Here is a 258,719-nt window from a genome sequence, read left to right on the forward strand (position 1 = left end):
TGGCGTAGTTTCTAGGAGTCTGGCAACATAGTGGATATCGTCGGAATACATACCACGCTTATACAGATTCGTAACCCAAGTATTAGAATATATTAGCCATATATAAGGGTTATAATTATTGACTAGTTTGCTTATACACTAACACTCTGATATAACTGCATATTAACACGGTTTCTTAGAAAACATAGCAGTTAGGGGTATGGATATTCTACCAACACTAGGAATGAGATTAAAAGGAGAGTAAATGGTAACTAAATTTTACGCCGTATTTTCGTGGACTCTACTCTGATTCTTCCCGGTGAAGTCAGACTTTGCCTATCATATCCCGATACTGAAGGAAATAGGGGTAACTCAGAATCAACCCTTAATTTCGATACTTAGATACACGAGTGCCTTTTCTCGTCGATGGGTAGAGGAGTCTACTTATAATAGTAAGGAAAGATCTACATGGTGTATCTTCCCATGGGGGTAGATATGAGCAATTTTTATATTTCATTAGTAATGTATTGTGAATTCACAACGCAAAATCCATGGGTCGAAACCATCATAGAGGCAAATATTAACTTTAGCAAACATGAAAATGAAGATATACTTTACGTAAGAAACTTTATTAGAACTTGCTCAGATTATCATATATTCTCTCTAGGTATTTCTCTCTATAAAAGGAGCCCATTCTCCCCGAAGCCTTCAATGGTTCTTGTCCATCATCTACTCATTACTTGATCATGAAACTGGCTATTTACGATCTCGAGTTTCTAGTCGATTAGAGACGGACTGTAAATACGCCGAGTGTCGAGAAAGGCTGGAACAAAATCATCAAACACAAGTGTACACGGCAATTGTGAAATATCAGATACCTGTATTAAAGAATGATTGTCGATGATGATTCCCTTGACTTCTTAAATCTGGATGGCAGCGTCAATATCTATCTACTTCAGCCGCTTCTGTCGCATCACAAAACGAATTAACCGAATAGTCCACAGACGTCGAATGGCTTCTCTGAATGATACCTAGAAAGGTAGAATACGCCGAGCGAATGAAATGGTGGTTCCCGCGTCAAATCAGCAGGTCAAGTCTCGGATTGATTAATATGGGAAATCTTCCATTCCTCCTCTAAAGTCACCGTCACTGACCACGCGAGAATACTTGTCGAGAAACTCGACAAGAACACGTCTCTCGACGCCTTATTCCCCGTGATCATTGGCATGGCCAAGTATCTTTAATCAAAGAAAATTGCTTGTAAGAGCATTATCAAGATGTTCGAGGACGAAGAGATGGAGAAGTACGGCCAGCTGCGAATCCTATATTGAAATACCCGTGAGCATCTATCCTTGACGCTGCTCCAACCGAGCATATCCCTTAGATAGGTAGCCCTGATTCGCTAGGTGGGGCCATTGAGAGTACAGCCACTAGCGCAACTGCCTGCATGAGTCACCATCCCGACCTTTGTCGTCGCTACGGACAACCGGCGGATTTCCGGGTCTTGATACAAGGCATATAAGGAATGATAAACACTGAAGTTTTCAAGCCGACCCCACAAAAAGGACGTACCCTGGGTGACATTGAGGCCAGAGAAATCTCGACGTGGTTTGCTCACATGGCGTTGCGGTTCATACTGCATTGACGCCAGAGCACTCCCGACGGAGGTTTTCGTAGGCTCTGAATTCGATTCAGAGCCGAGCTTTTATTGCCATTTTTTTGCCTTTTGTATACATAGGTACAAACCATACATACTTTTATTGCTTACCAAGTCTCTGAACCTATGACTTCTATAGAATCGACTCCGTCATACACGTTTGATCACACGTTGGTGGATAGCTTCACCGCCGCGTTGCACTTTGGGCAATGAATAATACAGCCTTCTACCATCAATTGCCAGCGCCACATCAGCTACCAGGACTACATCCAACATGCTATGAAGTGGAAATAACGGGCGCTTTGTCCATCATCACAGCTTTAGGTATATTGCCTTGAACACTTTGATGGGGCAGCAGGCTATGTCGAATAGCAAGTTAATGGTTCACAAGGAGCGAAATGTCCCTCTCACGAGAGATGAACTGAAAGCGGCCCTAGAAAACCCGGAAGCCCCTGAAGCACAAGTGCTACTTGACCGTATTTCTAGGCCTGCGAGTGCTTTGAAAGGCACACGCCCTTTTTGGTAGCGGCGCCGCAGGGAGTTGGAAGCTTTCGCCCACTGCATTAGCCCGCCGTCCGCGTTTCAAGAGGACTGAAAGCCTCAAATTTGGCGCTGATAGGGGTCAATAACTCGCCCTTTTACGAACACGGGCTCATGCATCAAAGGATAAAACCGTTCGAGAAATTCGCGAAAGCGTACGTGGACGATATTGTGATATTTTCGGATTCGAGGAAGGAAAATTACCTAACAACATCTGAACCGAGTCTTCGAAAAGTGATGTCTCTCTCAGCACCCGTCGTGCTGGCTCTTCTTCCTCCTGTTCCTCTACTGCCTCTAATAGCCCCGACACGCATCCTCGACCAAATCGTAAGCCATATCATCGTTTAGGCATCATGGCCGGCCAGCTTACCTCCACCTCGCAGTGCGGGAAAGGCTCTTTAATCACCTGTGCGGCTTACATAAATCATACACGACGAATGAGTTGCTGTTACAAAACGCGGCCGAGATGGTGGATGAATACGACAAGGCGTAACCGGTGCCCCGACAAGATTTCATATACGGATCCGTGGTGCCGCCGTCGCAGAGCTAACCCGGAACCACATCGTCGCCGCGAACGGAACCGTCCACCCCAAAACCCAATGCTGTCACCACGTTACTAACTAACGACGCCCCAAATGCCACCAGTAAAACCATCATTATCATCATGGCGAGAACGAAACCACAGCCAATACTATCACCGTGTATGTCTGCGTCCAGCCCCGACCCCGCTGTCGACAAGTCTGCTCCGACCCAACCCACGTCTACCGTTGCCTCCCCTATCGTTCTTACCACAAACATACACATGGCACTGATGTCAAAAAGGGACTATAAAAAGGTGCAAGGAGGTTAATAGGGACGTTGACAATTCCCTCCGTGGCGGGCAGATGTCTGGAACCAGTTGTCACATGTAGACTTGTTGTAAGCTGCACTCAGCTTGACAAGGCAGTCACAGCCAACAGCCTCAGATCCTTAGACTTGTATATGGATTCTTCTCCTGTCTAGTATCAATGTATTTTTAGATGCTTCAAAATAATATTTTCGGTAAATGCTACCTCATATTATACCTACCCCCTTTTTTTCTTAACCCCGAAGCCAAGTGACAAGATCGACGATCCGGGCTCGGGTAAGCCCGTGTAAACACATGACCGCCAGCTCATGCCCCTTTCCAAGACACAGAATTCGAATTCATGCACGACATACATGCCTCGCATAGGACAAGAGGTCACGTGAGACGGTGCCGAGTTCTCGGGTCCCCGTCGTCGTTGGTGTTGTTGGGAGGAAAGTTCTGGGTTGCAGGACGGGCCGCGGGATTTTCTGGACCTTGTTAGGGGAATGGATGAGGAATAGGATGTGGGGGAGGGTTGGCGGCCCGGGATGAGAGCTTCGTTGGTTTGAGCAGGTTGTTGTGTGATAGGGCTACCTACCCCTATTTTTCATATAGGTAGGTAATTGGAACAAGGTTCAAGGTCTGGGACTCTGACTGTATGCTTAGCACCCCCCACGCGTAGATCGTGGTACACACCTATCTTTCTGAGAATGTCAGTCCGCGGAGACGTCGTGCCTAGATCTGCTGGACGTCAGATCGGGCTCCGGTGTGACAAGGCTCGCTGATAGGCTATTCTCCGTTCCGAGCCGGGCTAGATCTCCGGATCCGTTCCCAGCATGGAATTTCCTCATTTTTTTATCCTATTCCTTCATACTCACTGTTAGTCTATTGTACTTTCTTCGGAACAAGGCGGGAGCATAAAATTTCGATATCTTTAAATACCTGGGAAGGGATTGCTTTTGAGTGCCCCCTTTTTAAATTAGTCCGCTCGTATAGCCGCCGGAGTTCGGAGTTCGCCAGCTTAAAATCCGCGCAATGTGACGACGAGACGCCTCGTACCGGTTTAGGGATATTAAATGTATATCTTCGGCTGCCGACAGGTTTTGATGCATTTAATATATGTATGAGGATACTGGTTCTCTGTGTTGGTTTAGTTGAGAGATGACATCATTTCCCGCTGGTGATTAGGCAGTTTATGCTATTTCTCATCTGTGAATAATAACAAAGGAAGCGTCGGCTAACATTAAAAAATGGCTTATATCATACACAGGTAAGCATCGGAATCTTCTAAATTAGCCAATCATGAATTTTAACTGAGACGCTTCGTGAAGAAAGGCGGCTTGGTGTTCTGCTGTGCATTAAACCCCCTAGAGATATCTGGGAGTATTTGGCTTCTACCTGGATACCTAGGTATTTAACAGAAAGTGCCCATTTGTTTCCTACCTATTCTTGCCAGTTACTGAAGTAGAACTTGACCGCGTTATACAGTATGAACCCCTTAGTCCCCTCGACTATAACCAAGCCTCCAAGAGACAACCCCCTTAACGGTCTTAATTGTAGCCCAAATATACCAATATCACACTCAGCTGAATTTCGGGGATTTTCCATTGATTCCTTGATTCCTAACTCATCAACTCCATAGTAACCTAGCAAGGTGAGAGAACTTAACGTTCCTCTCTGTATGAAGCATGTGCAACTCAACTTATCTCCAAGCAACCTAAGCTCGCCCCCAATACAATTAAGTCAGTCGTGGGTCTGATATTCCTAATACGCCTACGACCGCATCTGCCAATGCTCGGGGGCCATGTATGTATGCAAGCAAGTAATCAATCAATCTTCTTCATCGCCCTCCGCATCCTGCTCTTCATCCTCATCTTCAACCGGCTGGCTCGCTCCGCCAGTCGAGTCCCTTCGACCGCTACCACCAGCGTCCTGTCCCTGCTCACCTTCCTCTTCTTCCTTGCCGTAGGGATGGTCGCGGTACAGGTTCATCCAGGTTCTTATATCGTCGCTCGGGTCTTCGATGACGATGTCCAGCTGATCCACGTTTCGCTCATCCAGGTCCACGCCCGCCGGCACCAGTCCTATGGTGCGGGCGATCTTCTTGGCCCGTTGAGGCTTGATAATGCTGCGCTGCATGACGGGGTAATAGAATGCAGCCTTCTGGTCCGTGGTCTCGTCATCGTTGAACGACAGCACGACCTCTTCATCGTACTTGGTCTGGTTGTTCAACTCGAGCTCCTGGGAAGTCTCGTACGTACGCACGCGCGGGAACAGGAAGGCAGGCTTGCCGCCGCTCTTGTGCGTGTACAAAGCATCGTCATCATGGTCCGGATTCTCAATGTCAAACTTCTGGCGGAAGCGCTCTGAAGTATCGACGCTGTCGTTCAGGAAGAAATCGTAGTCCATCAAATTCTGCGGCTTCGGCACGCGCTGCGGGTCCCGCTCGTGCGCCTGCATGGCCAGCGTGAAGGCTTGCTCATCAGCTTCGCTCTTGCTAATAGGCTTGAGGATACCGCTGAGGAGCCGTCGATCGTATGACCGTGTCGGCGGAAGAGGGTTGTGAGTGAACTTGAACGTCACGTAAGCACCGGAGTCGGGGAAGGCGTCTAGATCGGGGACTAGAGGGAAGGCGTCGACGAGCTTGGCATTAGGGTTCGACGGGTGCTTAACCCGGCTCTTATCCTTTAGGTTGGCAGCCGCGACAGCAAAGCCCTGGTCTATCTTCCGCTTGATTTGGGCAGGCGAATCGGCATCCCGGTCTGGTGAAGGTCGTTTCAAAGGCCGCTTAGGGGCCGGTTTGCTGCTAATAAGAGCGCTAGGGGTACTGCGCTTTGCGGATACAGAGGAGATGTACTCTGTTCGGCGGAGGAAGGATACATTGGATTCGTGGATTTTGGGCTGACCCAGAGTTCCAGGGGGTCTGAGTAGGGCGCGATCGTGTGGGTGGATGGCCGGCTGTTGTGCTGGTGCTTGGATGGCTGTATCTTAAGTTAGTCACAATGGTTCAAACCCCATCAACCGTAACTTCGCTTGTCTTTACGTACAACTCTCGTCACCGTCGAAGATGCCTGGCATTCCCACCAGATCCAACGGCATGCCTAGCTCCGCATCGGCCTCGATGTTCAGAGGTTGCTCTCTGGCAAGTCTCGAAGCAAACTCTATAGCGGTGTATCGATTACTAGCGAGACCGGTGTTCGGAACGTCGAGCAGCTTGGGCGGGAAAGGGGGAGGCGGTAGGGCGTTGGAGAATCGGATTCTGGCGATGAAATCCTGGTGAATGGAGCGATGCTCGCCATTGCGCGACGAGGACGCCATCGTGATGACGGCTGAGGTAGCCGGCGGAGAGATGTGAAGGACAAAAGCGATTGAGAACTGATGATGGGAAGGACAACTTTTGTCCTTCGACGGCGTGGTTGGTTGAAGTTGTGTGAAGGTGAAGGTTCAAGATTATCGACGGGACTGATTGGAATTGTCGACGATTACCAAGTACCAAGGTACGAGATGGGGTCTAAGAATTATTAAAGAAGGTGCATGGGAAATGCAACCTCCATTTAAGGTGAATTGGCGATTCGTAGGTCGCAAGGCAAGTGCTATGCGCGTCGCGACTGGGACTTAGGCTAAGTATAATCGGCGAAGACTTAGTCGCGAAAAAAAGTTGCCTGTCGGAAGGTGCACCGTCCAAGCTTTATCGCTATCAGCAAGGCTGAGTGACGTTCCATTCCAACCAGTAACTGCCAATGTCGTATAGGTTATTCTACCTAAGTAAAATCATAATTAATATTCTTTAAGAGAGTAACGGTTAGAATAGTCTTAAAAGGCTCATTATATTGTTCTTTAGTGTAATGTCTACTGATAACAATCCTGGAAGATGCAATTCTGCGCCCCGACCACTTCCATGCTGCCGCCCATCCTCATTCCTATAGAGAAATTTCTCCCTTAAGGCCAACCAACAATTAATAATGGAGACTCATAGCATTACTCCGTACAAACCGCCCTGCTCCTGTAGTACCTCATACAAAATACCTGTATCATAATTTGTACAGTTATTGAAGCCCCAATGCGCATCACCGTATCGAGTAGTCATCGTGATTAAAAAGTTATCGAAACTGTCTACATGTTTCGTTTTAGACGTTCTCGGTATCATCCGAGTTCTGTCCTAATAAGTCCCAACGCGACCGAGTTCCAGTATAACCCCATGTTTACGAAGTACTGCTCTTGCCGTACTTTGCCTTGCCGAACGAGAAGGGAACGTATCGGTACTTGATCATGTGTTGGATTTGCTTGCGCACTGTATATGATTAGCGATGCCGATGGGCCACGGATATCTCTATGGCAACTTACTGGTTAGAACAAAGAGGATGATCCAGTACATGACCAAGACGGGCCAGAAGACCGGAACGTTGAAGATCTCGAACCAACTGCACACAAATCCGATAGCGATGGCGCGTGTTGCCTCGTGCCAGAACTTGAACTCTGGAAGGCGTCGAATAAACGGACGAAATTCCTCGTCCTGCTTGGTGGGGAGGCCGCCGGCAGATCCATCCTCCATCTCATTGTCTAGCATATCGTTCGAGGGGTCAAACTTAGGCTGTAAGAAGGCGAGGAACAGATTGAGAAGGTAAATTCCGAGTGCGTATGCAACTAGTCACTGTCAGCCATTGATTTGCTTCCCTCCTCATCGTCGCGAGGGACTTATCATACCAATATACCAGCCTTGTGCCAGAAGCACGCGGAGGAAGAAGATGCCTAGAAATACGGCCGTGCCAACCCATCGGTAGAGAACGTGAGGAGTCACTTGATCCAGAAGAGCTTGGTATTGCTATATATTGTTAGTTATCTTGTTATGGCTTCCGTGGTAGCCGGCGCAAAAGGAGACATACTCTCTGGAGTTTCGACGTTTGGGCCGTCACAGCCGCGAAAGGGGTTTGCTCCGTCTCGATACTCTCCATGTTGCCTGATGCGATCTCTTATTGTTATCGTCAGAATAATAGTTATTGTGTTATTAAAGTCGCCTTAATGACCTGTATTATTCTCGATATCTTGAAAGGGAGCGAAGGAGTGATAGCGAAGATATCGTGAGACTACTAAAGAAGATGAATATGTCCTTTCGCCAATTTGCAAGTCGCGACTTTTCGAGATCTGCGCCAAAGGGGAAGACAATGTGGCCAGCTTAATTAAACTTTTTACTAGCCACATTTCTATTTAAAGCCACATTTTTTATAATGAAACTAACATGACTGGCCGCGCAAGCCTTTTTTCGGCAGCTCTATTCCCCATCTCCCCGCTTTATTCTTTTATCTGAATATTGCCGATTACTTAGGTATTTAACATCTTTTTGTAATGGTAGTATTCGGAGTGGGGGGCGTGGCTGATTAAGTTACCGTCCGTTATCCTCGGCCAGCTTCGGCTTCATGACCTCATAAACGCCGGAGCTTGTGCTTCTCAACTTCACCTTCACTTTAAACAGAGACTACGATTTCTAAGCCAGAAGATTCAATTCCCAAGTGATTTATATCGCGGCCTTGATTGAGTTTCTTATAAATAGATCTAATTTTCAATTGGTATCCTTCCATTCCCCATTGAAGAGTTGTGCGTTATATCCAGTAGCTACGTCTCATTCATATTAGTTCACACATAATGAACACACTGCGGACCTTGAGGCCGCTAGCCTCACGCCTCCAACCATACACGCTCCCACGCACAGTCCGCCAGTTCTCCGCCACCTCATCAAGATCCTATGAATACCTCCTAGTATCAGAGCCCAAGCCGGGCGTCGGCCAAGGTGAGATGATATACAGGACACATCAACCACATATACCTAATTAACCTCGGGGGCCCCCATCACCAGTAACCCTCAACCGGCCCAAAGCCTACAACGCGCTCTGCACACCCCTGATCGATGAGCTCAACCAAGCGCTCGACGCCTTCAACACGTCAGACTCGATCTCCGCCATCATCCTGACCGGGTCGGAGAAGGCGTTCGCGGCCGGCGCCGACATCAAGGAGATGGCGCCGCTCACGTTCTCGGAGGCGTACAAGACGAGCTTCATCGAGTCGTGGTCGCGGCTGACGACGAGCGTCAAGAAGCCGATCATCGCCGCCGTATCCGGCCACGCCCTCGGCGGCGGCTGCGAGCTCGCCATGATGGCCGACATCCTGTACTGCACCGAGCGCGCCAACTTCGGCCAGCCGGAGGTCAAGCTCGGCACGGTTCCCGGGGCGGGGGGTAGCCAGCGGCTCACGCGCGCCGTCGGCAAGGCGCGCGCCATGGAGCTCATCCTCACGGGGAACAACTTCAGCGGCGTCGACGCCGCGAATTGGGGGCTCGCGGCTAAGGCGTTCCCCACCTACGAGGCGCTGATGGAGGGCGCGCTGAAGACGGCCGAGACTATCGCGGGATACTCGCGCGTCGCGGTCATGGCGGCCAAGGAGGTCGTGAACAAGAGCCAGGACTTGTCGCTGAGGGACGGGGTCGAGTACGAGAGGAGGGTTTTCCATAGCTTGTTCGGGAGCCAGGATCAGAAGGTTGGGATGAAGGCGTTTGCGGAGAAGAAGAAGCCGGAGTGGACGCATGAATAGGGGGGATCCTTCGTAAGTGGGTTGGGTGTGTTAATGTATGGCATAGTATACTTAACTACCTAGTTTAGGTATCTCGTGAGATGAGTCCGTAATGAGACGTAGGTCACGCCGCTTTAGAACATATGCCGTATTACAAGCGAATTTTGAAGGATCTAAGTCAGATCCAATTTGTTAGTTCAATTACCACCAACACGCTTTTTGGTTTCAGATTCGCGATCAATCTAGATTGGTCTTTTTTGTTGTAGTGAAACGTTGAATCTATTCTTATATACTGAAAACCGATCTATAGCGCCCCAGTTTGTAATAATACAACGATTCCAGAAGATTTATGTACAAAGCCCCATATTTTCACCACCACCGTAACAATTGGATGAAATAACTGCTAGAAGCTGTCATTTTCCATCTCATGGAACTTAAACCAAAACCAGAGTCGTTGGTCTAAACTTCACTGTTCCATGTCCTGTGCCATCAAGCTGCATAAATTACTTCAATTCGGCAGAGAAGACCTTGACGAAAGAGTCGCAGTTGTTGTCGTCGACAGAGTACTTCTGGTGGTCGGGGGTGGCAAAGTAGTTTTCGGCAGTCTTCTTGGCGTCGGTGTAGGTCTTAGCAGAGATCTCCTTGAGGAAGGTGAGTTGGCCGTTCTTGAAAAGACCTGCAGTCTGTCCAGATAGCTTGTAGTTTTTGGGGGAGTCGAGCTCGGCCGAGCCGTCGGTCTTCTTGATCAGGTGGAAGAGCTGGCCGGTGAAGTCCTTCTCGGCGTGCTTGTTCTTGCCCTTGCCAGTCTCGACGTCCTTGACCTTTCCAAGGATCACACCAATGTGCTTGAAACCAAGCTTCTGCTGGAGCTCCTGGAGCTCAGCGGGAGTCTCAGAGTCGATGGCGGTACTGTCACTGAGAGGCCCTGTTCTCTGTGTTAGCTATTGAGTCTGCTATGTCTGCCACTATTTAGGGGTCGGCTTACACTTGATGGTGAATGCGTAGTATTTTCCGTTTGCAATAGTGCTCTTAGCGGCGTGGACCTTAGTGTACTCTGGGGTGATCTTGTCATCGGCACGGGCGACCAAGGCGTTATCAAACTCGATATCGGCCTCGCGGACGGCGATGTCTTCGCTGCTCTGGGGCTGTCCCAGAGGGCTGGCAGCTGCCAGACCGGCAAGGAAGAGAGAGAAGATGGATGAGAACTTCATTTTGAAGGATATATAATATCTGAGAATAGAGAAAACTTGGAAAGTAGTGTCAAAGAATAAGTTATATACTGAAGTATAGACTGTTTGGTTGGTTCTGATGATGGTTGTGATGATGAGTGGTGAGTGATGAGAAAAAACCTGTCTTCGAGGGTTATACAATCCCCTTTATATACAATTTCGTTACTCGCGATTTCTATACATTATTCTATGGTCTACTATCACCTGAAGCCTCTGTCGTCAATCATTGCCCATTGGTGCTGTAGGACTTCAAGTTACGTGATAGATCGAAAATAGAAATCCCCATACTTAGGGACCAGGGCTGCCAGGGCTGCCAGGGAGCCTCATCCTCAGTGCAGATCCTGAAGTCCCATAAACAACCAAGATGCTCATGCATGCTTAATGAGGAAAGAAGCTTGACTAAAACGATTACATCGCTGATGTGATACTGCCAATTTATCGATAGGATTCTTCAGGCGCACTGTCTTACTTACCTGTTCAGGTACCGGTAGATATCCTATTGGATATCTCGATGCTCAGCCCTGCCACCTCCATGGGGTTTTGAGGATTGAGTATCCTAAAGAGTATGTCGGCGTTAGAAAGATGACATCTTGGCTAATGTATCATGGCACTAGACAGCTTCATATTGATGAAAGAATCCTACAACTTGGTTTGAAATTAGGTAAACGAATTAAAGCAATATGGTCTTTGAATTTTATGTAGTACAGTATGTAATTGTTGTAATGCTTTGATCTGTCGACCTGTCAGCCCTGTATGATCTAGTCGAACAAGGTAGTCCAGCAGGGAGGTCTAGCAACATGGTAGGCTGGCTAGCTGGCTAGGTAGTTGCTCTGATTAGAAAGTCTAGTTTAGCATATTTCCTGAATTGGTAAATCGTTCAGTGCTGCGCCTATGTTTTTGCTTTCAGGTCATGTGACGTCGCATTCGGGTGGAGTCGGCTGGCGCTTAGTAGCGGTATGGATCGTCCCGTCTCCAGATCTTCTTGGCCTTTTTATTGGTGCCGTAGGACGCCACTGTCATACAAGCCTCGGCCGTGCAACTTTAGTACTTAGTCAGATTGTTGATATATTAATTCGCATGAATTTGAAATGCTGTTTCAACATGGATCTTCTTCCTACCACGGCACTTTTTTGCCCTACGATTCCCTAAGCTCGGGTAATGCAACCCTAGACGTCAGCATACCCAGCAAGAATCGGACGAACCGATTTAGAACGACAGTTCTTTAGCGCTTGCAGATCTTACTCAGACGTTTTACTTTATAGTATTTGGGCTGTTGGGGAAATTGCAAGTTGCGGCCGTTACGGCAGTGGCGGCGGCGGTGTCAGCGGTCTTGTTTGCTTCCTGTTCCTACTCTTCCTACGAGGCAGCAGCGATGTTGATTTACAATGATGTCATTACCTAATGTCATCCGTACCTGCAGCGATCACCTGCATTTCTACTAAATTTAGACTCCCTCTTTGAGATTCTTCTGATGAGGACAGAAGTCTAATTCTAAGCTTATTCACAGATTCTGTTTATTAATGTCATCTACCTTTTCAAAGGGAATAATTTAAAGTTGTGACAAATTAACTGGTCAACCGTTTTTTCACGGCTAAGCTAAGTAAGAAACAATTTGGAAATTTCATATCCCCCTCTATCTTCGTCTCAGTCAATATTCAAAATGGCCCAAGATGAAAGAATCGACAAGTGGATGTCACAAGGCATCTTGGAGCCTTCTCGCATTTTAGAGCGCATTGAGGTAGAGCATCTGATCGAACCCGATTCAGACAATCTCCCCTCTAGCATAGAAGAGCTCGATGAAGCCGCCTTTATTTCGCTACTATGCAACAAGGGTGGCCTCCCTCAGCCTTGCGAGGGCTTCGGTCATCTCATCTATAGCGTTGTCGCTTATTTAAGCGCCACCCCTTTCTACCCTCAGCCAAGCGAGCAAGTTCCTTCAAGCCTTTCCCTCGCTGGGATATACCGAGGACTGGCATGGATCCTCCCGGATACTCACCGCAGAATAATCGGGGCTGGCAGCTCTGCCCGCTCACGCACCGTGGCCGACCATCGCAGACTACTCTTCCAAAGTTTAGCCACCGCAACACACAATGGATCATACGATCCAGCCGAAGCGCAGGAAAGGGCTATCTATAATGCTCATTTTGAGCCGGATGCGTTCTACGACAACCCAGATTGGCTGTTCGTCAACCGCGACGACGACGGTGATGAAATGTACCATGATGTTCTGGATGTGTTGCATGAATGTCAGCCAGAACCCAACTATCCTTACGGAGGTGTCCCGCGTGATGGGTTTCGTGAGTTCGCTAAGACGCTCATTAAGGGACAGCCTAAATTCGACAGTCTAGCCATTCCCCGGGATCGATTCACAACTTTTGTTACTTTCTTGCTAGCTCTGCAATTTGAAACCCAAACCCCGGCAGAACCGGTACTATCTCAGTACGAGGAGGCAGCAAAGGATATAGTAGCCTCGTTCTGCGGGGATGCGAAAGCGGATATAATTACCTGGCCCAGATTCGACGACGCGCTTAAGCAGATGCCTTTCCTCTTCGATCCACTTCACAGAATTCTATCAGCAACATTCTTGAAGGAGAGACCATTTTCCGTTTCTGGCGACTGGATAGCCCCTATACCTCCTCAAGACAGTTTCATGACTCTACCACGCCTAAGCCAACTGGCGACGATGATAAATCAAGACGTGGATTTTGAGAGCTTTGGTAGGGCTCATCAATTCCACAAGGGCATCCGCCCCACAGCTGGAGTGTTAGCCAACTTCATGAAGACGATGCCCGATCTAAGTATCCTGACCTTGTGCGGACTGTCTTCGGCGGATGAGAAGTACATCTTTGGCGTCTTCAAGCCATTGCTCCTCGATGTGGAGAAGGAGACCGAGGGGGACGAGGACCACAGGGAGACATCGGACGAAGAAGACGAGGAGCAGCGTAAGCCGGTCGTGCGGGAGATGGATCCTGTGCATGATTGGGTGGAATTCCGTGGTCATATTAGGTTTCCCGCGCGGCCGATCTTGTTCGTTCTCAGCCCAGCCCAGCGTGCCGTTCGAATCAAGGACGAACCCCGCGTTGTTGATGATCGTCTTCACTTTGGAGATGTCCTAACAATCTCAAGTGACGGGACTGCATCTATCGGGATCGGCGATACGGCTATACTCATCAAGACCAAAGCCATAGAGATTTGGGGAGAAACTTCCACAAGGACGTAGGTTAGATCTCCTGATAATCACAACATGAGTTGTAGCCCAACTCTCTTGGTACCTACATTTAGAGTGCCTTGGTCTTGCTCATTTGAATTCTCGACCAATGCGGCAATGCCACCTCTATGTTTCAGGTGACGCTCCGTTATCACAGCATTCCCACTTGGTGCGATGTATGTGTGATCCGATTGCTTTATGTAAGAGTCGACTTTTATGCATGATCATACGTAGAATTAGTACTCCGAAACGGACTTGGCTTTCTACGGTATTATGGACGACTCAAGAGTCGGAAAGGGGTTGAATGTTATCTCTCAATGTATAATAAAAGTACATTGAAACGACTTCACGCCTAAATATGTTCCCCTAACTCGGACAAGAAGATTTGAAGCTTTGTTGCAAAAACGTATGCTCAATTTCTCCCGGAATATTTCTCCGAGAGGGGAATAAGGAGCCTATAAAGTTGTGCAATGGACGATGCCAACGGCTGGGCTCGACTGACAATGGCACGTAAAAGATATTTTGGCTCAAAGAGAGGACAGGTGTTTTTTTTAATGATGAGTACAATTAGAAAATATTTGTATAAATGTCGAGTTGCCTAGGGTCGAGGAAGGATAATGAATCCTTGGGGTCTACGCTCTAGGGTTGTTGACGCTACAGAAAGTGGTATCCACTCCTATAACAACTATCCCCCTCAGGAAGATAAGAGATGGATTTGATTGTTGCTGTATAATATACCTATGTGCTAACCAAATTACCTATTATTTCGAGCATGTTTCGATAGTATGACGAGGATTTGTTTGAGTGAGAACTGTGAGTCGATGATATAGCCGACACAACTTAGACTTACATACCTCTCCGATATAGGATATTTCTTCCCTTCAATACTCAATTGGAACTAACAAGGCTAACATTACTCATAATTCCAACATCATAAATTAATTCTATACTTCGATTAAGCAATGGGTCATCTCATGCGTGCTGTAGGAACCCCCTTTTCTTCAACGATTGAATACGTAAGTACCTATGTAAGTATTAAACTTTTATTCTAAATAACGATGACCTAAATATTATACACACTTGATATAGATGTTTATAGAGTTATTCATATATATAATGCCACAATATATTGATACATGTCTGAATGAAAAGTCATTTTTGTATGTAAGTGGTATTACATATTATCCCTATACTTGAAAAGAAAGGGGAAATATTTACGGTCATTTACGGTTGAACGAAACGGTGGCGATTGCTGAATGAAAATATGCATATAATCATGCATTAAATTGGGGCGTTATCCGATAGAACGGTCTAAGGAACCCGCTTAAATGGATCTCCGTCTTGAAATCCCCAAACCAAAAAGAAGTTCATACTGTACTCGGGTAATACTGACTATTGCATTTTAGAAGAGGCAAAGCTTATGTTACTAGGGCCCTGACATGAACAACTAGAAGCTTCTTGTCGTTGATCGCCCTCTTATGCTAGGTACTCCGAGCCACCGGGCTCACAGTCAGATGCGCAGAAATTAGCACCATGCAGTCGACTAATGGTGGTGGGCGAACCAATACGAAGTGCTATACGAAGTACTGTGACTCGCCAATACAAGACATTTCTTCTATGTCCCCCACTACTCACTTTGACTCTTTTCGGAGCCGCTTTCGGTAAAAATTTAGGCGCTACAAACATTGTTTAGTTCCAAGCTTGATCTTGGAGTCCAACAGTAGGCGCAATGGCTTCGTCGAGAACGGGCGTAGATCTGGAGAAGGAGTTGACATGTTCTGTGAGTACTTCATAGTTTACTTCATAATTGGAATGGATTGCGGGGCAACTTGGGCAATGAGACGGACTCGGGACTAACCAACTTTTAGATTTGCACCGATATTCTTTACCAACCCTTAACCCTCCTCGACTGCTTGCACACATTTTGCGGCTCCTGTTTGAAGGACTGGTTCGGATGGCAACAAATCGTAGCAGAAAACTCGCCCAACCCTCCAACCCCGGGCTCTCAAAGGTTCACCTGCCCATCTTGTCGTGCCTTCGTTCGTGATACTCGCCACAATGCCACCGTCAACACCTTGCTCGAAATGTTCCTGGCCGCGAACCCGGACAAGGCTCGGGCGGAGGACGAGAAGGAGGAAATGCGTCAGAAATACAAGCCAGGAGATAATGTCCTACCGCGGGTGCGCGTACCTTACAAATCGCCCGAGGAGAGGCGGCTAGAGGAAATGGAGAGGCAAATGTTGGAAGAGGCGCGCCAGATGAGCCTGCACGATGCCGGTGTCGATGCGGCAGAGTCCTCTAGGGCGGGGCGGCATCGTGATTATAACCGGTCCGAAGATAGGAGGGGTAGGTCGGACAGAGACAGCAGCCGGGAGACCCGGCGTCGGGATACGCACGATCGCGCTCGGAGAGATGATGAGCACAGACGTCGGGTTGATTCGACCGGCATGTTGCAACCTGACTTGTCTTCGGATGAACAGCGACGTCATCGCAGCGAATCACGGCATCGTTCGCGTGATTCATCCCAAATCAGGAGGAGACAAGTAGAACACCAGTCATCCATAAGGTCGCTGATTAGCTCATCCAATGTCGATTTTCGGGATATAGAACGAGAAATAGAAGAGTTTGCTCGTCAAATCCAAGAAGAAGGCCTCCTAGATGGTTTAGACCTAGACAACATCGACCTAGCCCAAAATGACGACCTGAGTCGAAAGATCACGGATGCATATCGACGGAGGCAGAGGGAACGAGCCCGCGCCCACCAGACTATCCAACAACCTAGGATGAGTGATCCCGGCATCACATCTCACCGACCTGAACAAACACCTTCTGCGTCACGACCTCTCTTGACGGACGCATCCCGACCTAGTAGTCGACCAAGGTCAAGTTCAGCAACTAGTAGACCGCACACTAGTCAAAGTCAGGTGGACGATCGCAGTCGTCCTCCTATCACGACATCGCACCTCGAAGTCCGCGCAGATCCAGAAAGGCGACACAGGAGGAGGACTTCCAGCGGTGCAAGGAGTGCAACAGATCCTGTTCGACCAAGGACGGCCGATACTACTCCAGCAGCAAGGTCGCAGACGGACTTGGTTTCTAGACCGCAAACGTCCGATCCATCGTCTCGTCGCCCTTCCATTACAGATTCAAGAAGCACCAGCATGCCTACGTCGGCCTCGGCTGTCCAGTTAACATCAACCGCTTCAATTAATGATCATCGGCCCAGAGATCTTTCATTCAGTGGGCGGGCATCTGCTGCTCAGATTCCATCAGCGCCTTCTCCGGAAATCCAGTCCGATGATTCTAATAAAGAACGCCCTAAGCGAGCGCGACGGCCATCAAGTCTTGTAGTCGCGCCGCAAACCCCCCTGCCTAGCCTTGGACTCATATCATCGCCTACACATCAAACACATCATCACCGAACACGATCTCAATTTTATCAGGAGCCCTCCATCACGTGCTCACGTTGCAGGCGGCCCCATATTGAATACGAGCTTCATTACAACTGTTCAAAGTGCGCCAACGGTCAATGGAATATCTGCTTGAGTTGCTATCGAAGTGGGAAAGGCTGTAATCATTGGTTTGGTTTCGGATATGCGGCCTTCAAAAACTGGGAAAGAGCTCGAGCAGGCGATCATGAGAACTTGGAACCACCACACATGCTGACCTCGTGTCGATACAGACAACCTAAATATGTGCCCGGGGGAGCGGAAGGACGAAGGACGGTCACGACGGATGATCCGATGAACCGCTTAGAGAGTGGCATGTTCTGTTCACGATGTTTCTCCTGGGCTAACGAATGCTTTTGGCGGTGCGAATCGTGCAACGAGGGCGACTGGGGTTTCTGTAACAACTGCGTGAACACGGGCAAGTGCTGCACCCATCCGCTTCTTCCTCTGACCTATGTCGCACCCGTGTCGACCCCTCATACTCCGCCGACCAGTCCTCGCATACCGAAAAGGCCACGAGGAGCCACACTATTCACAGGACCCAACGCCGTTAACCTTGGGAGTTTCAAGTCACTTACGTTTACGACGACGTGCGAGATTTGCCGGGAAGCTATTCTACCTCATCATCGCAGGTACCACTGCCCAGAGTGTATCAGCACGGCCGTTCCAGACGCACAGAAAGGCGATTATGAAATTTGTGTAGATTGTTACGCAAGTGCAGTCCATAACAAGCGCATATCTGACGAGAATGGCCACGCGGGATGGAGACGCTGCCTGAAGGGCCACAGGATGGGTATGGTCGGGTTCACGGAGGGCTCGCTCGGACAAAGACGCAGCATATTCCGGGATATAGTGGGCGGCCGGAACCTACGTATGGAATCCTACGAGGGCACTGCCAGTCCGAGCGAGGAGGAGCCCCGGCGAGGAGAATCGCATTTACAAAGATGGAGCTGGAAGACGGAGAACGGAGCGAGACTCGAAAAGTTCGTCGCCGCAGACGTGGCTGATACGGCGCCTTCGTTGGGTACGGAGCTCTTCCCTCCAGATGGGGGAGCGGGTCTCAAGGCAATCGCGAGATGGTCTTGGTACCCGAAAGCAGGTACCGTAGACGAATTGCTATTCCCCAAGGGGTCAGAAGTAAGAGAAGTGGAAGACGTGAACGGGGAGTGGCTGTTCGGCAGCTACATGGGTGCCGAGGGTTTGTTTCCCGCCCCCTACGTAAGGATTATCGAGTAGCAACGTTACGAAGGCTTCGACGCTGAGTAGTGAGAAATATTGAACATTATAAGGATGGGATCTACAACTATGTTTCTTGCATTTATTTATACGTAAGGTATGCATGGATATGGATGGGGATATGAGATATGCGGATGAGGAGTTTGATGATACCTAGCTCGCTGCGCAATTTACCTATATATGGATGTATATACTTACGATCGCTGATTGTTGGTGGTTGAGACTTCGTGCCGTTTGGATAACTCGCCTGAAATCCACGAGTATATGTGAGCAATAAGAATACCATGAATTTATGTTTAGTTTCGATCTTGTTTTACTTATTTCGTTAGTGGTTTTACGCTCTGAATAATTCTTTTCAGGGGGCTAGGTATCTTAGGTGGTAATAGGGGCCGCGTACTAGGTACCTACCTTATAGTATGTCTCATAGAAGGCCTAAAAGGCGGCCGAGTGCGGAAACCGGGATGACGTGCTTTAAAGCATGCCGGCTAGTTGGAACCGAGCCGGCAGCAAAAACTGCCCCGCCAAAATTATTTCTTAGGCCATTAAGACCATTTCCTCTCTCCGTCACATCTTATCCTCACACTACGCCGCCAGAGCGAGAGGAATTGGTGGTACAAGGACCGACAGACACCATGTTCCGACACAGCGTGCGACGAATATCGACGACGGCGCGCAGGGCCGCGGCAGCTGCTGCTCCCGTGGCCGCGAAGCCCCCGAGCCCGCATACGCTCGCCGTGTCCAAGGCGCAGGGCATTGCGAAAGGGCTGACTGGAGGTACGACGGTGTTTCGTTTTTTTCCTTTCATAGCATTACACTTCTCTTATGACATGGGACGCTTCAATTGCGCGCTACTTAGGCTCGATTCCAATTCGCAATTGCAATCCCAATCCCAATCCCAAATATTAGAAATAAGTCCAGATAGCTAACCCCAACCCTCGAGTCCAGCAATCGGCAACACGCCCCTCATCCGCATGAACACGCTCTCGGAGCAGACGGGCTGCGAAGTGCTCGGCAAGGCGGAATTCATGAACCCCGGCGGGTCGGTCAAGGACCGCGCGGCCTTATACGTAGTACTCGACGCGGAGGAGCGCGGGCTGCTGAAGGCGGGCGGCACGGTGGTCGAGGGCACGGCGGGCAACACGGGGATCGGGCTCGCGCACGTGTGCCGGTCGCGCGGGTACCGGCTCGTCATCTACATGCCGAACACGCAGTCGCAAGGCAAAATCGACCTGCTGCGCCTTCTCGGCGCCGAGGTCCACCCCGTGCCCGCCGTCGCCTTCGACCACCCCGAAAACTACAACCACCAGGCGCGGCGCCACGCCGAGCGCCTCGAAAACGCCGTCTGGACCAACCAGTTCGACAACACGGCGAACCGCAGGGCGCATATCGAGACCACGGGCCCCGAGATCTGGGCCCAGACCGGCGGCAAAGTAGACGCGTTCACGTGCGCGACCGGCACGGCGGGCACGCTGGCGGGTGTCACAAGGTACCTGAAGGAGGCGTCGGACGGCCGCGTCAAGTCCTACCTGGCCGACCCGCCCGGCTCCGTGCTACACTCGTACATCCAGTCGGGCGGCAAGCTATCCGAGCGCAGCGGCGGCAGCATCACCGAGGGCATCGGTCAGGGCCGGATCACGGATAACCTGGCGCCGGACCTGAAGCTATTAGACGGCAGCCTGCATATCGCGGACGAGAAGAGTCTCGCGATGGTGTACCGCTGCCTCGACGAGGAGGGGCTGTACCTGGGCGCGAGCTCGGCGCTCAACGTCGTCGCTGCTAAGGAGGTCGCCGAGATGCTGGGACCGGGGCACACGGTGGTTACGATGCTGTGCGATGGCGCGTACAGGTACGCCGACCGCCTGTTCTCGAGGAAGTGGCTCGAGAGCAAAGGGTTGCTAGGCGCGGTGCCCAAGGGGTTGGAGAAGTACGTCGTGCTACCTTGAACATACCTAGGTACTTGAAGAGGAGGGGGTGTGTAAAAATAATAGAAATGAAGAGATGAAAAGATATTTCGGAAGGAAGACTTCATTTAGTTGGGCGATGGCGTTTGAATAGACGCGCATATACATACGAGCAAGCAAGCAAGCAGGCAAGAAGTCAAACAGGGGTTTGCTTGAAATCCATGGTAGATCGGGCGTGCCGTTCTGTAAATATTGTATGTACAAGTACAATTGCGGCGATAGCTACCTACCGGTATTGTTACATCTGAGCTGATCTAGATCTCAGCCGACCTGGCCTGACCTGACCTGACTTGACCTGTCCCGTCCCGTCCCGTCCTAGACCGATCTTCGCACAAGCCTAATCCGGTCTGTTTAGACATTATTCATCTGACTCCAGCTTTTCTGTTTATTGCTTCAGCTATTTCCATCTTCCACCGTCTTATCTTCCACCTTCACCCCATCCTCTTGCTCGCCCTGCCTCACGTTCTCGCCCTCGAACACCTGCCGCCACGTTACTTCACCTATCTCCCCAGATGCCGTCTTCCTCGCCTCCTGGATCTCCGCGTCCAGGTTATCCCGGCGTTTTTGCAGCTGCGCCGCGAGCTCCGAGTGTTGGGGGCCCTGGTCTTGGAGGACCTTGACGGCGGCGTTGAGGCCGTACAGCCACGGCGCCGCTAGCTTCACGAATTTATTGTTCCTAGACTCAGAGATGTACAAGAACGGTCCGCCGCGCTTGAACAGGGCGGCGGGCTGCGTCTGCCTCAGCGCCTTGTCCTCCTCCCACAGCAGCACGATCTTCGTCGCGTACTTGACGACCTTATCGACGACGTCGGCTTCGGCCTCGGCGCCCTGCTTCAGGGCTAGCGCGGCGGCTAGGTGCAGCGGCGACAGGAGCACCATCGGGTCGCGGGGTAGCGGCAGCCAGCCGGGGGGCGGCGGACCGTCTTTCTTCTTGAGCGTGGGCTGGTGGTCCTCCTCCTCGAGCAGGTCGACGACGATCTCGGCCCAGCGCAGCGCCTTCTCGGTCGCGGCGGGGTCCCAGTCCGAGAAGACGGCCTTCATCTGGATGAAGTGCAGGACCTCGTTGACCGTCTCGCTCTCGTCGAGCTTGAAGCCCGTGCGCTTGACGCTGCGCGCGAGCTCGACGATCTTGTAGATGTGGCCCTTCGTCCCCACCACGCGCACGAGCTTCGCCAGCGTTTCCACGCTCAGCTTCCGGTTCGCCGCGGCCAGGCCTTCGATAAGCGGGCGCAGGTTATCGAAGTCGGCCGGCTCGGAGAACAGGTCGAGCGCGCGGAACAGGATCCGTTTGGTGGATGGCACACCGCTGTACGGGTCCACGTACCGGAACTTGAAGACCTCGCGGTCGACCTCGATCGTCACCGGGTCCGATTGCAGCTTCTTCTCGTACTTCTTGGCGTAGATCTTCGCCCGCTGGGGTTGGGGGAGGTAGGCTGGTAAGACGATCTTGCGTCGGATTTCGGTAAGGACATCGTCTAGTTCTTGGGAGGAGGCTTTTGAGAAGTATATCATTTCCTCTATAATATATTATTAGACCATTCCTTGGGTTCGAAATTGGCAAATATAGGGATATGTACTTTTTCGTTGAGCGGTAGACGAGAATGTTCGCCGTGTAGACGCCGCTATCCTCCTCGTAGTGTACCCGAGAACGCCATTGCCCACGCGGAATGCGCTGAGCGCCAATTGTCTCGACATGTTTCCAGTCTATACCATCGATTTGGCTCTATGCAGCTTCAATCCTTCTCATCGTATGCTAGGCCGCCAACGTCGTCGAACTGAGTTGTAAAATCCAAAGATTTCACCTTCCCCAAATTCCAAAAAATTTGGACTGGGATGATCGGCCCCCACGTACGCCAAGACCCGACTCCCGCAACAAACTTCCTCCACCCGTTTTTTCTTATCGATAGGCATCTTTCCGGACCCGCACTCCAATCGTCGCTTCAAGATTTCGTCCGTTCCGCAACTTTCACACCTCGAGACGGAGGAGTAGTTCGCAAAAGAGATACTACACGCACGATGATCACCCAATCGACGCGGCGGCCCCTGAGCAGCTGGAAAGCCGTGCTCAGGCGCGCCCGCCAGCAGCAGCAGCAACGAACCCCGGCGGTATTCCGATCGATGGCCACCGAAACCACTCCCACCTCCTCAGAAGCAGCTCCGCCTCCAGCTCCTCCCGCCTCTACCCCTACCTCTAAACCCTCCGCGGGCGCGGTCTCGCTAAAGCATATCACCTTCCGTACGCCTCCCGCATCAGCCTCATCATCATCATCATCCCGCACCCCGCCAGACCATCTCCGCTAACCATTCCCTCACCTCTATCTATCTACGTAGACACCATAAAATCGCCCACAACTCCAAAGAAACCCATCCGCACCGCCTTCGCAGTATACCCGCGCGTCCCCTCAGCCCGCAAAACGAACCCCGCCGCGCTGGAAGCCTACCACGCGCAGCAAATCCGACGTCTCGACCGCACCGGCGCCCGAACCTCGCTCTTCTCCAAAAAGAACCCAGACTGCGCGAAACCAGGCGACGTCTTGCAAGTCACCACCCGCAAGGGGGGCGGGGAGCCGTTCGCGGGCGTATGCCTGTCGATCCGGCGCGCGGGCGTGGATACTGCTATCTTATTGCGTAATCATGTGGCCAAGGTGCCCGTGGAGATGTGGTACAAGATCTACTCGCCCAACGTGCTGGGCATCGAGATCGTCTGGCGCCGCCCCAAGCGCGCCCGCCGCGCCCGCCTCACTTACATGCGCCAGCCCCGCCACGACATGGGCAACGTCGACCACCTCGTCGAGGCCTGGCGGCGCGCCAGGAACGTCTACTCGTCGTCCAAGGGCGGCGTGGGCAGGGGGGGCAAGGGGCAGAAGGGCGGGAAGCGGTAGGATGGGCTTGGTTGGTTATGAGAGAGGGGTGATGACTTGGGGTGGTGGGGAGATATACGAAAAAGACATGAAAGGAGAGAGGAGGGCAAGTAGATTCGTTCCCTCTTGATCTTGGTGGTGAAATCGGTATGTTGCGTGTATAAACGCGTACTGGTTCTGTAGACATGTACCATAGGAATACAATCCACCAAATGCCAAAATATTGATATACCAAAAAGGGGTATAAATCACTTCAACGTGGCTCTTAAACGTACCTTTCCCTCCTCATTCAGTAAAGACAGCTATTCCGTCAGTCAAAGACTTAACACGGTTGTATAAGTATAAGACACTGAATAGATCTGTTTTCTAGCTTTATAAGTCTCTAAAAGATAGGACATTATAAGAACGAATCGTTTACTAGTTTAACAAAGTTTTGATTGTTTAACTAGCTGAGTACCTGCCGACATTAGGTAGGCTAAGATAATATATATACGATAAATAACCCGTTGCTTATTTCATGATAGCCAAAGCTAAAAAAACGTGGGACAGGATATACTGTCTCCTGCATAGGTTATCCTGCTCCCATGAATCCTCCCGAGCCTGTATAACCTAAACATGACGCTTAAAAGAAAAGTGAAGCATTACATATCCCCTCTCTATCCCAAGCCCGAGCTGCCGTCTCTAATGTTGTCTGTGTTCTGTATGCAATTCTAGTCTAATTCGCTCCTCATCCCCCTATTTGCCCCATCATGAGAAAGGAACGTGGAAATATTACTCATCCTGTGCTCCCGAGATACCACTGCACTCTCGGTCCTGTACGTCGCGGCCTCCAAGGATTGCTGGATCCTGACTCCCGTCTAATATGTTCGGTGTTGCGGGCGCTTTCCGGCGTCGGCTGCGATGCCGCTCGTCCGGGTTGGTTAATTATGGGTTCCTTCAGTCCCGGCGACTTCACCCATCCAGTCGGGCTTTTCCTCCACTAATAGTCCACGACCGGCTGCGTATCGGCTCTCTTCCTCTGTCTGACAATCGGTTCTGGCAGGTCGCCGTTTTCTTCCGTGCCGGGATCTGACGTAAATTTCTTCAAGGTCTCTAACCTAGCTAATCCTATAGAGCTCTCTGTCTTCGCTATCGACAGATGTGGCGGATATGCTGGTCCAGGGTGCAAGAGACTTGAGAAAACATGCCTTCTATCCACGCTACGACTACGGCCCCTAGCCGCGCTTGAAGGTCTATGAGACTGATGTCCAATGGACATGGCGGAATGGCGACGTTGTAATCTCAAATCAGCATCTTCGGCCTCCTTACGGTTAAGATGCTCGCTGGGTAAGAGGACGGCTCTGTCAAGCCCGTACGGCAAGCCACGGTGGCGGCCACGGATCTGCATTGCAATGATGACAAGTTTGCCAACGACACTAAATTGGGAACATAACGAAGCGTTGACGTTAGGGTATCCCAAGCTGAGTCCAACCGTGCCATAAGCGCTCACAACCTCGAAGAGGACTGCGAACATGGAGAAGTCGCCCGACATAAGACGCGAACCTTCGGAAATAGAAAGGATGAAATAGCCGACGAATATGTACCACAAGTCGAAAGAGAGCTGGCGGCGTAAATGGGTTCCCACGTACGACATATTGCTCTGCTCAGTGTCGTCGGCGTCGTAATGCGAGCTGTACACTCCGAGAGATTTCTCCTCGTACACGTTCGTTCTACGAATCGAGATAGCGACGGGAAAGACGGAAATATACATCATGATCAGGTACGACGTTTGGACAGCTGGATGGATCAGAGCTAGATTAATACAAGAGAAACCAGCCGTTCGAGTAGACACAGCTTGAAACCATCCGTCGAGGAAACGGATATTGAGCGGCAGTCCATCAACCGCTCCATCGTGGAGCTAAGCACGTGGTTAGTTGTGAAAGCTATTTAGGTTTCGCTATATGGAACTCACGTCAAGGATAATGAACAGTATCAGGTCCACCCCGTTAAGGACGACCAGGATGAAGAATAGCCACCAGTTAGCATTAGCTGGGAAAAGAAGCGTAAAACATCGCCGCGGGTGGTCGAGGAGGAATTTTAGTTCCTCCCAGAGACCGGATCCGCGAGGTGCGATTAGAGAAAACAGCCATATCATGAAACGAAGCATGATAGGGAAGCCAGTGTTCCCCAGTATGACGAGAAACGACATGACCAGAAGCGGGAAAATGGCGGTATTGAACGAGTTCATGCTATCGGGGGTAAGGGTCATGCCAAGATCCATGAACGCGGAGTTCGCCGTGAAGAAACCCCACCATACCCTGCTCTGACCAACATCGTCGAGGATATGGCCATAGTAATCGTTGTTGTTGACAATCCATGGCACTAGAGTGATCATCCCGAATATGGTGTATCCAAAGAAATAGATCGTAAGCACGAGAGCCAGCGTCTTCAATGATCGGTATTCTATGCCACCTAGCTCTTCTCTCTGCTCCTCAGAGAGCCCGAGGAACTCGGAGTTTCGGCCTAAAGTCGGCTGCCAACTCAAATATGGCGGGTCCTCTTCTTTGCCCTGTGTCAAGGCAGTCTTGATTCGATGGAGCGGGTTGATCCGAGAGGCCGAAGTAGCTGTGTCGGTATGGTGCAGCTTTTCCCCTTCCTTCCTAGGCTTATGGGGTTTTAAGGCACCGAGCGTGTGAGCGGCCGCCTCGGCATCCTCGACCACCCGTTCTGGTAAGTCGTGCTCATCTCTACGCGGCCTCACAGGTTCCTCAATAGTTATAGTCGGTTGGCGATCAGGACGAGTTGCAAATCGTAAAGGAGAAGTTGGTCGACGGGGACCCTCGACACTCGACTCCCTTCGCTTGCGATTCGCAGGGTCGGGTCCCTCGGCACCTTCTTCGTCCACTTCTTCCGGTAGCGCTCCCCCGTCGGCTTCTCGAGGTCCAGGAATCCTAAGCACGCCCTTATCCGCCTTGCGCTGCCTCTCTAGAATCGCAATATGCTCTGCATCAGAGCGTTTAGCGGGCAGCAAGGTTCCGACGTCTTGAAAATCAAGCGTGTCGCTCCTCCTAACCTGATCAGAGAATTTTATTTGTGGCGTAGTAAGACGTTGAATGGGATGATCTTCGTCTTTCGGATCTGCCTCTTCCTGGTCCGATTCGTCGTGATGGGCAGAGCCGTTCAAGGGCGGTTCATGCTTCGTAGCTCCTTCAATCGTGTAATTATTCAACAAGATGCCATCATTCGTCATACGAGATGACTTAGCAGTGTTGTGCATCACCGTAATATTTCGCCCGTTAACGCCCTTTTCTGCGTCTGCGATAGTTGGTTTCGACTTAGAGCGCGACTTAGAAATAGAAACTCGTCTTGTTCTGGCTTCTCTCACGATGTGCTGAAATCGTTTCTCGAACCAGTATAGACGTAGGAAGACCACAGAGGAGTGAATGGTGATGGGATTAGATATCATGGCTAGGAAGTATATCACCAACTGCTGGAAGGTGTTGAGGGTATTCACGTCAACGGTATTAAGTCCCGCCTGTGTGTTGGCACCGCTAGCAAAGAAGAGAGCATCGATGTAAGCCAAGTTGCCTCTTCCGGAAGCGAAGAGCAAGACGGATCCTACAATAGTCCATCCGACAATCCAAAGGTCTCGAAAGTGTTAGTTGGACATAGGTATCATAAAATCAGACGAGAAAAACGTACAGTGGGCCGTGATAAAATTGAAATGTGGGTTTTTAGACAGCAAAGATGGTCGAAGAGTCTGGATGAAATCCAAGACATATTGACGGGTGCTGCCCATGATGGCTAAGTTGCTGTATATCCAAGAGAGGGCTTTTTCCGTTAAAGCCTAGAGTAAGAGAAGAGAAGCCAGTGTTAAAAAGCCACCGAATCGTAGACCTGGCTCATAAGGTCACTGATGAGAGGGCGAGTTCCGAACATGATGATAGTCGTTCGTTTCGAGGCTGTATAAAGTCAATCAAGGCAATGCGCGGAAAGAATTGATGAAATTGTGTAGGCCAAACATTAAGCAATCAAGTGCAACTTCAGCTACGAACAAGACAGCTTGGTGGAAGGTGAGATGAGAGGTTTAAAGAGTTGACGAGTAAGTGCTAAGTCTCGGCAGATAGATGCCAGTGGCTTATTACCACATCGTAAGACAGGAATACAAAGAGGGCTGAGACAACAAAAAAGGGAAGCACGAGACGCCGTGGATTGGTCAAACGGATGTCTTGTGCCAAGCTTTAGACACTGCTAGAAAAAAATAATTGGAAAATAAAATTGAAATGTTTGTAAGATATTTAAAGATGATAACTGATAAATGGTAAAACTATTTTAACTTACTCCCATTAATTCATCGTCACGATATATGAGGCCGCTACGTGTTACGCGAGGTGTCGAGAGTCGCTCGGAAGGACTTGTTTCTAAAGGATAGTTGGATAATAGTTGGATAGTTGAAGTTGAAGTTGGAGATGGCGGAGAATCAATGGGATCTTATCCACCAAGAGACTTGGTCAAGGACTAAAGCTTGTTGGTGGTAGGCTCGCTCGGTAATGAAAATATGGATGGAAATGACGGAAGAAACGAAAGAGGCGACACCTTCCGTTGAAGCACGACTCACGGATCGTGCTTAAGTGGACCTTAAGAGTCTTAAGACTTGATATGTACGTAACTTTGATTGGCACTTACCTATACTGAATGTAGATAGCTTAACTCACTCCCTCGCACCTCCAGTATCTCAACGTTTTTTTTTCTTCTTTTTTTTATGCGTCCAAGCTCGACATAAGATAAAAATAAAAGGGCTTATATTGGCCCGATAGGTTGCAATTTGGGGGGTGAGAAAAGAAATGCCAAGGCTAAAAACAAGCAGGCCTTCAAAAATTTTCAGCTAAACGATGTTTTTATTTTATTTTATCTTATGTTTTCAAAATAATGACGGATGAGAAGGGAGACCCTGGTCTTCCTAAACCTTCGATGGGTCCGAGATTGATGTACTTGACATGGGGTTGGACCACAGATAGCCGGCCAACAGCGCGTTTTGAATCTAACACAAACCACAAATCCTTTTCCTCTTTGGTAGACTAACAGGGATTAAGACGTGTCTGACTGACTAACACAGCATGTAGCTTGTCTACTAGCCTGAAATCCGTGTGTAAGTATATGCAAGAGGTGCAAGAGGAGAGGGTCACTAATGTCAACCGGGTAGTAGTAAGTTTGGGGCCGCCGGCAAGTGCTGCTACGTGACGGAAAGGCTAGAAGCTTTCCGCAAATTCCTGAAGCTCTGCGAGTTCCTCTGTAAGCCGCGTTGCAACTCTGTAAGCACCCGGCATCTAAACCATCTGAATCAACATCATCGGCAGTCCCTGCCGACTGTTTCCAGAAGGGCCTAGACTCTTTGTCCTTCTACTTCGTCCTGTAGAATCGTATATCCAGATCGTCCGAGTTATGTGGCCTCCATCTGCGGAATTTGGAGATGGTTGAAAAAAACCGGAAGCTTTATATGGACGTTACAAGGTAGCTACACGCTACCTGAGGCGCAGGGGTTCTTAATTGGGTTTAATTGGCTTGACTGCAACCATTCAGCATGTGATAACAAAGTACATCCTTCGAAAAATGTACATAAATACGTCTTTTCGGTGATGATGTCACACCTAAATTGTGCGATGTCGACGCGGTCGAAAGCGCAGGTACGATTTGTCAATCGGTTTTCTTGGCAGACTTCTTAGTATTTGCATATCAAGATGATATGCCTATAAGTAGGTATCCATTATGTACCCATACCTAGTACATTTAAATGCTTAGGTACATATCTACGTATCTAAGTACGGAGGTATGAAGGAATTTGCAAGAGAGGGATGAATAAAGCTACGGTCTCTGTAGGATGGTAGAACAGAAAAAAAGCCAAAAAAGCAACGGGCTGATGGCTTCTACACCGACATTACCTACCATTAAATATTACCGAAAAAAAACTATGTAGCAAATGCAACTCGAGATAAGCCTCTCTTGAACCCCCAACCCTCCATCAATGTCACCCTAATCGCATGCCGTGAATGTCAGCCCATGTCGTGCAGTGTTTTGAGCAAATTTTAGATAAATCCCGTAGCCACGCAATATGCGAGCGATAGGTTACATTTCATACGTAGCACTGCAGCCTTCAAGGCTACGATCCGTGGGATGGTGCATCTGTCCATTGTGCTGGAAACACTAAGCTACTATAGTACGCCCGGATAAAGTACCTAAATTTGAGTACACGTCGACTACGTAGGTAGCCGTCTATGTTGGAGGCAGCACCAAGGACGATACCCCATCAGACCATCTGTGTAGGTAGCTTACCAAGGAATAAAGCCACCTGCCTAACCTGCACTGAAACTCGTTGTTGTTCTTTTGGGGTATATTCGCTCCCCATACAGTCTCGAAATGCCCATTGACGCCGTCCCCCCGTTTTCGTACTCCCGATCCATATCTTACACAGTACCGTGCGCAATTCACCTAGCGCTGATTTTTCAATCGTTCTTTTTCTCTGGATATCTTCTTGAAGAAGGCATTGCTCTGCGCCGGCTTCTTCTTGAGCCCTTTGTTTCCCTTCCTCTGCTCAATATATGCCATATCCCTTCCACCACTAAGTTCAACCAGCTCGCCAGCCGTACGCTTGAAGCGACCTTTCTTCTTGATCCCGGGCCCATAGAATAGGTCATCCGCGACATCGTCCCATTCGGTCTCTTTCTTAGACTCTGTGTCAATCACGATGGTCTGGAGTAGTTCGCGACGCTGCTGTGCCGTTTTGTAAACAAGGCCCGGCATCTCTTCAATCCCTGTCAGTTGCGTGATAACTTTGAAAGAGTAACCTTGGTCTACCAGGAAAGCCTGTCGCTTAGTTGAGTAGTACATTTCAGGTGTATCTCTTGAGACTAATGAGTAAAAAAACGCGTTAAATCCCTCGTCCGATCTACGTTTCGCTCGAAGGATACGGCCTAGTCTCTGCGCTTCCTGACGACGAGATCCATAGTGAGACGAAATTTGGATTAGACAAGTCGCTTCCGGAAGATCCAGAGATGTATCACCGATTTTTGACAAGAAAATAGTCTTGACCTCGGGATTGTGCATGAAGTTTTCTAAAACTTCCATACGCTCCATGTTAGACGTAGATCCACAGATAAAAGCCTTTCCTAAAGTCACGGCGATGGACCTAAGGGCGTAGACATTGTCAGAAAAGACAATAATCTTGTCCCCTCGTTTCTCGTGGTAATCGATCAAAAACTGGCAGGCTTGGATCTTGCGCGGATTCATGACGTATAGATTCTGTTGGAGACTCCGATTCTTCTTTTGTCGGTTGAATTCGTCAAAGAACTCGGCCGTCATCGAACACCAGACTTCAGCACACTGAACCTTGGCTATGTGGCCTTGTTCTGATAATTCCATCCAGTTTGCCTCGTATAATTTTGGACCAATGAGGAAGTTCAGATCGGAGATCTTGTCATCTTCTCGTAGGAGTGTTGCAGTTAGGCCAAGTTTCGCGTGGCTCTTGATCGAGTGCGAGACCTTGCGGAAAATGGCGGCAGGTACTACGTGAACCTCGTCTAGCAACATTAGACCCCACTCTTTCTCTCTCAGGAACTTCATGACCTTCTCCGAATCGTGAGCCCGTTTCTTGCCCGAATTCGTCACCATAGGATACGTCGTGACAATTATCCCGGTATTACCAGGGAACTTCGCCTTATGATCCGATGTGAAGAGGGCAATATCTTCGGGTCTGATGTTGGACCATTTCAAGAACTCATTGCGCCATTGGTTCGCCGACATTGTGCTAGTACAGAGAACAATGCATCCTTTTTTGATTGTACATGCGGCCGTAATGCCAACCAAGGTCTTGCCGGCACCACAAGGTAACACAATAATACCACTCTTCGCTCGCCCGTTTCCGAACATCTTGCTAAGACTTTTCTCTTGGTAACTTCGAATTTGTGTAGCGGGTCGTAGATCAATCTCGAGGTTCGCGTTCTTGTCATCGTTGCGAAAATCATACTCTTCTAACATGGGGTACTGGATTTCTAAAGCGCGCTTCTGAACGACCTCGATGGAAGAGTCTTCGATCTGAAACGCGTGCACGGCCTCCTGGTTGTCATCATCGTCGTCTTCTCGTAAAGCGTCATAGGGGTTTTGGACTTGTGCTGGTTCGGTCGATTCCTGCTGCGTATTCTCATCCTTCTTGAGCTGTGCTTGCTTTACTCCTGCGGCATTGGAGGTACCGGGAATGACCAAACCGCCCATAGAAGGGGCGCTGGTGACTGTCTCGGTACCTTGAACACGGCATGGCCCAATAACAGGATCTTTTAATAACTTCTGCAAGACTTCGGGATCAGTGCTCTCGACGAAGTATTTCGTATCCTTGATGACCAGCTTCACTTTCCCGTAACTAGAAGCACAACTTCCAATGAAGCCTATAATCGATTCCGGGACACGAGTCTTAGAGAAACGTTCCAAGGTATTGATGATGTCTCGTGGCTGTAATCCAACCGATACAGCCGCATATAGACTGTGGCTGGTAAGAGCATACTCGTGGATGAATGTTGGACGCGACAAAGGTTCGGCAACGGTAATAAGGAAATCTTTCGCTTGTTCGGCTAAGGTACTGAAGTTCTCTAGGATAATTCGCCCTCTCTGAGGGTCTATCCAGATAGGGCGGTTCTTGAAGTCGGGTTTCAGCGGCAAATATGAGAAATCACGCCTGCCATCTCTAAAAAATCTTCTCGAAGTCCAGTCCTCTTCGTGTGATGCCCTGTCTCGGAATGTCGCGAGCGAAAAGCGATCTACAGCTTTTTGTATCTGTTCCTCGTTTTCGGGTGGCAGCTCTTCCGCGGAATCCGAGTCATCGTTACTACCGATGGATCGAGGAGTGGAAGGACCGGGAGTAGAGGCTGTAGAGGCTCTCCTCGATTTGGAGGGCCCTGACACATCTTCAATTCAAAATTATTAGTTTACTTTCTTTTAAAAAGTAACAATAATAGCATAGGAATAACTCACTCGCCGAAGCCTTTCTCTTGGGCGGCATCTTGGCAAAGATGTGCTTTGCGTGATGTGGGTAAAAAGAAAAAAGAATATTGAGGTAGAACAGGTTTGGAATAGTGATTTGATTTGGGACCTTTTAGAAGTTAATGGAGGCGAGGTAAGTTTGGGTGGATGCAATGTAGGTGCAACCTTGTACCTACTAGTACCAGGTTAGATTATGTAATGGACAGAGAAGCTTCTACCAATCGGAGAATTTCCAGTGACGCGATGAAATCTATACTTGCAGGTGGGGCGAAACTACCGGCTGATGATAGCGAAACTCACTAGATTATGGAAGTACCTTAAAGCACTTGATTAAGTAGCAGAACGTTAGCTGCTTATATAACCCTGTCACCGCCTTCTGCAGGCACTTTAGCACTATACTGGACCGCCTTTAACATTCTGATTTTCTGCCGGTAGAATGGAATTCTTCTCAACCCCCACCAACACCATCAATACTTTCACCCCACCACAAGTTGCACCCTGGAACTTCATATATCACAATTCCGAACGGTACGCATTTTTTACCCGTCCTCAAACTGCTTTGGTAAAGTTCCAAATTTATGAGCAAGACTATTGCACTTTTCCACTGCTTTTGTTAGGGCTACCTAACATACACCTTTCGACACGCAACAAGTGTTCATTACTCTAACCATTCATCGCCTGAATTCCGTTACGACATTGCAGGAATGGCGACTCATACTGCTATGGCCCAAGGCAGCAATGCCTCCATCCGAGGCTCACTTGAGCAACGCGTTGGCATTATCCATTATGTATCACAGAAGGAACATGGTTGGTCAGGGCATACCCGGACAAGGTATGTACATCATATAAAATGATATTAACATTCATCTCAAGGTTTATCCAAATATGCAAGTGAGTGCTAATAATTATTAGATTCACTGATTTCCAGGTCAATGAGATTGGCAAAGACGGTAAGGTCATACATCTACACGACCTTCAGACGAACGCCAAAGACTTAGCGAAGACCGTGAGTCTATCCGATTGTCTATATGATTAACGATTACATTACTGACCCAACTGTAGGAGCCTTCTCAACAGCCGACAGCGAAGCCCCAGTTTTCTTCATCTCAGCTTCAACAAAAAAGCTCGACAGCTAGTAGTAATGGTGCTACTACCGTGAATGCAGAGGAGCCTATTAACATCTCTCAGTCTGATCGATCGACCTTGGTAGAACTCCTTGGTCAAACCACCACGGAAGAACTAATTGACCTCTACGTTAAAGCCAACGTGGGCAAGAAACTGGCCTCTAATACTCCTATATTTGTTAAGATTTCTGCTATTACCGAGAAGTCGCAAAGATCTCGAGTCCATACCGTAAGTTCTGCCGTCTTCCCAGTTGCATAAAATTGATTTCGATTAGGAAATTCGCCGCATCTTCAATAGTAAGATCGACACATCCACCGACGGTGATGGATCTATCAAGGCGGCACTTGTTGGCAGGGGCAATCAACAATGGGGCAATCGTTACAGGAATGAAAGACCCAGCCACAACGGACGGCATGCTGGTCAGGGCAATGACGGGAAGTTCCTGCACTTCACCCTCTATAAAGAGAATCGCGATACTATCGAGGCGATCAACCAAATCGCCCGTTTCCTCAATCTGAAGCCCGCCTTCTTCGGCACGGCTGGAACTAAGGACCGACGTGCTGTGACCTCCCAGAGGGTTAGCATACGAAGACGCAATCCCCAATCGATGACCAGCCTCAACGCAAAGTTATACGGTGTTAAGATCGGTGATTTTACTTTCGAAAATTACCCAATCCATTTAGGACAGCACCGTGGTAACGAGTTTGTGATCGTTCTCAAGAACTGCCACTTCAATGGAACAGAAAACCTGACCTTCGAGCAAAAACTCGACATCGCGAATACAACCATCACGTCTGCGTTAGAACAGGTCAACCAGAATGGCTTCATCAATTATTACGGTACTCAGCGATTTGGTACGCACCGCATAGGAACCCAAGAGATCGGTATGATGATCCTTAAGCAAGATTTCGAAGGTGCGGTGCGAACTTTACTGTCTTTCGATCCCGATTTGATAGACCCATCCGATTCCGGTTCCCTTGCGGTGACTCGACGTGAGGATGCTGCCCGCGCGCGGGCTTGTTGGGTCTTCTCAGACACGGGCAACGTCCAAGATGCCCTAAAGTATCTTCCGAGACGATGCCATGTCGAATCTACGCTGATACGTCACCTCGGTAGACAGCCCAAGGATTATATTGGAGCTCTCCTCTCGATCAGTCGGGGAATGCGAACGATGTACGTCCACGCATACCAATCTTTGGTATGGAACTTTGCCGCCAGCAAACGTTGGGAACTCTACGGCCAGCAAGTAGTCAAGGGAGACCTTGTTATCGTCGAATCCTCGCAAAGCGATCACCAGACTGCACAAGATGACGAAGAGACGATTCATCTCGTGGATTCGGATTCAGTTACCGAAGAAACACGTGGGCTCAAAGCACACGCTCTTACAGAGGAAGAGGCAAACAGTGGAGCATATTCTATCTTCGATGTCGTTTTGCCCTCTCCTGGCTGGGATGTTGTATACCCAGACAACGAGGTTGCAAAATTTTACGAAGATTTCATGGCTATGGAGGAGAATGGTGGCCTAGATCCTCATAATATGCTTCGCCGGCAGAAGGATTTTAGCCTTCCTGGTTCATATCGCAAGCTGATAGGTAAATTCATTGGCACTACTACTGCCTCTGTCCGAACCTACACCAACGACTTAGAACAGCTTGTCCCAACGGACCTAGACTTAGTACAAAGTCGCAAAGCCAAAGAAGCAGCAGAGCGTGCTGCAGCTTCCAGAAGCACGAACGCTCCGTCATCAGCTTGGCAAAGCTTTGTCAACAATGTAGAAGACGCAGAGCATCGAGAACTTCGCGCCAGGGCCGAGCGACGAAAGGCGGAGGAAACCTCCGTCGAACCAGAGTATCAAGCAACAGATACCTGGGTACAAACTTCAGTCGATGGAAGTAACAAACGAGTTAAAGTTGCAACGCATACCGACGAGGTTAAGCCTGAGACTCAAAACACTACATCGCAGGAGATAAGTGCAAGTGAGATTCAGGTGGATGACCACATAGCAAGAAAGCCAGATACAATGGATGGAACGCAATCGACAAGCGAGGATAATCAACATCCCACCGCCTCAATTGCCACCACTATAACTTCACAGGTGCGAAACGCTATCAATGTTGTTACGGGGCTCCTTGTGACAGCAGCTAGAATATGTGCTAACAACAGTATCATTAAGACCGTTACCGATGCTATTACATCCCAGGTACAACCCGGACATCCTGTGACATTCCCCTCGGAAAGCACTCACATCAGTGCATCTTCGACACTTGGCCAAGAAATGCCAGGCGACAAGAATGAAGACGGCGTATACGCAGCGAAAAACAGTGATCAAGCAACAGACACGGCCACTAGCGATACCCCAGTGGCCCAAGTAACCCACACAGAATCTCCTACTCCTACTGATGATAAGAAAATAGCAGTAATTCTTCGATTCGCACTGAACACCAGCCAATACGCCACGATCGCCCTTCGTGAACTACAGGGAATGCCCCCTGCAGACGAGGATGCCGTCAACTCCTCTTAAAGAGATTACCTTTAACCCCAGAGGAGGCAACTTTCTAGGGCAATTCTTGTCAACTTGTAACTGTCTAGGTTTACATTATTGTCCTTGGACATTGTTCACTAGTCTCCAAGTGAACTTGAAGAATTCAGATGGAAAGGGATCGATACATATCAGTCGGAGCTGAGATATTTCTCCATCGGTAAGATCCTACGTTCACGAGAGCTACTAACTCAACTTCCCGACTCAACGCGCGCTTCCTTCAACAAGCGAAAGATATGCGCAGTAAAAATGCACAATGGGTGGCGGGACGGCGGGCCCTAGGCTTACGATTACTGCTGCATAATGATGGATGGTGGATATGATCAAGATACGATAGCATAGGCTTCAGGACAGGCCATACGACCGCAAACAAGGCTTGCACAAGTACTTATACATAATGAGATACCCCGTTTGCTTCTGAGATACTAATTGATATTGGCATGACTATAATTTTATCTGAATTGTGATGTTGGTGTCCTCTTACGCGCCTAACCAATGTGTGGGACAATCAGAAATCGGAGTCGGACTTGATTATTGTAATCCGTTTGTAGAATGGCAAGTTCTTTCCCTAATTTAGGTAGTCGATCATTGACAAGGTCAATAGGAACGTGAGCAATCGGCTCTTTCCACGGATGATGTTCCTTTGTTTCGTTGGTCGTGACAAGTTCTAAACTTGTCTTAGTCCTTTGTCGGGTTGAACAGCTAAGTCGTATTTCCTGTTTGTAAACTTTGCCTCTTACATGTCAACCCAATCGCCTAGAACACTATCCATCAAATAGACCTAGGTAGTTTAGATCATCATATACTCAGGTACTATCTTTTGGTCCATTGCCGCACCTATACTTTGGACACATACACTTCATCCCACTGAGTAGGAATGAAGGTCAACGACAGGCAAGCTAAACAAACTTACTTATCGAGTACCTAGGCATTTTGATTATGCTCTAGAAGTTTAGAATGAGCATGCTCGAACGCTTAGCGAGGTATAATCAGGGCACCAGATCCCGCCGCGATATACCAAAACTAAATATAAAACCCAAACCCGGAGGCATCAATGACGATGGACAAGACCGTAGCTTTATTAGCAGGCAACGGGAAATCGTGAACCAGGTGGGACGAATTAAAAGACAAAGTATTATCTGTGGTACATACTCATACTTACTATATAGATCCTAAGCCCGACCGTCAAGCATTTCGGGTTTGACGGGGCCAGTACCTTGCCATTCAGCAGGAAATCGTCGCCTCCAAGAGGTATAAGAAATTCCATTTCCGTCCACTACATAGTTTAAAGAAGGGATAAAGTGGGGATACGTACACCGATTTCTCAGCTCCCTCTGCTAACAACGGATCGATCCCCACCAGCTCGAACGACTGATTCCCCAGAATCGTCCGAATCCGACTTCGACTACGACCGGGTCGCCCTGCTCGACCTCTCGGACTCGGTCCGGGCCAGCCTGCAGCACGACAAGACCATCGGCCCGGACTACGACAAGCTGAGCGAGTTCCTGGAGGCGGCGCTGCGGGACGAGGAGCTGAGGCATCCCGGGCTCGACTTCGAGACGGTGGAGTACGCGCGCCTGGACAAGCTGCTGGCGGAGCTGCTGCATCATGCCGGGTCGCTACGGATCGGCAGCGGGCCGACGAGCGGCGGACTGGGGGCGGCGATGGCGCTGGTGACGCCGATCCGCAGCACGCACGAGACGCACAACCCGCACATCGGCACGTGGACGAGTAGGAACAGCCACGTCGGGGCCGGCCGCAAGCGGGCCGGGTCCGTCGAGCTGCCGCCCAGGTACCGCGCCGACCTCGCCGCGGCTAAGAACCTGCTGCGCGCGTGGCGGCGGCGGTTTCGCGAGCAGTACTTCATGATGGACCAGCACCGGTGCGCCGTGCTGGTCAAGGGCGGGAGGCTGAAGGATGTGAGCTTTGATAGCTCGCTGACGTACGATCTGGGGAAGTGGCATACGAAGGTTAGCGATCCGATTTCGGAACTCGAGAGTAATCTGGGGTTTGAGACGGGACAGTAAGTGTGCTCTTCATTTTCTAGACCCCTTCATCAGTGTTGACGCAGTGCGATCGCGTTGATTGTGCTAATCGTGCCTGTGTGAAAGCTGGTGGCTGAATATTACGTGCGCCGAGCGCGACGGCATAGTGGCGAGCTCGTTCGAGATCCCGACGAAGGGGCGCTACGGAATTACGACGCTGCCGCTCATGACGGGCCAGGAGGAGATGATGCGCCCGAATACGTATAAATACGTGCGCGAGGGCAGGGCGCCGGACATGCACATCGCTCTGATTTCTCAAGTCGGCCGGCAGATCCGAGTCCTTCGGGGCTACAGGTTGAAGAGCATACTCGCGCCACAGGCTGGCGTTCGGTATGATGGGCTGTAAGTTGTGACCGTTTGTGATGAGACAAGATTGACCGACTGACTTGGTGCTCAAGTTTCACCATCAAGCAATACGGATTCAGACAAGATAGCAAGACGGGTGCCTACCGCCTCGAGCTCACCCTCGAGCGCATGCCGGACCAGAAGAAGTCGCTAGAGGAAATTAGGAAGATCCCGAGGCCGTCTCAGCTCGACGACTGGAACTTGTACGAGAAGCTGGAAGGGGACAAGATTAAGTTACTGCAGGGAGAGACGACTTACTTGGAATGGAAGCTTAGACGTCAAGAGGAAAATATAGAAAGAGAGGACTGGAGGAGGGCAAGGCTGTTTAAAGCTTCCTTTTCTCATTAAATGCTGGTCCTGGTCGGGCTCGATGTATTGTTGGCTTAAGCCTCGAGAATAGGGGTGAACGATGATTATGACTACTTAGGTAATTCGAACCTATAAAAGTTCTCTCGCTTTAACAATTTGGTTATAAAAACCTTTCTTCACTTCTGAACTCATCATCTGTGCCTTTTGACTATATTTTTTGTGGCTTGTAGCTCTGTCGTGGAGGTGTGTATGAGGTAGGTAAGTAGAGACACAGTTGCATGACAGCTGCCCACAGCTGGAAGCTCGATAAGCTAAAGCCCACGGCGCCCGCATCAATTTAACGTGGGGCTTTCATTGAAGTCCCCAAATCTTCACCTCATCCAACCACCAATCATCATAATTCGTGATGGCTCCCAAGAAGAAGGCCGACAAAAAGTCGAACGACAAGGATGCCGGTGGGAAAGGCAAAGATGATAAGAATGAGGGCAAAGGGAAAGGTGGTCAAGCTGTCCTAGTCCGACATATTCTGGTAAGTCAGGACTTCGGTCTTTCTCACCTGAATATCATAGGTAGAAACTTACATACGTACGATGTGTAGTGCGAAAAGCACGCCAAGAAGGAAGAGGCGCTTGCTGAGATCTCGAAGAATCCTACTTTAGACCACTTCGTTGCGATAGCTAGAATTTACAGTGAGGATAAAGCAAAGCAAGGTATGACTTCCGTACATATCAAACTACAGTTTAGTGTCAAGCACTTTTCATAGGCTAACTGAGGAATACTAGGCGGTCTTCTTGGCTGGCAACGGAAAGGTCAGCTGGCGCCCGAGTTTGAGAAGGTCGCCTTCGTACTCCAAGAGAGCAAAGGCAGCAACCTCTTCATTGGACAGGCCAAGACGGCTTTCGGATACCACCTTATTGTGGTAGAAGGCTACAGATGAGATATATAAGATACCCAGACTACTAAATCCACCCCACAGTTTACTCAGTAGAAGCATGTCACGGTTGAGAAGAGAGACTTCGCGGAGCATGTTGTAATGCAGAATTTTCCTTCCCGATGCAGTATGGTACCCCTATTTTCTCAGCACCTTTGCCAGCTGAACTCGCCAGTAGAGTACATATCAAGGGTCCGTAGAGGATGTCGTGAAAATCATCCCGATCCACTGTCTAATATCCCCGCGCAACGCCTGTGAAGATCCCCTTTACTGTTCGGTCTGGAAGTAGTTCAGGAGGATGGATCGCTCGGTCGACTCCTCACCCCAGTCCTTCACTACCACGCAAGAGCAGTTGACTACCTTGCGGGCGTTACCTTCCCGGTCCAAGACGCCTGGTAATATTCTGATTAGTTTCCAGAATACAGATCCAACCTGCTCAATATGTACTCACAGAGACCAGCCCATTCGCCTAGTTGCTTGCCGTCGGGGACCTTGATCAGGGGAATCTTGTGTTCGGAGCAGAGCGCGATGACGAGCTTCTTATAGGCCTCCTCTTCGCAGGACTCGTTGAGGACACACATGTGGGCTTGGCGCCGGTCGAGGGCCTTGGATGCTTCGCGGAGACCTCGGGCAAGACCGTCGTGCATGAGCGCAAGCTTTAGGACACCCTTGAGAGCGTCTAGAACGGACATCTGACCCTTGGAGGCATCGGCGGAAACCTCAACCTCCTCGGGAGCATCGGGTGCGTTGTTCTCTTCTACGTCCGACTAAAATCACATCGTATTGTTAGTAAATTGCTTGCGCGCACAGAATGGAAGCCTGGGCACGAGATGCGAGACAGTCGCATTTAAAAGTTCCGACGCCCGAGAAGCTTGGGTTTAATAATAAAATGCAAAAACGTACCATCTTGAATTGTTTGATACCGGTGCGATCCTCGAAGAGCTGCTTGTTTGTGTCGAGATGTGAAGGTGAATTTTGGTGGACGGGGAGGTGATCGTGAGAAAATCAAGAAATGTCACAAAGCCGAAATCACTGGTGAGATTTGATTGTATCAATCAATTGAGGCTTGGGCCAGGGAAGGTGCACTGGGGGGTTTAGTTGTGTATCGCTTAGGGTTAGCTGCCGAAATTTATCCAATTGGGTGAATTCTATTTCTAGCCAAGACCGCCCACCAGAATTTCCTTTGCAAAAAAAGAAATCCACCTAAACTAACGAACTTTTTCACTTTTCTACTTCTACTCCACTCCAATCCATTTACTCCCGTTCACCTTTCTGCACAACACAGAACTTTTGAGCGTCAAGCAATTTCCCACGCTTAAGACCTCCATCGAGGTATGTTATTAAATTTAATCAAGCATCATGACTTGATTCAACCCACCCAATGCGCCCTTCAAGAAGCCAGGGGAGAGCAATCAGAGGTCTACCGCCAGCCGTCGCATCACGATTAACGATTACGATGGTCGAGTCGGACCTCTGATACGCTTCTCCTCTCCAGTACTGAGCGGGCAGAACCCTCCCCAAGCGGCGCATTGGGGGAGGGCACTCTCCATGCTCATGGCTTTTGAAGGCTAACCAAATGTTTCACCTTGCAGATACCTCACATCTATCCACGGACGATCTGAGAATCTCACCCGAACACCGCCAAAATGGTTAAGACTTCGGTTCTCAACGACGCTCTCAATGCGATCAACAATGCCGAGAAGACCGGCAAGCGACAAGTCCTCATCCGACCTAGCTCCAAGGTCATTGTCAAGTTCTTGACCGTCATGCAGCGACACGGTATGTTCAATAATAATTCTTGTTTAATCGTTTTGCACGTGGATAGCTCCCTATACCCACAACAAATTCGGCATGATAACTGGATAACGGTCTCAATATCCCCTACGATCGAAGTCTTTTAAGTTGCCGATAGATCGATGTTTTCTAGCGAAGGAATCTTACACGTTTCTCTGATCAAATCCAACATGAAGTCTTGACGTTTAGTCTTTCGCTACATTTCACTAATATTTGTTTCCTTTTTAGGCTACATCGGAGAGTTCGAGGAGGTCGACGACCACCGATCTGGCAAGATTGTTGTTCAGCTCAACGGCCGCATCAACAAGTGCGGTACCATCTCTCCCCGATACAACGTCCACCTTGCCCACCTCGAGAAGTGGGTTGTCAAGCTGCTCCCTTCTCGTCAGTTCGGTTACATCATCCTCACCACCTCTGCTGGAATCATGGACCACGAAGAGGCCCGACGAAAGCACGTCGCTGGCAAGATCATTGGTTTCTTCTACTAAACGGGATGATAAAAAAAAGGGGGATGGGAATGAACTAAGGGATATGAACTGACTGGGAGCATTTTCGGCGTTGGGGAAGGAATGGATAATGGCCAAGTCGATTCATGGCTTGATTTTCATGATTTCATGAAGCCAAAATACACCACGATACCACGAAATGCTACACTAAGTCCAGTTCTGCAGTAAGCGCTTGTGTTGCCAAGCCCTTTTTGTGCCATGTGAAAATGCAGGTTGTACGAGTGCTCCTACTCCGCACAGGTACTAAGGGGCTATTACCCCATTCCCTAAAAAGCATCTTGGTAATCTGATCCTTCTGTACAACGGTGACCTTTAATTGGAGTTTGAGTTTATTTACTATAAGGTTCTGTCATCCTGTAAAAAACAAAACTAAATAAATAATCCTCCGAAGTTCGTAACCATGATTCAGACGCTCTTCCTTGGTTGTTGGTCTGCAAGGTCTGATATCCTACGTACATGATTTACGGATAATATCGCTAGATCTAGTAGAGACGCGTCACAGTGCGTCTTCGATACAGAGGGTTTGATTAAATGGAATATTTTAATTGGACCAGACGCAGAAAAGTGCCGGGGGGGCTACAACGCTACGTGCACCAGTAGAACCCAGTAGCAACCCGGTAGCAGCTAAAAAATCAAGAATGGATTTGGGAAGGGGCAACTGGAGCAAACTGGGACTTTGTACCTGATCTTCATCGGTCAAATCGGTCAACGGGCCAAAATTCTTTCTTTTCTTGGTCTTTCCTAAACGTTAACAGACCAAGAAGCGGACGGGTCTAACGCCATCATCTCCATATTTCCATATTTCCAATCCAATCTGTCCCTTTGTTACTTTGACCCTTTGACCCACGAAACACGATATACCTAACTAAGGTACATGTTACCAATGTCATTCTTTATTTTGCCATTACCCGACGCCAACAGATCTCGACCGACGTCACTAAGCCTTCCAACACTGGCTTGGACCACGGCCTGAGAGAGCAATGAGGCCACGCCAGTTGGTTCTAACCGGCGGGCTCGTCTTCCTCGGTATATGTGTCGTTAGTCTGTTCCGACTCGCGCCCTCCGGAACCAACCTTTCAGATCTCAAACCCGGCCCTCTAACGCACGGTAAGCCCAGCGCTGGAAAAAATGGCCAGGCACCACCACAACAACAGCAGCAGCCCTTGACGGCCCCGACGCCGTTCGACCCTAAACCGAAACCCGCGCCCGCCGGGTCGCACCCGATATGGTTCCTGATCACGCAGGCGGAGCAGGAGCTCGAGGCCGTCAAGGCGCGGCAGTCGAAGACGCTCAAGGACGCGGTGGCCGAGTACCGGCGGCGGTACGGGATCCCGCCGCCGCCCAACTTCGACCGGTGGTTCGAGTTCGCGCGGGCGAAGGGCACGCAGCTGATCGACGAGTTCGACACCATACACGAGAGCCTGACGCCGTTCTGGGGGCTCAAGCCGGGCACGATACGCGCGCGCGCCAAGGAGGCGCTCGGCTTCGACAACGCGCTGCTCGGCATCCAGATCCGCAACGGCAAGATCACGCACATCCAGGGCGGCGGCGAGTGGCAGCGCGAGGCCACCGCGGGTATGATGGGCAAGTTCCTGAAGTGGCTGCCCGACATGGACCTCTGCTTCAACTTGCACGACGAGTCGAGGGTGGTCGTGCCGCACGACGACTTGTCGAGGCTGGTCAAGAGGGCCAAGGATATTAATATGCCGGCGGCGAACCTCCAGACGAACCCGAGGAACGAGTTCACGTCGAAGCCTAGGGGGTTGAACGATGGGACGAGGTTTGAGGAGAGCAAGTTGACGCGCTTTAACGTGTTTGCGCACCAGCCGACTTGGACACATTCTAGGTTATCTTGTCCCCCCGAGAGTCCTTCGAGAGGATTAGAGGAGGACGAGAAGAAAGACGACATCTCGAAGTACGGTCTAGGAGAGTTGGGTTTCATATACAACATCACCGCCATGTCTGATATATGTTATTCTCCGTCGTTGAGCTCGACGTTTGGCTTCTTCGACAGGCCGAACGCGTATAACATCGTTCATGATCTATTCCCGATTTTCTCCCAATCTAAAATCTCGTCATACTCGGATATTTTGTACCCCTCACCGTGGTACTGGTTTGAGAAGGTGAGCTATGACGAGTCTAAGGACATACCGTGGGCGACGAAGCAGGACAAGCTGTACTGGCGCGGCTCCACGACTGGCGGCTTCAGCCGTAACGGTGGGTGGCGCCGGCAGCACCGTCAACGGTTTGTGCAGAAGATCAACGCGGCCGACAGCGCCAAGATCCTCGTTAATAAGGGAACCGACGGCAACCAAAAGTGGGAGACCAAGGTAGTACCGCGCGGTGATTTTAAGGAGATCATTGACGTGTACTTCTCAGGGGTGGGTCAGTGCGACCCAGGTGACTGTGCTGCTCAAAAGGAGTACTTCACCATCAAGGGGCACGCGGAGCAGCAGGATGCCTGGAACTACAAGTACCTCCTCGACATTGACGGAAACGCGTTCAGCGGGCGGTTCTACGCCTTCCTGAAGAGTAGGAGTCTGGTGTACAAGTGGGCCATCTTCCGCGAGTGGCACCTCGAGTGGCTGAAGCCGTGGGCTCACTACATCCCATTGAGCCTGCAGGGCGATGACTGGCTCGAGGCCGTGCGGTTCTTCGGCGATGGGAGCCTCGGAAAGAAGGAGGCCGAGCGGTTGGCGAACCAGCAGCGCGAGTGGGCGAACAAAGTCCTCCGGCACGAGGATATGGAGGTTTGGTTCTTTAGGCTATTACTAGAGTAAGTCTTCTCCCGCGAGCCTCGTATAGGATGGGTGATGGAGTGCTAATGAAGGTGTAGGTATGGCCGAGTGGTTGACGACGACCGCGCGAATATCGGATTCGCGGTGGGAAGCACGGCCGGCGCACAGGTCCCCGAGAGCAATACGGAAGAGGCGGGGAAGCCGCCAGTTAACGAGCAGTAGGGAAGTACCAGAGCAGGAAAGGGCGCTAATGCGAGATACGGACACGAAAACGGTAGAAGCACATAGGCCGGCGTACGGCGTGCTCATTTTGTATAAAAAACAGAAACAGCTACTAGCATCACGGGCCGGAGTTCTTCTTTTATTTTTTCTCTTGTTTTTGTTTTGTATTACCTACACATACATACACATACACTAGGCACTAGGTCCCTTAGGTACGGACGGGTTCGACGGATACTACTACAGGTCTGCGCTGAGATATATCCATACAGGTATGTTTGGGTGGGGACAGAGAGAGGAAGGGTGGGCAGGACATAGTTTGGCGCTCACGCCTTTCTTTGCGTCTGTTTTGTACACGAGCCAGGGAGGGCACGGGTTTCTAGATCTGAGTTAGGGTTAGGGTGCCTGGGTGAGGTAAGGTGTCTTGAGGAAGAGCCTGGTCCGAGTTAGATATGTGTTTGGCTAAGTAGGATATAGGTAGGATAGACTGCTAGTTTAGTTGTCTAGATACTTAATCTACGGTGCCATTTAAGGAACTCGTTTTGGTATCCAGGGGGTATTTAGATAAAGTGCCTATTGATATATATAATATCTATCTTATGAATTTTCAGGTAGGTTCAAAAGCCAGGTACTAGTTCTTCATAATACTCATTCGGTACACGACGATGGTAATTATGTTTTTCAATTCTCAACAGACATTACTTGATGATACCTTATTAATGAGTGAGCTAGTTATTAAAAAGAAAAGACACAGAAGAAAATAAGGAGAGACAAGAATGTATCAAAGCACCGAGTATATCCACTGGACCCGTCTCACTGGATTCGAAAATACTCAGTTGCTCCAGGATCATCCATCGCTTCGCCATCCATTTTCCCGTGAACGTACGCTTCACCCACGAGCTTCATATACCCATCCGACATTTCCCGCAACACAACCGGTACGGTACAACCATATAAGACGCAAATAATATCCTCGACTTGAGTCTCTGGTGGACAAAGCCCGAATAGAATACCCGTTTCGTCCCCTGATCGCCCACATACCATACCTTCTTCCAATCGATTCTGTTCCTTTTCCTTACTTGCTTCTTCCTCCTCCTTCCCTTGCCCATGTAGCTCATCATCCATTGGTTCTTCTTCTTGCTTCCTATTCTTGTCTGTGTTTTTCTTATTTTTCTTCTTGTTTTTCTTCTTCCTCTGTTCCTTCTTTTGTTCCTTGTCTTCTTCCTTTTCTTCTCCCTTCTCCTTTTCCTCTTCCCTCCTTTCTTCTTCCTCCTTTTCTTCCTTATTTTCTTCCGAAGAAACTATGACTTGATTATCTTTGCTAATGTCTTCAGCACCCTTTTCTTGGTCAATCGCCGTAAAAAAGCGTCTGTTCCAAGTAACGTTGCGTACGCGAGTCAGGTACTTGCGTAGCATATCAGAGTGGCCTTGCAGAAGCTCTCCGACGTTGAGGTCACCATTATTGAACGTGTCAGCCATCTCAAGACATCGCAGACAAGCCCTTTGGTACCATGAGGGAGGCACACGACCATACTGGTCACGATCGGCAACGAGTGTTCTCCAGATAGGGTCTGGAACACTGTCAGTATCCCGTTTGAACCCTTGCCAACCTCCCATTTCCAGAGACTCGCGGACAATAACGCCGCCTGTGTTTCGCGGTGATACCTCCTTGATCTTGGCTAGTCTGAAGCCTTTCGCAACAAGAATTCTTCCCGTATCTATGGAAAGAGAATTGGTATCATCTCCTTTTCCATTAGTACGCGAAGTGTATTCTGCGGCCTTTTGGGATTTGAATGTTCCGTCGAATTTAGTCTTCCCAGAGGCTTCATAGTTCGGAGATCCAGCCGGCCCAACCAAGATCTCACCATTTTTACGACCACTGTAGATCTCTTCAGGGACTCCAAATTCCGAATTTGATAAGAGAGGAATCCAAGAGGGCAAGGCGTCACCCCCTCGAAGTGGCATTGCCCATGGGCGGCAGATGATGTCCAGTGACCCAGAAGACGAAACGCAGAAGTCTGTGAAATCATTGTAGACAGCGACCTCGGATTTACCATAGTTTACTTCGAATTTCTTGTGGGAAGCGTCGTCGGAGACACTATCCCACATAGCATAGGATGTGTCCCTTGCAATACCCACGAGACTGTAGATGAGATCGCGCCGATTACCCGTATCAAATGTTTTGAGTGATGTGACAAGGGACTCGATGGTCTTAATAGGCTTCTTGATATCGCCGTTAGGCTTTCGCCGAAACAAGTTATTGATTGCTTCGAGGAGGATGGATGCCCCAAATGAGCCAACGTCGCCAAGTGTATTCCGACCCTCTCGCCACTCCGAAAAGTCGAATAGCGACTTGATAATCTCCTGGTTGGAAACCAGCAAAGACGCAGCGTCGGCAAAGTCGGACCATTGAACACGTCTCTGGCCGCAGTGTACAGTCGCTTCCTTCGCAAGAGCAATCTCTTGTACGACCCAGCGTCGCGAAAACCATCGATCTCGCATTAATTCTCCTAATGCGTACCACTTCTTGGCCTGACTTTTATCGTGGGCGAGGCGGTCTAACACAGCAAAGTCCATTGTAGTTCGAATGAACTGCATAGCCTCGTCACTACGCCCATCATCGTCGCCCTCACCAAGCCAAATGCATACGTTGCTTGCGTTTCTGTAGATTTGTACCATCTTATTCAACTGTTTCGTTTTTTCATAGTCGTTTTTTTGGTCGATACACATAAAGTCAACCCACAGAGCCACTGGTTGGGAATCATTTCCGTTTCTTCGAAGCCGAAGGAGAGCGCGAAAGAGGCTATTGCGAACGTGAACTGGAGTAGCGCTCCTCGTCGCGGTACCCCACTCACTTGGATCTGATAGAACATCGTGATGAGGGAGAAGGTAGATCCGGCCGTTGTAAACTTCTTCCCGACCCCAGAAATATGATAAAGCTGCGTACTTTTTCTCGTTCTCGGGAGATTCCATGTCCTTCATAGACCAGGTTTCCAATTTACAGATCAAGGGGTAGTATGGTTCTGGCGCTGGGACCAATACCAAAACCCTGAATTCGTCTTCTTTGAGCGATTCATATATTTCCCCTTCAGATATGTCTCTAGCCGAGAAGTGATTGTCGTTTAGATGGGTGGTCGTCGTGTCGTCCAATCTTATCGAGTTGGAACCTCTCGGATTGCTGAGCCACTTGATTTCCAACTTCCTCTCTATATCCAGAACATGTTTCAAGTTCGTCACATGCTCAAGCTTGTCGTAATGATCTTGCATCCTTTGAATATGGGCTTCCAACAATTGTGCATCAGTTACTAGCTTTTCTAGTAGTCCGAGGGAGTGTTCCTGGACCGTTTTGTCTGTTTCGTCTGTTTCGTCAAGTTGGTTATCCGTTGCATCGTCCTCCGAATCGTAGCCGTCGACAAAGTGAGAAGGTGAAATGTCGTACTGGTATGTAAGGAAGTCGTTGCGGAGACGCCTCGCCATCATTCGTTCCATACGGCTTATTTGATCATACCCTTGCTGGCGCATTTGGTTGTCAGAAGGGAGATAGCGTTTCTTGAAAATTTCCCGGCGTAGCTTCTGCAGCTCTTTCCCTCTCTTTTCCTGGTCTCTTAGGTCTTTGAACTCCTTTGAGTCCTTCTCTCGCCTCTTTTCTCTGTAGCTCTGCTCCCTATGTTGATCCTCCACTAACTCTCTCTCTATGCCATTGATTGGCTTCTCCAGCTTCTTGTAATTTTCGTCGAGGCGCATGATTTTGTCTTTCTGTATAACGATCTCAGCCTTCTTTTCCTGTATTTTCCCCTGCAGCGTCTCTCTTGCTAATAGCTCCCATCCGTCTGCGCCCTTCTTGGACAGTTCCCCTTCCTGCCCGATCTTTTCTAGTCTCTCTTTCCGTTCATCATTGTTCGACTGTGGTTCTTTTTGCTCCCGCTCCTCTCTGGTCTTGACATCCAAACCTACATTTCCTGCGAGTCCATCGCCTTTTATCTTTTTTGATTGCCAGTCTCCTTGATTGCCTTCCCCATTCGCATCCCAGGTTCGCTTTCGTCCGCTAACTTCGGGAACTTGGTCTTTACTCAAGCTTCTACCCTGAATGTCTTCGCTCTGGTTATCTGATACATCCATATCTTCATCGTCTGTCTCTAATAGCAGGTCGCTGGAATCAATACCACTATATCCACTCGGCTGCCTTAGCCTGGCTTCCAGAAGGTCCAGATCTTTCTCGAGTTGCTTCTTCCTCAGTACCGCTGTCCTCCTCTTCGCTCTTGTGCTAAGGCGTATCTTAGACATCACCGCCTCCGAGATAGTACTCCGCTCGGCCGTGAAATTACTTGCTTCGGTGCCTTCTAAGAAACCTGGCCTTTTAATAACGTCCTTCTTCAAGCCAGACGTTACCCCACCAAGGCTCCCCAGCACTCTTTTCAATGCTGATTGCGTTTCCTGGGATTGACCCGCCACCGCTTTACACAGATCTATAAGATCGTCATCGTGAACTTGATCTACTAAGTCCTTAGTGTCTTTCAACGCTCTAGCTGCGTCTGATAAGTCCTTGCTGGCACTGCTCCATAGTTTCTCTTGTTCTTCTCTTAATCGTTCCTCAGATTCACCCAGTGAACTTATTTTGGTGCGGAGCTTCTTGGCCCGTTCATCAGCGGCCTTGTTGCCCTGCTCTCGGAAACCTTGATGATCCAGCCGGGGTTTAGCTTTGACGGGCAACTGGGGTAATGAATATTGTGTAGCGCGAGACGACTGCTCTGCAGAATCTGGTTCTCGTTCTGGTCTCCTGAGTTGACCCATTCCGTTGAGCTCTGCCTACATAAAATTGCAGGCCAATGTCAAATTAAGCGGGTTGGCAACGAGAGATTAGAGAATGACAAAGAAAAAAGAATAACAAGTGTTGAAGTTACAAATGAGTGAGAAATACGAGATATAAGGGCCTTATAGGATCTTCATCCTGCGACTCTTATTCCTATGGGCCTTGGATGTGCCTTTGACTCTCCTTTTGCTTTTACTTAGCTAATTGCTGTTGCCTTACTAGTTGTTATATCCCTTTCGCCGATAGTATACTACATAAATACTGTGCGCCGATCCAAGTTGCGTGGCGGCTGACATTGTCCCCGGCTGCATCTTGCAAGAGTTGCCGAAGGCCAGACAACTTAATCAAGAAGGTAATTTTACCCATCACTGCAAGCCTTTTGTGGCTCGCGCTCTCCAATTTCGGTATGACTGCGAATCAATATTATTGAAGCAAGTGATAATGGCTTGATATATTCAGCCGCTTCCAGGATTCCCGGACAGATTCGGGGCTAAACTTACCGAAAAAAGGACCTGCCCGCTGTCAATTCCAGTTGCACGACTCCAATAACTCAGCCAAGCTGAAGTTATTTTGCACTTTGACGGAATATATTTTGATGAGGAAGGGTTACGCGATGTAGCTGGTCACCAAAGAATACCGATGGTGTTAATGGGGAGGCCCGATGGCAAGCCCGGTGAGAAGTCCGATGAGGAGTTATGTAGCGAGCTACATTCTGCTGCTACAATGAATCAGATGCAGGTAGCCTTGAAATGTTAGAGTTGGTAATAATTGAGGCAGGCTTCCATACCTTGAGACATCAAGCCGTTATCTGGCCCATGGCGTTATTATGTAATGGATCCGAAGCCATATTTGAATGTTCTTCGAGATAATTATTGAACCTCGTATACTTAACGCTAGCAATTCACTCTGTGATTAACTGTATAGTCGAAGCTGTCGAGTTCAACCATTTTGTTTTTCACAACACCTTTAGCTCCTAGAAGTTGCACCAGTACGAGCCATGTATCTGTCTCGAACCATGAACGTGAGTAAACACTTAATTTTTCCAATATAGTATCGCTGACAAACTTGGAAGTTATTTCAGCGTTCCGTCGGGGTCCCCTTGCTCCCGAAGACTCCCGATGTGTCTCTTGACGCTACTGGCCTTGTCGCTCTTGCGGATCTTACCACTATTCAACTACGGACAGTACTCACAGGCACGGCCGCACTCTTGGACACCTTAGTGCTTTGTCCTGGAATCCACATGCAGCAGGACTCAACTAGTCTCAACGGCGGCGAGTATCCAGCCTGCGGTGCCCTCACGACGGGGTTCGTCTTTCGCATTGAGAACCCCGCCACCGTGTACTACCTGCAGAAAATGGGTAGAACTGGCTGCTTAACGACGTTAGCCGTTTCTAAGGCCAACGAATCCGACGGATCTGGTCCTTGGTACGCGCGGGCTATTTCTCTCTTATTTTCATCTTCCAATACGCCGCTTATTCCAGCGTTGGCATACGGAGCAGCCGTGCTGTGGAGCATTGCCGTCATCCTTCTCATGGGCTTTTCGCACGACTGGTGGGGTCTCGCAGTTGTCCTGATGCTCATGGCTTCCCGACTATGTAACATTATCGTTATCCGTCGAAGGGCTAAGCCAGACTGGTTCGGTGCGTTGGAGCCTGGGAAAAAGGGCGATCTTTTGGTCCTGCTCAGTCAAGATCGCTGGGTCAGGATCAAGGGAGACGTGGACCACCTCAAAGCCGTAACGTCCGGGCAATGGCTTCGAGACCAACACATGATTAAAAGTTGGGCCACCGCCCTTGCTACCCTTGTAGTATATCTCGCTGCCGCCCTGGTGAGCAACGTGACGCAATTTGGGAAGATTCTTATATTAGCTCTTTTAGGCGGTTCAGTGGGACTGCTCGCGTTGACAAACTCCATGACAGAAACTCTTATGATGCACGGGTATGTTGTTAAACATGTTGAAACTAGTCAGAAATATGAAAGGCGGTTGCATCTTGCGGAGCAGCTCATAAAGGAGACTGGCCGTGACGATTGGGCGATTCAAATGGGTATGATCTCAAGGAAGACGAATTCTGAGGGCACGATGGAACAAAGGCCTGTCGTGATGTAGGAAAACATAACATTTCATTTGCAAGCTGAGCATGTTTTGAAATACTATTGATTATGACATAATACGTATGACTTGAAGCCCTGAAGCCAGTACTTGGATCAGGTGAAAGCCCCCCCTGTACCTGAGCTAAACAGCTAACCTAATAAGGGAAAAATCAACGGTAACGCGTCAAGGTATCCCCGACACCTGGTTTAGCTAAACTTAATAAAATATTTTTAAATAAAAAAATAAAAAAATAATAATTAAAAATTATAAAAAATTATAAAAAATAATATAAAATATATAAAATTATATATTATTAAAATTATTATTTATTTATAAAAATTTATTATAATATAAATTAATTATTTATTAATTTTTAATTAATTTATTATTAATTATTTATTAATTTTTAATTAATTAAACATTAATGGGATTTATTATGTAATCCTTGCTAGATTTGCTGTATTTAGTTAGCCGCAGCTAAAAATTAGCGCTTAAACGGTACATGGACTGCTATATAATACTACATACAAAGCTAAGTACTCTTTAAGTTTCAACCCCTCCGTCGCCCGCTCGAAAATTCTTCTATCTTTAATCAATTATTCCTCCACGAAACTGAATCGTATACTTTTATAAATTATATCATTTGAATTCTCATTGGGAGCTTTACTCAATAAAGCTTGTTGCACTTTGAAAGCTATTAATTCAGTCGAGTTATTTAGGTTTAAATCCTGAGCCAGCATTCTTACTGCGACAGCTCCCTTGAAGCCCCCCGAAGCCCCCCAAAGCCCCTCTAAAGCCCCCGAAACCACCGCGCCGACAAGAGCTCAGCTTTCAACTAATCTAGCTAATTCAATCCGAAGATAGAATACATGCAATTAATACCTCTAATAGTTTATTCAATTAGCTTTCGAGTGGTATACTTTTTTACTCGATTGAAGACGTTTTGGTTGAGGAATAATTGATTCAAGTCAAGAATTCGTTGTTGTGGGAGGGGCTTAGGGAATACTTAAAATTATATGGGGGTTTGTATGATGGATGATGTACCGCTTGATTCCGGATCTGCGGCACGCTAACCAAATTTAGAATTGCTTACTAAATATCAAATGAATTAATTATTAATTATCGATTAATTAATTATTAATTATTATTTAATAATAAATTAATTAATAAATTAACTTTATTAATTTATTTTATTATAAATTTAATAATTTTTTTATATAATTTATAATAATTTTATTTAATTTTTTTTTATTTTATTATATTTTTAAATTTAAACTTTAAAAATAAATTCTTTTTTTTTTATTATTAAGTTCAATTAAACGGGTGGGGTATAATCGCTGTTACTGCATCCAATCACTGACCTTTTCAATCCCTGCGCCCCACCGACAATTATTCCCATATTAGGTTAGATTTTTAGCTCAGGTACAGGGGTGACTTTCATGTGAGCTATGTACTCCCCTGAAGCTTAGTCAAAAAGCACCGATAGAGTGGATTACGGTATAAATACTAGCTCCATCCCGTTTATCGCATAACTAGGTACGTAAGATGGATTGTTGCCAAGAATTCATCCTGAACTTGGTTGCAATTGAGCCTTGTCGCGTTCCTAAACTTTTACAACTTTCGTAACTTTCCAACTTCCATTTCGCAATACCATTTTGGTGTATTCGCCATATTTTACCACCATGGCGTCGACGCCAATGGACCTCGATCTCCCCGACTCTTCATCTCCCGCCAATGGCACTCCGTCCACGTCGCTCAACATCACTCGTACTCTGGGTACGGGAGTGCCTAGTACCTTAACCACCACCGAAGTTATCGCGAATTATAGGCCTACTAAGGTAACATCCCACCATGCTGATTGCGAGGTCCAGAAATAGTGGCTTATACAAACTACAGCTATTTAAAGGCGGTGACCAGAAAGATGGACGCTCACAACATTACGTTCTCAGTCTCGACTATGATGACCCCGGCGAGCTCTTGATGACATCCGAGAGCAACGAGACAATCCAGATTTACAAGGTACGAGAGGGTAAACACGACAAGCAACTACTGAGCAAGAAATATGGAGCCAAGCTTGCGAAGTTCACCCACAATAGCTCGAGTATCATCTACGCAAGTACAAAACAAAATGGTTCGGATTACCAGAGACTAGGCGCTCTCCCTTTCTAATTGAAGATATGCTAATGCTAGGACTTGGGTAGATGCGATCCGATACTTGACAACCCATGACAATACCTTCTTACGATACTTTGAGGGCCATACTGCTGCGGTTACATGCTTAGCGATGCATCCTGGCCACGATGATTTTATCTCATGTAGCAAGGATAACACGATTCGGTTATGGAATGCTGGAACTAAAAATGAGACCGGGATGTTGTATCTCAACTTTCCATACCTTGCGGCTTGGGATCCGAGCGGACAAGTCTTCGCGGTAGGATCGCCTACCACAGGCTCCGTGTTGCTCTACGACCATCGCAACTTCGACAAGGCGCCTTTCGCAGAATTCGACGTCATGGAATCAGTCTCCCCCGTAACTACAAATAATACCCTGCAGGGCTGGACCAAGCTAGAATTCGCAAATGACGGACGCTCCATCTTGCTAGGCACGAAGGGCGAGGGTCATTTCCTCTTGGACTCGTTCAACGGCACCCTCAAGGCCTTCCTACATAAAGGCGAGGGCGGCACCAGCAGATTAGGTGCCGGGGAAGAGTATATGACCAATGGCGGCGGACCAAACGGGGGTCACGTCGAGGGTAGTGGTGACTGTTGCTTCACCCAAGATGGAAGATACGTCATCGGCGGCACGAAGAAGGGTGCTGTCGTGTGGGACACTCTAGGCCAGACTTCCGAAAATATTCTAGAACCGATCCACGTACTAGAGGACGAGAGGCCGGCCGCGGTAATCGCCATGAACCCTCGGTTCAACTTCTTCGCATCGGCGGACCAAGATTTGGTGTTTTGGTTACCGGATCCACATGCTTAGGGGGCAGACCCAGACAGATACCTAGTCTTGGTCCATGATATGATGCGATAGATATTTCACAATCATTACTGCCGCGGTAGGTGAGAAGTTGGAATCTGGCCTGTCACATCTATACAATACAGGAGGGGAATATTGCGGTTCACTACCTACGGAAGATACCCATTTGCATTGTTGGTGGCGTACAAAATGGCATCGTTTGATTGCTTGATTTCTCTAGAAATGGAATTCTGATTCGTATAATAATGTGCTTGAAAGTGAAGGGAGAAGAACATTTAATGAATAAGTCAAGCCTATTAAGTGAGATATGTAATTATCCATATTGAATTTAGGATGAGGCTGGAAGCTACCCCGCGGTCCTGCATAGAGCTCCCAAACTAATCCCTGTTTACGCCCCACGCTTACCGATAATCACCAAAACGTATTCGTTCGTTTAGTGGATAGCGCCAAAATTCAGGTCCAACTCCAACTCCAACTTCACGATCAACTTCGACAGCACGAGACCACGAGCCTGCTACTAGCGCTGTGGGGAAAACGACTACAACTATAAGATCGGGACATCGGCGAATATTATCACAAGCAACAAGCGCAAAACTCGGCGGCATAAGAAACAATGCCGTACTACGCAACGAGCCAGGAATGGCTGCACCAGTCATCGCTGCTCATCGAGGCGCGGCCAAGCACCGTACGTCTATTCCTCCCGGCGCCCCTCCCTCCCCTCCCCCCTTGAATCTCCTCAATTTTTAGACCAACACAACTAACCAACAGCCCCAGACACGCATCACAACCACATACGGCATCCTGAAACCCAAATCCCGCCGGATAAAAAAGGGCACCACCTCTACCACCGATCAACCCGCTTCTTCGACGACGGCAACGGCGCCCCGCCGCTCCCTAACCCTGAAGACGTACGACCCGCACTCGGGCGCGTGCCTCAAGTACCGCACGACCAAGGCGGCCGAGGTGTCGCGGCTGATCCTCAGCCTGGGGCAGCCGCTCGGCGCGCGCATGGCCGCGCTGCCGCTGCCCGAGGCCGCGGACGAGGTCATGTTCGACGTCGGCGCTACGCCTGCGGAGGAGAAGGGCGAGGCGGCGGTAAGCGGAAGTGCGGGTGCGAAGGTTGAGAGTAAGGGCGAGGGAAAGAGTGAAGGGAAGGCGCAGGGTGGAGGAAGTGGTGCTGGTGGAGGCGGGGGCAAGGGGAAGAAGAAGCGTGGGAAGAAATGAGTTGGAGACGTCAAGGGGGAAAGGAAAATGAAAGGGGGGAGTATGTGGTGGCTCTCTTTGATGGAAGGGATATTAAGGTTACGGTCGAGATCCTGAATTGTTAACTCTTTGTTGCGTATGATAGCAACATTACCTCTGTAAGGAACCTCCTTGAGCAAGAACCAGGCATTTTGGCATATAGCCATGAATACGAACAGGGGGTCGAGCCAAAGCCTACGGATATCTAAAACACATGACACCAAGTCAAAGTCACTGAATCAAGACTGCATAGGATATTCCTCATCGTGATTGCATTATATCACCAGCTGTCTTTCCAGCTTCAGCTAACTACATCCGCGTTCCATGCATCAAGTCGTTCCGCCTATCCATCATCTTATTGATCAATTGATTTATTCATTGCATGCCTCCTCCGTCGCGGTTCACCATCTTTCGATGGCCGAAAGTGTGACGACGAAAAAAGCGATCGCGAGCCCCAACGCCTGAACTCCTTCGGATGACCGTATGTATTCATTAATGTTGACATAGGAAAAGAAAACCCAACACTCCATATATGGTGGAGTTGTTGGATCCAACCGCGCGCCACGCAATTGCTCGCCGGTTCTATTGCATTATATATCCTCTAGCCTCTAGCTAGTGTCGCGAGGACGTGTATGAGGTGTGGGGCGCAGGCAAATATGGTACAAGAGGTAAGGGGGTATCGAGAACTGGTAAGAGAAAGGGGTATTTTATGCGATGAGCTTAGAAGTCATCGTCGAAGGTGAAGTCACCACCGTTCTCTCCCTGGCCCTCCGTCGCCGTAACATCGTCGTTGGAGGCGTTCTTCTTGGTGCTGGCCATGACACCAGCCTTCTGGTAGTCGCCGACGCGCTTCTCGAAGAAGTTAGTCTTGCCACCAAGGGAGATGTTCTCCATGAAGTCGAAGGGATTGGTAGAGCGGTAGACCTTCTCATTGCCAAGAGCAACCAGTAGACGGTCAGCGACGAACTCGATGTACTGCTTCATCAGGTTGGAGTTCATGCCAAGCAGAGCACAGGGCAGAGCCTCCGTTAGGAACTCTTGCTCAATAGCGACGGCGTCAACAATGATCTTCTCGATGACGTCCTTGCCGGGGCGGTTCTTGAGGTGCGTGAAGAGCAGGCAAGCGAAGTCGGTGTGAAGACCCTCGTCACGAGAGATAAGCTCGTTGGAGAAAGTCAGACCGGGCATAAGGCCACGCTTCTTGAGCCAGAAGATGGAGGCGAAAGCTCCGCTGAAGAAGATACCCTCGACAGCAGCGAAGGCAATTAGACGTTGAGCAAAGGTAGACTTCTTGTCAGCAATCCACTTGAGGGCCCAGTCGGCCTTTCGGCGGATGCAAGGAATAGTATCAATAGCATTGAAGAGATGGGTCTTCTGGGCAGGCTCCTTGATATAGGTGTCAATGAGCAGAGAGTATGTCTCGGAGTGGATGTTCTCCATCATGATCTGGAAACCGTAGAAGCATCGAGCCTCGGGGATCTGAACTTCACCGCTGAATCGCTCGACGAGGTTCTCGTTGACAATGCCATCGGAGGCAGCGAAGAAGGCAAGGATGTGAGAGACAAAGAACTTCTCGTCATCGTTCAGTCGGTTGTTCCAGTCGTGGAGATCCTTAGACAGATCGATCTCTTCAGCAGTCCAGAAGGATGCCTCGTGCTTCTTGTACATCTGCCAGATCTGTATCTCGATATTAGCTCATGTCGCGTCAAAAACCACTTTACGCGTGTTGGACGCGTCACTCACCTCATGGTACTTGATGGGGAACAGGACGAATCGCTGAGGGTTCTCTTGGAGAATGGGCTCATCAGCCTCCTCGGGCTTGATAGTCTCAGCAACAGCTACTTTCTCCTCCTTCGTGGCAATAGGCTTCTGGGACTCGATCTCGTTGGAGATAGCATCGACGCTGGCGTCGATGGGGGCGTTCTCCTTGCCGAAGTCAAGCTTCTTCATGGGAGACTCCATCTTTAAGGACTCGAAAGCGGAAGCAGTCTGTGTAGGATGACACGTTAGTACCAATTGACCATTTGCAGAATGTATGATGTCGACGAAAATTTTGAAAATCGGTGAACGACGTCACGTACCTTCTTGGAGGGGGTGAGCTCAGTAGACATTGTGAAGTGTAAGTTAGATAAAAGTATTGTAGTTGTAGGTTGCTGATTGACAATTGAGTTATGATAATTACCAAAGTCAATTGAACAATTACGCGTTAAGTGTAAAGATTGGTCTTGATTGATGGATGCAGAACAAAAACCGTGTAGAGAATTAGTCGGAACCAAGATCTTTTAAAAGGGCGTTTTACGCCAAGTCACGTGCACGGATCACTAGAAAAAGACGCGATTGTAGACGCGACTAAACACCCCGCCACATTTTTTCGCGCGTGAACAGGGGTTAGCTACCCACTTCACTACCACTTTGGTACCACTTTCCCAAAGGTACCCGAATACGTACCAATGAGACACGGACATCAATGGGATCTGAGGGAAACCGCCTAGCCAGCCCCAGCTCAATTTTTTGCAGTAGCGTACAGTATCTTTGTGAAAAAGTGCAGGAGGCTCGCAAATTCGGCCAACTCGGTCCCTTCCTGCCAAGCCAGCCCTGGCTTCAGGTCTTACAAACAGGGATTCATTAGCACCAACTAAAGTTATCAGATCACAGTCGTGAGATAAACAATGGATCAAAAAAGGAATGGATTGGATCCCTAGTTCTTAGCTGATTCAAGATCAGGTAATGATTACTTGTCCTGGTAGTCATCGTCGACTCTGAGCGGTTCAATCCCGGGCCTAATATCGGTCTTAAGTTCAAAATGTCGGACAGCGTCTTCGGACTACGAGCCATACACAGGTATACTTACCTATATGTCTAGGTACACTTCAAATACAGATGTACCATTGACGCCACAGTACATCATGAACTAGAATAAGATAACTCGGAAGGTTACGTTCTCGTCAATCCCGATAAATTGTCTGGGATATCTAACCATCTCAACCACTGTCTCGTGTTTAGCTACGAATCTTCCCGCCGTATCAATGTTTCTGGTATTTTGGTATCATTTGCATATAAACCCCTTGTCTTTGTTGCCGTTACACCTGAATGTGCCATGTCCCCCGCAATATGTGAATCTATCAAACTGATGGTATGGGTATTATGGATCCATGGCTCTGAAACACCCGCAATGATTAATAAGAAGACAAGCAAACCGACCGCCGATGCCACAGGTTGCCACCCAAAAAAGTCAAATAGTCAAACCCCATGTCCACGGTATGGCAGCATGACGCGTAACAGCCCCTCCAAGCACTTTACGCGACCTTATCCCATAAGTAACCCCACAGTATTCGGCTCTTAGTGGGTCCCCATCTCAACATCGCCTGGGCGGGATCGTTGGCTGCCTAGGCCAAAAAAGCCTCTACCGGAGCCTCGTCGATCGTCACGAACCCTTGCTTGACCCGGTCGTGGCGGTTGAGCGGGTGCGACACCACTTTCTTGCGGAGGATAATCTGCCGTGCGCTCTTGTGACTGAGCGTTGAACTGATCGAACTCGGCAGGGTCGCTGGGGTCGACAGCGGGTACCGGTTGATGGCTAGCGCGAAGATTCTTCTTGCCCTTCTTACGTAAGTAGTCCTCCAGCGCTATGGCATTGCGGGTGTTGGCGAGGATGAGAGTATCTGCGATATCTCCGACAAAGGGAACCAACCCGGCGATGAAATCAATGATTACCCAGATGTACATCGTAGCCCATATCTGAGTCGGGAGTCCTCCCTCTACTTGTTTAGCAGTATGGACGACCATCATCGCAAGGAGCGCATCCACAGCATCGCCAGCGCTGCCAATTCAACGTCCGTTAGCACATAATCATGACCCAAAATGAACGGGGCTACTCACAATGGCAAAATGCCAATAAGGCTACCCCATCCTAACTTCAACCCCATAAAACTACCAAAGCTCATATCCAGTCTGTATGCTCTTCTCTTCACCTTGGTCAAAACCTGGGCATCATGTTCCGAGAGACCAGGCGGCAAAGCCTTGCGGACTTTCTTAGTCTTCGTCTTCGATGGTCTACCGTCCAGTCTCGTCGCAGGAACTTGCTCGAAGTATGGGTCCTGTAGTATGTTGTGTTAGCGTGCTCCGTACTCTATATTATCGGGCGCAACGCATAAGTAGCGTTGATAGGAGCGCAGCATCACCTACCTTTAATCCAAATTGGTTGCCGGCCGTCTCCTTGAGAATTTTCTTTGCGATCATCGCCGCCATCTTGTCCGAGAGTTGGAGTAAGATGCGATTGACTGCCTAGCAGCAGACGGATTGAAAAATAAAAGGATAAGAAGGATAATAGGTAGGTGCTGAGGTATGCGAAGTAGTACTGTGTAGTTGAACAGATAAGCAAGCGATCGTCGTGCGTTTTAGCTCGAGAAAGTATTGATATTGGGTTATATTGGATTAAGCGCTGGGTTCGTTAAGCTAGTAGAGAGGGACAATTGGGCGGCCGCTTCCAATCACGCCTTCCTTCTGAAACATTCAGAATTCCTAACAAAGAGCTGGACGTGATAAGGAAGATAAATATAAAGAGATGAAAATTATAGTATCATTACCAACAGAATTTTATTCCTTAAAACCTGCACTGACAACTAATGACGAATGACATAAACACCGGTACTGTAACGGTTTTCAAGTTTTCGCCTTGATGATCGATCTGCATCAGTGCCAACTCCCTTTCGGCCAATTAGAAGCTACTATGCCTGAAGGACGAGCTAAATGAAACCTGAACCGAGCTCTCTTCGGCTCGGAATAACTTGTACGACCGAGCTAGCAGCCGAAAGGATTGGATGTCTCCTTTTCAATTTTTGAACTGCTAGTGTAGAAGTGAAATTGAGGCAGCCAACCGTGGAACTTGCGAGATTGTTGTGTGGTTGTATGGTTGCATGTATGATGTGCGAACAGCTCAGACGAATGATGATGTCAATTGTGTCAAGCTACAGACGCAACTAATGCATTACCTAAGGCATGACCAAGGCAATTAAGGTTAATTAGATCTGCCGCGTTTCATGGCTTGGAATCCCTGCTATGAATTGATGGATGATGTGGCTGTGTGGCTTTTATGGATACTAGTACCAACTGCTCAGCCACGCCGCCACAGCATCAATATCATGAATGTGGATTATGTAATTGCTATCTTCTACAACCCCTACGCTACATATTCTCGAGGCCTCCATATTGGACATCCATACATACACGCAGATATGATCCTCTGCGTCGTCAAAATCTAGTCAATCGCTTAGAAGATATATCTAAACTTTCCTAGTCCCTACAAATACCTCTCACAAGAGACACTTGAAACACCATACGAAGCTAATCACACATTATCCAATTATCCACCTCGAACGAGGTAATATACCAGCTCAACCACAGGTCTATTACATTAGCTATTGCTGAAATTATATATCGCTTAATCATTTGACTTCATGACTTCCTGCAATTTTGCGTCGCTTCTGGGGCTTTGTTTAGTCGCTGGCATGGGATACTTACCTACTGTACTTCCCTGTACAGTTGTACGCGTATCCTTTTTGAAGGTCCAATCCAATATTCCAACCCAATCCCTAGGTTATCCCGGCCCCTTTTAGACTTTAGTCCACAGATTCCCCCCTCGGTCTTTAATCACCATTCTGGATGATGCGAGGATAAAAAGACCCCCGATAACAATTGTTAATCCTGCCCAGAGCTGCCCCCATATATACCTCCCTCCGCTGGTATCGATGATGGCACCCATAGTAGGAGGGCCAGCCAAAGTAGCAAACCCGCAAAGCGCGAATACCATACCTATCCACGTACCCATCTTCCTGACGTCGTTAACGAAGCTACTAACGGCCGAGCTAAAGATCCCTTGAGCGCCTCCGTTTACAAACCCCATCACCACGGAATAGGCATACATATCTGATCGTGTATGCACACCTATCCAACCAAACGCCATGACCCCTAGCGCAATACAATTTATGCCGAATGTGTTGACAGGGCCGACATAGCGGTCAGCGATCACGCCGAAAATGGGTCGAGCCGGTATAGCAACCGCGTTCGTGACCAGGACGAAGTTGATCGATTCTTGGTTGCTCAGTCCGATGCTCTCACGGGCAAATGAGTTGATCTATAGAAAACCGTAACCATAATCAGTACACCATCCACAATCCGACACCAAAATGATACCATCGGGAACTCACGTATATTAACATCGTAAATAGGGAGAAATATATGAGGAACGCGCCGGCAGAGAACGTGGAATAAGGGAGGTTCCTGAAGGCATTCCAGTCGAAAATGGGAGCCGGTATTCTTCGCAGTTTCCGCGGCTTTAAGAGGAAGAATCCGATGACGGACAAGAAAATGCCTATGAACCCGCATATTCTGACCGCCCATCCAAAGCCTAACTTTGGTGTAAGGAATTGGACGAGAGCCGGGAACAGTATTGCGCCAGTGCTCGACCCGCATCCGTTCAGGGCGACGGCAAGTGACCGGTTCTTTTTGAAATATGTAGCGACATTGGCCGTCGCTGGCATGAACATTAAACCACCGCCAATTCCCGTGCAGAATCCTTGTGCGAGCAAGACCTGCCAGTACGTTGTTGCGAGACTGGTCATGAACATGCCGAACACGGTTACTAGGGCTCCGATGCCGTATAAAAGTCTCGGGTATCCGGCGTCGGAGAGCCGACCGGAGATCATACCGACCTCGAAGCAGAGAAAAATCTGTATCGAACCGACCCAGGCCACCTGAGAAGCCGGTAAATGCATGGACTGCTTATAATATAGTTGAAATACAGAAAACCCTGTTCCATAACCCCAGGATAACATATTGGCGATGTGACCTGGGACTATTTGAGACCAAGCTAAGAATCCGCCATCCGGTGGCTCTTCGACAGGTATCGCCGACGAAGTAGAGTACGTCGGTCTTATCTCCTCCCCCAGCAGGACAGAGGGAGGAGGGGGTGGTTCCCTAGGTTTATCGGCGGGTGGCTTATTCATGTTTGCGACTCCTGGCTGGGCTCAGGTAGGTATTATTTGGTAGTAAGGAGAACACAAAATCATGAATGTCCGAGGTTTATGACAATTAGATATACTGGGCAGCAACAAGACAGTTCACCACGTACGAAGCTTCCAATGCAGATGAAACCTTATGGAACGGGAAGGTTATATACATAAGTCATTCAACATATGCAACTGACAACGACGCAAAACTCAAATATCGGCCCAAAAGATGCCATTAAGGGGTTGTAATTCGGAACGCTCCGACATCGCTATTTCCCTTGCCGTCGCACATGCGGAATACATGAAGAGATATTGCAAACAACTCCACCAAAAGGGCGTCACAGTGAAGATAGGATAGAGGAGCAGGTAAGTAGGTGTGCAATAGAGGTCCGACCGTGCAACTTTTCGAGGTCCTGAGACCAGCAAAGGGATATTATTTCGGGGACCGGAACGGGAACGGAGCGCCGAAATGCCCCATCTCGCATCGATTAACACCCCTCTCGTCCTATCAAGGGACGGCGTGTTATATTAAGGTTGGCGATAGTCAAGGTCGCAATGGGGGTCATGATGGGACCTAGCTCTTTTTTACATATGCCAGAATGGACAGAATGGATAAATTTTGCATTGCGCTGGAGTAAGTCAGTAGTCAAAGAATCGATTCTGATTACGCGATTGCCGATTCGTCCGTGGTGCCTGCGCTGCGAGATACTACGAGGAGAATGAGAAAGCTCGGTCCGACGCAATGCTACGATTCCAGGTATGGTCAATCGCATTTGTCAAGGTTCCGCATCGTTACTTCGGTTGATCTGGATAGATCCTCGGTGGGAGTTGGGCTCGATCGATTTGGGAGACGAGTATCATCTGTGCTCCACTTCGTTTCTGATACACCGACGTGCTTTGAAGCTTCATTGGCAACTGATGCTTTCGCGGCTCCAGGCTCGTATCTTCCTGCGTCCTAATGCCGGAGGCTATCTTGTAATGGGAATGACGGGGAGTAGGGAAAGAAGGTACCGGTATTTGCTGATAGGGTGAAGGTGAGTTAGACCGCTTGATCCTATTTGAGAAGAGGTGAGATGCATTGACTTTTAGGCCTCTCGAGCTTTCGATTGTTCCCAATATTCCCAATAGAGTCGTTCCGCAGCCACATAGGAAAGATAACGAAATATGTTGCAATAAGGTATAGCCTATACATTTTGGAATGATTGGATGAAACTTTGAAGAATATATTGACAAATGGGTAAGTTCTTTCATGTAGAATGTTACTACCTACTGTAGGTACTAGTGTATGTAGGTAGGTACCCATGTATTGAAGGGCGGGTTTTTACGCTATTTGACGCTATCTTCTCGTGGGTTTAATGGGATGTTTGAGTGGGGTGCTATGTGAGTTTGGTATATCTTGCCCAATAAGCGGCGATTTGTCAACAGTCGCGTGGTCTAATGGTTATGATTTCTCGTTCACATTGATGTGTTCCCACTTACAAAGTCCCGAGAAGGTTCCGTGTTCGATCCACGGCGTGACTATTTCTTTTGCTTTTTCTGATGTTGAACCCGACGATTCTTTCAGATAGGTAATTCAAGAAGATTGTTTTTTTAAGGCCAATTGTTCAATGGTCATTCTTGTTTTATTGTCCATGTGATTGAATACGTCATTGGAACTTTACTTAACTTACTGGCTGTCAGGATGTTTAATAGTGAACCTTTCCAAAACAACATCGATTCACTTTGATAGAGGATAATACTACACTCAAAAGCCTCATATATGTACTATATGGAAACGATAACACATTCAGATAAGTCAACTCCTTTGTGATTCTTCCAGGTTGAGAGAGTGAATTATGACATACGCGACCACATATCAGTCATAGTGTACGTCCAATCCAATTGACATTTTCTTGTGGCTGAAATATCATACAATTAACTCCAGTCTATTATCAAGTCATCGATACATGATAAATAGCGCAGTCAGACCATCACATCCTCATCCCATACTTATTCGGATAAGAACGGACCGAAAGAGGAATGAAACAAAAGCGATGATCAATGCAGAAAGCCGTTTTAGATGTCAGTGACATGATAACTGCATTATGAGACTCGCTGTCATTCTCTTGCATCCATATAACCACACTAAAGAGATATATGAATGAGACACGCAGCGTCACTAGCAACGCCAGACGTCGGTCTTTCTCCAGATCGCCCGTCAGATACGAAATAGGCGCTGACAGATAGTATCCTAATCTACGAGCCAATTCCAGTGGCACATGTCACTCCGCATCTTCTCACGCCATTTTATAGCACTTTCGGCTCGTGGCAGGAAGGAAATGGGCTCGTGGGCGCGGCAATATCCGCGAGCATGTCGCCGTACGTCACAGTCGCCCCCGACTCGAGGGGACGGGGATAGGTTCTACGTTGATTACCGGATACAGAAAACTGCTGATGCCAAGTGAAGGAGAAGCCAAAGCAAGCTTTGGTAGATACCTACCTAGGTAAGAGACGTGGCTACGTGGCTGCATAGGCCCGGGGGCGCGTCAGAGATGTAAGTCCCTTCGACGAGGGGGAACAGCCTTGCATCACGCTCCTTCATCTCCGGCTTCCTCTACCACGGGGGAGCCGTGACGCCTTGGCCGACATACTACGACGGTTTCAGAAGCCCGTCGGGCATCTAGATGGGTCCTCCGGTCATCAGCTAGAACCTGGTATGGATGTAGGTAATTCGCCTAGCGGGGAAGAAGAAGAAGAAGAAGAAAAGAAAAGAAGGAATACGAGCAGCTGGATTACAAAGCGGTTTGGTCCGACGAGCTGGGCTCGTGACGAAGGTCCTGTAATGCGGGTAGCTGCTGTCCCACCCCCTCGACCAAACCCCTGCACCTAGCCGGCGACAGCTGGGGGCTTTCCAGCCAACAGGCGGCCTCAGACCGCCGGCCTCGTGCGTCTCCTGTGTAAGTAGATTGCGCAAGTGAGGTCGGTAGGGCAGATCAAGATCGCCTGATTCTCGCGCCGGCCAAGAGTCGCGGTCTCGTATAAAAAAAAGAACCGAATTAGAACATGGCCTGCAGGTACCTATGCTGGGGAAAGAAAAAGGGGGCGCTTTATTTTAGGGACGAGACGTGTTATATTGACGACCTTGGAACTTGTGTAGGTAACTTCAAATCCTGCGGGGAGAGAGGATCGAGGCGTAGTCGTGATTACGATGCGTCATTCGCGAGAGATAACAGATCTTGTAGTACGACGGCGCAACTAGTCTCGCTAGTTACGGACAGAAACCTCCTCCTTCACACCGCCGGGTTCTTGTTGGTTACTCGACCTTCTCCTCACTCTCGTGATATCGATTTAGAATTCGGTGATAGGTCATAAATAGGTCAAAAGGGCTTTTCGAACAGGGTCTATTTGGTTATTAGGACCCGATTTGGGAGGGACTGCGTTACCACTGTCGTCAATTGAGCTAACGAATCCGGCAATATCTTGGTTCTTTTTCGTTTCGTGGTGTCATGTGCTTACTGTTCTCCTTGATGTACTATCAAATTATCAATTTTGAGACGTCATATATTGCGCTTCTTTTTACTTTACATCAATACCTCGTGCTGAAAAGCCGGAAACCCCTTTTTATGCAGTCTCCTAATTTTAAGTCTAAGTTTTATTTTTTATTATAAATCACATCAGTAAAGCAGATTCAATCATAATTGATTGATCCGTGAGGTATGATATGAGAAAAGTGGTATGAGGAAGAAAAGTAGTAAGATAATTATGAGGTGAACGCGATGCTATGCTCGTCCAAGCTGAAATTTGCTAACATCGCGCAAAGAGTAGTGATGTCCTCCGAAGCTGAGTTCGTATAATGCTTTTCATGTAACACTAGTTACGACAAATTCCACGACGCCAGCTTATGTCGAAATGAAAAAAAAAAGTACGATAACCGCCGCTACTGCGGTGCGACCACATATAGTAAGTAGATCCTTCGTAAAACCTAAATATTCCTCCGCCGGTCTTAGGGATGGGATCAAGCATCCAATAGCGTCTCGTCGCTCTCCCAATCTTCCCACGTCGGCTTGTCATATCCATTAGGCCGTGTCGGTCTCACATGACCGATCTTAATTCCGTCCACCTGTAGCGACTCCTTTGTCCATGTCACTACTCCGCCATAAGCTTCGCTATATGCGCTTTGCATTGTATGGCTTGCAAATAGCGCCGGATGCAGATGTTTGACACTGGCTAAAGCTCGCTGGCTAACTTCGTCGACGGAATCGTTATGGCGCAGTTCGAAGAAACGAGGGTCGTGTTCGCGACGGAGTTGGTCTTTGACGTCGATCGGATACGTACCGAGGGATAAGAGGAAGATGTTATACTGTGATAGGCTAGTTCGGCAGATCCAGCTTCCTCCTTGTGTCGCCCTACGGTATATGCCGGTGAGAGCCGCGATAGTGCCGACGCATCCCGTACCGTAATCAGACATAGGAAAGGGCGGGACGACCGGTTCGTTAAGACCCATGAACCGGCCCTGCTCCCATGCCACGCCCGTAACGCAGTCGGCGATCTGCTGCCAACCTGGCCGGCCGGCCCACTCGGCGCCTATCTCGGTACCGCCAAAGCAGTCCTCTGCCACATAAACGATACCCTTGCCGCGTCGCGCTGCTTTTGCTGCAAGATCCTCGGGTCGATAACCGAGGTTAGCAATAACTCCCGGTCGGTACCCATCAATTATCACGTCTGCTGTCTCAAGGAGAGATTCAAAAATAGCGACGTCATGCGGGTTCTTGAGATGTAGGGATGTGGTGTGTTTGCCGGTGTTGACGTCCAATTGGAAGAATGGAACATCTGGTAACTGCGACGATGTAATCTTTAACACGGATGCGCCATGCGCTGCTAGGGATCGGCCGATAGTTGGCCCTGCAATCACCCGACACAGCTCAATAACACGAAGTCCCTGCAGACACTGACTTGGCCCATTTGTGGATTCTGTAAAGGGGACAGGTGGCGTATCCATGCCCAAAGACTTCACTGTAAATAGCGGAAGAGACGCCATCGCTCGGCCATGATTCGTCTTTTGATACTTCTCATTGGTAAGAACGGGGACACCTGCCTGCCGATATTCTCGATTCAGCCTTTCCAACTCGTCTCCTGAAAACCGTCTGACCGCCCCTTCTATGGTGTTAATACAATCGTGGTAATCTGTCAGACCGGGGAGAAATGCGGGAAGGCCAATCATTTCCAGAGTCGTGGTAGCCTCTAACGATCCGTGTATGTGATAGTATTCACCTCGATTCTTGGTCTCGTATAGGCCTGCTGACAGGCGGCGATATAAATTTGACTGCGCCTTGTTTAGGTCGGTGTCTTAGTATCTTGGTTAGCATAACTGTTTCTAAATTTACCTAGTGTGGATATACAAGACGAACCCGGGATTCGTTCCTTGGTCTTGGGGTTGCACTTATCCAAGCCGTCGATGTTGGTGATATAAGCAGACATTATTAATGAGGTCACACGTTCTAGGTCGACTTTGACTGCCCTTTCACGCTTCGCTCCCCGAACGTCCGTGATAGCTGCGGCAGCGCATCCCTCCAGCGCTTTAAGTGCCGCTACTGTTTCTTGTTCACGCAGGGGACACGGAAAGCATACTGTATCCCCTGCACGAGAATTTCTCAAGAACATAACGCGATCAGCGTATTTCAGGAACTCCTTTGGAAGCTCCGTCTTTGCGGCCCTCAAAAGTTGTCTCAAGGCATCCTTCGCACCTTCACCTACAGAGTGCTTTTTGAGTCCCACCAGACCACTAGGTGGCGATGTTTTTAGTTGTCTGATGGTCATGATGGTAAAAGTATGATAGGGTATAACGATATAAGTATGTCTGCACTAAGGTTGAAGAGAGGAATATAGGAGAGAGTGCGCCACATAGCGACTTAAAGTACTTAAAATAAAGATCTTTAGCAAATATGAACTACAAATGACAGTACGTATGCAGACATATTGTGATTCATCAGATTCGGAGCAATTCACCGAAATAGCCTGTCGGTGAGATCGTGACTCGGACATATATAAGTGATAAGAAAAAAAACTAGACTAAGAAGCAGCAAGCAAAACATGGCCGATCAGAAGGCCTGAAAGGGCTCGTCTAGCAAAATCATACATGTATGTAAGGGATAAAAACATGTCACTGAGGCTAATGGGCTGTTGTCATAGCCAATGTACTCGAGGTCAAACATGTGCCGGACTGTTTAAGGAGTGGTGAACTAAGGATAGCCAAGGCCAAGCGTATTAACACGTCAATTCTCGCAGTACACCCGAAGACGCGGGAGCCATTCTTGTGGATGTAAAACTGTAAGGCATATTCGCATGAAGATGCCAATATGACTTCGAAGAGTTGCCGGCGGCTGACCGAATCTAGTGGACGATCAGTATTCAAGTCGAGATAAGGAGAAAAAGTCTTGAGCGTGGATGACTCTAAGTCGTCTCCAGTGAACGAATTAGGCGGCTGGCAATGAATAGCCGCGAGCTAAGTTTAAAATACCCAATGCTACCGACGTCAACATGATGTCGGTAGATAAGGCAAGCCTATTCTGAATGCGGGCCGGCTCACGTCAATTGTGACGGGATGATGGGAATATGGTGCGAGTGATCTTGGAGAAATCTGATTCACAGGGTTGCGTGCATATTCCGAGTACCGACTTGATTTCCTATTCAGATTGTTTGCTGTCGAGAAATATCGAGCAGTTGGCAAATTAGCCACGAGATTCCTGGAGTCTTGGATGCGAGGGCCGGGTGCTTCATCCGAGAAATGCGAATCCATCTAGACCCTGTAAAACTGTAAAATCCTGATGGGTTGGTATCCAACGGTTTCCAGTGGCACGTCAGGTTTCAGAAAACTGACACTGGCAGCTTGTCTTAGATTACTTCTCTGGGACGTGAAGGCCGGTTCATAAACGGTGAAGAAGAGGTCTTAGGTAAGTTTTTGTAGTTGAGGATGATTGAGCCTCAAAAATGGAGAACCCGCCTTAGAGACCTTAGATAGTGGATCCTGGATATGCCCTATATGGGAAATGAGACGGAATACTTAATTCTACTTATCTGACTTACTAGTACGTGCTACAATACCGATAAATTCTTTCCTTGGCATGTACTCCATCGTACGGTACTCGACCCGTCCCATCTAACCCCTGGACCATGTAGCCATTTAGGTGCACTATCCGATGAGTTTAACTGCTAGGGCGAGACCTTCTTTGCCCCTAATACGAACTATATTTTGCGGAGTACGGAGTATTATGTACAACGTGCCTTACTTACACCCACCTACACGTGCAAAAGCCTAAAGTCTATCTAGATTCTACCTTGAGTTTAATAATAACGTTGAAGTTGACCGGGGACGAACACCAGGTCATACACAAATTATGAGTTTTGTCATAATCCAAAAGACCCTGGGTTCGATTTTATCTTACTCATCTCACTTGGAATCAGTAGGGAGTCCAATAATTGAAAATCCAACCCGAGACATTTGCTGTGTACTGTGGATACGGAGTTGACCAGTCACTTTTTTAATATCTTCTTCAACAGTCAGATCTCTGGTTAAAAAAAGGAATAACCCGGTTCTGGACCCTGTGATCTTCACATGGATCTCATCCAGATCTAAGTTCTGGGATATCAAGAAAAAGTCCGCACTCCTGGTATCGTCCAAGGTCCAACTATCTCGAGAAAGTCCACAGCCCACCTGTCGAAAGGAGGAATAAATATGCCGCTATCTCCCGCACCTTAAGGCGTGCTAAAACGCCACTTAACTGCCTAACGGAGTCTCACTTGATTGATCTACAGCCCAGCTACCCAATCACGGTTCTACTGGCTACCCAGCCCTGCCTCGATTTCTCATCGAAATCATGACCACAAAGCTCAATGTCGGTCGAGACCGCCCATTGTCCGGTGAAGGAGGAGGGCGCCGAGCCGGCCACTTGGAGTGTGCATGGCTTTTACGTTGGCTCCCCTTGAAGAAAAAAAAATCTACCTAACAAGCCGGCCCTTGCATTCTCTCCATTAAACCTTTTCCATGATAGCTCTTTTTCTGTTCATCTCCCGCTTCCGACACGTCCCGTTGTTCCCCAAAAGTCCTACGCCTTCTTCGTGTCTTCTTTCACTTAACTGGTGTTGTGACAGATCATTATAGCGCTCCAGTGAGAGCTAGCTGCTCGACACCTGGCCACAGTCTGTATACACTCGGCTATACTCTTCTCCACTTAGTTTCCGCCACCCACGCGTTTACAGCGACCCTACCTTTAGGCAGGTACCAGAATACCAGAATAGCAATAGCGCTCAACCCGTTCGTACCCCAGTGCAGATCGGTCTCTATACACTGCCGAGTGCACAAACGATTCCCGAGTCAATTCTTCGTATCATTCCACGACTCTGGACCTGAGCCCCCGTCTGCTTTCCGATAGGGCTGAGTCTGGATATTTGTCCGCATCCGAGACCGCCGCTGAAGTGCCGTAAGACCGGCGCCGCCCCCGAAGTCATTTGTTTTTTATTCTCTCCATTGTCCGACTTGTGTCTTGTCGTTCTGTGGCAAGGTGTCGGATGGCGGATGTGACCTAAACCTCTTGTGGCTCAAACCATCATGACACGACCTAAGGTTGATCCTGACAAGAGGCAACGTACTGCCCAGGCATGTGATTCATGTAAGCGTAGGAAACAAAAGGTCAGTCAATTGATATTTTCTTTTCTACTCCCTTCTTCCTCAACATTACTTCCCTTACATCGTCGGTGACTATCCTGTACCACCTCATACGTGAGATCGCCGACCTTTCGATGACGGAGGCGTGAGCTAGCAAGATAGACGACTTATCCACCAGGCAAGCCTGTCTCTTAGCGTCTCCCTCTTGAACAGTGTACAGCATGAGCAACGACGACGTGTGCTATGCTAATGTCTTCGGATGACTTCCCTGGGTCTCACAACGGTTGGCGTGGCCGTGTAGCCATTCGCGGACGGGATGTCTAAAGGCTATCATACGATTCAAACAAACGTCGAGTTTTGTGATTGCTATCCCTGCTAATCTGGATATTGTTGTAGTGCAATGGACTAAAACCATGTAGCACCTGTATGAAACGAAGCCTGGATTGTTTGTACACGCCAACGAGCCTTGAAACCGGGTCGCAGGAGCCTCTTGGGTCGCCGACCAAACGCCGACACGTCGAGAACTCGCCAAGGACAATCAAGTCTATCCTTGAGCCCAGCCAGACTCTCGCGACGCACGCTCCGTCTCTAGTTTCGTGGAATCAACCTACCGATAGGTCTGCAATGAGCCTAGCGGAAACCGAACCGCCCGAGTCAAGCCAGAAGAAGCTTGTGGGGACGGGTCGCTATTTTCTCGGCGGTAATGATCGCGATTTTGACTCCCGTTCTCGGGTTAGCAATGCTAGCGGGGTTGCGGACGAAGCTGAGATTGTGTCTTTACCCAGAATGCTGATGGACACAACGGGAAGGTTGCGTAAGTAAGACCACACAAATCACCTGCAAACGAACCGCCTGCCCTATCTTTTTCTAGACTCATCACTATGTTTCTTGTTTGGTACTTCATATGTATGCCTGAACTATGTTTACAAAGAGGGGCTGAAAAGAAGTGATAATAACCACCCCCTTTTATTACCGCGTTCAAGTTCCAGGCACATTTTTCTGAGATTAAGTACTCAGCGTACTAATGCAATCTAGTTTACGTGGGTGAATCAGCGAGTCTTTCCTATCTGCAGTTGATTCGTATGATCGTTGAAAGTGTCTCTGGGCCTTCAGAATTTACCCTTGATCCCCAGCGACACCATATACTGGAGAATACCATCCAGCTCCCTCGTGACATAAAGCCGACAGGGCTACTTCCCGATAGGAAGACGGCTGATATACTAGTGGATTCATTCTTCACAAACGTACGTTTATCCTGGATATGAAATATAGATTGACTCACCCAGCTACAGACATCGGGCCTTGTCGACATATTTAATAGAAAAGATTTTCTCCGATCTGTCGATGAGTGCTACAAAGAGCCTCTCAACACGAACCCACCCCTTATATGCATTCTAAACCTGGTGTTTGCTATCGGTTTAGCTATCGCTCGTCCAATAAATGGAACCGATGAGGCTACCATAATTCAAAAGTTGCACGCTGAGCCTACCAATCGTGCTGAATTATTCTATCGAAATGCCGAAAACATCTACCACCCGGTGTCGGGATTTGAGGATGCAGACTTCTGGTCAGTCCAAGCCCTCCTCTTAATGTCCCTCTATAAGTTGGTAGTTTCGAAGAGGAATGCATCATACTTCTACTATGGTATGTAATATTGTCCATCTCCCCCTTTTCTATCCTTGTCTGCGGTATCGGTTCTATTCGATCTCTATCATTGAACCTAACGAGCGCGCAGGTATGGCAGTGCGGTCCGCCTTCGCGATGGGACTCCACAGGGAGGAGAGCATGGTGATTTTCAGCGACTCGGAACGTCACATTCGGAGGAACGTATGGAGGACTTTATTCGTTCTCGATCGCTTCCTTGCGGCATGCCTTGGCCGCCCCATAAGCATACCAGAGGATGACTGCTCCGAGCATGCGCTAGAAGCGCCGATGAGGACCCGTACTGATGAATCCATGATGGGTGATGATGCACAAGCAACAAATTCGATAGCTTTGGATACTGCAGTAACGAGCTGTTACTGGATTGGATCTACGCTTAAGAAAGTTTACTCCAAGAGAAAGGTATCAACTCTTGTGGCGCAAGACATCGCGGATCACCTTGAGAACTGGGAGCGAGAACTACATCAGAGCCTACATTGCCAACGGATTAAGGACGGGCCAATCGATTTAGCGCAAGCTGTCGCCATCCTTCATGTAAACCTCCTGCATTGCCACTCTGTGTTGCTTCTCACGAGACCCTTCTTTTTATACCTCCTCAAGATGGGTTGCGATGACATATCTAGGAATATTCACAAAACGGCTCATGTTAGCTCAAGGTTAGAGAAATTCTCTCAGACCTGTGTCGAGGCCTCGCAGCGCACGATAATCATCGCCCGGTCCGCTTTAGAAGCTGGATATTTGCCTCAGTGTAACCCCTTTGTAATGTTAGATCTCCCTCCTGCCTCAGTGAAATTTGGAAGGAAACCCAACACTAATGCAGACCCCCTATTTTCCTAAACAGATATTTTGTCTTTGCAGCGGCACTCATCATTCTGAGCAACGAGTTTGCTTCATTATATCACAACCCTGATGCGGAAAATTCGATTCACAGTGTCCTAGGCATTCTCACGTACTGCGGAGAAAGGGACGCGCAGGCTAAAAGGGTCTACGACATAATCAATAGCTTCCACAAGGCCAATACGCATCGTCCTCCGACAACGAGGAAAATATATTTGCCCGGGAGGAAGATACCCACGATATCTACGCTGTCCCAGACATTTCCACATGACCCGATGTCGCCGTTTTTTCATCATGTTAAAGCCGAACGACAGGACCTGTTCGTCAACGAGCTACCCTCCATGAAGGAGCGGCAATTGAGCATGCCGAATATGCACTCAGAACCCGTTATGCCTCGTATGATGCCACCACCGCTCCAGCAACCCAGCCCCGAAGGGAGTGTGTCGTTGAATAGCGGAATTGCTGCAACCATGGCACCAGCAATAGAGACGCTCAGTGGCAGCGACAATGACTTCGACTTGGATATACTATGGCACGGCTGGGCGCCGCCGTCCGTCAGTAGTATGGGTCTTCCGCCCACATTACACCCGACCGAGCCCTTCGATGCGTATGGGCTTCATCACCCGCCAATGCCGCAGGGGAACGGCCTGAACCCTCACGTGCCGTCGTATCCGCCATCAGATTACAGATGATCACTGGAAAACGAACATAGACCATACTTCTGATCGAAGAAGCGGATGGTCTGGTATAATCGATGGGACACACATATCCGTATATAGGGGATCATTTCTTTGGCATATTAGGAAGTTCACTGTTCGGATGAGGATGGCGTTGGAATCTAGATGGAATAATCTACGCGCGCTACCTCGCTGGTGGGTTTCGGCGAAGGGATATACCTACGGACAAGGGAGTTTAGTGCGGCGCCACTTCAGGTATACATCTTCGGTTGTGTGTTTTTTTCTTTTACTGCGAGGTTGAGCAGGTCTCTTTTGTTCGGCTCCTAAGCAACGCATATTGTGGGTCATGGGATAATGAGATACCTCAGGGCAAGTTTAGCTATACTTTCATAGTTACCTATATATGATATCATTTACTTTACACATCTGCCTCTGTGGTTATGAGAAAACCGGCTTGAACAGACTTGACTATATGACATTGTTTGGTGGCTCAGTAGCACCTTACAAGGCGGTAATCTGCTCAGCTGAGAACTGGGTCTGGTCCACCAGGTCAGGTGGGCTATATTCAGGGGTTCTACAGACTTAACCAAGTTGAGGAGATAGTCTACGTAGGATGAGAGAGAGCACATTATTATAGGACAACACGTACGCGTTATCCTGCGTGGCGTACTTCTAATCACAGGCTTAACGCAGAGTCATGCGGGATAAAGTCCCATGGCCTAGGTTTCCTATTTTTCGGTGAAGCTATCTGCGCGTAAGTGAAATAACTAAAGTCGCCTTCCACGCCGAAAAGCGCGATCAGATTTCTCAATACCTAGCGAACCTTGGTCAACTTTGGGTGCGCGGTGTTCTTCCATAACGCTCAGGGGTGCATAGTTACACATGTCCTACTTTGTATAGGGGTCATTTCAAGAGCATTCACTTACGAAGCATTCATCTTAATGATTAGGTTACTTTTGATAGTTACATTGTAGGTACACGTTTACTGTGTGAATTTCTCGACATATATTCCTCCAGAATCATTTTTTGTCACTCTTGTTGTAGCTACAATGGATCTACTTCATGCGTGTGCCTACGGTACTACTGCATAGTACGGCGTCTATCAACCTGAGTAGACGAGTCTCAGCTACCTAATTCTACATACGGGGTGAGTATAACTGTGGAAGTCCCCAACTGGGACTAGAACGCGACCAAGGTCTTCATCGTCGTAGAATATGGCCAGTCTCGGATTTCCCCCCCTTTTTGTTGGTTCTCGGTCGAGGTTAATTTCTATAACTATCAAGGTAGGAAAGTGGTCTCGGCCAAGACTACACCTAGCGCAATCACATCTCCTAAATTACCTCGTCAGCGCTAGGTAATCGAATCGTCCAAGGACATGATCTCGTGTCCTGGTGGCGATGCTTATCTCCACAGAAGCGCGCGAATTGCCTGCCCCTGTCTGCGTTAGAGGGAAAAAGTACCCCAAGCAGGTTCAAGGTATATTCCCGCTTACTGGTTGGGAACTATCGATCAAACTAATTTATGACAGTCGCATCTGGGGATCGACCGGCCATCTCATTGGGGAACATCAGGAACCACGGAATAAGGAGGCTGGGGGAGGAAGGGGGAGGGGGTGATTCCGAGGATTGGAAATACCGGGGCTTTTGTCGTCGAGTCACATCTTCCCTCTTCACACGTAGCGGCGCGCTGGCAACCCCAGTACCCTGTACATCGACATGTGCGTCATGGATGTCGAGGATGCGAAAAAACGGGTAGTCGGTACCCTGTAGGCGGTAGGCGGTTGGCAACGAAGCAGGGCATGAGCTACATTTCAGGCTCCAGCGGCTAAGACAAGATTCTGCTCGACATGAAGTAGCGCAGCTGTGATGACGGGCGCGTCGATCGTCGTTTTCGTGCAGGCGTTGGGCACCCACTTCTATTCGTCGGCATCGGCCATCCCGTCTTCCCTCACCAGAAATCGAATCTGCTTTCGATAATAATTAGAAAAAAAAAGGCCTTGCCTGCCGACGGACGTAGTCGGGCGTTCACGCGCGGGACGTGCCGCCGTCACCGAGGTATCAGGTATCAGATCAGAGTTCTCCGTCGATCACCTCGACGCTCCCCTGGGGCGATGTTGGTAACGTCTCATACCTAATGTGACGTGTGATCACCAATTCTCAGATCATGTTCGGAGCCTCTCGCACGACATCTACCCCCTAAGAATATTGTAGTTGTATTCGTACTGTCCTGTCTTATCCCCCCAAACCTTCGACTCGCATATACCAATATACCGTATCATACATGGCCTACCTACATGCCTACATAACCAGCCGGCAGACCAACGGCGCCGAAAGTAATTGCTGCCTAACTACCGGCGCTGCCGGTACATACATACACTGGAACGTTCTGTATGTCGTCGAGATTCTGAACTTGCGGTGTAGAAAAGAAAGTCTTGGTATGACGAGTCGGGGAATATTCGTGGGGTGATAGAGGCGACGTGAAGTGAGGAGTAAGTCAATTAATATGAAGGCGAGAGGGAAAAAGAAGTTCCCTCTGTTGCAATTTGCTAGAGGTATGTACGTTGTATGTAGAGTAGATATGATAGCACTATACAAAACGGCGTTCCGTTTTATGTATGTCGCTTCGGATTCCCCGTTTTCTGCCCTTTCTCTCGTCACGGTGGTGAAAGGGGAACTTTTAACGACGGAAGATGTCGGTTTCGAATATGATTGTGACCGTAACTTGCTTCTGGACGGTCGGTATATAGGGATCGAATTTGGGGCGTCACGAATCCTACGTAACTCCTCATAGACACCGACGGGCCGCCCCGCTCGCAAACCTGGCCGCAAATGGGAGGTATACGTCGGTAGCGACTCCGAAATATCGGTTTTCTGTTTTTTTTTTTGTTTGTTTATTCGTAACGGACTGAGGTTCAGCAAGGCGGATTCAATTCATGTATATGGGATAAAATAGGGGCAAAGAATGTATTATCTAATCGGACCGACGTGAACTAACTAAACAGGCCAGACACTGCGACCAAAACCTCTTCGAGTCTTCGTAGCATATAAAATACGACTATGTAGTAAACTTGGAAGTTAGGTAAATTGAGATGGAAAGTAAACTTTGGCACTGGAGAGCGTTGCTGGTTTGTCCCTTAAACTGAGGATTAGCGGATCCCCAGGCCCTAAGATTTGGGTCTCCCTATAGCAGTGGCTCCAGCTTCTAATTCGCCCAAAAAATCCTCCGGCACTCGCTGATCTCGACTTAGCAACTCTTGGTACTGGGGCCCATCGTTGCCCTTTCCGGCCGTGCTCTGCTGGTTGGGGCAGGACGAGGCCCATAACTACGTTGCCGTCGATGGGTCGCAGCGGTTTCAGCTGTAGGTGAAATCATCGTATCTTCAACGCGACTATAAGTTCGTACATAGATAAAACAGACGAGGCTGGACCGTGCCTCCTAGCGGCAGAGACGTAGGCGGGGAGGAAGAGGCTACGCTACACTACATGCTGCGGAAACACATAAAGAGAAGAATGAAATAAAAAATAAAAAAATAGACCCAAAGAAGAGCATATACATCTGATGACTCACAGAGTGTTGGAATGAGACAAAGAGACCAAGGAGAAAGACAAATGGGAATCGCTAGCCTATCTAGTAGGAACACGCTGCAGTGCTACCTACGTACCAACCTCGCCAGCCCATCGTTAAACCCTCAGAGCGGGCGAAGGGGCCTTGCCATGTGGCCTGCCTCCCAGGCCCGAACCCTGATCTGCAAATAAATATATACTCTACATACGCATATATACACACATACAGCGTAGCGGGCTCTCGATTGGGCGCCAGACACGAGACGAAGGGGGTTGCTACCCGGGTAAGCTCCAGTGTGGGTACGGCACACACCTCTTTCTCACTTGCAGGGCATACATAACAAACACGCCGCGTTGTCAGACGTACAGGAGAGGCGGAGAGAGAGGAAAGGGAAGGGAAGGGAAGCGGTTCGTTCGAATAGAGTTTTGGCCAAGCAGAGACACGCAGACGCACCATGCATATATATAATGACGCGGATTTGATGTACGTGCTCTCGGCAGCGATACCGAGGGCCTTGCCTTGTCGCTGACGTATCCGTGCTTAGCCTATGTAGGTAAGGGTGATTTTTTTGGGTACGTACAGGGAGAGGGAGAAAAAAAACGAAAGGCAGATCACCGTCTGGGGATTGGGCGGACGCGCGCGAAGAGCAGAAAAATTAAAAAAAGAGAGGTAGGGATCCCAAACCAGGTTTCCCCTCGGTACGCCCTATCACGATACCGCATATACATCCTTTTTTTATGCACGTACGTGTTGGCCGGGGAACTTCCTCGTCGTAACTGGAGAGATTGCAGTTGAGCAAAATGTAGGAGAGATGTAAGCAAATAGTAGATACTACGACCCTACATGCTCGACCAACAGGAGTTATCGAGATCTGGAACAGGCGTAGCTCAGGCAAATCTGCGTCTCAGTCGCCTTCCTCTGGTAGCCATTAGGTAGTTTTTTATAACTCTGTAGGGTTGCACGCATTGGTTTGTTTACTCCCTACCCTATACGGCTCCAGATCCTACCCAGTCTCGCGACTCATCCGGATACGTCCATTGCGCCCACGGCATTCAGAATTCTGCTACTTCGGAAAAGTCCGTCTTGCGTCACAGCGTGAGGTTGTTTCGACTGCTGGATTTGGCTTTATTGGGATTCTCTGGTTGGACCTTTGCTGATCTGTTTGCTTTTATCCTCTAGTTTAGCCGCTTGCTATCATCCCAATTCGCTCCTCCTCAACCCCCCTTTCCTGAAATGGGAAATAATGCGATTCTGTACCGTTTCCTTTCACGACACGTCGAAATCGCCAACACCTCATTCTCTTCCCCCAATGTTTTAGACTCCATCGATCAAACCTCGCCTCCCTAGTACCTAGCGTAGTCGTAGTAATAGTAAGCTCATATGGCTTCCTAAACAAAAAATAACACCTTCCTCATATCTGTTCCTCGTTGTATACCAACTCGTATAGGACAAGACCGGTTGGGTATTTGAAGCATCCATAGTATAATGAACACAGAATAGTTTCTGCAGTCTGGTAATTCGCAATCTGTTATCGAATAAGAGACAAAAAAAAAAAAAAACCACCCGAGACGAAAACCAAACAACACCGTAACTCCTGCTTGTCTCTGACCGTAAACCCCCGAGACCTCAGATAGATATATATAAAAACCGCAAGCTCCAAAACCCAATTCCTGGCAAAACGACGGATCCGTGTATGTAGCGTGTAGATAGGACAAAGGAGAAATATGACGGAGGGGAGGCATTTGGTGCACAGATCGGTACTGGGGGCCCGTATAGCTGTGACTGGTAAAAAACAAACTGGATTCGTTTCCTGACACCTTAACCAAGTAAGCAACAATTCTGAAGCTTTTCCTTCCCGTCCGAAATGCCGGTTGCCCGAGCTATGCGAAAACTTCTAATGACCGTTTTTGTCCAATGCTCGGATGATGTATAGGACCCATATCCTCCATTACCGCAACTAGTGCGAGGAGTTAAAATTAAAATAAATATATGATAAATTATTTGCTTCTTAAAACGAAAGTAGAGCATTGAGAGGACCCTTCGAGCTAGAGGCATCGTACTTAACGATGGCTTGGATCGTGTGGTGCACTAGGTCGTGTTGCCCAGCCAGTCTCGTATGGCTCCCTCTTGTATGAAAAGTTTTGTACGGGAGTATTCGAGGTGGGTGGCCCAGTAGTCGGCGTTCCAGCCGGCTGATCCAATCGTAGAGGAGGTAACCGTGAAGTTCGAGCCATGGCCGAGGGCGTTCCGGGTTGCGATAGAGGAGCGTGGGTAGATTGTGGCATCGATGGCAAGCTAGTTTGAGGCCCGCCGTAGGATGGACCAAAATCTAGTTGAGGGTCTGTTCGGCGTCGGCGTGCCGCCCTCTCGCCCGTCACAGGATCAGTAGATCCGTAAGATGGCATCGGTAGCGAGGGTGGATTAGAGCCGAGCGGGCTTCTCTCTGCGAAAGACCCACCGCTTCTCGTCGAAATAGGACTTGGAGGTCCTTGATATGCGAACTCGCTGATCCCGGGGGTTCGGTAGACGATATCGCGCAGTCGATCTCGGTCGCTACGATACCTATCTCGCTCGCTTTCTGCCTCTTGTTGCCGTTTGAGAAGTTCACGGTTCTGGCTCTCTAGCTCCTGTATCCGCATCCCCTGTTGTAATTCCTTATCCTTTTTCCTAGCTCGGAATCGTGCGGAAGCACCCGCGTTCCGCTGTCGTTTCTCATCCGCCTGTTTTGAACCATTATACATGTCCAATGGCACGATTAGTGGTTCTCCACCGACATTCATCGCTGCATGTCCATCCATCCCCATCATACCACGAGCTCCTGAGTGGCCCTGACCTGGACCTCCAAGCACGCCTGGCCATCTCGAGTCCGCTGGGAGAGAAGATGGGAAACCTCGGTTCCCAGGAACTGCCGTTTGATACGGCGGAACTGGACCAAAAGAGTGAGGTCTAATTTGGTGACCGGGGCCACCCTGCGACTGTTGCGTTTCAGGCCCTGGGGCACTGTAATGACTGCTAGCGCTTGGGTGTGAGAGCGGGCGAGGCGGTGGTGTTGTCAACGGGGCTAGAGTAGTCGAGGGACCAACTCCAGAGTGATGGACTCTCCCGAATTGAGGAGCCAAAGGTTGGGGTCCACCAATTCGGGGAGACTGAATATGTTGCCCTGGTGTAGGAGGCTCGGCAGGATATCCTCGATTTGGCGCGGATGGACCGGGATAGTAATGGTGATGGTGAGGGGCGTTTGATGATGACATGTTGCCTGCAGCGCTGACTCGAGGTGATCTGGGGGTCAAGATTCGCCGAGTCCCTATAGAATGATGGGAATGGTGAGATTGGTGAGACTGGATGGAAGCAGGCGAGCCTCGCTCGCCTGGTGATTGTCCTAGAGGCTGACCTCCACCGGCGGCTGGATTTGCCTGCTGCTGGTTCATCATCCCATGTCCTTGGAACATGGGAGGTCGCGATGTGGTCGGACTGGACTCGAATGTGGTGCCCTGCAGATTCGGACTTTGGTGTAGAGGATGTCCACTGGATGGTCCTGATGCTACTGAGGAAGTGGTCCCAGTCGGCGATGGCTGTGTTTCTGTCGGATTCAAAATATTACGCACGCCAAAGCCCCTCTGGGGTAGAGACTGAGTCAATTCTCCATTAGTTCGGGAAATGACACTACTCTCCAAAAGCCCGTCGTTGGCTGGCAGATTGCCAGATCTTCGAGGATCGGTCAGATGCGAATTCGGTGAAGTAGTTGTGCCTGCTGGAGGAGACCTGGATATCCGAGGTGAGGCTGATCGTGACGCAGGGTCCCTCTGCGACATCTGATCCGGTTCCCCTACACGCAGGTGGTCCGGAAGACCCAGACATTGACCGCCTCTATCAGACGCGAATTGATACCGCTTGATTTCCGCTCTTTGTTCGTGGCTATCTAGTCTTGCCCCACCAGATTCGCCGTCCGCTTGCTCAATGATGCTTAGGCGATTTAGGTGAGACCCCACGTCCCCGTTGCTAATCGTGCGGGTAGACGGCTGTTGGGAGGGTTGGCGAACGTTCAGATTTTGGACCGCCACGACGACAGATTGGTCAACGGACTCTTGGTGTATGAATTACTAAGAAATGGTGAAAGTTCGTTGTCCGTTGCGCCCGTCACAAGAGTAGTTGCGCAAACAGGCAGAGTCCGAGATTTTCAAGTCGTCCTCCAGTATCCAAAGCGTATAGGCTATAATGATATATGTGACATTCGGGATAGCTCCTGGGTCTTGTTGAATGTTCGAACAATCCTGAAGCTATATGTGCGAAGTGGTCTTAATAGGTTCCTCCAGTCCGAGTCGAAGTTGTCCTCGAAAGGTCTTGTAGGAAATCCAGGTCCGGGTCAGAGGGCGTTAATCAAGGAGAAGTAAATGGCACTCGTGAAGGTTCTGGGAAATAAATCCAGACATGTGGCGGCTGGAGGAATTAGTGGCTGTATATCTGCTGTTGTCCAACGGGGACTGAGGAATAGAGAAAGGTGATTCGTAGCCAATGATGATATGCAGGAGACGGACCATTCACGACCCTGAAAGCAAGCCCTGCAATGATGAATGGCCAAATGCCCACCAACGCTAGAGCACTGGGGCCTGAATGGGCAGACAAACAGCTACAGTATGCTCGTAAGGAGATAGTGTATGCTTCTTCGGGATGGATACGTACAAGGAGGATGGTAGAAAAAGACTCGGCCAAAATAAGCGGGTAGGACTAGAGGTTGGTAGTGTCTACCGTGCTTGCGTCAATTCACCGACAGCTAAGCTATACGGATGCAGTAAGCTCAGCACTTGCCCGCTGGCGAAGTACTCCGGCGGCAGTGTGACTTTTTAGAGTGGAGGGAAGGGATGATGTCTGGATAGTCCAGGAGTAGGTTGAGAACTTGGACCAGTCGCCACGAGCAGTGCCGCGTCTATTAGACTTTCTTTTTCTCTTCTTTCCACACTCTTGGCGCGAGGAAATCCAAGCTTCCACGCCCGCTTCTTATCACCAGACACGTTAAAATCAGACAGGGCAGAAGGTATGTAGAAGGGGTGGAGCTATACATGGGGATGGGTTTGGCACGCTTGGGACGGCCAGCCGGGGTGCAGGAGGTTCAGGGGGGCCCATGTTCAGGCTCGCGTTGGTACTTAGCACCGGCAGGGCTTAGGACTTGACACCCATAGTTTGGGGGCAATATGAGCTAGGAATACCCCGTGCAGCCCGTAGTCATGTTCCTTTTTTAAGCAGTTTCAGCGAGCTGTGGGAATGATGAGGATCTCTAGACTAGGTACTCTGGCAAGGAATCTCTGTATGGCTCTTCGAACGCTCGAAGGCTTGACGAGCTGAGAAGCTAAGCAGCCCTATTGATGTCTGACACCTGCAGCTTTAGAAGACATGCGAAACATGAGGTGTCAACCGGGAACAACCCAGGAAGCTGACTGACGGAATTAACCCCAAGGCCCACTCGAGACTACGAGTATTGTAGATTGATAATGTTGATTTAACTTTTGGGACCAATACAGATACAGCCTCAGATCGTCCCGTGCAGATTCAAGGCTCTTACTTACCGACGCACTATTTAGCGGTCGCACTCGTTCCAGCCGATATGGGTGACATATACGGGACACAGGTCGGTGAGATTGGTCTACCTAGGACTTCGGTATTGCCTCTGCCAGTTTCATGAAAAATTGGAACAGCGGTGGGTGAGGGTTATCGTGGACCATAGGTGGTAGTGCCTGCTGCACGGCTCACCCAGATGTATCGTCAGCATGCTAGAAAATGGCAGAACTAGTGGTCTCTGCACCGCCAATAGGTCACGGCTCGTCACGAAGAGGATGGGTTCATTAATGGAGATCTCCGGTGGAGTCGTTCTGGTTGCTTAAGAGCTTAGAGGGCCGACTAGGTGGGCGGGTAAAGACTCCGCTTGTTCCAAACCGTTCTCTATCCAACTTTTGCTGGAAATGATCGACAAAGTTACCGTGACCACCGACCAGCCAAGAAAACGTCAGTCGGCCCCCCCAGGTCCAGAGTTGAGTTTTTAGTAAATGACCAAAGACCGGCAATAGGCGGTCACTCAAAAGAGCGAGCAAGCTTTAGCGGCATGGGCTGTACGTGTGCAATACCAGTGCCAACTGGTCAGGTATTGTTGGAACAATAGTACCCAGATTGCCAGAGTATCCTTCCTCTACGTAGTAGTCTGCTAGGACAACCAAGATCGTCTAGGAGATTGGCGGTCAGTACCGTAGCTCGTCGACCGGTGGTGACGAAGCGGAGGTCTCATTCCTGTAGCTCAGTAGACGTGCTAGACCGAGTTAGGATTAATGCCAGCCCAGCTAACAGGCTAGCAAAAGAGTGACGATAGTGTATTTATTTTATTTTATAAATATGCGAGACTAAGCAAGGCCACATCCATGATGAGATAATATGTAGATGTATGTATGTAGGTGTGTTGTATGTATGTCAGAATGAGTAGGGGGGAGAAGAGAAAAGCTAGGTTGTAAAAGGTAGGGAACAATAGCGGCATACTAGGCTAAGTATGTACAAATCGTTACTAGCGCAGGCCCACTATTCCAGCGATGTGTCGTTGTTTCTAGCTGGTCCACGCCCGCGGAAAGCGGGAAGGACCCTCCTTAACCGTCCTGTGCTTCCTAACTAGCGATATAGCTCCTACCCTATGGATCTGTGTACTACATATGTAAGTCAAACCTTAGCATACTCCTACGTAGTACATTTATTGGTATTAGTGTAGGCACGTAAAATCTGAAGGCAAGCACGGTAAAGGTAGATGGTGTATTCTATACTTCGTATACGCTTCCGTGGATGCGTAGATGTTTGTAGCGTGTACAATTGTTCAAAAGACCGGGATCGCTGACGATTGAACTAAATCACCCATTTCGATTACTACATGTACCCAGGTACTTATCGCGAAAGCTTCAAAATTCAATGTTCCATTGAACTCCTGCATCCTCCTAACTCTTCGCCGCTGACCTACATATACCCGGTCTCTCCAACCTCAGACCTACATATCCCATCATTAATTCATACATACATACTGATATTGATACAGTATATGAAAATGTATATGAGGTACACTAAGGTAGATCAATAGATCAGGTACCAACGAGCGGTCCGGTTAGCGGTTAGATTCCAGCCCAACCACGAGAGGCCATGTCTGCCATGTCTCATCGTCAATTACTATGTATGACCGAAGCCACCATGCTATGCCAGCCATGCCGGCCATGTCAGCATGACCAACAGGCCGCAGAAGGATCGCCGACACACGCAGACAGCTACTGTAGCTCCTGTTAGTCGGTCGTCTGCGGGGCGCAATGCGTTGACGCCTACTTGCTGATCTGACGAAGCAGACGAGATAAAAGAATTCGCTTTAAAAAGCTCGATATCCTAATAAAGGCATGCCAGCGGATTGGGAGCGTCTCCGTATCTGTGCATTAATTAGGCACAAGAACAACACAACATTGATGAGTTACCTGAGTTGCAACAGCTCATAGAAAAATCTGGAGCGTCACATCAACCTCCCGGACACGAGGACACCAGTTTCTCCTAGATTCAACCCCGGAACGGACTACGCTACTTTGTAGTTATTACTACTGCGTACTTATGAGTACTTGATACTTCACCAGTCTTTGCGGTAAGCCGGCCGGCAAGGGAGCCATATTTGTCACATTCAACTAGGTGGTCATGTCAGGGGTCTTTTCTTGGCATCTTGATGGATGCCCGAATACGCAAAGGCGTCACTGAAGGGAGTTCAGCATAACAAGAGGTACATATGACAAGTGCACAAGCGCCTACGCTTGCATCATTTGCATCACCGTATACCGGGACTCGGGCTCGCGGGCCACGGCATTTTTGGCCATGCATATGTGTCCTGTATCTATGATGTACGGGGACCTGCGAGTTCAGCGAATATCATGGGATAGTTCATGTTGCCGCCGTGTGATGAGGCCACCATCTGGACCCGGTCGACGTACATACATACATACACAACATACATATGGTAGCATGGCTGCATACGACTTTAACATCGGGTACGTACCTAAGCCCTGTTTGCTGCGGCCTACTATGCGGCCAAAGGAACACCACACAGATGAATCTCTCGCGCGAAATTAAAGCTTTCTGTTTGGCGGCCCGTAAGCGCAAGGATCTTTCTTCGTTGCTCTCAACCCAGCAGCCTGGATAGAAAGCCACGCCCTAAACCCTCTCCGGCCTAGTCCCGAGAGTGAAGCTGAGTGGCTTGTCCTGCGATTCCGAATCGGGCGAGACAGGGCAGTGCTTTTGAAACCTCGTGGCAACGGGAAACGTGGGTGTCCGGCCTTCGTCAATATCCGTCACGTATTATGACGAAGAGACAACCTCCAACCGGGGAAAAAGAAAGAAGAGGTGACTCGATAAGCAAGTCTGCAGATAACCATCACGATTTCACGCGATCACGCACTTCGATGGCCAATCTTTTTCGAGCCCGTCTAATCCATCGATACGTTGCATCCCCATTTCGAACCAATTTGAAGATTGATCAATCACATTGTCGTAATAGCGCTAGAGGCTCTCAATGATGACAGCGTACCAGGGAGCCGGCTTCCCCAGGGCGAAAAGGAAATAAGGCCTAGAAAATGAGAGAGACACAAGGTTGTAACTTCACATTTCGGTCGATCTTCGTCCCTGGTCTTAATTTGATTTTTTAATCTGCTGTCCCCTGGCCTTACACAGTGGTCGGAGAATATCACGGCCGCTCCGCTTTAAATGCAGGAACAAGGCCTGAGACATCGTGGCATCAGGTAATTTGCGTCTTCTATTGAGGTTATCTTGTCTCATTACACTAGGCTTCTGCAAAGAATGCTTTATTACACGTCATTTCGCCCTATCTTCAGCGATACCTTGTCGGAGTCGAGATTTACTCGAGGTACGTACTCCGTATAAGCCGGTTACGGAAGCCATAAGTACCGTACAGTACGCAAGAACGCCACTATTCGCGAACCTTGAACAGCCCACTCCTACCTAGACCTGCTTACTTCAATTATTACTAGCCGTGCTCCAGACATGGCTCCTATCATACACCACCAGCGGGAATAACGATGCCCTTGGCAGACGAGTTCGGGGTGATGAAATGATCATCGAATCCTACCAGTCATGCGGTTCCAGCCGCAACGGGTCGGATACCTACCACACAAGTGTGATGCAAAGCATACCTACCTATCGGAATCTAGTAACGACATGTTTAGTTCCTAAAACCGTACTGCCTAGGTAAGTACCAATCAGGAAATACATTCGTAGTCAGCCGATACACTCACCGTGCATAGACTCATAAACAATTGTAATATGCCTTTCAAGATATGAAGTTGCGTTGCGAGCAGCATTATTGACTATGCTAATTCATACTACGTAGATATATGGAATAATAATAATAATAATACCTCGGTACCGAGTGGTAGGTACCAACGGATTACGAAGACACCCACTAATAAGAATACAATAGCGTGGCATGCGCCCTCGCTTACGAGATGATGTTGAGAATAAAAATCAAAAGGTCATTTAAGTTACCTACCCAGCAGTCTGGGCTGGTCCCCTCTCTGCCGAGGAGTTCCGTATCTGGATCTGGAGATTGAATTGGGAGGGGGTCGTCCTCGCGTGTCCTCCCTTGGAGATTCCTCTAAGATTCTGGAAAAATGTGTCATGTATGGCATGCAGAGCATAGCTGCAGCTCATAATGGATTGGCTGCAGCCTGCAAGGCCGGGGAACAGGGATCAGAACATCACAGTACGGCTTTCATTGAAATATGGCTTCATAACCGGCTTGGCCCTAGCTCCCAGGGTTTTGCAATGTAACGTAAAAACGACTTGTCACTTTTCTCGCATATTTCCCTTCCATTCTTTAGGGACATGGGGTACGAGTTTCGCTAGTCTGACCGGTCGAAGGCTTGAAGAGCAGGAAGAGATGCAATACAGGTCCAGATGATCTCTATCCTAGGCGACATTGGCATCAGCGGTGAGCCACCAGTCTACTCCACGCAACCGGGTTTCCTCATACGCCCTTACGGAGTATCAGTACGGGAACATGTCACGACGATGTGTACCACGTAGTACTGATCGCAGCTTGCACGATTCCGCTCCCCTCGTGTCTCGTCGACACATGGCTAGCATGCCTTCTTACCCTCGAACCCCCACAGTTAAACGGCCTCTCATGTTACGGAGTACATCCAACTACGTGTACTCCCTATAATATCGTCATTATTATCGTCATCAGTGCCGATGCAGTGATACACAGATTGTCGAAGACAATCGTTACCGAACCTACTACGTACGCACGGGGATCCGTCCTCTCCTATGACTCTGAGCTATTATTACCATTATTACGAAGCCCTGGAGCTCAGACATATAATCGATCAATCACCGCCCCCCGAAAGGCCTGAATAAGGATTTGGAAGCTTTCAGCCAACCATAGTTGTGGCATCAGAGGCTAAGTGGATCCTTCTCGCGCGTCATTTATTACTTTTGGCTTCTAATAAACAGTGCCTATTACATAGCGCGCCTATCTCTTTTCCTTGTCTTCGATTTTTCTTTTTTCGCTTTCCTACGAGATGGGCAGGATGGGGTGTGTGGAACGAGATTCTGGAAGACTTACCCGCATCAGTCTATGATCATGTGGTTCGTCAGCCATGGCGGCTTTTACAGATGGCCGAGCGGAACGGCTCGAATCCACACATGCAAACATATCAACCTCTCTGTTTCAACGTCGAGTTGGTCAGTTCAGCTAAAATTGTCTTGGCTAGATCCATCGTTTCCGCCAGTCGGCAAAGTCCAGATCTCCAGAGTCTGTCGTCTTCGTGGATAATAAACGGCCGCTTGTTAGGTTCCGGATGGGGTGCATATTGCATGCACCCAACGCCTGAAGCTCTCGTGAACAGACTAGCGGACATACTGTCCCAAAATGATATCCGTTCCTTCACGATACCTACACCGACAAGGTTTTGCTCGCATACCTTGCCTCATTTTTTTTTCCTTACCTGCATCCATAATCCATTGTCCCCTCAATGAACCCCATTCCCTATCTACAACCAAATAGCTTCTTCCACGCGACCTAGTTGTCGTGGATCCTTGCGATTCGCAACAGGCGGTCACCAACCCGCAAGACGGGCCTTCTGAATGCGGATTCTACATAACTAATGACAACAACCGCTTCCCTATTCTGGGCGATTGCACCTTTTTAGAACCAGCCAGAAAAGTCTACGTGCGTAGACTGGGCCACATCGTGTGGTTGCATGTCAATTTTCTCTTTCTTTAAAGAAAAAAAATTTGCCGGCTGGGCTGCCGATTATCGCTTTCCTGCAGGCATTTATTATGACAAGTCGAATGCTTAATGTTCAGATGTCAAAAAACGAATGTTGGGTTTTCTCTACGTCTAAGTAGCGTGGATAGCGTCGGCTTCATGCAGCACAACGTTTGGAGTCGTTCGCGTGAAAGTCATCCCAAGCGAGCTGCACTCTAACCTCTTTAGACCATCTGCATCTCAACTTCATTCCGATCCCTAGTTCAAGAACGCGTCGTCTTTTTGGGTATCTACGCAGTTTTAAATATATTCATGTAGGTACATGACGTATTGGACGACGGGCCATATCCATCCGTCAAGCAGAGGAAAGGAATAGGTTGAAAGAAATAGCCGTAACGAAAGTAACTCAACACCGGCACGATTTGACCGAAAGCCCCTCGAAATTCAGATTCGTCAGATGTTTTAGGCCGTAGAGCAATTAGACGAGGAATCCGGCCTCTATTTTCGCGGCTATCAGGCCCGTGTCCCGTAAAACACGCGATGGTGTCTAAATTCTTAATATGACAAATATTTACTTTTTGCTTCCAACCGTTGTAGTTTATTCAAAAGAAGTTGGATGTTTCTCCTACCTAAGTAGTTCTCAAGGACATTGCGTTGTACAATACCTACACAGCCTTTACACTAATAGGTAGCAAATCTTCACGAACCACTATTTTTAAGGGGCAAACTAGCTACACTATTACAGATCCGAACCGAATTCCGCTGCAAACGCATCCACCGACCCGGCAGGAGCGAATCTCCAACTCCTCATTAAATTCCGAGACACGCAAATCATACAATTCTCCGTCAACCAACACGCAGCAAGCCACCCAAGCAAGGGAACCTCTATAATCCGGATCCTGAAAGTCCGAGCGCCCCAACGCAACAAGAAGATTAAGAAAAAGCAAGAGTAATACCCTCTCCTCAAAGCTTGGAAATGTCTAGCACCGCAGAGACCAACCCCTCTCTGCAGCAGTGGCGTGTGACGGAGCCGTACCTGAACCTGCACTGCGGGCTCGGCGAGGGCCCGTACTACGAGGCTGCAACGCACCACCTGCGCTTCGTCGACATCAAGAAAAAGCGCGTGCACATCGCCGACCTCTCCAAGTCCGAGCCCAAGTCCGCGGTTGAGACCATCCAGCTCAACACCCCGGTCACGGTCACAGCGGACATCGACGGAGTTGATCCTCGCGAGCGCATTGCCATCGGCGCCAAGTACGGCGTCGCGGTGCTGGACCGCCGTTCCGGAAAGTATGAGTACGTCTCACGCTTCAGCTCTGCGAGAGATGACGGTAGCGACGACGAGCGCATACGCAGCAATGATGGCGCTGTTGATCCTCACGGCCGCTTCTGGCTCGGGACCATGACCGACATCGGTCTAGACCTACGACCCGAAGGTGAGTTCTCTTTTCACTCTAGCCACTATCTATCGTGGTTTTAGTTTAGTTTCGAGCTTGCAGCCTCTTCAGTCTGGTATATATACTACGGCAGAAATTTAGGACTATTATTTCATGAACTCCCCCATTTCCCTCAAGCCTATAAAAACACATCACCTCCAACACTAGCGTTCACAGGCGCATAGCCAAGCCTAGCCGGCTACCTACCTCGCAACGGAGGGGCGGCGGGACGCCTAGCGGATCCCGCGCGCTTGCTCATTTCGCGCCTCGCGAATTATTAATTTATTTTTCCCCCTTCCACTTCCACTTCTTTCAAGGAAATATTTTCCGTCCTTTGTTTTCTAGAATCCATAAGTGGTCCCTGCATTACAACGACCGCTTAGGGCCGCCGGAAGGGGAAAGGAGCCCCGTGGACTATTGATTTCGTGTTTATTTCCGGCGGGCAACCCTGCTCCTCTCGCAATATGCCGGACCTAGCGCCCGGCAGCCGCGAACGTTTTTTTCCTCCAGCGGCCGCGCCGGGGAATTAAAAAATAAATAACTAGTTCCTGGTCGTTGTTGTCTTATATCGTTACAACGTCCGCTGCTACATTGTGCGGAAACCTGTCTACGTGGTAACGGACGTGCTAGTGCCCCTGATCCACACGGGATAGGACGTCAGAACGTAGTAGTATGGTCTAGCGTCCATATTACGATGCTATGTAAAATATATCACCTACATGACAACCCACATATACATATCATATTTCACGATAGTAGCAAAACAAAAAAGGGACAAAAGGACATGAGTGGGGTCGGATGATCTGCTAGGGCCACTACGCTGCGGAAGTCCAGCCGCGAGAAACAGCTTAGACTAGAAAGAGTTTAAAGGCCCAGACTTGGTTTACTTACGTCACATATATGTTGTAGGCTCTCTGTTCCTCTTCGACGGCCGCACGCGCGCGGCGCGCACGGTGCGGCACCCGGTCACGATCCCGAACTCGATCGGGTGGTCGCCGGACGGGCGGACGCTGTACTTCACGGACTCGGTGGCGCGCACCGTGTTCGCGCGGGACTACGACCGGGAGACCGGCGACGTGTCCGACGAGCGCGTCTTCTACCGGCACGACGGGCCGGGCGAGCCCGACGGCCACCGCGTCGACGTCGAGGGCAACCTGTGGCAGGCCGTCTACGGCGAGGGCCGCGTGCTCAAGATCTCGCCTGCGGGGAAGCTGGTCGGCGAGATCAGGCTGCCGACGAAGAACATCACATGCCCCCAGTTCGTCGGGACCGAGCTGTATATCACGACGGCGGGGATGGAGAAGGATGAGGGTACGGCTGAGGAGGTCGAGCTTAGCGGCGCGTTGTTCAAGGTCGATGTTGGTGTGAAGGGTTTGGAGCCGAACTTGTTCAAGTTGAACTAGGGTCATTAGTTCAGTACCTTGATTCTTTTTTTGGAGCAGCGATAGCATCGTTTAAAAGGACATCGAGGTTCGGCCGTTGGGTTGCTAAGATGGGAAACAGGAACCAGCATTGGACTTCATTTATACACCTACCTAGGTAACTTTCACGCTCGAGACTTACCTATGCGGTCGTTCATAGGTACACAAGGTCGACACAACCAAAATCAATAAAACGTTAGAACATTTTACTTCAGTTCTGAATTAGGTCTTCTTAGGCCTCAGCGCGTACATGCGTACGGGATACAGGTCTTCAGGGAACCCGTGCTGTAGTTCCGTCCTAACTATACTTAATCCCGCCTTCTCAAAAATCTGCCTGAACGTTTCGTCTTGTCTGATATAGAATTGTCAACCGAAACAGTCGTTGAAGATATAGTAAGGGGTACGAGTAAAACAGCACTCTTCAATATCAGGAGAAACTTACCTCGTAACACTACTATCCAGCTCATCAAACAAATCCCTCCCAGCCGTACTCAAGTTCTCCTTAACCACAATAACCCCTTTCGTCTTTCCGTCGTCGCCCACACTCAGCGCGGCGCCGCACCGCCTCAGGTACGCCGCGAGCTGCAGGTCGGTCAGGTGTCCGACGCACCACTGGTTCCACACCAGGTCGTACGTAGCGCCTTCCTCGGGGCGCCACTCCTCGAGCCCGACGTTGTAGATACGGCCGACGCCCGGCCGGCCCTCGAGCGCGGCCGTGAACTTGGCGATCGGCTCGACCACGTCGACCGTCTCGGCGACCTCCAGGAGCAGGCCTTGCGTTATGCGTCCGATCCTACGGGGCCCAACAACAACTCGCTTAGCCAACTATGCTCGTCTTTTTTTTGGGGCCCGCATATGCAAACCTGCGTTCATGACCGTTCCCAGTTTAATCCTGGGTAGGTTGGTTGCCTAGGTATAAATCCTGCTTGGGGGAGGCGTGGGGGGACGGGGGTTAAGGGCGCTTAGATCTGTGCCTTGTAGGAAGGAAGGGAGGATTCGAACGTAAAAATAGAACGGCACGTGCGGAACTGAATTGCGGATCTAAAGAAAAGGGGTTCGGAGGAGTATGTATAGAGATAACGGGGTAGAGCTAGGTATTTTCATGTATATCTAGGTAAAGAAGTAAAAAGATAGAAAATTCAATTAAATAGATAAAAACATACCCTGCACCGCCCTCAACTGCCCTCTTCACATTCTTCTGGCCCTTGGTGCGGCCAAGCCCGAGTTTGGCAAGAAAGCTCCCCGAGGTCCTTAAGTCGATGCGTGAGACGCCGGGGTAGCCGCCCAGCATGCCGTTAACGTCGGCGTCAATGCCCGACCAGTACCGGCGGCCGTCATCGGCGCTGATCAGCGAGTCCGGCACCGTAGAGGAGTTTCCAGAGCTCGACATCTCGTGTCCCATTTTCTTATTCTTTCCTTTATTAATTCTTCCGCAGTGTCATCCGCGGACTAAACGTCTAGGGAGACGAAACCAGTTGATAAGAGAAATTTTTGGTAACGTGGTCGAATATATGCCCAAAATTAGGTAGCAACGGATATTTTCATACGTTACTATGTGTTATTGGCAATCCATGGTGTATTGCAAACGGAATCAATCCGAGTCGTGTTTTTGTAATGGTGATGAGTTTCAAGAGAAAAGGGAGAGCCCTAATAGGTTTGAGGTTCTCTTGGTTATCACGTGTTTGGCGTCCTTTTTATAGTGGGAACTCTCCAGCAAGCTATCAATGTACCTACCAGTAAACACCCCTATACTTAGATCTGGTGTAACCCTACCCCCTTGAATGCGCAACTACCTAACTCCAACTTAACGTCGCAGTTCCTGACGTTTTCGATCCCGATTGCCTAATAAGGAATGTACCTACGCAAATCTAGGTACAAGCATCGTCATAGGTCATTGGATAAGGCTGAAATACCTTGTAGGAAGGTGTTTTGCATATTCAAACTCTGTAGGCAGCTTAGGTAATTATCAAGTACAGCTAACATGATCGCTAGTAGGTACATACATATAAAGGGGCAAAATCCGACCTGCCTGAAATTTTTCAAGATGCAAACAATGGATTACCAGTATTAAATTTAGTCTTGTGTATGAATTAGTTTTGTGAGTTTACCAATCGAGGAAACTATAAGTTTCGTGCTATCAACTACAATAAGTTGATTTAACATCAACCAATGGTCACCAGAGAAATATGTGTAGGTAGTTTTATCCAATTTATTGTTTGCCATCGAGTATACCAAATATCCTGTCAACTCAATTTATTCTAGATTTGGACTCATTGTGAAGTAATTAGTGGCGAGGATACCAGCCGGGCTCGTAGTGGTGGTGGTACCAGTCGTAGTCTGGCTTGTATGGTTTGTATGGCTTGTATCCCTCATCACCTCTCTTACTCTTGCCCCAACCATTACCATATCCTCCATTATATCCGCCGTAACCTCCACCATACCCGCCGTAGCCATTTCCCTCTGCTTGTGCATCTTCATCCATGTCCCGGCGGACCTTCGAATTATTAGTAATAAATTCGGAGGTTGGGGGTGGTAGTGGGTGTCAAGGTTATTCATGGCCAAGACACGCTGGGGTAATATATCTTTAAATTCAACAGCAACCCATAAATCGTGTGTGACACCGAGGGAAACATGAAAGAAGTTAATATGCATTGAAAACTTACTTTGGGGTGGTAGCCACCGTATCCACCATAGCCGCCGTAGCCATGGTGGTGGTACCAGTCTTCATTACCCTCTTGTCCGTCGGGTGATTTCTTTTCAACGTTCTAGAAACAAATTAGCTCGACGTCTTTCTAACCTATATAAAAACATTAACTAGACACTAACGTCAGAAGCCTCACGCTTGTTGACAGGTGCAACAGCTTCAAGTGAAGCTGGGGCAGCTAGGACCCCTGGGCCGACCAGTAGAGCAGCTGCTAATAGAGATTTGACTTGCATCGTTTCAAGATAGATATAAGGATAATGTAGAATGGTCCTAATGAAGATTCCCAACTCGATAATTTGATTTCGTAATGGTTCAATAAGTAATATGTTGGTGTGTTATAGAAAGAGGAAAACGAAGATTGGTTGTTGGAGGCCAAATAAGCATTCTTATACCCATTGTAGTCCTAGAGTAGAGGAGCGTGCGGTATAAGACTCGCCTCTTCGCGTCCATGGCCGAGATGTTTAAGTTCGTTATTGACGACAACGATATTCTGTCACCACGGCGTTATTCACATGTACATCGCTAAGTCCGGGACACCAATGCAGAAGGACCGTACCATTTACACCATATGACGCGACATTCATCTCAAGCTCATAGAGTTGATGATGGAATGAAGTCGATAACATCAACGGCATCTAGGGACGGTAGCCCCCGCATGTGGGACCGCCACATGGTCACATATCCCTACTCCGTACACTTAACCTGATCTTGGAGGCATCGTTTGCCGCCATCCCAACTGGGGGGATTCCCAAGAACATGGGAAGATACCAAGTCCAAGGTCGCGGGAAAGTAATAGGGGCATTCGACGGGGACGATTAATAATGCGAAACGAGGTTCGAATGATCCGTCGCATATTAAAGTTGACTAAGTCGTCGATTGAAAGCAATGTGAAATCATCACTGCTCTACCGCGAGGGAAACCCTGCGTCCAGGTAAACTCAAATATTGATTGGGATGTTCGTCCAGCTGGATCTCAGGTCACATCCAGAGAGCCGGGCTCCTCACATACATATTGTGACGTGAGTATGAGGATATAAGCTAAAGAACCGGCGAAGAGCAAGCGCGCATGACAATGAAAGTCGGCTTATAAATCACGGAATGATCTAGACTTTCCATCTTCGAGTCTCCAAGAGGCCAACTTAGCTCGAAACTTTGCTTGCCCGTTGATTCCTAATTTTTTACCGTCCACCGAGATCTCCAGCCTCGCTTCATGCCAATCACGAAGCAGTCGAATCATGTTGAAGTTTAGATCGGTGTTTTTATGAATAAGAAGAGGCTTAATGCAGTGAGCTCCCGTTAACAAGCAATGACTAATTGTAACCTAGCCAGGGATCACCTTTCGAATTGAGTCTATAAATCATTAATATATCTTTCTGAGAACAAAATACGCCACAAGGGTATCAATCCTGGCTCGAGAACGAGAAACCTGACAAGGGCATCGTCCTAACACGGCTGAAAAATACGGCGTGAGCCAACAATGACGTCTGCGCCAGAGGCAAGTCTTTTGCGTGCCAATATATCCGTCAAACCCCCATTAAATCGCCAATTTTTTGTCTTCGAGTTGCATATCTACAGGCGCTCCGTCCATCGGACGAGGAACCGTGGTGTCGGTCTTTGAATGCTTGAGACGTTGATTAGCCTATAGCACGTAGCCGTTGGCGCTGACACAATTCCATTCGCGGACACCCATTCCCTCTTCGAGCTCCACACACCACCAAAGCACTTCTTTAGCTTTGTCTGGCTGTCCACTGTCTTCATGCGCCCTAGCTAAGGCGAACCATGCGTCTGAGTAATTCCACCCTGTGCCCAATTTGGTAAGACCGGACAATAATCCATAAGCTCTATCTCTAGCAGCGAGCCGGTCAACGAGAGGCAAAGAAACGGCTTTGTAAGGAGGAGGAAGCTCATCCGCTGCAAGGCCGTTGGTTTTATGAAGAGGACTAGGTGTGTTGGACTCTAGTAAGTTACTTCCTAGACCCAAAGGTGTGGATGGCAGTGCTAGGATGTCTTCTGTTTTGTTAGGGTTGGCCTGGGACTCCTGAGGGCTAGAACTTGGTGGCATTAGATTCGTTGATTGCCCATCAGGTAGAGTGATGCTGGGAATTGCAGCAGGTGGCAAAAGCGTTTCGTTATAGATGTCAAGAAGAATGTTGGACAACCCAACCGTAGCCGACGGATGATCTGGGTAGTGCATTAAAGCTTCCTCAAAGTGATCCCTTGCTACGTCATGTGCGTTTTCGTCAAGGGCAAGATAGCCCAACTATGCCATGTTAGCGAGCGTCGTCTGAATGGATATTCGACCTTCATACCTCACTCTGCACATCACCCCAAAGTTCCTCGACGGCTTTCTTTCCGCCCCAACCAGGATCCCGCAGGGTAACAGAGCCGCTGGTGTCTTTGGCCACCTCGCTTTCTAGGTTGTCTACCAAGTTTACCGCCTCGTCGATTGCTCCCTTTGCATCGCCAAACATCTTGGCACGGCGGTAGAATGTAGCAATCATTAACCACACTTTAACGAGCACAGTTTGCCTCTGACGTTTGATTTGGTCTTTCGCAAATTGCACTACGGGTAGCGAGCTAGGCGACGAGAGCGGACTGAGACCTAGGCTATCGGAAGCAGACCCTCTGGTCGAAGAAGCGGAAGAATCAAATCGAAGTAGTCCACGGCCCTTCGAAAAAGATTGCTGCCTAGCTACGTCACCTTTGCTACTCCATGTGAAAAAGTCTGCTCGTTCCTGTGCTATTCCATCTGCCGCAGGGGTGTAGAAGTCTTCACCATCCACATTTGTTGGGGCATGGGATGCACTTGCATTGCTGGTGGTTCGCTTCGGCTGAGCGCTTGGCTCTCGCTTTCTTAAGCTGTTCCGTCTCCCCGAGTCACTACGTCGTGAGCGAACACTCGACGACCTCCTAGACCGTCGCGAATCACCAGTCTCGCCATTAACCTGTATGGTTGGGGCTGTTGTAGCGGTGGTAGAAACGCTGACAGCCGTCTGCGTAGTTTGAGGCCTCTCAGGCACGATAGTGGCTTTGCCGCTTTCTCCCGTGCCCACCCGAGCGAGGCCGCGAGGAGGGGTCTTCTCTGACCTGCTACCGAAGATACCAGTACGCATAGTTCTGATTGTACCAGCTGAGCTTTTGGGGACCTCCACCGGGGCCTTTTGAGTCGTAGCTGGTGCTCTCGGTTGGGAGTCGCTGAATAGCCTCGCGTATAGCACTAATAACTCGTGGCTTGCATTTACTGCAACCTCCGGTCCTTCTAATAGTTCTAGAAGAGCAAGTTGGGTCATTTTCACTTCAATCATCCCTTCTTTTTCAAGATCGTCCATTTCGTCGACGAGTCCCCTTGATTGGGTCTTTTCATCCCTAGCTTCCGCCTCGTTGAGGTGTTCGCTGCGGAATGTGCCTTGTAGATTTTGTGAACCGAACAGAACGGTTGGGTCATCGAACTGCTCAAATGCTCCCTCGCAGGCCCTAGCAGCCATTATAAAATCCTGTCTAGCGCTAAGGAGGAGAGCAAGGAGGTGCCACAATGGTATTAACGAGCGCTCTCGCCAGTATGAACCATGCTCAGCTTGTTCCACGGTTTTCTTATTAGACATAAGTGCCGCTTTAACAATATCGATGGCTGCGGCCAGCTCTCTTTGCTCGGCCAATAACAGACCGAGAGTGAATAGAGTTCTAACATCCGTGGGGTTCCCGTTCTCAGGCGATAGCGACTTTTGAAAGCTTCGAATGGCCTTTGCCTGATATTCTGTTCGTACAGATGCATCAAAAGTTGCTCGAGACCACTGTGCTTGTGAGACACCGATTGCCTGCCATGATAAGGCATAGACCCGGGACGATATTCTTGGATGTAGGATAACACCATCTCCGTCTTCTTCATCTAGTGTAGTGATATTATCCTGGGAATTAGGGAGTGGCGCCGGTAACTTTTGCAACATTCCTTCTAATTCAACCCCGAGACTATGCGCCTTTTCGGCAGCATCTTTGAAGCCATATTTGCAGAGAGCAGTGATCGCTTGAGAAATAATTTCCAAGACTGTCGCATCGTCATCAAGACTGGGCTCCGGATGACCGGTCTTATCAACTCGAGCCTTTCCCTTCTTGACTATCTCCAGGTAGGAATCGAAAGCATGGAAAGCTAGATCAAACTCAGCAACTGAAAGATGAACCGTAAATAGGTATCGTAATATTGCCGTAGAATGATATGTTTTCGTAGCCGCTCGGTAAAGGATATCCAAAATCCCACGACTGAGACCTTCTTTACCACCAGGCCCAAGGTCTTGTTCATGCCAGTCGCGTCCATTTAGGACGCTCCAGTTTTTCATTACCGCCGCAACGAAGTCTTCCACTTCCTGCCTTTGTTCTTCGGCTCGTGGGAAAGACGTTTCGTGGAGAAGCAATCCTTCGTAGGCTATTTCGACCTTCTTTAACTCGGCCCGAAGCTGATTATAAGCTGATGCTTCATTGGTGACATCCACGAAGCCCGTTGGAAACGGCAAGTCTTGCTGTAGGATGCCCGAGATGGCAGCGTAATATTCGTTCCACACTCTCCTTCTCGGTACGGCCCCACGAAAACCATAACCACCGACAAGAGCGGAGCCTTGGGCCTTAGAAACTTCCCAGTATTTTGCCCATGATCGAAATGGTGCCAGTGAATTAGGGTCCTCGAGAGTTTTTTCGCCTTTTTCTAGGGCCTGAGATTGCAACATGCAGAATTCGGTCAAAAACAGCTCAGCCCAAAAACGCAACTGCTTGCGACCCTTCTCGCCTGACCATACATACGACAACGAAGCCAGTGCAGATTCGAAGACAGCAAGTGCAGCAACCCTCTCATTATTCCGTGCAAGGCAATTTGCCTTCAGATATGCAGCCTTGATAGAACACACTCTTGTCCACTCTGAAATGCCAGTCGGTTGATCTTGGCCTAGTTCGTTCTCCAGATTCTGTGGTAAGCGAACAGAGGCCTCAGCATAATCGCCGACAGTCCAATGAATCCATCCAAGACAGACTTGAGCTTGATATTTGTCTTCGGTTACTGATGATCCGGCCTCAATCGCACCGAGTAACTTAGGCACGAATTGCGCGACGTCCAGGTCTGTTGGGGAGACGGCGGTAGCAGGCCTTGAGCCGGGGCGCTGCTTCTGAGAAGCTTTGATGATAGCATATTCGGTCTCGGCAGTCGTCGTTAGGCCTACAGATCAGACGGGATATTAGAAGTAGCTTTGGTAAAAGCAAGGTGGGTTAGAATCATACATAACCTATCGGTGGCATGTTTTCGGACCTTTCGTACCAATTCTGGCACATCATCCCATTTCCCATCACATCTTGCGTCTTCCAATCTTGCCAAGTATTGCGCTACCTTGCTCGATCTCTATTACGTGTTCGGTGAGTAACTACATTGGCATGATATTAGGTGGATAGGGGATACCTACACTCATCCTGAGGATTGCTCTCCTGATACGAACCTACGAACCAACGGAGGCTTATGAAGGTCTGAGCAATCGAGCTACTGATCAGTAGGGCTCTCGAATATCATCCCGGACGGGCGCGTTGAATGTTATAGAATTGTCGGTGTCATGCCAGAGCGTTGCAAGAATGGCCAGGATTAGGTTGTATTAAAAGTAAACGGTCCTAAGCGTCGTCACGCCCGCCAAATAATAAACTTCTTGGCGAAACAGGGGAAACTATGTCATGGCCTCGTTAAATACAATTCGATTCGCCTAATTCGTATAATATGTAACGACAAGGTATGGCTCCGCAGGTCCTAGATGGCCCGCGATAAATGCATAGGTCCACTAAAAAGTTAATCGATAGTGAAAAGTTCATGAAGCCTTCATTCTATTTCTCATTATAATATCTTCGGTTCCGAAAATTATCAACTCTACAATCGAGGTCTCAATTTAAGTCCTCTGGTCTCATATAAGATATGCCCTATCATCTTATACCGAGGATAACTTTCCCTAAACTTGGATACAGATCCAATTGATCACCTGAGATCTGAGAAGACTTACACGAAGTCTTTAGAGCTATAAACCGTCCAATAGGATTGCAGCACGGAAGAATCATTGGCGAAAGGTCTTCTTTATATTCCAATTCATTGACGAATTCTGAGCTGCGGAGAGCCTGGTTAGGAAGAAGTCGTCTTAAACCATGGCATTTGCCTCTCTCCCGCCCGAACTACGCAGTCTTTGCCGAAGACTGACGGCGACTAAAGTAGAACAACTTCCATCTCTGCTGCCTTCCCTTCTTAAGGATTTATTGCGTTGCCAAGAACCTCTTTCAAGACCTCAGGAGGCGAAGACTTCTGAGAGCTCTTCCGAATCAACTGTGCTCGTACACAAGTTGAAGACACAAATATCTGCGCTATTGAATAGCAGAAATGTCCAAGGCCGCTTTGTTGGAGTTGCACTAGTAAAATGTGTAATAGAGACTGGCGGCTGGGAATGTCTTCGGACATCTGAGTTGTGGGTCCGCGGAATATTATCTATCCTTCAGGTAAGGTCCTTATCTTATAATGCTATTAGAAACATTACTCATGGAAAGTAGAGAAAAGATCCTGCCGTTGTTAAGGATCTGTGTATTGTAACCCTGGTCAAGATATACACCTTAATGCATGCGTATCCGACTTTGGTACGAGAGATCGTCACACCAACCCTTCCTACATTTGCGACGGCTTGTCTTCAGGTTTTAAAACCACCTGCATCTAGCAAAGCTGCCAAGATACCTAACAGTCTCGTCGAGCACATCTTCGAGGCTTTTTCTACGATAATCCCGTTGTATCCAACTACTTTGCGCCAGTTTGCGTCTAAATTCAGAGTTGAGACACGGCCATATATTGCGCCGACCATCTCAGATGGCACAATAACACCCGCATCTTTGCAGGCAAGTAGTCGACGTCTGGCAATAAGACTACATATGACGGCTGTGAAGGGTGGCGACTCGTCTGAATGGGCGAAGCATCTGGATGGACTCATCAAGACGTTCCATTCTACAGCTGACCAAGTCTTCCGAGCCGTCCAAGAGAGTTGGGAGCCAACGTCTGGTCACGTACTCGGTTCCGTGCTTCAACAGGCAGCCTTTGATAATGAACCTCAAGGTGGTAGTACCAACTTAGAGCAGTTGCCATTGTGGGTTGGCATCTACGCGGGTAGTGAAAGGATGATTGCCTTACTGGATTTCGTTGGGGAGTACCTTCGCTGCCGCACCAAAACAGCCGTTACTATCCCAGTCAGTTCAATTGTTGATATCATTACACGAATATCTTCAATCTTACCACCAAGTCAAGGGGGGGAGAAGTCAACGTCGATTCAAATGAATCCGGCTGTTGGTAGAGAAGAGAAAGACGAATTATGGACGGTATTTTCGGACATTCAGCTTGCGGCAATAAATTTATTGCATACCGTGGCACGGCGTTTAGGAAGAAATTTTATGCCAGTAGCTCAGGAATCACTTGAGCAGCTCATTCGAATGTTTGAATCAAGCTATCGTCTACCTGAAATTCGAAAAGCGACATTCCTCTTCACAAAAGACATACTTCAGCTCTGCGGACCAACGATGGCAAAACTTGCCGTTGAGAGCATAAGTCTCGTCGCCAAAGCGTGCTGTCGTGACCTCTTAGGATCCGCAGGTCATCTCAAGCGTCCTAGACAACCAGCTTCTGCTGCTCAGGTCGGCCAAAAACAAAAATCCATCAGCCAGAATGCAGACGCGTTCCTCAGTACCAAAGCTGAAGATGAGTCTATTTCAACTACCCTAAGCGCAGACCACATTTCCGCAGCAGCTGAGCTCTTGACCACTCTTTTTAGCCATGTGCCGCAGCAGCATCTTCCTTCCTCCCTTCGAGCCCAAATGCTCAGAACGGCCATCCTATGTCAGAACAGAGATGCGCAGGTAGCGAGCGTGCTACATCCAGCACGAGACAAAAGCGGGCGGACACCGCAGGTCATATTACCCTATCTCGTTCAGCAATTTCCTCGCGACGAGAGCGTAGAAATCCTACGTTTCAATTTCCGACCTATGGCAACCGGATCCAGAAACGATTTTATGGATGTGGACGATACGTCTGCCGCAGATGACCCGGAGGAGCAACCCCCAAGCAATGGTCCGTCATTCAATCAGCCATTCGCCTCTCGGTTCACGGGGTTCCACGAGTTTCCAGGCTCCAATGCTTCCGAGGCACCCCGAAGTCATTCTCCCCCGCGAGCTATCGAGACAGCAGTAAAGGCCCCCAACCCGTTCGTTCCCAAGCCCTCATCAGAATTAGCCACCGTATCCGAGGAGGAACACGCTGCTACTTCCACGGTTCAACCGTCGCCGCCGATATTACCTTTAAAACGAAAGAACGAGAGCGAGGATATTGCCGCGTCAAAACGAATCGAGATCAGCAAAGCGACAGCTATCAGCGCCCCAGTGCCTACCGCGCACAGCCACGCTGCTCCCGCGGCAAGCAGCGCCGCAGCCGCAGCCCCTAACGCGGACGACGAGGATAGCGATGACGAGAGCGTCCACCTAAACATGGACCTTGATTCAGACGAGGATTTAGATGACGACGACGGAGAAGAGATTTAGGGGGGGTCCGGCGAATAGGAGTTCGAACCGATAATTTGCGCATGCGGCGTCGCATTCGATAACTTGGCGAGCCCGCCGCCTTGTTCCGGATAAATAGATCTCACACCTGGAAAGGGGGACTACGATATGTCGTTGGAGAGAAACTTGGCCAGACGTTAATTGAATAATTGCCCTATCGCGCAGATGCAAGGCACGTAGGTCGTTTCGATGTAAATATATATATTGCACAAGGAGTGACCGCGTAAGCTGTCGTATATTTAACTTCGTGGGGGTTCCGTGGATATGTAAGGGGTACGTCACGCGAGCAGCTTGGAAGGCGGAATGGAGTCTCGACTCCGTTGTTTATTTCGAGATAGGCGCTTCCTAGGAGTTTTATGTGCGAATATATTGTGTTAGCCAGGCTTTCAGAGCTTTGAAGCTTGAAATGTGTGATATCTCATGAGATATACTCTATCTAAACGAATTCGCGGTGAGCTAATTGTTGACCTAGATCATTCGGTAGACTGAATATGAGCGCCCAACCACTCAGAATCAGGATACATTATATAATATAGTGCAAGACGGGCCGGGCAGCCTTCGATGCTTGATTTGCGCAGTTGTTTGGTACGGATACCAAGATGTCTCCCAAGACCACAATAACGGAAATGACTCCTGACAAATAGGAAAGTCCGCAAGATCTTGTGACGATTTAGCCACGTGTAATTATATAGATACTTAGATATTTTTTTAAGATGTGAGTTATCATTGGGGGGTATATAATCCGAGCGAAATGTAACGTAAGAACGAGTTTTGATCTTTGGGCTCCGTCCAAGCTTCGTCAAGGGCGAGGCTTCTAGAACAAACCGAGCCACGTTTCCAGTAAAATGCAATGCATCCCATGCTTTCGTATGCCATGCTCCCATGCATGCTTCCACATGGGAAGCCATCTACTTCCCGTCTTCCCCTGTACGTGAACCACAACCAACGCCATTTACTCGATGCACGATGCAGCCACCCGCCCTTTCATCCCTGGTTTACCAGTTTACCAGTTTCCCCCCTTTCCACCAAGCACGTGGTTCAACTAATGCATTTACTACGTAGGTTGTGCTAGTCCCTCAACCACGCTCGCCGCTTCTCTTCTTTCTTCGCCCGGCGTTTCTCTTTAAACTGCTTGAGTTCGGCCTTCGTCGGCTTCTTGCCCGACCGCTCTGCCTTTAAGCTGCGGCCGTCGTGAGAGTTGGCCGCGGCATCGACGTCGAAGAAGGCGTTCATTTGCCGCCGCGACTTCGCCTCATCGTTGTGCCGCTCCGTAGTCTGATCCGAGGCCTGCCAGCGCCCCGTGAACCGATTAAATGTGCCCATGGCCGCGTACGCCGCCGACGGATCTAAGGCGACCCCATCTTGGTCGGTTTTCTTCTCATCTGTTTGGGCGTACCACGCATTCGGGTCATAGTCACCGTGGATTGCTGGGTTGTAGCCTCCGGCGGGCGGTTTCTCGTTTTTCGGAGGCTCGGGGGCGCTAGAATCGGTGGCGGCGGCAGGTTGCGACGTCGAATTATTCGTTGCTAATCGGGGGTTTTCCCAAGTAGTCTGATTGGTGAATCGATTGTGAAAGAAGTAGGCTTGGCTCGTCGCATCCCAGTGGAAGTCCCAACCATCATCTTCGGTCGCTGGTGGTGGCTCGTTGGGTAGCGGTGGAGCGCCAGACTCGGCGGCTGCAGAGTCAGCAGAAGGGACGGGCGAAGCCTCGCCAGATTCTTGCGATTGAGGCGATTGAGGAGATTTCGACAGTGATTCTAGCGCAGCGCTATTTGTGTTGTTTAGAGACTTCTCTTCGTCCGATTTCTCCTGATTCACATCTTGAGACTTCGGTTGAGCATCAGCCGACAGGGATTCGTTGCGATCCTTGGGCTGATCGGCAGCAACATCGGACGAACTAGGTGACGTAGGCTGCGCCGACATGATTTGCGACCAGAATAAATATTTGGAGCCTTTGTCTATTGAGCTATTGAGAATGTTATTAGGAATCGCTACGGCTGAGTCGATAAATGGGAGTCGAAAGGATACATTCTGACTAGAGAGTCACGGCTAATTCGGCTTTTAAAAGGGGGTTACCGTTAATTGAATCGATTCTGAGACGGAGCCAAGTCTGAAAATTGTAATAGGAATGATGCATCGTAAAGCTCCTTACCAGCTGATGTGAGTTCTCTTTCTGGAATTCTGTTATCGGTTATCGGAACGGCAAATCATCGGCCAAATCGGTGTCATTATATGTACCTAGGTATTTATGGCCTGGAATTACGTTTATCCTAGGACCTAGAGATATCCCGGCCTCTCACGTGCGCGTTCAATACCTATGATCAGCGATCTACAGATCCGTCCCGATGTTCGTGCTAACCCGGCTACGGAAAAGTAAACTGTTACATTCGAAGGTTTAGTAGCAACATTAGTCACAACTCACTATTAGGAAACTTGCAGCAATATTTGCAATAATACGTTTGATCAGGTTTGATCTATCTTTGTCTTTGAGCTACATATGTACAAGGTACTTCCATAAGTCAATGGGGGTAATTATTACTCAATTATGTCATTGTGTATTTTAACGTTCAATGTGGCCTGATAGTTTATGTAAGGACTGATGTGTGGGAATTCTAACCTCTCATACCCCTAACCTTGAGGACTCTATATTTATAATGACTGGAATCAAGTTGACCCAGAACTGCGGTACTCCAGTTTGACAACTAACTAAGCTGAGTCCGGTGCTTCACTTCCGATCAAATGAGGATTCTAAACTCCAACTAACTACTTCGAGTCTGTCCCAGGCCATGGCTTCAGACTAATGCAAGGGTAGGTACGTACCTAGGTATTTTAAGTTGTGGCAGCTTGTAGCTAACCTTGAGCCTCCAGTACCTGTAGCCTCCTCTTATTTCAACTGGACACATGCAATCAGTACCTCAACATTATGATATGCATATTCTCTATATGCTTTCACACTTTGTACGCCTCTTCTTCTATAAACGGACATAAGCGAAGTGCATGAAAAGCCACGACACTCAGAAGCGACCAGCCAATCTACCCCATTCGCTGGATTTTGGTGGCTTAAGATGGCGGTTCATTAATTCCCACTGCTGTACGACATGCATATATTGGCCCTCACATAAACGAGTTAGGCCTCCCGTTCCACTTTAGTGCTCAAAGCCCTTCTTGGCTTTCTCTTTTACAATGGCGAATCCGCCAAAGCAAGCTGCCAAATGGACGCGCTATATCTGTCGGCCGAATGCTACTCCAAGGAACCGTTGGTAAACGATGTTCGTGGGTATCGTGGGTGGCTCACCGCAATGCAACTGATACCTCACGATACCACCTGAACACCAGGTCAAGCTCTGCTGTCGCACACGGACGCTGTCAAAGATATCCTATTCCCTGTCCCCTGTTTCCTATATTACTACTTGTGATCCTTCGCTCCATTCATTCTGTAAGGGTTTTGAGGGCGTCAAAATTGACTTCACTTGAAGCCTAATATGAGCACACAGTTTCACATTCCCAGTTTAGTAAACTAAGTGTTCTTCTCTATCTCCAGAGAGGCTGTTGGCGTCATAGGCGTAACTCGAGCTAGTGGCTCCTTGTTTCTTGTGGTGGCCCCAGAGTTCGAATTCAAAATACCTAACAAAACAACAACTTTCTCTCCAACAACATGACACAGCGTCGCATTCGTACTATTTATCCACGGAGGAACCTTGCGGTTATTGTCAAGACATACATAGGCTAGAATACAACTAGCCCGGCGAGCCTCGTGTGCATTGATAACATATTCTGCTGATCCAGCATTCCTTTCCTCATTTAGCCCTGCCCTGCTACCTTCGACCATACTCACACCATTGACCATAGCACTGTTTTCACGGATTCCTCTTCCGCAGCGAGTCGTAATCACAGCCTCCTATTCGGCCCTGCACACATATCTCAAACTCTTGGATGACCTTATCCCTGTGTCCGTGTCTCGTGGAGCGCGTTGCTTTCTTTGAAGGAGTTATAGTTCAGTCGATAGGTACATAATTTGTGACTCCATCCCCCTTCTCCTTCAGCCCGATTTTCCCGCTTCTAGTTTTTCTACCTCGCTATTGGGTCGGATCCATTATGTTTTTCTCACATATACGAGATCTCAACCGCACGTGATCATCAACACCAGACCACCCTTTCCAAATCGAACCTAGCTCCTTTGAAGTCGGCGCATATACACGCATATAATACTCGGCACATCTGTGTTCAACAGCTGAATAAGTTGAGGTTGTACCACACGTGAGCTAGGATTAAGAGACGCCGGGATGGTTCACCTACGGCTCCTCGGACCACTCGTGGTCGTCTCCAGCTTAGTTCCGTTAGCCTTGGCCGATTACCCCGAGGTCAACGGCGATCAGTGTAACTGCTATCTCACCAACGGAAGCAGCGGTCACTACTTCACAACTCACAAGTTCTTCGATTTCCGGGACATGTCAGATGTCGCTGGGGTACCGGCTCTCATCACCGATCCCGATGAGAGTGCCCAAGCGGGCGTGACCAGCGAGTACTTCTCTTCCAGCGACTGGTCAGACTATTGGACTTTGCAAAGTTGGAATAACTCTGCCTCGTTAAAAAGCGATGACAGTGATGCTTCCGTCTTAATGATTCATTCGCTCAACAACGTCTATATTGAGGAGAACGGAGACGACGATGCCAATTCAAAAACATTCTTAACCCTACGGACGGCGCGTCTAAAGGACTACCAGTCATCATGCGAATTTGAGTCTACTATTCGTGACTACCACTTCCTATCAGTCAGAATGTACGCGAGAACATTAGGTGCGCCGGGTGCCGTGACCGCAATGTTTACATACAAGGATCCGGGTGACGATACAAAATTATCGGCGGTACAAGAATCGGATCTGGAAATCAGGACAATCGACCCACCCGATCATATTCAATATACAAATCAGCCTTCATATACTTCCAAGGGCCTCGAAGTTCAGGAAGCTACTCGTAACGTCACTATCCCCAATAAAAGAGACTGGACGAATTGGGCAGTTTATCGAATGGATTGGAGCCCTGACAACACGACTTGGTACATAGACGGCGATCAAGTCGCCTCCATCTCCTTTCAGACCCCCCATGATCCCAGTATGGTCCTATTCAACGCGTGGTCGGAGTAAGTATTCATCCATAAAATTATGTATATAAAGAAACGAGTTGCTGACGTTACCCAGTGGTGGATCTTGGACTGGTAACATGAGCGTGGCGACGGAAGCCCGTCTTCAGGTCCAATGGATCGAGCTCGTCTATAACACGACCGGCGGGTCTTCGCAAAAGCGCGATCTGATCGACCTGGCCGGATACTTCGAAAAGAGAGGTGATGATTCCTGCGCCAATATATGCAGCATCGACAAGACGACGAAGACGGGAACCGTGGTTTTATTACAAGGTGGCGCATCAAGAATGCTAGACCAAGGTGGGGTTTTCGGCGGAATTTGCTTTTGGGTTTCTATATTAGCTATGGCGTTGGCCTTCTGGTAGATGGCGGCTAAGCCTGGGATCTTATAAAAAGTTATCGGAGTTTGGGATTGTCCTCCTTTATACCCTAGACGCCCATACTCTAGAATTTAGAGTTATGATAGGTTGTTTATATCAGAATGTACATTCACTTCAACAATGTTACTCCCATGGACTGCGCATATCTTTGTGATCATTTAGAACCGTTGGCTTTAATTTAATCATGTAACCTCTCTAGGATGTACCTGGACATAACCCATACAACTGCCACCGGGCAGTGACTGTTAGAAGTCCTTCCAACCTCACCACCGCCCCCGTTAGTACCAAGACATGCATCCAGTTATGGCTCTGGCCGAGTAAGTCGAATGTACCAGGAAACCACCGCTCAGGTATTCTCATAGCATACACCGCAGCTCCAGTAAAGTTAATAAGAGCAAGTCCGAGAAACGACCACAATTCCATCGCGTGCTCTAGTTCTTCTCTCCCGAACCTGAATAACCCATGGACGACGGGAGCAAAAAGGCTTGCTCCGAGGAAGCAATACATCAGAAATCGGGTGGTCCTATACGCCGGCTTCCTAAACTCGGGGCGCAGCGTGAAGATACCACAACCTAGCGCAGTACTGGACAGGATGGCGAAGTAGGTATTGCGAAGGAACCCGTCGCAATAAAAGGCGAAGTAAGTGCCAGAAATCCCAGTTCCCCACATCACAAGCACTATGCCTAAGTGATCGAGTTCGTTGCCAAATTTATGCATCTCCTGACTGTGGTCGGAGAATGTATGGAATATCGTTGACAGAATGAAGCAGGCCGTCACACTGAAATTGTAGACACTTAATGCGATGATATCTTGGGTCTTGGTCTCCCCGCTATTCACACCCATTTCGAAATATCGATATAATACTTGTGCGAAGAATATGGCACCGAGGAGATGTGACCAGATGTTTGCTACCCCATACATTAAATCGATATTTCGTAGGCGATTTGGCATATAACTTGTCTCTTACCTGACTCATTATGAATAGCAAAGAGACTCGCGAGAGATTTCAGGTAAGAATATGATGCGTGTCTGTTGTAAAACGAGATACATTTAGGTACATAGTTTAGGCATAATTGAACATATGCTCTTACCTGTAGCTAGTAAGAATGAAGTCATTGTCCCTAGATGAGAGAGATGAGCTATGTGAACGACGACGGTGTAACACGACTTTTACCTCTGCCACGGCACTATAGCTCGTCAGGAAATATACTATGTAAATTCATAGAAAACACTTACAAGTATCTTTCCAGGTAAGAAGGCCAAGTCGGCCAATTGGTTTGACTCTCGGAGACATAAGTACCTATTGGAGTACCAAAAGCCAAAAGAACTCACTCGAAGGACTATTGCCAGCGGATTGGAAGATGGTAGATATGCAAAGTGATGAGGCTTTGCGCATAACTCGTATGAAAATTGGTGGTTACACGGCGTCTCAGCTTCGGTGTGCCATCACGGACCCAACAAGTCAGGTCACTTCCTATACAGGTTAGCAGAGCGGCAACCTGTGCTTATAATTGGTCGTATCAACCATGCGGAGCGGGGGATGGGATGTTGTGCACCTAAACGTCCAATAGGATATGTAGGATTATGACGAAGGCGTTGACACCTTCAGACCGACAAGCAGCGCACTTTCTTAACATCAGACTATACCCTAGCCTCACTACCTACAGCCTTCGCAAGACTCAAGGATCGCATAGCCAGTGTCCCTTGACGAATATCATAGAGTATCTCAAACGGCTTCATATTATATAGCGTCGACGACGTATCATGTATGTCGCATATACCAATCGTGGGTGTAATTATTTTGGCTGCCAATTCGCTCGCCAACGGTACTCAACCAGTCCGTGATGTCCAGAAACTGGCAGAGAGGAACTGCTACATTAATCCACTCTTCACTATTGACCTTAGGCAACGCCAAACTAGGTTGAAAGAGTTCTGTCGGTGATAGGTATCAGATGTTAGCTGTGTCGCGGAGTGGAAAATAGGGGCAAGATGCTCACTGGTATACAGATGATATTGATTATATGAACGCCCGAACCTCTGTCAAATCTACTTTGGGAGGAAGCCCCTTTTACGTACCCTTCTGGTAGCACTCTGGTGGGAGCCTCCAGACGGCCTCGTGCGATAGCCCCTGACAGGTTCCAGCCTGATGTTCGCTGAATTATATATAACTGGAGTCTATGCCCCTAATGTTGCTGTACTCACAACATAGGGCAGTGGTGTTTTACTCAGCTCTTGCAGTAACTTGTCGAGCAGGTCATGGAAATACCACCAAATCCAGAGCGTATGGGGTGCACACTACCATGGAGAGTGGAACATAGATTTTTCGTCTAGACTAAAAGTGGCCGTTCGAGTTGGAATCGATCTTATAACGGACAGTCACCGAAAATAAACCTTCATGGCGTGGGGCCACATAAGAAACCCGAGACGAGCTTTGAAATCCATCCTCAAACGTTATACAAGTATCTCGCGTCACGCGTCACGCGTCGTGCGTCACCGTGCCTGTTGTCAGTCTGCCAGGTGGTCAATCCGCCAGGCACCAGCTCCGAAGTCAAGGTTAAATAGCACAATACAGTCACGAAATTTCAACCGGCGACATTGACACCAGGGCCTGAACACACAGAGTGGCCGACTGGTTAGTGTCACAGACACCACATCGAACCTGCCTTAACGGCCGTGCCTGCAATGGCTGGCCTAGGGTTCGATTCCCAGACATTGCACACCCGTCTGGGCCTTGAAAAAGGGTGGCAAAGAAATACCCAATAGCGGGGGCGCAGTAGCTAGGAGCCGGTTTACAGATCCTAGGCTGGGCCTTGAAGAGGTTTCTCTTTTTATCCTTTTTCCTTTATTCAGCGATTTTTTATTATTTTTTTACACGGCGCAGGGAGAGTGACCTATTTATTTCCATACTACATTATACCACAATGTCTCATATCCTCTATAATAAATTCAGCAGGGTTTCTGTTGCATATAGATTGACGTTGCAGCCGTAGTGACATGCATAAACACACCCCTGTCCATCAAGTCCAATAAGACTATGCGTTCTACGGAAACCACCTCCCATCTGCCTCCGAAGATTGCCTATTCCGGCAATGGCGATGCTTCGTTTCAGATCGTCGCAAGGATGTTAAGCTTATTTCCGACTCCGCAGCCCCGGATGCGAGGTTGACATCCGGGTAAAAAGGGCTGGCCTACCGTGGCCACATGAGCTTCTCGACCTCCTCAGCCAGGGGAAAGGTATGGATATATAAATGATCAGCAGTGCATCGTTTCGTCTATCGGTTGCTAAGAATTACTAGCCATTCCACCCACCGGCCCGACTCGAAGTATCGGCATCTCTGCAATAGAAGATCAGCAAAATGAAGGTCTCAACGCCCCTACTCTTCCTCCCTAGCGTCCTCGCAGCCCCGTCCGGAGACATCGAGGCCCGCCAGTCCTGCGCCAAGGTCCACGTCTTCGGCGCGCGCGAGTCGACCGTCCCGCAGGGCTACGGCTCGTCGCAGGCCATGATCCAGTTGATCCAGGGGGCGTACCCGGGCACGACTTCCGAAGCCATCGTGTGTAAGTCTACCCACCTACCTATCTATCTACCCCCTTATATATATATAAGGCGTAATAGCAACCAAGCCAGACGCTAACCTCTTGATTTCCTCCAGACCCCGCGGCAGGCGGCGACGCCTACGGCTCCTCAGTAACGGCCGGCATCAGCGCGGTCGTGAACCAGGTCTCCGCATACGCGAAGCAGTGCCCGGACAGCGCGCTCGTGATGGTGGGGTACTCGCAGGGCGGCCAGATCACGGACGACGCCTTCTGCGGGGGGCCGGACGGCAGCAGCATGAGCAGCAGCGCCTCGCCGCTTCCCGCGGACGTGGGCGAGCACGTGAAAGCCATCATCCTCATGGGCGACCCGCGCAACGTGCCCGGCCTGGCTTACAACGTGGGGACGGCGAAGGCTGGCGGCGTATGTTTTCTTTCTCCCTCTTCCCCTCCACCCCAGCCTCCCTGCCCTTTTCCATTTTCACTTCAATCCTTCGAAGTTCCTATTTCTGTTGATAACTGACGTGTGGTTTTCGCTTAGTTCGCCGCGCGCCCCTCGGGATACACGTGCCCCGTCTACGCGGATCGCATCAAGTCGTACTGCGACGCCGAAGACCCGTACTGCTCCAACGGCAACGACGCGCAGCACCACCAGCAGTATGTCCAGATATACGGGCAGCAGGCATTGGCTTTCGTCAAGGAGAAGGTAGGATCCGTATAAAAAGGTGGTTTCCTGCGCTAAATACTTGATCGAGCGGCCGATATCTGGTTATCCTTCGGGATCCTGTATATAGCATTGATAACGGAAGTAATACCAAATCATTGAGATTCTTTGTAGTTCGAAATTGTAACACGGAGAAATATTAGTGCATGACATGAATGTTACTAGGTGACTAGGCTGTGCCAAGTAGATATGGATGTCCTCAAGCTAGAGAACTTGCGTCAATCACGTCAGCTTATAAGGGGATGGAAGGTATGAATGATAGCTTCGCTGAACTGAAGCAGCGGAACGGGGATAAATTTTCCTTCGTCCATATATATTGCACTATCCATAAGTAGAACACATCTGTACAATGTTTAAACAATTGCTAATAATATCGTCTATCACTGCTTCCATGTCAACATTACAGGCTCTATAGTTACAATGTTCTATTCCCTCGATTTTTCTTTTTCTCATAAGACAAGGCTTCCTGGATTTGCTTCCAGCACGGCCTTTACTTTTTGTAGAAATGCCTTGGCTCTTAATTCCTCGGACTTCGGCACGGTGAGACTGAGCGAGCTGAAGCTACCGTTAACATTAAGGGGAGAACTTGTCTTCGGCGCTTTTGGCGTCGGCTTCGCTGGGCCTGCTAGGAAATCGATAATGTCGACCTTGGATTTCGGCTTGGGCGCGACGCCGGTGAAGGACGGCGATGGCACGGCAGTAATTTGTGGGTTGTAGTGGCCTCGAGACCCTTTCTTACCCACTTTACTTAACCCTAAAACATCGTTGAAGAGCTCGTCAGCCGTTGGCTTGTAATTTGCCGGCAATGGTAGGTTATCGTTGGCTATTTCCGCGGCCCTCTCAACGAAAACGGACAGTGGAATGAAGGTGTCGAATGTGTCCTCGACCTTTTTCTGTGCTTGTATCACCGACTTTAGAAGTATAGGTAATGATACGACCAAGTCTTCCGGAATAGGGGCTTCTGGCGCTGCAGCCTTCTCCGCCTTCTTCGGTGCCTCTTTAGGAGCGGCGATCTTGATGTTGGAGAGATCGAGGTGCGAGTTATGGTCAAAGCGCGCCTTGATCTCTTCTGGCCTGCTAGAAGACACGCTACCGAGATAGGCGAGCACATCGCCCTTGAGCAGTCGTCCAGCAGGGCCGGTGGGCATTATCTCGCTGACAACCGACTCATCTAACTTGTGCTCCTTTATTAAGTGCTCGACCGACGGGTAGAGAGGGTATTTCTGCGGAGGTGCCTTCTGGCCAGTCTTCTTGGGTCCACTAGCTTGTTTCTCAGGTGCACCTCCCTGAGAGGCCTGTTGCGGCGACGGTTCCTCCTTCTTGGCTTCTTTCTGTGCGGGCTTCTCGTCGGCGGGAATTTCTAATGTGCTAAGGTCGTCTCCTGATTCGGCAACGACGCCAATTCGACTGCCAACCTGGACATTTTTGCTTCCGTCGCCTTGCATTATTTTAAATAAAATTCCATCGTCTTGCGCCTCAACGTCCATAGTCGCCTTATCGGTTTCAATCTCGAGCAGAACATCGCCGGCGGAAAACGAATCTCCCTCTTTGAGCTTCCAGCTTGCGATATTTCCTTCAGTCATGGTCGGCGATAGGGCGGGCATAGTGAAGTTTTGCGCCGCGAACGAAGCAGCGGATGTGCGAAAACCTGGGCGCCCAACATTAGCCAAGCCAAAAACCTCAATTGAGCTTGGAGAGCAAAATAGCAAAATACCTCGAGTTGCGGCATCCTGGGCAACCCGTCGGCTTGCGAGCCGTGTCGATAGACGGGTGGCCGTCGCAAAAGATGCCATTGTTCGCTTTCGCTTTCGGAGTAGAAAAGTGAAGCTCAACTGAGCTTTTTTTTCCTTCTCGTCAAGGCCCAATTCGGAGCTTATGAACAATTGCAACGGTCAAGCTTGTTGGGGATTCTCCGGCCTCAACCGAATAATCGATTAATATCGGAAATAGAAGGGACGCTGTAAAGTTTTGCCGCTTCCAGCTCCGACAACTGCCCGGACCTCCACAGAGCAGTGGCAGGGATAATAATTCTTATTCAGTGGGCCCACTCACTCGCGATACATTATCGATAAGGTCTCCACCAAAGCTCTATCAATTTATTTCAAGTCTATAGTACGTAGATCTAATACGTGATTCTATAGTCGCAAGACCATGATATCGTGACTATTCTTTTGGCCAGACCAACTGGCTCAGTTATTTCCATTTGAAATTCTAGGACACAATGGCTACGTTGGCTCCGATATGTCGGGGCTGTTCCCGACCTATAATATTATTTCGCAACTCGGGCTTCCAATCTATCAAACCATATAATCAGACGACCCGAGTCGCGCAATGGCCACAGCCAAATTGCGCTCGAGTAATTCGTCGAGCATTTGCGACGAAAGTGAAGATAGCCCCGCCAGCAAGTAGAACATCCGTCCGCAAAATCCCTCCCGCGACGAAAGTTCCGCCACCAGATAGGGCGTTCGTCGATAAAAACCAATCCAACTCCCCAAAGTCAGCATTAGGGAAGAAACCAGCCAATACTTTTTCCGGCCCTGTGAATCAGCCCGTTGTGTCGCCGCCACCTCCAATAAAGCATTCTGAAGCTCCACAGCTGAACTTTGCGCAGAGCCTTGCGAGCAACGACACGCCAACGACCCTATATGAAGTGGAGCCTCAGAAGATGTTCTTATTCTCTAGCTACACGGCCGGCTTCTTTTGCATAGCTGGCGCTGCCGTCAATATCATATTGAACGTGTATAACCTCCCGGAAGGAATGCACTTTCTCGTCCCCGTAGCTTTTGGCGCGATGGGGATAGGAATGGCTATTATCGGTACTAGGTACGCCCTGATGCCTTCGGGCGTTGTACGGTCTATCAAAGTGTTACCGGCTCGATCCGTCAAGAACTCGGACCCGGCTGCAAAGGCAGCTTCATCGACAGACCCACCAGTCCGGCTCCAGGTCGAAGTACGGCGTAGCATACCCTTCATGTATAAGCGCTTCGAAGTTGACCCGAAAGATATTTCTATGGTCGCGAGGTTATATAATCTCACAGAAGATAATCCTCCAGAAGACACTCTCCTACCTCGTAATAGCATGTTCAAACACTTCCGTCGTGGAATAACGGGGGAGGGCTTCGCACCTATCTTCATTAACGATGTTCAGTATAAGTTGGATATCATAGCAGCCTACGTGCTAGATGAAGGGCGGGCTTTAGATAGGATCGTGAGAATCAAGAAGAGTCCCATTGTAGAGCGCCTTCTCGCTGAGAAAAAGGGGCGCTAAATTGCCACTTCAGAGGATATAAGATTCTATGATCGATCTTGATTTCCGCCAAGCGCATTACTGCAGATCAGGAATCTTCGAAGAAGTTGAATTTGAAATGCCTTCATCGACCTTCTCCAGAGGTTACCTTCGATAGGTTTAAGTGGGCCGACTGGTTAATCCTATGTCGACACCAAAACTCCAGAAGATGTGTACCTCTCAAGTTATCTTACTTGATGGTCACTGAAACCCTCAGGCCCAAAATAGCCAGGAGAAGAGCCATTTCGGATAATATCGGGATGGAAATCGGGGGGAATCGAATCGAGCAAATTTTATCCCTATAGGGATGATTCTTATGAAAAGGGATTTCACTCAGGTTCGATAGTACATATAGCCACGAGGCATCATGTATAAAGGAATACTATATATTTACCTCATTTCATCTTCCTCTTCTAAGCCTAGGAGACATTTCGGTTCACAAGATGAAAGTGCTCGTTCTAGGAATGCCCCGCACAGGCACTCAATGTGTGTTCATCCGTTACCCCTTAATCACCAACCAAAAGAGACAATCAAGCTTACCATCAAGTATAATACATAGCCCTCGCGGATGCTCTTGAGCGACTAGGCATCTCGCCCGTGTATCACATGCGGGAGGTAGGCAAGAACAAGCACCAGGCCTTCTGGATCGAAGCTCTCGATGCCAAGTTCGAAGGCAGGGGAGAACCTTTCAACCGTGAAAAGTTCGATCAGATCCTTAGACCTTATGAGGTGCGTTGTCCTCAAGTTCCTGAAGTTAGACTGAGGCTTCGTATCACCTGGACTATGCATACTCAGTAGACTTCCAACCAAACCAAAGAGTTCAATACATGGAATGTTTCTTACAGAGCTCACGTCTCTAGGCCCTGGCCGACTACCCAGCCGCCATCTTCCCTGAGGAGCTCATGGCCGCGTATCCAGAAGCATCCGTCATCCTCTCAGTACGGCGCTCCGAGGACGAATGGCTAGTTTCGATGGAGTCGACTCTCGTATGTGATGCCTAGCGACATTTCTCTTCTAACCCCTTTGTTCACAACCCAACTCGTATGGAAGTCGAAAATCCCGCTCCTATCACACACTTAAACCCATTACAACCCTCATATCCCTCCCTCTTTTCTCCTCCATTAGATAACTACCTTCCCTACCCTTCCTACCCTTCCTACCCTTCCTACCCTTCCAAGGTAAACCAACAAAATACCTAACTAACACAACCCCCTAACCCCCCATCCAGTGGCACGCCCACACCCACGCCCCGTCCCCCAACCCCTCGCCCATGGCCGGCTTATCCGAGAAATACCACCGCCACTGCTGGGCCAACGACCTGCCCGGCCGCGGCCGCGCCGCGTACCGCGCCCACAACGCGCTCGTGCGCCGGCTCGCGCGGGACCCGGACCAGCAGAAGAAGTACCTCGAGTACGCGCCGGGAGACGGGTGGGCGCCGCTCTGCGCGTTCCTGGGCGTGGAGGAGGAGAGGCGGCCCGGGGCAGATGAGCCGTTTCCGAGGAGTGATGATTGGGTTGGGTATAAGAGGGAAGTGATGAAAGAGAAGGAGAGGGGACAGGAGGGGGGAGAGGGCGGGGGGGGGCCGAGAAGGGTGAGAATGGTAGGTAGATTGCGATAATCCGTAGGAAAAGGGAAGGTCGGGATGCGTGTAAGAACTACCTAGTTGTTAGATTCTGGACGGCGGAGCTTGTGGTTCTTGGAGGCGATTTAGGGGGTAAGGGGATACTCTTTAGCTCTCTACATCAAGGCTGCGGTGAAGAGGAGGGTAGGTGGATGACTCGACAATAATTCGACTTCAGCTCATCTAAACGGATTGTCCATTTTACTGTACGATGATATGGTATACGGAAATATGTGATATCCATATATGACTATCAGGCTGAGCTATTTTCTAGGACGCCCTAGAACTGCCCATGGTAATATTTATCCTATCCCAATAATTCTTACCGCCATTACTTGTTCAAATCGATCTACTTTTGGATAGGAATTCAGAGTTTAGTTTTAAACGAGCAGCCGCTCTTAAATTTCATATATAATACCTATCTATGTATGTTTATCTTCAAGATAAGACGAAATTTCAATGACTAGGCACTATAGAAGAAGCTAAACATAGGATTTTTGTGATGGAGTTGTCTATGAAGTTTCCTGTTAACTTGTTCTAGACCACCCATGACTCATTAGAGACCTTCATTATCAAAGCTCATACATTCTCCGGAGATAATATCATCGCGCTGGTAAGTTCCCGGTCCAATGTTCACAATTATTTCGTGGTCTCATTATAAGTTCATATAATACACTAAATTAGAAACATGTGCTTTATCTAATACATGACCGCAGCCACATTAGCTCAGACCCTGAATCGCTGACCCTCCCGTATGGCTCCCGCACGATTAGTCAGGGTCAGCTTCAACGGGAAAACGGCACCATGTGCCTCCAAGCTTAGAAGACCATAGGTAGTCAGCTTCGGAAAATGATCGTTCCTCTCGCTGGAGAAATACATAAATTTCAGATAACAGTCGTGTGATCTAGGGTCCCGCTGTCAACCGGACGAGAAGACTAACAAACAGCTTTTTCCTAGCAAACAGGTCTAAATTAAACCGAACGCCTACATATCCCCTTAATCACCTCACTAGGCGAACGCTTGCTATATGGCGTATACGCCACTTTTATTATTCTCTGCTAGTACCTGACTAGAGAGATGCTTTTTTTGCAATTGCGCTTGAGGCTACTAACAGCTTCCGTTGGCGCATTCTGATGTGGTGGGGTTAAAATATCTAAGGAGACGGGCTGTGCAAGCCATCTAGACTCAAGTCCATAATTCCAAATCGATGGGAAGTCCGATCTTCTGCGATAGCGGCCAGTACCAAGAAGCGCCTCAGAATATGGCAGATACATGAAAGCGCGACAATGCCCCTCGAACCTGTTCGATTCCGCATCGCGGTAAATCGGCATCTATGCTTGGACCGCGAGTCGTAACACAAGGGAATATAATTCTCCAGTCGGTTCGTGGCGCTGGAGAGCTAGTTAACGGACAGAAAAGCCTCATCAGATCCCGGGTATCAGATAACAGCTGGATTGCTCTGTAGCACAAAGTGCTTGCATTGCGTCCGGTTTCAGAAACAACCAACACCGCGGGGCTTCTGAAAAGCTACTCGACGAGCTGCCCAATCCCAAGCAAACATTCGTCACCCGAACTTAGGACGATGACGCTGGTTAATCCAGTAAATAACCTTGAAAGACACGTGTATGCAGAGCCGCTGCGGGACATCGCGATGATGCTCAAAAAGTCTGAGAATGACAAGTATCTGGGGTAGCACCCAAAGTTAGCAACACCCGTCAGATAGATGTTCCTATACATAAACGCCCGTGATACTGTAAATTGATGGGGTTGTCAGCACAGATAAACCCAACTGTTTGGTATCACTTGACCCTTGGGCTTCTTTTTGTGATAAAAACTGATTGCCGATGACATTTATAGACGTCTGTCCCACCAGGATGGTACGAAGATCACGCGACATCATCTTGCCTTGAATTCATGTAAGAGAAGAAGATAAGTATCAAAATGGGCTGATATGCCCAGAAAAAAAATCCAAATTGGGGCGTCTTGACAAGTTGCCAACTCACACATCGCCGTTGACCGGACCTATCACTACCTCCTTGATGCTAATAAGACGGCACCCTACATCAAAAGCCGGCGTTCTAACATAATTGTAGGAGTCGTAGCACGGGGTTCTTGCTCGGTAACTTGCCGACGATAGCCTGCTGTGGAGGGTCCGATGCTCGATAGCGGATTCAGGGCGCCACGCTTCGGTGTGTAACAAATGAGAAAATTTTGGCAGATCTGAATGTTCGCCGTGAAGTTTTCGAGATGATCAGATCATCAGGACGGTTACCCTTACAATGAACATTCAACGCGAACCTCAGCACATTTTAAGGCCGTATAATCCAGCTGGGTAAACAACTTAGCTCTGACCTACCTGAATGGTCTAAAACCGAAGTGCTGCCTCTGATTGTAAAGCCCCGGACCTAAGTTGAAACAGACTAAATCGAGATTGAAGAAAACTGCCTAGGCTTCTTGGCGCCTAAGAGTGTAGTCAAGGTCGGCACAAGTACTATGTCGTACAACAACCGGCCATGATGAAATGTTATGTATTTCGTAACACGACATATCTTCTGTGTTGCCGGCGCCGGCGACTCAGGAGGTGAAGAAAAGTCCAAGGCTGCCAAACACACCCATGACTATGGTCAGCCGTGCATGTAATGCTCGTTCTGAGTGGTCAGATGATTCCCCACGCGATCGAACTTGAGATCCAAGTGGTGATCCTTGTTGCCCCTCATTTTTGCCATTGCCTTTGGGGTTTGCCTCATTAGCCGATATGTATGTACGAAGGGATTAGGGATTGGACCGACTATCGCCTATCGTATCGGCAGGGATGTTGGCTTGATGTCGGTTTAGGTTTTATTTTCTGAAGCGACCCTCTCTGCATTACATACGACCTTACGACGCACAATCCAATGGCACCAATAGGGAAGTGGTATCAGAATTTTAACGTCTTCACCGCAAGATAGATATATCTGCGACGGCACGGCGAGGGCATAGACGAAAGAGAGAGATCGACACGGGTATCGGGATCTCTAAGCATCAACTTACCTGCGGCATCTGGATCCCATCGCGTTGCAGAAAATAATAGATTATGGAGAGGCTTTGGCAGGATTCGCTAGCAGGGGTTGAGTGAATGCAAGTGAGTGAATCAATGCTCGTGGAATCGATGAACATGCAAGTTCGAGAAATGGATGCTGCAAGTGCAATCTGCGGAAGAAAATTTGATCGAGAGAAGTTGATGTTCGGCGAGGCGGTGAGCGTCGAATTGGCGTATGGTTATCCGAGAATACAAGATGCGACATTGTTTGGAACGACGAAGCGCCAGGCTCTCTAGCTGCGAGGCAAGGCAGTCAAGGCAGGTCATCCGTTTGGCCGTCAGGGTTCCAAGGTTCCATCCCAGTATCGGATATCGTTGGGGGTATCATGAACGATGAACCGCATCGGTGTGTCCTTTGACTGGTCAGTTGATCTAAGGTGTCGTTGGTTGAGAAATGTGGAAAGTGGGCAAAATGTCCAAGGTGGGGGGAAACGATGAAAATGATGGAATTTAGAAAAAAAAAGGAGGGGGAGGGGTTCAGGAATGGTCCTCAGGATAAGGGACGAGATACAAAAGATACACAAGATACACAGGATACCCCAGTCTTTTTTAGATTTCTATTTTTGCCCTAGTCACTTGGTGTGGTTCGAACGACGTAAGGGTGCAGATCTAAGTACAAGATAAAGCCTACTAGCGGTGGTCCGTGCGAGCTTCAAATTGTAGAACAACCGCAGGTAGCGCCCGATAGTGTCCTCGGTTTCGTTATCATCTTAAGATGTCCTCAAAGTTCTAGAAAACGAAAGACATTCTCCAAGCTTCAATATGCGGATTCGCATTAATGACCATATATATTGTGGCTTGATGTCGAATACCCAATTCTGCTGATTCTAGATCGCGATGCTACTGCTAATGCTTCTATTAAAATCTAGACGTCATGCCGTGCTCGCTGCAACTCTGGAAGTCGTTCACCAATGAGGCCTTCGCAACTACGCTCTCCGCGCGGTTGAGGTGCATTCCGGCACAGCCCACGGACCACATATAGTGAGTCTCTTGACGCATAGTATGAGCGGACAATAGTACGAGAAAATTCTCCTCGATACTATGCAGAATATACGTCTTATAATCTGCAGGTGCAGTGGTATTGAATATGGTAACACAACAGTCTGATTAAGGACGTTACCATTCTGGGGATTCCGGCATTAAGACATTGGATGGTGTACTCATATTAGAAGGCTAGCTAGTCCTAGCCTTGGCCGGCACTATCTTGTTAGCTGCCAACCCCAGACACTGCTCAGACAAGCCTCTCAGATCTTTAAGGTCGCCCATACCGTTCTTGTGATAGGCGCAGAGCGATTGCGTCGTCCACCGCCTTCTCGCACTTTCTTTTTTATCCATCTCCGAACTGAGGTTCCTGCAGTGCACCCGATTTAGCGACAGCAGGCAGGATAGAGACAACATGGCTTTTTGATGCTCTACTAGAACTAGTGTCGTCGAACTAGTATCGTTTAGGGTGAACTAAACGTCTCACCAGACCCGTGATGACGAAGGGTATCAAAACTGAGGCTGACGAGTTGGAAATGTGCACTTATCACGTATTCTCAAATCGTTATCCCACGTGAAACTAGATGTTGATTAGTGTATGGCGTATAAGTGTTGGGATCCTATCGTCAGCAAGGTCTCCCCCGAGCGCCAGGAATTGCGGCGGCGCTACGAGCTAAAGCGGTGTGAGACATCAAGTAAGAATATGAAAAAAAAAAGTTGGCTGTCGCCTCCAAGGAAAACAGACGAGCACGTTGTGAAGCGGTGTGACCATGAGATATCCGTTAGGTTTTCTGTAGCGCTTCTCAAAAGGATGATTGAAGTTGCCGAGAGACATCCATAATCTATACTCAGGTAGTCTTTAAAGATGGAGGTGTGGAATCTTAGAAGTACAGTACAACCGTCGTCGTCGGTAGCACACATCCCACGGATTGTGGCACACCAACAGGGTTCTCTACATTAACTAGCATATCCAAGGATGTCGATGAAGGGATACAAACTGCACATCATACTTGATGCCAAACAGAAAAGATCTATCGATTGCCCTCATGTAGAGATTACCTATTCTACCCAGACTGAATCAGGTCATGTCGCACTAGAGGCGGAGCGGCACGACATATTACTAAACACTCGCTTCGGGACTGAGGTTGCTGAACATCATTACCGTGAGAGAGCAAGTCGATAGACGGAAGGGGATCGTTCTAGTTTTCTTCTTTCGAACGAGCAATCAAGCCTCCCCCGCCGACTTTACCCCTCTCGTCGATTATCCCCAGCCCTTAAATTCGACGGGAGATAGACAAACCAACCAACCGGTCCATACGATGAGCACGCCACTCGGGAAGTCATTCACATTATCTGAAACGTATGCATAAAAAACAGCCACGCGTTTGTGGTGATCTTGTGGTGATCATGTTCGTATGTAATCGTACGTAGTACGGTAGTATAGAGAGTAAAGTGAGTGGGGCCGAAAGCCATGCCGCGGGGTCGTTTCGAAAGCAGAATGACATTATACTAAGCCACCACACCTATGAGCGGTTCACGATGCGATCGTGGTTATAGTCCGGTGGAGTCCATGACATAATTGCTTCCCAAGCTCGGGGAGAGCGCACGCTTGGTAAAGAGGGGTCCTCGGGATCTAGAAGGTACTTCATACTTGGACATGCCAACTTTGGCGTAGGATAGATAGCTATAGATAGCTAATCTTATTACTTTAGTTAGGTGGTGCTTGATATATGAAGAATGCAAGGCTTGGATGACAGCCAATCATCTGACGGCATTGTTATAAACGACGTCTATACTATGTAGGCGAACAGTGATCATCTCGGGTCGTCGGCGGCAACGTGATTCTCTGAGGGGGTATTGTTGGCAATGTTGAGAGTAAAGGGGGCGAGCGAGTGAATGGGCAGATTATATGGAGCGACACTAAAGATCAGCGGACAACTAGCCTGATGCCAATTTATGAGTGTCAAGAGGTCCTCGAAGTAGAAATGAGTTGCTAGCAACATGAAGTTATTCTAGAGTATGTATACACAGATAAATTTTGACTTAGCCATAGTGGTGAGTATGTGCCATATACTTATATGAGTCAGTATACCTAGGAAGGAGGTGAGGCTATTCAGACACATAATGTAGGAGTTGATAGAAGTTCGGAAACGGAATGGCCTCGTAGCACGAAGCATCCATGGATATTCTTAGGCGATTAAGAAGTTGCACAGACAGTAAATGGCCTATGCTTCTCCTTTGTACAGTACCAAGGCTAGCGGAAGTAAACGGGTTGGGCTTTTGACGATCAGATATGAAGGATGCGAGATGAAGGAATGACAAGGGTCCCATGAAAGGACCCTGATATCTGAAAGTGGGCAAATTCACTTCGGAGGGACTAAGGGATCTACCTAAGGGACTTTATTACCTAAGCTCGCCTAACGTTGCCCAAGGGTTTCAAGGTCTCCAAAGGAATTCGGAGCGCTGACCTAACAAATATATCACCCTGACCTTGGGCAGAGGTTGCGACCGACAACCCTGATAATACACAATGTACCTAAGTAGTATGTATAGTAAGTCTAATGTCCGAGAGAGGCGCTTCGTTAAAGAAAGTAAACAAAGCACAGTATCATAGTAAACAAATAATATATAAAAAATATAAGGGGTACGGCTGCAACACGATGGAGTGCGATAGGTTAGAAATTTTAGAAAGGATAACCTAATTTTACTTGTACTGCATGTCACGGAGGTATATGTGAGACCTGTTGGATATGATATGCATGTATGATTGGGGAGTGATTGAATGCGTAAAAGTGGCTGTTAAAAGCACATTCAGACTGCAGACTTAGAGTTGATTGACTAGATTGATCCGTGGTAGATATATTGCGATTAGGTGGTCTTTGTTCAAAAGAGTCAAATTTTGTTTATTGTTTCCTTGTCCTAACAAAGTCAATCAAAATGAGATTGAAATATATCTCATCTTAGAATTGAAGTTGTCGTCGACAGGTGCGAAAAATTCGCTGTGCTACCAAAGTCACTGATGCCAAAAGTTAGAGTTTCCACGATATTGACAGGGGCCAATTAGAGTATCCAATAATTAGAACCCATACCCTTGACGGAGTCTCGAGCACCTGGGTTAACCTGGCTATGTTCGGTGCATGGGGGCGCATCCCTGGTTCGTCGATACGCTCTGACGCTTTGGCTCTTGTTGCTGGGCATCGACGACTTTATTCCGCAACTTTCTATGGATCTCATTTCATTCGTGATTGTATCCATTCTGCCATTCGTGTTGTCGACGCTTGTTTTGCACAGTACACAGTAGTTATTACATAGTACCGTCTATCATCGCCAACGAGAGCTGAGTGCACTCGGACAATTGTTAGAGCAGTAATATTATTTGTTCGGATTAAGAGCAGGTCTCTTCCCCTTATTCCCCTTGAGGACTCCTAGGCACTCCTTTAAAATGATTGATCGGTGCATACCTATGGAAAGGAATCCCATACATATGTAAGCCATGCATGATTGTCTCGTAGCGATGATCGATATCCTGGCTCGGTCGATCAATGAACGGACATTCCGTACGCGGTTAGGCTACCTCAACTACCAAACGGCGAAGGACGGATGCTGTGGTGCAACTAACTTGTATTGAGATTGTATTTCAGGTCGCAATTCATGTATTGCAAGAACGGGTATGGAATGTCAATGGTACTTTGATTGTACAGACTTCACATTTTCCATCGTCTTCTCCTTTTCGTGCAGAATATTAATAGTCAAGCTTAATGCAGACATCGCCCCGTAAAGCGTAATGCAGCTGTCAAACGGGCAACATTAAGACCGAAGAAGAGAGAAGAAAAAAGCTGTGGTTGGCCATCACACATTGGCTGAAAGGCTGATCAGATCAAGTGTGACCTGTTGACTGGTCAAAAGGGCATTAAGTGAAATGAATCCACGCCCATCTGACACTGGCGCCAAATCTTGTCTGAGCCGCGCCGGTCGACGAGAAGTTGCGGAACTTCGTTCTCCAAATGTTTGTGAACGGTTGTAGAAAGATAGTGGGGTGATTTGGTGGGCAAGGCCGCTGTATCACTCGCTGATAGATGTTAGAGATGCTAGAAACACGCACTAAGATTCTCATAGCGCAGCATCCGTGAGAGAGCTAGGAGTACCTATACCCAGCACGTAATTTTGCCCCAATTCGCTTGTTCAGGTGGACACAAGGTATCCACACTTGACCGAGAACACCCCAGCAGTCGCTACCCACCATACCAATTGTGGACGGGCGCGCAATGGGCTTGGCATTTTGCATGTGGGCTGAGTGGGTACTTGTAGGGAAAGTGAAAGTGCTGGTAAGTCAAGAAAGTTACAAGGAAGAAGCACGGAAGGTGCGAGGCAAGTGGGTAGTTTCTTTGGCCTACATCCACGATTGTCAAGTACATCCATACATGGGCATGGATGCTACTTGTAGCACCAGTAGCACGCAGTGCACTAGCATGTACTATGTACCAGTAGTACCAGCAGTACCCCATTGACCACCAATTTTAATATTTTGGTATATCTCTTGACATCTCCCCGACCATCGCGCCAAACTTCCTACTCCCTCCTTTAGCACTTTGTTCGACACCCTCTTCAACCTGGGTGCAGTGCCGAAAAAGTCGAGGGTTAGGAGATAGCTTTGCCGTTAGCTATCGACTCTTCTTTTTCTCGTCTCCAGTCTCATCTCATTACTCCCCTCCAGAGACTTGGATCACATCCTCCCTTTCTTGCTCTCTTTTAATAATAATAATCATAGTGTTTTCACACATTCCTGAGACGACCTCATTTTTCGTCTCGAGGGGGAATTTTATGTTTATAATAAAGAGGTACGTATGTATACTATCATATACAATTTCCCTTCCTACTTACATCCTACATTTTACATCCGCCCTCTCTTGAACACATATCCTGCCCGAAGATGCCTTGTCCACATCATGTTGCTTTGTATTTGCCTGGACTGTGACGCACATCTTTTTGACCGAAGTTGCCTTGGTATCTTGGCCTCTGGTATACTTACTCATCCGTGCCGTGCTATTCTCTCCGTGACTCGATGCGCGAATCTCTTCGTTCTGTCAAAGTGGCTTAACTACACTTTGCTGGTTTCCACGTGGAAATATGGTATCGAGATAACGAGTCAATAACCTTGAATTTCCCCTACGAGTCATTAGCATTTCCTTCTTCACTACACCACCTGTTTCACAGCCAGTTAGCTGCCTGACCCGCGGACATTGTAGATAGACTACTAGCACGCTTAGAATAAACTCACGTTTCAACTACCGGGACTAACACTACTCACTACAGTCTAAAAAGTTGTTGGGCTAGAGAGGCTCTTCGCAAAGACCTCTTCTAAATATAAGAATCGGACGACCCGAGATCTTAGGAGACCTTCGGCAGTCTTCCGAGATAAAAAACCGAGTTGTATCACAAATTCCTACCTCAAACTAACCCCCATGTCTCCCCAACGATAAAAAGGAAAGATGGATTCAGAAGACGGGGAGCTGTACATCAAGGTATGCTGATATCCAGTTGTATAATTGTCAAGATGCTGGGCTAATATTCAAAAGCGCCTGGCCGTCTATGTGCGAACGCACGAGAAGGCGCTGGCCAACGCCTTACAATTTCGAAGGTCGCCTGGCCCTCGGCATGGCCCTAGTCAAAGTGTTTCCTCGATACAGGTCCCGAATTCGCCGACTGCTTTGCCGGAACGTCCTGCTACCTCCGCCTCAGCCTCGGGCCCTCTCGCAGCTGCTTTATCACTCGGCTCGTTAAGTTTAACATCTAATAGTATTAAATCAGCGAGGCTGAGTCTTACGCCGCACCATCTATTCTACTTGTTGTCTCGCTTCGAAGAGTTGGGAATACATGTTGGGCCTATGAAAGTACGTTTGGAAAACCTACATGATACTTCGGCTGCGGCCAACTACGTATCATTCTTGAGTTCGTCTCAGCATACCAAGAGTCGAAGTTCCGATGCGATATCGATCCGTTCCGTATCCAGCATTCGAAGCGTTGTTTCAGGGATGTCTGCCCTGTGGAATGGCTTCGGAATAGGGTCAAGCATATCTGCCGCTCGGATGGAACGACAAAAAGCTGCTCTTCAAGCGGACATGAAGTACCTTTATTCAGCATTCACTAAGATACCATGCCTTCGACTCGCACCGGACTGGCGGACGAAGCTGATAAAAGGATATGAAGAATTCCCTTTTGACTCGGCAGTGCCACTATACGTTTTTAAGAACCTCCAGTCATTGGAGGTAAACGGTGTCGACTTCAGGCAGTTCTTTGGTTGGGACCGGGTGGCGGACCAGATTAGATCTCTGACCCTCAAGCGCGCCAACATCGAAGATCCCGCCGATATATTGATTGATATTGTATTAGATGATATGGACAAAAGGCGACGTCGCTCTGCGAAGGCGCAATCATCGCCTACCGGTACATACTCGCGCGCATCCCATCCGAGACGGAGTCCTACGGCCCCCTATGGGGGATCACATGGGTCTGGCAGTATGCTACCGCCGGAACTCCCGGGGCGTAGATACTCAGTTGCAGATATTCTTGTAGGGTCGATGAGCACCGAATCGACTGAAAGTACGTCGGCTCAGGATTCCCGCCGCCCGTCCGTCTCTAGGATCGAAACCGACGAGCCAAGGTCTAATAAATCCTCACGACCCAGGAGTCACTCTCCCAACCGCCCCGCCACTTCTCGTAACCACACGACCACTTCGAGAGGCTCTCATAAGGTTAAGCGTTCTGGATCCGGTAGTTCGCAATCAAGCTTATCCGACTCGTGGCATAACCCGAGGAATAGTGCTTCCAACCTACTGGCTATGGGTATAATCCCGCCCTCCAAGTGGCGATTTTTGAAACATCTAAGCTTAGCAGACAATTCTCTAACAGTAATACCCGCGGCCAGCCTTTCTCCCTTGGCCAACACCCTAGCTTCCCTGGATCTTTCTACAAACCTCTTCACGCAAATCCCTGATAGCCTAGCAACTCTCACCGCACTCCGTGCTCTGAACCTCTCACACTGCATGATAGATTCTCTCCACTCCCTGCTTCGCAATCCTCTACCAGCTATCAGTGCCTTAAACCTCCGAGCCAACCGCCTCCAATCGATCGCGGGGATCGAAAAGCTCTATCCGCTTGAAAGATTAGACCTAAGAGATAACCGTCTGACTGATCCAATGGAGCTCGCTCGCCTAACCGGAATTCCAGATATTCACGAAATATATGTCGAAGGCAATCCCTTTACTCGGTCTCATCGAGACTACAGAATCACCATCTTCAATCTTTTCCGCAAGACCCCTGGGTATACAGAAGATATAGTCATTGATGGTTCTGGACCGTCCATGTCTGAAAGGAGGTATCTCGTAGACCGCGTTGCTGTACCCGCCGCTGTCCCTGTAGTGAAGCCTCTCGTCCCGGAAATGCCCGCGGTAGATGTGAGCAAGCCAGCTATCATCCATGAGACTCCAAGAGAGCCTGCAGTCCTGCGCAAGGAGAGACCATCACGTCCTACCCCTAAGGCAGTCGCTAGCGAGATCAACACAACATCCACACGACGTCGACGTACCCCAAAACGTAGGATAGTTGATCTTGCTACTAACGATCGAGTTGGAGATACCCAACACCAAACAGCCAGCGTCGATAAGACTGTTGTTCCTGAACCCTCCCCAACAGTAATTGAGTCGGAAAATAGTTACCGTGTCTCTCAGCCTCCAGAGACACGGGACGTACCTGTCAGGGCGCTCTCCGATACAAAGCCTAACCGCACTTCCGACCCACCAGAGGTGCCGCGTATTAATACTAGTGCTGTCTTGCAGCCTCCGGTGTCCTTCATTAATCCAGAGACACCGGATATGTGGAAGGAAGCTCAAGATTGGAATGTCGGTGGCGAAATCTACCGACAAAAAATTGAAGAGCTACGAAACAAGGTTGGCAATGGTTATCTGAGCGTCCTTAACGAGGAGAGCTGGGAGTCATCTCGTCCGACATACGTTCCCGGAGACTTTAGTCCCACCTCAACGATACGGCCCAGCCCTGTTACACGTACTCCGAGTGCTCAGGCAATTCCTAGCGCTGGCTCTATGTGCTGACCAGAACATTCGTATGAATAGTCGTACTTTTCTTTCCGCCTTAGAAGCAGCCTTCTTTGGCATTATCACATACCCCTATCGTCGCTGTGGTTTTCGATATACCATTACCCATTGCAGGGTGTCAGTTTAGTCATGCCTGATGTCTTACGGAGCATAGCGTTTCGGCGTTCAACGGAAGGAATTCATGGTCTTTTGCATTGATCAGGTCTGTGATACCACCGCAGCTTAGGTTGTTTTTCAATGTTTCCTCGATACCGCGGGGGCGGTGGAGAGGATACTCTTTTATGAGTTCCGTCGATGCATAGGAAGAGGGACGCAGGTTCACTTGTAAAGAAAGATATTTCAGATCGAGTAAACCTTTAGACCGAACGCCTGAGATTGGAATGGATTAAGAGCATGGTTTTATGATATGGCTTGTTTTTCTCCTCTTTATATCCCTGTCCGCGATTCTTGATGGTTCATTTTTTGGTAGGCGTTTCGAGGTTAAGAGAAGCCGGATCCCATCGGCTGAGGAGGGTTTTTCGTTGTTCATATTTTTCCTGGACTCTTCCTCTTCATCCTCTTTTCCCCCTTCTCTGGCTCCTCTCTCATCGTGGTGGGGTCTCTCGGCATGGGAGTGCGCGTCCGTTTCTGCATTTCGAAAACCGGGGGGTGGCGGTTCATGATAAAGGGAGGGGTGGAGCGGATGGGGATGGTTAATGAAAAAACGTGCTTTTCCCGGCTGTCTTCCTGAAGATACTATCTCTACAACTTGCATTGTGACTGTTACTGTGACGTATGTTCCAAGTTGGTTATCGGTTATATTTCTCCATGCGTAGTTTGCAATCGGTACTGTAATGTCCTAAAATTGGAATCTCGTAGGGATTCATTATTACATACCTATGTATCCAGCGAATGCCCACACCACATCTTATCGGACGTGGTCATAAGAAATATGGGTAAGCTACCTACCGATTTGATGAATAGGTAAGATAGTTATAAGGTGGCCGCAGCGCAATAACATAGCATGTAGAGTATTGGGGCCTGCGAGCAGGTAGTTAGGGGTAGGTATCAATTCTTTGCCACGCACACCCATGTACGTACGGTGACTGTGTGTGAGGCTGCTAGGTACCCAAGATCCTGCGACATTGTATAGATGCTCATCGTAGGTAACTAGCGATGCTTCCCGGGGTAAGCAACGTAATGTGAGTCCACTGTTGCTGCGCCGCCAGGCTTCGTTGCTCAAGTGTCTTGACACGGCAGCTCACTACTCGCAACATGTGCCACACTGGATTATCATTAAATTTCAAGGACCCTAGAGTACTGTCACATATTTACAAGTTGCTCCGAATATGTCTGCGCCTCTAGTGGTGAACTTGAGGGTTAATGGTATAAAACAACAGCACCACAAATAAGTCGCACATTTGACCCCCAGGAAGATCATGCCAGAGTACTCGAATTGAATCTCCTACGAATATGTCAGGCAGCAAAGAGGAAGACCTTGAGGCTAGTTGATTGAGATATCTAGCCCCGCTAGGGGAGCGAGGGAGACCTAAGACGCCGTGGGTACCTGTGCAGCATATGGAGCCGCCTAACCGTCGTATATGAGGTCGACATGTTATGAATTTCCGCTGATTAAACTCAGAAGTACATATGTAAAATGTGATAGATGTACGGATCCTGTTCATCTAACCATGCAAGCTTATGTCCAACGCCACGCATTTAAAAGTCCGCATTCAATAGGGGAGTAAACTAAAGCTTTATATATACGAAGACATTCCTTGTTTCTGTGACGGCCTTAATAATAGTGTCTCGAGGGACAACTGCGTCCAATGATGAAGGCTGCTGAGATTAGTCCAAATAGTATGGCGTAGGTACTTCGGGTTCGTCATGTTGCGAGGTAGAAAGGTACTTGTTGCGCGAGATGTCCCCTTTAAAACAAGAATTGTGGAAGTTTTTATCAGATCTAATTTTGATCCAGTCCAGTTATCTAGCATGAAGCATCTAAGCTCATCATAGTGAAGGGGTAAGATATGCCCGCTGAGCCCCGTGCGACGTGCACCCAGTGTGTGATGGTTCCGATAGGACGGATACGTGATTATAATGAAGCCATCCTCCTAGAAGTAGACATGTATAGCTTTGACGACACTTGTAAGTAGGTCTATTGATCGTCGGTTTCCCCAGTCATATGCTTGGCACCCAATCTCATCGTGGAAAAGCCGTGTACATAGACCATATCATATCGGCTTATGGTAATGGTGGTAGGAAGCTAACGGGCTAAAAGCTGACCACAAATATGTGGTTTACAACATCCATTATAACTTGGCTTTGTGCGATGAGATGATGGACATATTATTCAACTACTTACTTATTCCTAAGGTTGAACTATTCTTTAATCCTAGATCTATTATTTACCAGGTCCCCAGGGGCTTCGTAAGCTGATGCGACCTGGATAACGTACAACGACGACTCGGGTTTCGGCGATCATAACAAGTACTCGGCGTCGGTTCGTTTATAAGTAGTCGGCTTGGAGAAGTGCACCACCAGAGAAGCTGTCCCGTGACAACAGCCCCTTATGACTGGTTTCTTCATGGAAATTGATTTGAGGGGAATCGGCGAAGAGAATTTCCTTTAGACGCAACTAATTTGCTCCCCAAGCTCCGCGAGTGACAACACATGGCTCTTCGCTTTTTACCGAGTCGCCTATCTCATCGGTCGGGCGTGAGAAGGTAAGCATCCAGATGCTCTCTGCAAAGTCAGTAAAATTATGCATAGCACTTAAATGTAGCAACACTTACGTACATATATTAACAATAAAAGGAAGGAAGATGTTATACGCAGAATCTGATTAGACGCAAACAGGATAGACCCTAGGTCTAAGAGGAACTTTTGAGGACTCCACATTTGGGATTGTCGCGGGATCGCTTCGACAAGACCGTCGTAGCAAATTTTTTATACCAACCAGATACCTACAATAATTCTTATGACCCTGAAAGAAAGCCTAAGCACATCGTAATATGATAATATTATATAATATAATTTTATGGACAGTGATCACATGCGCGCTGTATGTATAGGATGCCGTCTTGTCGAGTAGGATGAGAAAAAAAATCGGAAGCTGTGTAAAGGGGGATATTTTCGCAGATCCTGAACTGCCTTTCCGTGCAGCTTCTCTCGCACCAATGCAAAACTCTATCATAAGAAATCGTTGTCGCTGTCGGTGGGAAAGACCCAAACTTCTTAAACACGCTGGTCTCGATGATATATGTCCAAAAATGAGTTTCATTAAACATTCGCCCTATTGCACGGTACATGAAAATTTGGGCAAATATAATCAGCATAACTCCTTAACCAGAAGTTTTGAGAATAAAATGCAGCGAATCCTTGATGATTAACAAGGACGAGAGATGAGTATGCATCGTGACCTCATATAGCAGGTAGCATGCGGCGTGGGCCGTAAGCCCAACGTAGCCGCCGGTCTCGAGGCCGATATTCTGCCCAACGGAGCGCATCTCGGTTTGCGGACCCAATGGGTTCCTAGAAAGCAAAAGGCAATATTAATCACTTCTATAGACTAGTGAGTTAGCGGGATCTCGAAAAACAATTCCCACTAGAGCAATCCAAAGGATTGATTTCCTAGGTAATTAGATTGAGTTGACCAATAAGCGAAATCTGGTCAGTATAGTCAAGATCGACCGCCTAAGGCTCAAGATAGATCTCATATAGGCACTCAACCATTGCGATCTTGCCATATAGGTAAGCACCAAGGGCTGGGCTGAAGCGCAGGTTGGATTGGTTTGATGGCGCGATTGCTTAGGATGACGAAAGGGGCCAAGCTACCACGAAGGGGTATGGGAATGCATGCAGACCCGGTATGACGGCATTTGCGAAATGTTTGATGGGGGAAAGGTCTAGATCGTCAGGAACAGCATTTGGAAACAAGGGCGCTACCGAATTAGCAGATTGGCTATGACTTGGTAAACTCGGTGTTCGCCCGGTAGGGCTGAATCTAGAATCTAGAAATAGAAAGCTACCCCTTGGTCTGATGGGCCAATGTGTGAGACCCCACCCCTTTTTGGAATGTGTGTCTGTGTCTGATTGGTGCGCAGAATTGTAGATGTCTTCTCGAGGAGGACAATGCCTGACTAGTTATTTTGTCGAACAGTAGCAGATCTCCTGTTCCTTTCGCAAACAATTTCATGACCCAATTGATAAGAAGATTGATAGTGGAAAACAGATATTTAAAAATATCAACATATATGAGTCATTCTTCTTAGGTATTTGTACCTTACAGGTCGAGTCATCGCAACGGTAGGTGTGGTTTGCGATGGTTAAATATATTTCAAAGATTGAAAGCGCACATGACATAGACCCATCTGAGCGAACAGTGATAAAAGTGGAGACCACATACGCAATATTACTGGCCGATCCAAACATTCGGGGATGTTACGACTAAGAATGGTCCGGGGTGGGGAGGGGCTATCTTACGCTTATGTAATTGTGGCGCGTTAAACTTTTCCTTTTAGGGGCTAGGGCCGACTTCTCCAGCCGACTTCAACAGCGCGTCCTGACTACTTTTCGACCTTTCTCAACCACTTCTCCTCAACCTCGACTGTAGAAAACGATAATTTTCGTCGAGCAAAAAGCACCCCGATCTTCCCAGTGTTTTTGCGAACCATTTGCCATATCGGAGTGATACTTCTCAAATGCCTGTTTGCCGACTTGATCCGCATGATAATCCCCCTCGCCTGCTACTTGCGACGCGCTGATTAGGGCCACCTTATCACCATATTATTCACTCTATAAATCATCCGAATACCCGAGGAACGATGGCGCCTAGCCCGAGGACACCAAGGCAATCTGCCCTCTCACGCCCGCGCGGCCGACCGAAAGGTTCTATTAACACTGTGCGACGCGTCCGAGACGGCAGCATCGTAGCCGCCACTGAGCCGCCCTCGAAGCGACGACGATATACGACTAATGGTCCTGGAAGTGCCAGTCGATTCGCTGATCAGGCAGGCAACGAAAATGGTGATTCAGCCATCGCGACGACTAGCCGCTCGAGAGCGCGCCACAGTTCTCAGAACGGTGCGGCATCCCCCGCTATCTACCCCAGGCGCGAACGAAGCACCCGAACCCGGCACACAACCCGAATTCAGCCAGACGACGAGATGCAGATTAGTTCTGCAGCCGCAGTAGCTGCCGTCGTACAGAGCGAGGGATACAAACCCAGAGAAGAGCGCGGGTGGGAAGAATTCCACCCGAACCTTGATATAGATGGCACTTTCATGATGTTTCATGCCGAAGATGTCGATGGAACCGCCAAGCCAGTTCCAGAGACACCATCAGCTAAGATAACTGGCATGGATAATAACGATGTTGGTACTCCGTCGAAGGATCCCAATGCCGCGGCTGCTTCTCTCTTGAGTGCACCCAATGCCACGGTCAACACTGCTGTAACTCCAAGTGCCCCATCTACAACTCCAAGACGACGTGGTGGTCGACTACCACGAGGAGAGTCCCTATACGCCATCCGTGGGGATCAACAGATTCCCCCAAATACACCAACCCCGCTTCCCATCCACGGTCAGAATAACAAGGAGAAACTCGATCTTAAGCAGCCGTCGTATCGGAAAACGGACCGCATATTGCTTTTTGAGAGCAAGACGTTCGGTCAGGCTCGATATGTCGACAAGGCAATGATGAATGTCGGATACCAAGAGAGCGATAACTTCATTCGACCGGATAGGAAATTGATCAAGGCGAGTGATGCAAACATCGAAGATGAAGCGGATCAGGCCGCTATTGTCAAAATCGATGCGGAGCCGATGCCTCAGCCAACTAACAGTTTAGGCCGCGTCGAATATGACATGGATGAACAAGATGATATGTGGCTAGAGGCGTATAATACGCATAGAAAGTCGCAGGGCTGGAATCCGGTCACTCGTGAGGTTTTCGAGATCACCATCACGAAGATTGAGAAGGAGTGGCACGCGTTGGAAAAGAGAATTCCAAAGCCCAATCCAAAACCGCCACAGACTCATCGACCTCGATCTAGTTCAGCTGCGGCTGTTAATGGCGAGCCGCAAGCGGGCGAAGAACAGGATAGCAAGTGCGCAATTTGCGACGATGGAGATTGCGAGAACACGAACGCAATTGTGTTTTGTGACGGATGTGATCTTGCGGTCCACCAAGAGTGCTATGGAGTTCCATTTATTCCGGAGGGTCAATGGCTTTGTCGGAAGTGCCAGCTTATTGGCCGTGGTATCCCGGTCAGTTCCTCTAGTCCCGCTCTATTCGAGAACCCCCGTGCTAACATCACCCAGACTTGCATTTTCTGCCCCAACTCTGATGGTGCTTTCAAACAGACGAATTCCTCGAAATGGGCACATTTGCTCTGCGCCATGTGGATTCCAGAGGTGACATTGGGCAACCACACCTTTATGGAGCCGGTCATGGACGTGGATAAGGTCCCGAAGAGCCGCTGGAAGTTAACCTGTTACATCTGCAACCAGCAGATGGGTGCCTGCATACAATGTGGTAACAAAGTATGCTATCAGGCCTTCCATGTGACATGTGCCCGACGAGCCCGTCTGTTCCTGAAAATGAAGAATAGCTCGGGAGCTTTGGATGTTCTTGATGGGAGCACGAATCTGAAAGCGCTTTGCGATAAACATTGTCCTTCCGAATATGCCAAGGAAAACGACGTAGTTCGGGCTACTAAGAGGGCCAAGAAGTTCTACAAGAAGACGATGAAGGATCGCATATGGGCTAATAGTCAGGCCAAAGCCATGACTATTGCGGCGTCGCACCGGAATGCGATAACTGAACATCCACCGGACGAATCCCAAATGACCGGGGCTAAACTTTCAGCCGTCCTTGGGGATAAGAAAGGACAGGCTGGAAAATCAATATGGAAGCTACCGTCCGGAGCTCCTGTGATACCCCAGGCCGTTTTCGAGAATGTTGAAGCTTCTCTGCAGCGCTTCAACTTCCTTAAGCGTAAGGAATTCGCGAGCGATGCTTGTCGCTATTGGACGTTGAAGCGTGAGATGCGTCGTGGTGCTGCACTACTCAAGCGCTTACAGCTGCAAATGGAATCATTTTCTTCTATGGAGCTCACTCGACGTAACTTCGCAGCCATGGGTCCTTCCGGTAAGGCTCGGCTGTCAAGACGAATCGAATTTGCACATACCCTCATCGAGGATCTAGAGCAGCTCAAGGCCCTATCGGAGTCAATAGTCCGGAGAGAGCAGAGCAAACTCGAAGCTGCAGAGATGGAACAAGAATTCGTCGATACGTGCTACTTTCCTGTTCATAAGATGCTTCCTCCTATCGTGGAGAAAGCTATTGCGTAAGTCGACGAGAAGGCGGCAATAGTTATCACGATGCTAACTATATCATTAGGCTAGATAAGAACCTTTTCCACGAAGGCCTTCTGAAGCTTTCCAACCGAATAGATGAACGATTCTACACTACGACCTTGACTTTTACTCATGACCTCTGCGAGGTAATCAATGTCGGGATCAACACTGAACCTAAGCCTCAGTCTGAGTCACAACAGAAAACTGGTCTTATCGTCCCAACCGTGTCCAAGTCTGACTTTTCTGATTTTCGAGATCGGAAGAAGCTGGGTAAAAGAATTCTTAAGTCGATTCAACCACAGCTGGAGACGGCACTTCGTCTCGAGTCAGAAGCAGCCCACAAGTCATTTGAAACGATGCGACAAGAACTAGAGTCCATGATGGAAGCTAGCCTAGAATTACGGCAGCAATTCCTTAATCAGGGCAGCGGGGAATCTGAGCGAAGTAGAGATGTTATCATGGTTGATTCGTCGGCCCCAGAGATCACTGTTGGCGGCGAAGCGGACGGTCCTGCTGCCATTGGGGAAACCTCGGGGGATGTGCCTATGACTGGAATGAGTATTGCAGGTGGTAATGGCAATATCGAAGTCAACACATCTGGCTTGGATGGAGACGAGATGGATGGCGTTGAATCGACCACCAAAACCTTGTCTTTTCGAGAAGCGCCAGTAACCGAAAGCAAACCAGAAGCACTGTCAGTTGATGGCGCACAAGCGATAGACACTCCACCAGCGACAAATGGTTATGTGGGCGCAGCGCCTTCATTGCAACCCGCGCCTCCTACACCTCCTCAATCCAACGGGAGTTTAGGACACCAACCCACCGATCCGCTCACTGATGGCGGAGTTGTGTGGTATCTACATGACTTCGAACCCGAGGGCACCTCCGCTATTCAGGAGCAGTGGCAGGGAAGAGATGCTGTCCGCAGCCTTAGCGAGGAGCTCTCCGAGATTGATGAAGATGAGCTGAAGGGCCTCGGCGTCGAGATCAACGAGGATAGTATCACGGCATCTCCGGCAAACACCACCGAGACGGCAGAGCCAGCCCCTACCGGAATCGTCAGTCCTACGAAGAAGACGACGACTAAAGCAAGGAAACGTAAGGCGCCTGCTAGAAGACGGTAATGCGGAGGGCTCTTAATAATGTATTCATAAATCGTACTCTAATTCGCACTTTCTGACTTTTTTTTTAATCCTCCCATATACTGTACTTACAGACTCAAGAACCGGCTCAGGCCGGGTTCGCTCAAGTTTATTCTATCGGCTATTGTTTTTTACGCAGCACAATTCACGAGACGGGTTCTAGGGAGGTCGAATGGCTATATACTTCGGAGTTAGAAGGAGTCGGCGCGACTTTTCACCAGACTTGCAAGTCTTGTTAATTGAGAGGCTATTTGCTAGGTATGAAAGGCGTAAGGGAAACGGTCGGGTTATCGGTGTGCGTGCGTGCGTATGGTCACTCTTATCTGAGGTTCTTCCGGGCTCGTCGCTTAGTTCATTACGGCGGCTTTTACTATGTGTGTTGTGAGAGGAGCCCTTCTAAGAGACTTAGTTCAAGTTCCTAGATTCTTAACAATCGGTTCCTTATTCATGGGAGTTTTTATCTCGAAGTAACTAGGAGTGATGTGACTAGATGAGGTGGCTTAGCAAGTGAATGCATGCTTTACTCGTAGGCGTAAGTGGTTTCCATACAAAAATGGCTACAACCTAGCAGGTGCTGTAAGAACCAGTGACGACCCAGTCACGCTACGTGGGCTCAAGCTACATCGCGGCTACAAGTCGAAATCGATCGGGGGAGGGAAGTTATGCTAGATACAGACAATGCGAGACGAGCGTTTAATAGGGGTCATCCAAGCTGGTGTGGGCAAATAGATATCGTAGATGGTGATGTAAACTTATCGCTCCCAGTACCAGACCGTCAGGAATCTACCTATCAAATAGCCTATTTTTGACTCGCATGTAAATAAGGATATACATTGACTAGGATTTCGACCTGTGAATGGCGTTTCCTCTGTACAGAGTTACATTAACACCACAGCTTTATGTGTGAGCCTTCAAAGACATCCACTCCAAGGTAAGTAAGTTCCTACATACCTAGAGTTCCTACCCAGAGTTCCTAGACCAATAGGTGTTTCACATCTTTGAAAGAGGTACCTACCTAGGTAGGCAGGTAGTTAGGTAGAGGTAGTTCCTTCCTTAAGGTGCCAGTGTGAATATTTTGGCCAGAGCTAAAGTTTGCAATCATCCTATCTGTACTCGTAGGTACATAAGCTATAAACTATTATTAGGAAGTTTTTTGCATCTCCCGGTGTAGTGCCGTATATCTGGAGCGGTACAAAGGTCTCGTGGTCTAAAGGCTATGATTTCTCGTTTACAGTGGACTCTTACTTCTGTAAGTCCCGAGAAGGTTCCGTGTTCGATCCACGGCGTGACCAATTTTTTTCTTGCCTATGTATGTAGAATGTTGTTTGGGAATTGAGAGACGTAGTAATTCTATAATTTAATAAGGCTGGTTACGTTCGGCGAATAGCATGATAGGTATATTTACAAGGGAACAGAAGGGAGATGTAAGAGATATTCTATGAGGAGCACATCAAGTGTACCCTCACAAGTTGATGAGATGGAAGTAGCAGCAACTACATATTACTTCGTAACCTCTTAACTTCTGTCTCATATATCGGGTATGATACCGGGTTTGCATAAAGCAGGTTAGACCCCCATTAAGAGTTGGACGGGAAGCAGAATATATCACCCCTACCTTTAGCAATTAATACATACCTATATAGATATAATACTATGGACCACAATTTGGTAACAGTAACTGTTCTCTAGGATATATGGTGAGACGAAAAAGCAAAAATAAGAATCATGATCCCGGAGAGGATTGAACTCTCAACCTTCGCATTTACACAATATCTCCTATAAATGATAATATTAGTACGACGCTCTAACCAATCGAGCTATGGGACCCTCATAGGCGATGCGGTACGCCTTGTAGGTGAGCTACGCAGTGTATAGCCACCTATAACTACGATACCTATGGGAGTAGATGGTGATTGAATTAAGTCATTTGCCTACCTCCCCCTCCCTTAAGCATCTTTCATACAAGAATAGAGGTGGATGTTTGCTTGGAATGACGGTTCATGATGTTAAATGGCAAGCTAGAGCAGCATTTTCCAATGATTGCTCGCTAACTTTGCCTCTGCTGTGAGTTTCAGAATTGAGGTAGAAAGGCGGGACTTCGTGGTTATTAGAAGGCCTTTTCATTCTTTCTGTAACCCCTTGAGAACCTATCAGAGAATAACTCCTACCTCCGAGAGATAGGTGGTGGAAGAATATCTATCACGGAAGCTCCATGAAAGAAAGGGGTCACCGCCTAGGGGGCTACATCGACATAGGTAATGGGCACTTTCGTTTGTACATGTTTCATAGACAATAGGAGGCACGCATTAACATTCACTCGAAATGTAAAATATATATGTGAATAGGTACATACAGTAAATTTCATCTTAGATAGTCGGGTATTATAAACGAACCTAGTATTATGTCCACTAAGGGAGAGGCTGTAGGCGCATAATCTAGGCAAGTTAACAGGGCCTCGATGAAGTATTATCTAAAACTAAAACAAGCAAGAGAAACTAGAGAAGCCTACTGCATACTTCAATGCGACGATTGACCTAATAATAAAGAAATATTTCCAATCAATTAGGGAAAACGCTGCCCATCGCAAGGCTTAAGTATGTTGATGCTTCCCCCTTGGTGACTAATAGAAGTTTAGGTAGGTATGTGTCTCTCTCCTACATCCGTTATTATTGGGATTGGCCCGACAATACTGCTCCCAAAAGAGTCGGAGAATCCTTAAAATCGTCCTTTGGAAATCCTCACTGACGTACTGTACGGACACTTCTCTCCAAGATACCATTAAACCCTAACTCATGTCACATAGTCCCTTCATGTGCTGATTGTCAAAGCCCTTGAAAATTCAATCATATTGTTTCTTATTAGCACTAGCACCTATGATAGTGATTTGGCCGCTCTACTGGTTCCCATACGGTACCTGCTCCTCGAGTAGATATAGGTGGTTCTCATATGGCAGGAGTACGGTCGATGCTATTTCCGTCAGCGAGACCATCTCCATCGCCATTCGAAACGGAATATCGAAGAAGGGTTTGACATTGAGAACGTCACTCCGCGCCTTGATAACCAGGCATCCCTTAACATTGAACATCCAGAATACACAGGTGTGTGTTTCATCATAGAACAGGTAGCTAGGCAGGTAAGAGGAATGAGATAATAAATTTCATTTCCAGGCATCAAGCACCCCCTTCTTTCATTGAAACAGCTGGTCTTTCTGGCCCAAAATGATCATGACATATTTGTGGGAGGCCCGCTCTGGATGCTTGGAGAAGCTTTGGTACTCGTACCGGAATGACCGGATCCCCTAGACGGAGGTACATCGGGTTCTGTTCTGATCGCTCAGTTTCCCCCCAATTCGCAAGCTCTAGCTGGAGTAAGTTTAGTCCTCATTCGAAAGAATACTCGGAATGGTCATATGTCACAGTGTGATGACCGATTCAGTCTCTTACCGAAGACTAGAGCGTGATATTATGAGACATGATGTTTGGTTTGGTTCGCTAGACGCCGGAAAAGAGGTGTTATTCATAGTCGCGCTCTAAACTATGCATCTCAGGTAGGTATAGACAGTGGCAGAAAGGCTACTTCTTGGTAGGGCTATGAGGATCGCCGCCTCGACCTGTTTTGGCGACCTTGCTAACATGTTTTCCACATGTCGGTGAGTGGAACTAGGCGGCGGCATATCCCAACGCATACCTTATTAGGTATTTGGCATTATAAGGGTTGTTGGTGGATAATCTTCGTCCACTATCTCTCGAGAGTGGAGGATAGGAAAATATTTATTAGGTAGGGAACCGTGACTTACGGAGTTTAAGCGAATGTTTAATTTCATTTGCTGATATCTTCTATCTTGACGCGGCGGTTGTACTAGGCATGACAAGACGGAAGATGGTGAATTATCGATAGCCGAAATTGATTCGCTTCTGCGAGCATTTATTAAATCCCCAGACGGTAGGGAACCTACAACGTGTCATCCAGTAACCCTAGGTTGGCATACTGTAGATGTAAGTTCCAATGTTCCAACTACATCTGGCTGATCCCTAAGATGGGAAAGTGACATCAAACCCATTCTCGGCGACTTCTAAGGGTTGATAAACTTCATGTCATCGTAGTGATGACACGCTTCTAACCGGGGAAATGGGAGCGGTTGAGTCGAATTTTACGTTACCCGGTCTGCCGGTTCTCCGTTACCTCGGTTGGGTGCTGATTTGCGAGAATTACAACTCGGTTTGCTTCGCGGGTAAGTATGTCATTGATTAGCACCTTGTCTTCTCTGCGCAATATCTGTGTAAAGTCCCTCTATCGCGGCTCGGTGTCTAAGAGGTTGCTTCATCAAAAAGCTGACGTCACCGTGGCACTTCCGACTCGGATTCAAGATGTCTGTGCACATTCGGTGATAGCTGAGTCATCATACTGGTTAGGGACATGACCAATCAACAATACCGTGACGAACCTACAACGGTAACATACCTAGGTACTTAAGGCTGACGGTATCTTGCGTCCGGGCCGTAATCATGTGACCTGATCGTGGGAAAGCTTCTTAAGTGACCAAGTTGTAGCAGTCAAATATAGCAACGCGTCGTGCTGTGAAGGTGTTGGTTCTCGAACTCAGCTACAATATGCACACACTGCGGGCTCGCCGTAGGCGTAGCTTGAAAGTGGTAACAAACTGAATACCTAGTTACGGCTGTGGGCTGTTGTACGAGCGATTCTCCTCGCTTATAAATCAGCCACCACTTGACGACAGCGCTGCAAGTAATGCTGTAGTTTGCGATATGTCCTGGTGGCGGTTTCGGTTCCAGACGAGGCAGCCGGTGCGGAATATTAGTTAGCCACAGGTGGCCGAGAGGATGAATGAGATAATATAGTTGGCGTCGTTGAGGGGGTTTGATTCTATAATCCCTTATCCCTAATAGACAAGAAACGAAGAACAAGAAGCGAGAAACACAGAGCCGAATGGCTGGTACGGCCCAAAATGTTGACCCGCCATACTTCCACAAAGGGGTTCAAATCGCCGAACCGAAACATAGACGTTGTGTCTGGGAAACGACCTCGCCAATGTCAGCAAGGCAATGAACTGGGGCACCGTTAAAACCTACGAATTACTTACTTCGACGTTTGCTGTTGGGATTAGATATCTTTTGCCCACCTGCTTATACGGGTATCCACGCAACCACGTCATTAACCCCTGAATGCATGCACGAATTGACCGAAAGCTGTTTATACCTCCTAAAAATTTGAAATTGCAGCGTGGTGGTCGTAGTCGATGCTGCGGCCGACTTGGGAAGGAGAAACGAAAAGAGATTCTTACATAGAACTCAATAGGCATCATCAAAGTGCCGTACGGCTGTTGTCCTTGGCAGTTTGAAGTTTAGCCAAACCGTCAAATCTGGGGGAAAATCATACCTCCGCCAGCTATGCAGTAACGTTGCGTACATATCATAGAAGCCGTGATGCTTCGGTGCACGATCTCTAATGACAAAAATGACAAGATTGATATAAGTTAAACGAGACACCACTGGAGTGGGTTAAGAAAATCGCGGGTATACCGAAGGCTTCTTAAGTGGGAGACAAAGCGGTGCCTAGTCTTGTCTGCGGGAGGTGACAAGCCCCCTTTTCCGAACACCGTGTTGAACTCCCGGTGGGCAACCAAAAACTTAATAAATGCGTGGCTCTATGGAATAACCGCCAGATAAGCGTCTGAAACTTTTAAACGACATGAAGCTAGTAGTTTGTAAGAGAAGGTATAAAAGACGGATTAATGGGAGACGCGGCGACGCGTGTCTGGAGTATACCTGAAGATCTGAACTTTTTAGTATCACAAGCTAATCTTCTTCTCATTCAAGAACGTAAAATAGGCGATATGTATGAGTATGGAGTGAATGTAAAATGAGCCAGTCAAACGAAGCGGAGTGAGACCAAGGGAATGAGACCAAAGGTTTAGGCATTGCCATACGTATGTAGGTAAGGTAGGGTTGGAACACAAGTCGGCTCGTGGGAGGTGGGAGGGTTAGGTTAGGGTATCGTGACTAAATAGATAGGTTGGGGGCTCGGGCATACTGAAGAAAAGGATCGCTCGGAGTTGCAATGACAAGAGACAGAATAGAGAGAAGGGAAATTGGGGCAATATATAAAGTCTGGGAAACGTTGGAGTTGGTTTAATATTAAATGGTTGACGAGAGAGTTAGGTTCAGAATGTTTGATATTGAATGCACTGCACTGCACCTGCCAGCAGTTTACGACGCTAAGGTACCCTGGACGGTACTAGTGAGGTGGTACCTTTTGAGATAGCGCCTAGGAGCGCAGACATTCGATCAAATGTACCGGGCGGTTGCCGGGTATGCGTCCAGCGTCGAACCTGGTTGGACACATAATATGTAGCCGTACCTTTCAGATTGTACCTTCCTTGCTTTTCAGCGCGTTGGTAATTGCTATTTAAGATAGATACCCAAGTACCATTGGGTACGGATTTCTCGATTGTCCCTAGCGCATTTAGCTTGCACCGCCTCAAACTCGCCAATCAGAATCTCAAATCTGAAACCCCACCTGCTCACCTGCCTAGCACTCTAGCATTCTTTCTTCCCTTAGACCTACAAGATACGACCGTATTGACACTCGAGCCCCCCTTAGTCTGGCCGGTCTGTTCCTTCTCCCAGACGTCTCCCAGCTGGGTTCAGCAGCTCTAGTTCGTTTAGTCCTCTAAATTCCCTGAAAGTTTAGGTATTTCAGGTATCGAAGAGCACCAGGGCATTTTCATACACGCCCAAGACTTTTTTTTTCAATGCTGCTAGATGCACTCCACTTTCAGGACTCTAACAATAGTAGACTCTGCTGCTGGCGGATTTGATTGAGCCGGATTGGATTCTTCTGACGTTTCCATCGGCTTTGACCCTTTTTCATCTCCTTCCCTCTCTTCCAATTTTTTTTCTTGTCCAGACCACCCCGCGACAACGGCGACGCATTCCGTTACATTTATTTTTTCCCCAACGACGAATTCTAGTTGCCTATTGTATTTTTGCGGTCTGCATAAACTACTTACGGTGACCTGCGAGAGAGGACAATTCTTGTTCTCCTTCACATTCACATTCACATTTTACATCCACGACTGAGAAAAAAAGACGATCCGGTTTTCCGCATTGTTTTGAAACTCGCACCGCCAACGCCCCGTCAAGACACCTGTTGGTTCGGGTAGTCTCCATTATCGTACGGTACCTATACTTTTTTCACAATCGCCTCCGGCTGTCAATTAGAACACCTGGAGTTGCGCGCTTTGTGCAATTGTACCAACAAAAATAAACAGGCCGTGCAGCCATTATTACGACACTCCTCGACAATTTATCCATCGCGACGAACGACATTTATTGTCAACTCCCTCTTCCTAAATCCTTCCCATCACAAGACGCCACCCCTCTTCATCTTCCTACGACCTTTGATACGCACCACTGGCGAAGCATCGCGTCCACCTAAAACAGGACCGATTAATAACAATACGGGTATTTTGAATTACGACTCCTCCCCTTCACCAGAACGGCACAACGACGACTCAAAATAGAAAATTACCTATCCTCTATTTTCATCCGGCCGACCGACTTCGATTCCTCTACGAAGCATCAACGGGACTATTTTTCGCAGCCACGCAAGGCGCATAACAAGTAGGAGACGAAGCACTCTCGGTTTCATATCGAGATTGCAAAAAAAGATTTTGATAGCAAAGTAAAGGATCACCACCGGACTCTTTGTACCTGAATTTAGCAGGGATTTTTAAGCTTTCTCTTTAGAAAGCTCCGTCACTGGTTGGGATCACTTCATCGTGAGTTTTTTCCTCTCCCTTTTTTGGGGTTTTGGTTTTTGATAATCCACCGCGGCCCCTCTTCCCCACTCTCCTTGTCGTCACCTCAGCTCTAACCCGTCGTATTTCTGTACCTGCTGTACCTTCTCTACCAAGATCTCCCCATCTTATCGACCCCAAACCGTCTAGTTTCCTCCCTCTTTGTTCCATGTCTCAATAATTATCCTTGTTTGCTAATACATCGAGGTACGAGTAGGCCTAGGAAGTGCATCATTCTCTAATATCGGGCTCCACCGTATTTCCCTAGATCCCGGTCCTCTACAACCCTAGGGCCCTGATCTCTCACAACTTCGAGTTTCGCGGCCAACTACCTGGCAGGTCAGGAACCTACAATGGCGGACCAGCACGACGTTGACTTAGACTCTATCATCGACCGCCTCCTGGAGGTGCGCGGTAGCAGACCTGGAAAGCAAGTCCAGCTTTTGGAGACCGAGATCCGATATCTCTGCACGAAAGCTAGAGAGATCTTCATCAGCCAGCCAATCTTACTCGAGCTGGAAGCTCCTATTAAGGTATGCAAATCCCCTGCCCATAATACAATGGACCCTCCATTTGGTGGAAATCGAAATCGAGCCACTGACATTTTTTGCTTTTTTTTCCTACTCTCCAGATCTGCGGTGATATCCACGGTCAATACTATGACCTCCTACGCCTCTTCGAATATGGTGGCTTCCCACCAGAGGCAAACTATCTCTTCCTCGGCGACTACGTAGATCGTGGCAAGCAGTCGCTCGAGACTATCTGCCTTCTACTCGCATACAAGATCAAGTACCCCGAGAACTTCTTCATCCTAAGAGGTAACCACGAGTGTGCGTCCATCAACCGTATCTATGGTTTCTACGACGAATGCAAGCGCCGTTACAACATCAAGCTGTGGAAGACATTCACCGACTGCTTCAACTGCCTGCCCATCGCTGCTATTATTGACGAGAAGATCTTCACTATGCACGGCGGCCTAAGTCCGGATCTCAACTCGATGGAGCAGATCCGTCGAGTCATGCGCCCTACCGACGTAAGATATCACCCTCCCCGACCGATATCGTTTTTGTTCTGCCAGCACTGGCTCGAGTTAATACTAACTTAATCGCATCAGATTCCCGACTGTGGCCTGCTCTGCGATCTATTATGGTCCGATCCCGATAAGGACATCACAGGCTGGAGCGAGAACGATCGTGGCGTGTCATTCACCTTCGGTCCCGACGTTGTTTCTCGGTTCCTACAAAAACACGACATGGATCTGATCTGTCGTGCTCACCAGGTTGTGGAAGACGGTTACGAGTTCTTCTCGAAGCGACAGCTAGTTACCCTGTTCAGCGCGCCCAATTACTGCGGTGAATTCGACAACGCTGGTGCTATGATGAGTGTCGACGAGAGCCTGTTATGTTCCTTCCAGGTTTGTTTCCCCCTACCTCCTACATCGTATGTGCGGCATTGAACTCTCGACTAACGGTGCTCCGCTTCATAGATTCTCAAACCTGCTGAGAAGAAACAAAAGTACGTCCATGGCGGCCTCGGAGGCAGCGGTTTCGCATCTCCAAGAAAGCAATCATCCAAGTCTTGAGCAGAAAGAGTATTCATACCGACTTCCTCGTCTTCTAGGTTCGGCCGCAACCGATAAATTGCTACGTATGCACACCTCACCCGGTACTCGAGTCTCGATTTTGTCCTCGCCCAACGATCCCCATTGGAATCTTGCTTGCGCCTTCAGCCGGCACCCACGGCACCAAAAACCCTCCGACCGCCAACGGGCGTTTTGATAATGCTGCCTCTCGAGTACAACTTTTATGACCCACCGCTTCCTCCGCGAACCACACATGTCCTTGTGACCTCACTTTACCTCAGAACGGATGACACACAGAAGAGATGATGGATGGTTGTTGTTATTACACGAGAAAAGAAATAAAATCAGGTTTTTTCATTTGGAATGGTCTCCACGAGTGTCCCCAGCCCGCTTCAGCGTGGCCATGGTGACAGGGGAGAAAGTCTAGACAGTTAATTTTGTTTCCCCGAGACGTGAAACTTACGAATTCATGCAATGATCTGCTCTCACGGTTCGTGCTTTGCTGCTTTGCCTTGTTTAGTTGTCAAGTGAATTGATACGGCTAATAAACTTTTATGTTGCTTTCTGGATTTCCTCCAATACGCTGGTACTAACAACTAAAAGAGCCTCGCGAATGACGTCAACCTTTGGTAACCTTGTATCCATTGCCTTTCTATGCATAATAATGATTGTGTAGGTGGGTAGACACTATATATGCCATTGAACTTCAAATATGATGTTAGACTCTGCTAACAAAGTACCTAGTCTACGTGTAGAAATGATACAATTAGGGGAAGAGAAGTTCGTTGTATTGGAGATGTCAAGGGGGAGCTCAAGACGTATAGTATTAACTCAGAATGTTTGGTTTAAAGACGGTGTTGCCATATTCTACGGTATACCCGGCAGCTATATTTTACTTAGATCCTACCATCATCACCTAAACCGCAATACTCTTGACACCCCTGATTTCGTACAGTGGAATAGGTAGCTATCCGTGTACTAATTTATCCAGGCGCCCACTCAAGTACAGCTAAGTAGCTTCTCGACAACATCTAGGCCACGAGGGGCCATACCATCTTACGGGTCTACCTGTTAGCTAGCTAGCCTTCCCTCTTATACGACAGCAACGACCATGGAGGTGGGGGCGGGGAGATAACCGATTCGAACTCATACGTAGGATAGGTAGTTCCAACTTCACAGCTCTCTCTTTCTCTCTCTTCCACTCGCACACTCATTTACAATCCTCGCACCCGCCCTCTATCTTCGCGTTCGTCGCCGCGCTCTCCGTCCCCGGCCGGCACGCCCCGCCAATGTTCTCGTCCGGGTGCGTGTTCAGGCCCAGCGCGTTGTCCTTCTCGATCTTGGCGAGGCTGACGCGCCGCTGCTCTTTCGCCCGCGCTTCTTCTTCCTGCGCGGACCGGGCTGCTTCTGCGGCGCCGTAGCTCGACGGACTGGTATGATGATGAGGTTGTTGCGATTGGGGGTGCGCGGTGGAGGGGAAGGTGGACGAGGATGTGGATGAGGGGGCCGAGGGGGCGGCGGGGGTAGGGACAGCGGCGTGGTGGTAATCCTTGTCCACGTGCCCTAGGTTCCGCCCCGGCTCGATCGCGTCCCGGACTCGCCGCTTCAGCTCTTTGGTCTCCGGGAACCCGCCGTCGGTCTTGCGGTCCCAGAGCACGCGCTTCTGGATCGCGGGCTTGGGGTCCGACGAAGTGGGTGAGGTGGAAGTGGAGGTGGGGGAGGGGCTAGGCTGCGCGAAGACGATCTCGACGACGAAGGTCCCGCCCGTCGAGGGCTGCAGCGCTACTTCGCCGAGGGAGGTCGAGAAGGTCGAGAGGAGCTCCTGCGCGAACTGAAGGTGTTTTTAGCGGCACGTGTTAGCCGAGATGTTAGAAAAAAGCAAAATTGTACGTAGATTGGATTGGGTAGATAGTAAGCTAAGCTTAGGAACCTGGTAAACGGGGAGGATAAGAACGGATGGCGGGGTTCGTGGGGTTTTCTCTGCCCGTGGTGGCTGATGTGATATGTCACTAGGAGCAAAGACAAGGTCTCGGGAACGACGAATCCCGGGAGGAATGACCACAGAGGGGATTGGGAATGGAAGACGACGAGAGGTTATAATACGAGCCTTCTTGGTTTCTCCCAAGATATAGACGGGCTGACGGGCTAAGACTTACGTAGGCGGCTCTAAGCATCCATTTACATTGCGTACAGAAGCGGATGGTGACACGGGGCAACGGATATGGAGAGTCCGGGACTGTGGGGGCCGAAGCCGCGATCGACGTCTCTGCCATGATTAGAAAATATGACCTTGGAAATAGCGGCCTTATACCGTTTTGGAAGTGTAGATATGCTTTTCGGATCGTGACTGCAAAGAGTTCACTAGACGTGGGGTGCTATGACGACGTTGGAAGCGAAGTACATGGATACATACACACGGCGCAATTGAACTTTGAACGATAAGTGAGCTAAGATAAGATCAATCCGAGCTTTGCGACTTGCTGTTCAAACTTTCGCGACTACCAGGGAATGAGGGGCCAACCTGGGCATTGAGTTAACCGTGTCGTTAACGCTGATTGGGCGATACTTTCCAAGCCTACGGTTCGCAACGGCCTTCAGCTCTGGCACCTACCCGTTTGGAATATACAGCGCCGCATTAATGCCTCTAGATCTTTTCCAAACTTTTTTATTTTTAATTTTATTTCCATACATACAGCTAACCCTTTGTTTCATTCTTAATGCCTCACATCCACCTCGAAGATCCTTCTTCAGATATAATATTAGGGAGTCAAAGAGGCGACCACTAAAACCTAGATCTGCTCGCAGATTATAATCGCGAGACCTGCGATGTTACATCGACGCCTTGTATCTTCGGAACCGAATAGGTGATTTGCCGTCTCTGCGGCACGCTAAATCCGTAAGCAATCGCCTGCAGATTTTAGCACCCCAAAAGTCCAGAGACAATTTTCAATGAGCGAACCATACTGGGTAGGTCAGCAGCCTTCTGGTCAGACCGCTAGTTTACCTGCACGGTGAAAGTTGGAGGCCGTAAACTTATGAACTAAGTCAGATATGAACGGATGGGAGAATGATAAGGGTCCAAAAGGGAGAGATGGAAGGATCCTTCAATGCTAGCCTCATTACCCGCGATCTACATCTAGGATCGCGGAGAGTGATATTAGGTAGTTACTGACATACGGAGCCAAATGAATTATTCTTAACATGAAACTTGAACACAAAACACAACATCGGAAGCCAGGTGGGAAGATCACTCGTGCTGTTGAATGCGAGTCTTATCAATGAATAGACGGACTGTAATTGGTAATCGTAACAAGGAAATGTTGTCATTCATCGAGTACCGACAGAGTCGACAAAGGAAAGCGGAAGAACAATACAGTCATGAACGAACAAATATTACATGTTGACGAGCTTCTTCCCTGGACTCCGTTTCTTCCCCATAGTGGACTGCCCTGTCCAGAAAACCAACCAACACATGTGCGTATTGAAGTATTGTCGGTTGTTGTATTATCGTAACACGGCCGATAGTCATCGAGCCTCGGGTATTGTAGTAGTAGTAGTAATGTAGTAGTAATAGCTTTTTCGATTTCCATCCCCCATTTTGCTGTTGTCTTTCCCTTCAAAAGCTCCCGTTCTCAGCAATGTGCGTATGAAAAATTAAGTTCCGCGCGGGAAGTCGATGAACGAAGCAAAAGGCTGCCCATCGCTGAAATCAGGTTCCCCAAAGTTTACAAGCCTCATCGCAACGTAAATCCCACAGAACACGTTATTACACTCGATATAGGCTGAGTAGTGCGCTCCTCGAGCAGGCCTTTGCTAGCTTGTGGTATTCGCAATTTACATTACCAAGCAGCATCCACCATTCTGAGGAGGCGCGTACGGATCTTCGCCCCGGGGGACAGCTCCCCATACCGACGGAACCATGTAATCCCTCGTGCTGTTGCAGTATGCGATGATGCTGCGCGATGTGTTAATTAGACCATCCACGATTAACTTTGGTTATTGTTTGCTTCTTCTCACCTCCTAGCTGCCTGCGACACGGGAATTCGCTCTCGTTCCAGGTCTTCTCGTAGCCTGCTGTTCAGTTCGGTGAGGCGTCGTAACTTCAGATCGGCCATAGATTGCTTGTTTTTCTTGATCTGCGACGGATCGCCAACATCCCGAGAAGTGTATTGAGGCATGTCGATGGCTGCGTTGGGAGAATCGATGGAGTCGAGGGTTCCTGATCGAGTTTCTACGGGTTGTGGCTGTGTGCTTGGACCACTTGCAGCGCCTCCCTCAGTCTGAGAATCGTGAATCTCTATCGAAGACATAACCTCAGTCAGTATAAAAAGCTCCTAAGAGTCATGTCTCATTGGCGATTGATCGGCTCGCGAGCTGTAGAGATTGGTATATTCTCGTTCGCGTTCTCGCAACTCCCATTACCCCCTATCGGAAGGGAGGGATGCAAGGAGGAGCTAAGCCAATTTCCAATTCGTCCGTATCGGGGATCAGGGAATCGGGAACTATTTCAATCGAGACAGTTGGCGATGAGGAGGCGGAAAAAAAGACTTACAAACCAAGGCGATCTTAAGAAGAAAAGGTTTTAGAGATTAATAAACTTCGAATGGCGACGAAGGGGGCGCGACGTCAGGACGTGGTTGGTTCGTCGAGTAAGAAGACGTGAAGGAGAGACCATGGGCTGGAAGCTGGGGAATAAGGTAAAAAGAAGAGTTGGCTGGGCGAGTTAAGGTTAGTACATACGAAAATCGAATGTACTAAAGCACGGCGTAGCACTGGGCAAAGTCCTATCTCCTTCTCGATTGGCTAGAAGGATTAGAATATGGGGTTCTTTCCAGGGCTCTTCTTGCAGGCTGGGAAATTGGGAAATTGGGACCCGTTTCGAAGGATGGTTCGCTAAAGGGAATAAATTTTGGAGCATTGGCCACGGGAGTTCGATGAATCAATTGAGCTCTTTCCCTGGTTGTTTTGGCTGTTTTCTTCACTAAACTTTAATGACAGCGGCCCTTCAGCGCTCTAGGTTCTTTGTCAGGACTCAGGAGGTACCTCCGTACTATGTACCACATATCCACCCGGGGCATCTTACGTGTAGGTCTCGCTGCAAATGGAAAGCTTCCAAGCAAGGCTTACCTTACACATGCATATTAAAATCTCTGTTATTCATTGATAGCGGGTCCTTATTTTAAAATCCCCTAAATAAGGCAGGATAATTATTCTCTGAACAATCCAAAATGATCATTTCGCGTTGGTAAGATTTTTTCACAATGACGGGTATTGGGCATTATGCGTGGGAAGTCGAACCAATACTCTCTATGCATCACTTGGGCTCCAACATTTGAAGTAGAGGGACTCTTCTGCTGTACCCCCTAATTCGGGGACTATCTGACTGCTACCTCACGGACTCGTTATCCAGGCAATCGGGAAGCTTTGTTTTTTTTATCAGAAGCACTGACGTGAGAATGTTTATGTTCAAGTGAGTTGAATAATTATGTCCAATAAGTCCAATGGTCGAGTAACGACTATAGTTGTTGCTCATTAGTCTACTAAGGTATGCATGCCGAATTGCTTAGGTGTTTAAAAGGATTCAATTCGATTGTAGTATCAACGTGTGGTTGACAAAATTTGATAGTGACTTGTAACATAGAACTAGATGGATTGTATACCCGTGACATCAAATATAGGTATATTGATATTAGGTAGGCATGTCATTCCATACACATCATTACATCCATGATGGCGAATATCAATGAAAATGAATTGAATCCTAATTCCTAGCTTTAAGCATAACCTTAAACAACCCTTACACCTGGCAACGTCGGTTCGTTGCGAGACAAAGATTAGGTAAGCACGATAATAATTTGGTACGTGCACGCGACGGGAGGAACGGATTTACGCACCATCCCTAAGAACTTAGGCATCCACCCGCCCGTTCTACCCTCCAAACAAAAAAATCATGTGACTGCGAAAATTAGCCCGTGCCCCTCGCCTTCCTAAACCCACACAACTAAGTGGCACAAATCTAAAATCTTCACATCATCAGACTTCCTTCGCGGTTTTTTTCTATCCCAACGTCACCCGGCCGCTTCAATCTCCTCAAGCCATTTTTATCAAGGAGATTGCCCAAGATGCCGCCCCCTCCGCATCAGAAGCCTGAGAACGTTCTCAAGCGCGCTCAGGAGCTCATCGGTGTCAATCAGGCTCCTGCCGCCCTCAATCTTCTTCATGACCACATTACCTCCAAACGTTCGCGAAATGTCCCCATCGTATCCTTGGAGCCTGTGATGCTCCTCTTAGTCGAATTATCTGTCGAACAGAAAAAAGGCAAGCTAGCCAAGGATGCGCTCTACTCATACAAAAACATCGCCCAGAACACCAACATCAGCACTATCGAACTCGTACTGAAGAAGTTTATCGAGTTGGCCGCGGAAAAGGTTACAGAGGCACAGAAGAGGGCGGACGAATTGCAGTCAAGCATAGAGGCGACTGCGACGGAGAATATCGATGACTTGGAGGCTAGTGAGACGCCTGAGTCCATCCTGCTGGCCACAGTTTCCGGCGAACAATCCAGAGATCGTACCGAGCGTGCGGTCGTCACACCATGGCTCAAGTTCCTTTGGGAAGCCTACCGGACTGTCCTCGATATCCTGCGAAATAATGCGAGATTGGAAACACTCTATCAGAGCACGGCCATGCAAGCATTCGACTTTTGCCTCAAGTATCAGCGAAAGACAGAGTTCCGACGACTCTGTGAACTCCTACGTAATCATGTTCAGACCGCTGCCAAATACTCGAGCCAGATGCATGCCATCAACCTTAACGACCCGGACACCCTACAACGACATCTAGAGACCCGCTTTCAGCAATTGAATGTCGCCGTTGAGCTTGAACTCTGGCAAGAAGCATTCCGAAGCGTTGAGGATATCCATACCCTCCTCAACCTTAGCAAGCGTCCCCCCAAGAACATTATGATGGCCAACTACTACGAGAAACTTACTCGTATCTTCCTTGTTGGCGAGAACTACTTGTTCCACGCCGCTGCATGGTCTCGATACTATACTCTCCTCCGACAGTCAGCGGCTGTCGTGGCCACCGGCCAGAGCAAGAAGTCTGATAACCCATCCGCCACGGACGCCGATCTTCAAAAGGCCGCCTCCTTTGTTCTTCTATCAGCTCTCTCGATTCCTGTCATTAGCACTTCGCGATCGCGGGGTGCCATGGTCGACTTCGACGAAGCCAAGAAGAACAAAAATTCGCGTCTTACTCACCTCCTAGGCATGTCTACCGCGCCTACTCGTGCTGGCCTATTCCGCGATGCGCTCTCCAAGTCACTCCTAAAGCGTGCACGCTCGGAGATTAGAGATCTTTACAACATTCTCGAGGTTGATTTTCACCCCCTCTCTATCTGCCAGAAAATATCTCCTATTTTGACCAAGATTGGTACCGATTCCGAAATGGAGAAGTACATTTTACCTCTCCAACAAGTCATTCTAACTCGACTCTTCCAACAACTATCTCAAGTATATGAGTCTGTTGACTTAGCATTCGTGGAGAGTCTTGCGAAGTTCCCAGATCCCTTCCAAATCTCTCGTGGAACTATTGAGAAGTTCATTATGAACGGTAACAAGAAGGGAGATCTTTCTATCCGTATGGATCATGCTACTGGAGTCCTCAACTTTGACAAGGATGTATTCGCATCCTCGAAGGCTGTCCATGCCGGATCGGCGGCTGGTTCTGCCGAAAGCCCGGGTGGATCTGTGCAACGCCTCCAAAGCACGCCGTCAGAGATCGTTCGTTCCCAACTTAGCCGGCTTACAACTACTCTGTACACTACTTGTTTCTACGTCGATCCATCTCTCCGACAACGTCAGCTAGAGGCCCAGCAAGCTGCGCTAACCAGAGCCAAGGCTGGTGCTGAGCAGGAACAACGTGAGACTCTAGCTCGTAAGGAGATCATCCAGAAGCGGAAGGAAGAGGCTTCTGAGCTCCAGGCGAAGAGAGAGAAGGAGAAGGCGAGACAGAAGCGCCTGCAAGAGCAAGCATTGGCTGAGGCTGAGGAACGACGACTCGCTCAGGAGCAAAAGGAGCGTGAGGAGAAGCGCCTCAAAGATGAGAGAGACCGTGTTCGCAGAGAGGAGCTCAAGAAGCAGATCGCTGATCTCAAGATTGGACCGAATGCCCTTGACATTGATCTCGAGAACATTGACGACCTTGATAGCAACCGACTTCGTGCCATGAAACTTGCTCAGCTCGAGCGAGAGAAGAACGATATCAATGAAAAGCTTCGCATTACCGGAAAGCGCATTGATCACCTTGAGCGTGCTTTCAGGAAAGAGGAAGTCAAGAAGCTTGCTGACGATTACGCCAAACAACGCGAGCGTGACTTAGCCGCGTATGAGAAAATGAAAGAACAGACTCTCAGGGAATCAAAGGAGAAACACAAGGAGAGCGTCGAATTGAAACATCGTCTGAGCCGTCTCATGCCACAGTATGAGTTGTTCAGGAAGTCTCTACACGACCGTCGTCGTGACGAGTTCGAGAAGCGTCAACGTGACGCGGAGAGAGAGCTAGAGAAGCAAATCACAGCTCGCAAGAAGGAATACCGTGAACGCAAGTTGCGGGAGAAACGGGAGCGGGAAGAAAAGGAGAGGGCTCTGCGAGAGGCAGAGGAACGTGCCGAACGAGAGAAGAAAGAGCAAGAACAGCGCGCCGAAGAGAAGCGTCTAGAGTTAGCCCGACTAAAGGAGAAGCGAGAAAAAGAGCGCCAAGAAACTCTCGAGAAGGTTGCCCTCCAGCAGAGACGAGAAGAAGAGGCAATGGCCAGAAGACAGACCGAGAAAGAAAAGGAACGCGTGCCAGCTAGACGGGAAGCAATTCCTATGGATCGTACGGCTTCAGGCTCCAACGATCGACCTGCTGGACCACCTCGTCTCAACCTTGCCGGTGCCAAGCCCTCCTGGCGTGATCGCGAGGCATCAAAGACTGCCGCTGCCCCCGCCGCTGCTGCCAGCAGCAATGGTCCACCCAGCCGTTCAAGTACTCCCATGGAGCGCACTGATTCCAACGAGCGGGCCTCGGGACCGCCACGTCTCAACCTTCCGGGAGCCAAGTCCTCCTGGCGTGACCGTGAGGCTGCTAAGGCAGCTCAAGGTTCTTCTAGTGGCGCGGGTGGTCCCAGGGATACCAGGGACTCCAGGGACTCCAGGGAGCCCAGGGAGCCCCGACGGGATTCCCGAGACAGAGATAGTGCACCGGCACCGGCACCGGCACAGGCCTCCGCTGAGACCCTGAAGCCCTCAGGTGCTCCTGGCAAGTGGGTACCTCGACGTCTCCGAGAGAGTCAAGGCTAGAGGCATTGAAGGACCGGCGTTTCGGGGGGTTTGGGTTTAGTACGTGACTCGCGTGTAACTTAGTGAAACACGGGAAGAAATAAAATGCTGTTAATTTGCCACTACAGCCAGAGTCACAAAGCTGAGTCGTTAGTTGCTAAAATTCTACTTGTCTATGCTTTCACCTGCACGTATTGTGAAGAAGCTATAGGCTACTAAATCTATGTACAGAAAGACCTCTCTGGATTCAGGGGATGATGATCGTGACTAGCCAACAATACCATCTCCGGCCTTCCCGCACTACCACGCAGCCCCAACTCGAGTCCTTACACATAAGCTCGTAGTTCATGTCTAATGTAATGATCGCTTTCTTCAGCCTAACCATCATACTGACAAGGTCGACAATCTTACTATTTCGAGGTATTCGTCGTTGACAGCCGCTTCGTATTTGAAGCTCCACCACAACTCTTCCATGGCCTTTGCAATTTCGGATGTGGCGTACAGTCTCGCGAATACCTGATAAAACTCTGAGTCCCTGGTGCTTTTGGTTCAATAGGCGATGGTGATTTAGCAGGAAGTTTTCGTGGGGAAGGGGGCCGCGGCATTTAGGGCGTATATTACGTTCGAACTGCTGTCGGAAAACGTAGCCATCCAAGTCGTCGTCCCATCGATATTCGAATTAGCTGGCCGTGTATATGCAGCTAATCAACATGGATCTGTGACATCCTTCTCGATCTTATGAACTTACTTATATTTCGTCTTCGAAATATCCGCACACTCTCGCCCCCATCATCTCCACGATGTACTAGGCAACACAGGGGTCCCATTGTTCGAGTACCGCAGCAACGAGTCGGCGCTGAGCTCCACGGGCCGCTCTTCCGTCGGTAATTCCTTGATGGGGTCGAACCCGGATAACGTGTACTCAGTCGGGAGCTCGTTCAAGGGCTTGCCTTCCAACTGCGGCTTATCCGCCGTGATCACCTCGTTGGCCGAATTACTGGGATCGGGGCTACCGTCGCCGTCTTCTCGCTGTCCCGACGGCGCGGCCTCGTCTTTCTTCCGGTTGGAGTGGTTCCGGCCAAGTCGGAAAGCGAGGAGTAGAAGGCCCCCCGTGGTCGAGACTACGGCGACAACACCGCCCACGGCTATCCCGGCTATGGCCCCCGCGCTTAGACCGCCGCCGCCAACGCTTGAGGTTGGGGCTGACGCGTTCGCTGAAGTCTCCGCTTCTCCCGTGGCTGCAACGTTTGTTGAAGAGGAGGAAGTTGGTGTGCTAGTAGTAGTACTTGCTGCCGTCATGCTCGCTCCTCCCAAGCCACCACCACCCCATCCAAAACTTGGTATCGCGGTGGCCTCTGGAGACACCGAGACCCCGGCGGCGCCGCAATACTTGATGAATCCCGACCGGAGTTCGTCTAAACACACGATAATTTAGCTTTTGAGACATCGCAGGATCGATGATATTCAAAATTTTTAAATCTTTTAAATTTTTCACGGCCTAGCGGAAAACTTACTTGCGACCCCCTCCGTCGAGTTATTACAGGCTGCCGAGGCGCAGGGCACCGAGCCCACACCGATAGTCCGCATGTTATTGCACAGACACTGCGAGTCTTCCGGCCCGGTGCAGGTCCCGTTGAGAGACTTCAGGATGCAGTCTTGCGCGCAGTCCGGCATGTACGTCACGAGGCTCGGCGTGGCGATGACGAGAGCTAAAGACACGAAGACGGGAAGGAGGAGGAAGAGGAGCAGTCGTAGGGACGCCATCGTGCTGCACTGGTTTTCGTCGCGTTTTCGTCAGGGCCCAATACGGCATACACCACTACGTCTTGTGGCGTTTTTGTCTAGAGGACATAGGTTAAAATCTCGAGATCGACAGATAGGAGACGAAAAAAAGAGAGAGAGCTTTTCATGGGAGAAGGGGGGGGAACACGCAGGGCTGGGCTAGGCAGGGCTCTCCGCCCGGTAAGGCTCTCCCCGGAGGATCATATAGCATCTCGATTGCGGGCAAGATTAAAGGAACGGCAAATAGATGATCTGATATGAGCCGCACTAGAAAGAGAAAAAAAAATCTGAGGTCGTAGTTAACCATCGGTTCGTCCGTTGTGGTAACGCCTGACTAGGGGTGGAAGATTACTGGGCTGCGGTGATCTACCGATTGGAAAGGGGGCGGAAGGAGCGTAGTATAGACGGGACACTACGCCGCTCTCATGCGGCGGCTGCTTGTTACCATATTCCTATTCCGGAAAAGGTGGATAGGACAGAGCCCGGTTCGGTATCGGAGGCGTAATGAGTTCAGGATATTTTTTGCATGTCTTCTTCAGGATGCGCCCTGCCGTACGCCGGATCCGAAAAGAGCGATAGGCATGAGGATACCATGATACTACTGGCTCCTTCAGTATGTCATTTCAGTGAAGGGGCAAACATTGAAGGGAGCCTGCCGCTTTTCAGGTCACTGGGGTTGCAATGAGACTGCAAGGAGGTGGGGTCTGCAGCACTACTATTTATATTGCTGGGGAGGTTGCAGAGTACTGTAGTAATAGCTGTCATATATCCTTGACCTGGCATGGATTTGCTTCCATGACCGGGCCCGGAATGTATTGGAGATATATGTGACCGGTCAGGTCCTTTGATCGGCCGGCCGAAAGAGGGACCTATCCGACGGCACCGAAGAGCCAACTCATATCCGGTAGCGGTTGATGAAACTTCGATATATATAGTTGTATCATTTGACTACCTATCTACGCCATCATTTGAAATTGCTAGTCAACAGTCTCGTTCTATTTTCCTCCATAGGATGGTACTTGTACTCGAGATCACAAATTTGATAATTATATTCAAGGACTTAATTATCGTCGTTTGAAAAGAAGCTTCCATAGACTTGGCTACGCAAATATGCTAGTTATCAACCCGCTCTCAATATAGACAAGTGTACCATGACAAAATGTACAAGAATTAGTGAAAGTTTTAATATGTGTCTTGTGTGTAACATTCTTAGAGACTATTTTGATGATATCGTGACTACGACATGTTTGTTCATCAAGATCCTTGACAGCATATGACTTGACTTTTGTGATACGAATAAACTAACTGTGATGCTTATTGAATGAAGATTGCATACAACTTAAACTTGGAAGTGACACAGCTGTCAAACTCAGCAACATTGGATTGAATATGACCCTGGGTTTCACGGCAAACTTGTTTCTATCAAAACTGTGTGATTATACATGACATGGATAACAAACAGTTGTTTTATTAGATATACAAGCGTTTTTTATGATGTTTGACTATTATAGAGTAAGTGATGCTTTGGTTCGTTGACTAGTAGGTAGCAATGACATTAGACGATGAGTTAGCCGCCTCTCTATTCACGTACACGTATGTAGTAATTGCCCAAGCAAGTGATGGGCATGTCTGAATAAACGTTGTAAAATACCATGGTTCGTTAGAATTTCTATTTAATCAAGTTTTTTTTAACATTCACATCGTCCCTCGCAAAATTGTCAACTTAACTTTAGTGATCACTACCCGTATCCTAACTACTAATTGTAGAATCATCGTTCTTCTGTTATAAAATGGCACCTCTAACTGACGAGGAAATCTCGGAATTCATTGTACACGAGGTAAAGCCAACTACAATACTCGTGCTCTTAACAAGTTGCCAGGGTCAGTAAAAATCTTCGACGCTCTTGGATAGTAGATATTAGGAATTTGGAAGAGATGATCAGTAATAGAGAGAAAAAGGAGTAACTAATGAACTGTATCTAGGAACATGGCCTGATACAGGATTTGGTGGTGTCCTCAAGAGATCCTACCCAGGCGCCTACGGTCGATACCAAGCCCTTTGCGCCGAACACGTTGACGTAGATGGACGTCCCAACGACGATCTAGCGGGATCCTGTCATATAAGTATGGTGCCCATTGGCGATATACCTTTTCTTGTTGAAACCCACCCCTGGCTTTAAGAGAACCAGGCGTTGGGAAGTTTCCCAGGTCAATATGATGATAAAATTCCTAACTACATGTTTTAGTTCCACCCCTTTCTGTCGACCATGTTAGCAAACCGGTTCCGCCCGTCTATATTGCTTGTATATTCTCCAGCTTCGGGGACGGTCATCGAAATTGGTTCGACAAGTCAAAGCCAGGCCGGAGCCCAAAAGCCTTGATTCGAGCGCAGACCGCCAACGCTTTTCAACAAATGAGACAGCAACTCAGGGAAATGGTATTATATCGTGCTCAGGAGGCAGGCCGCTTGGCTGTACCAGAGAAAATAGAAGAGATACCGCAGAAGCTGGACTGGAAGGATACGGGCAAGAACGTGAAAGTTTGCTTGCATAAATTTAACGGCAAGGACTTTCAAATGGATTGGGAAGAGGTGGAGACTATCATTAAGAATAACTTCTTCGACTGGGAAGGCGAGTGGCTTTTCCTCAAGAAGCGCTCTGAACAACACTCCAAACCCAGTCCCAGTCCCAGTTCTGGACACCGCTCTAGTCCGAGTCCTGTGCGGAGCTCTGGCCGTCATTTCAGCCACCACTCTCCGCACCGCCCTAGCTACGCCTCTCGTAACACTGGACACAGCTCTAGCCACCATCACATGTAACCCCCCTGGCGACCTAGGGAAAGATTGCGATATTGATACATAGGTACCTAGATAATCACAATATAACAAATATTTCAACGTGATATTGAATCTTTAGATTTTGGAAGTTAGAGAAATCTACCCATTTTTGTCATAAGATACAGTAGATTCCGGGTAGTCGATAAACCGTCTACAGTAAAGTTCACAGATGACTTATGAATATCATGTGCCTAGGTGTAATTGATATCGAAGTTAAAAATATGCATACTACGTGTATGGTGTCCCCACCTCCTATTGCTAATGTAATCAAGGTCGTTATTTCTCTACGATTAGTCGATAACTTTAAATAGACGGATGTCAACTGTCTATTGTGGGGCAAGTCAACTTCCTCTCTCAATCTTGTATTGACCAATACATAGAACTCTCATGTGTGCGAGCATTGGGCCTGGACTGCTCGAGGTGCTGCCCGCTTGCTAATGACGTGCCATTCTCACTTATCAAAACTCCAAAGACCTTGACGCTTTCAACGTTGCCGTCTGATATATACCGCCTAGCTAATTGAAAGAAGAGGACTATTGCGAACATCGACACCTAGCATTGACTCGACTAAATTGAAGAACAATTAGAAAGGAAAAGGCTGCTCGGTTTAGGGCACAAGTGGCCTTGCCATTCCCTAGCCTAGAAGACCCGGAGGTCCGGGTTCTATCAAGGCTATTGGATCGCCGGGTTAGAATTCACTTGAACGGAAACGGCTTGCTTAGCCTTACATTAATATTTCCGCCCTGGTGTGAAGACTTGCAGCTACATGGAACATAACAGTCCGTCAACAAGCCGGCGTTAGAATGTCTAGGAGGTCAACGACTCGCACGATTCCCTCACCTGCCGGCCGAATCAGCTCCCGCCGTGGGTATGCATGTCTTAGACGCGGTGAGACTTAAATGCCTATCTCACGTAAGCTGACAACATGGACAAGACAGTAGTGTCTATTATTGCGACTTAAGCGGGAATAGTTGAGTAACACAAACCAATGCCGTGTTCGAATGCAACTTCAACTCAAATTCTGTTGTCAGGAACTCTACTAACGAGACCCCCCTAACATTAAGAACATAGATAGCTAGGTACCGGTCCATCTCACGAAGTGCTGCAGATAAGGACATGGGTATGTATGAAGCGAAGTAGTTCGATGCTAACTACGTTCCTCATAGTTAAAAGAATAAATATCAACAAAGTATATATATCCTAACGCAAGGCACGACAACCTTCAAATACCCGCCACGCTGGACGCCCGGACGCCACCCTTTAATGCTATGCCATGTGAAAGCCCTCTTTTCTATGGCTGGCTGTCTTCGGCCGCTTGCCAATTTCATCGAATATCATTAGGTTTATTATATTAGTCCGCGGAGATCTTCGTGCCTCTACTATTTTTCAACAAAGGGAATCATCCTCCTGTTCCGTGTTGGTGCGTGTACCCGTGTTCGTGATATGGGCTGTACGTCATCGGGCTCACAGTAGGCGTCGTAGGTGTTCTCTGAGGAGGGTACACCACCTCGGCCGGCAGCTCGACGGCGTACGTAGGGATAGGTGAGGTCGGCTCGTCATGCCCTAGTTCTGCCGCCAGGAGTGGAACGTCGGATGTGCGTTTGTAGCTGGTGTCGTCGGCCTTCCCATGGCTATAACTGTCCGCTGGAAGTTCCTTCCACTCTTGATGCGAGTCCCCTAGCTCCGCAGCCCCAAACTGCGTGTTGTGGTGCGCATACGCAACAGCTGGCGATGCCATTGACGAAACGAAGCTCTGGTTACCGGCCATGTTGCTGTTCGAAAGCTCGACATCGTGATTTGTCGTGTGTACCGATGGAGGGGGAGGGGTTTGTGACCGCCGCTTTCGTGAGTACGCCCACACGAACCACGCTAGGAGCCCCAACCCGACGGTACCGAAGCCGATACCAGCGCCCAAACCGATTTTTGCGCCTGTAGAGATGGCGCTCTGTGCTCCGGGGGTCAAACTTGCCGTCGCTTCAGGTGAGCCCGACGACGTCGACGTTGGCGACGTGGATGACGTTGACGCAGTGGCTGCCGCAGCCTGTGATAGAAACGCGTCCTTAGACACAGCGATGGTCACGCCGGTGCCCTGGCAGTTATTTTCCATGGTATCATAGACGGCATTTAGATCGCTCGGGCTGTTCTTCGCGACACACGTGGCTGTGTTATAAATGAAATTCCCCTTATTCTTACACAGGCACTCATTCATCTCCTGCCCCGTTTCCCCCGAACATTGCGTCTGGTTTGCCGCGTCGGTGAGGCATTGTTGCGAGTCTTCAGGGTATGCCGAAAAGTCGTTTTGGAGTTGGGCCGCTGAACCTCGTGCCTGGATGGTGATGCTGAGGAGCAGCGAGGTCGGCAGCGCCAGGAACTTCATGCCGGGTTGCCCTCGTGGAGGTAAACGATAGTAGGGTAACACTTAGGTCTTCGGGAGATGGGCTCACGTCTAGAGGCAGTTTACGGTCTGAAGGTATCCGAGTTTGTAGTACATTCGCCCTCGGTGGTGAGTTGCCACTTAGACCCGGAAGATTTACGGTTACGGATGAAGAAAAAGAAAGGAGAAAAAGGAAAAAACCGTGCACGAACTTGCCCAGAGGGCCCATCACAGTCTGGAAGGGTACATTATGTAATTTGCTTTTGATCAGCCTCATGGGTCTCCGGTCCAATGATGAACAGGATCCTCGCATGATCGAAACGGCGCCCCTGGCCTAGCAGAAGTCCAGGCCTGGAACACTAGGGCGGTCAACGTTCTGGGAAATCCTAGGCAGCACATAAATTCCTCAGTGTTATGGAACTTAATGCCAAGTTTCTATAATCTGGTCGTGTTATGCCGGTATAAATTCATCTACGAGTTCTCGTGGCGGATTTCGCTTCAGACGCGCTTATCGAGCGAAGATGTGATAGTATGTAATCCCAACTCCACGGTTGAGGGAGCCGGCTGTGCCCATAAGCCCAATATGACAATATCCTTCTGCCGTGTCTGGGGTTCCTCGTACGCTAGATCGTTGTTAATTTGTCGATGCTACGACAGGGGGCAGTGCCGGGCACCAATGAAAACGCGCTAATACCTGGTCGTTAGAGATTTGCACGCTTGGGCCATGCCACCATCGCAGTTTCGATGTATGCAAAATGTGGGTTGTCGTTCATTAGCCCTTTCATTTCTTCATCTCTTTCATTTTATGTACATACAAGCCCATACTACTAGGTAATATCCTAGCTACGTAGGTGCCGGGAACAGAAAATTCCGCAATACGAAGTAGCCTACTTGCCCTAGCCCCCTCGCCCCCCCGTCGATCATTACCATCGTTGCGGACGGTTGGAAGGGGGACGGGGGGGAAGAACGTTGAACGTATGTAGGAAAAAGGAAGAGAAAAGAAAAATAAACTCGTACACGTGTATCTACATACACACTAAAGTCTCGCGTGTCCTCGTACATACAAATGCCGTGTTCTCCGCCCGTCGCCGTGCCCGTTGGCTTCCCAACACTAATAACACCAACGCCAACACTAAAATCAAACAACACTAACAGACGTATCTAACGGGCTGCCACGCGCTCTTATTTGTCGTCATTATTGTTGCCTTTTCTTCTTGCTTATCTGCTCCGATTTACAACACGATTCGGATTATTTTTTTCGATAAAGAAAAAAGAACGGCGCGCCCGCGCCGCTGGCGGGTGCCAACGGGTCCCTCTTTCCCACCGCTAGGGCTGGGTGTTGGCTTGGTCGGTTGTGATTTGTCCCTCGGTTAAGCGTGTGTTTAGATGTCTTGGCTAGGACGAAAAAACACGCGAAGTCCGATAATTTAAATGCGATCTGCCGCCGCCCATTGGGTCATGTAAGAATCCTATCTGACGTCGTTGATCGTATTGATGCACCGTCGTCGTCATCTATCTCCTAACGTGCATTGTGGCCTATGCACTATTGGGATAAGAGATAGCATTGAAGTACATAAGGTTGTGTTATGAAGGAAACCTGTGAGACAGTCTATGTTAGGTAAAAGGGATCTTTTTCGAAACTGCTGTCTGATCACTTTTTTCGCATATGAAGTGTTGCTTTTCGAAGAATGCGTCACTTCTTGAGGATAAGAGGGCCCTCTTTGGTGGTTGCTACACTAGCTTCAGGGGTATCATCGAATCATACAAAGTATCGCACGATCTCTCAAGTGATGTTGTTTTGTTTAGGAACACTGTCAAACGTTCCGGTCATAATGTATATACCTGCAACTGGGGAGTATCTAGTCGTAACACGCATTCCTGCCCGCCTTCTCTCAACCCCTCTTCGCGGCACCGGCATCCGCAAATCAGAACAAATACGCCATTGGAAGAGCAAATCCATGGAGTTGGAATCCAACATGAAAAGCTTCCGTTCACATTGCCAGCCAATCGAAGAGCCAATAAACTCCATCCATGAAGCCAGGTGATGATATACGTGAGTATTTGCCTGTTTTTTTCAAGCCGTCCTCGTCAATTCCGTAACAAAAAAAAAGAAGAGAGCCCATAATTATGGGAATAAGAATCATTTGGGTATGAGTAAACTCGACGTCGCTGAAACCGATGTCTTGATATCGTAGAAGGACAAGGAAACGTAGCGAAGATGTAATGGCGAGTGAATTTACGGCAATGATGTGTTGACTAATTGGTTAATGGCCTCCCAAGTCATCCCCATTGATCCCGTTAGTGGGGAGCCTATCCGGAGATTCTTGGGCACTCTTAACGCCGTTAACTTGTGTAATTTGTGGTGACTTAGTGGAAGGAGACAAGTTCTCGCTAGCGTAATCTAGAGGCTCATTCGATATCATGCTCCGAGGAGTTAGGTGAGCAGCGTTTTGCATCGCCAGCTTCTGTTCATCGTTAAGAAGGTGAACTAGACCTTGCTCGAAGCATAGGCGCGCATAGTCGGGGTCGTCCGGAGTGACTGCAACAAGGCCCCTCCGAGGGACACGGTGCTCCGGAAACGGGGTTTTGCTCGGTTGATATCGTCCCGGCTTGTCTTCGCCTACCAGCTGCCCGTTGATATAATGCTTGGATCTTGGCGCAAATCCTCCTCGACTTTCAGCATCCGGATCCTGCTTCCACTTTGCCGGAGTAGAAAAAGTTGCTAAAGCCGATTCACTTTCCGGGAGTTCGCAGTAGCAGATTGACAATTTGACATTGCGAAGGTGAGGTATGGTGGGTACAATATAGAGGAAGTCCGATTCCTTTCGCTGGTCAGTTTCACTACAACGAGATTGATTAGACTAGGGAATCTGGTAAACTTACTTTGACAAAGAACATGTTGTCCATCTCGAAGAAAAGTTTTGCCGCCTCACCACGAAGCTTTTCAAGCCTCCTATAACCGACTGTGCGAGGATCGCCTCCGTAATAATCAGGCAATTGTTCACCTAGGTGGTAGATTTTGCTTTGCGTTAGAGAGTATCTATCTTGTTCAAGACGCCAAATAACTCTCTTCGCTATTTGCGATACTGGAAGACGCTCCCACGCAGTGTCTAGAAATTGATTAGCTACGGTCACCCCTGGAATATATTTTTCAACTCACATCTGGAGAGTTGCGTATCTTTCTCGCCTAGAAGAAGGGCAACTTGTGTATTGAGTAACCACTGCTCACGTCCGTCCGGGTTGCCAGTTGCCGATGGATTGATCGTGTCGTACCGAACCCCTAACGCCTTCGAAAACAGTTCAGCAATCTCCTTCTGCTTCGGGTCTGGACACCCATCGAGCCATCGTAACAAGGGAGGCAACTTGGATAGGCGAATCCTCTCCAACTCTTCCTGGTGAGCTCGGTGTATCTCGGCTTCGCGTGCAGCCCGCTCCGCGCGTTTACGCTCTCGCTCCTCCTCCTCTCGTAGGCGTCGAGCTTCCTCTTCGGCAGCTTCTTTCTCTCGGCGAATTCTTGCTTCTTCCTGTCGCTTGCGTTCTTCCTCTTTTCGTTTCGTTTCAGCTTCCTGTGCTTTCCTTTCTCGTTCCTTTCGTTCCTGTTCTTCTTTCTGCTTCCGTTTCTGCTCTTCCAGACGTGCTTTTTCCTCCTCCTCTTTGCGCTTCTTCTCTTCTATCTCTAGGCGAATCCGCTCTTCTTCTTCAAGCCGCTTCTTCTCAGCCTCTTGTCTCTTAGCTTCCGCTTCTTCCTTTTTCTTCTTCTCGGCTTCTTGCTTCTTCAATTCGGCCTCTTGCTGCTGTCGCTCGGCTTCTTTCTTTGCCTCTTCAGCAGCAGCCGCCTCTGCTTCCGCTTGTCGTCGCTTAGCTTCTTTGCGTTCTCGTTCAATTTGAGCCTCGTTGTGATCAGCGGTATGTGATTGGGGCGCATCGCGCATCTCGACATCAACGTCCTCAGAGGCCACAGTAATGCTCTTGTCTGAGTCCTTGCGGTCACGGTTCGCTTTCTTAGTTTTGGAAGGTTCCTTGCGATCAGCTTCCATGGGCCGCTGCCGTTTAGCGGAATCACGTGATACGTCACGTTTTTGCTGTCGGTTCTCCGGAGAAGAAGTATGTAATTGGCGTCTTTCTTTGCTCTCCGGGTCGAGCTTTCGCCGTTTGATAGGAGCCTCGCTATCATTATCTCCTAACCCGTGCCGAGGCGGTGTGACACTGGATCGATGTCTCTTAGCCGAGCCTTCTCCCATCGACAATCTATCGTTTGACTCGTCACGCCTAATGGCCTTTGTCCGGTCATGGTACTTCTCCGAAAGTCGATCAGGTCGCTTTTCATGTCCATCATCATTCTTTGAGTCACCTCGGTCGGTGGTAGAGTTATTCGATGCCATGCTTGCACGTCGCTGTTTCTCTCGATGTCCCTTCAGATCTTTGCCTGAGATGAGTTTCCTTCGAGGCTTTACGGCTTCAGTGTCAGAAGAGCCACCAGCAAGGTCCGAGTCACCCAATTTTGACTTGGTCGGCTGTTGTTTGGCTACGTGTGGAGAGGCTTCTCGATCAGATGTAGTCATGTGTGACGCTCGTTCATCCTTCTTCGGACGACCAGGCCCCCGCTTGGGCGAAGTTTGTTCGTCGTGATTACCAAAAGAAAGCGAACGTCTCTTTTCCTTAGGACTACCCGAAACTTTAGTTGAGCTAGGCTTTTTCTTAGCGTCATGATCACGCGACGGGCTCGATTGTCGGCGTTTAAGTTGTGTTTTGGTATCTAAGTTAGATTCATTGCGATTAGCGCGCCGGGATTCGTGGTCGATCTCACGATCACGGTCTCGCTTTCCAGGAGACTTCGTCTTAGTACCCTTAGGTGCCTTCTTGAATTCATCGTAAGCATTCTTCAGAAGATGTTCCTCATCCTTCCACAGAGGCCCCTCTCGACGTCTAGCTATCTCGTAATACGTCTGTCCCTTAATCCGACGTGTCGGATCGAAATTAGATGCGTTGAGCAAGAGCTTAATAACCTCGATATTCTCTCCACCAATAGCAGCCAGCATCGGCGTACCATATTCGTTTGGAAGGCTAGGAATTGGACGCGGATCCGCATTGGCACCTCCTAGGGCGAGAAGAAGCTCAACAACAAAACTATGGCCACCACGAGCCGCGTTAACCAAAGCTTCAGGATCGTCACAGCGTTCCTTGACTTGAAGTACACGGGTCACCGTCTCATTGTCACCTCGTGCTGCGGCTTGTCTGAGCGTCTTGTCATCGAGGTTCATATACAGTAGGTGGTTACTGGTCTTAGTCGATCGCACTGCGCCACCGCGGCGTTGTGCTGCTAACGAACTACTGCCTGGCGCGGTGGGTGAACGACGGGGACTCTCGGGTCCGTGGGACGAAAGAGTATCTGGTAAGTCGTGAGGTTGATGGTCTTCAGACGTTCTGCGCAGTTCTCCAACTCTCTCTTTCGCTTCCCTCAGAGCGGCCCGAATCTCTTCTGCGTTGTCCAAATCATCGGGTACTTTCTCAAGCGGCTCGTGTCCTTCAGCATCGGCCTTGCGGGGATTTACACCAGCTTTCAACAATAGCTTAACAACACCCAAGTGTCCATTTTCTACAGCATCCAGCAATGGTGTCTCTTTGTCGCTATTCCGACAATCTAGATTGCATCCCGCGTCGATTAGAAGTTGGACAATTTGCTCGTGTCCGTTGAGCGATGCGACCTGGAGTGGTGTATTGCCCGCGTAGTCAGCAAAGTTCAAATCTTCTGGCCGTTCTGTCAGTCGTTTCTTAGCAACATCATATTCGCCTTTCGCACAAGCCTTGGCCAGCAAAGTCTGGCCGTGATTGTCAACGTGCTTCTTGTGGGCCGGCATCCTCGCCGGTGATATTGTTGATTCACCGGTAACAGGAGTGGCGATGCTCCTCAACTTCGAGCTACGGGGATGGGGGCTTCCACTAGCGGAAGAATCGTCAGAATGATAATCGGTGGACTGAAGCGGAGCAGGGACGCGTCTCTTCTTGGTGCTAAAACCGTTCGAAGATTGAGACGGAAGTTGAGTGGAAAGGCTTCGCCGATGAGTTCGGCTGTGTGGTGAGAGCGAGCGATTTCGAGACGTGGAGTGTTTATCGTGGGGCAACCTGGCAGATGCAGATTTGGGGTCCTTTTCCCTCGCGCCAGCAAGATGTTCGAGGCTCGTATCTGAGATGCGTGGGCGACGAATTTTACGTGACTCGCTTTCATCATCGGATTCAGCTTTGGGTGCCTTACGTTTACCTGGTAGCAACCTGTCTACAGATTTCGACTTGTTTTTTATGAGATCTTTTGAGGATCTTGATTTGGATGACTCTGACCCAGACTCAGAAGGGACGTCGCCAGATCTGCGACGCCTATGGAGTTGGTCGTGGTTGCTGCGACGATGGGGAGGCGGAGACGCGGGTGCAGAACTGAGCCCACTCGAAGCATCTTTATTGCGTGGTTGCTTCTCCTTCGTGAAGAGCCGTTTTTTCTTCTCCAGTGAGGAAGCAGCAGCATCAGGAGTCACACCATTGCGATCGCCATCTCTACCATCTTTGCCGTCCTTCAAGCTCTTCCTCGATGGCGGTAGCACGTCGATCTCGCCATCGCTCTTGTCTTCGTGCTTGATCACCTTGCGTGGTTTCGACGGAGAGATGCCATCTTTCCCTGGAAGGACGACTGTCTCAGCATCTGAGTGCTGGTTAACCTCAACATCATCGTCCTGCGCACTAATGGCCGTCGTCGCAGGCCGTGACTCTTTGGATGAAGAAGGGGTTTTTGCGGTCAAAGGATGTTTAACGTTATTTGTCGTGGTGCTATTCGCTGTCACCGTTGGCTTCGGATCATCAGACTCAGCAACTCCCCGCTTTGGAGAAGCAACCGTTTTCGTGTTTGCGGACTCGACAGCATTCTGCGCATCCATAGCATTCAATTCATATACCGAAATATAATACAGTGCACCATGATGGCCACTCGTGGGTGACTATAAGGAAGAAGGTTCGTGGTTGAAACGCTATACAGACTTGGCGGACACCTAGGTATAGGCTACTCTACGACGAGACGATACGGTACGAGTACGAATTTAATGGTCGGTCGCGGGTCAAACAGCTTGGGTGGGTGAGCTGAACGGGATGTGAAAGGCGAGTTCGGACGGGCTTGGATTGGATCTTGTGGACACTAGGCGGGATTCAAACAAATCGAGTGTTTGCTAATATATCGCTTATGAACAGAAGTTATTGCGAATAATAACCACAGTCAATTGTGAATAATTTTGAATTTTGGAGTAGGAAATTATTTGCAAAAATTGAATGACACGGTAAAGGTTGGAAGGATGCAGCAAGCAAAGCACAGTTTAAGGGAAAATACGCTAGCTAACGAGAGCAAGAGCAATAACAATCCACGGATCCTAGTAGTAATAGATAGGCAGATGGGCAGGGCAGGCAATGGCAAAGCGCATAACGAAGGGAACTACACTGAAGACTTTTGGCCCAGCAGCCCAGGTGGAAAAGGAAGGCCAGACTGCCAGTCTGCCAGTCTGCCTACCTACACAAAAAGGAAAGAGAATCGGTACGAGGATACTCGATGGAGGCTATGCTCAAGATAGACTAGCGCAGCTTGTTAGTGTGGTGACACTAGGACTGTTTTCCCTGCGAAGCCAGTGACGATCAATTTCAAAGATCAGTCTAGCAGGCCGTGAAGGCATTTGATTGGTTGAAAGATTGGATACGGATGGGTCGGGTGGCCGGTATTTCCGCAAATTTGCAGAGTGAGCAGGAGTGAGCCAGTAAGAAAGCGAGTGAGATGAGGGCCTAAAGTTTTCTCTTCGCCCCCGACAGCGGCTACCCCTGCTTGTTTTGCCCTACTTGCACTCAATTATGCTTTATTGTCTTCAATGTTGTCTGCCTATCCTAGTGGTGCAGCTGTGCAGCTACCTGTACTACCTATGCAGAGCGTACGGCGCACTTGCTCAATGTTGTTTTCCGCCCCTCATTCCCCATTTCTTTCCAAGCTTTTCTTTGCTACGACTCGTCCAAATTTTCTCTCTTATTCCCTTAACAGGGCTCCATTATTGATTGTTACTAAATAAACTGCACATCTCCTGTAAGTCTTGTCTTTTTCAACCCGAGATTCTCTCTGGCTCACGGATTGTTTGGCAATCAGCAAAGCAGCCTGACCATCCTACGATCTGACCACTCCTCTCCTTTTTAAACGGATTGCTCAACCCACCTTCTCTTCTGATAAGGCATCCCGCGCTGATCGGCTTTCCCAGGTCCATGAACCAACCCTTCCATTCCATTTATCTCAAACGAGTTCGAAATTATTGATTGCGCAGTCCTAGCCTTATGTATTGTTCTATGGATTGATTACACGTGCGATCGCTTTTTCGCTTTTCGCCTTCGATGGCAAATCGCATCATATTAATATTCTAACTGATCCTTTACAGCAAAGGTTTGCATTAGGCATCCCCCAAGCTAACGCACAATTCGCCAGTTAATTCGCCAGTTCTCAACAGTATTACAAGTTCTGTAGCTCAGATCTTGCAGTCGAAACCCACCGAACTTGTCGGTGACCACTCATCATCTCATCATGGTTGGAGACTTAATGGATTCCACCTCCACTAACCTGACCCTCCCCGAATCTCTCGAGCAAGTCCGAATCACAACTTTACCCCCAGCGGCATACTACATCTCGGATTTTATCGCGCAAGATGAAGAGGATGCTATTCTAGAAAAAGTGCGGTCATAATCACTGTTTAATATGATGCTCGTTATGCCGGCCGCCTGACTATCCTGCAGATAGCCTCCGCGCCGAAGCCGCGTTGGAAGCAACTCACTCATCGACGACTGCAAACCTGGCCGTCCGATTTAGTAAATAACAAGTTGATGGACGTTCCGTTGCCGGCCTGGCTGAACGATCCGATTGTGCCGCGCTTAAAATCCATCCCACTTTCGAAAACCCTCGACTCATCCGACATATTTTCCTTCAGTCCTCATCAAAAACCGAATCATGTTCTAATCAATGGTACGTATGGATGCATATCTGCTTGGAACAGGATGTATCCTCTTTTTCTAGTGGATCATCATTCTCATCTTCACCGTTGCTATTATGTTCTCCGAGAAAGTAATGCTTTAGCCATAAGGTTTCATAATCTAGCTTAGGAGATTAATGCATAGCCAGAATATCCTCCTGGCATTGGAATTATGCCTCACAAGGTAAGAAGATAGAGTCTGGGATAGTCGTGATGAACTGCTCATCCTGCCACAGGACGGAGCTGCGTATCACCCCGTTGTGTGTACTGTGAGCCTTGGTGCTAGCCTCTGTCTCAACATCTACAAATCCAAGGACGATGGTAGTCTAGATCCTAAGCCAGCGTGGAGAATATTGCAAGAGCCTCGAAGCTTACTCATTACCACCTCTGACCTGTACACGGAGTTCCTACACGGTATCGAAGATATTACAGAGGATGTTGAGCTTTCGAGGGGCACGATTGCTAATTGGGAACTTCTCCGTTCGCCCGACGATTTTGCAGACGGCTGTAACATACGGAAGACCCGTACCAGCCTTACATATCGAGACGTGATGAAAGTGTCGAAGATCGGAGGCAAGCTTGGACTGTTCCAGAAAAAGTGATACTCAAGCATACTCGATGTTTAAAATACACCGGGTATCATTCTCCATTTTCCTTGCACCTTTTCGAGACCGAACATTTCACCATACCATTTTTTTGTGCCTTTGGCGGTGACACCAAGATTAACCGCGACAAACAACACAGCGCACATCAGTGTCCTGTTGTACAACTGGTCCTTGGGCGCTGCAACTATTGCTAGAGAAAGATATAGTGTGCATTCGCATGTATAATGCGGGCATACCAAGTATCGGAACAGACCGTCCTCTGGTAGCGAATACTTTTTCAGTCGAGATAGATAGCTATGGCATCTGTATTGCATAAACCACGAGGCGAGGAACATCGAGACACCAATTACCGTTTTAAAGGATGGTGTCTCGTTATGAAAAGACCTCTCGAAGGACTGGATTGACCCTATGCCTACTTTTTAGAACATTGCAAAGCAGAAAGATCTCATAGTACCTACTAGATCCCTCAATCCAAACGGCAATGCTTGTGCAGAAGTAAAACGCAGCTCCCAACAACCAATGAATAACCCACATTTTAGATGATGAAGGTCGGAGGATGGCTACGTTTTCATAAAGACGTCTAGCACCTTGAAAGCTCATCAAGAACCACGCAAGGATAACCTGGCTGATCGCCATTGACGACTCCTCGCTCGAAGCTTGATTCCTAACGATGAATTCCATGATCGATCCATGCTGGAGAAACTGGACTGCCCAGAAGATGGAGCATGATATTGAAAGAATGTAGAAGTGAATGAACCATGAGTGAGGGACTTTGCCAACGGACGTCAGCCGGCTAATGGCGCCGATGAGAAACCCATTCCCGGCTCTCTCGTCTTTACCATTCCCGACTGAACTTCGAGCGCCGTACTGGGTGAGCAAGCTTTGTACCGAGTCGGGAGTTGCCGCGATAGCCAACACAGTTGCGGCCGCAAGGACGTAGAAGAGTTGACAGCATGCCGCCGGACTGATATCGGTGGCGTAGGCGAGCAGATCCGATGCTTGCATTTTGAAGCAAGGGAATTCTCTATGCTCGAAGTTGACAACGCGGTGAATGAAGAAGCATGTGACGAAGTGTACATGTAGGTAGGTAATTTTGCAAACCTTTTTCGTTAGTGCTGTTTATCTACTTTAATACGATATTCCATTTACAGATATTTATATAAACAGTATAATCAATTATACAGATCTACAATCGCTCACATCCCAAGTGATATCATTTCATACAAGCAACAAACAACAGCCACTTATGTAACTACGGGATAGATTCAGTCTCTGACGTGGTTTATAAGTTCATTGCTAGCTAGGGTACGGGACCTGTGTACATTCAATCACCGTCGCTTTCTGGATCTTATATTCCGCTTCTAGCTCGCATTCTCACCCTTTTTTTTGGCGGGCGAAATCAGTTTCAGGTATAGACTACCGGGGGTTAAATCACTCCTGCCGTGCGAACGAGGAACATAAAGGCATTGGTACCTACCTAGTGAAGATTATCGTCGAGTTCTGAACCCAAATCAAAGTCTTCAGTCATTGAACCTCTTCTGATATCTAAACTCACTCCCTGGATAGGTAAGTGAATTGCGAAGAATCGTGATCTAGAGCTCTTCCCAAAAAGCTTATTGATGAATAGTTGATGAAGCAGGTCAGTTATTTGAGCACATTGCCTGTGTCTACATGATGCTAGCCCATGGTCTTCTATTGAATAAGTGCGAGCCTTCTTGTTAGCTAGTGAAGAGTTTACACATAGTAGGCTAATCTGTGGTATAGTGGTGTTGGTGAACGTTGAAGCGGCGTCAACCTTGGGATATGATTCTTCAAAGTATCAGGGAAGTTGTATATTTTCGCTAGAACTGTTTAGTCGGCCAATGTCTTCGCATGAGACCATTGTAGTTGACTAAACGATGACACATTATTCCGTCCGATCAAAATCAGCAACTCATAAATATGGCTTTTCATCCCTACCCAACTCAACTTCACACGATCTATCATCTTATTTCCTCATATATCCCACGAGTTCGAAGCCAAGGTGCTTTTGTATGGAATAAAACGATAACCCAATATCTGGTGGAAACTTGATGAAGCCTATGAGGAGTGGGACATGTCCATTCGCCAAGCTGAAATATACCTATCGTGTTGTCGTCAGTTTTATCCTGGAGCATAACGATGGCCAAGGCCTTGGATACAAAGAGGGCTGATCAGAAATTATGAGGCTTCCAGCAAAGATAATCCGTGAACTATGCGTGTTATTACACATTACTAACCGTATCAGATGGTGTTCAGTTTTCATGATGAGAAAGCTCATTACGAGGTGGCCACGACGCGATAAAGAGCATCATCGATATATATACAGGGAAGTTCTTAGTCCATCTCTCCCAATTGACAAGCACCCCGTCTTAAATCCAATAGTTATGAGAAACTGGAGTTCTTGTATGCTCAGATGGCCATCATCTTCAGCTATACACGTTAATCTTTTCATTGAATAGGTTCGCTCGCTGAGAAAGAAGACCAGGGGTCCATCTCTGTCGGAGGTCGCCCCTTAACCGCGGATACAACGACATAGTTATACACACCAACACGTCGACGAACATCCTATCAGAACTGTCTTGGGCCTTTACCACAGAGGAATAGGGGTACAACGCTCTTACTTATGTACATATGGCGCGGCTCTCATACTAGCATAACGATGCCATGGAAGGTGAAGGCGACGCTCGTCGACCTTTTCAGAACCTTTCCAAAGAGGAACATATCATTCCGAGCGCGTCGAAATCAGAAGGTCGGTTCAGGTTATTCTCCGAGCTTTCCAGGCCAGTGAACGTGCTCCTAGGCATAGACCAAAAGATCGTCGGTGCCATATACTAGGTGTTCGCGTACGCCGCCTTAGTACACCTTGATTTTGATCCTCCTTGGTAGCTGCTCCTAGAAAGCCTAGAGTACTGGCCTGTTGGGTCTCAGGCTTGGATAGTAGCTTACGGGCCTCGACTGGGGACGTTTCTGCGTGTCCTGGGAGCCGAGGAAAAGAAAATGGCGGTTACGATTCTAGCTGAGAAAGTTCACTGTCTATCCTTGACCGATAATAGAACAATAACACGCGGATACCACTACATCAGCGTATTCAGGAGGGCTGGGAGAAGTGAACATAGACAATTGACCACAAGGCTAGGAAGAGTCGAGCCTTTGATTTCGTTTAGAGTGAATTCTTAAACGAGAGTTCGGGCTGTATGAGGATTAGGAATATAGAACCAAACTGGAATTCTTTTCTGGGACGTAGAGAAAGATGACGTATTCATTCATGGAGCAGTTTGATGGTCATCCCGCATGGTGTGATTACAAGACGGGATAATCTGGGGCATGATCATGCCTTTTATTTACTTACCAATGCTATTGGTGACAGACCACTATGATAAGGCAGCTTGGTACGTCCAATCCCCTCACCTTCTTTAAGATCTTTACTTTGGAATTACCTTAGGGCAATACCTTACAAGGTCTGATGAAATATATGAGAGTCTGTTAGGTGTAGCTGGTAGCAAACATAATTTAAATATAATATAGTTAAAGCATATTACATCTGCAATGAACATTCAATGACTAATTTGAGTATCTCGACGGCTCTATCTATTCAGTGTGAGAGAATTATTAGAACGTGATAAGCTCTACTTATGGATATTATTACCCTGTGGTGTGTACATTGTGAAGTACTAATAGATGTATGTATAGATTCAAGATAAGTATAACCAAGGCATTGTAATGATCCATGAACTCTTATCGAAAATTGAAAAATATATTTATATTAGGAAAGGAGTCATGGAAACTTAGATAAGGAAATTTTCGCCAATTCCACAAGCGGGAAGAAGGCATTGGCTGTATTTTCATTATGTTTCCTCGCGCCCCAAACTGGATTAAGGGGCTAGTGATAATCACTAATATAATGTGGTATATGAGCTGGTGGTTTTACTATCACTGAAACCAAGCGAAGTAGGATATAATATTGTAGAGTTTCATGAAATTGAATCCGGATATGTAGGATGGGATATTTCTGCTGGCGGTCTTCTTTCTCCATTTTGTCATGCCTCATGTCTAATCTTGCAGTGGTTTGCAGGAGCCTTCATATTGTACACCCGTAATACTACCAAGATTTTGCAATCCACATTTTGCAGGATCATGTTCTGGGAATAATGTTTCCTTGATATAGTAGGATCAATGAGAGTCCCCGCCATGGCTTTCGTCGACTAACATATTTAACGCTAATAAACGCCTTTCTGTAAGACAACCGATATCTACCTCCTTACATGATAGACTAGGGCCTAGAGGGATACATAGTACCTCCCTTGCGTTACCATGCATCTGTAAGTACTTTTTATCAACTCCCGACGTTTTCAACTGATTTCATGACTTGTAGATGTTGCCAAGTTATAATCCCTTTATATCGGTTGTTTGCCTGTTGACATCAGACTTTGCATTCGAGTTATCTTGGCTTACGCCTTACACTTTATGTTTGATAGAAACGATATGTCTTGAACTACGTATGTGGAAAGGACTGGTGATAGCAAGCTATGTTAAAATGTGTTGGGGATTCAACTTGTCACAATCCATACACTCTGTGTGACTCTGTGACGCCTCAATAAGAATCAAGTGACCAATATATATATATTATCACCGCCCATAAGCTTGACAGGATCTTCTTGGCCGTGGCTGGTGGCTTTCAATGTTACATGTGTACGGCTGACATCGGGTCAACGCTTCACTAGCGGGTAGTGAGCCTACCCCTTATCTTTGAGCTGTGTACTCTTAAAGATATTCTTGAATATTGGTATAAATTTATCAGAAAGTCACGTATATAGGGAGGTCCTAAAGCATAAGGCTAGGTTACGAGGCGGTTAATCTTATCAAGGTACAAGATGTGGATGGATGTCCTCTTTGACTAGGGGATGACATAGGTAGTTCCTTATTCGTCTAGGCCACCGGCAATATGTATAGTATAGAACTGTCTTAGTACCTACATTAACGTTCAAGCCACTTGCGAGAACAGGTAAGACATTGCATAGAACTAAGACACGGAATAGACGTTTGATTATTCTTATATTCTTATATCTCGGTAATCATCTATGGAAGGATTGCAGATATGGGGGCGCTCGGGGAAAGTACGGCAAATAGTGGGGGTTGACATCACCGGCAAAAATTGACGATTCTTCAATTTGCCCCGCTAATTCTTTACGCTTCGAAATTCATCAACGCCAACTTCGTCTCAAGAGAGACCGAGAAGAAATCTCACATCTATCCCGAAACTTGCTAAGTGACATCCTGGTAAATCTATCAAGATGTCGACGACGGTAGACAAGGTAAGTCGTCTAATATTAAGTGAGTGAGTAAGCCACTAACCTATTCGCAGATTAAGGAGATCGAGTCCGAAGTAAGTGGGTTTGGATTCGGATTCTTTGATAGTCTATGGACGCAAGACGTACTAAACGCTATATCTAATAGATGGCTCGGACTCAAAAGAACAAGGCGACGTCGTTTCACTTAGGCCAACTAAAAGCAAAGTTGGCGAAACTGAAGCGAGAGCTCTTGACCCCTTCATCGAGTGGCGGAGGCGGTGGAGGTGCTGGTTTCGACGTTGCCAGAACTGGTGTCGCCAGTATTGGTTTTATCGGCTTCCCTTCCGTCGGGAAGAGTACTCTCATGAGTAGATTGACTGGCCAGCACTCGGAAGCCGCGGCGTACGAATTCACTACTTTGACCTCTGTCCCTGGACAAGTAATGTATAATGGTATGGCAATCAGACCTTTCCCCCCCTATCTCCACTCTCTTGAGGGCCTCTCGGGTAGTTTCTTTTTATTGTGGATGACTTCTCTAACGCCGTCTCGTGTAGGAGCTCCTTTACAAATGATTGACCTTCCGGGTATCATCGAGGGAGCCAAGGATGGAAGAGGTCGCGGTCGACAGGTGATTGCTGTCGCTAAAACTTGCCACTTGATCTTCATCGTATTGGATGTAAACAAACCCTTGACGGATAAGCGGGTTATCGAAACAGAATTAGAAGGATTCGGCATTCGTATCAATAAGGAGCCGCCGAATATCACCTTCAAGAAGAAGGACAAGGGTGGACTTAATATTACAAGTACCGTACCACTAACCCACATCGACCATGACGAAATCAGAGCCGTAATGGCCGAGTACCGTATCAACTCAGCAGATATTGCGATTCGCTGTGATGCCACGATTGATGATCTGATCGACATCCTGGAGGCCAAGAGTCGCAGCTATATTCCAGTCATTTACGTCCTCAACAAGATCGACGCGATTAGTATCGAGGAGCTGGACCTGTTGTATCGGATTCCCAACGCGGTCCCTATCAGCTCTGAACATGGATGGAACGTCGACGAACTAATGGAGGCTATGTAAGCCTCGACCCCCCCTTATTGCTCTTTACGAACCCTTACGAAGGTGTGTAAGCACACATGGCTAATCTCCTTTCTCCTGCAGGTGGGACAAGCTAAAATTGGTCCGGGTTTACACGAAGCCAAAAGGGAAGATGCCGGACTATTCAGCGCCTGTTGTGCTCCGTTCCACCAGGTGCACCGTCGAGGATTTTGTAAGTACCTCGCTTCGGTAGCTTCTGACCGGTCCAAACCCGCTGACCAATGAACCTCAAGTGTAACGCAATCCACCGGAGCATTGTCGAACAGTTCAAAACCGCGATCGTCTACGGAAAGTCTGTAAAGCACCAGCCCCAACGCGTGGGGCTGGCTCATGAACTGGCCGACGAAGACATTGGTATGATTGCTTGCCAATACCTACTCACCATCTCCGCAATAAATCGGAAACTAACCTCACCCGTTTCTCTAGTAACCGTTGTCAAGAGATGAGTGGCCAGACCCCCAAAAAGGGGGTCAAGAAACTCCCCCCAACGTAGCTTCGGCCTACACATCATCGCCCAGGGCGTCGAGCCATCATGGAGATTGGCTCTTTCACGTGTGCATTTCCGAGCCTGAGATTTCTATATAACACGATGGATGGATAATGATACCCAAGAGGCATCATAATCTTACGACGCTAATGGGTAGCTTCAGGAACAGGGGCGAGGGGAGCATACGGATGTCTGCAGATTTGCGGATCAAGGGACAGGCCGTAGCCGATGCGGCGCACCAGTAACGGAAAGTATTGTTTGCTTTTTTTCTGGAAGGGCACCGATCATGCAAAGAATGGTACAGTAGCGGGCGGGTTTGCATGTGAGGATCTGGGAAATACGCAGGTCCAGGCCGGTGAAGTGGCAGTTGGGTTTCCAATCTCGAGATTGCCATATTCCCTTTTGCGGGGGAATGCCACGATGCATACTAGGTAGATAGATAGTAAGCCGCAGCCGCATGTTGAAATGATAAAATGCCTGAGCGCACTCCGCATATACTCCAGAGACCCAGGGCTGCAAATCGTCACGACCTGCATAACCGAAGGGCCTCAGTTGATGCGACCATGTCTCCGACGGGGCGGGGGATGCATGAGCGGTGCCTTACTTATTCTTCAGAGGCCGTTAAGGCGCGTCCGCACGTTTACACGTCTTTAAGGCAGGTCTACGGCAGGTCTACGGCGCCCCCCCTTTTTTGCAGCAGGTTGACAACGATGATTCTGTGTATCTGGGTACATATCTGCGTAGCTGCGTAGTTGCGTATCTGTCTACATTACGCCACAATGATAAGTCCAGCAATTTATTGCCGGTCGCTGTCTTGGCCTTGCCTTTCTTGTCGTTGCACCTTTAAACGACCGGAATATTTTTGGACCAGTCAACGGGCGAGCATAGAGATTATCCACTCCCTAAAGTGGCCGAACGGCAAATTGGTACCTGCTTCCAACCTTTCACAACGCTCCTCTAGCCGCCCAAGGTACATCTGACAGCCCCCTTCGTGGAGAAAAGTTCTCGATCGTCTGGAATTTTTGGGGGTCATTTTACGGGGCTCCTCTAGTCAATACTTCGTAACCCAAACTTCCATACGGCGGCCATCCAACAAGATGTCGTTAATCTCAGATTATCGATTTTCTTTCTTCCTTTGGTTCATTATTCATCTACCTCATGGCCTGGCCATGCGAGACCCAAGGTCCCAAGACCCAAAGAACCCAAGGCCATGCGAGACAAACCTTGCTCGTCCTCCACACACACACTTATACAGACACGCACATACACGCACGCAGGCATTTCCCGAATTTCGTAGCTGGCCTCTTGATGACAAATAACGCCATCTAATTCCTTCCTGACACCATTTGTCTTGAATGGCTTTTTCTCGTAGGCAATTCAAAGCGATTGGGGATGTCACCGTACACACACACTCACATTCGCGGTTGTCACTGTAGCCTTTTCTGGGAAATGCCGGGATCCTTCCCAGCAGCCTCATTTTTTTGAGCTGTGCTAGCCTCGGGACATCCTATGGCTATTCCCTGAACCTCTTCCCAAGGGTTGGCTGCAAGGCAACAATATAGGGCGGTCTAGCCTATGTGGGAGCTTTTCTTGTCCTGAGAGGTGGTTGTTATTGTTGTTGTTGTTTCTTTCCGACAAGACCGTCGGATTTTTCTCTGACGCGACGACGGTGTAGACTCATAGTATCGCGTCAACTGCGGGTTTCGATATTTCGGTTTTCCAATATTCTGATCGCATTGGGTAATCTGTTCATCTCCTTTCGTCAATGCTGCATTTCCCGATTAGAAGAATTAGTAGGATTTATGACGAGATGGCGAGGCCCTGAATAATCGCAGTAGTTTATGCTTTATCATCCATCTTCTCCGCTCGGGTCGAGCTGCTCTGCGCCGTTACGCGATTTCACCTAACGCCGAGGTTTGCTTATGGGAACTTGTGCGTCGTCTTAAAAAAGGCAGAAAGGATGATGAGTGATGGGCATCTACGGCAATGTATGGGTACTTAGCCAATGGCTGCTGCTTTTAGGGACGAAGATGTATCGCGGCATGACGTTACTTCGATCGCCAAATAGTGCGCAGGGCAGGGTAGGTAGGTATTAAGGTAGGTATTGTATCTAAACTCCACAGCCGCACTGTCGGCAGCGTACCGCCGGGGTCGGCTACGGTTCGTGGCTTATTATGGCAGCATTGGGTGAATTGGCGGCTTTAAAAGGATTCTATCTACATAGTAATGAAATCATATATGGGAGGAGTAGCCGACTTCGAGGCATGAGGCATGAGGCATGAGGCATATGGAGGGGGGGTGTTGAGCCTTGCATGAAGCCGAAAGAAACAAGTTACAACCTCAAGAGCTGCACAGACGCCTCGCAGCTTTGTACTGTAACACAAATCTCGGCCTTGTGGCAACATACTGGTGCTTTTCGCAAGGACGCTAAGCTCGAACGAGCCCTTGCTTTCTAGGATTCAAGCCTCTTTCTGAAGAGTTAGGCATGGATAGTCCAGGATATAGATAGAGCTGACCAACTGGAAGATAGCCCGGCGCACGGAAAAGAGTACAGTACTCGCTTGGACCTCCTGACCATTCATGCCCAATCGCCCAACGGACCTCGGTGAAGGCCTCGCGTCTGACCCGGAAATTATGTCCAATGGCAATTCCTGCCTGCTGCTTCGCGACCGGCTGTTGGTTGCTCTGCCTTTGAGAACCAAGGTGCTGGAATATTCAGGCCTATCTACGCTCTTCGTCTAAGAACCTGTTGGTGGTCCATGGTTGGTCTGGGGGAGCAAATAGCTGCTCGCCGTCAAGTCGCTGAAGAACAAATATTTTCCTTTATTTTACAATCACGCCGGAAGGAATGTGGAAATGAGACGTAAGAGAGAGAATGAGTCTTACCAACACTGAAGTGTGAGGAAAGTGAAAATCCTCACCGGACGCTGGAAATATTGAGGTACGCTGGAAGCACGTTGGAGGCGATGTTGATCCTAGATATCCTCCCGACAGCTTGGGGGGGCCTAGATGCTACACAAAGCTTGCTTGCCGCGACGGCTTGATAGAACAACCCTCACCCGTTAAGTGAACGAGTGCTACGGGAGCAATTTTCAGACGAGATCTGCTTCTGAAAGGACTGGCGTTCCGTCGCATTACTGGCAATTCGTCACGAGGTCGTAGGAGGCTCTCATAAGAGCTTGCCAGAAACACTGCGCTGTCTCATGCTCGGACCGCGCATGTATGTATATATGTAGCGCTTTATACTTTGATCTATGTATATCTCGTGATAGCCTTAGGCTCGCGTGGGAAAACATCATCGCGTACGTCAATGGCTCTAATGAGACCATTGAGGCGTAGAGATCTCAACCCCGGTTTGCATGACATCGATCTTTTATGGCCTGCCATGATCTGCCCTAGACGTGTGAGGCTTTCCGCTTTCCGGCATTAAACGGTAGACAATCGACGAAATATAGGTGTGGAACGGCTGGGGGAAGAAGGGAAGAGAGGTCACGACCTTCATCAGAAACAGAAATGTCAAGAAAAAGCTCACAGACTTTGGGGGGGAACCCCCGGCACCATCGGCCTTGGTGGGAAAAATAGACAGGGGCCCCCGTATCCATATGCTGCTCATCTCAATTTGACCTGGTCGAGGTTGTCTCACAAACGGAGATAATGGGCATTACGCACTATGATTAATGATTGTGGAAGAGGAGAGTCGCAAGAATGACCTTCCCGCTCGGCTCGGCGAGCACGAAGAAATCCTAATACCCCTCCTTTGTCATCATATGGTCCGATTATGGCCGAATTGGCAAATCCAGACGAAGAAAAGCTACTTTGTTGAGACCCTTCGACCCTCCAACCCTTCGACCGTCACGATGATGACGCTTCTCGTCTCCCGGACTAGCAATAAGCTAGCTACCTACTGGATGCGGGACGACGGTAGGAAGATAGCAGGTGAGCTCTAGTAGATCCAAGAGGAATGAATAGGATCGTGATGTTCTAGCAATACGCGTTCTTTCGAAACCTCGGCCTGGGGTTGACGGCTGTATAATTGGATGTTTTCCAAGCTTGTTTTCAGAAGGTGAGGGGCTCACATGAAGCTCTTCAAGGCCTTGGGGAGATCTGGCTCGCTAGCGACCGTCAAATAATATAACAGAAATCCATTATGACGATCCGTCGTGGACGGGGCACGGAAACGGTGGCAGAGAGTGGCCCATGTTTGCCCTATGAAAACGCGATACGGTCCGTTTCTGACATGGGGATGTGGACCATGGTAACCCTGCTGAAAAAAAGAGAGAGTCCCCCTGCTAGGTCAGCCCGTCAACGAGTCCGCTAAGACTAAAAAGACTCAGTGGAGAAGGAGAAACGAGGCCAAGCTTCTACGAAATACCTCATTCGACCTCTCTGCCAGTGTCTGCCTCTCTTATTCGACTTGCGGCACAGGGTTTCGCTGACCTTTACCAAGACTTCTCCGAGAAGGTCGACTCAAATGCTTGCAATCCTTCCCGCCGAGCTACCTATGTAGGTGTCGCAACGGCTCACCTGGTCCGCCCGGCTTAGTCTGTTTGGTCCGTTTTTGGTCCCTAATATTGCTTAACCTGGTTTGGCTAAACCCATTCATCTCAACTATCGTGAGTCTAAATAAGTTGGCCCAGTTGGCCCGTGACGATGACGATGGGGGGAAGGGATCTATTCGTTGCCGCTGCTTCGATCTTCTTATTGTCCTGATTGTTTTATTTCAACGGGGCAGACAGGGCAGGGCAGGGTGTGATGCTATTGAAGATACATCTGATGCTAGCCATGCCAGGCATGCCCGGCATTGCTGGGTAGGTAATATGGCAATAACTAGGTAACGAAGCAAGCTGACAAGAGGTGAGAGGAAGAAGCGCGCTCTCCTTAGCTGCTTGATCCAACTGCATGTGGGGTTTTATTCAGGACTCATAATCCCTAATAAGAAATAGGGCAAGATTTGCTATCATCATCACCATTCTCTTGCAAGTATTCATGATCCATCAGACCTTATTTTACATAGCACCTTATTCTTTTCATTTCGAAGATCCCCATGCCCTAGTTCCACCTCGGGAGCATCCAGTTACCCGCACTTTAGTTAGATTCGGTTGACCTTGGACCAGCCAGATCGGCCGCTTCCTCGTTGCTCTTCTCGCTCTCCCCTCATCAACGCCAAAAGAACTTTCGTCGAGAAACATTCTCTTAACTAGGAAACATGGCTGGCAGCCACCCGGACGGGAGCACTAGGGAAATACGGTCTAAACTAAACCAAACCAAACCCATTCGTCTCTTTTGTCTCTGTCTCTCTCTTATTTCGTGTTCTGAAATTATCTAAAGAGTTAGTTTCTTGAAGAAGTCTTCTAAGTCGTCCAGCTCGTTTTAATCGTCCCTTTTTTTTTCTTTTTCTTTTTTTTCTCTAGCATTTCATTCGGCTTGTCTCATAAATCAACTGCTACGTTCTACGTGTACGGCTTACCGAGTGCCCCGGGGGTGGCGCTTTCAGTTGCTTTTTGCGGCCCTTGTCATTCCCGTCTGATGGGCATGGCTGTTGTCCAGGATATGGATATAGCTCTCCAGTTTGTGGTTTCTCTGACATGTTAAAAAAGCACGGTAGCATCGCGGTCTCTCCACACACCTTGAAGATTCAACCCCGGCTAGCCAGCCCTCTTTAGACGCACATCCACGGGCCTAACTACATTAATTCATCTGTACCCTCTGAGTAGGGACCCTCGTCCTGTCAGACCTGTCATACCACATCTTATCCCTCGAGGGTTACCACACGCACACCCCCCCTCTAAGTATCTCTTGTAATTCAGGGCCCCCGGACTCGAAGGGCACTCTCGCATCCCTGTTACTGCATACTCTTACATATGTATCTATGTACGGTCTCCTCCACATGTTCTGTGTCTAGCATCTAGCCCTACCTTTCGCCGTGCGTCTGATATTCCTATCTTGAAAGCCCAGCTATGAGACTGCATTGCGGCGTCTTCTACTAGGCGAGCCAGACCTTCAATCGATGGTCAAGCTGGTGAAAGCCACCACTTCACTAGTCCCTAGTTGACTCTGTTTGCTACCTCGTCCACCCTGCTGCGTTTTTGTCAACCCTTCGGCCGTTTCCATTTACACCAGACGGCACAGGCCAACTTCTTCCTGCTCTTCCTTCGATGCAGCAAAAATAGAGGGGGAAAATAAGAGACAACCACGAAGGGAGAATAGGATTCACCAGGAAATCACAATAAGGAAACTAGATCAGCTCAGGGGAAGAGTTCCCGTTGTCGAAAAAAGTGTAAAGAGTTGGACCAACTTGATAGGAAACGGTAGGCCCCCAAAGGTGCTTGTTGGTTGGTTCTTAAAATTCGACGTCCTATTGTTGCGCATGAGATATACAACGACAACCAAACGACTAGCTACCTGAGTCGAGATTTGCGCCTCCTCATCCTTTATTACTACGGGAGACTTACCGGTCAAACCTTTTGGCAGTCAACCGACTTTTGCTGCAGCTCCCAACAGCTCACGAGGACAGTGGACTACACACAAGCGGTCACAGCACGCCTGCCCTCTTTTAAAGGACCAATTGGTTGACTAAATCTGAGTATGCATGTTGTCTTCCGCCCGTAACTGTCGAGTTATCAAAAGAAACCATCTCGGCAGATCTCCACAGCCGCCAGCGCCAATCCTACCTCTCTATCAGACTTTAACTGCGGCTCGTTGCCAAAACCTACATAACGGGAAGCTCAGGGTACCAGCCTATATCGTGACTGCCAGTCAATGCGGGCTATATCCTACGGAACCCACCAACTGTCTAATATAGCCGATTCAGTTGGCACGATAACCATGCACAACACAATAATCGGCTCAACTGGTATAGACCAGGATAATCATCTGGCTCATGACAACTCGTACTCGAACGAACAATGGGTTGATATGTCCGCCTATAACAATATGGGAATGACAACTTACGGTGGTGAATATTACGGCACGCCGGTAACTCATGGGTTACCATCTGAGTCTATCGGCATGGCCCCGCCGCCCGTTCCGCATCAGATGCATAGCCAGCCGCACAATAATTACGCGAGTCATCTACCTCATCCGCTGATAATACCAAACCAGGTTCCATGGCCTAGCCTCCGGACGAACCCTTCTCAGAGCTACGCGGCGCCTCCTGTACCTATCCCTCCGGCGTCTGCTCCTATGAGACAACCTCCGAGGTTGCCGACGATTAACACGTCGCAGCCAAGGAAGACGTTAACGGACGAAGATCGCAGGAATATGTGTTTATTTCACGAGGACAACCCTCACGCCAAACAGACGGAGATTGGACAAAAGTTTGGTGTTGAGCGAAGGTAAAGTCGACAAGCGGCGCCACGGATCCTAATTGCTAACATCACCTTGACAGCACCGTATCGAAGGTATTGCGAAGGAAGGAACTCTACCTCAACATGGATAGTCAGGGCGGCTCTCCCGTGAAGAAATCCAAGGGAAAGTCTCCGCCGGACATTGAGCGAGCTCTTGCAAACTGGGTCAGAGGTCAACAGAAGAAGGGAGTCGTGGTCAGCGATTCCCAGATGGAGGAGAAGGCAAAGGTATTCTGTACCGGCTCAGACAGTCCTCTGAAAACTATCACGGCCTCCTGGATCGAGAAGTTCAAGCAGAAGCACAACATTGGCCCCGGGAAACTTATCCGCAGAGCATCCGAGACGGCTATTCCTGACAACGCTCGACTGGACACTGGCTCACCGCTACTATCCACTTCGCAGACACCAGGAGGGATCTCACCGGCTTCACCGATTAACCAGACGACCTCACCGCAACCTTCTTCGGCGATCGAAAAATCCGAAAGCAAAGAATCTCTATCTACAGGCTTCATGGACTTCGAGACCAACGGATACCGACACCCGCATTCGCAGAGCTCAACGTCGCTCTCCAGCGCCGTAACGGACCCGCCAAGTTCGACGTTTTCCGCCGGCGCTTTTAGCCCGGGCTCTCAGTTCAACTTCTCACCGGATCCCAACTCGGGAATGTTTGGCGATCGGAATCAAATGCCCGGAAACCCCAACTTCCAGCGCCCTCGAAGTCAGACCGTCCCCGACCTCGGACACCTCGATTATATCAACCAGTCACAGTCCAGCGAGCCACTGACGCCGAAATACAGCCAGTCCGGAACGGCACCCTCATCAGCCCTCGAGTCGCCCGCTCACGAGATACCGGCCCCGCCCTTTGGAAACTTGGATTCGGCTATATCCCCGCCTACACCGCTGCACCACGTAAGTAGCAACAGCAGTTTAACCGGCAGGTCAAGTTGCTCAGGAGTTGCGGTGTCTGGCACGACGTTGGGATCCTCACCGAGCTCACCGACGCAAGAGGATGCCAGACGGGCTGCCGATACCCTCCTGAGTTTCATGCAGCAGTTCAAGACCACGGGGTTGGTTGACCAGAACGACTTCTTAATAGTCCTCGGACTTACCGAGAAGCTGGGGTTACAGTCACAACAACAAATGGGGATCCTTCAGACTAATTCGGCCTCCCAGGGCTTTGGAGGATTGTCAAGGATACCGGAAGGCGATACAGAGATGACTACGGCTCCCTCGCCCCTCATCAAAAATGAGACGACGATGAGTGTATGACAACACCTGAATTCATCCATTTTGATGACACCACCTCCATGCATACTATACGTATCCACGGTAGTCTGAACTCTCCCACAACCACTAGATTCTATTTTCTAGGTTTCCGAGGGTCATATCTTCGACCAGGTCGACGACAGCACCAGATGCGGGCTAATTAATCCTCTAAATTGAACAACTAGAAATCCCCGAATCTGATCTGCATGACCTGACGGATCAACAACTACAGACGCCGGACGTATTCGACGACCCCAAAATTATTTTACCTAACAACAATCTTCACGCTCACTTCCAACTACAGTATCCACAGCGACAGAACGACCCAATCATTCTGAGTCTACACCAGAAAACGTCTCACGACAGGCATAGGGAACCAGAACAATGTCATCAATATCCATGCTCATTCACAGGAGTCACCAGGCCGAGGGGAAAGGGGAAAACTTTTCAGGAAAAACAAGAAAACCAAAAAAACAAACACCGAAAACAAAGCGTATCTAATTATATACACTACATTTCTCACGAAGCATCAAATTCATATACCGTACACAAGCTATTATACCCCCCGTCGCCCCACCGCGCGTTTAACCCAAAGCGAAAATATACCCGAAATTCGAGCAATCGACGAAGGGAGAGAGGAAGGGGGAAGGGGAGAGGGAAGTGAGGGAGTACAGAAAGAGGAGGGGATAAAAAAAATCTTATATTGGAATTATGCTTGGGGCGCTCGTTATCCCTTTCGATGCTATATTGATATATTATACTATACCATACTATCGATTCGAATCTATCCGGCAGCAAGACTTTGTATCGCCCACGCGAGCCAGTACCCGACAAACCAGGAAAACCCAGGAAAACCCCCAAACATCGCGAAAAATCTCAAAATATTATTGTCAAATTTCTTTCTTCCTTCTTCGTCTTCTCGGTATTTTCTATAAGGTCTCCCCCTCGTATATATATATACATATATAACAACTATAACACACCTAAATACATGTCTTATCTGTCTGTGTCTCTTTTCGACGAGGGAAAAAGACCTCGGAAAGCCCCTCGTTATCCTCGACGGAGTTGAGAATAGGGGTTGGGAGGAGGGAAAGAGTACACATTCGCCGACAATATCTTTTTTTTTTTTTTTTTTGGACGTGGAGAGGCAACTTTCCCTCCGTCCGCGGGAGGCAAAGGGGAAGGGAAGGAAGGGGGAGGGTTCCAAAGGGGAAAGGGGGCGCGAAAGGTGTTCAACGGTGACCGGTGTTTAGTGTCTCTGTGGTAAAGGGGAATGTGTTTTTTTCGGTTCATTATTCTCTTTTTTCCTCGCTACCTACCTACATAGCAGCACTATCAGGCGTTCTATCCGGAGTGATTTGTTTCTCTAGGTATCTAGTTGACACTAATCTTGAATTTTCACTGCTCTACTACTACCTACCTACATCTCCATATCTCAGCAATACACACCCCGCAAAGTGCTATGAATTAAGAGAGCGTAACTCCGACCTCCCTAGTACCAAACTACCAAAACTCACTCCCTCCCGTCCCTCCGGCCCAACTCCTCGCTTCGGACACGCAAGAGAGAGGGAAAAGGGGTCTCATACAAGCCGACGCAGCAAACCGGCCCAACCCTCGCAAACACTCCATTTCCATTTTCCAGGGGCAAGCCGTTGACGTTACACCACTCGCAGAAAGGGGGTTCGATTTCGCTATCCGAAAGCCCGTCCCAAAACCATGACCGAACGCTTTATTTATTTTTTTGGGGTAACCTTCTACGTCCATAAGTAATAACAGGGGGACCCCTTTTCCCCCCTTTATCACAAGCCGGACGAACAAGCGCAAAAAAAAGTAGATGAAACACACACAACAAAAAAAAAGATGCAAAATGTAAACATCGAAAGCGGAGCCTGTCGCGGCTCTGTAACTAGCCTTCCGGAACTACTCGTCCCTCGGCCCCGTCAGTTTCTGTCGCTGGCTTATGTTGGACTGTGTACGTTGCATTGCATGAGGAGAGAGGGTGCCACCCGATCTGGAACCAGGGCGGTGCATGAGAAAAAGTTTGAAACTCTTTTTTCAATTTCTTTTTTAATTTTTATGTTGTGTTGTGTTGTCCGTTCTAACGGCAGGCCGGTTGGTTGGGTATCAGTCATTTACATTACTTATTTCGTTTACGAGGACAAACCGACTGCCCGGCCCCTCCCTTAACTTAAACGTTCTTCCCATAGTTCGATCACCCCCTTCTCGGCTAGTTCGGGCATAAGGCGCACGAGGATGAGCTCTAGAATCCCGTACACCAGATGCTTGTTACAATAGGGATCCGAGAAGACATCGAGTATGCCGGTCTCGATCTCCGATAAGATTCTGTTCTCCTCCTCGTCATCGCCCTCGTCACACATGTCAGCCCGATTGTCGCCACCAGCCTCGGTCGGCGGCACACCGGTGTCTCCAAATTGCCGCTTTGAACCTTCTGGGGTCAACGTTGCATGGCTTTCTCTAACAGTTTTGCCCTCATCGGTAAGCCGCACGCGTGCAACTTCCTCTCCAGTGCTATTGGTATTATGTGCTGTGTTATTACCTCTGGTTTTAAACGGTCCGGACCGCGAGCTCGGACTCCTCTGAGTGTTAGTCGATCTGGTAGAGAATAGCCAGGTACTGCTACCGTAATAAAGCCTGCCCACCCCCCTCGGAACAAGCGCCAAAAGCGCGCTAGCGCATCTGCGACGCAGGGCGGCCAGTTGTTCGCCAGATGAGGGAGGGATCAAGCTGGATACGCCTGGGGCGTTATTGGGGAAGATGGCGCCGCGCACGGCTCGGAGGAGCGGGGGAAGACGAGCAGGATCGAGAATATAGGCGTGGATATGATGTGAAAGAAGTCTGTGCGAGATCAGTACAGTACAGTGCAAACCATGTACCAGCGAACATTAATAGAAGCTTCTAAGGAAAGGCGTCGTAGGGAACGTGGGGGGTTTAGTGGTACAGGTGTTACCGTAAGCGGGATGATTCGAGGGGGATTTGGGGATTTGGGGGGAGGAACGCGAGTTCGAAAGGGCCATATTCTTAGGGCAGATAATCCGAACGGTTCCATAAGAGAATCTTGCCGCAACCATGGCTTCATGGTTAAGGTACACAAGACTTGGTGTAACCACACCTAATACATAATCTAATAATGATTGATAATGCGAAGCCCACCACGCATGACTATATCAAACGAGCGATGTGAGGCTTCCAAGGGGACCGTGGAGCTTTGCGTGGAGAGGAGAGCTCCTACAGGGGAGCTAGAAGCTGCATAGGCCCTGGGGGTTACCCCTGTCCCTATCCGATCGGGGAAGAGGTACGTCGATGAAGGTCTTTTGGGCGCAAATATGCGAGGCCGAGACCTGAGGAGCTCAGATCGATTAAGTTTGGACGGAACGGCCAAGATGGTGTATGATACATGCGTATCCCGACGCCAGGGTATTCAAAAGCCACATTATCGCGCTCGGAAAGGTTTCGAAAGATACCCCGGTCTAAGCTACGCAAGCTAGTGCCGTCTTTGGACGATCACATCTGACGGCATTCGGAGCTGAACATGGTCGTTGTTGTTTCGCCGATCGAACCAAGAGCGGAAGTACATATTGGAATATAGTGGGATGGCCATGAGTAGTGCGGCAGGTACTAACATCGAAGAAGAATAGCAGAGGATGCTAAGATATCCAGGTTCGAGATAGGATCTGTCCTTGTAAAAGTCCCTAGCTTGAACAACGCGCGTCGGAGACATGCCCGTGCGTGCGGGAAACGGTAGCGGTGGGGTCCAGCGGTACGAAGCGAAAGGGAAAAGAGTTCGTGGCGTCGTACTGACTGATGGAATCCTTGGTCGAGGGCAGGAATCCCTGCAAGTTCTAAAGTTGGGCGCGTAAATAAGGCTCGCGGATGGCCAGGTAAGACCTACTAGACTCAGCCCCGCGCCGTTTATCGAGCAATCGGATGAAGGATATCTAGGTTTACCCGGTCATTGGTCGTTCAATGAGGACAACCCCTGGAATGAGGTCTCTATTGCTGACCCTGGCGAATATCGGACTTTGGGTGGCTTCCTGTTTATCCGGCCGCGACTCCAGAGGTTGGTAGCGTCGTACAGCACCTCCCTCGACTAGAGGTTGGCTTTACTGAAAACGGTCTGGCCTAAGTATCCGTGTCTCGTTTCGTCGATTTGCCAAGCCGATATCCGATCGTCCATGGAAATTAATCTTGTGATAGAAAGGCAATACCCGTCATGCACACTCGCGAGACAGGGCAATTCCGGGGGTATGAATGGACGACGTCTGGTCCTGTGACCTGAGACGCATGCGAGGTGACGAGATAGGTGCTTCCGCGACGAAGAAGAAAAGAAGATTGATTCGCCTACCTATCGATCATCCCGTCAAACCCTGCCAAATTTCCAGGACCTCTAATAGCTCCCCATTGTATCATGGAGAAGGCTCCGCTCATCCAAGGCATGCGAGCGTCTATTTCGAGTAGGTTACCGGCGCAAGACCATATTTTGAAATCCGCAATGGGGATCTTGACTGGCTGTGAGGGTGTCTCTGAAGCTGCTGGTGGGTGGTATGATTCTTCGTCACCATCAAAGGGTGTTTTTGCTAGGCGAACGAAACTAGGAGTGGATCTTGGAGGGAGTGATCGGGAAAGCATTAAAGTGCTGATCATTAATCGTATCGAGTTTACTATTGTGAATCCCCATTGGATCACGGTCCAGAAAGATTCTTGAATATGCAGGCTAGTCTTGCTCGTAGTTGGCGGTACTATGCCGGCGTCCGCTTTTAGATTGATGCTCGGTGTGATGTCTCTAGGTTCAGAAGCCTTTACGGCCCCTTTCGTGCGTACTAATCTCGTTAGCATGATTAGTATTTCCCATATGAGCCATGGCTCCGATAGTTTATTGACAATTAGATTGCCAATAACGAGTTCCGAGAGTATCTGTCCAACCAACGCCGTCAAACACTCATTCTCGAGATCTTCAGTTGGAAGTAGAAGTGCGAGGACACCCTGAACTAAAAGTTGACGATATTCACTTTCGTTGCTTGCCTGGACCTGGGCACTGCCAGACTCGGATTTAGGAACAGGGGATAGAGCAGGTAGAGGCCAAAGCGAATGGTAGATTTCGCGCGGATTGGCCTCAACCGGGGGACGGGCCACAGAGCTCTTCGCAAGTCGATACGCTGTGTGATGTCGTTAGTCATGGGTAATGGAATATACGAGTTTTTGTTTGCCGAATAACAATAGACATGGCAGCCAACCTCGGATGTGCGCATCTAGCAGTTCTGGGAGTTCATCAAACAGTAAACTCTCGAGGTCTACATTCCGCAACCTCTCTTCTAAAGCTCGAGTGCAATGTGCGATGATATGCACAATCTCGGAAACGAAGGTCTCGTCTGGCGTAATCCTGGCATACCAATTCTGAACAAACTCCTTGATGATGACAGCTATGAGAGCATATAACTGGAGATCCACATCGTTGCGACTAGTGAGAGGCGGTAGTAGATCCTGAATCGGAGCAGGCGTGCTCCTCCCTCTATCAGCTAAGTGTTGTGCGCATAATACTCGGCGTATGAAGGCAGCGGTGGCCTTGTCGGAGAGAAAGTCGGACGAAATGGGACGAGTGGACCGACGAGGAGCGGAGGACGGTGGAGTCACAGCAGGTGAACTAGAAGCCTTGTTTACGGTGGATGATGTGACTGATTCGGGATTGGTGCTTGATGTCGCTGGCGCCTTTAAACTGGTCGGAACCGGGCTACCTCTGGGCGGGATGGCGCCCGATGATGGCGTCGACATCCCCGGTCAAAAGTGGATGGAGCATTTACCGGAGTATCGTCATGGTATTTGAATCGGGTAGAAGATTCTCTCGTCTGTCGACAATACGGACTGTATGTGGTTGAGAGGGAGTTGTCGTGGAGTTGAAAGTGGGTTTAGTTGGTTATCGCGCTAAGTTCGTTGCCGTTTTGCTGCTGCAGGAACCATTATTTGCGGCGACATCCCCTTGTACTTTTTTTGTCAAGGGACGTCGCACTTGCAGCCACAGCTTACGGCAACTGTAAGACGCTCGTGCCACCTGAAATGACGTTGACAGGTGCAGCGGAGCGCCCCGAAGCCTGCGTAAATCTTAAATTTTAGCACCTGAGCACAGGCCTTCGACTAAGGTACCATCGGCTCTTGACTTGCATCCCATGCGAGAGCAAGGATTGCCATGTCTCGTTATACAGAGAATCGTTGAGCCTCATACATAATACATAATACATTTATCAGTTATTGCTTGACACAATCTCCGTAACCTTAACACATTTAAACAAAACACTTTGGTGTTTAAGGTGCCGAAAACGTAATTTTGCGCCATTTAGTCCATTTCTATAGAATATTCGCGTGGATTAGGCATAGACCGGAAGACTCTATTGAGGCGCCCAATTGACTTTACAGCACTTATCTCATTAGCACGGAGCGGTGCATTTTATACACTACTAAGTCAACGTAGTCATATACAGCGATGCATATACAGATTTGTGCCTCATTCAGCATTTTTTGTCGTTGCTTCATATCTGCGAAAATTGTTAGAATCGAAAAATCGAACACTTTGCCTGGCGTTTTCGATGAGACGTACCTCTTGCCTCGGAAGGCCCACACTCCCCAGTTACCGCAGCTGATATCCTGCGGATCTAGATCATTGAGATCCCACCGCAAACTTCTGAAAATGTTTTCGCCAGGTTCCATGAGTAAATCAAACTCGCCACTGCAAGTTTTCCTCACCCATTCTATATCCCTGTCCATGTCATACTGCGTATAACCCGTTACGATAATTGGTGCCTTCGTCTCAAGAAGCAACGGTACCGTTTCCGCCCACTCATGGGAACTAGCCGGATGTCCCAAGCCTGGATGGAACATGACAAAGCAGTCAAAATAGGGGTCATATGGGTAGAATTGACCAGTCTTGTGAAGAGTATGATAGTAATCCACGATGGTGCTAATCTTCATTGTCGGCCACACTCGGTCTTCCACTATAGCACCAAAAGGGTTGGAAGGAGTTCGAGCCGGCAATGGGAATTCGTCATCTCGATTGGCCATGCTCTCAGGTCCAATGAAGATCAGATGAAATTTTCCTCGAGGGAAGAGGTGAGCTAGCTGCACCCACACATTCCGAGGTAGAGATGATTCTGCGCGGGCACCTAGTATGAATATTCTCACCGGAGGCGCTTCAGGCCGCAGTCCTTTGATGTCCTCTCCGCCACCGGACATGGGCGGGTGCAAGGTATATCTCAGAGCGCTTAAACTCTTTAAGCCCTCAGGTGTGAGCCTGCCACCTTTCCTAATGTTATAGGGGCTAAGCTCGTGGAGGATGCTACCTATTGTTACCGGATATGTTAGCAGTCTAGTAACTTGTCGCATGTTCCGGTCATCGTTGATAGCCTCGAATGATCTCGTATATAGGAAGGTATCCCAATTGGTCATGTTGACGGCAGCTTCTTCTATTTGCGGCCCCGCGTACTCGAATTCGGGAAAGAATCTGCCAGAGCGAAGGTCATGGTCATCTTCATTAATTTGTCGTAACGTATCGCATATTTGTAGATGGGCTTCGTAATCCTCGGCCCAATGTCGGTCACTGCAATAGACAGGAATCCCACAATCCGGACATTCGAAGTTGACGTGGGCCGGAGCCCCGGAGCCTGTGGGACTATGGTCTGGGTGCGGGCAACGTCCATGTTGTCTTATAAACGCAGCGCGACGCCGTATCTCCGGAATGGGCGAATTGGTAAAGGAGTGAAACAGATCGTCGGGGCGGAGAATGGGCGGCCTCGATCTGTCCTCGTATGTTGCAGCTGGTCCCTGTCCAGCCGAACCATCCTCGGCTACCTTCGCCTGTTGACCGAATAAGGACAAAGGCCTTGAGAGACTACCCTTGGTCTGCGTGGGAGGGATGGGTCGATTCGAATGTGTAAGTCGACTAGAAGAGCTCGGCTGTCGCAATGAGCGCGGGGAGGTGCCTTTGGAGAACGCTCTCGTCATGGGTGGACGAGATGCATGTGCCGCTGAGGACCTTAAGCATGCCCGGCAAGCATTTGAAGCTGCCAGACGAACTGAAGGCTCCATCATTCAGGCTCCGTAAAGAAAGGCCTGCGCAGGTCGTAATTGTAAATTCCAAGGTTGCAACTGAACTAAGCAACTTTATGGCTCCTATAGAAACATCTGAATTCTCGGAATTGGAAATCGTCAGATCTAATCAGCTAATACAGAACAGGTATAGCGCTCTACAGGTACTTGGCAGTGTACCAAATAGCTTGAGAGTCCCGCCTTCCAAGGTCTAAAAACTATGACGGATAAAGATTGATCCCTCATAGTGCCCCACAGGAGCTTTCGACGTCCAATGAGAGTGCAAGATTACAACGAACCAAACGCTTGGAAGGTGCTTTCTCCAATCAGCACAGAGCTCCATCAATCTTAACAAAAACTTTTGGAGCTCTAGCTTCTTCATACGCGACGATACAACACTCACAATCAACCTCTCGAAAATAACAAGAAAGAGATAGAGGAATTGGAAGAGTCGCGCAGGCTTCCTGCACACTCGCTGCGAAGATGGCGACTACTTCTAATATGTTTCTCTACTCGCTTACCATCCAACCTCCCACGACAATAACTCAAGCCCTCCTTGGCCAGTTTTCTGGTACTAGAGAACAACAAATCGTCACAGCCTCGGGTTCTCGACTCACTTTACTCCGTCCAGAACCATCCCAAGGGAAGGTTATCACCCTTCTCTCTCACGATGTCTTCGGCATTATAAGATCCATAGCCTCCTTTCGTCTGGCGGGAAGCAATAAGGGTAAGTTCTGCATACAACCCTACTTGTGAAGCTTCACTTAGTGATTTTGAAGCTCGGTCACTAGAACACTAGAATCGTTCGGGCTGCCGCCTTGATACACGGTGCGACGTCCAGGCACTTATGGGATTATCATACATCTAGAATTTGGCTGATCATTTTGTTAATAGATTATATTATACTTGCCACCGATTCGGGCCGTATTGCTATAGTCGAGTACATACCGCAGCAGAATCGATTCAAAAGGCAAAAGCTGGAGACATTCGGAAAGTCGGGTGTGCGCCGAGTCGTCCCAGGCCAGTACCTAGCTTGCGATCCTAAAGGCCGTGCCTGTCTCATCGCGTCGATTGAGAAGAACAAATTAGTCTACGTCCTAAACCGCAATGCTCAAGCAGAGCTTACTATTTCTTCGCCCCTGGAGGCGCATAAACCGGGAACAGTCGTTCTATCAATGGTGTCTTTGGATGTTGGCTATGCGAATCCAGTATTTGCAGCGCTCGAAGTCGATTACTCGGAGGTAGACCAAGATCCAACAGGGCAAGCTGTTACGGAGGTCGAGACCCAGCTTGTGTACTATGAGCTAGATCTTGGTCTGAACCACGTCGTCAGAAAATGGCATGAACCAGTCGACCCTACGGCCTCGATACTTTTTCAAGTTCCCGGAGGCAATGATGGACCTAGTGGTGTTCTAGTATGCGGAGAGGAGAATATCACGTACAGACACTCTAACCAGGAGGCATTTCGGGTGCCAATCCCAAGACGGAAGGGCGCGACAGAAGATCCCCAGAGGAAGCGCTCGATTGTATCAGGTGTCATGCACAAACTGAAAGGGAGTGCTGGCGCATTCTTCTTTCTTCTCCAGACGGAAGACGGTGATTTGTTTAAGGTCACCATCGACATGGCTCAAGATGACGACGAGAAACCGACTGGAGAAGTGCGTAGGCTCAAAATCAAGTATTTTGACACCGTCCCAGTCTCTACAAATCTCTGCATTTTAAAGAGCGGTTTCTTGTTTGTTGCTAGTGAGTTCGGGAACCATCATTTCTACCAGTTTGAAAAGCTAGGTGACGATGACAACGAGTTGGAATTCAGTAGTGATGACTTCCCAACTGACCCTCAGGCATCATACAATCCTGTCTACTTCTACCCCAGACCGGCGGAAAATCTGAGTCTGGTTGAGAGCATCGACTCGATGAATCCCCTAGTTGATTGTAAGGTCGCGAATCTCACTGGCGAAGACGCGCCGCAAATCTACTCTCTCTGTGGAAATGGTGCGCGAAGTACGTTTAGGACCCTAAAGCACGGCCTAGAAGTCAATGAAATAGTTGCCTCGGAACTTCCTGGAGTTCCATCTGCCGTCTGGACTACGAAGCTCAACCGATCTGACCAGTATGATGCGTACATTGTGCTTTCTTTCAGCAACGGCACTTTGGTACTCAGCATTGGCGAAACTGTTGAAGAGGTGACTGATACCGGATTCCTTTCAACGGTCCCAACACTCGCCGTTCAACAACTCGGTGATGATGGCCTTCTCCAAGTTCACCCTAAGGGCATCCGACATATCATAAATGGGCGCGTGAATGAATGGGAAGCGCCTACTCATCGATCCATTGTTGCGGCTTCTACTAATGAGCGCCAAGTTGCGGTTGCTCTAAGTTCAGGTGAAATTGTTTACTTTGAGATGGCTGATGATGGGTCATTGGCCGAATATGATGAAAAGAAGGAGATGTTCGGAACTGTCACCTGCTTAAGTTTAGGTGAAGTTCCGGAAGGTCGTTTACGAAGCTCATTCCTGGCCGTTGGATGTGATGACTGCACAGTCCGAATCCTAAGTCTGGATCTCGAATCCACACTTGAGAGTAAATCTGTGCAGGCTCTGACTGCAGCTCCGTCTGCATTGTCCATCATGGCTATGGAAGACTCATCATTCGGTGGTTCAACCTTATATCTCCACATTGGTCTGCATTCAGGCGTCTATCTGCGAACTGTCCTAGATGAGGTGACCGGAGAACTCACCGATACCCGCCAAAAGTTTCTCGGGCCTAAGGCCGTACGCCTTTTCCAGACCTCCGTGGAGGGTAGTACCTGTGTCCTAGCCCTTAGTTCCAGGACTTGGTTAGGCTATTCGGATCCTATCACGAAGGGCTTCATGATGACGCCACTAGACTATAGTGATCTGGAGTGGGGATGGAATTTCAGCAGTGAACAGTGTGAAGAAGGTATGGTGGGAATTCAGGGCCAGAATCTCAAGTAAGTGAACTCTCTAAATCTGTCTGATTTGAAGAATGATGAAAAAAGGATCCGATGCCATGGCTATGAGGTCTTTACGCATATACCAATTGTTCCTACTGAACTTCAAATACTTCCCATTTAAACTCGAGCAGTGTGGAAAAGATGGGATGCTAATAACAACAGGATTTTCTCCATAGATCGCTTAGGGGACACGCTACTACAACAGTCGATACCACTTACATACACTCCTAGACGCCTTGCCAAACACCCTGAACAACCCTACTTTTACACTATTGAGGCTGACAACAACACATTGCCACCCGAATTGCGTGCTCAACTACTTGCCGATCCGGCCGTCGTTAATGGCGATGCAGCCGTGTTGCCACCTGAGGAGTTCGGGTATCCTAGGGGACGAGGTCGATGGGCGTCTTGTATCAGTGTCGTAGATCCGCTGGTGGAGAAGCGAGTTCTACAAACATTAGAACTGAGCGATAACGAGGCCGCTGTCAGTATGGCTACAGTTTCCTTCGCAAGCCAAGACAACGAGACGTTCCTTGTAGTTGGTACCGGAAAAGACATGATCCTCAGCCCCCGCCAGTTCAGCGCGGGATTCATACATGTCTACAGGTTCCGTGATAACGGCAAGGAGATCGAATTTATTCATAAGACCAAGGTGGAAGAACCCCCGATGGCGCTGGTTCAATTCCAAGGCCGTCTACTGGCAGGAATCGGCAAGACTCTCCGTGTTTACGATCTCGGACTTCGGCAGCTTCTTCGAAAGTCGCAAGCTGATGTCGCTCCTCAACTTATCGTTTCATTACAAACCCAAGGCAGCCGCATTATCGTCGGTGATGTGCAGCAAGGAGTTACATATGTCGTCTACAAGTACGAAAGCAACAAGCTAATTCCGTTTGCCGATGATACCGTACCCCGTTGGACAATCTGCACGGCTATGGTGGACTACGAATCTGTTGCTGGTGGAGACAAATTTGGAAACATTTGGATCGTGCGATGTCCGCAGAAGGCAAGCGAAGAAGCGGACGAGGACGGAACTGGTGCGCATCTACAACACGCCAGAGAATATCTGCATGGTTCCAACCATCGCGTGAGTCTCATGTCACATTTTTTCACCCAAGATGTTCCCACCAGTATAAGCAAAACGAATCTCGTCGTAGGTGGACAAGACGTACTTCTCTGGAGCGGAATACAAGGCACCATCGGCGTCTTTATCCCGTTTCTTAGTCGAGAAGATGCGGATTTCTTCCAGAGCCTCGAATCGCATATGCGATCGGAGGATCCGCCCCTTGCCGGACGAGATCATCTAATATACAGGGGCTACTATGCTCCTGTTAAAGGTGTCATTGATGGGGATCTGTGTGAAAGGTTCACATTGCTCCCTAGCGATAAAAAGCAGATGATCGCAGGAGAGTTAGATCGCTCAGTCCGTGAAATTGAGCGGAAAATATCTGTAAGTGAAGCCTTAGACCTCTTGAACTTGGAATATTGGGCTGACATGATTAGGATGTACGAACTCGATCGGCATTTTGATGAAAGGTTTGGTAACGGCGCATGGAGTAGAATGGAGTCACCCATCATTATTATATCTGCAGAGAGATTCCCTCGGATCCCGATACCAAGACACAATATTAAAATGGTCAGTGTAAATGTCCATTGAAACTAAGCCTCTCGTGGGTTTTCTATGAATACCTTGGTGCCCCCTAGATGCGAAATATGCACATGTGATACCTACTTATATGTACAATCCAAAGAGGCCAAACCCCCAAGTCTACTTGGACAACATTTACAATCAGTTGATGAATTCTCTATTACCTATGTCCTCTCCAAAATGCACTTCTACTGTTTGCACGTTTAGCAACTCCTTTGCCTCTTTTTGCTGCTTCAACGGGGTGCGCTCGTTCCCACGCCTCATCCGCAAAGAATGCCTCGGTTGCCATTTCAAGGTCATATGCAGCCTGCTCTAGATAGAGGACGGCAACGTCGTATTCGTGGACTTTGCACGCCACCATCCAACGTCGTATCTTGGATTTCCGAGCTTCCTCTTCTTCACCCTCGATCGGCCGCGGTGACAGGCTCACGCCCCCTTTGTAATATTCCCCGGGTATTATCACGGTCCGTCGACCTAGAATGAGGTGGTCACTTGTTATGTTGTTCGCGCGTCGAAGGGCGGATGCGGGGACACCGTAACGAAGGGATAATGAGGCAATGGAATCGTGTGCGTGGTCTAGGAAGTGCAAGGTATCCTCCGCCGGCTCGGAAGAGTCGAGCGGGACAGACTTCTCATCTAACGGGTCTGGGGTCATTTGGTTTACGGGAGGCATGTAAGGTGGCGGGGCTGCCGAATCGGCTTTGGAGGAACTAGTTGCGATCGAGGATTCGTACGAAGGGGGATCTTTCAAGCCTTGGGGGAGACTCGTGTCTGTTATTGAGATCTGGCAGTAGGGGCAGTAGGTGTTGAAGCGAGGGTTGGTCTGTTCGCGACGGTCAGTTGACCCCATAAACTAACTCATGGCCCTCATGAATATTCGACCAACGCTTGACGCACATTACGACAGTGTCCGCATATTACTCTTCGACAGCACTCTAACTCGCGATCTTGAGGTAGAGGCTTCTCCGAGATGCTATATCGAGGGACTTTGCTAAGGAGAGTTGCACAGGTGCAGCAAGACTCGACGGGCGCGAACTTGAACTTGGACACAGTCATGTTTAGGAAACCGGAGGGAGGTTAATAATATAGAAGGATGTATACAATATTTATGCAATGCTAGTTGATTAAGTAGGTATATGTTATAAATGTCCCAAGGGTTAGTAAAGACAACGGTAAATAATATAAGAGAATGTCAATTGTTATACAAAATATCTAACCAACCTTATAATTGATAATTGTAACTGTTAGCCGTCTCGGAATTAGACGAAGGTGGCGTGCCTCGAAGGCGCATCAGGGTTCCGTCCCATCCCATGACGTCTTAGTTATCGATAAGATAAGGAAGGTCTTAAGTTCCAACGAGCAGGGTTTGAAGCTAGAGCTCAGATAGGTTAGCTTGGTCCCGTCTGGTCCTGTTAGTTGCAAGTAATGGGCTTAATTTACAGCGCCGTTGCATCGCCTTTGACGTTTCTGATGTCAGCGCTTTGTATGGATCCTAATCTCCTATCTGTTAAATGTCCCAGGCTGCCATGTTGCTAGCCAATTCTACACATCTTTCCTTGTGAAGCTCGGCATGGCGTGCCTCAGAGTCTCAGACTAGAAGGCGTATAGAGCTAACACGAGTTTTTACATGTACGACAGCGCAGTCGTATGACAATTGGACGAAACAACATCGGTCAAGCGACGAAAGGTGCGTCGGCTGAGCAAGTCGAGTCGAGTATCAAGCTTGAACTTACAGTTAAACAAACACGCTACGAACGAAATCAACAGGATTCTTTACGATTTTATGATCATTGTCCATACTTTATTGAAACCTTTAATCGATACTCTAATGCAATAATAACGCCAAATCTTTAGCCCTCATGTCATCAGAAAAAATGGCCACCGCTGCTCCTGCGGCGGCGGCACCAACCACCACGACACCTCCCTCGGTCAAACATAAGAACCCTTCAGTTCCGGTCGTCCTCCATGAAGCAGGGCTCGATTCGCCCTCATTCAGATCTTCCGCCCTATATTTTTCCGAACAAGTAGATTCTATCGAACGGTGGCTAGAGAGCTACGTAAGGACGACCGCGAAGCTATCTCATGACTTGTTAGGGCTAGAGGAGACTATCCATACTTACCTAGCCAAGATCATCCCGCCTCCTTATATCAACAATGTAGACAACGACTATGCCGCCCTGGCGCTTAAGAGGTTCAGTGAGGGCTCGAGGGAATGGTGGATGCAGATCCTGGGCGCTGCAAAGCAAATGGATTCAATGTCGGTCGAGCCGATTCGGAATTTCCTCCACGGTGACTTGAGAAATTTCAAAGAAGCTAGGAGGACATTAGAGCAAACACAGAAGGCCTTCGACACCACCCTGGCTCGCTACGTGAGCCAGTCCAAGACAAAAGAGCCCTCGTCGTTACGTGAAGACGCTTTTGCCGTATACGAAACCCGGAAGGCCTACCTAAAGGCCTCCATGGATTTCTGCTTCTATGCGCCCCAGTTCCGAATCAACCTCGACAAGCTAATCGTGCAAGTATCTTACGATCTCTGGCGCGAGATGAAGAAGTCGCGGGATGCCGCAGGAAGCTTCGGAAAATACGGCCACGAGATGGATCGGGTGAGGGGATGGGCAAAGGAAATGGAACTATCCGAGCCTACGTTCAGACGGCAGTTACAGTTAGCACGCAGTGACATTGGGGAGAGCGCGTTGGCAGCGGTCAAGCCATCGCGGGAGATCGAAGACTATAGCGCATCAACCGTCCCATTCTTGGGGTCCAAAGGCCCCTTGAACGTCACCGCTGCCGGACAATCCGCAGCGATTATGGAAAAGCAGGGTTGGCTATATTTGCGGACGATAACTGGCAAGCCTTCCAGAACCAGTTGGACTCGAAGATGGTACTATTGTAGGGACGGTATCTTCGGTTGGCTTGTCAACAGTCCTCAGGGTGTCTTGCAGGGTGACGAGATCGGTGTTCTTCTCTGCAATGTGAAACCTTCCGTTGCAGAAGAACGTCGGTTCTGTTTCGAGGTCAAGACCAAGAATCAGACACTGCTACTGCAGGCCGAAACCCAAGCTCAGCTGATGGAATGGCTCGAGGTATTCGAAGTCGCAAAGAAGAAGGCTTTTGAAGCTAGCGTCAGCAGGGATAATTCATCTTTACCAGGTGGCGTCGATCCGGCCTTCTCTATAACGCCTCCTTCGCTTCCAGAATTCTCAGCGAAAGCGTTGGATGCGCAGATCGAGGACGGAGCCAACGCCGACCGGGTTGGGTCTCTCGCAGTCCCTGCACCCGAAGCTGGATTAATACCAAGACCGAGCTTTGACCTTACAACAGCCCCTCCTAAACGATCTGTTACGTCCTTGGCTCGCGAGGAAGGCGAAAGTAGTCGGGAACATGCTGCAAGGATTATGCAGAAACTCGACCTTCATAGGAGAGCTTTCACTTCAGGTTTGGATACGGGACCTGTGCCACCACCTGGGTCAAGCGCAGGAATTGCTGGTCTCATATCTGCTAGCCACGGCTTGTTGCCAGCATATACCGGAGCAGGTTCCAAGCTTTCGCAGCCAATGCCGGGCCCAGAAGCACAACCCGGCAGTCTTGCGCCACCCACTTTAGCGAAGCCACCGGCAACGACCAGTCTTAGTAAGACAGTCGTTGTTTATAGTGGGGATAGAGTATTTAAATCGAGTTCTTCACAGAATTTGCCGACTGCTATCTTAGCCAATTATTGGGGAAGCAATGCTTGGGGTCGAGAATACTCCAGAGCCAGCCGGAGTGATGTGGAACTTGAAGATCCGTTTGGGCCTAACTCGCCTACTATCAAGATGGTTCCGGTCGGCGAGGGTGAAGAGGCTAGGAGCCCATCTTCGCATAAGAAAGCTATCAGTATGGATGCTAGGATGAACCAGGCGAAGGCTGCTCAACCTGCTGCGGAGAAACCGCCCCCAGAATCCTTCCCGCCCAACTATCCCATAGAACTAAAGACGAACTCGGCCCAGTTCCGTCTCCTTTTCCCGAACGTACCATTGGATGAGAAGTTGGTCCTCGTCTTTCGCGCTTCCTGGATTAGTAATTCAGAAGACGATCCTACTATACCTACGATGGCTGGCAACGGACGAGTCTACGTCACCTCGGATAATATGTACTTCTACGGCCATCAGATGGATCTTGTTGTGACGTATACGATTAGCCTCGACACTATCTCAGAGGTGACAGCTGCCCCTGGCAGAGACTGCGATTTCATTTTCCTTCACCTGAACCAGGGTACAGATGTCATCGGATACACCCGGGTTACAATCAAGACTTTCCTCGAGGATCTTGATCTTCTACATGCGCGTTTAAACCTTCTAGTCGATGACCTGCAAGCCGAAGAACCTATGGATGTACCTGAACTCATCAGCGCTCTCATCGATCTAGAGAAAGGAGGACCAGACAGAAAAAGTCCAAGTATGGACAGCTGGGAGGAAATCTCAGAACATACCCCTCTTGACGATGGCACCGCGGCGGGTAGAGCAGTTAGTCCTAGAAACCATGATAAAGCCTACGAGTCACGCCGCAAGAGTTCACGGAAGCCACCTCCAAAGTTCCAAATTCCGACTCACCCAGTAATCTACGAACCTGAAGGCATGCAAAGGAAGTGCGCGGAGCGGAATTTCGAAATCAGCGCCAAAGCCTGTTTCCACGTCTTATTTGGAGACAAAAGTTTCATCTTTCCCAAGCTCTATTTTGAGACCAGGGCTCAGCATGTCACTCAGAGTCCTTGGAAGCTGAACGATGCAGGGAACATGCAGAGACAGTTTAGTTTTAGTATCAACTATACCACGAGATTAGGCCGCACGAAAGCAGAGGAGCACACGGACGAACAGACAATCGAATTATTCAGCGATCATGTCACCTACGTCGTTACTCACACCAAAACACCGTGGCATCTTCCTCACGCCCACGGTTTTAAATTGGTGTCTAAGATAGTCATTACCCACGTTGCCAAGTCGAAATGCAAGCTCGCCATATTCACAAAAGTCGTGTGGACAAAACCACCTGCCCTCGCCAAGAATCTAGTCGAGCAGCAAGCTCTAGACGACGCCACCCAAAGCGCCGAAGACCTCGCCGAACTCGCGACCGATCAGGTACGGAAGCTCGGCCACCACAGCCGCACGAAGCGAGCGATCCAAGTCTACGGAAACGTCGGACAGCAGACACAGGCGCTAGTGTTCACACCCAACGAAGCGGACATGGCCAAGAAGACACAAATCAACCCGCGCACACTCAGCCAGATGCTCCTCGAAACGCTTCGTTCGTTCGCGGACAGCGTGGCGAGCTCGCTGATGATGTGGACGTTCGCGGCAATCAAGAAGCTCTGGGACGTGATCACGGCGCAGTACATTATTTTGGGGTTGCTCGCCTTCAGCATGTTCACCAACGTCGTTTTCTCGGGCCAAGGCGCGTCGACGTGGTGGAGCGAGCGGAGCGCCGTCAATTACATGAACCGCATCGGCGTCGGCCCGAACGTGGTGATGAGCAAGGCGATCTACATCGCGGACCTCGACGAGGCGGCGCGCGGCTCGGCGGGTTTGCAAGCGTGGCCCGAAGACAGCTACTGCTACTCGACGTTCCGGTCGATCGCGAACGGCACGGACGCGGACGCGCCGAGCGAGCAGGCGGGCGCGGCGCTGGCGTGGAGCTCGAGCCGCGCGACGGCGAGGAGGCTCAGGCAGACTCGGCAGAAGCTGGGCAGCTACCGGCACGACCTCATCGTGGCGATGCGCACGGTCAACAGCGTGGAGCGCGAGGTCATGCACGCGGAGTGGGAGAATTGGTTGCTCGACGAGAACCACCGCTGCGAGCAAGTCGAGGCGGCGCTCGCGAGGTGGGATGACGAGGGCGCCGCCGGCGCGGAGAGGGGCGGGATTAGGGGGTGGATGACGAGGGATGGGGTTGCGGGGGGGCAGCAGCAGCAGCAGGAGGTTATTAAGGGGAAGAAAGGAGGTGTTGCTGGGGAGAAGGAGAAGGAGGAGAAAGAGAGGGAGAGGGATGAGGCGAAGAGGAGGAACTTGCAGATTTGGCACGAGGAGTACTGCGGTAGCTGTAAGGCCGATCGCGAGGCGCTGATCCGGGAGAGGGAGCGGGAGAGTTTGGGGGCTGGTATGGTTGCTTGGTAGATGTGATGTGGTGTGGGGTGGTGTCGTGTGGCGGAGGTGAAGATTTGTAAGGGGGGAGTGGAAGTGGGAAGTAGAAAAGCGAGAAAGAAAAGAAAAGAAAAGAGGCAAATATAAGATTCAAAGACGAATCAGGAGAGTAAAGGAGAGGAAACAAAACAAAAATGTGTATAAGCATAAGGTCGCTGCGAGCTCCTCACGGGGCGAGGGAGGTGGGTATACATACATACACACAGCATAGCTGATAGAAAAGAGAGGGAAGGAAAAGGTTGTACCATATGTATGAAGCAAGCATTAGGTTCAAGTATATTGTCTAGTAGTACTTACTAAGTAGGTACCTAGTAGGGGATAAATATGATTGTAATAGGAATGAATACCCGGTTACCTACCTAGTAGCTTTGTTAGTGTGTATGTTTTCAAGATCAGTCGTGCTATAGGACTTCGAGACGTGATAGAGGTCGCACGTATTCATACCTCTTAGGTACCTACTTAGGTACTTAGAGATGTCTAAAGAGTCTTTCTTATGGATAGAACATGATTAGATATGTCATTACGCAGTCCTATTAACGCTCACCAGAATTATTCAAGTCATCTATCCAAAGAATGCCAAGGAGAAACTACAGGTTATCGCGCAAGTGTCACGTGAGCACCACAGGGTCCAACAGCGCCCTTTATCTCACCATCGGGCTGCATTCACACCCGCGCGTTGCTGTAAAAAGCGATGTATGAAGGGGGAACGCTATTGTTCTCTATCTATATACCAGTGCAGCCCTAAATCACAGAACAGGATAACCTACCATATACTGTTAAAAAGTTCGGAAACATCTGCAAAAAGATTTTTACTCTTTACTCCTTTTATGGCTATCAAACCATTACCAGGCAATATTTCTAATTAATTGATAAAGTGCACTTATTCGAGAGGATTGTAAAAAGCAAGAGAAAAAGAAACTGGTCCCAGAGAGGCTTGAACTCTCGGCCTTCGCATTACTTAACATTTCCTATGTGAGATAGGATAATATTAGTACGACGCTCTGACCAACTGAGCTATGGGACCCTTCGAGGTTCTTTCGCAGTAGAGTACTGCATGTCGAAATTATTTCTGTGACTGCTTATATACTAACTAACTAGCTAACTTGAATGGGATGTGGTCGGCTAGTTTCGGGTAAGGCTTAGGGTTAGTAAGATATAAGCAACACGACAGAAACTTGGGCAAATATACATGAGGCGAGATGAATAATAATAGCTCGAATTCATATACTGATCTTAGGACAAGGCTTTGATGATCCACATATCCCGGTAGCCGTAAGGGATGATATTGCAAGCGCCTCTTACATCAATAGTATGCCCATATCTCACTTTAAGACAACTCGAATTGCTGTAGAGTCATCAATTACTTGCATTTGTAACTTGTGGCACAGGCTTGATAGAGGCCTGTAATGATTCAACTGTTCATTCCAATCGGGCTGAGCCTCGGCAACACGGGCAACTTTCAGCTCCGTTGCAGAGTGGGGAGATGTGATTCTTATCGCACGTGGCTATCCCTGTTAATGGCAACGTATGCACTTAGGAGAGTAGCACGGACGGTTAGAACGGCGTTTGCTCGTGTAACAGTGAATCGGGGACAAGTCTGGATAGGTGCAAATGTGACGTCAAGGATATTCTATCAGAGTATTAAACCCAAGTAAAGAAAACAAAGGAAAGGCCAAGATAATTACTGTAACTCCCGAAATACACACACTAATTCCCACCTAAACCTCGTGATTTTTTGGTCCCTCGATCTTTTGCTGCCTACTTCCCAACCTCCTAACTCAGCTAATTCCTTCTACTCCTATGGTGTATCATTATCTTCGTTCCTAATAGTGCCCCGCGCACAGTTTGGGTGCCTTCAGTTCGTTTCCTTTCTCGTCCACTGCTCCTCAGACCACACCGCGTTCTTCTCTTATACCTCGACACCTACGAAAGGACCCTTGACGACGACTCACCTTGGTACCCAAGAGCAATCGACTATGCCGAGTGCTCACGAGGTCTTCAAAGCCCTTGCCCCTGTCAATTGGGACGATATCCCCCACGACAAGCTCGACACTTTCTTGGAGGAGATATTCAACGACGCGCAGTGTATCCTTGATTCTATCCCCGTCTCGTCCACATCCTCGCAGAAAGGAGGCAGGCCACGGTCAGCCACCGATTCGAATCTTCCCTCCCTGTCTAGTAGATCTTCGAAATCGTCGAACCGTGCGTCGGAATTGCGGAAGGACTGGAAAGAGGTCAAGGTCAATCCACGCGAGAACCCGCTAGGTCTAGACGTCTATAAACTCGCTGCGAAGGATGGAAAGGGTGCGTGGTTTGCGAGACGCAGCGTCCACGATATCCTTACCTTTGAAAAATGGAAGTTGGGCATGGAAAAAGAGCTCGACGAGAGCTTGAAGGTACAAGGAAAGCCCGGCGATGGGAGTATCAGAGGTATCGGGGCCGATAGAAAGGTTGTGAATCAGATTATTGAAGGCCGTGGCAAGATGCAAGGTAGGTCAACCGTTTTGCCGTCTAATCATCGGACAGAGCTCGTTTCTGAGGCACCGACCCAGCTAACCGTTTGAGCTAGTCTATCAACTATCGGCACAATTTCCAGGGCCAACAACGCCGCGGGACTTCATTACTTTATTGCTAAGTTCTGACTCAGCCATCGATGTCCCTGGCACGCCTAAACACTACATGCTCGTCTCAAAGCCGTGTGTTCATCCAGAATGTCCACCGCGCCAGGGCTATATTCGCGGCCAATATGAATCAGTCGAATTTATCCGTGAAGTCCGAGTTGAGAAATCTCTCCGCAAAACTCGGTCATCGATAGATCTACCTAATGACGAGTCCGCAGCATCAATACGAAATGCTGCAGAGAACCTCGGTAGACAGGCTTCTATTCGCTCAGCCCGGCAAGCAGCGGACTCGGCTTCCCCTACGAGAGATGGAGAGGGAAGGAGACGAGGTAGGACTATCGGATATGCAGATATCGGCGATGTCATAGAAAATGAGGAAGATTACGATACCATGGTCGAATGGATAATGGTTACCCGAAGCGATCCTGGCGGCAGTGTACCGCGATTCATGATCGAAAGAGGTACACCTCCCGGTATTGCCGGCGACGCCAACAAATTTGTCAAATGGATCTCGTCAAAGTCTATTCATGATTTCACCGAGTCCGACGATGAAGATACGAAGCTTAAGCAGGAGGCAGAGATGGCTGAAGAGCATACTTCTAAGAAATCAGCCTCGACAAATTCTACAGCGAATCTTACTAGGTCTCCCAGTGCTCCACTCCTATCAGCTGTCGACGAGAGAGTCGAAGCGGGTGACCCAGCCAATCCTACCGGATTTTATGGTATGATATCAAATGCCCTTAATTCCGCGGCCTCGGCGGCAGCCTCTCACATGCCTAACCCTTTTGTATCCGTTAACGACGACAACATGAGTTCTTCCGACCTTTCTGAATCTCTGGACGACGATGATGCGTCATCAACTCGCAGCTTTCATAGCCTGGAAGCTGAAGAAATAGAAGGAAACGACGGCTCGTCATCTAAGCCAGAAGAAAGTTCGACCCAACTTACGCCGTCGGTCACAAATGGTGGCGCGGAATCCACGCGCTCCACCGACTCCCTTGCTCGCTCGACCGGGACATCACAACACGACAAGGAACTCAAAAAGCTCGAGGAACGCAAACGGAAGACAGAAGAAAAACTGCGGCGCGCACAGGAAAAAGCACTTGCGAAGCGGGGCAGTACATCGGACACCACCTCTTCCCAACGCGAAGAAGCAGCCCTACAGAAGCTTCGCGAGAAACACGAGCGCGAGATAGCCAAGCAGCAGGAGAAATATCAGCGAGAGGTAAAGAAGCTCGAGGCCAAGCGCAACAGCGAACAGAAGAAGGTCGAGGAACGCAGGAGAAAGACGTTAGAGAGAGAAGAGAAGAGCAATATGGCGATGGAGTTGGATAAGGTCCGGGCGGAGCGCGACATCGCGCGAAAGCAGATGGAGATCCTGAAGGAGCAGATCGGCGACCTCCAGACGCAGAACACGATGCTGGTCGCTAGGTTGGGCCGCGAGGGGATATCGCTGGACGGCGAGGGCTCGGCGGGGACTAGGACCCCGTCTCCTTTAAAGAGAGCTATGACGGACCAGACGCCCGTGAAGGCTTAAGATTGGGGTGGAATATGGGAAAGGGTGTAGGTTGGATGGGAGGTGCGTACATACTAGCAACGGGGACTGCAGATGAAGGTGGATGAACATACACGGGGGTTCCCGTATTTGATACGACAAGATGAAAAATGGACACAAACGCGCACGATACCATTGCGACGGAATGACTTGAACATGGCGCCGCCATACGAATTGCATTGATCGGGGAGGCCAGACCTTGAATTAGTAAAAAGGGGCTGAGCGCGAGCTCGTTACCTACTTAAGGTAGAGTTGGGTTGTCTGTCTTTGGATACTAGTAACGTACGAAAGGAACGAAAGGATGAGATTGACGAGGTCATGAAGTGTATCAATATCATTAGCATTGGCATAGAATAAAACACAAGTATATCGAGTCTATACGCATGTACCTAGATGAATGTGTTAAAGACGTAAGCAGAATCCAAGTAGATCTCGCCAACTCCAACCTCCTTCTCTTCATGTCATTTTTCTCAGACTCTTGTTTTACTCACTCACTCACTCAAACCCATCACCCATCCCAAGCAACAGCCCATGAACATCCGCCCTCCGGCCCTCGTCCCGGAACCCGCGCAGCGCCGCGCCTACCTCCGCGTTTCTTCCCGCTTTGGCGAGCGCAGCGCCGCCGACCAGAACCCGCGCGCAGATGGCGAAGACCTCGGGCTTCGACGTCCAGCCCAGCGGGCCGTCTCGTGGCTCCGACCGCGCGAGCCGAGTTAGCGTCTGCAGGCCTGCTAGGATCCATTGCGAGAGCGCGGTTTCCGCCGCCGAAGGCGAAGAAGAAGAGGAGGAGGAGGGGGACGGGAAGGAGGAAGGTGATGATGATGAAGGTGGTGTTGGTGGGCTGGGAAGGGAAGAGAATAGGTCGCTCCACCGCCGCGCCTCGCGGACCTCGTCTACGTACAGGTTCTGCTCTTCGATGACGAACAGCGAGTCGTCGAAGCGCATGGCTTCCGCGAGCTGTGCCGAGGCGGGGGTCCAGGATGAGAGGAGGAGGCTGGAGGTTGGGACGTTACCGCTGCTAGAAGAAGAGGTGCTAGGAGGGACGTTGTGGCCGGTCATGCGGCATGCGACGTACGCTTTGAACTCGTCGGCCGCGCCGTACCATGCGAGGAGTCGGCGTAGGAGCCGCCGGCCCGCTTCGACGGAGACGAGCCGTTGGTTCGAGAGTAGGGGTGCTGCGGCTAGGGCTGCGGCGGCGCGGACCTCGTCGTCGTCGTCGTTGAGAGAGTCGTAGAGGGCTAGGAGCCAGGGCAGATGTGCCACGTCGAGGGGATTATCCGGAGCGTCGAAGTTCAAGCTCGTGGAGAAAGAATGCATCGCTTGGGCGGCTGCGATGCGTGTGTCGAACGTCTGTGTAGAAATGAGTTTTTTATATTACGTATGGAAGGGAGAACTAGGAATATTGTTAGACTTACCCTATCCGCCATTCCGGCGTCGCCCATCATTACACCCCAAGACCGAACCCACGGCTCTAGACTATCCCAGGCTTCCCTTTCTTCTTGCGAGAGGGCAATTGCCAGTAACGGTCCACTTATGCGGATGATGGCGTCCGATAAACTTGGATTCATCGGTTTCCCAAGGAGATCTGCCCATAGCTGTTTTGTGGTCTTGTTCGGGGGAAGATGATTGGACCCTTCACTAGAGGTATCTCGCATTATCCCATCGAGAAGATCCGCAAGGTTCTCCAAGGCTATCGTGCGCGGCTCGGGGGCATCGGTCTCGAGGCATACTTGTATATATGCATCAACGAGGCCAGGTCGTGTTTCGTTGGACAGTGATGGACCAAGGGTAGATATGCTCTCTAGTATGGAACAGGTAACGTTCATATCGCCTTTCAGACTAGCTTTCAAAATATGTGCTATGACACGCCTTCCTTCTGTGCTAGGTCGTCGCAAAGCATGTTGAATCGCTGCTTCTCCGAGTCCGATATCTAGCAATGCTGATGGTGTTATGCCTGTGTCTGGCCGATCGCTAAGTGCGAAAACCTTGGGCATTAGATTATCGAACGACTCAATGGAAACGTCCACTCCCGACAGGTTCAGTCTAGTGATGAAGCTAATGACTTCAACATATACTACTCTTACTTCCGAGCATGCGTTGATGCGTCCGTCGGTTAATAGTCCCCCAAGGAGGTTCTGTACAGTTCGGATCTCATGACCTAAAAACTCTTAGTTCAGAATTGTAAAGGCATACTAAAATATACTCACCCGAAAGCTGGTCAGGCATCACCTCGGCGAGTCTCTCTAACAAGAACTTAAGCGTTAGAAGCACCCCGTGAAGCTTGTTTGCGGAGCTTCCACAGTTTTCTAGGAGGTTGCCAATGGATTCTGTCCAGCCTGGTTTTAAGAGAAAGGAGCACAAGGTGCGGGAAGCGATTTCTCTGACATGCCAAATGCGACTTCCTAGATACCATGCAATGATGCTATAAAGCTTGTCGCGAACTTCCTCCGGAGGTCCAGCTCGACGGATGATATCCAATGCTGGGAATACAGATTCCGCAGTTTGACTTCCCATCAGGACGCCTGTGGATTGCTGACCCATCTCTAGAAGGCTCACGAGCAGCTGTGGAAGAGCTTTAAACTTGTGATAAGAGATCTTGATGGTTCGCCCATCCCAACCTGCTTCGATAGACGATTTACTCTCACTTGTGCCAAAGAGGCAATCGATGAGACTTCGTAGAAGTAAAAGGCCACAGTTTCGGATTGCCCATCTGTTTATATTAGTTCAGGACTAACCATAAGATATTGATAATTATACACTTACACCTCAGATTTAAGGCTGTTTGCTGCTAATTGAAGGCAATCGGTGAGGTAGGGTTCTGCTCTTTTACTTAAAAACGAGCTCTTGAATACATCCTTTATACAATTCAAGGCGTGTACTTGGGGTAAGTTCGACCCATCCGTTTCTGACACGAGCGCTGGTTGGCCACCAATATCTTGTAGATTACGAATAACATCTTCGAAGGTTGGTCGTTCCGCATCAGAGGATAATATGCCGACGATGAGAGCTGGGATTCCTGCTGATCTTCGGGTCGTCGATGCTTGCGTATGAATGCAACTCAATGCCCCCTAATTGATATCTTAGCATATTCCCACATTTAGAAGTTATAAGTTTCACCAACCGTATACCACTCATCCAGGAGACTGGGCACGTCATCCGACTCGACCGGGAAATATTTCACAAGCTGACAACAGCTAGTGAACGTCTGGGATACAGTTGTAAACGCACCTCGATGTCGCAAATTTGATAGTTCATCAAATGTTAGTCTCCCAATCGCTTCAAAATTCTGCCTCGAAGGTGCAAGAAGTCCGTGTCCTCGGCTCTGACGGGCATTATTTGCAATTGTACGCATCAAGTTGCTACCAATGATTAAATATAATCCATACCGTACAAGAAATAACACGGTTTTGGAGTCTTACCTTGATTCATGAATCGCTCGGAAACTGTAACTAAGCAGGTCCTTGGTATCGAGTCCTTCGACTTCTTCGAGCTCCTCTGGGAGATGGCCCTCTGGAGAATCATCACAGAGGACGTGTCGCACAATCCGCCATATTTTCCGGCAACACGAAATAACACGGTCCTGCAAGCCTGCTAGTACCTTGAGGTCCGTCTCGGAGAACTTGACATGTGAGAGCGAGGCCCATATATAGCTTTGTGGGTCAGCAAATATTTATACCTGTAATCTATAAGGACTGGACTAAACTACTCACCGAAGAGACGCAAAGTTACCATGTATTGGAGCTTGAAGCACCGCGGTAGCCAAGTCTTTCTTAGCTGTAGAGAGCTTGCCTTCGAGTCTCCACAATACCTGAAAGGGAATTGCCAACTTTTGATCCGTATTTGTACTCCAGCGACACAGGAGCTCAAATGATCGAGCAGCACCATCGGAGTGATCGGCGCGAGCTGTCATCCGCGCAAGTTCATCTGCTTTACGGCAGAAGCTTCGAAGTTCTTCGATAGGCGTACTTCCTAGCCTAACTATCTGGCCTCCAAGACTAGAATCCGTACTTTCGAGTGAGAGCGACATCACCAGCAAAGCTGCGGTCTCTCTTACATCATCGAATGGGTCCATGATGAGATCCAAGACAGATCGGAACCATATTGTATCGACGAGCAGACTCCTTAACTCATAAGAAATATCCGCATTGTTTCCATGTGGTGTAAGTGACTGAATTATATACACCATCGCTTTCAATGCAGTGATATGTCTCTGGTAGGATGTGGTTGGAGCAAGTTCATCCTTGAGAAAGCCAACATACCAGGAAATGAAGTCTTCATGTCGGCGTAGCGTGGCACGAAGCTCTACAATTGTGACCTCTTGATGCTTCTGGAGTTGGCTGTCTTTGGATTCTGGTGATACTTTAGGAGTAATCTTGGTCGCACCTGTTTTGTTCATTTTCTTCGAGATTCGCTCGGTTTCGCGCTGTAGCGACTCAACCGTACTTTGGATTCGTTTGACCATATTTCGCGAATGACCCAAAACATCATAGCGCATCTTCGGGTCAGAATCCTCGTGGAAGGACGGTAGATGTTTTTTGAGTAGCTCTAGAGCTTCTGCAGTGTATGGCTTTGTCGTAGATGATGACGCTATTAGAATAGAGACGGCGGAGGACCGCGCCTCAAAAGAGTTATGGCATAAGACACTCTCAAGTATTTCCGCTCGAAGTTGAGAAGTTGATTGAGAGTTTTTCTCGGGCTCTTTAGATCTATTAGCCAGAAATCCTTCAGTTTTAGCTGTTTACCACGAACAACAACTTACCACGACCTGGGTCATCCACCACCCCGACCTTTTTCCCTGCTTCAAGCATAGCAAGCCATAGCATCGAATTGTGATCTAAGCCATTGCTGTCGTGACAATTGAGGGTCTGCAACGAATACAGACGTTGAAGATAAATTAAGGAGCCATTTCGATCTGCCTTGAATAACGGTACGAAGATGTAAAGTTTGATTGGCTCAAGATAATCCGTATTCATCTGCAGGGCCTTATATATGAACTCATGCCAGGATTCCGGGCTATGCCTAACATCTCTATCCTCAAACCAGGAATTAGTGAAGATTGTAACAAGAAGTTTTCCAGCTATGGAGCATATATGATGCAGCTCCATCCAAGTGAAAATTTTGGCGACGAAACTATCCCAGAGGCGGGTCTCATTTGAGGGAAGGTTGTTAATCTCTCTGTAAATCTCTAAGACACTGTATAAGTATACTAGTTTCTTCTGGATGAAGTGATCTAGAGCAGCGATAGCAGATTTTACCGATGGTCGAGACGACTGCTGTGTAATCGTTGATATGGTGTTATTCAATATAGTATCCCTGACGGACACACCAACCTCTGGTGCAGGGTTATTGGATATAAAAAATACGAGGAAATCGAGGACTAGCCTCATAGATCGGTGAGAATCTTGTTCATTCCATTCCATGAAAAAGTCGAAAAGCCTCAGAGCAGTACTCTCCGCGAAAGCAAAGTTTCTCAGCACGGGCTTAGAAGACCTTGAGCATTGCTCAACAAAGCCGTACAGTTTCCCACAAGTATTTCCTGAAGATTGCTTCGGCCTCGAAGCACATAGTATAAGTTCTTCGAAAACGGCTTGCCTAAAATATTTGTGTGAATATAAAATCAGTTGTGCCATTGAACTGGTCTGGACTCACCATAGTCGCAGTTCTTCAGGCTGTCCCTCGAGCCAGGAAACAGCATGCTTTGGATTGAAGTCAGTCTTGCCAACGCCTGCAAGTATTGAGGCTTCCATTTTGGTTTTAAGTAGACTCTTGGTTAATTAATAGTTTCCTTCCCCTTTTTATACCACCTTGGTTCTGAAGTACCCTCTTCTAGATTTACATGTCATTGGCTGCAGGCTAGAGGACTAAATGCAAGTGGATTCGCAGCCTCAGAGCCATATTCGATGACTAATATAGCATAGAAGTGTTCTAAGGTGGAAATGTACCCATAGACGTTGTCAAATGAAATATAAGCTGTGATGTCTTCCTGAGGTATAAGGTGTTGAATTTGGTACCTGATAAACCCCAATTCGTTTGATATTTCATTATGCAGTTAATGGGATGTAAAAGAAACCTTGAACCCTGTTATATATTCAATAATGAGATAGGTATCTCAGATAAGGATTATTTCAGCTTGGGAATTCGCATTATACTTTAACTATTATACCTGTCATATAGAAAATTCTTGGGCAAGATATGTTCCAATTCTAATGATTTATAAACAAATCAAACATGTCAAGGTTTTAAAAATCAAATTCCATTAACGAACAGGTGTATATCGAAATAGCAATAAGATTATACCGCATATAGTAATAATCTTTTAATGCAGTTGGAAAAAAACCCATTAAAGAATTTGAAGGTTCCAAGATCGTACCCTTATGACCGTGCACGGGCCACGCATCAATTTTCTACTCGTCTCTATCTACGCAATTGAAACTTTTTTTATCGGGGAAAGCTTCAATTATTTTCAACCACTACAAGAATCACGATCGCGCACCTTGTGAGAAGTGACGCGGCGACGAGCGCTCCTAGCCTAGCAATTTCTCTTTTGTTCTTCTATCTTACAAAATCAGAATTGCACCTAGCAGCATGTCAATTTGGGATGCGCTCACCGGACGAAAGTCCTCTCAACAATCATCGTCTTCAACGCCAAGCTCCGCCTCGACCTCCGCGCCAACCGACACCTTCACCCCAACTCCATTTAACCCACAAGATGCGCAAGGCGTAGAGTCTTTCTTAAAAAGCTCTGCCTTTGCCGACCCGTCTCTACTACATCCTTTAGCAGGCTTAGACAAGGAGGGCTTAGAGTACTTAAATCTAGAAGATTCCGCTCTGTCAGACCTCCCCGGCGCACAATCGGCGATCCCCTCCCGAGGCTTCAGCGACGACTTATGTTATGGAACCGGCATAACATATTTGACAGCACTGGCAATAGGAGGTGCATGGGGCCTTCAGGAAGGCCTTCGGAGATCGGCAGGCCAACCACCCAAATTACGTCTGAACTCGGTCCTTAATGCCGTAACACGGAGAGGCCCATTCTTAGGCAATTCTGCTGGCGTTGTTGCTATTACCTACAACTGTTTTAACTCGGGAATTGGCTATATCAGGGGGAAGCATGACTCTGCGAACACCATTGTGGCAGGTGGTCTAAGCGGTATGCTGTTCAAGAGTACACGGGGGCTTCGACCGATGTTGATATCAGGAGGTATTGTGGCTTCGGTGGCAGGCGCATGGGCGGTATGAAACCTGAACGGCACTTGAGCGATCACCACTAACTTGTATTAGGTTACCCGAAAAGTCATACTTGCCCCAGAGACCAGAGGGCATGAGCAGCACCTTTAAATCTAGCAACATCTGTTAAATGCTAGGCAAAATAATTCCCGACCTGAATAGGGAATTCGGGGATCGGGTACGATTATGTATGATACCACACTCGAGAACTTGGCCTTGTGCCGTACGACACTTCGATATAATTGGGTGAACAAAGTTGCCGAGTTAGGTGCGAAACGATAGACGATCTCTCCTCCGGCTGGACAAAGTGTATAAAATAGGCGGTCAAGTGCATAGAAAGCACCTACGGTGGTGGATTGGTAGGCGTTCGAGTCAACTACGGGCTGGAATTGAATTTTCAATTTTGAACAAGTCTTGGTTATTTCTCGTTGATGCGCTACGACATGTGGCATCGCCGGGCAGTGAGAGAGGGGTCTGTCACCACCTTGGTGTAGAAGTAGGGCTTATACTTGCACCATCAGGTGGGTATTTATCTTACCCCTATCCATCACAACCATGATGGTTGATTGCCTACTAGGTGAATAGACGTGAAAAGTACCTTGTACGGATTTACCTAGCAGGTGTCTGGGTACATAGTATGTTAAAATATTAATACACAGCGTCAACCTAATTACTTCCTCGGTTTAATTCTTTCGCCGCCAATGTTTCTTCAACTCGGAGATCAATTACTATTATTTAGCAGATACATTTCTTTTAGGTTCCTCTGCCCAACCCGAATACTAAATTATCAATGCGACAGCCTTGGCGAAAACCCCTAGACGACGATCCTAGACAAGAAATTTACTCTTATCGCCCACGCTCATGCAAGAAGTTGTATGCTCAAAAGCTAGAAACGAAACAAGATTTTCAACTCATCTTCCTTCACATGAAATTTCTCTTATCTAGGGTTGATGATAGTATCGGAACACCGACGAGGATGTTCGGCCAGGGCAACGGGTTCACTCACTAACGCGTTCGCGGGCATACAACCTAGTCAACACGATGGCTAGGCCAACTTGCAGTCAAGATAGCAGCTAACCTTTTCGATACTGGTGATATCTGGGCGATTACTACACCTATAGCGAAATTTCCGACCCCTGGCTTGATCTCGGGGCTTTTGTCCGGCTACCAAGATTATACGGTGAAGGCCTTCCCTCAGACCCCAACTTCGTTAACACCTGCACCTATTAGGTAGGTAGGTAGGTAGGTCGTCTAAGTCTTCCGAGATTATGTCTGTTTAATCTCGATAATCCATCGCATACATAGCTAATTAGTTTGACTAGGAACAATCAACAGCCCCATACGGAGTCGAGACCCTAGACAGACATACCCGTAGGTCCAGCAAGCACATATCATGCCCAGCTTCTTGGGCCGGAGTCTATCATAAGGCAGCAGGTCTAAAAGACGACAAACAGTTGCGTCAAGGCAGTGCCCGAGGACACAAACAAACAGAACACCGAAGTCGTACACAACAACTTCCGCTGCAGAGGCGGTCTATCTTCGTTTCATCAGATCGCTTGGGCATCAAGCCCATCTTTCTAGGATGTTTGGGTCATGTGTCTTGGGGATTACGCTGATGGCGGTGCTTGGTTTGTAGTCGTACACTTGGGAATATAGGTTGGTTTGGAGGAATCCATGTGTCACAGACCAAATGTTATGAGTGCGTTGTCTTCGGGCACAGTCCGCCACCTCTTTCCTAGGGTTCTTGTTCTATGGGTAGGTAGGCGATGAGATGATTGTCCGAATGCTGGAAAGGTCGTTACAAAACTAACGTCTCTTTCCGTGCGACAAGATTGAAGGCAAGTCTGCAACCAACCACAAAATCTGTATGTAGTTTCAATATGCTTAGTCTAACGTCGACTTAATATTTTATAAGCAGATTCAAAGACTGGCAGCAAACAGTTTTAGTCTTCTTCATGACTTTTTACACTATTATTCTAGGTGTGGTCTTTCGAAAGAAGATCTATTCATACGCACTCCAAGTCATAACGCATTGTTCCTTCCTCGACCACCAATACTAGATAACTTTCCTTGGGAGTTTTAACCTATCAACCTTCACTTTATAAATTAGCAAACTCCTAGACCTATAATTACTGCGATTCTACCCAAGTCCCACACTTAGTCACAGCCTCCTATTGCCATCGCATCGTTTTATCTTCCAGTCCGTAGCGAAGCAGAACCACAGCAATTCAACGCCACCATGTGTTGTTGGGACGTCGACGACGTTTACCTCGAGGAGGAGGAGCGCGCGCGACAACAGCGAACCCGCCAATACGTGTGGGATGGAGCCAGATGGATTGCGGTAACGAGAGATACCGTAAGTATTACTTTTTCTCTATAGTCACTGTAGTTTGCGAGTGTATCTCGTCGGGCCCAAGCGCACCACACATACCACTGCGCTATCCTTGGGGAGCAAACACGGGAAGGCTGTCCTCAAGTCGTGGACAAGGTAACGAGGAAAGACAAATATACTCAGAACGCACTTTGTTACCTCGAACCCTAGAGCCGCGTGAGTAGCACGGTTCGAACGCTCTTACCTTTCATTCGTTCGCTATTGGTTATTGGCTGTTTTGCGCTGGTTCATCCTTTCTCCCTTCCCACTTTCACCTTCAATCCTTGACTGCAACTTCCAAAAGTCACACAACCAAAGGACTAGTGTATAACTTTGCCATCTTCTATTCTCAAGGAAAGGACCAATTGACCCGACCACTGTGCGGGCAATTGTTTCCAATCCAAAAATCTTTTTTTCCAAAGGATTATTTAATAATAGTCACTACCCGACTATTCCCCATACAATTTGCTACCACCTGACCATCCACACTCACCATGGGTGCCCACCCTAAGAGCCCCAAGCCTGAAGATACCAGAGACCCTAAAACCAAGCAACGTTCATCATCATCTTCTTATTACCCTTCAACCTCTACCTCCAAAACAACCACTTCTCCCAACCATCATAAGAGCACTACCCGCGACACGGAAATACCAGCGCGCAAGCCCGCCACAGCCGCAACTGGTAAACAGGTCAACGGCAGCACCACTAGCACCTCTCCTCAATCGGATTACCAAAATTCCGGACCTGGTTTTACTCAAACCGTAAAAAACATCCCCGGCGTCGGTTTAGTCTACAACGACAACCAGAGCAACCCAAATCCCGTTCACGGAGTCAATCCAGCTTCTGGTCCGCAACCGCACCTAGGTCATCAGATTCCAGGAGCCGCGTCGCCTCAGGTCTTACCGCCGGGCTTCGTCCAGAAGCAGCCTCAAGTCGTTCCTCAATTCGCGTTCCCTGCAAGCCAACAGCAAGCTCCGGTTATGGCGTACGCTAGTTTCATGCCCAACCAGGGCCAACACTTTCAACCTCCTGTGCCTGACACCACTTACGGTCCTATCCCGCATACTTACCACCCTCGCTTCGATAACAACAACGTTGCTGCTGGTCAGTACGTATCGATCGATGGTCATCTTTACCAGGTTGTTGGAACTTCGAACGCCCATGACGGCGCTCCTGCGGCAGTACAATATGTGCCCGTTCAACAGGTATCTGCCATTCTCACTCAAGACGCACCAATGGTCGTGCCCATTGTTCAGCCTATCGCATGCTATACCATGAATCAGGGCTCGTCCCAACCTCTCTATTACGTCCAGAATGCAAGTCTCAAATGAACTTTAAGTAAAGATATCGGGCGAGTGGATGCGCGCTGCCAAGCTCCCTGTTTCAGAAGGCTATATTTTCTAGACTTCCTTTTTGTTACTGCGCTTGCCCTTACTTCACCTTATCTGAAAATAGAAGCTAACGTTTTCCGCTTCATAGGCCTCCGGCGTTGCCGGCAACCCGATTGTTCTTCAGCAGCAACAAGGTGGTCAGGCACCCGTTTTTATTCAGGGTCAGCCCGGCGTACACATCGCTCAACCAGCTCCAGTAGCCACCCAGCCCGGTGCATTCCCTCCCATGGTGGGCGCACCTCAGGCAGTCGGAGCTAGCGGTATGCCTGGCGCCTTCCCTGCGAGCTCTGCCCCTGACGTCATGGGAATTGGCAAGACCGGAATGGAAGTACAGTTGGAGCAGTATCATACGGCTGTAAACAACAAGGCCCTCGAAGGACAGGACATCGCCCCCGCCGACCCCGACCCGTCTCGCATGTACTACTGCCGAGAGCTTGATGGCGAGTGGACTCTCCGCAACCGCTTCGGTATCGATAACATGGGCGATTGCCGTTGGTACGTCCTACCCGGCGGTATTTTCTATGCCGTCCGATTAGCCGACTGAAGGGTATCGACATACATATCAGTAAGCCTCCTACAGGTGCCGGCAGCACGCGCGGATTAGCTGATGGTCTTAGACTATTCGATTTGCGTTCCTATCATGCAACGTTCTGGTTTGTTTCTGTGCGACTCGTCGTTTTGCCAACGGTTTATCTCAGCCAGTGAGTTTTCTTTTGCTTATCGACCACGACGTTTGCTAATATTAAACAGCAAATTACCGTTCCTTGCCTCTTAATACGGCATGCTGGAGAGTTGTCTCAATCTTGAAGGTTGAGTAAGTTAATTCGATGATTAAAACGCACGAGATTTCGATAACTAACCTATTCTCTATGCAGACGTCAAATACAACCTCCAGGGCATATTACGAAAGGACATGTGGCAGGACTGAATTGATCGGACTGGGTGGCTTTTGTCATGTGGCTTTTTCCTATGAATGAAGATCTCTTTCCTTTAGTTTCTGAAGGTTCCCCCTGAATTGCGTCAAGGGCCACGCCAAACTAGTATACTCCTAGTAAAGGCGTCTGAGGGTCAGCCAGAAGTGTGCCATGCCTGAAAGATCCGCTTTCTGTAGTACGCGGGATGAATTGGGATAGCTTCTGCTTCTCTCTCTCCGTTGCCCTGCGTCTGAGATTGAGACTCTCGGTACCTAGGTACTCTTACATGGCGTTTACGGGGTTATAGTTCGGGGAAGGTCGCATATAAATAGGAATCATAACTTTAATAATGAGTCCTGCACAATCATTATGCAAAATGTTTGTTTCTGTTTGCGAAGTGCGTTATTTGCGTGACTAGAGATGTCTACCTAGGTAGTTTCCTACTCATGACGTTACGTTGAAGTCCGGGTTGAGGCTGAGAGCCTAAGACAACAAGGTACTTAGGTACCTCTTAGATTGTGACGCAACCGTGGACCTACCCCTATTACCTAATCAGTCCCCTGCGCGTCATTAGCGAACCGCTAATGTTCAGCAGCTAGCTTTAGCGCACATGATCCACTTTTCATCCTACAACTTAATCTTCAACCCTTCCAGCCTTCATCGTCGAAATTCGACTAACGTTTGGAGTTTGAATTTCACATGTCACTTTTATCACAGATTCATTTCCTACCTAGCTTCAATGATAAGTAAGAACTTGGAACATGTTACATTGATATTTACTTGGCAGTTACGGATACCCTCATCGTCAGCAATGTTTTCAAGTTCCTTTCTGCTTCCCGCGACTACGATAATTCCCCATCCTTAGAACGTCTCTTTTAGGTATGCGCAGTAGTTCGAGACTAGTTCGCAACGCCTAACAATTCTCTTAGTCTTCATGGCCCCTTAGACAGTTATTCTGTTTGTCAACTAAATACACAAACAGGATAGTTTCCTAGAAACTAGGCAGCTGAAGACCAGGAACTCGGTTGAAACTCATAAATCAAGCTTGAGACAGCAAACCCTTTACTAGTCGTTATCGGTTTTTCAGGGACCAACCCCGCATCATTCCGAATAGTTTTTTTCTTTCTTTTCGGCCTCATGCTCGGCGGGTCTGTTCGTTGATCTCTCCTTTATCGATAAAACGACGCTGGCGCATAGTCGGTCTTATTTAGTTTCCTATTTCGGCCACATACCGCAGACTGCCGGCCAGGCCAGGTAACTAGCATGGCTTAGCATAGATCTGCTAGTTTTCTTCTTCGGCTAGGTTCACCGAGGCGTGGAACATTCGTCCCGGAACCATGAGGCATTAGGACGGGGTCTAAATGTCGCATGAACAGCCTTCCATTCTGAGCCATGACGGTTGTGGTCTGGTGAGTTCTTGCCTTACGCGGCATCTACACGTTCTGCAGCTGTACCTGGCTGTCCATCATGCAGCTGTCGGAAATTTCCACCTACGAGAATAAGGCCATGGGCCGAAGGCGAACCGATTAGCTCTCGCCTTAGAGACTCCGACCTTGCCGATCATTGAACTATTACTTGAGTTAAACCACGACGGCGCCATCGCCAAATTGCGACAGCACGGTCCCTTGGCGGACCTTTTTCTCTTTCCATGGATAGCGCTCCAGACCATCGATCGCGTATCTCAAGCGATCACATGAAGATGCATGCCCCTGACAATCGTCTGCTTGCGCAGATCCTTGCCTACCTCCAGGATGTCGCTGTCAAGATAGTAGTCTTATTACCCCAGATTATTATATGATATTCTCTTGGGGAAAATATATCTCTGTTATTTCTCTCACCCTGACATCTCCTCGTACTATTTTTTTTCTTTTCTTTTTTTTTTGTCCAACTTGGATGTGATCACAGTCGTCAAGAGGTTGCCCTTTGGGCATTACTCCCTAGTTATCACGACACGCGCGTATCCAAGCATCAAAATTAGGCACCCGATTCGAAAATGACGTCCCAAGCAGATAACGGGCCCCAGCTGGCTGCTGCCATATATGCTCTCCTCCCGCTAACGGCTATCACGTTAGCCCTTCGGTGTTATGTTAGAGTGCGCATGTTGAAGTTCTTCAAGGCGGAAGACTGGCTAGCGGTTGCGACGATGGTAAACGCTTTCTAAGCAAGATGATAAATATCCCCCGATGCTAACTGGAGTAGATATGTTTTATAATTTATTGCACGATCGTCTTGATAAGCATTTCCCAAGGGGCAGGCAAGACGATGTCCGAGGTCCCCCTTCAGAATTTTCCAACGATTCTCAAGGTGACTCTCCTCCGATATAAACGACTTGCGCGCTCTAAGCTGATTAACTAACCGTGGTAGATGAGATACGCGGGCGAGATTGTATATATCATGACGTCCCTATTAATCAAGTTCACAGTCGGCCTCTTCCTCTTGCGCATCTGCTCCGTGGTATGGCAGAGAACGGTCATCTGGACCGTGTTGTTCGTGGTTCTTGTCTACAGCATCTTCTTCACTTTTATGGCCATATTCCAGTGCCACCCCATTCAATACTACTGGACCCAATACACCGAGAAGATAGAGGGATCATGCTTCAGCGATGATTTGATCAGGGGCACGTCTTACGCAGCCGCCGTGATAAACGCGATCTCCGATTGGATCCTGGGCCTCTTGCCTATCGCACTCATAGGGAAACTGGAGCTATCAAAACGTTCCAAGATTATGGTCTCTTGCACCCTAGCTTTGGGGTCTATGTACGATCTTCCCCTTCCCCCTGCAATGGGATGAAACAGTACTTAGTTGAGTCGGCTAACAAACCTACCAGAGCATCGATAGCGACCATCATCCGCATCCCGTATATCTGGCAGCTGTCTAGCGCTAACGACGACGTGCTCCACGTATTCACCGTCGTGTCCATCTGGTCGACGGTCGAGAACGGGCTGGGCCTCATCGCCTCCTCGCTCGCCACCCTGCGCCCGCTCTACCGGAAGCTCTTCGGGACGGCGGGCTCGCGCGCGCGCACGCCGTCCGCGAAGCGGCGCTCCTTCTACTCCTGGCGCAAGTCGGGCACCGCCAACGTCGCCCACCTGCGCGGCGAGCCCAACGCCGAGTACTACCGGATGGGCAAGTACCCGAACCGCTCCCAAAACAGCAACAGCGCGCGGGACTCGCGCGAGGATTTCGGCGTCGGCGGCGGCGGGGTCTACGACGGGTATTCCGGGAGGGAGTACGGCAGGGATTACGGAAGGGAGCTCGGAAAGATTCCGGAGAGGGTTAGGATACGCGATGCGCGCGACGAGGTGGATGTTACGTACCCGTGATGTATGTATGTATGTATGTATGTACGTACCTAGGAAAGAGGTGGGAAATGGTTATGGTTATGTTTGATGTGATAGAATATTTAGATTATGAATGTTAATGACTTTTACGCGTATGAGATCTGTTTGTACCATAGAACGATTCTTCATGCATATCTTCGATATCCTCTTACTACTTCTCAAAAAGCGCTCTCTACCATCTAGCTACATTGCACGCCTGCCAATACCTCGTCGCTCCTAGCCGCAAAAACGTCTTCTTTCGTGTCTCGTGGGTAAGTAACTGCACCCGACCATACCTCCCGTATCCCAGATCACCGCCCCCTAAGACGAATCGAAGCGAATAGGTAAATCGCAGAAAATCCCAAAATTTCCTCACCGCTCTCCCGGAACCACGTCGTCCCAGCGCGAAGTAGAGGAGGTAATTTAACCGGTCGCCAATAGTCCGCCTTCGCGCAGATTGCCGGCGCCACTTCGGAGGAGGGGGGCATTTGCTTGTACATACGTTCGGAGGAGGTTGGGACGGGTGGTGGGACTGGTGGTACTACTGTTCTGCGGCGAGTTTTTACCTAATTTCCCGTAGCGGCGATATTACGATCTGGACATCATCGTTGATGGTCAGAGATCGGGGTCCTATGCCAACCCCCGTACTTCCTTGGATATATAGACTAGACCTAATATCCAGAAAATGAACAAAATTATCGCGGCGTTATTACACATATATTGAGTTTTCTTGTGTAGATCTCTCATGTGACTTATTTCCTTTCTTCCTCATCCAAGAGTGAGTTGAACCACTAATCCAGAATAATATCCAGGCGCTAATCCAGGTCCTTCATAGTAAGTCCTACACATATTCTAATCCTCAGCTGCTTTTCAACCCCCAGTCCTTATATCCTTAGGATGGCCATGCCCTCTCTAATACCATAAGATAATAGAGCATTTCTTTTCGACACCAACTTCGATAGGCCTATTGGTGTTGCCACCTGTTCTTGCGCTCTACTCACCACCCTTAAAAACCATAGCAGTTACCAGGCTCGTGCTAGAATATCGAATAACCACCACTTCAGCTCATCCCATAGCACTAGAGCTCACAATCTTCCTTGTATTCTAGGTCCCTTGAATAGGATGCTGAATACCATACTTTATGTCCGGCATCACGCATTGATCGCAATCAATTCTTCCCATAGCGTTGTGGTGCCCTTTTGTACTCGCATTCTAATGTGGTGGAAGCATTCAGATGCTGTTGTTATTCGACGTCGAACAAGGGATGGTATCAGGGATGGTATCTAGCCTTATGTCTTTGTTGAAATATCGAACCAATATCACGCTCGAAGCCTGTGATCCCATCTACAACGGTAGATTTCGTCTTCGGCACGCCCTTTACGGCTCTTAGAGTTGTTGGATCTTGCCATTTCCTTTTAGCCACATGTAATATAATCAATACCCGATTAGCCATCGTCCTAGCTTGAAGAGTCGACAAATTTTTTTGAATGAGAATGTACCGAATATATCCGAAAAGGAGTCTTGGTCTAAGAATGTCTGGCTCCAGTAACACAGCTAGAGGCTGCTATGCACGCCACCACCTGTTCTTGCGCTTTACTTGCTCGGAGTAGACGTACGTGTCGAATTCATCGAAAGCTCCTAGGTTTCACGGTGATTTCAATTCAAACCACGGATCGGAGTCGCATGGAAGCCACGGAGGGAGCACTGCTTGTTTTTGCGTTCCACTCTCTCAGACCGTGAAGATGTCCATGCTTGGTATAGAATATGGTCTTGTGCCATCGGGAAGAGGCGTTACCATATAGGTAAGAACGTATTATCCCAAAAATGATGAGACTGACTCTTGGCAATGACGCAAGGTGTAAGTCGGCTCTTCCAGCAGAATCGTATCACATAAGTGGCCTCCAGGACCTTATTTGATATAGATTTGACAGGTCGAAGAGACGTATGATTTAAAGTTGGCTCGTCCCCAATGTGTTTAGAGGCGAAGAAGCTGGCTGTTTCGCGCAGTACTTACGACTCATATTTAACTTTGAGGAGCTTAACGCAGATTAGAGCTTTTAGATGAGCATGCGGAGTCGCCCTGGTTGGCTGATCCTTTGCCTATTCAACGGTCGTTAGTAAAAGTAAGATTTTCTTAGGTATCGCTTTCGTGTGTCGTAGCACTTACTTTTTCCTCTAAGCTTAACTAGTCGAACTTCTTCGAGGACATGAACCAATTTAGTCGATTGGCCGTCCACATTAGCACGTAGTGATCGAGGTCATAAACATGAACACGTGCTTAATACGTTTGTTTCCGATGCTGTGGCGTGGGATTCGTGAGTTGTATGAGTTGAAGATGAGATTCCCCTTTCATATGCCTGACAAGGTTAGTTTTCAGTCGAGGCGTCTGGAATACTAAGTGTTGTTATAGTTGCCATACCTTTCCTAATTAGGTAGCTAATATGTGATTTTCCACCATTTATTTAAGCTTAATATCGGGTTTTAAGCTCGCCGGAAGGAGGTATGCTGAGGACCAGAAAGTAACGAAGCTTTTGGCAGTTGATCTAGCATGTAGATCCTCGGCTCCTACCAAGAAGAGTTTTCTCACGATTCACCCTCTACCTACTGAGGAAACGTCTTGATCGCTCGGTCGAAGGGCCCTCGGGGTTTCTTGAGGCGTCTTAGAGTCAACTTGCTGTTTCCATATTTGTCAATAGATGATGATACAACCTCATCACCTTCCTAGTAGTCATTAGCGTGATGTCATCTCCGAGTGTACAATATATATAGTTCGAGATTTGACTTTCGAGGTAGTGTGAGACAGTCCAGAAATAGAGGGTCAGATATTAGGTGAAGATGATTTAGGATATCAGCTTACATCGTCAGAATCACAGACAGGTCCAGGAAATCAGGCGATGGTTGTTTCTCTCCTAAGGTTGAAAACAAAAGGAAAGGTCAATAACGTACCTAGTAGGTAGTTCCTCAATCTGTCCAGTGTAATTCTTCAAGTCTTGCTCCTCGCCTCTCCTTAGATTAGTTCTCTCTTTCTCTCCCCTTCTCTCTCACTTTTCAGGTGAGCTTTCACGTCTGTGTTGCTAGACAGGCCGTAGATTTCGGCCAAGAATTGTCGGGATAGCTGTGCGATACTGTTAGCATGTTTACGGTAGATAATTTATTGACCGGTTCTGGGTAATCCATGCCCCGGGTGATATCGCATAATGCTCAACGTAAAAGGAATAGTCGAAGTGGCTATAATCGAATGGATAGCCTATGCGCGATTGGATCTTTGCTAACGGGGTTTTAGAGTTCGGCACTCGCCGAACTTTCCATGGAGGGCCTTCAAAGAAAGGGAAATTGACGTAGAACTTTGTCTGGAAGGTTTATCCCTTGGGAGATAAAATGCAGTTTAATAGAGTATAGAAATTCATCGTGCCGAAGAAGGCACAGATGGCGTTTGGCACAATAGAGAAGGACCTGGCAAGAACTACTTACCTAGTAGGTAGGTAGGCCAACGTCAACATGGATATTTAATGGATAGGTTCACATTAAACTTGGGTTTTTGCTTCGCAGGAGAGTTCTTGTCATTTGTCTTGCGACTCTGTGGTAGGAAGGTACGGTAAGATTTGAACATGGAGTAGGTGTAGTAGAGAAGAACAAGTGGAAAGGGGAAAGGACAATTGAAAATGTTTACATACCAAACAATATTGAAGTATCTAGGACTTGGAGATATTGGCCATCTGTTCGTCTTAGGGAGTGGCAGTGTCAAACTTCAACGCGTTAGCAGGAGCTTTCTCATCGTCTAGGTAAACAGTTTGTACGCCGAAAATGACTTACTCTACGGTTCAGAGCACTGACAACAGTGACTAGATATCGGGCGTGATGTCTATTGATAATTGTAGGTATAATCCGTTGAATCTCAGAGAGTGTGATCATGAATTCTTAGTTCATGTAGTGGAAGAAAGGCAGTGAGGGTATCAGTTGAAGTGGATGAAGGTATAATTGAAGTAGTAGCCGATATACTAGGTGGAGCAATGCTAGTAGAAGCAAAATACGAAGTAAGTTTCGATCATTGATAGAGTCCTCCATGTTGAGAGGTTTGATGTCTCTAGGAGTGGTAGAGAGATCTAAAGATGCTGGTAATATTGGTGGATGTAGAGGAAGGTAGAAGTAATTTTTAGAGTTAGAAATTGGAAATAGAATGGAGTAAGATGATATTAGAAAGAACTAGTGGAATAAAGTTAATTTGGGTTCGAGAAGTCTCACTGGACTCACTGTACGTTTATATCATGAGTAGGTAGAAGACCGTCGTGATACTACGTGGCGTGAGAAATAAGGTGAACCAGAGACCGTGCTTTGAGGAATGCCGGGACAGTATCAGAACATCCCAGGTATTGGCAGCATGCTCTGAAATCAGCAATAGAAGGAAACCCCCAATATCGTGGGAACGTGAAAGTGTCCTTGTCACTATGAAAATAAGTGATAGTCATTATTTCATAGAGAACTCGGTTGTCCTGTCAATCATTGCAAGCAAATATGAACGCGTAGTCGAGTTCGGATAACTCGAGGTGATTGTCTGCATAGATATACATCATTTAACTGTACTTTTCAATCCGAATTCATGTTTCTCTTGCCATTGTGCAAGGTTCCCAGTTTGATGGACTACAGCTCTCTCTGAGTCTCGTCAAGGTGCATTAGGGGTTTGTTGATGAGTTGGAGATACCTAACTGTAACAAAATCGAAGTTGTTCAACGATATGATAATATACAGCTCATGGGAATCGTGCCAATTGAAAGCTCCTCAAGTTTCATAAGACGAAGTGAAGTCTTCACCGTCATACGGCGGCCGATTTCTTAAAGGGGCAACTGGGCGTGAGATTGGCTTTGTGCAACCACAGAGCTATTGTCCAATCATTTTAACGCTACTAATAGGACCCCACTTATTCTATCCATACAGCCCAGTTACGCTAATCAGACAGTCTGATATTCCATCTCACCAAGGCCCATACCTGACTGTCTAAATATTTTTATTAGCCACACAATAAAAAGCTTCACCACATCCTTCACTCTCTCAAGAAACATCTACATACCGTAATTCCACGAAACGATGTAATGCCCCCCGCTCCCATATTGCAGAGCAGTGCCGCCGCTGTAGGCGGCCCTAGCAGCGACAAACCCGCCAACACCACCACCAACAACAACGAGTACGAAGAAGCGCTAGACAAGCTACAGCCGCTGCAGCCCGTCCTCCGGGGCTTCAACCACCGCAACCGGAACCAGCACCGGCGCGCCGCGTGGTGGGCCCCCTTCGGCATGCTGCGGCGGCACGTCGACAAGCTAGTCGACGAGCTCTTCGACGGTGCTGCTGCCACCGCCGCCAAGTCGAAGAAGAACAAGAAGCGCAAGCGCGGCGAGGACAGCAGCGAAGACCGCGCGGAGAGGAAGGCGCGCGGTCACGTGAAGTGGTTGCGAGACGTATTGGTTCCGAAATGCTATCTGTATGTTGACTTAATATTCCACAACTACTTACCTACCTACCTGACTACACAGCTGCTTCGAATATTACATTGTGAGGGTTGCTAATGGACTATGAATAGCGCCTTCTCGCACCTGACGGCAGACAACCAGTTCGCGACGCTAGGCATCGTGCTGCTCAGCGCGCTGGCGCAGGTGAACGCGACCTGCATCCAGCTGATAGGAGAGGCGGTGGCGACGACCGCAGAAGGAGACAGTAGCAATTTGCCAACGTGCGAGCTTGTTGACGCCACCGGAGCCGGCAAAGAGTCTAGCAGCTCAATTAATAAAGAGCTGCCCCCGGAGATGCCTAGCCAAAAAGGGGGCGCCGTGATCTCGCGAGATGAGGTGGCAAGAGCCGAGAAGCTGCGGCGAAAGAATACACAATTCAAAGAGGGAGATCAGGCCAGATCTCCTAATGTTCCTAGCAGTGCTAGAAAGAACGCGGACCACGATAATGATGCTACACCTACGGAGAAACAACGCGGTATAGTTTCCAAAGGCAAGACTAAGGAAATAGGCAACGCATCTAGTAAGGAGGCCTTGAAGCCACCCAAGAAAAAGAAGGCCAAAAAGGGCGGTGATGAATTCGACAATCTCTTCAAGGGTCTATTTTGAACTAAGAACCGGATAGAGCTGCTGGTCTACTACTCATAGCTACTGAAATCGTGATGGTTTAACATCGTGGAAAATATACATATATATACATATCCATTTTAAGGCCTTCTCGGTTGGATTTATCACTCTTCAATTACTAGCAAAATTCTTTGAGCAATACTAATGACACAGGCTACACGTTTGCTGTTAACACTTGAGATTAAGACCGCGCCCTCTAAGCCTCGCCAGCCAACTGAGACCGTTACAAAAAAACGTTTTGCCCCGTTCTCTCCAAGTACACCTGATATCCACACCATCATGATCGTCTGAGGAGCGTGCCTTCACATTAACAGGGGCGCTAAGACCTAAAGGCTGCATTAACCATACTTTGGGTGGGTTGAAGCTCTCCTGAGCCTCAAGGATAACTAAATACTAAACCAAAACCCTCCAACGTGTGCGGGTGCCATTGCTTATGGCAAAATCGGGCCATTATAGTCCATGATGATTAACGTCATAAGAGGAGTGGGGCCTTCCGGGTGGCAGCCTCTGATCTAGGACTATCTGACAACTGCGTCTGAGTCGGGGCTTGCCGAGCTATTGCCGATGACTCCCTCTAAGATATTGATCGATACGACCAGATGCGCGCTCTCATGTCGCCTGAACCAGTCGCAAAGTAACCGCCCGTCGGACTAGGAGCTACAGAGATAACTGAGTTCTTATGACCTTGGAGCATCAGCTGGGTAAAGCCTGTTCGAGGATCCCAGAATTGGACACCACGATCCTTGGAACCCGACATGACCCAGTTAGCATCAGGGGTGAGAGCAACGCTAAGCACGAAATCCTAGTCTTGTCAGCATGGCAGAATATGAGAGAACGATTTTTTAAGACTTACTCGGTGACCCTCAAAAGTCTTGACGCATCGGCCGCCCTTGGGCCCAGGGTTCGACACACCTCGAGGGGTCGACAACTCCCACATCTTGATAGTCTTGTCCAGACTGCCACTCACGAGGTCTTTTCCATTGGGAGAGAAAGCAACGGAATAGACGCTGTCCTTGTGGCCTTCGGGTCCTTCAAGACGCTCAAGAAGATACCCTTGTTGGATATCCCAAACGCGCACGCTCTTGTCTAGGGACCCAGCGGCTACATACTTCGTATCTGGAGAAATCGCAACAGTAGTGACGCCGTCCTCGATAGAAAGAGTAAGCATGTTTGTACCGTGCTCGATGTCCCAGAGTCGAACGGTTCTGTCGCCGCTTCCGGATGCGATTGTTCGCCCATCTCGTGCAAAGTCCAACGAGTAAATATCCTGCTCGTGGCCGGCAAACGTATTTCGAATCGTACGGTTGGCGATGTCCCAGACCTATTTGACTTAGTAAGACGGGCAAGCATGGGACATATAGAAGGAAGCTGACTTACACGAATGAGCTTGTCCTCGGCACCAGTAGCGAGATACTTGCCGTCAGGACTGAAGCACACGCTCCTAATATAGAGGTCTCCGGAGATGTCGACATTCTCATCCTGTAAGACACATACCTTTTCTCCGGTGGCCACGTCGTAAATCTGGGCGGACCTGTTACATCCAGTCGCGACATACTTGCCATCATGGCTAAATCTTACACAACACACGACACTTTCGTGGTTTAGTGTGTGAACTAGATCAACGTCGAGCATGCGAGGAACGTGCTGGTTGAAGATCACGAACCAATCGTCTTTGGTCTTTTTGACGTGTGCCGGAAGACGTTCTACGTCCAAGTCGCCGAGAGCATTGTTCACCATCGGGCCAGGGTGGGGAGGGATAGCTCTGTGGTCAGGGGTCGGGTGGTTTGCAACCTGCGGCGAAGCTCCAGGTCCAGCATACGGCATCGGAGTGTTTATCTGTGGAGTAGCAGGTCCGCCAGCCGGAGGTCTGCCGATGCCGCGCTTTCCCGGTCCGGGTGAAGCAATGCTTTGAGGAGGTTGACCAGGAAATCCGTTAGGAGCCGGCCCTTGGTAAGGCTGTTGGAAAGGGGGTTGTTGTGAAGGGGGCGGCGGAGGTGGAGGTGGTCCTTGGAGTCCCGGAGGCGGCTGCGGCATTTGGTGTTGAGGTCCAGGAGGAGCCTGGTCTTGGGGGGTAGGCTGCGGTGGCAGACCACCGCCTTGGCCTCCCTGGCCGGTCATGATACCGCTGAACAGATTGTTGCCCATGCCGATCGAAGGGGGTGGAGGACCCGCTGAAGGACCACCATGCTGAGGTGGCCCAGGTAGAGCAGGTTGAGGGGCACCACCTCGCGCAGCTTCGAGTTGACGACGGAGTATGACCATCTCCTCCTCGTACCTGTAATGGCGGGGGTGAGCAACGAACCTTAAGATTTTTAGAGCAGCTGTTGTAAGATTTACTCACTTGGCCTTGATATTCATATGCTGCTGCTCTAATTGATAGACTTTCTCACGAATGAGTTGAGCTTCTTGAACCTGCTGCTGGACTAATGACGAGTTAATATACCATGTGTAAATGCTAGGCTTCAATAATAGACCGTTGTTTGATAGGCTTGATTAAGCGCAACAAGCAACTACAATTATTCCTTTGCATCCGTCAAGAATGTGGGTTACTTTTGTAGGGGGGCTTACTCTGCTGTTCGCATCCTTCGTTTATACGGACTTGGTTATCGAATTCAGTTCGGATCTGATCAAGGAGCTCGTTCAGACGCGCCGCATTTTGCGGCATGCCGCGGTGTGGATACATAGACATTGTAGGATAATAGTACTACGGCGCAGGCAATTATATCGCGAGATCAAATTAGACGGTTATTATATCAACAAGTGATGCGACTTCGCGTTTATCGCGGGTTTGTTCGTGAATAGATGGTAGGTGAAGTGTCGCGTAATGCTTCAACCTTGTCGGTAAGCTCCCAGCAACTCCTATTCGGCCTCAGACGCGAGAAAACTCCCACCCGCACAACCCAATTGCACGAGCGAGACGAGACTTAGCACGGTCCCGTCAAACAACAGTGGGCATAGTCGGGTGGTGGGAAAGGAGGGCGATGTGGTGATCGAAATTAATATAGGCGCAATGGTGAATAATCGATTGTGTCTTAGTCGCGATAGGCTGGAGTGTTGCTATGGGGCGACTCAGGTGAGGCTGCACGATAAGCTTAGTTGGTGTTGAGGAAACAAAAACAGATGAAGAAAAAAAGAAGGGATGGTAGAAAGAATAGAGGAGACCCCAAGGTTGGTAATACTCAGATTTGTTTGACCAGGGCCTTGGGGGTTAGGCTAGGCACGAGCTGGATTAAGAACCATGACCTTTTATGTGGAAAGGTGGAAAGGTGGAAAGTATGTCTGATGGCTGGTGGGTTCGGGCGGCGGACCCCTGCAATGCACGGATTGTGAGGATGTTGCAAGGGGGTTGCAGGAGACAACGGGCCAATGTACACAATCCACTTCGGTACTACATCACAGGTTCCTTTTTTTTTTTTCTTTTTTTTTCAAACTCTCCAGATAGTGACGGATTTTTACCTTTTGTGGTACAGCTTGGTTTTTTTTAGCGGATGTCGGGTTAAGGCTACCTGCATAGAAGTGGGGACATGGGGGATCCATTGGCAAGCAGTAAAGGGAAACTAAACTCTCTAAGACTAGGATGGATACGCGCCTAAGAAGTACAAGCTACACCATGTACCTAGTGCGGCACACCTGTTGTGGGCTGGAAAGTTTGTGCAGAATTGTGGATAACGCGATTTCACGGAGGAACTGGGGCGCACGCTGCCAAGAAGCTAAGCTAGGTACGCAGATGGCCCCCACCTAGCCGAAGTTGGTAAGCGCAGTGGGTTAGGTACACTGCGAAAACATCGGTACATACTAACGTACCTACATACAGTACTAACTCACATACACTACCTCTCCGCACACATACAGTACATGATACATGGACATTAAATGGGACGGTGCGGCTTGGCTTTTGCTGCAATGCAGACGTACGAAGGCAATTTTTGGGATGTGTTGCATCGTCTCAGCGACTCTTTTGTGCTCGCGCTACGTGTCTGCAATATGCTGCATATGTGTACTTATGTCTCTAGGTGATCCAGAACCTTGCCACAAGGTACGGTACATTTGTACAGGAGAGAAGACTACTGTACGTGCTGCTTTCCCGAGGTTGGATGACAGGGGGGTTTAATAGGGAAGCAGAGAGCCAGCAATAGATCCAGCTCGGGTCAGGATGTAAGAAATTGTGGGAACTGGTCGGTGAGTAAACGGTCGGCGTGAGCCCAGCCTAGAACTAAGTAACTAGATACATTCGAAGGGTTCGGCTCTTTGAGCGTGGCCACCAGTTCCCCCACCTTTCTGAGGTACCCAGTACAGGATTACGTACTTTGCGGCAATGCTACTGTACCTATGTACTTATCGTATCTGGGTTGAATCTTGATCGGAGGCCTACCTACCTAAGGTTACCTAGGTACACATGCTTTAGGCAGGCTATAAGCTTCCATATTTTGGTTCGAAGAGCAGCTAGAGTTGCTTTATTAGGTTGTTGGAACTCCAGTCGTTCTTTACAACCTCCAGACCAAACACCTCCGGTGTGAACACAAAGAGCAATAATACGCAAGATTAAGAGACCAACTTATCAGCCTGCAGATTACACACAAGAGGCCTAAATAGAAACTGTCCATTTCGCCGCATCTTATAAAGGCGCTAAAAAATGTAGGTGGTTTTACTTTCTACCTGGCAGCCTGAGTAGTAGCTGAGTGGTTTGGTAATATCTGAATATCAAGAGATTGTGAGAGAGAACCGTTGTGACAATTCCTCGCTAGACAAAATGGCCCGGACCATGACGTTGATGTACTAAATTGTTTAAAAGTTTTTACAAATGCGGTTGTAAGATGTACATACAATAGAATTGTTATCGTCATCATCAGAAATAGCTGGCTTGGAAGTACAAGACCATGTACGGCCCTTAGTGTGGTTTTAAAGCTTCATTGGTTAAAGGTCGTTATTTCATTCAGCCAACCAGCGTTGAATATAAGGTTACGTGTAGGTTCCGGGCTCTCCCGCCGCCTCGGGGCTGAGTTAACCCCAGTACTACGGCATGGCGTATCTATAGCCGGTACCCATCTCCAATAATAAACTTACCGTCTAACCCAACTCCACATAACCGACGGCGCGCGACAAAAGGTTTTATCGGGTCACAACTTACCTAAATTCGGTAAAATCCCAGGAAGGAACCTTCGCTTGTACGGCAGACGGGCAGGCGTGCGGCAGGTAGAAATCAAGTCGCATGAGGAAAATTAAATCTACACACATCTTGATTATGTGTCTTCGCATAAGGCAATGATGAGCAATTTATGTACTTGTGTAAAGTAAGCCTTAAGGTATGTTTCTATGACATGCAAAATTTCGTCATAGTAACAAATGTATCGCCCTGAAATAATTTGAAGTATTTAAGTCAGAATCCCAAGTTAAAGCTTTGCCTTGATCTTGTCCCTTCGCTCCTTTTTCCCTTGTGGCTACCTATCTATGATGTACAGCAGATGAAAGCCAAATCTGCCGCAAATTTCGCTCATACTCGCTATTACATCTAAGTCTCAATTGCTTCCAAGCTTGTGCTGAGAGTTTTACTCATACGCGATCGCTAACCCACGTGAACAACAAGCCTAGCTACCTAATATGCAAGTACGTTATATCGTTAGTTACCTAGAAGAATCCTACGCATCAAGATTCATGATTCATAAAATCAGTCGTTATATATTCACTAGGTACACTTACTTATACCCACGAATCCCAACTTGGCCATCGCTAAATATAAGTCATGCCGCGCCGTCCGCAACGGTACTCATACATAGTCAAGTTTAATCAACCCTACCGATGACTTTTACGACATTGATCGAAACAAGCACCTCGATGTAGCCTTGAAATTCTATTAGTCAAAGAACAAGAAGGCTTGACCTGTTATTAGTGTGTTCGTTGTTTATAAGAAGTCTAGATCGTATACGTAATATTATGATGCCGGATCCAGCGGCTGAACCTTATGGTACGCTGGGACCATCCAGCTAAGCTTTAGAGGCGTAAGGTGCAAGATCTTGCACCAAGTCAAAGCTATACTTTAACCGGCAGATCTACGAGCAACTTGCCAGGTAAACGTTGAAGCATAAATAAACTCTTGGGGAGAGTTGAACGGGATGTCCACGCCGCAGTCGTAGCATAGTCAACTTAAAGAGGTAGGTAATAAGCACTTACATATCTAGGTACTTACTAACATCGAAATCTTATATTTCGCCCCTAGTTGGAAATTATAGATCTCACTTTACATGCTAGGTGGTCATCAATGGTCTCGTTACTAACCCTATCACATTCAAAATTCACCTATAGGCTATACCCGAATGTCAAATAGCCAGCAACCTGGAACTATTGGAAACGTCACATATCAAGCAAATTATCCCCGACGATACAATGCCGGATTCTAGTCTCTTATGTACCTCATAGTACGTGTTCATCTCGGACTGCATGAGCGCGGATATAAGCCGCTTCGCAGATTACTACATCTGCCCGATTTGATGGAAACTTCCCCCTCAATATATCACCGGACATTGCATCCAACGTCTTACGTGCGGCGGACAATGTACCAATATATGCCATCAATTATTATCTCATCTCTGCCCCATAACATGACTTGCATAAGAATCCCGAGTGTTTGGCCAAGTTTGATCCTTTCGACCAGATTCATGGTACATACCAATCCGGGGAGTAATTCGGTCCTTCACCAACACCAGAACACGTCGGCTTGATCCTTCCATCCTTCCTTTGACTGTGAAATGGCCACCTCTTATACGGAGGATAAAACTCCGTTCTTCGCCTCTTTGTCGGCGTCGACCTACCTATGGGGTAAGCAGAAGCACTATCGCCCGGCCCGATGCAGAGAATTACGGCTGTCCACATCGACTGAGTATCAACTTGGCCCGAACCGCTTTCCCCCATTCACCGCCGGTGGTTGATACCTGATATGTAGGTACCTTTGGCGAACAGCGGCTAATTACCTACCTAAACACTGAGTTAGCCGCCACAAGGTCTCTGGAACTGTAAACTTCCCGATGCAGGCGGCTAGTGAGGTAAGCGTACGTTAATTGGGGTCAGAAAATAAGGTTCATGAGGACGAGATCTCCAAGCTATTAAGCTATCGTATTTTGCCCCATGGCACCAAAATTCCCGAGCGCCGTTTCGAGCAGGCGTACACGTGCGTAGTTGGCCTAATAAATAGCCCAGGAAAAGAGGCGAGATGATGAAATAAGATCTAAGTAACGTTAGAGCTTAACGTGTCATCCGCAGCGTCTATAAACTCCGAATTCCATCCCCCTCAGGATTGAATGAACTTGGGTTCGTTCTCGGGCTTACTTTGGCAAGATATGTATCGACGCTCTGCTCTGCTCTGCCCTGCCTGGTCCGGAGTATCGGTCCCTGCCTCTCCCGAGTATGTGGCAAATTTGACGATGGCGTCACTATTCTTGCATTAGCTTGCATGTTGCTTATTTTAGAGCTTAATAGATATTTAAATAAGAAGCAAGTTTCTCAATGATCAGACTTTCTCGGACGAAATTTCATCGTGCCAGGCCGAGTCTTCAAAAAAAGACAAATCATTAGTCAATGAAGAACGTTACGGCCTGCGCACGATTGCGACGAAGTTCTCTGTCAAGAAGCATCGATCACAGTTGAATCCTTCTGTCGGTGTTTTCGGAGGAGATTTGTATGTTCGATGCATCCTGTTGTCTCTTCTCGATCATCATATTATTATCTCGACAGCAAGTGAGATGCGACTCCTTTCGACTAAAATCAAGAGGGTTGGGAGACGTTCGAATACAGTGCCTTCAGTCTCCTTTTTGGACGATCACCAGTGAGGCTTAAAGTCGGTAGAAGACTTGAGACTGAGATGTCTTATCGTACGTTGCGTCAAACCATAGTGGTCAGTCGGGTCATGCCTATCGTATGATGATCGAGGTCGAGACATTAGCAATTGTGTAAAACCCCACCAAGGCTGGTTGATGCTGCAATGCTGAAAACATGGCTCAGTTCTATTGCCGAAATGAAATCTTTCGACTTTTGAGGCGGGTTGAAGTGAACGTAAGTTTGGAATCCAAGATTAACATTTTTCTAGTTTGCCTAGCCAAAACCGCAAAAATATATGGTTCTTAGCTGCATATTGGTTCCTTCCAGCTGGGTCCTTCTAAGTGTGGGTTGGCATCTGGGCAGTTGGTCCCTGAACTACGATTTTGACTTACAGAGCCCGGTGTGAGAACTTAGTAATATGGATGCTTTCCTTTCAATTCAATTGGCAATTACAACCCTTAGGTGCTAGTTAGTAGCTTATAATATATATTGGTCACTATGATCGTCTTCAATTTCTGGGCGCACGTAATTACTAGTAGCAAGAATGCATCCATTGAGTCTTGAGAAATTCACAAGTGAAGACTATGTAGAAGTGGTTGCATAACCCCTGTATTTACATAATCGCTTAATCCTGACGTTTCGAGTCCAAGCTGAAACAAGGCTGATTCCACTAACAAACGACCCTAGTTCTGATCTGTTCATCATGAAAATCAAAGACTGGAGAATGATATTCAAATCGATTACCTTTGACATCGTCTATCTGAGCTCTGCTAGATCGTGATAAAATGCATTATATCTCGACTATATATCGAGGCTTATAACTATTCTTATAACTATTGAATATATGACTGTTCATCATTCACATACTGTAACTCGTATAAAGCTTCAGTACAATTTCACGAGTTTCATACCCCCTGTTACATGACGACCTAGGAGACCCTTCTACTATAATACCTGGCCAAAAATGGCAATATACCCCTGAAGCCCACGCTCTTCTTGGTGTTAAGCGCGACCATGACACACTCTGAGGCGTCCTGAGACACTGATGCTGTAACATTCGTGATGGATAGTTGAATCTCTTGTTAATTGCCAATCAACGATGATCCTCCACACATATCGAGGATCGTTTCGTGGATTACGCTTGGCGTGCAACCCGTAGCGACTTGCTATGACCTATTGACCCTGGACAGGGCTGAAGAATGGCGTTCTCTTATAACCATGACAATCTCGCCTATATCCTTCTTCCTCTTCTTTTCTGGCGATTTCGTCCTATGTAGGGTGTAATTCTTACCTTTCGTTTCGTTTCTTCGCTGCACCAGGTGTGCTTTTTTACATCAATCCTGCTCAATCAAAATGGGGAAGTCGTATCGCTCAGTCACTCTAGACCCTCTAGACGAGGAGCCTTTCCTTGCTAAGGAGGAAGGATTAGATGAGAAGTGGACGGAGGCCAGAGGCATCGAATCAATACCAGACCGCCTGCGAAGGTTAAGTCCGCATTGGGCTTGGCTATGCCATGCCGTTCTTTTATCGATCTCTTTAACATTCTTTGCCCTATCCTTCTGTACAAAAACTTCGAAAATCACAGACTCGGACTACACGAAGAAATACTCGGCGTGGTGTATGTTAAAGAGAGGCCAATTATTTACTAAACGGGCTGCAAGCTAATAATGTTGACAGCACCGGCCGCTAGTGCAGTCAAGTACGAAACACAGCACTTCGATCTGCCGCCAATAGCAGAAGGCCCATTCATTGGCAAAGGCGATGACGTGGACGCAAGATGGGATGAAATTTCAGCCAGTACGTCCAAGTATACTGAACGAAATATGAATAATATAAAGTCTAACATCAATATTAGTTGGCGACACAATGATATCTCGCGAAGAGATGATAAATTTGGGTCTAGATCCCGATAGCTCTCTAGCCATCACCGATCCAAACGGGAAACCGGGTTATCGAGTCGCCGTCGAGGTGTTCCACCAATTACACTGCTTAAACCTATTACGACAGAACGTCTATAAAGACTACTATGCGCCTCTAGGAGGGGACACATCTGCACCGCCCCCGGATCTAACGGGTCATCTCGATCACTGCATTGACGCGCTGCGACAATTCGTCATGTGCCAGGGCGACATTGGTGTATTCAGTTTCCACTTTCCCTTTAACGATGGAGATCCGTGGCCGAACTACAGCACACCGCACACTTGCAGGAACTTCGACAGCATCCGGCAATGGGCTGTCGATCACACTGTGCCGAGGGGGCCAGACGAGCCCGAGCACTGATAATATTCCTTTCTAGAAGAGACTTATATATAGCGAATTACTTTTTGATTGAGCGGAATTTTGATAAACCTATGCGATCAGCCTTGAAAGTGATAATTGTGTGATGTAAGACAACCTGAGCTGAGACACCGGCAGGAAGCCGAATAAACCATATCGCGAAACGTCGGCTTGACTTTCGAGGCTCAAGCTCTGTAGAACCAGTTGATTCTCGTCGTCAATTTGAAGAATGGGCTGTTCAAAGTAATATTAACATGGCGAAGCTCACACCGTGCCTTGTCCACTTTATAGTCTTATTGAATATCTCCAATATCGTAGGCTGTCGCATGGAAATAACTTCATTAAAACGAACGCTCCTTATAAAATTGGTAAAGATCTGACTCTCGGCGCCCGACGGAGATCCTAGAGACCCGAGACCCACCGGGCTTCGATCGGTAGAAGGTCGGCTGTATAGAAGCCTGGCGAGTAATTAGCGCGTCAATCTCCACGTGTTGGATCACGTTGAATACGAATACGAGGCCGCTTTAGGTAAAGAACGGTTCGATGCGGGAATGAAAAGTGGAGTTCCTTACATTTCCTCCTTATCAGATCGCGGACGATGAGCCGATTTGTAGCGCGTTTCTGGCAGTCATGTAACCCGAAAAGGTTTAAACCACCTATTACGTACGGAGTCTAATGAGAAAAAAAATAAGTTACCGCTATTTTATTGCAGAACTAGAAGGAATCCAGCGCCTTGGAGACTTAGACAAACCGGAAGGTACATACTCCCCGGATAGTTGAGATTCCAGTGGTGTCATACTTCTGGCGAATCAGAAGTTAACTTACGCTATGCACATCGACTCCTATTTTCCTCCTTTTCCACCCTTTCCACCATTCCCACCTTTTCCAGAATGTCTGCATGTCAAGTTTCGTTACCGATATGACATCTCGACTGTTGTCATCCCTGCTCCCCCGAATGGGCCGATGCCATTGAAGGATGGTTCGACGGTTACAGTAAATAAAAGCAGAATTAGTCCCCTCGAGTCCGGCAATATACTTTCCCACTTACATCCTCAGCACTGAAATCAGAGTTAAGGCGTTGCAATAGTTGCATCCGCTTATCGGTTTTTTAAGTTTATCGATTGCAGGCTCTAGTCAGGTACGAAGGGACCCTTGCCTTCATCGACTGAGTCCCCCCTGGCTCCGATAATCCAATCTAAACTCCGAGCCCAAGAGAAATATTCCCCAATTGAGAGGCTAGACGCCGCGACTCGCGAAATTGCATAGCCTTATTCCCTGACTTTAGAGGATCAGAGCAAATTTGTTTTTAAAAAAACATTGCGCCCGTCACACTCCTTGAACTCTTCCTCTTTTGCCCACCGTCCTTCATTCTGAGTATCGCGCGTCAATTTCTCGCCCTACGATCTTTTTCATCATGGATGTCGTGCTCGAGCTCACCGACACCTTCATAGCCGACTATCTCTACGCCTTGGCTCTGCCGGCGAAGTCGATTCCCTATGACTTCCTAGACCCTACCACCAACACCACTGTCCAGGACTTCTCATCATGGGAATTCAAGACAGTAAACCCCTATTTCCACTTCGAACCCACCAAATATGCCTACATGAGCGAATGGAATAGGGACAACATATATCGACAATTCACGACGCTATTTCTGGTCACCTGGTTCGTGACTGCCCCTTTCCCATGTATGATCGATGTTGGATACTAATACGATACCCTCAGGATCTTCGGTTTCGTCCTATACTTTCTGTTCGCCACACTTTCATACCTCTTTGTATTCGACAAGAAAACGATGCAGCACCCGAAGTACCTCAAGCACCAGATGTGGCTCGAGATCAAGCAGGCGATGCAGTCGATGCCTGGCATGTCTGCCTTGACCGTTCCGTTCTGGCTTATGGATGTCCGCGGCTATACCCGACTTTACAACACTCCTGCTGACGGGCCCGGGATGTGGTACGAGATCTTGCAGTACCCCTTTTTCATCCTATTTACCGACGCCTGCATCTACCTGATCCACCGTGGCCTTCACCATCCATTGATCTACAAGCGCCTTCACAAGCCACACCACAAGTGGATCATGCCCACCCCCTATGCCTCGCACGCCTTCCACCCCGTCGACGGCTGGGCGCAGTCTCTCCCGTACCACATCTTCCCTCTCCTCTTCCCTCTCAACAAGTTCGCGTCGGTCGGTCTATTCGTCTTCGTCAACTTCTGGACCATCATGATCCACGACGGCGAATACGTGGCTAACAGCCCCGTCATCAACGGCGCCGCCTGCCACACCATGCACCATTTGTACTTCAACTACAACTATGGTCAGTACACCACCTTCTGGGACCGCCTCGGCCAGAGCTACCGCAAGCCCGACGAGGGTCTGTTTCAGAAGGAGCAAAAGATGAGCGAGGACCAATGGAAGAAGCAGGTCAAGGAGATGGAGAAGATGGTTAAGGAGGTTGAGGGCGAGGACGACCGCACCTACGACCCTGCCGGCGTCAAGAAGAACAACTAAACTTCTCGCATCGTTGCATATTCGACAGCACCCGTTTTCTTCTCTCCTAAGGTCTATGTATCCTAGGGTCAGCTGTAGCTCCGTGAGCGTGGCTGACGAAAAGATGTCTCGTCCTGTGATGGCAACGGAACGAGGCGTTGGGGTTGAGATTGGGCGGGCTTAATGAGAGGAGGTGGGAAAATAGAGACACGGGCAGAATGAATGCTGGGCCCGCCCTTAATGACGGCGTTTCGGGTGCTACTTGGTATGCGAATTTCTTCCGAACACCTACACTAGAAAAACTTTCGAACGAAACGAGGAAACGACCTCGTAGATGAAAGATGGAAGCAGATGAGGCGACTCACTCGTGTTCCCATCGCCACCTCATTGTCGATGGGTATAACGAGGCACAAAAACGTGTATGTGTGGATGGGTTCAATGGCTGGAATAATAGTATAAAACAACTAAATTTAATGGCTAAATACAACTTAATGTTTTCTAAGCAATGTTTGTCTTTTATCTCTGAAAATTCTATGCGGGTGCCTCTCCTTTAAATGTCTATTAAAATGCGAATTGGGTTCGAAGTTGCATGTGCCATGAGTAATTGTCATCCTCGAGAGTTCGGATTAGCCTGGCTTGGGGTTTTGATGTATCCACTGTATCTACTCAAAACAATTGGATATAGTTGGTGGGCACAAGTATAACTCGGGTGATGTATAGGTACGCTAGAATGTGGCATTCTCTCTCGCGATTCTGAATTCTTGCTTTCGTAGGTAGTTGAGTGGTGGGGACATATTGCCGCTCGCATTGTGTTTAGAAAAGGGGACGCACGACGTCGTCATCGTGCTAGGGTTACGCATGGTGTGAAATCGGGCGTACGATCTAGAAGTTGATCGGGAATAATCGACCTAGATACTAGAATACATACTTTACGACCTGATTACTTATTAACCGTAATTCGTCATATAGCAGCTCATACGAAGACCAATCATATTACTTGGAGATTTTGTCATTGAATTCAGATAAGAAAATGTCGTGGGTATGTATGTAGGTAGATTTTGAACGATCCATCGTCGTCCCCCTATAATCGCACCTACGATTATACTGTATATATAACCTCCCCGAGGGTTTCAATTGTAATTGCAAACCTCGACTCCCGTCCCTCCCTTCTCCATTACGCCAGGGTGTATGATGTCGATAACCTACTTCAGGTCGATGGTGCCGAATACCAAGTGCCCGAAGGCGATAAAACCGCCGGGCCTCACTCAACGAATAGTCCATGTCCGTAAACGCCATGCCGTCGAGATACTAAAGGAAAATGCGAATGCTTATCGCCGAGAAATTGGTCGGTCCGTCGCTCAGTCCCGTCCACCTATCGGCCCGTTCTCCGTCCTGCCTCCCAAATCCACGCCGGCAACCTACCAGCCAGCCCGACGCTCCGTCCTTACCGAAAAATACACATACACGCTGCCCCTTCGCATAGGTAGGCGCAATAGGTAATACACAGTCCGAGCGCGACCCAATTCGCATCGCATCGCATCGCATCTTATCTGTAACAGGTGCTTTGCGATTTTCATTTTTCTTTCTTTTTCGCAGAGGAAGAGTTCCCCCGTCTTTTTTTCTTCTTACGAGAAGCTGACGAACTTGGGGTCCTTGGGCCTGCCGTCGGCGGCGATGCCGTTGGCGCTGAAGCGCTGCTCCATGTAGACGCGGCGGGCGTCGTCGAACTGGAGGCGGCGCTTCTTCATGATGGCGAGGATCTGGGTTTTGGCTTCGTCGTCGAGGCCGGCGCGGCCGTCGCCGCCGCTGACGTTGGCGCCGAGGTCGAAGGTGCTGCTCGACAGGCCGGCCTCGATGTCGCTGGCGAAGGAGCCGGGAACGCGCAGGTAGAGCCCACGGTCGCGGAAGATTGGCATCCAGTAGTTGCGCGTCAGGTATAGGATCGTGCCGACGACGAGGGAGGCGAAGGTTATGGAGTAGAGGAGGTAGCCCATTTTTGTCTGTTTGTTCGGTTTTCTTTGGTGCGTTGTCTTTATTTTCTCGTGAGGTGTCTTTTGGGAGGTCGATGTTTGAGGGTGAGGGGTGGCGAATGGGAATCGTGAGACGGTCGCCGGATTGAGGCAGCCGTATGGTTTCAGTTAGATAGGAGCCAACAGCAAGGAAGGAGATTCAAGAAGAAAAGACACAAGGGAAGGTGGGGAAGAAGGAGATAGTGAATGAATCAAGAATAACAATTGGAGAAGTAAAGTCAGAATGGACAGAATAGAATAGGTATGGTATCGTGGTTTACAGATAGGCCATCGGAAGAGACGGCCTTCTTCGCAGTCTCGCAGTGATGAAAGTCGAGTTTGAAGATGTTCTAGTGGTTCTAATGGATGGAAGTGGACCCCGACTAAGTGTCAGTCTCACTGGACTGACATGCGTGACGACAACCCGGCCGCTCCTGGAGTCCTAATGGGTAGAGTGTTACCGGTTTGGGTTAAGTGTGGTCTGTGCATGTTGCGTGGCCGCGTTTTTCAGTGGACATCCCCCGAGATTTGCTCACACAGCCTCTTGTGCTACCATAAGGTCAATGCTATGGATATCCATATGCATAAATACGTAAATCTAGATTTATGCACATTAGATAATAAGAAGCTAGTACAAATTTGGCTAATTAAGCGACTCCCACACTTGGGCAATTGCGCCGTGAACTTTTCGAATTCGCCAAAGTAATAGAACAAACGAATCGAAATTTACCAATCTTGCGCTTCTCCGAACTTCGAGATATAATTCAAGATGGCCGTCACCGCTAGCAACCTCATTTCCGCCGACCTCGTCTGGGAGATCTCCCGTGAGTCCTAGGCCTAAATTGCGAACCCACCTAATTAGTAGGGCACAAGTTGGAGGCTGATAGATCTGTGATATATATAGGAAGCAACAACTCTTACCTCGTCAAGAGAAAGGACGCCGGCGGAGTCCAATTCTCGCGGGATCCTCTGAACTTGGTGAACAAGAACAGCCGCAAGGTGAGATTTTACAAAATTTAAATATATATATATAAGAATATGCATATACTAACATACAGCTAGTATGCCGGTTTCGTGAACGACAAGGTATGGACAGATCGATCCGAGCTATGACTCGATATAAGCCCACACCGATGAGATATGGAACTTACAATGGGAAAACTAGGCCATCGGAGTTCAGCCCGCAGAGAAGGGTGGTATCAAGGTTATCACCAAGAAGGAGTCCGCCTCGCTGAAGCCCGCCAAGTCTACGACCGAGGTTACCCACAGCGGCGGCCAGCCTACACGAAAGTCAGTTTCTCCCACATACCTTGGTCTCGGGTAGAATGGCATGAGAAGGTGATCTATAACTATAGATCGTCTCTTTTACTTAATTCTACCTAACATATGGATGATGTGTATGGGATATTAGTTTATTAACATGCGCAACTCTATAGGATCTACAAGGCCGTTGCCAACAAGGCTGCTGCGTCCGGTTACCGAGCCGACCTCCGTGAAGCCGCCGTTGCGCGTGTCTCTGCTATCCGCAAGTCTCAGAAAGACCCCAAGCCTACCCCCGAGCCCAAGCCCCGAGGCGCGAAGGCCAAGAAGGCTGCTGCTGAGTCGTAAGCTTTGTATGGCGGAAGCAAGAATGCCGATGAGAGTTGGGCGACCACAGCTACGAAATGATGGCTAGGGAATGAGCGAATGCATTTAATTGCTCGGTAGTCAACCCGAATCTCAACGGTGTTTACATAATACATGCATTGAAAAAGAAAAGAAAAGAAAAGAGCTACACGTGTTGCGTGATTTCGAACATATCCCGCATACTTCCTAAGACGGATTTCGCAGAGGAAGCAGGCTGAGATAACTCCAGTCTAATATGGCAGGGCTATCCGGAGAACCCTGGCTTTGCGGCGCCACGGGAGGGTGTGTGTGACAGCAAGCCAAGCTCATTCGTATGATAGTATGGATACCTTGAGTGATTTTATTCCTACATCTCCCTGCGTCCTCAGCTACTTACCGTAGTTTAGGGGTGGTTCGGGAAGGCTCATATATGTGTAAGGGAGAAGTAGATTATCCATGGTCGTCGGCCTTTTTTCGTAGAGCTCTAGAAAAGGTCAAAGAGAATTAAAACGTGAATGATTTCCCTTTTAGCCCGTCCGGCCTTGCCCGATTTTGCCTGCAGGTGAACCTCGGGAAACGGGTATGATGCAAGTCATATAATTGAATTCCGTAGTATAGCCTCGGGTAAGGGGGTCAATAATAGAAGAGAAACTGAGCATCTGATAAATAATGGATACCTATACTTACCTTGAGGGATGGTGTAAGTAAACCGACGCGGTCTAAAAGAGTTATTTTATGGACAAGTTCCAATGAGACGATAAGACGTTAAGGTTGTTAAGGCTCTGGAGTAATGCAACTGGCATCATTGGATATCGCAACCTGGGCGCTTGCCTATGTCGGTAGAGAACCTTGGAAAGCGCAGAAACCTAACTGACTTGCATGTGGTTTCAATAGAAGGTACATTCAGATGCAGTAACCAATTGAGAGAAATGGTGGGGTTCCGCGAAATGGAAGCTAATGTGGATTCCCTAGCGCTTTCCAACATCACGTCCCCCATTTTGTCCCCTCTGCCCCGCCTTGTTCTGCGTATCAATTCAACTCTCTTCCAATTTCATCATCCTAGAAAGTCCGTCCTCAAACAGCCAAGAGGTAGATACCTGAACTTCCGACATATAAAAGCTCGGGTTCGTAGTCCATTCCTAATTTCACATCTTCGTCTCCAAATTTACCTTCGTCTCCCCCATCAATCCTACGAGTACACCTTATATCTATACCCAGTCAAAAGAGAAGATAACTGAGATCTAGATCCTTGTCTTAGTCCCTCAAAACATTTACCCCACCTCGAAATATAAACCGACATCATGGTCAAAGCCGGTATGAAATCCGACAGAATCAAGTTGAAAACTGTATAGAGATTATTGTTATTGATGAGATATTAGTTGTTGCTGGTGCCTCTGGCGGTATTGGACAGGTCTGTTGCCATCTAAGGCCCGTAGTAGTCAAAGAGAGAGCTTAAGCTAATGCCGAACAGCCCCTGTCCCTCCTTCTGAAGCTCTCCCCCCTCGTCGACGAACTCGCCCTCTACGATGTCGTCAACACTCCCGGCGTTGCAACCGATCTTTCCCACATCTCCTCCACCGCTGTAAGCAAACAATCTGGATAAAAATGGATATGAATTCGTAGGAATCTAACAAAATCGTAGAAAGTAACGGGCTACTTACCCAAGGACGATGGCGGAAAAGTCGCCTTCAAGGATGCCGACATCATTGTCATCCCTGCCGGCATTCCCCGTGAGTATTTTGAAACGGTTTAGAAATTGGCGCAGAAATAGCTCATAAGAACAGGTAAACCCGGCATGACCCGTGACGATCTGTTCAACATCAACGCCGGAATCGTCAAGGGCTTGATTGAGATTGCTGCCGAGGTGGCTCCTAAGGCCTTCATCCTCGTCATCTCTAACCCAGTCAACTCGACCGTTCCTATCGCGGCCGAAGTTTTAAAGGCTAAGGGTGTTTTCAACCCCCAGAGGCTGTTCGGTGTCACCACCCTCGACATCGTCCGTGCCGAGACTTTTGTCGCTGAGATTGCAGGCAAGAAGACTGGTTCTGAACTGACTGTTCCCGTCGTTGGTGGTCACTCCGGCGAGACCATTGTCCCCCTATTCAGCAAGGTTAGCCCTAGTGTGACAATTCCGGATGACAAGTACGACGCCCTTGTCAACCGTGTCCAATTTGGTGGTGACGAGGTTGTCAAGGCCAAGGATGGTGCTGGTTCCGCCACGTTGTCCATGGCTTTTGCTGGATTCCGGTAAGACACGTGATAACTATCCCCTAGGGAGTGGATGCTAACTATCCTTCAGTTTTGCGGAGAAGGTATTGAAGGCTGTCAAGGGTGAGAAGGGTCTCGTCGAGCCTAGTTTCGTCTACCTCCCCGGTGTCCCAGGTGGCGAAGAGATCAAGAAGGCAACTGGCTTGGACTTCTTCTCTGCCCCTGTTGAACTCGGAGTAAGTAGACTTTAAAAAAAGCTTAACGAATCTGCGCTAACCATTCTATAGCCAAATGGTGTTGAGAAGATTACCAACCCCTTGGCTGGTATCTCCGAAAAGGAGAAGAAGTTGGTGGATGTCGCCGTCGAGGGCCTAAAGGGCAACATCCAGAAGGGCATCAGCTTTGCTCACAACCCCCCTCAAAAGTAACTACCCCCTTGATTTTATTTAGATGATTTGCCTGGCCTGCGAGGCCTTTGGCACGACTGTTATTGCGATGTGCTTTACCACCAAAACACTTTGCCCTTGGGTTTGGCGTGGTTTATAGACAAAGTCAACAACAAAACAGTTCCGGCGATAATTAAGATCAAGTGACTGATCCTATTCTGCTTGCTTAGGTTGTAAAAGTGACGTGCGTAACCGTCGGATCATAACCAGACCATCTCGTATCCAACCAAGTTCATGTCAAAGGGGTTTCGGGGGAATTCCGAGGGAGGCAATTTTGGTTTAACGGATTTCATAGAGAGGGTTCTCGCTGGATGCTGGGGGTGTTTTTTCCTGTCGGCGGAACACGTGATGGAAGGAGTATATAAGTGTACGGGCAACACCTGTGCGGGTAGTGGACGATTCATCATCAGAAACACCAATATGTAGATATATTTGACAGCAGCAACCGACACCCTAAACGCCGTTACTTCTAAATGCTAGAGCCCTTCCTAGACCTGAACCCCGTTTTTTCTTTACGCCTTGCCTTGCCTTTATGAAATAGCGGACCCCCATTAAACATCGGTGCTCACGTACTCTCCCCGCTGGCAAATGACCCACGCTGGAGAAGACCACTGCTAGTTTCGGTGGCAGATGATCCAAGTTAAAATTACGAGATGATAACGGAAAGAGATCATTGCTTCGCCGGTATGGTCTTGATTTGAAATACGGCGCCGGGCAGCTCGCTCGATTCGGCCTGCACGGTGGCGGCGATGCCCATGGCTGCGAGGGCGCCCCGCACTACGCCGCAGGGGAACCAGAGGAACTGGTGGACGTTAGCACCAGATTAGGGAGTATTACATAGTTGTAATTGTAATTGTAATTGTAATTGTGATAACGACGGTGGGGGGAAGGGGTCTGGTCTAGCTCTCTCCTTCCCTTCCCTTCCCTTCTCTTACTCCACGCTTAGATGGGTAGACGATCAAGCAAAAGCAAAATACAAGACGGGAATTTACTTAAGGTTTTGAGCAAAAGGGGGCTAAGGAAAGCAAAAAAAAAAGGAAAACATGGACAAGACAAGTAGACAGGCTACGTAGTATAATACAAGCACATGGCGAAGAGAGAAAAAATAAATAGGAAAAACTCACGGGCTGGGCGCGGACGACGGCCTGGCCGCCGGGGTCGGCGCTCATGCGGGAGAGGGGCCGGAAGGCGTTGTCGGTCAGGACGTAGACGCCGCGGTGGTTGGTCTTGAGGTTGTCGACCTGCTTCTTGAAGACCAGCATCCACAGGTCCTTGCACACGAACTTGATGGCGTCGAGCGTGTCGTTGAAGCGCGGGCGGTCGCGGGAGAAGCTATAAAATCTTTGTTATTATTATGAACACTTATTAGATTGGAGGGTTTCGATTGGTCGGCCTGTTTCTTAAGAAATGAAGAATGTAATAGGGGGAAATAAATGGAAGAAAGAAAAGAAATGAAGACATACCGCTCGACAAGCCCCAGCCCAACCCGATACCCCAACCCATCAAGCCGGAAGAAAACGGCGTCGCGCTCCTCGTCCTCGTCCAGCCTATGCGAGCCCGCCGCCGTATCAGCCCCATTACTATTACTCCTTCCACCCTCACCATCCGTGAGTGGAGACGAAGCGGAGGCGGCGGCGTCGAGCTCGTTGGCGACGCGGTACGTCATGGGCACGAGCTCGATCATCAGGAAGTCCAGGCACGACGTGCTCAGGAAGCTGGCGTTCGGGTCCGAAGCGTTGAAGGGGGGGAGCGGTTGGTCGAACGACATCTTTTCCGTGGCCTTCCCTCTCTTACGTTTCCTACTCCGTTCCTTTCTTTTGCTTCCTCGTTTCTCTACCTAGGTAGATAGGTAGGTTAGGTAGGTAGACAGATAGGTATGCTCTGCAGTCCTTATATTTATATTCCTCTCGGGAGCACTGTCGGTGGCGGCGTGGGGTGTTCGTATCGTCTGGGGTGCGGTGCTCCGCGGCGCATTGGGCGGGAGATGGTGATGAATGCGTTCGGTGCGCTACGGATTAAGGGTGTGTAGAAAGTAACAATTCTCGTCGCTGTTCTACTGTATCCCGACTTTTCCAGAGCTTGCCAATATCAATCTATCGTCTATACCGTTCGTGAAAAGTTACGGTGTTTTTTGTCGTCAGCTTGTATATTTGATACACGTTGAAACTGTCGGTATCGTCAAGCTCGAGGCTGAATATTGTAAGTACTAGTGGGACAGACAGGGCTGAAGCTAGGTTTCTAACGTTTAGGTAGCTTTAGCGGCTGCGTAGTGGGTAAGGCGCTAATCAATTAAACACACGCTTACATGCATTTCGTTTCAACTACTAGGTATGCATATAAGCACACCTCAGTCAATATTATGCTTACGTAAGTCAATACCTGTTTTTGCCATCATTTTTCAGTCTTAAGTTAAGACTAAAATGCAAAGAGACCAATAAAAGCCTCCCCGAGTCCATGGAAATTCATCGCGTAGTGACTTGGTCCCTTTGTTTCGCAGTCCAGCCGTTTTATGCCTCAAAATGCAAGAGGTATTTCCCGTCCCGCCAAACGCCGATGTGATCATTCCTCCCCTATCATTCCTCGTAACCTTACACAAACACACGCACTTAGACTCTTCTTGCGCGAGGAACTGGCCGGGTTCTATGTACACAAGAAAATGATCGACGGAAAGGATAGAGAATCACCAGATAGAACTTCCGATATTATCGGATTTGGTGGAGTCTGGTTTGATCTCTGCAGAATTATCGTGTCTTGTGTGTACATTAGGACTGTGAGAGGCGCGCTTCACTTCGAAGTGACCTAACCCTCACTGTAGATCACGATCATACTTACTGCCTCGCAGAAGGTCTGCGATCAACTTCTGGAAACGCTCCTTCGTTGAGTGTTGCGAAGATTCTCCTGCGTCGCTGAGTCGCGGTGAGCGAGACCCATTTTCCTAATAAGGGGTGTAGGCAGAGGTGTAGCTGAGGCCGTTGAGCGTCGTCCCCTGATTCTGGCGTTTCGGTGCCCGGGCGACGGGTTCGTCATCCTCATCACTACTGAGGGTGAGATCGATAACCTCTGCCGGTCGCTTATTGCTTGATCTTGGCGCAGCAGGCGTGTCTCGAGAACCGCCGTTGGGCGTTCCACCGTTTCCACCATGAGGAAAAGATCGAATCGGTGTGCTAAACGTATGTCTTCCGTTCATCGAGCTAGTAGAAGCACCGTTATGGAAACTGTGAGAGTCAGAGAGGATCGAAAGATCATCGTCGTCCTCGATCTTAGCGCTAACAGAAGGTCGAGAACGTCTGGGTTCTGGCTCTTCCGTCTTGGTTCTCCACTGACCATCTGGTTCGATGGTGACCTGTTGCAGCGAATCGGGCGTGGTTACCAAGACCTCATCTACGTAGTCGTCGATCGCCAATGTCTCGAACGGCACTGCCTTGTAACATATCGGACAGCTCCACGTCGGTCCCTGCTCTTGAAGCTGCATGAATGAATTCGCATCAAAGCATTGGATGTGGTTGCAGGACATTCCTCGGCAGGGAATCTTCAGTCTCATGTAGGTTAACGGGCATAGCAGAGATAAAACCTGGGATGTCGCTACGACATCCGGGTCGTTAGCCTTCTTGGAAACTGCAAGGAGGTTAGCATGCGTAGCACCAATTAGGAATGCGATGTCTGCCATACTCTCTCTGATGACGGAAGCCTTGGAAATCTTCTTCGTCTTAACCTTCGCAACGAGCTCGTCGATCGAATGCGTTTTACATAAGTACAGCGCTAGATAGAACTTCTGGTTCTAAGCTGTTAGCTATATTCATGAATCAATAGGAGCAGAGCTACTCAGCTCCGACGGTGTGGCCCACTTGAGCGTCCTCGAAAGGAATATCCTGTAGTACCTTCGTGGTCAATGCGTAGGTGAACTCGATGTTGTTCGTATAAGTGCTTGGTTTCAATCGCAGGTGTTGCGTAATGTCGACTGGGTGAGTCGAGCCCGGCTTGTTCTTAAGACCTCGCAGGTTATGCTTGATATCTTCGCCATTCACCTTGAGCTCGGATTGGTGTGGGAATTGGATCTCTTGAGGGCCCGTATTCTCGGTCCCACAAAAGACCATAACTCTCATGGGCGACGGATAAGGGGCGCAACGAGCCAGGTCTGGATAGTCGCTAGCCTTCAAGGTGATGTTGAGTGAGTTGCGATGACTACTCATTACTAGGAAAATGTTAGACAAATTATCAACACCACACAGCGCGTCCACCTTACCTGCGCACATGTGCAGAGCGCTAACTCTTGTCTCGATAGTGTAAAAAGGAGTATTCTTGAATAAGTTGTCCGACTGAGGTGCTCGGTTGTAGGCATTAAGGCCTGTGCGATTATTGTAGAGATTGCCCTGCTGAGACACACCGGCGCCGGGTTGAGGGTACGGATTGTAATAAGAAGGATAGTTGTGGCTCCCCGGGGCAGGAGGCTGGCTGCCCGAGCCCGAAGCCGACGGAGGCGCCATACTCGATCGGCCAGAGCCGTTCTGAATAGATAATATCGTGTCCCGGATTTTGCCAAAGTTGGTGGGATCGGAGGTGTAATTTTCGTGGAGCGCTACATTCTGAAGTGTCAGTGGAGGGTCGAATGCGGTGGTTTGGGAAGTTGAAATAGTGGTTTAGAGAATGAGAGTTGGGTAGAAAACGAGAAGGATAAGATCCATGAGAAGAAGATCGGATGAAAGAGGCTAGGCAGAATAGAGCTTCAACTTTTATGATGAAGCTTTGATTCCTTCGTCGCACCCTCGCGCAAACCAAGGCAATTCTTTCGTCCGTCGAAAATAGCTTGGTATAATTTCTGGAGGTGTTCTGGAGGTTGAAAATACTAACCGTCCTTGATGCGATTCTGCAGGTTGGCCTTGACCCCACTTGTTTTTAGCCCATGAGATGAACAAATCTGTTGTAAATTTTTATTAAGCATATTCGATATGATTCGCTCCAGCGCTCGAATATCGGGGTTACTGGTAGTCATGGTTGCTATCGTCTCGTGAGGCAGTCGCACCTTGTCGAGTCGAGCCGACTCATGAGGAAGGCTCGACGTGCGCTGAAGTCTACCAACCGCGCGTAAGGCTGGGTCTGATTCCCGTACTTGTATCCTATCGATAAACCTACCTACGTCCAAATCTCGTGACGGGGTCGCGGTCGGCGTTGTATGTCGTAAGCTATTAGAAACCTTGTTGGGAGGAATAGTTGTATTATTATCGACTGTCAATGTAATCCACTTTGGTAGGGTCCGTTCCGT

The 258,719-nt window shown here is 48.6% G+C and overlaps 73 protein-coding genes and 4 non-coding genes across 77 annotated transcripts in view; 42 read left to right on the forward strand and 35 right to left on the reverse strand.

Annotated features, from left to right (window-relative positions):
- Positions 1-4,335: 4,335 nt before the first annotated feature.
- On the reverse strand, positions 4,336-6,754 carry F4807DRAFT_412116 (RNA polymerase II-associated protein; the record flags this gene model as incomplete). Its single annotated transcript, XM_047996752.1, has 3 exons — positions 6,050-6,754; positions 5,066-5,983; positions 4,336-4,814 (listed from the first exon to the last, which is right to left on the reverse strand). Coding segments are annotated over exons 1-3 (1,258 nt in total), but the record flags the coding sequence as incomplete, so codon positions are not given.
- Positions 6,755-6,810: 56 nt separating this feature from the next.
- On the reverse strand, positions 6,811-8,280 carry F4807DRAFT_412119 (retrieval of early ER protein Rer1). Its single transcript, XM_047996753.1, has 4 exons — positions 7,886-8,280; positions 7,707-7,824; positions 7,347-7,646; positions 6,811-7,293 (listed from the first exon to the last, which is right to left on the reverse strand). Exons 1-4 carry the CDS (start codon positions 7,952-7,954, stop codon positions 7,205-7,207), a joined length of 576 nt encoding a protein of 191 aa, XP_047857441.1. The 5' UTR covers positions 7,955-8,280; the 3' UTR covers positions 6,811-7,204.
- Positions 8,271-9,827, forward strand: F4807DRAFT_412120 (ClpP/crotonase). Its single transcript, XM_047996754.1, has 2 exons — positions 8,271-8,787; positions 8,854-9,827. The coding sequence occupies exons 1-2, from the start codon at positions 8,643-8,645 to the stop codon at positions 9,582-9,584; spliced, it is 876 nt and encodes a 291-aa protein (XP_047857442.1). The 5' UTR covers positions 8,271-8,642; the 3' UTR covers positions 9,585-9,827.
- Positions 9,828-10,066: 239 nt separating this feature from the next.
- On the reverse strand, positions 10,067-10,774 carry F4807DRAFT_457009 (uncharacterized protein; the record flags this gene model as incomplete). Its single annotated transcript, XM_048000972.1, has 2 exons — positions 10,067-10,488; positions 10,549-10,774. 2 exons carry the CDS (start codon positions 10,772-10,774, stop codon positions 10,067-10,069), a joined length of 648 nt encoding a protein of 215 aa, XP_047857443.1.
- A 1,058-nt stretch (positions 10,775-11,832) lies between these two features.
- Positions 11,833-14,748, forward strand: F4807DRAFT_412124 (uncharacterized protein). Its single transcript, XM_047996755.1, has one exon. The coding sequence runs from the start codon at positions 12,453-12,455 to the stop codon at positions 14,010-14,012; it is 1,560 nt and encodes a 519-aa protein (XP_047857444.1). The 5' UTR covers positions 11,833-12,452; the 3' UTR covers positions 14,013-14,748.
- Positions 14,749-15,349: 601 nt separating this feature from the next.
- F4807DRAFT_412125 (uncharacterized protein) lies at positions 15,350-18,990 on the forward strand. The gene is made up of 2 exons (XM_047996756.1): positions 15,350-15,780; positions 15,869-18,990. Exons 1-2 carry the CDS (start codon positions 15,730-15,732, stop codon positions 18,683-18,685), a joined length of 2,868 nt encoding a protein of 955 aa, XP_047857445.1. The 5' UTR covers positions 15,350-15,729; the 3' UTR covers positions 18,686-18,990.
- Positions 18,991-19,317: 327 nt separating this feature from the next.
- F4807DRAFT_457012 (cysteine synthase) lies at positions 19,318-20,628 on the forward strand (the record flags this gene model as incomplete). Its single annotated transcript, XM_048000973.1, has 2 exons — positions 19,318-19,459; positions 19,631-20,628. 2 exons carry the CDS (start codon positions 19,318-19,320, stop codon positions 20,626-20,628), a joined length of 1,140 nt encoding a protein of 379 aa, XP_047857446.1.
- A 205-nt stretch (positions 20,629-20,833) lies between these two features.
- Positions 20,834-22,505, reverse strand: F4807DRAFT_305027 (uncharacterized protein). Its single transcript, XM_047994979.1, has 2 exons — positions 22,224-22,505; positions 20,834-22,163 (listed from the first exon to the last, which is right to left on the reverse strand). Exons 1-2 carry the CDS (start codon positions 22,339-22,341, stop codon positions 21,040-21,042), a joined length of 1,242 nt encoding a protein of 413 aa, XP_047857447.1. The 5' UTR covers positions 22,342-22,505; the 3' UTR covers positions 20,834-21,039.
- Positions 22,506-22,604: 99 nt separating this feature from the next.
- Positions 22,605-23,759, forward strand: F4807DRAFT_412128 (translation protein SH3-like domain-containing protein). The gene is made up of 2 exons (XM_047996757.1): positions 22,605-22,882; positions 22,978-23,759. The coding sequence occupies exons 1-2, from the start codon at positions 22,663-22,665 to the stop codon at positions 23,526-23,528; spliced, it is 771 nt and encodes a 256-aa protein (XP_047857448.1). The 5' UTR covers positions 22,605-22,662; the 3' UTR covers positions 23,529-23,759.
- A 161-nt stretch (positions 23,760-23,920) lies between these two features.
- F4807DRAFT_305077 (potassium transport protein TRK1/TRK2) lies at positions 23,921-27,430 on the reverse strand. Its single transcript, XM_047994980.1, has 3 exons — positions 27,189-27,430; positions 25,459-27,134; positions 23,921-25,404 (listed from the first exon to the last, which is right to left on the reverse strand). Exons 1-3 carry the CDS (start codon positions 27,283-27,285, stop codon positions 24,487-24,489), a joined length of 2,691 nt encoding a protein of 896 aa, XP_047857449.1. The 5' UTR covers positions 27,286-27,430; the 3' UTR covers positions 23,921-24,486.
- Positions 27,431-29,652: 2,222 nt separating this feature from the next.
- On the reverse strand, positions 29,653-32,641 carry F4807DRAFT_412133 (DNA repair helicase RAD25). Its single transcript, XM_047996758.1, has 2 exons — positions 32,505-32,641; positions 29,653-32,437 (listed from the first exon to the last, which is right to left on the reverse strand). Exons 1-2 carry the CDS (start codon positions 32,530-32,532, stop codon positions 29,973-29,975), a joined length of 2,493 nt encoding a protein of 830 aa, XP_047857450.1. The 5' UTR covers positions 32,533-32,641; the 3' UTR covers positions 29,653-29,972.
- Positions 32,642-32,957: 316 nt separating this feature from the next.
- F4807DRAFT_412135 (pseudouridine synthase) lies at positions 32,958-36,617 on the forward strand. The gene is made up of 5 exons (XM_047996759.1): positions 32,958-33,345; positions 33,426-33,519; positions 33,576-33,866; positions 33,913-35,733; positions 35,812-36,617. The coding sequence occupies exons 1-5, from the start codon at positions 33,218-33,220 to the stop codon at positions 36,157-36,159; spliced, it is 2,682 nt and encodes an 893-aa protein (XP_047857451.1). The 5' UTR covers positions 32,958-33,217; the 3' UTR covers positions 36,160-36,617.
- A 517-nt stretch (positions 36,618-37,134) lies between these two features.
- Positions 37,135-39,114, forward strand: F4807DRAFT_471485 (PUA-like domain-containing protein; the record flags this gene model as incomplete). The annotated part of the gene is made up of 5 exons (XM_048002926.1): positions 37,135-37,287; positions 37,347-37,428; positions 37,540-38,200; positions 38,289-38,564; positions 38,621-39,114. 5 exons carry the CDS (start codon positions 37,135-37,137, stop codon positions 38,913-38,915), a joined length of 1,467 nt encoding a protein of 488 aa, XP_047857452.1. The 3' UTR covers positions 38,916-39,114.
- Positions 39,115-39,238: 124 nt separating this feature from the next.
- On the forward strand, positions 39,239-40,083 carry F4807DRAFT_305159 (FKBP-like protein). The gene is made up of 3 exons (XM_047994981.1): positions 39,239-39,405; positions 39,475-39,586; positions 39,659-40,083. Exons 1-3 carry the CDS (start codon positions 39,283-39,285, stop codon positions 39,811-39,813), a joined length of 390 nt encoding a protein of 129 aa, XP_047857453.1. The 5' UTR covers positions 39,239-39,282; the 3' UTR covers positions 39,814-40,083.
- Positions 40,075-41,363, reverse strand: F4807DRAFT_457020 (40S ribosomal S12 protein; the record flags this gene model as incomplete). Its single annotated transcript, XM_048000974.1, has 3 exons — positions 40,075-40,199; positions 40,259-40,564; positions 41,279-41,363. 3 exons carry the CDS (start codon positions 41,361-41,363, stop codon positions 40,075-40,077), a joined length of 516 nt encoding a protein of 171 aa, XP_047857454.1.
- On the forward strand, positions 41,022-42,496 carry F4807DRAFT_412144 (40S ribosomal protein S22). The gene is made up of 2 exons (XM_047996760.1): positions 41,022-41,586; positions 41,830-42,496. The coding sequence occupies exons 1-2, from the start codon at positions 41,454-41,456 to the stop codon at positions 42,087-42,089; spliced, it is 393 nt and encodes a 130-aa protein (XP_047857455.1). The 5' UTR covers positions 41,022-41,453; the 3' UTR covers positions 42,090-42,496.
- A 247-nt stretch (positions 42,497-42,743) lies between these two features.
- On the forward strand, positions 42,744-45,638 carry F4807DRAFT_412146 (glycosyltransferase family 90 protein). The gene is made up of 2 exons (XM_047996761.1): positions 42,744-44,883; positions 44,944-45,638. The coding sequence occupies exons 1-2, from the start codon at positions 43,088-43,090 to the stop codon at positions 45,065-45,067; spliced, it is 1,920 nt and encodes a 639-aa protein (XP_047857456.1). The 5' UTR covers positions 42,744-43,087; the 3' UTR covers positions 45,068-45,638.
- Positions 45,639-45,877: 239 nt separating this feature from the next.
- On the reverse strand, positions 45,878-49,855 carry F4807DRAFT_457023 (heterokaryon incompatibility protein-domain-containing protein; the record flags this gene model as incomplete). Its single annotated transcript, XM_048000975.1, has 1 exon — positions 45,878-49,855. One exon carries the CDS (start codon positions 49,853-49,855, stop codon positions 45,878-45,880), a length of 3,978 nt encoding a protein of 1,325 aa, XP_047857457.1.
- A 744-nt stretch (positions 49,856-50,599) lies between these two features.
- Positions 50,600-52,022, forward strand: F4807DRAFT_412151 (uncharacterized protein). The gene has a single exon (XM_047996762.1). The coding sequence runs from the start codon at positions 51,115-51,117 to the stop codon at positions 51,979-51,981; it is 867 nt and encodes a 288-aa protein (XP_047857458.1). The 5' UTR covers positions 50,600-51,114; the 3' UTR covers positions 51,982-52,022.
- Positions 52,023-53,571: 1,549 nt separating this feature from the next.
- F4807DRAFT_412153 (WD domain-containing protein) lies at positions 53,572-55,356 on the forward strand. The gene is made up of 3 exons (XM_047996763.1): positions 53,572-53,804; positions 53,863-54,097; positions 54,168-55,356. Exons 1-3 carry the CDS (start codon positions 53,649-53,651, stop codon positions 54,947-54,949), a joined length of 1,173 nt encoding a protein of 390 aa, XP_047857459.1. The 5' UTR covers positions 53,572-53,648; the 3' UTR covers positions 54,950-55,356.
- Positions 55,357-56,442, forward strand: F4807DRAFT_412155 (signal recognition particle 9 kDa protein-domain-containing protein). The gene is made up of 2 exons (XM_047996764.1): positions 55,357-55,631; positions 55,721-56,442. The coding sequence occupies exons 1-2, from the start codon at positions 55,560-55,562 to the stop codon at positions 56,168-56,170; spliced, it is 522 nt and encodes a 173-aa protein (XP_047857460.1). The 5' UTR covers positions 55,357-55,559; the 3' UTR covers positions 56,171-56,442.
- Positions 56,443-58,521, reverse strand: F4807DRAFT_412156 (small subunit of ribonucleotide reductase). The gene is made up of 3 exons (XM_047996765.1): positions 58,270-58,521; positions 57,932-58,177; positions 56,443-57,865 (listed from the first exon to the last, which is right to left on the reverse strand). Exons 1-3 carry the CDS (start codon positions 58,297-58,299, stop codon positions 56,909-56,911), a joined length of 1,233 nt encoding a protein of 410 aa, XP_047857461.1. The 5' UTR covers positions 58,300-58,521; the 3' UTR covers positions 56,443-56,908.
- Positions 58,522-59,154: 633 nt separating this feature from the next.
- F4807DRAFT_471491 (uncharacterized protein) lies at positions 59,155-60,436 on the reverse strand (the record flags this gene model as incomplete). Its single annotated transcript, XM_048002927.1, has 3 exons — positions 59,155-60,008; positions 60,068-60,285; positions 60,374-60,436. 3 exons carry the CDS (start codon positions 60,434-60,436, stop codon positions 59,528-59,530), a joined length of 762 nt encoding a protein of 253 aa, XP_047857462.1. The 3' UTR covers positions 59,155-59,527.
- Positions 60,437-61,799: 1,363 nt separating this feature from the next.
- Positions 61,800-63,431, reverse strand: F4807DRAFT_450092 (MFS general substrate transporter; the record flags this gene model as incomplete). Its single annotated transcript, XM_048000088.1, has 3 exons — positions 61,800-62,321; positions 62,395-63,126; positions 63,393-63,431. The coding sequence occupies 3 exons, from the start codon at positions 63,429-63,431 to the stop codon at positions 61,800-61,802; spliced, it is 1,293 nt and encodes a 430-aa protein (XP_047857463.1).
- Positions 63,432-64,618: 1,187 nt separating this feature from the next.
- Positions 64,619-64,716, forward strand: F4807DRAFT_t26. The gene has a single exon. It is a non-coding gene; the product is annotated as a tRNA-Val (tRNA).
- Positions 64,717-67,189: 2,473 nt separating this feature from the next.
- On the reverse strand, positions 67,190-68,991 carry F4807DRAFT_457030 (CoA-transferase family III; the record flags this gene model as incomplete). The annotated part of the gene is made up of 2 exons (XM_048000976.1): positions 67,190-68,520; positions 68,583-68,991. 2 exons carry the CDS (start codon positions 68,989-68,991, stop codon positions 67,190-67,192), a joined length of 1,740 nt encoding a protein of 579 aa, XP_047857464.1.
- Positions 68,992-72,161: 3,170 nt separating this feature from the next.
- Positions 72,162-72,788, forward strand: F4807DRAFT_305454 (uncharacterized protein). The gene has a single exon (XM_047994982.1). The coding sequence runs from the start codon at positions 72,263-72,265 to the stop codon at positions 72,656-72,658; it is 396 nt and encodes a 131-aa protein (XP_047857465.1). The 5' UTR covers positions 72,162-72,262; the 3' UTR covers positions 72,659-72,788.
- Positions 72,789-75,437, forward strand: F4807DRAFT_305455 (fungal-specific transcription factor domain-containing protein). Its single transcript, XM_047994983.1, has 4 exons — positions 72,789-73,080; positions 73,129-73,480; positions 73,572-74,262; positions 74,340-75,437. Exons 1-4 carry the CDS (start codon positions 72,919-72,921, stop codon positions 75,025-75,027), a joined length of 1,893 nt encoding a protein of 630 aa, XP_047857466.1. The 5' UTR covers positions 72,789-72,918; the 3' UTR covers positions 75,028-75,437.
- A 5,040-nt stretch (positions 75,438-80,477) lies between these two features.
- On the reverse strand, positions 80,478-82,764 carry F4807DRAFT_305502 (uncharacterized protein). Its single transcript, XM_047994984.1, has one exon. The coding sequence runs from the start codon at positions 82,386-82,388 to the stop codon at positions 80,637-80,639; it is 1,752 nt and encodes a 583-aa protein (XP_047857467.1). The 5' UTR covers positions 82,389-82,764; the 3' UTR covers positions 80,478-80,636.
- Positions 82,765-90,443: 7,679 nt separating this feature from the next.
- On the forward strand, positions 90,444-92,912 carry F4807DRAFT_412186 (uncharacterized protein). Its single transcript, XM_047996766.1, has 2 exons — positions 90,444-91,287; positions 92,197-92,912. The coding sequence occupies exons 1-2, from the start codon at positions 90,828-90,830 to the stop codon at positions 92,688-92,690; spliced, it is 954 nt and encodes a 317-aa protein (XP_047857468.1). The 5' UTR covers positions 90,444-90,827; the 3' UTR covers positions 92,691-92,912.
- F4807DRAFT_412189 (alpha-N-methyltransferase NTM1) lies at positions 92,913-94,443 on the reverse strand. Its single transcript, XM_047996767.1, has 3 exons — positions 93,872-94,443; positions 93,151-93,501; positions 92,913-93,060 (listed from the first exon to the last, which is right to left on the reverse strand). The coding sequence occupies exons 1-3, from the start codon at positions 94,108-94,110 to the stop codon at positions 92,931-92,933; spliced, it is 720 nt and encodes a 239-aa protein (XP_047857469.1). The 5' UTR covers positions 94,111-94,443; the 3' UTR covers positions 92,913-92,930.
- Positions 94,444-94,903: 460 nt separating this feature from the next.
- On the reverse strand, positions 94,904-95,752 carry F4807DRAFT_305618 (uncharacterized protein). Its single transcript, XM_047994985.1, has 3 exons — positions 95,535-95,752; positions 95,372-95,473; positions 94,904-95,202 (listed from the first exon to the last, which is right to left on the reverse strand). Exons 1-3 carry the CDS (start codon positions 95,643-95,645, stop codon positions 94,993-94,995), a joined length of 423 nt encoding a protein of 140 aa, XP_047857470.1. The 5' UTR covers positions 95,646-95,752; the 3' UTR covers positions 94,904-94,992.
- A 796-nt stretch (positions 95,753-96,548) lies between these two features.
- On the reverse strand, positions 96,549-101,054 carry F4807DRAFT_305628 (TPR-like protein). Its single transcript, XM_047994986.1, has 4 exons — positions 100,850-101,054; positions 100,671-100,788; positions 97,721-100,608; positions 96,549-97,671 (listed from the first exon to the last, which is right to left on the reverse strand). The coding sequence occupies exons 1-4, from the start codon at positions 100,853-100,855 to the stop codon at positions 97,051-97,053; spliced, it is 3,633 nt and encodes a 1,210-aa protein (XP_047857471.1). The 5' UTR covers positions 100,856-101,054; the 3' UTR covers positions 96,549-97,050.
- A 415-nt stretch (positions 101,055-101,469) lies between these two features.
- Positions 101,470-104,231, forward strand: F4807DRAFT_305639 (uncharacterized protein). Its single transcript, XM_047994987.1, has 2 exons — positions 101,470-101,912; positions 101,964-104,231. The coding sequence occupies exons 1-2, from the start codon at positions 101,568-101,570 to the stop codon at positions 103,983-103,985; spliced, it is 2,367 nt and encodes a 788-aa protein (XP_047857472.1). The 5' UTR covers positions 101,470-101,567; the 3' UTR covers positions 103,986-104,231.
- Positions 104,232-104,653: 422 nt separating this feature from the next.
- On the reverse strand, positions 104,654-106,590 carry F4807DRAFT_412196 (uncharacterized protein). The gene is made up of 2 exons (XM_047996768.1): positions 106,426-106,590; positions 104,654-106,366 (listed from the first exon to the last, which is right to left on the reverse strand). Exon 2 carries the CDS (start codon positions 105,924-105,926, stop codon positions 105,072-105,074), a length of 855 nt encoding a protein of 284 aa, XP_047857473.1. The 5' UTR covers positions 105,927-106,366; positions 106,426-106,590; the 3' UTR covers positions 104,654-105,071.
- Positions 106,591-108,286: 1,696 nt separating this feature from the next.
- Positions 108,287-109,508, forward strand: F4807DRAFT_450095 (glycoside hydrolase family 16 protein; the record flags this gene model as incomplete). The annotated part of the gene is made up of 2 exons (XM_048000089.1): positions 108,287-109,143; positions 109,202-109,508. 2 exons carry the CDS (start codon positions 108,287-108,289, stop codon positions 109,506-109,508), a joined length of 1,164 nt encoding a protein of 387 aa, XP_047857474.1.
- Positions 109,509-109,601: 93 nt separating this feature from the next.
- Positions 109,602-110,987, reverse strand: F4807DRAFT_412199 (HlyIII-domain-containing protein). Its single transcript, XM_047996769.1, has 5 exons — positions 110,760-110,987; positions 110,698-110,710; positions 110,615-110,644; positions 110,491-110,552; positions 109,602-110,431 (listed from the first exon to the last, which is right to left on the reverse strand). Exons 1-5 carry the CDS (start codon positions 110,815-110,817, stop codon positions 109,719-109,721), a joined length of 876 nt encoding a protein of 291 aa, XP_047857475.1. The 5' UTR covers positions 110,818-110,987; the 3' UTR covers positions 109,602-109,718.
- A 1,892-nt stretch (positions 110,988-112,879) lies between these two features.
- F4807DRAFT_450096 (carbohydrate esterase family 5 protein) lies at positions 112,880-113,778 on the forward strand (the record flags this gene model as incomplete). Its single annotated transcript, XM_048000090.1, has 3 exons — positions 112,880-113,081; positions 113,177-113,481; positions 113,599-113,778. 3 exons carry the CDS (start codon positions 112,880-112,882, stop codon positions 113,776-113,778), a joined length of 687 nt encoding a protein of 228 aa, XP_047857476.1.
- A 255-nt stretch (positions 113,779-114,033) lies between these two features.
- Positions 114,034-115,682, reverse strand: F4807DRAFT_412211 (pyruvate dehydrogenase protein x component). Its single transcript, XM_047996770.1, has 2 exons — positions 115,496-115,682; positions 114,034-115,429 (listed from the first exon to the last, which is right to left on the reverse strand). Exons 1-2 carry the CDS (start codon positions 115,572-115,574, stop codon positions 114,231-114,233), a joined length of 1,278 nt encoding a protein of 425 aa, XP_047857477.1. The 5' UTR covers positions 115,575-115,682; the 3' UTR covers positions 114,034-114,230.
- Positions 115,683-115,728: 46 nt separating this feature from the next.
- F4807DRAFT_412212 (uncharacterized protein) lies at positions 115,729-117,614 on the forward strand. The gene has a single exon (XM_047996771.1). It carries the CDS (start codon positions 116,003-116,005, stop codon positions 117,047-117,049), a length of 1,047 nt encoding a protein of 348 aa, XP_047857478.1. The 5' UTR covers positions 115,729-116,002; the 3' UTR covers positions 117,050-117,614.
- On the forward strand, positions 117,281-119,078 carry F4807DRAFT_305828 (uncharacterized protein). The gene is made up of 4 exons (XM_047994990.1): positions 117,281-117,553; positions 117,627-117,796; positions 117,928-118,053; positions 118,296-119,078. Exons 1-4 carry the CDS (start codon positions 117,511-117,513, stop codon positions 118,683-118,685), a joined length of 729 nt encoding a protein of 242 aa, XP_047857479.1. The 5' UTR covers positions 117,281-117,510; the 3' UTR covers positions 118,686-119,078.
- Positions 119,079-128,237: 9,159 nt separating this feature from the next.
- On the forward strand, positions 128,238-130,856 carry F4807DRAFT_450097 (uncharacterized protein; the record flags this gene model as incomplete). Its single annotated transcript, XM_048000091.1, has 2 exons — positions 128,238-128,270; positions 128,325-130,856. The coding sequence occupies 2 exons, from the start codon at positions 128,238-128,240 to the stop codon at positions 130,854-130,856; spliced, it is 2,565 nt and encodes an 854-aa protein (XP_047857480.1).
- A 4,548-nt stretch (positions 130,857-135,404) lies between these two features.
- F4807DRAFT_412237 (bromodomain and PHD finger-containing protein) lies at positions 135,405-139,789 on the forward strand. The gene is made up of 3 exons (XM_047996772.1): positions 135,405-137,107; positions 137,162-138,189; positions 138,243-139,789. The coding sequence occupies exons 1-3, from the start codon at positions 135,665-135,667 to the stop codon at positions 139,321-139,323; spliced, it is 3,552 nt and encodes a 1,183-aa protein (XP_047857481.1). The 5' UTR covers positions 135,405-135,664; the 3' UTR covers positions 139,324-139,789.
- Positions 139,790-140,537: 748 nt separating this feature from the next.
- Positions 140,538-140,633, forward strand: F4807DRAFT_t27. The gene has a single exon. It is a non-coding gene; the product is annotated as a tRNA-Val (tRNA).
- A 434-nt stretch (positions 140,634-141,067) lies between these two features.
- F4807DRAFT_t31 lies at positions 141,068-141,168 on the reverse strand. The gene has a single exon. It is a non-coding gene; the product is annotated as a tRNA-Ile (tRNA).
- Positions 141,169-147,513: 6,345 nt separating this feature from the next.
- F4807DRAFT_457047 (Serine/threonine-protein phosphatase PP1) lies at positions 147,514-148,742 on the forward strand (the record flags this gene model as incomplete). Its single annotated transcript, XM_048000977.1, has 4 exons — positions 147,514-147,693; positions 147,792-148,193; positions 148,275-148,574; positions 148,647-148,742. 4 exons carry the CDS (start codon positions 147,514-147,516, stop codon positions 148,740-148,742), a joined length of 978 nt encoding a protein of 325 aa, XP_047857482.1.
- A 1,210-nt stretch (positions 148,743-149,952) lies between these two features.
- On the reverse strand, positions 149,953-151,015 carry F4807DRAFT_457048 (Rdx family-domain-containing protein; the record flags this gene model as incomplete). The annotated part of the gene is made up of 2 exons (XM_048000978.1): positions 149,953-150,573; positions 150,899-151,015. The coding sequence occupies 2 exons, from the start codon at positions 151,013-151,015 to the stop codon at positions 149,953-149,955; spliced, it is 738 nt and encodes a 245-aa protein (XP_047857483.1).
- Positions 151,016-152,454: 1,439 nt separating this feature from the next.
- F4807DRAFT_306349 (GGL domain-containing protein) lies at positions 152,455-153,514 on the reverse strand. Its single transcript, XM_047994991.1, has 3 exons — positions 153,299-153,514; positions 152,760-153,055; positions 152,455-152,697 (listed from the first exon to the last, which is right to left on the reverse strand). The coding sequence occupies exons 2-3, from the start codon at positions 153,050-153,052 to the stop codon at positions 152,577-152,579; spliced, it is 414 nt and encodes a 137-aa protein (XP_047857484.1). The 5' UTR covers positions 153,053-153,055; positions 153,299-153,514; the 3' UTR covers positions 152,455-152,576.
- A 1,208-nt stretch (positions 153,515-154,722) lies between these two features.
- On the forward strand, positions 154,723-158,227 carry F4807DRAFT_412327 (eukaryotic translation initiation factor 3 subunit A). The gene has a single exon (XM_047996773.1). The coding sequence runs from the start codon at positions 154,865-154,867 to the stop codon at positions 158,084-158,086; it is 3,222 nt and encodes a 1,073-aa protein (XP_047857485.1). The 5' UTR covers positions 154,723-154,864; the 3' UTR covers positions 158,087-158,227.
- Positions 158,228-158,815: 588 nt separating this feature from the next.
- F4807DRAFT_306391 (uncharacterized protein) lies at positions 158,816-160,141 on the reverse strand. The gene is made up of 2 exons (XM_047994992.1): positions 159,580-160,141; positions 158,816-159,480 (listed from the first exon to the last, which is right to left on the reverse strand). The coding sequence occupies exons 1-2, from the start codon at positions 159,827-159,829 to the stop codon at positions 158,855-158,857; spliced, it is 876 nt and encodes a 291-aa protein (XP_047857486.1). The 5' UTR covers positions 159,830-160,141; the 3' UTR covers positions 158,816-158,854.
- Positions 160,142-161,637: 1,496 nt separating this feature from the next.
- F4807DRAFT_457052 (uncharacterized protein) lies at positions 161,638-162,665 on the forward strand (the record flags this gene model as incomplete). The annotated part of the gene is made up of 3 exons (XM_048000979.1): positions 161,638-161,728; positions 161,831-161,971; positions 162,094-162,665. The coding sequence occupies 3 exons, from the start codon at positions 161,638-161,640 to the stop codon at positions 162,663-162,665; spliced, it is 804 nt and encodes a 267-aa protein (XP_047857487.1).
- A 1,417-nt stretch (positions 162,666-164,082) lies between these two features.
- F4807DRAFT_457053 (uncharacterized protein) lies at positions 164,083-165,060 on the reverse strand (the record flags this gene model as incomplete). Its single annotated transcript, XM_048000980.1, has 1 exon — positions 164,083-165,060. The coding sequence occupies one exon, from the start codon at positions 165,058-165,060 to the stop codon at positions 164,083-164,085; it is 978 nt and encodes a 325-aa protein (XP_047857488.1).
- A 2,171-nt stretch (positions 165,061-167,231) lies between these two features.
- On the reverse strand, positions 167,232-168,593 carry F4807DRAFT_412340 (uncharacterized protein). Its single transcript, XM_047996774.1, has 3 exons — positions 168,218-168,593; positions 167,941-168,167; positions 167,232-167,879 (listed from the first exon to the last, which is right to left on the reverse strand). The coding sequence occupies exons 2-3, from the start codon at positions 167,962-167,964 to the stop codon at positions 167,322-167,324; spliced, it is 582 nt and encodes a 193-aa protein (XP_047857489.1). The 5' UTR covers positions 167,965-168,167; positions 168,218-168,593; the 3' UTR covers positions 167,232-167,321.
- A 4,306-nt stretch (positions 168,594-172,899) lies between these two features.
- Positions 172,900-174,876, forward strand: F4807DRAFT_306602 (uncharacterized protein). The gene is made up of 5 exons (XM_047994993.1): positions 172,900-173,158; positions 173,549-173,791; positions 173,854-174,079; positions 174,236-174,270; positions 174,323-174,876. The coding sequence occupies exons 2-5, from the start codon at positions 173,645-173,647 to the stop codon at positions 174,686-174,688; spliced, it is 774 nt and encodes a 257-aa protein (XP_047857490.1). The 5' UTR covers positions 172,900-173,158; positions 173,549-173,644; the 3' UTR covers positions 174,689-174,876.
- On the reverse strand, positions 174,463-175,879 carry F4807DRAFT_306653 (uncharacterized protein). Its single transcript, XM_047994994.1, has 2 exons — positions 175,150-175,879; positions 174,463-175,097 (listed from the first exon to the last, which is right to left on the reverse strand). The coding sequence occupies exons 1-2, from the start codon at positions 175,694-175,696 to the stop codon at positions 174,709-174,711; spliced, it is 936 nt and encodes a 311-aa protein (XP_047857491.1). The 5' UTR covers positions 175,697-175,879; the 3' UTR covers positions 174,463-174,708.
- Positions 175,880-179,738: 3,859 nt separating this feature from the next.
- F4807DRAFT_412374 (P-loop containing nucleoside triphosphate hydrolase protein) lies at positions 179,739-182,095 on the forward strand. Its single transcript, XM_047996776.1, has 7 exons — positions 179,739-180,024; positions 180,075-180,095; positions 180,167-180,452; positions 180,555-181,083; positions 181,169-181,277; positions 181,339-181,459; positions 181,532-182,095. Exons 1-7 carry the CDS (start codon positions 180,004-180,006, stop codon positions 181,549-181,551), a joined length of 1,107 nt encoding a protein of 368 aa, XP_047857492.1. The 5' UTR covers positions 179,739-180,003; the 3' UTR covers positions 181,552-182,095.
- Positions 182,096-188,417: 6,322 nt separating this feature from the next.
- On the forward strand, positions 188,418-190,207 carry F4807DRAFT_457058 (uncharacterized protein; the record flags this gene model as incomplete). Its single annotated transcript, XM_048000981.1, has 2 exons — positions 188,418-188,926; positions 188,980-190,207. 2 exons carry the CDS (start codon positions 188,418-188,420, stop codon positions 190,205-190,207), a joined length of 1,737 nt encoding a protein of 578 aa, XP_047857493.1.
- Positions 190,208-192,177: 1,970 nt separating this feature from the next.
- Positions 192,178-196,312, reverse strand: F4807DRAFT_306910 (PXA domain-containing protein). The gene is made up of 3 exons (XM_047994995.1): positions 195,457-196,312; positions 194,568-195,378; positions 192,178-193,060 (listed from the first exon to the last, which is right to left on the reverse strand). The coding sequence occupies exons 1-3, from the start codon at positions 195,989-195,991 to the stop codon at positions 192,388-192,390; spliced, it is 2,019 nt and encodes a 672-aa protein (XP_047857494.1). The 5' UTR covers positions 195,992-196,312; the 3' UTR covers positions 192,178-192,387.
- F4807DRAFT_306936 (zinc-finger of mitochondrial splicing suppressor 51-domain-containing protein) lies at positions 196,210-198,448 on the reverse strand. Its single transcript, XM_047994996.1, has 2 exons — positions 196,812-198,448; positions 196,210-196,749 (listed from the first exon to the last, which is right to left on the reverse strand). Exons 1-2 carry the CDS (start codon positions 198,296-198,298, stop codon positions 196,719-196,721), a joined length of 1,518 nt encoding a protein of 505 aa, XP_047857495.1. The 5' UTR covers positions 198,299-198,448; the 3' UTR covers positions 196,210-196,718.
- Positions 198,449-198,778: 330 nt separating this feature from the next.
- F4807DRAFT_457061 (pre-mRNA-splicing factor rse-1) lies at positions 198,779-202,799 on the forward strand (the record flags this gene model as incomplete). Its single annotated transcript, XM_048000982.1, has 4 exons — positions 198,779-199,022; positions 199,190-201,269; positions 201,435-202,719; positions 202,773-202,799. 4 exons carry the CDS (start codon positions 198,779-198,781, stop codon positions 202,797-202,799), a joined length of 3,636 nt encoding a protein of 1,211 aa, XP_047857496.1.
- Positions 202,800-203,001: 202 nt separating this feature from the next.
- On the reverse strand, positions 203,002-204,056 carry F4807DRAFT_307050 (uncharacterized protein). Its single transcript, XM_047994997.1, has 2 exons — positions 203,815-204,056; positions 203,002-203,740 (listed from the first exon to the last, which is right to left on the reverse strand). Exons 1-2 carry the CDS (start codon positions 203,971-203,973, stop codon positions 203,078-203,080), a joined length of 822 nt encoding a protein of 273 aa, XP_047857497.1. The 5' UTR covers positions 203,974-204,056; the 3' UTR covers positions 203,002-203,077.
- A 313-nt stretch (positions 204,057-204,369) lies between these two features.
- Positions 204,370-209,605, forward strand: F4807DRAFT_307069 (uncharacterized protein). The gene has a single exon (XM_047994998.1). The coding sequence runs from the start codon at positions 204,777-204,779 to the stop codon at positions 209,061-209,063; it is 4,287 nt and encodes a 1,428-aa protein (XP_047857498.1). The 5' UTR covers positions 204,370-204,776; the 3' UTR covers positions 209,064-209,605.
- A 404-nt stretch (positions 209,606-210,009) lies between these two features.
- On the reverse strand, positions 210,010-210,114 carry F4807DRAFT_t30. The gene has a single exon. It is a non-coding gene; the product is annotated as a tRNA-Ile (tRNA).
- A 792-nt stretch (positions 210,115-210,906) lies between these two features.
- On the forward strand, positions 210,907-213,505 carry F4807DRAFT_307082 (uncharacterized protein). Its single transcript, XM_047994999.1, has 2 exons — positions 210,907-211,580; positions 211,660-213,505. The coding sequence occupies exons 1-2, from the start codon at positions 211,067-211,069 to the stop codon at positions 213,246-213,248; spliced, it is 2,103 nt and encodes a 700-aa protein (XP_047857499.1). The 5' UTR covers positions 210,907-211,066; the 3' UTR covers positions 213,249-213,505.
- On the reverse strand, positions 213,505-219,269 carry F4807DRAFT_307090 (putative death-receptor fusion protein-domain-containing protein). The gene is made up of 9 exons (XM_047995000.1): positions 218,916-219,269; positions 218,026-218,858; positions 216,977-217,964; positions 216,686-216,916; positions 216,388-216,625; positions 216,030-216,334; positions 215,474-215,976; positions 214,682-215,424; positions 213,505-214,616 (listed from the first exon to the last, which is right to left on the reverse strand). The coding sequence occupies exons 1-9, from the start codon at positions 219,011-219,013 to the stop codon at positions 213,762-213,764; spliced, it is 4,794 nt and encodes a 1,597-aa protein (XP_047857500.1). The 5' UTR covers positions 219,014-219,269; the 3' UTR covers positions 213,505-213,761.
- A 386-nt stretch (positions 219,270-219,655) lies between these two features.
- F4807DRAFT_412406 (Tim17-domain-containing protein) lies at positions 219,656-221,191 on the forward strand. The gene is made up of 2 exons (XM_047996777.1): positions 219,656-220,499; positions 220,548-221,191. Exons 1-2 carry the CDS (start codon positions 219,852-219,854, stop codon positions 220,602-220,604), a joined length of 705 nt encoding a protein of 234 aa, XP_047857501.1. The 5' UTR covers positions 219,656-219,851; the 3' UTR covers positions 220,605-221,191.
- Positions 221,192-223,358: 2,167 nt separating this feature from the next.
- Positions 223,359-224,799, forward strand: F4807DRAFT_457067 (uncharacterized protein; the record flags this gene model as incomplete). Its single annotated transcript, XM_048000983.1, has 2 exons — positions 223,359-224,114; positions 224,344-224,799. The coding sequence occupies 2 exons, from the start codon at positions 223,359-223,361 to the stop codon at positions 224,797-224,799; spliced, it is 1,212 nt and encodes a 403-aa protein (XP_047857502.1).
- Positions 224,800-227,162: 2,363 nt separating this feature from the next.
- Positions 227,163-228,492, forward strand: F4807DRAFT_457068 (uncharacterized protein; the record flags this gene model as incomplete). Its single annotated transcript, XM_048000984.1, has 4 exons — positions 227,163-227,315; positions 227,369-227,473; positions 227,534-227,925; positions 227,997-228,492. 4 exons carry the CDS (start codon positions 227,163-227,165, stop codon positions 228,490-228,492), a joined length of 1,146 nt encoding a protein of 381 aa, XP_047857503.1.
- Positions 228,493-233,266: 4,774 nt separating this feature from the next.
- On the forward strand, positions 233,267-234,701 carry F4807DRAFT_412437 (uncharacterized protein). The gene is made up of 3 exons (XM_047996778.1): positions 233,267-233,481; positions 233,555-233,962; positions 234,062-234,701. Exons 2-3 carry the CDS (start codon positions 233,577-233,579, stop codon positions 234,594-234,596), a joined length of 921 nt encoding a protein of 306 aa, XP_047857504.1. The 5' UTR covers positions 233,267-233,481; positions 233,555-233,576; the 3' UTR covers positions 234,597-234,701.
- Positions 234,702-237,813, reverse strand: F4807DRAFT_412441 (WD40-repeat-containing domain protein). The gene is made up of 5 exons (XM_047996779.1): positions 237,183-237,813; positions 236,956-237,037; positions 235,992-236,889; positions 235,468-235,935; positions 234,702-235,416 (listed from the first exon to the last, which is right to left on the reverse strand). The coding sequence occupies exons 1-5, from the start codon at positions 237,301-237,303 to the stop codon at positions 235,189-235,191; spliced, it is 1,797 nt and encodes a 598-aa protein (XP_047857505.1). The 5' UTR covers positions 237,304-237,813; the 3' UTR covers positions 234,702-235,188.
- A 5,815-nt stretch (positions 237,814-243,628) lies between these two features.
- F4807DRAFT_307437 (uncharacterized protein) lies at positions 243,629-244,872 on the forward strand. The gene is made up of 3 exons (XM_047995001.1): positions 243,629-244,041; positions 244,101-244,220; positions 244,279-244,872. Exons 1-3 carry the CDS (start codon positions 243,777-243,779, stop codon positions 244,701-244,703), a joined length of 810 nt encoding a protein of 269 aa, XP_047857506.1. The 5' UTR covers positions 243,629-243,776; the 3' UTR covers positions 244,704-244,872.
- Positions 244,873-245,938: 1,066 nt separating this feature from the next.
- On the forward strand, positions 245,939-247,372 carry F4807DRAFT_307466 (C-5 sterol desaturase). Its single transcript, XM_047995002.1, has 2 exons — positions 245,939-246,365; positions 246,426-247,372. Exons 1-2 carry the CDS (start codon positions 246,115-246,117, stop codon positions 247,210-247,212), a joined length of 1,038 nt encoding a protein of 345 aa, XP_047857507.1. The 5' UTR covers positions 245,939-246,114; the 3' UTR covers positions 247,213-247,372.
- Positions 247,373-248,184: 812 nt separating this feature from the next.
- Positions 248,185-249,554, reverse strand: F4807DRAFT_412452 (protein precursor). Its single transcript, XM_047996780.1, has one exon. The coding sequence runs from the start codon at positions 249,183-249,185 to the stop codon at positions 248,817-248,819; it is 369 nt and encodes a 122-aa protein (XP_047857508.1). The 5' UTR covers positions 249,186-249,554; the 3' UTR covers positions 248,185-248,816.
- Positions 249,555-249,836: 282 nt separating this feature from the next.
- F4807DRAFT_412455 (60S ribosomal protein L28) lies at positions 249,837-251,517 on the forward strand. Its single transcript, XM_047996781.1, has 5 exons — positions 249,837-250,024; positions 250,105-250,199; positions 250,263-250,286; positions 250,366-250,490; positions 250,637-251,517. Exons 1-5 carry the CDS (start codon positions 249,970-249,972, stop codon positions 250,806-250,808), a joined length of 471 nt encoding a protein of 156 aa, XP_047857509.1. The 5' UTR covers positions 249,837-249,969; the 3' UTR covers positions 250,809-251,517.
- On the forward strand, positions 251,510-253,934 carry F4807DRAFT_412458 (malate dehydrogenase). Its single transcript, XM_047996782.1, has 10 exons — positions 251,510-251,702; positions 251,778-251,929; positions 252,064-252,119; positions 252,185-252,216; positions 252,277-252,387; positions 252,448-252,535; positions 252,590-253,052; positions 253,105-253,249; positions 253,301-253,437; positions 253,630-253,934. Exons 3-10 carry the CDS (start codon positions 252,107-252,109, stop codon positions 253,634-253,636), a joined length of 996 nt encoding a protein of 331 aa, XP_047857510.1. The 5' UTR covers positions 251,510-251,702; positions 251,778-251,929; positions 252,064-252,106; the 3' UTR covers positions 253,637-253,934.
- Positions 253,935-255,675, reverse strand: F4807DRAFT_412467 (transport protein particle component). Its single transcript, XM_047996783.1, has 3 exons — positions 254,923-255,675; positions 254,584-254,791; positions 253,935-254,261 (listed from the first exon to the last, which is right to left on the reverse strand). Exons 1-3 carry the CDS (start codon positions 255,225-255,227, stop codon positions 254,130-254,132), a joined length of 645 nt encoding a protein of 214 aa, XP_047857511.1. The 5' UTR covers positions 255,228-255,675; the 3' UTR covers positions 253,935-254,129.
- Positions 255,671-258,719, reverse strand: part of F4807DRAFT_412469 (PINIT domain-containing protein) — a 3,241-nt gene continuing 192 nt past the window's right edge. The window contains exons 1-6 of the mRNA XM_047996784.1: positions 258,590-258,719; positions 258,308-258,528; positions 257,703-258,035; positions 257,338-257,651; positions 257,129-257,231; positions 255,671-257,074 (exon numbers count right to left, since the gene is read on the reverse strand). The exon at positions 258,590-258,719 is cut by the window's right edge and continues 192 nt beyond it. Of these exons, the coding sequence (XP_047857512.1) occupies positions 256,395-257,074; positions 257,129-257,231; positions 257,338-257,651; positions 257,703-258,035; positions 258,308-258,449 (1,572 nt within the window). The 5' untranslated portion in view covers positions 258,450-258,528; positions 258,590-258,719 and the 3' untranslated portion in view covers positions 255,671-256,394. The remainder of the gene's footprint in view (positions 257,075-257,128; positions 257,232-257,337; positions 257,652-257,702; positions 258,036-258,307; positions 258,529-258,589) is intronic.

This window comes from Annulohypoxylon truncatum, assembly GCF_022578515.1.
Source record: "Annulohypoxylon truncatum strain CBS 140777 unplaced genomic scaffold F4807scaffold_5, whole genome shotgun sequence".
Classification (NCBI taxonomy): Eukaryota; Fungi; Ascomycota; class Sordariomycetes; order Xylariales; family Hypoxylaceae; genus Annulohypoxylon; species Annulohypoxylon truncatum.

Excerpts from the sequence above, each read along its gene's own strand:
- F4807DRAFT_412211 (XM_047996770.1), bottom strand. The coding sequence starts at position 115,574 with ATGGCATCTTTTGCGACGGCCACCCGTCTATCGACACGGCTCGCAAGC. Across the intron at positions 115,430-115,495 it reads CCAGGATGCCGCAACTCGAG|GTTTTCGCACATCCGCTGCT; the intron begins GTATTTTGCTAT and ends TTGGGCGCCCAG.
- F4807DRAFT_305077 (XM_047994980.1), bottom strand. The coding sequence starts at position 27,285 with ATGGGCAGCACCCGTCAATATGTCTTGGATTTCATCCAGACTCTTCGA. Across the intron at positions 27,135-27,188 it reads CAATTTTATCACGGCCCACT|ACCTTTGGATTGTCGGATGG; the intron begins GTACGTTTTTCT and ends AACACTTTCGAG. Across the intron at positions 25,405-25,458 it reads TACTGTTCATTATCCTTGAC|CTCCACGATGGAGCGGTTGA; the intron begins GTGAGTTCCATA and ends CCACGTGCTTAG.
- F4807DRAFT_412374 (XM_047996776.1), top strand. The coding sequence starts at position 180,004 with ATGTCGACGACGGTAGACAAG. Across the intron at positions 181,084-181,168 it reads GACGAACTAATGGAGGCTAT|GTGGGACAAGCTAAAATTGG; the intron begins GTAAGCCTCGAC and ends TTTCTCCTGCAG. Across the intron at positions 181,278-181,338 it reads GGTGCACCGTCGAGGATTTT|TGTAACGCAATCCACCGGAG; the intron begins GTAAGTACCTCG and ends ATGAACCTCAAG.
- F4807DRAFT_412144 (XM_047996760.1), top strand. The coding sequence starts at position 41,454 with ATGGTTAAGACTTCGGTTCTCAACGACGCTCTCAATGCGATCAACAAT. Across the intron at positions 41,587-41,829 it reads GACCGTCATGCAGCGACACG|GCTACATCGGAGAGTTCGAG; the intron begins GTATGTTCAATA and ends TTTCCTTTTTAG.
- F4807DRAFT_305159 (XM_047994981.1), top strand. The coding sequence starts at position 39,283 with ATGGCTCCCAAGAAGAAGGCCGACAAAAAGTCGAACGACAAGGATGCC. Across the intron at positions 39,406-39,474 it reads TCCTAGTCCGACATATTCTG|TGCGAAAAGCACGCCAAGAA; the intron begins GTAAGTCAGGAC and ends TACGATGTGTAG. Across the intron at positions 39,587-39,658 it reads TGAGGATAAAGCAAAGCAAG|GCGGTCTTCTTGGCTGGCAA; the intron begins GTATGACTTCCG and ends GAGGAATACTAG.
- F4807DRAFT_412441 (XM_047996779.1), bottom strand. The coding sequence starts at position 237,303 with ATGTCTATGTATCCACACCGCGGCATGCCGCAAAATGCGGCGCGTCTG. Across the intron at positions 237,038-237,182 it reads CGAAGGATGCGAACAGCAGA|TCCAGCAGCAGGTTCAAGAA; the intron begins GTAAGCCCCCCT and ends ACTCGTCATTAG. Across the intron at positions 235,936-235,991 it reads CCGAGGACAAGCTCATTCGT|GTCTGGGACATCGCCAACCG; the intron begins GTAAGTCAGCTT and ends TAAGTCAAATAG.
- F4807DRAFT_412196 (XM_047996768.1), bottom strand. The coding sequence starts at position 105,926 with ATGTCGGCGCAGCCTACGTCACCTAGTTCGTCCGATGTTGCTGCCGAT.
- F4807DRAFT_412156 (XM_047996765.1), bottom strand. The coding sequence starts at position 58,299 with ATGTCTACTGAGCTCACCCCCTCCAAGAAG. Across the intron at positions 58,178-58,269 it reads AGCTCACCCCCTCCAAGAAG|ACTGCTTCCGCTTTCGAGTC; the intron begins GTACGTGACGTC and ends CATCCTACACAG. Across the intron at positions 57,866-57,931 it reads TCCCCATCAAGTACCATGAG|ATCTGGCAGATGTACAAGAA; the intron begins GTGAGTGACGCG and ends ATCGAGATACAG.
- F4807DRAFT_305502 (XM_047994984.1), bottom strand. The coding sequence starts at position 82,388 with ATGTCGCAGAGGGACCCTGCGTCACGATCAGCCTCACCTCGGATATCC.
- F4807DRAFT_412189 (XM_047996767.1), bottom strand. The coding sequence starts at position 94,110 with ATGGGACACGAGATGTCGAGCTCTGGAAACTCCTCTACGGTGCCGGAC. Across the intron at positions 93,502-93,871 it reads GCAGTTGAGGGCGGTGCAGG|GATCGGACGCATAACGCAAG; the intron begins GTATGTTTTTAT and ends TGGGCCCCGTAG. Across the intron at positions 93,061-93,150 it reads CTGGATAGTAGTGTTACGAG|ACAAGACGAAACGTTCAGGC; the intron begins GTAAGTTTCTCC and ends ATTCTATATCAG.
- F4807DRAFT_412452 (XM_047996780.1), bottom strand. The coding sequence starts at position 249,185 with ATGGGCTACCTCCTCTACTCCATAACCTTCGCCTCCCTCGTCGTCGGC.
- F4807DRAFT_412437 (XM_047996778.1), top strand. The coding sequence starts at position 233,577 with ATGCCCCCCGCTCCCATATTGCAGAGCAGTGCCGCCGCTGTAGGCGGC. Across the intron at positions 233,963-234,061 it reads TTGGTTCCGAAATGCTATCT|CGCCTTCTCGCACCTGACGG; the intron begins GTATGTTGACTT and ends GACTATGAATAG.
- F4807DRAFT_305628 (XM_047994986.1), bottom strand. Across the intron at positions 100,609-100,670 it reads ACATGCCACCGATAGGTTAT|GCCTAACGACGACTGCCGAG; the intron begins GTATGATTCTAA and ends TCTGATCTGTAG. Across the intron at positions 97,672-97,720 it reads GGGGTGATGTGCAGAGTGAG|TTGGGCTATCTTGCCCTTGA; the intron begins GTATGAAGGTCG and ends AACATGGCATAG.
- F4807DRAFT_307090 (XM_047995000.1), bottom strand. The coding sequence starts at position 219,013 with ATGGAAGCCTCAATACTTGCAGGCGTTGGCAAGACTGACTTCAATCCA. Across the intron at positions 217,965-218,025 it reads GGTGGATGACCCAGGTCGTG|AGCCCGAGAAAAACTCTCAA; the intron begins GTAAGTTGTTGT and ends ATAGATCTAAAG. Across the intron at positions 216,335-216,387 it reads TCCTGGATGAGTGGTATACG|GGGGCATTGAGTTGCATTCA; the intron begins GTTGGTGAAACT and ends GATATCAATTAG.
- F4807DRAFT_412327 (XM_047996773.1), top strand. The coding sequence starts at position 154,865 with ATGCCGCCCCCTCCGCATCAGAAGCCTGAGAACGTTCTCAAGCGCGCT.
- F4807DRAFT_412128 (XM_047996757.1), top strand. The coding sequence starts at position 22,663 with ATGATCACCCAATCGACGCGGCGGCCCCTGAGCAGCTGGAAAGCCGTG. Across the intron at positions 22,883-22,977 it reads GCTAAAGCATATCACCTTCC|ACACCATAAAATCGCCCACA; the intron begins GTACGCCTCCCG and ends CTATCTACGTAG.
- F4807DRAFT_307466 (XM_047995002.1), top strand. The coding sequence starts at position 246,115 with ATGGATGTCGTGCTCGAGCTCACCGACACCTTCATAGCCGACTATCTC. Across the intron at positions 246,366-246,425 it reads ACGCTATTTCTGGTCACCTG|GATCTTCGGTTTCGTCCTAT; the intron begins GTTCGTGACTGC and ends CGATACCCTCAG.
- F4807DRAFT_412467 (XM_047996783.1), bottom strand. The coding sequence starts at position 255,227 with ATGTCGTTCGACCAACCGCTCCCCCCCTTCAACGCTTCGGACCCGAAC. Across the intron at positions 254,792-254,922 it reads GGGCTGGGGCTTGTCGAGCG|CTTCTCCCGCGACCGCCCGC; the intron begins GTATGTCTTCAT and ends AAGATTTTATAG. Across the intron at positions 254,262-254,583 it reads CCGTCGTCCGCGCCCAGCCC|TTCCTCTGGTTCCCCTGCGG; the intron begins GTGAGTTTTTCC and ends AACGTCCACCAG.
- F4807DRAFT_412153 (XM_047996763.1), top strand. The coding sequence starts at position 53,649 with ATGGCGTCGACGCCAATGGACCTCGATCTCCCCGACTCTTCATCTCCC. Across the intron at positions 53,805-53,862 it reads CGAATTATAGGCCTACTAAG|CTATTTAAAGGCGGTGACCA; the intron begins GTAACATCCCAC and ends TACAAACTACAG. Across the intron at positions 54,098-54,167 it reads CGCAAGTACAAAACAAAATG|ATGCGATCCGATACTTGACA; the intron begins GTTCGGATTACC and ends GGACTTGGGTAG.
- F4807DRAFT_412120 (XM_047996754.1), top strand. The coding sequence starts at position 8,643 with ATGAACACACTGCGGACCTTGAGGCCGCTAGCCTCACGCCTCCAACCA. Across the intron at positions 8,788-8,853 it reads CAAGCCGGGCGTCGGCCAAG|TAACCCTCAACCGGCCCAAA; the intron begins GTGAGATGATAT and ends CCCCATCACCAG.
- F4807DRAFT_306910 (XM_047994995.1), bottom strand. The coding sequence starts at position 195,991 with ATGTCGACGCCATCATCGGGCGCCATCCCGCCCAGAGGTAGCCCGGTT. Across the intron at positions 195,379-195,456 it reads GCTAGATGCGCACATCCGAG|CGTATCGACTTGCGAAGAGC; the intron begins GTTGGCTGCCAT and ends GACATCACACAG. Across the intron at positions 193,061-194,567 it reads TTTGACGGGATGATCGATAG|ACTTCTTTCACATCATATCC; the intron begins GTAGGCGAATCA and ends GATCTCGCACAG.
- F4807DRAFT_412125 (XM_047996756.1), top strand. The coding sequence starts at position 15,730 with ATGGCTTCGTCGAGAACGGGCGTAGATCTGGAGAAGGAGTTGACATGT. Across the intron at positions 15,781-15,868 it reads AGAAGGAGTTGACATGTTCT|ATTTGCACCGATATTCTTTA; the intron begins GTGAGTACTTCA and ends ACCAACTTTTAG.
- F4807DRAFT_306349 (XM_047994991.1), bottom strand. The coding sequence starts at position 153,052 with ATGTCTTCGATAGAGATTCACGATTCTCAGACTGAGGGAGGCGCTGCA. Across the intron at positions 152,698-152,759 it reads GTGTCGCAGGCAGCTAGGAG|CATCATCGCATACTGCAACA; the intron begins GTGAGAAGAAGC and ends CACATCGCGCAG.
- F4807DRAFT_305618 (XM_047994985.1), bottom strand. The coding sequence starts at position 95,645 with ATGCAAGTCAAATCTCTATTAGCAGCTGCTCTACTGGTCGGCCCAGGG. Across the intron at positions 95,474-95,534 it reads ACAAGCGTGAGGCTTCTGAC|AACGTTGAAAAGAAATCACC; the intron begins GTTAGTGTCTAG and ends ATTTGTTTCTAG. Across the intron at positions 95,203-95,371 it reads ACGGTGGCTACCACCCCAAA|GTCCGCCGGGACATGGATGA; the intron begins GTAAGTTTTCAA and ends AATAATTCGAAG.
- F4807DRAFT_412155 (XM_047996764.1), top strand. The coding sequence starts at position 55,560 with ATGCCGTACTACGCAACGAGCCAGGAATGGCTGCACCAGTCATCGCTG. Across the intron at positions 55,632-55,720 it reads TCGAGGCGCGGCCAAGCACC|ACACGCATCACAACCACATA; the intron begins GTACGTCTATTC and ends CAACAGCCCCAG.
- F4807DRAFT_412406 (XM_047996777.1), top strand. The coding sequence starts at position 219,852 with ATGTCAATTTGGGATGCGCTCACCGGACGAAAGTCCTCTCAACAATCA. Across the intron at positions 220,500-220,547 it reads CGGTGGCAGGCGCATGGGCG|GTTACCCGAAAAGTCATACT; the intron begins GTATGAAACCTG and ends AACTTGTATTAG.
- F4807DRAFT_412146 (XM_047996761.1), top strand. The coding sequence starts at position 43,088 with ATGAGGCCACGCCAGTTGGTTCTAACCGGCGGGCTCGTCTTCCTCGGT. Across the intron at positions 44,884-44,943 it reads TTCTTTAGGCTATTACTAGA|GTATGGCCGAGTGGTTGACG; the intron begins GTAAGTCTTCTC and ends ATGAAGGTGTAG.
- F4807DRAFT_305454 (XM_047994982.1), top strand. The coding sequence starts at position 72,263 with ATGAAACGAAGCCTGGATTGTTTGTACACGCCAACGAGCCTTGAAACC.
- F4807DRAFT_306391 (XM_047994992.1), bottom strand. The coding sequence starts at position 159,829 with ATGGCGTCCCTACGACTGCTCCTCTTCCTCCTCCTTCCCGTCTTCGTG. Across the intron at positions 159,481-159,579 it reads CTCGACGGAGGGGGTCGCAA|ACGAACTCCGGTCGGGATTC; the intron begins GTAAGTTTTCCG and ends TCGTGTGTTTAG.
- F4807DRAFT_412237 (XM_047996772.1), top strand. The coding sequence starts at position 135,665 with ATGGCGCCTAGCCCGAGGACACCAAGGCAATCTGCCCTCTCACGCCCG. Across the intron at positions 137,108-137,161 it reads TTATTGGCCGTGGTATCCCG|ACTTGCATTTTCTGCCCCAA; the intron begins GTCAGTTCCTCT and ends AACATCACCCAG. Across the intron at positions 138,190-138,242 it reads ATCGTGGAGAAAGCTATTGC|GCTAGATAAGAACCTTTTCC; the intron begins GTAAGTCGACGA and ends CTATATCATTAG.
- F4807DRAFT_305027 (XM_047994979.1), bottom strand. The coding sequence starts at position 22,341 with ATGTCGAGACAATTGGCGCTCAGCGCATTCCGCGTGGGCAATGGCGTT. Across the intron at positions 22,164-22,223 it reads GTCTACCGCTCAACGAAAAA|AGGAAATGATATACTTCTCA; the intron begins GTACATATCCCT and ends AATATATTATAG.
- F4807DRAFT_305455 (XM_047994983.1), top strand. The coding sequence starts at position 72,919 with ATGATCGTTGAAAGTGTCTCTGGGCCTTCAGAATTTACCCTTGATCCC. Across the intron at positions 73,081-73,128 it reads TGGATTCATTCTTCACAAAC|ACATCGGGCCTTGTCGACAT; the intron begins GTACGTTTATCC and ends ACCCAGCTACAG. Across the intron at positions 73,481-73,571 it reads TGCATCATACTTCTACTATG|GTATGGCAGTGCGGTCCGCC; the intron begins GTATGTAATATT and ends ACGAGCGCGCAG.
- F4807DRAFT_412340 (XM_047996774.1), bottom strand. The coding sequence starts at position 167,964 with ATGGACAACATGTTCTTTGTCAAA. Across the intron at positions 167,880-167,940 it reads ACAACATGTTCTTTGTCAAA|GAATCGGACTTCCTCTATAT; the intron begins GTAAGTTTACCA and ends GACCAGCGAAAG.
- F4807DRAFT_412212 (XM_047996771.1), top strand. The coding sequence starts at position 116,003 with ATGGCTACGTTGGCTCCGATATGTCGGGGCTGTTCCCGACCTATAATA.
- F4807DRAFT_305639 (XM_047994987.1), top strand. The coding sequence starts at position 101,568 with ATGGCATTTGCCTCTCTCCCGCCCGAACTACGCAGTCTTTGCCGAAGA. Across the intron at positions 101,913-101,963 it reads GAATATTATCTATCCTTCAG|AGAAAAGATCCTGCCGTTGT; the intron begins GTAAGGTCCTTA and ends CATGGAAAGTAG.
- F4807DRAFT_306653 (XM_047994994.1), bottom strand. The coding sequence starts at position 175,696 with ATGCAAGCATCGGATCTGCTCGCCTACGCCACCGATATCAGTCCGGCG. Across the intron at positions 175,098-175,149 it reads CGTTTGGATTGAGGGATCTA|GGTCAATCCAGTCCTTCGAG; the intron begins GTAGGTACTATG and ends AAGTAGGCATAG.
- F4807DRAFT_306602 (XM_047994993.1), top strand. The coding sequence starts at position 173,645 with ATGGTTGGAGACTTAATGGATTCCACCTCCACTAACCTGACCCTCCCC. Across the intron at positions 173,792-173,853 it reads AGGATGCTATTCTAGAAAAA|ATAGCCTCCGCGCCGAAGCC; the intron begins GTGCGGTCATAA and ends ACTATCCTGCAG. Across the intron at positions 174,271-174,322 it reads TTGGAATTATGCCTCACAAG|GACGGAGCTGCGTATCACCC; the intron begins GTAAGAAGATAG and ends ATCCTGCCACAG.
- F4807DRAFT_412135 (XM_047996759.1), top strand. The coding sequence starts at position 33,218 with ATGGCGACTCATACTGCTATGGCCCAAGGCAGCAATGCCTCCATCCGA. Across the intron at positions 33,346-33,425 it reads TCAGGGCATACCCGGACAAG|ATTCACTGATTTCCAGGTCA; the intron begins GTATGTACATCA and ends AATAATTATTAG. Across the intron at positions 35,734-35,811 it reads CCACCACTATAACTTCACAG|ACCGTTACCGATGCTATTAC; the intron begins GTGCGAAACGCT and ends AGTATCATTAAG.
- F4807DRAFT_412455 (XM_047996781.1), top strand. The coding sequence starts at position 249,970 with ATGGCCGTCACCGCTAGCAACCTCATTTCCGCCGACCTCGTCTGGGAG. Across the intron at positions 250,200-250,262 it reads TGAACAAGAACAGCCGCAAG|TATGCCGGTTTCGTGAACGA; the intron begins GTGAGATTTTAC and ends ACATACAGCTAG. Across the intron at positions 250,287-250,365 it reads CCGGTTTCGTGAACGACAAG|GCCATCGGAGTTCAGCCCGC; the intron begins GTATGGACAGAT and ends TGGGAAAACTAG.
- F4807DRAFT_306936 (XM_047994996.1), bottom strand. The coding sequence starts at position 198,298 with ATGATGGAGCCTTCAGTTCGTCTGGCAGCTTCAAATGCTTGCCGGGCA. Across the intron at positions 196,750-196,811 it reads TGGGCCTTCCGAGGCAAGAG|ATATGAAGCAACGACAAAAA; the intron begins GTACGTCTCATC and ends CAATTTTCGCAG.
- F4807DRAFT_307050 (XM_047994997.1), bottom strand. The coding sequence starts at position 203,973 with ATGACTGTGTCCAAGTTCAAGTTCGCGCCCGTCGAGTCTTGCTGCACC. Across the intron at positions 203,741-203,814 it reads TATGCGGACACTGTCGTAAT|ACCAACCCTCGCTTCAACAC; the intron begins GTGCGTCAAGCG and ends CGTCGCGAACAG.
- F4807DRAFT_307069 (XM_047994998.1), top strand. The coding sequence starts at position 204,777 with ATGTCATCAGAAAAAATGGCCACCGCTGCTCCTGCGGCGGCGGCACCA.
- F4807DRAFT_412186 (XM_047996766.1), top strand. The coding sequence starts at position 90,828 with ATGTCTAGCACCGCAGAGACCAACCCCTCTCTGCAGCAGTGGCGTGTG. Across the intron at positions 91,288-92,196 it reads TCTAGACCTACGACCCGAAG|GCTCTCTGTTCCTCTTCGAC; the intron begins GTGAGTTCTCTT and ends TATATGTTGTAG.
- F4807DRAFT_412151 (XM_047996762.1), top strand. The coding sequence starts at position 51,115 with ATGCAGCAGGACTCAACTAGTCTCAACGGCGGCGAGTATCCAGCCTGC.
- F4807DRAFT_412133 (XM_047996758.1), bottom strand. The coding sequence starts at position 32,532 with ATGCCGCCCAAGAGAAAGGCTTCGGCGA. Across the intron at positions 32,438-32,504 it reads CAAGAGAAAGGCTTCGGCGA|ATGTGTCAGGGCCCTCCAAA; the intron begins GTGAGTTATTCC and ends TTTGAATTGAAG.
- F4807DRAFT_412119 (XM_047996753.1), bottom strand. The coding sequence starts at position 7,954 with ATGGAGAGTATCGAGACGGAGCAAACCCCTTTCGCGGCTGTGACGGCC. Across the intron at positions 7,825-7,885 it reads AAACGTCGAAACTCCAGAGA|CAATACCAAGCTCTTCTGGA; the intron begins GTATGTCTCCTT and ends AACAATATATAG. Across the intron at positions 7,647-7,706 it reads GGCACAAGGCTGGTATATTG|TTGCATACGCACTCGGAATT; the intron begins GTATGATAAGTC and ends GACAGTGACTAG.
- F4807DRAFT_412199 (XM_047996769.1), bottom strand. The coding sequence starts at position 110,817 with ATGTCTCCGAGAGTCAAACCAATTGGCCGACTTGGCCTTCTTACCTGG. Across the intron at positions 110,553-110,614 it reads TTCATTCTTACTAGCTACAG|ACACGCATCATATTCTTACC; the intron begins GTAAGAGCATAT and ends GTTTTACAACAG. Across the intron at positions 110,432-110,490 it reads TGCTATTCATAATGAGTCAG|CAAACATCTGGTCACATCTC; the intron begins GTAAGAGACAAG and ends TGTATGGGGTAG.
- F4807DRAFT_412458 (XM_047996782.1), top strand. Across the intron at positions 252,217-252,276 it reads CCTCTGGCGGTATTGGACAG|CCCCTGTCCCTCCTTCTGAA; the intron begins GTCTGTTGCCAT and ends AATGCCGAACAG. Across the intron at positions 253,053-253,104 it reads ATGGCTTTTGCTGGATTCCG|TTTTGCGGAGAAGGTATTGA; the intron begins GTAAGACACGTG and ends ACTATCCTTCAG.
- F4807DRAFT_305828 (XM_047994990.1), top strand. The coding sequence starts at position 117,511 with ATGAAAGTGCTCGTTCTAGGAATGCCCCGCACAGGCACTCAAT. Across the intron at positions 117,554-117,626 it reads GCCCCGCACAGGCACTCAAT|CCCTCGCGGATGCTCTTGAG; the intron begins GTGTGTTCATCC and ends TATAATACATAG. Across the intron at positions 118,054-118,295 it reads TTTCGATGGAGTCGACTCTC|TGGCACGCCCACACCCACGC; the intron begins GTATGTGATGCC and ends CCCCCCATCCAG.
- F4807DRAFT_307082 (XM_047994999.1), top strand. The coding sequence starts at position 211,067 with ATGCCGAGTGCTCACGAGGTCTTCAAAGCCCTTGCCCCTGTCAATTGG. Across the intron at positions 211,581-211,659 it reads AGGCCGTGGCAAGATGCAAG|TCTATCAACTATCGGCACAA; the intron begins GTAGGTCAACCG and ends CGTTTGAGCTAG.
- F4807DRAFT_307437 (XM_047995001.1), top strand. The coding sequence starts at position 243,777 with ATGGGGAAGTCGTATCGCTCAGTCACTCTAGACCCTCTAGACGAGGAG. Across the intron at positions 244,042-244,100 it reads GAAGAAATACTCGGCGTGGT|CACCGGCCGCTAGTGCAGTC; the intron begins GTATGTTAAAGA and ends TAATGTTGACAG. Across the intron at positions 244,221-244,278 it reads ATGGGATGAAATTTCAGCCA|TTGGCGACACAATGATATCT; the intron begins GTACGTCCAAGT and ends CATCAATATTAG.
- F4807DRAFT_412124 (XM_047996755.1), top strand. The coding sequence starts at position 12,453 with ATGGCCCAAGATGAAAGAATCGACAAGTGGATGTCACAAGGCATCTTG.